This window comes from Barbus barbus (assembly GCF_936440315.1).
Source record: "Barbus barbus genome assembly, chromosome: 50".
NCBI lineage: Eukaryota > Metazoa > Chordata > Actinopteri > Cypriniformes > Cyprinidae > Barbus > Barbus barbus.
Window position 1 is genome coordinate 67,720 of NC_136728.1, and position 254,781 is coordinate 322,500.

The following is a 254,781-nucleotide window of genomic DNA, read 5'->3' on the forward strand; positions in this document are numbered from 1 at the left end:
TTTTACAGCAGAATATATTGAGTATTTCCTTAGTCCCATTTCGCAACGTCATGGTAGTTACCTAAAAGACACCTATGATTTTATCTCTAAAACAAAAAATCTTATTCTCCCATCTAATTCATTTCTCTTCACCATGGACATCGACAGTTTGTACACCAATATAGAGACCGGAGTCGGTATGGCTGCCGTGAGAGATTGCATGAACAAATATCCTGACGTGAAAAGACCAGATGATTTTATTTTAAAACTACTAGAAATTAATTTGACTAAAAACGATTTTGAATTTGGCTCTAAATTTTATTTACAAACTAAGGGGACGGCCATGGGCAAGAAGTTCGCCCCTTCTTACGCCAATATCTATATGGCCCATTGGGAACAAACTGCGGTGTCCTCTTTTCATCTCCAGCCCTTCTCGTATTTTAGATTTTTGGATGACATCTGGGGCATCTGGACATACGGTAAGGAGGAGTTTATTGAATTTGCTGATCATCTGAACCGTCATCAAAAATCCATCAGGATAAAATACGAAATTGATGAAAATTCAGTTAACTTTCTTGATGTCATCACCTACAAAGGACCCAAATTTGAAATGACCAATCAGTTGGACTACAAAGTGTATTTTAAGCCCACAGACACTCACTCATTATTACACAGAGCCAGTTACCACCCTAAGCATACTTTTAAAGGAATTCTTAAATCACAGCTTCTTCGCTTTCATAGAATATGCTCACAAACATCTGAGTTTAAGATTGCTGTAGGAATCCTCTTTAAAGCTTTGAAGAAGCGAGGGTACTCGAGAAGCTATTTGAGGAGTGTGCTTAGGGCCTTCACTAACTTTGTGACTAATCCAACCAAGGAAACACAGATTAGAAACAAAATCATACCATTAGTTTCCTTCTATTCACAACAAAGTACTCAATTAAATAGAGCAACCAAGGAAAATTTCACCAAATTCATGGAACCAACTAAATTTCTGACCAAACATAGACCGATAGCGGCTTACAAACGAAACAAGAACTTATTGGATACCTTGGTTTCTAGTAAAATCACAACATCCTGTAAAGTGAGTAAATCTGGGGTTTATAAGCACTTTGTGGGCAAAAGAATGGTCCAGAATAAAACCAACAAACAACTCTTCCAAGTGCAGAGAAACATGTCAGCACATGTCTCAAACTGTGTCTATCTCATATCTTGTTCCAAATGCCACAAACAATATGTGGGGCAGACAAAGAACCAATTGTTACTTAGAATCTATCAGCATTCGTATAACATTCGTAATAAAATTGAAAAGAGACGATATGTAGTTAGACACTTTTTAATACATGGCCTAGATGCCCTCAGAGTTTCAGGATTGGAGTCGAACCCCTTTTGGACGCTCTCGGAGAGGCTCAGGGCGGAGAGGGTCTGGATTAAAAAATTGGACTCTCTCTACCCCAGAGGCCTCAACGAAGCGTAACCTTACTGTCCATCTTTCTATTTTAATCATTTTTATGGTTATTTTTCTTCTAAGTCTGGTTTTTCCTTTTTTTTCTTTTGGTCAGTGTGTTGGAGACCTTAGAGTCTGTGTCTCTTATCTTTAAAATCACACAATAATGATAAGAATTCTTATGGAGTTCAGGTGTGTCTGCTGGCATGACCCAGCAGGCCCCAAGTAACACCCTGATTATTAATCGTGTACCCATTCTCCTCCTAAATCTTAAGTCCCAAAATGTTATGCATGTAACCCATCACACCTGACACCTAAAGACACCCTATTTTATGGTGTACACCCCCATACACCTAACACCTAAAGCCACTGGAATTGACGAAACTTATCATCCCAAATCTTACACCTAGATTTAGTGGACCTAATGGATTCACCCACCCCAAACCTGACACCTAGAGTTGATAGACCTAATGAATTCACCCACCTCAAACCTTACACCTAGAGATGGTAGACCTAATGAATTCACCCACCTCAAACCTGACACCTAGAGTTGATAGACCTAATGAATTCACCCACCTCAAACCTTACACCTAGAGATGGTAGACCTAATGAATTCACCCACCTCAAACCTTACACCTAGAGATGGTAGACCTTGGGCGAATACCCCTGGCAGGAGAACACCTGATTGGGGTGCACCTGGTTGGCGTGCACCTTGATTTTGCAGCCCTTGGGTGGTGGGCCCTCGGCGCCCCAGCCCTGACACGGTGAACCCTTGGTGTTGTGGCCCTGTTTTGCTAATTACATTGATTTTGTACATTTAATTAACTCAAGAAAAAGTAATCTGTTTAGTAACAACAATTTCAGTCTTTAAAATATAATACAGGGGTCAAAAGGTCATGGGGTAGATAGAGATGCACAATATAACGTTTTACCACTTGATGGACATGTGGGGACTTGTGAGAGTTAATAGAATATATTACTTAATCATGATTGCTTAAATTGCACTAATAAATATATTACTGATTTTTTATCATGATGGTTTTAAATACATAAATATACATATACACAATATTAAAACAACATCAGACCAATAAATATACACCTGTTTGGAGGAGATACAGGACACAGACTCTATGAGACAACATTTAGAACAATGGGAACAAATAAAACATGTGGAGGTGCTGTTGGAGGGGGTTCTTTTTTGGAGTTGGGACTGAAGCGGGCCTTTGAAATGTGTGCCAGTGCCTAACCGAGATCAGACCTGTTCTGATTTCTGGATTCTTAGATACCTAACTCAAGCCAGAGCCACGTCTTGGCACTTCAGGACCACTTTGAGAAGGATTTCTTAACATCAGCAATCTTCTACAGTATTTAACTCCACATTCATACTGACTATTATAATTTAATACACAGAAGACATTGAATAACACCACATTGAAACATCAGTGAATTGAAATACTCTTAAATATGCCTTAAACTTAAATATTCATTCACTTTTTGTCTGTTTTAAGGCATATTTGTTATAAGATCATGATTTCACGATGGATTTTCAACTATTTATATTTATTTATAATGGACAGACAAGGATTGATTGATTTGCATATGCTGTGACGCAGCAAGAAATTCTAGGACACTTTTTAGTGTTTTCCAAAAGGGAAACTTTGTTGGTTCGACGCCAAATGCACTTCAAAAAATTCTTATATTTGTTATCTTACAATATTTGGAAGTCTGGAGTGTTTTGATGAAGGAGCTCGCGAGTTATTTACAAACAAACATTACTTTGGCGTCAAAAACACGATAAACAAAATCCTACAGGGTTAGGAAAGGATGGGGGGACAGATAAAAGTCTTTGAGAAACAATGGGAGGATTGTTTGACCCAAAGCTGATCATTTTCATGTTTTATTTGCGAGTTTTCTTCATTAAATTGACTGTATATGTGCTCTGAATGAGGATGACGTCAGAAGCCGCCGCCCTCTGTGACAGCGTAACAGAGAGGCGGACACAGACAGTCATTTGCTCACTTGCACTCGAGATAGCAGTTACTCTAGCTTACATCTGATACATTCTAGCCTGACGACGTTACAGCAATAGCCTGAAGAAGAAGTTGTATACTTCGAAACGTCGCGATTTGCAATTAACGTCGTTATTTCGAAGAATCCATTCACTTTGTAACAAAGAAACACTGTAATGGCGAGAGTAGGAGAGAGATACAGACAAACACCGAGGCTGCGCGTGAGATTCGCGTCTTTTCCATCTGACGAAGAACCGCGTTACACCTCAAGAAACCCAACAGCACGTCTACGTGCTACTAGCCCACGTCGGGAGGGATGGAGGGAGAGAGGGGAATCCTTTTTCCGCGACGAGAATAACCGTCCACGTCTCTCGTACGACGCTAATCATAAACAAACAGCCCGTGTACGGGCTCACCGACATGACCGCTGGAATAATGACGATTATCAAATTGATTATCGTTATTATGATCCAAATAATTACACCACTCAGACAAACAAATGGTCTTATGAAAATGACACAATTCCACGAGGCAGAGAAACTCGTAGGACAAACTCAAGGGGGGAAATAAGGGAAAACAGATATTTTCCAAACAAACAGATCGATTATTTTCCTGACAACCGAGAGTTTATAAATTCTAAATACAAAAGACAACAAACATACAGAGAGGCTTTAGACGATAGAAAAATCAGATCTTTGCCCAGACAAAATTCACACGCACCACTCTCTTATGACCATTTTGAAGATGATTTTCCAAAAAGAAAACCCAAGAGAAAAAACAAGAAGAGGGTGCGCAGTCGATTCATGATGGAAGAGAGAGGAGGAGAATTCTATGGGGAGGATGAAATCGAATGTGACTCGTATGTTCAAGAAGAAGAAGATGAGAGACGCAATTTACAATCTGCCCGTCCCCATACATATAGTCAAAGAGACACACATATCGAATCCTCCCACTCCTCTTCCAACAGGGGACATAACACAATCTCGGATGCTTACCAAGCTGGCAGAGACATCAGAACCGAACAACCACCCGAGAGAGTGGAAAGACAAAGGGATAGAGTTTACCGTCCGTTCCCCAAGAAAAGACAGAAAGATAGGGGGGGACCTCAGAGATATTTTCAAGAACAAACTAACATTAAATCAAATTACACTCCAGCTTCACCCAGGTTGAGGACGGCCATGAAACTTATGTATGATTTGATAAGGCTGGTCCATCACCTAGAGAAGGTCACAACCAAAGTAACTAACAACAGTCCAGTGACCTTCAAAAGACTGACTAAATTGTTGACCAATTCCATTAAACCAGCAATGCCTAACGACACGGTGAAAAAGTTGTTAGAGGACAATGCACAAAAATGGTCAACAAATGCTCAGGTCATTTTGGAGGAACACTACGAGAAACTGATTGATAGTACGCTGGTGGAACTAAAAGAGCGTACAGACCAAGCCCATTGGTTCCAAGCCTTTCAGACGGCCACCAATTGGGCCACAAAGAACTTTGGGAGGAGAATTAACTCTGAAGTTTTTGAGAGAGCCGAGGCTCTATTCACGGCAGAGACTTGTAACGAGTACGATAGAAAACAACAGGAGAAAGATCAGAGACAAGCTACCAAAATAGAACCTCCCAAAGCTCTCTTGGTCGAACCAGACATGCACACACACGCACCTTTGGTTGTCAGACCCAAAAAAGATACTTCTCACATACATGTAGAGGTACAGACATCACCTAGAAGGTGGGAGGATGTAAGAACTCCATCCAGTCCCCCACCTAATAGGTCTGACTGGTCGTTTGATCAGGAGTTTCCCCCTCTGGTGCCCAAACCGGGCATACAGCCCACCCCAGCCTTACCTCAAAGATCTCCACTGCAACGTGCAAGACGCAGAATTCTTGCAGAGGAGATTGATGTGGATCAGGAACCTCAAGATCTGGCCACAGACATGGCCACAGAGGTTACTGATACACAAGAGGTTACGAAAAGGACATTTACGGAGGATTTTAATGAGGAACAGCTGAAACGTTATAAGGAGATTACTGACATTTTGGTTCAGGAAGGAATTTTGAAAAGAGACGAAAAAATTGTCGTTTCAGAAGAACCAAAACGTACACATACTGAGGCTGGTCCGAGCACGTCTAACGTTGTTCCCAGCACATCTAAGGTTGAAGAGACTAAAAAGTCACTCCCTTCTTCTTCTTCTTCTTCTTCTAGAATTCAGAGCCTTCCTCTTTTTTCTTCTGATGATTCTCTGGACTATCAAATTTCTGAGTATTCTGTTAGCTCTTTAGCACGTATCACACCCACAAAGGTGGTGGAAAAGGAAGAGGGACAGAAGATTGTTATGCGACCCATAGAAGAGGAACGCACAACCCAATCACTGCAGATAGAACAAACACCTCAGAAGCAAATCACAATAATAGCTCCACCGACACCAAAATCGGTCGGCAGACCATACCGTCACATAAACACAGACCGTAAACAAATTGACTGGAGCCTGAACCTAAAGAAAAGGTATGTGATAATCGGGGATTCTAACGTTTCCAGGATCCCGGCCTTCAACATCTCTGATCTTCAAATAGACAGCTTCCCGGGCGCGAAGTTCCAACACGCGGGCAATCTCATAGAAAAAGCCACAATCGCGATGGAACCGGAAGTGTTGTTGTTGTCGTTTGGATTAAATAACCGATCTCAGAGATGTTTTACTTCAACGAACAAAGAGATACAGAGGGCTTACAGAGTAGCCAGAACCCGATTACCGCATACCGAGATCGTAGTTCCGATGATCAATTATTGTGACTTGCTTCCGATTGATGAACAAAGATACCTTGAGGACATAAACAAGTACATCAAGGACAGTCTCAACTTTCTCCAATTGTTGCCCGTTGCCCAGTTTCAGGTCGAAAGCGATAACTTGCACTGGACAGCTGCAACGGGCAGATACATGTTAGAACATTGGGTTCGGTCGCTAAACTTGCCGACGCCGTCAACCCAATAGGTAGTCAAGAAAAACTTATCGTAAATTTGTCCCCGCTCGTCTTGACAACTGGACAGCGGGCGATCTTGAAGAAAGGCCTTTCCTTTGTTATGGTCCCCGATAACGTCAAAACACAAAAATTAGAATTATTGCAGAGCCTACAGGCCTATCATAGGCGTATTAAATTAGACGCCTTTTTTGAAGGCAAAAAAAGTGAGAAAAAAAGAACTCCTTTTACTCATAATTCTGATTGGACACCTGCCTTGTCTAGTTTGCCACCCCAGGTGGTTTCTCTAATTAGAGCAGATCGGTATGCGTATCAACACCTGAATTGGGGCCTTCTAGAAAGACAGAATTTGAGTAAAAGTGAGAGAAAAGCAATTCATGAACTTAAAAACAATTGTGACATCGTTATCAAACCAGCTGACAAGGGTAATGCAGTCGTCATCATGAGTAAAACAGATTATCTTTGGGAAGGAAAAAGGCAACTTTCTGTGACAGAGCACTATTGCTCTCTCACAGAACCAATTTATCCAAAAACCATACTGGAAGTACGAGAAATTTTAAATGAGATGTATGAGAAAAAGATAATTAGTGGGAAACAGAGAGATTACTTGTCTGGTTCTGGTACACCGAGACCAAGAAGATTTTATTTGTTACCAAAAATACACAAAGAACCAGAAAAGTGGAGTACACCACATAAAATACCTCCTGGGAGGCCTATCGTGTCGGATTGCGACAGTGAGACTTATTTTACAGCAGAATATATTGAGTATTTCCTTAGTCCCATTTCGCAACGTCATGGTAGTTACCTAAAAGACACCTATGATTTTATCTCTAAAACAAAAAATCTTATTCTCCCATCTAATTCATTTCTCTTCACCATGGACATCGACAGTTTGTACACCAATATAGAGACCGGAGTCGGTATGGCTGCCGTGAGAGATTGCATGAACAAATATCCTGACGTGAAAAGACCAGATGATTTTATTTTAAAACTACTAGAAATTAATTTGACTAAAAACGATTTTGAATTTGGCTCTAAATTTTATTTACAAACTAAGGGGACGGCCATGGGCAAGAAGTTCGCCCCTTCTTACGCCAATATCTATATGGCCCATTGGGAACAAACTGCGGTGTCCTCTTTTCATCTCCAGCCCTTCTCGTATTTTAGATTTTTGGATGACATCTGGGGCATCTGGACATACGGTAAGGAGGAGTTTATTGAATTTGCTGATCATCTGAACCGTCATCAAAAATCCATCAGGATAAAATACGAAATTGATGAAAATTCAGTTAACTTTCTTGATGTCATCACCTACAAAGGACCCAAATTTGAAATGACCAATCAGTTGGACTACAAAGTGTATTTTAAGCCCACAGACACTCACTCATTATTACACAGAGCCAGTTACCACCCTAAGCATACTTTTAAAGGAATTCTTAAATCACAGCTTCTTCGCTTTCATAGAATATGCTCACAAACATCTGAGTTTAAGATTGCTGTAGGAATCCTCTTTAAAGCTTTGAAGAAGCGAGGGTACTCGAGAAGCTATTTGAGGAGTGTGCTTAGGGCCTTCACTAACTTTGTGACTAATCCAACCAAGGAAACACAGATTAGAAACAAAATCATACCATTAGTTTCCTTCTATTCACAACAAAGTACTCAATTAAATAGAGCAACCAAGGAAAATTTCACCAAATTCATGGAACCAACTAAATTTCTGACCAAACATAGACCGATAGCGGCTTACAAACGAAACAAGAACTTATTGGATACCTTGGTTTCTAGTAAAATCACAACATCCTGTAAAGTGAGTAAATCTGGGGTTTATAAGCACTTTGTGGGCAAAAGAATGGTCCAGAATAAAACCAACAAACAACTCTTCCAAGTGCAGAGAAACATGTCAGCACATGTCTCAAACTGTGTCTATCTCATATCTTGTTCCAAATGCCACAAACAATATGTGGGGCAGACAAAGAACCAATTGTTACTTAGAATCTATCAGCATTCGTATAACATTCGTAATAAAATTGAAAAGAGACGATATGTAGTTAGACACTTTTTAATACATGGCCTAGATGCCCTCAGAGTTTCAGGATTGGAGTCGAACCCCTTTTGGACGCTCTCGGAGAGGCTCAGGGCGGAGAGGGTCTGGATTAAAAAATTGGACTCTCTCTACCCCAGAGGCCTCAACGAAGCGTAACCTTACTGTCCATCTTTCTATTTTAATCATTTTTATGGTTATTTTTCTTCTAAGTCTGGTTTTTCCTTTTTTTTCTTTTGGTCAGTGTGTTGGAGACCTTAGAGTCTGTGTCTCTTATCTTTAAAATCACACAATAATGATAAGAATTCTTATGGAGTTCAGGTGTGTCTGCTGGCATGACCCAGCAGGCCCCAAGTAACACCCTGATTATTAATCGTGTACCCATTCTCCTCCTAAATCTTAAGTCCCAAAATGTTATGCATGTAACCCATCACACCTGACACCTAAAGACACCCTATTTTATGGTGTACACCCCCATACACCTAACACCTAAAGCCACTGGAATTGACGAAACTTATCATCCCAAATCTTACACCTAGATTTAGTGGACCTAATGGATTCACCCACCCCAAACCTGACACCTAGAGTTGATAGACCTAATGAATTCACCCACCTCAAACCTTACACCTAGAGATGGTAGACCTAATGAATTCACCCACCTCAAACCTTACACCTAGAGATGGTAGACCTTGGGCGAATACCCCTGGCAGGAGAACACCTGATTGGGGTGCACCTGGTTGGCGTGCACCTTGATTTTGCAGCCCTTGGGTGGTGGGCCCTCGGCGCCCCAGCCCTGACACGGTGAACCCTTGGTGTTGTGGCCCTGTTTTGCTAATTACATTGATTTTGTACATTTAATTAACTCAAGAAAAAGTAATCTGTTTAGTAACAACAATTTCAGTCTTTAAAATATAATACAGGGGTCAAAAGGTCATGGGGTAGATAGAGATGCACAATATAACGTTTTACCACTTGATGGACATGTGGGGACTTGTGAGAGTTAATAGAATATATTACTTAATCATGATTGCTTAAATTGCACTAATAAATATATTACTGATTTTTTATCATGATGGTTTTAAATACATAAATATACATATACACAATATTAAAACAACATCAGACCAATAAATATACACCTGTTTGGAGGAGATACAGGACACAGACTCTATGAGACAACATTTAGAACAATGGGAACAAATAAAACATGTGGAGGTGCTGTTGGAGGGGGTTCTTTTTTGGAGTTGGGACTGAAGCGGGCCTTTGAAATGTGTGCCAGTGCCTAACCGAGATCAGACCTGTTCTGATTTCTGGATTCTTAGATACCTAACTCAAGCCAGAGCCACGTCTTGGCACTTCAGGACCACTTTGAGAAGGATTTCTTAACATCAGCAATCTTCTACAGTATTTAACTCCACATTCATACTGACTATTATAATTTAATACACAGAAGACATTGAATAACACCACATTGAAACATCAGTGAATTGAAATACTCTTAAATATGCCTTAAACTTAAATATTCATTCACTTTTTGTCTGTTTTAAGGCATATTTGTTATAAGATCATGATTTCACGATGGATTTTCAACTATTTATATTTATTTATAATGGACAGACAAGGATTGATTGATTTGCATATGCTGTGACGCAGCAAGAAATTCTAGGACACTTTTTAGTGTTTTCCAAAAGGGAAACTTTGTTGGTTCGACGCCAAATGCACTTCAAAAAATTCTTATATTTGTTATCTTACAATATTTGGAAGTCTGGAGTGTTTTGATGAAGGAGCTCGCGAGTTATTTACAAACAAACATTACTTTGGCGTCAAAAACACGATAAACAAAATCCTACAGGGTTAGGAAAGGATGGGGGGACAGATAAAAGTCTTTGAGAAACAATGGGAGGATTGTTTGACCCAAAGCTGATCATTTTCATGTTTTATTTGCGAGTTTTCTTCATTAAATTGACTGTATATGTGCTCTGAATGAGGATGACGTCAGAAGCCGCCGCCCTCTGTGACAGCGTAACAGAGAGGCGGACACAGACAGTCATTTGCTCACTTGCACTCGAGATAGCAGTTACTCTAGCTTACATCTGATACATTCTAGCCTGACGACGTTACAGCAATAGCCTGAAGAAGAAGTTGTATACTTCGAAACGTCGCGATTTGCAATTAACGTCGTTATTTCGAAGAATCCATTCACTTTGTAACAAAGAAACACTGTAATGGCGAGAGTAGGAGAGAGATACAGACAAACACCGAGGCTGCGCGTGAGATTCGCGTCTTTTCCATCTGACGAAGAACCGCGTTACACCTCAAGAAACCCAACAGCACGTCTACGTGCTACTAGCCCACGTCGGGAGGGATGGAGGGAGAGAGGGGAATCCTTTTTCCGCGACGAGAATAACCGTCCACGTCTCTCGTACGACGCTAATCATAAACAAACAGCCCGTGTACGGGCTCACCGACATGACCGCTGGAATAATGACGATTATCAAATTGATTATCGTTATTATGATCCAAATAATTACACCACTCAGACAAACAAATGGTCTTATGAAAATGACACAATTCCACGAGGCAGAGAAACTCGTAGGACAAACTCAAGGGGGGAAATAAGGGAAAACAGATATTTTCCAAACAAACAGATCGATTATTTTCCTGACAACCGAGAGTTTGTAAATTCTAAATACAAAAGACAACAAACATACAGAGAGGCTTTAGACGATAGAAAAATCAGATCTTTGCCCAGACAAAATTCACACGCACCACTCTCTTATGACCATTTTGAAGATGATTTTCCAAAAAGAAAACCCAAGAGAAAAAACAAGAAGAGGGTGCGCAGTCGATTCATGATGGAAGAGAGAGGAGGAGAATTCTATGGGGAGGATGAAATCGAATGTGACTCGTATGTTCAAGAAGAAGAAGATGAGAGACGCAATTTACAATCTGCCCGTCCCCATACATATAGTCAAAGAGACACACATATCGAATCCTCCCACTCCTCTTCCAACAGGGGACATAACACAATCTCGGATGCTTACCAAGCTGGCAGAGACATCAGAACCGAACAACCACCCGAGAGAGTGGAAAGACAAAGGGATAGAGTTTACCGTCCGTTCCCCAAGAAAAGACAGAAAGATAGGGGGGGACCTCAGAGATATTTTCAAGAACAAACTAACATTAAATCAAATTACACTCCAGCTTCACCCAGGTTGAGGACGGCCATGAAACTTATGTATGATTTGATAAGGCTGGTCCATCACCTAGAGAAGGTCACAACCAAAGTAACTAACAACAGTCCAGTGACCTTCAAAAGACTGACTAAATTGTTGACCAATTCCATTAAACCAGCAATGCCTAACGACACGGTGAAAAAGTTGTTAGAGGACAATGCACAAAAATGGTCAACAAATGCTCAGGTCATTTTGGAGGAACACTACGAGAAACTGATTGATAGTACGCTGGTGGAACTAAAAGAGCGTACAGACCAAGCCCATTGGTTCCAAGCCTTTCAGACGGCCACCAATTGGGCCACAAAGAACTTTGGGAGGAGAATTAACTCTGAAGTTTTTGAGAGAGCCGAGGCTCTATTCACGGCAGAGACTTGTAACGAGTACGATAGAAAACAACAGGAGAAAGATCAGAGACAAGCTACCAAAATAGAACCTCCCAAAGCTCTCTTGGTCGAACCAGACATGCACACACACGCACCTTTGGTTGTCAGACCCAAAAAAGATACTTCTCACATACATGTAGAGGTACAGACATCACCTAGAAGGTGGGAGGATGTAAGAACTCCATCCAGTCCCCCACCTAATAGGTCTGACTGGTCGTTTGATCAGGAGTTTCCCCCTCTGGTGCCCAAACCGGGCATACAGCCCACCCCAGCCTTACCTCAAAGATCTCCACTGCAACGTGCAAGACGCAGAATTCTTGCAGAGGAGATTGATGTGGATCAGGAACCTCAAGATCTGGCCACAGACATGGCCACAGAGGTTACTGATACACAAGAGGTTACGAAAAGGACATTTACGGAGGATTTTAATGAGGAACAGCTGAAACGTTATAAGGAGATTACTGACATTTTGGTTCAGGAAGGAATTTTGAAAAGAGACGAAAAAATTGTCGTTTCAGAAGAACCAAAACGTACACATACTGAGGCTGGTCCGAGCACGTCTAACGTTGTTCCCAGCACATCTAAGGTTGAAGAGACTAAAAAGTCACTCCCTTCTTCTTCTTCTTCTTCTTCTAGAATTCAGAGCCTTCCTCTTTTTTCTTCTGATGATTCTCTGGACTATCAAATTTCTGAGTATTCTGTTAGCTCTTTAGCACGTATCACACCCACAAAGGTGGTGGAAAAGGAAGAGGGACAGAAGATTGTTATGCGACCCATAGAAGAGGAACGCACAACCCAATCACTGCAGATAGAACAAACACCTCAGAAGCAAATCACAATAATAGCTCCACCGACACCAAAATCGGTCGGCAGACCATACCGTCACATAAACACAGACCGTAAACAAATTGACTGGAGCCTGAACCTAAAGAAAAGGTATGTGATAATCGGGGATTCTAACGTTTCCAGGATCCCGGCCTTCAACATCTCTGATCTTCAAATAGACAGCTTCCCGGGCGCGAAGTTCCAACACGCGGGCAATCTCATAGAAAAAGCCACAATCGCGATGGAACCGGAAGTGTTGTTGTTGTCGTTTGGATTAAATAACCGATCTCAGAGATGTTTTACTTCAACGAACAAAGAGATACAGAGGGCTTACAGAGTAGCCAGAACCCGATTACCGCATACCGAGATCGTAGTTCCGATGATCAATTATTGTGACTTGCTTCCGATTGATGAACAAAGATACCTTGAGGACATAAACAAGTACATCAAGGACAGTCTCAACTTTCTCCAATTGTTGCCCGTTGCCCAGTTTCAGGTCGAAAGCGATAACTTGCACTGGACAGCTGCAACGGGCAGATACATGTTAGAACATTGGGTTCGGTCGCTAAACTTGCCGACGCCGTCAACCCAATAGGTAGTCAAGAAAAACTTATCGTAAATTTGTCCCCGCTCGTCTTGACAACTGGACAGCGGGCGATCTTGAAGAAAGGCCTTTCCTTTGTTATGGTCCCCGATAACGTCAAAACACAAAAATTAGAATTATTGCAGAGCCTACAGGCCTATCATAGGCGTATTAAATTAGACGCCTTTTTTGAAGGCAAAAAAAGTGAGAAAAAAAGAACTCCTTTTACTCATAATTCTGATTGGACACCTGCCTTGTCTAGTTTGCCACCCCAGGTGGTTTCTCTAATTAGAGCAGATCGGTATGCGTATCAACACCTGAATTGGGGCCTTCTAGAAAGACAGAATTTGAGTAAAAGTGAGAGAAAAGCAATTCATGAACTTAAAAACAATTGTGACATCGTTATCAAACCAGCTGACAAGGGTAATGCAGTCGTCATCATGAGTAAAACAGATTATCTTTGGGAAGGAAAAAGGCAACTTTCTGTGACAGAGCACTATTGCTCTCTCACAGAACCAATTTATCCAAAAACCATACTGGAAGTACGAGAAATTTTAAATGAGATGTATGAGAAAAAGATAATTAGTGGGAAACAGAGAGATTACTTGTCTGGTTCTGGTACACCGAGACCAAGAAGATTTTATTTGTTACCAAAAATACACAAAGAACCAGAAAAGTGGAGTACACCACATAAAATACCTCCTGGGAGGCCTATCGTGTCGGATTGCGACAGTGAGACTTATTTTACAGCAGAATATATTGAGTATTTCCTTAGTCCCATTTCGCAACGTCATGGTAGTTACCTAAAAGACACCTATGATTTTATCTCTAAAACAAAAAATCTTATTCTCCCATCTAATTCATTTCTCTTCACCATGGACATCGACAGTTTGTACACCAATATAGAGACCGGAGTCGGTATGGCTGCCGTGAGAGATTGCATGAACAAATATCCTGACGTGAAAAGACCAGATGATTTTATTTTAAAACTACTAGAAATTAATTTGACTAAAAACGATTTTGAATTTGGCTCTAAATTTTATTTACAAACTAAGGGGACGGCCATGGGCAAGAAGTTCGCCCCTTCTTACGCCAATATCTATATGGCCCATTGGGAACAAACTGCGGTGTCCTCTTTTCATCTCCAGCCCTTCTCGTATTTTAGATTTTTGGATGACATCTGGGGCATCTGGACATACGGTAAGGAGGAGTTTATTGAATTTGCTGATCATCTGAACCGTCATCAAAAATCCATCAGGATAAAATACGAAATTGATGAAAATTCAGTTAACTTTCTTGATGTCATCACCTACAAAGGACCCAAATTTGAAATGACCAATCAGTTGGACTACAAAGTGTATTTTAAGCCCACAGACACTCACTCATTATTACACAGAGCCAGTTACCACCCTAAGCATACTTTTAAAGGAATTCTTAAATCACAGCTTCTTCGCTTTCATAGAATATGCTCACAAACATCTGAGTTTAAGATTGCTGTAGGAATCCTCTTTAAAGCTTTGAAGAAGCGAGGGTACTCGAGAAGCTATTTGAGGAGTGTGCTTAGGGCCTTCACTAACTTTGTGACTAATCCAACCAAGGAAACACAGATTAGAAACAAAATCATACCATTAGTTTCCTTCTATTCACAACAAAGTACTCAATTAAATAGAGCAACCAAGGAAAATTTCACCAAATTCATGGAACCAACTAAATTTCTGACCAAACATAGACCGATAGCGGCTTACAAACGAAACAAGAACTTATTGGATACCTTGGTTTCTAGTAAAATCACAACATCCTGTAAAGTGAGTAAATCTGGGGTTTATAAGCACTTTGTGGGCAAAAGAATGGTCCAGAATAAAACCAACAAACAACTCTTCCAAGTGCAGAGAAACATGTCAGCACATGTCTCAAACTGTGTCTATCTCATATCTTGTTCCAAATGCCACAAACAATATGTGGGGCAGACAAAGAACCAATTGTTACTTAGAATCTATCAGCATTCGTATAACATTCGTAATAAAATTGAAAAGAGACGATATGTAGTTAGACACTTTTTAATACATGGCCTAGATGCCCTCAGAGTTTCAGGATTGGAGTCGAACCCCTTTTGGACGCTCTCGGAGAGGCTCAGGGCGGAGAGGGTCTGGATTAAAAAATTGGACTCTCTCTACCCCAGAGGCCTCAACGAAGCGTAACCTTACTGTCCATCTTTCTATTTTAATCATTTTTATGGTTATTTTTCTTCTAAGTCTGGTTTTTCCTTTTTTTTCTTTTGGTCAGTGTGTTGGAGACCTTAGAGTCTGTGTCTCTTATCTTTAAAATCACACAATAATGATAAGAATTCTTATGGAGTTCAGGTGTGTCTGCTGGCATGACCCAGCAGGCCCCAAGTAACACCCTGATTATTAATCGTGTACCCATTCTCCTCCTAAATCTTAAGTCCCAAAATGTTATGCATGTAACCCATCACACCTGACACCTAAAGACACCCTATTTTATGGTGTACACCCCCATACACCTAACACCTAAAGCCACTGGAATTGACGAAACTTATCATCCCAAATCTTACACCTAGATTTAGTGGACCTAATGGATTCACCCACCCCAAACCTGACACCTAGAGTTGATAGACCTAATGAATTCACCCACCTCAAACCTTACACCTAGAGATGGTAGACCTAATGAATTCACCCACCTCAAACCTTACACCTAGAGATGGTAGACCTTGGGCGAATACCCCTGGCAGGAGAACACCTGATTGGGGTGCACCTGGTTGGCGTGCACCTTGATTTTGCAGCCCTTGGGTGGTGGGCCCTCGGCGCCCCAGCCCTGACACGGTGAACCCTTGGTGTTGTGGCCCTGTTTTGCTAATTACATTGATTTTGTACATTTAATTAACTCAAGAAAAAGTAATCTGTTTAGTAACAACAATTTCAGTCTTTAAAATATAATACAGGGGTCAAAAGGTCATGGGGTAGATAGAGATGCACAATATAACGTTTTACCACTTGATGGACATGTGGGGACTTGTGAGAGTTAATAGAATATATTACTTAATCATGATTGCTTAAATTGCACTAATAAATATATTACTGATTTTTTATCATGATGGTTTTAAATACATAAATATACATATACACAATATTAAAACAACATCAGACCAATAAATATACACCTGTTTGGAGGAGATACAGGACACAGACTCTATGAGACAACATTTAGAACAATGGGAACAAATAAAACATGTGGAGGTGCTGTTGGAGGGGGTTCTTTTTTGGAGTTGGGACTGAAGCGGGCCTTTGAAATGTGTGCCAGTGCCTAACCGAGATCAGACCTGTTCTGATTTCTGGATTCTTAGATACCTAACCCTAACCCTAACCCTTGGATTTTACAGACCCATCCTGCACAAACCTAAACTTAACCAGACCTAAAGCTGAATAGCCCTGGCCTCAATAGCCCTGGCCTCAATAGCCCTATGAACAGCCTTTAACAGTTGGCCTGCTGTGACCTCTCTTGGTCTTTATGTGAATTGGGGGTGACCAGTGGAGGGATGGACCGTGCACAACCCAGAGTGGGACCCTCAGGGTCCTATCCTGGGAAAACTCTCTTCTATCCTAACCCTAACCCTAACTCATCCCAAATCTTACACCTAGATTTAGTGGACCTAATGGATTCACCCACCCCAAACCTGACACCTAGAGTTGGTAGACCTAATGAATTCACCCACCCCAAACCTGACACCTAGAGTTGGTAGACCTAATGAATTCACCCACCTCAAACCTGACACCTAGAGTTGGTAGACCTAATGAATTCACCCACCTCAAACCTTACACCTAGAGATGGTAGACCTAATGAATTCACCCACCTCAAACCTTACACCTAGAGATGGTAGACCTTGGGCGAATACCCCTGGCAGGAGAACACCTGATTGGGGTGCACCTAGTTGGCGTGCACCTTGATTTTGCAGCCCTTGGGTGGTGGGCCCTCGGCGTCCCAGCCCTGACACGGTGAACCCTTGGTGTTGTTGCCCTGTTTTGCTAATTACATTGATTTTGTACATTTAATTAACTCAAGAAAAAGTATTCTGTTTAGTAACAACAATTTCAGTCTTTAAAATATAATACAGGGGTCAAAAGGTCATGGGGTAGATAGAGATGCACAATATAACGTTTTACCACTTGATGGACATGTGGGGACTTGTGAGAGTTAATAGAATATATTACTTAATCATGATTGCTTAAATTGCACTAATAAATATATTACTGATTTTTTATCATGATGGTTTTAAATACATAAATATACATATACACAATATTAAAACAACATCAGACCAATAAATATACACCTGTTTGGAGGAGATACAGGACACAGACTCTATGAGACAACATTTAGAACAATGGGAACAAATAAAACATGTGGAGGTGCTGTTGGAGGGGGTTCTTTTTTGGAGTTGGGACTGAAGCGGGCCTTTGAAATGTGTGCCAGTGCCTAACCGAGATCAGACCTGTTCTGATTTCTGGATTCTTAGATACCTAACCTAACCCTAACCCTAACCCTAACCCTAATACCGATGAAGTGGTACTTTCACTGCTTTTTTCTTTGGGGAAACGTGCACAACAGCACACACACTGAACCTAACCGACACAAATCGCTGTGCAAACCTAGGTGGCATAACCACTAGTCCTCTGAGCCCTATTTGGGATTTTTTTGCATCAACAGAAATATGTTTTTGGATCACTGGAAGCCGAGGAGTGGCGGCCGGTGATGTACAGAGCCCGTGCACAACCATGATCGGACTCTGGTCTGATCATTGGATTTTTTACTCCCTAACCCTAACCCTAACCCTAACCCTAACCCTAACCCTAACCCTAACCGGCCTTCAACATCTCTGATCTTCAAATAGACAGCTTCCCGGGCGCGAAGTTCCAACACGCGGGCAATCTCATAGAAAAAGCCACAATCGCGATGGAACCGGAAGTGTTGTTGTTGTCGTTTGGATTAAATAACCGATCTCAGAGAGGTTTTACTTCAACGAACAAAGAGATACAGAGGGCTTACAGAGTAGCCAGAACCCGATTACCGCATACCGAGATCGTAGTTCCGATGATCAATTATTGTGACTTGCTTCCGATTGATGAACAAAGATACCTTGAGGACATAAACAAGTACATCAAGGACAGTCTCAACTTTCTCCAATTGTTGCCCGTTGCCCAGTTTCAGGTCGAAAGCGATAACTTGCACTGGACAGCTGCAACGGGCAGATACATGTTAGAACATTGGGTTCGGTCGCTAAACTTGCCGACGCCGTCAACCCAATAGGTAGTCAAGAAAAACTTATCGTTAATTTGTCCCCGCTCGTCTTGACAACTGGACAGCGGGCGATCTTGAAGAAAGGCCTTTCCTTTGTTATGGTCCCCGATAACGTCAAAACACAAAAATTAGAATTATTGCAGAGCCTACAGGCCTATCATAGGCGTATTAAATTAGACGCCTTTTTTGAAGGCAAAAAAAGTGAGAAAAAAAGAACTCCTTTTACTCATAATTCTGATTGGACACCTGCCTTGTCTAGTTTGCCACCCCAGGTGGTTTCTCTAATTAGAGCAGATCGGTATGCGTATCAACACCTGAATTGGGGCCTTCTAGAAAGACAGAATTTGAGTAAAAGTGAGAGAAAAGCAATTCATGAACTTAAAAACAATTGTGACATCGTTATCAAACCAGCTGACAAGGGTAATGCAGTCGTCATCATGAGTAAAACAGATTATCTTTGGGAAGGAAAAAGGCAACTTTCTGTGACAGAGCACTATTGCTCTCTCACAGAACCAATTTATCCAAAAACCATACTGGAAGTACGAGAAATTTTAAATGAGATGTATGAGAAAAAGATAATTAGTGGGAAACAGAGAGATTACTTGTCTGGTTCTGGTACACCGAGACCAAGAAGATTTTATTTGTTACCAAAAATACACAAAGAACCAGAAAAGTGGAGTACACCACATAAAATACCTCCTGGGAGGCCTATCGTGTCGGATTGCGACAGTGAGACTTATTTTACAGCAGAATATATTGAGTATTTCCTTAGTCCCATTTCGCAACGTCATGGTAGTTACCTAAAAGACACCTATGATTTTATCTCTAAAACAAAAAATCTTATTCTCCCATCTAATTCATTTCTCTTCACCATGGACATCGACAGTTTGTACACCAATATAGAGACCGGAGTCGGTATGGCTGCCGTGAGAGATTGCATGAACAAATATCCTGACGTGAAAAGACCCGATGATTTTATTTTAAAACTACTAGAAATTAATTTGACTAAAAACGATTTTGAATTTGGCTCTAAATTTTATTTACAAACTAAGGGGACGGCCATGGGCAAGAAGTTCGCCCCTTCTTACGCCAATATCTATATGGCCCATTGGGAACAAACTGCGGTGTCCTCTTTTCATCTCCAGCCCTTCTCGTATTTTAGATTTTTGGATGACATCTGGGGCATCTGGACATACGGTAAGGAGGAGTTTATTGAATTTGCTGATCATCTGAACCGTCATCAAAAATCCATCAGGATAAAATACGAAATTGATGAAAATTCAGTTAATTTTCTTGATGTCATCACCTACAAAGGACCCAAATTTGAAATGACCAATCAGTTGGACTACAAAGTGTATTTTAAGCCCACAGACACTCACTCATTATTACACAGAGCCAGTTACCACCCTAAGCATACTTTTAAAGGAATTCTTAAATCACAGCTTCTTCGCTTTCATAGAATATGCTCACAAACATCTGAGTTTAAGATTGCTGTAGGAATCCTCTTTAAAGCTTTGAAGAAGCGAGGGTACTCGAGAAGCTATTTGAGGAGTGTGCTTAGGGCCTTCACTAACTTTGTGACTAATCCAACCAAGGAAACACAGATTAGAAACAAAATCATACCATTAGTTTCCTTCTATTCACAACAAAGTACTCAATTAAATAGAGCAACCAAGGAAAATTTCACCAAATTCATGGAACCAACTAAATTTCTGACCAAACATAGACCGATAGCGGCTTACAAACGAAACAAGAACTTATTGGATACCTTGGTTTCTAGTAAAATCACAACATCCTGTAAAGTGAGTAAATCTGGGGTTTATAAGCACTTTGTGGGCAAAAGAATGGTCCAGAATAAAACCAACAAACAACTCTTCCAAGTGCAGAGAAACATGTCAGCACATGTCTCAAACTGTGTCTATCTCATATCTTGTTCCAAATGCCACAAACAATATGTGGGGCAGACAAAGAACCAATTGTTACTTAGAATCTATCAGCATTCGTATAACATTCGTAATAAAATTGAAAAGAGACGATATGTAGTTAGACACTTTTTAATACATGGCCTAGATGCCCTCAGAGTTTCAGGATTGGAGTCGAACCCCTTTTGGACGCTCTCGGAGAGGCTCAGGGCGGAGAGGGTCTGGATTAAAAAATTGGACTCTCTCTACCCCAGAGGCCTCAACGAAGCGTAACCTTACTGTCCATCTTTCTATTTTAATCATTTTTATGGTTATTTTTCTTCTAAGTCTGGTTTTTCCTTTTTTTTTTTTTTTTTTTTTTTTTTTTTTTTTTTCTTTTGGTCAGTGTGTTGGAGACCTTAGGGTCTGTGTCTCTTATCTTTAAAATCACACAATAATGATAAGAATTCTTATGGAGTTCAGGTGTGTCTGCTGGCATGACCCAGCAGGCCCCAAGTAACACCCTGATTATTAATCGTGTACCCATTCTCCTCCTAAACCTTAAGTCCCAAAATTTTATGCATGTAACCCATCACACCTGACACCTAAAGACACCCTATTTTATGGTGTACACCCCCATACACCTAACACCTAAAGCCACTGGAATTGACGAAACTTATCATCCCAAATCTTACACCTAGATTTAGTGGACCTAATGGATTCACCCACCCCAAACCTGACACCTAGAGTTGGTAGACCTAATGAATTCACCCACCTCAAACCTGACACCTAGAGATGGTAGACCTAATGAATTCACCCACCTCAAACCTGACACCTAGAGTTGGTAGACCTAATGAATTCACCCACCTCAAACCTTACACCTAGAGATGGTAGACCTTGGGCGAATACCCCTGGCAGGAGAACACCTGATTGGGGTGCACCTGGTTGGCGTGCACCTTGATTTTGCAGCCCTTGGGTGGTGGGCCCTCGGCGTCCCAGCCCTGACACGGTGAACCCTTGGTGTTGTGGCCCTGTTTTGCTAATTACATTGATTTTGTACATTTAATTAACTCAAGAAAAAGTATTCTGTTTAGTAACAACAATTTCAGTCTTTAAAATATAATACAGGGGTCAAAAGGTCATGGGGTAGATAGAGATGCACAATATAACGTTTTACCACTTGATGGACATGTGGGGACTTGTGAGAGTTAATAGAATATATTACTTAATCATGATTGCTTAAATTGCACTAATAAATATATTACTGATTTTTTATCATGATGGTTTTAAATACATAAATATACATATACACAATATTAAAACAACATCAGACCAATAAATATACACCTGTTTGGAGGAGATACAGGACACAGACTCTATGAGACAACATTTAGAACAATGGGAACAAATAAAACATGTGGAGGTGCTGTTGGAGGGGGTTCTTTTTTGGAGTTGGGACTGAAGCGGGCCTTTGAAATGTGTGCCAGTGCCTAACCGAGATCAGACCTGTTCTGATTTCTGGATTCTTAGATACCTAACCTTGACCCCAAACATGGCCCTAAACCTAAGGTCACTAACCCTGAGGAAAATTCCCCTTTTATACCTGACACCTAAAAAGCTTTTACCCCTAGACTAAAATACACCCTAATTAATTAATTTGTTAATCTAAAAACTCGACCTACACATGGGCCTAAACCTAAGGTCACTAACCCTGAGGAAAATTCCCCTCTGACGCCTAAAACTTAGCCCTGAGTGACCATGTGAATTCTAGACACCTGACGGTTTTTACCCTAATGGGTACAATTATCTAACCTTGACCCCAAACATGGCCCTAAACCTAAGGTCACTAACCCTGAGGAAAATTCCCCTCTTATACTTTACACCTAAAACGCTTTAACCCCTAGACTAAAATACCCCTAATTAATTAATCCGTTAATTTAAAAATAAAAGAGGAAACATCCAAAATACACAGACAAAAAATTAAAAATAAAAGAGGAAACATCCAAAAGACGCAGACAAAGGAGGATGAGGTTTGGTGGGCGCTGAGATGAGGGGCCGAATTCAAGCAGGCACTGAAGCGGGCAGCGGAAATGTAGGCCAGTGCACAACCAAGGTCAGACTAGTCTGACCTTTGGAGATTTTTAATTCCTAACTCAAGCCCGTGCCACGTCTCTGCACTTTGGTGCCTGGGAGAAGGAAGCCCTGTAATCAGTGTCCACCTCACTTATCCTCACATATAATAATACTATAAACATAGTAGTAAGTAATTCATTTATTTATAGTGGATATATTAAACAGAGTAATTGAGACTACATGTTTGCCCACATGGCACTTCGGCCATCAGGCCACAAGATGGAGCTATAGAAAAGCACACAGAATGGCTTTAAAACATATATTGGTTTACTGTCTATTTTACACTTTTTTTACACATAATTTCTGGGTTTTATCACAATTACAGAAACCTTTGGTACACAATGGATAGAAGGAGCATGATTATCACAACAAATCACAATGTTATACACTTATACATTAATTTTCCATAATAATCCTGTGTTTTACACTCGAGCATCAACCCCAAAGAAAACTAACAGTCAAAAATAGATTTTTATTTTTTATAACGTCAGTATGGAAGAACAGTGAAAGGTTTTTTGGGGTAGCACGTGGAAAATCTGACATAGTTTATAAGATTTTCAATTTTTACAAGTTTCAAAAAGAAAAATCTCAATGCCCCGTCTTGAAAATCATCACAAAAAATACTAGTTAACATCACCTACATATATGTAGAGGTTTGGAGTGGATTTGATGAGGAGTGTATAAATTAATTCGATTTTTAACTTTAAAACTCACTAAAAACACCTTTAAAAAGTTAAAAATGGCAACAAACAATATATTTCATCTTGGAACAGAACGATTACAGGATTACAAATATTAAAATACAGGAATACAGGTTACATTTTATAATATTGGATATAAAATAGCGATCTGAGAGAACTGGGAGGCTATGACGTCATGGCCACGCCCCCCTCGGGTTGCTGTTCGACGAGGGAGAGGCTACAGAGACTCATTTCTCTCCAAGCTCTCACAGCGATAGGTAGTTAAAGCTTTGATCGGTTACATTCTAGGAAGACGACGTTCTGTGGCCTGAGGAAGAAGTTATCTACTTCGAAACGTCGCGTGATACAGTAACGTCGTGTTTTCAGGAATTCCACCAGATTGATAGATAATAACAACTGTCATGACGAGACATTTTGAGAGATACAGACCGAGAACGATGCAAAGAAACAACGTCAGATTCACGTCCGTACCACCTGACGAAGAACGACGTTATTTCTTAAACAAACAAACAGCACATCCCCGTGCTGGTAAACAACCACGAAATCGGTGGATGGATATGGAGGATTTGTCTTTTGAAGACGATTTAGTAGATCCACGCCGATTTCGGGACACAGAAAATAAACAAAAGGCCCGTTTTTGGGCCACCAAACAAGGACAAAGTGTATATAGCGATGGTCAAGATGATCATCGTTATAACAAGAATAATATTCATACATATTTTCCTAATCACAGATCTAGATCTCTGCCAAACAGAAACACATACCGAGAGGGTATGGAGTTTAGTTTAGGAAGATTCAGGGAACAAGAATGGGAAAACAGATATTTTCCTGACTACAAAGAAAGAAAAAACAGATATCCTCAAAACAAAAATGAAAACTTTTTCCCACGAAGAAGGGAATTCACAAATACTCAATACAGACAAAGACAACAAACAGACAGACGTGCTCTCACCGATAGGGGTCGGTTTTCTGACCACAGGCTGGTCAGAACTTTCCCACAAGACACATATAACACTGATCAATCGTACAGTGACTTTGATCAGGTGAGACCACAAAAACGAATGACTAGAACAGCTCGTAGAAACCACAGAAAGGCTCTAGTTAGACGCAGGAGGAATGAGGGTGATGAAAATTGGCATTATTATGATGATGACAATGAACGTGAATATAATCCTCGAGATTATGATTCACGTGAATACCAAACTTTCGTGCAAGAAAGTGACACCCTTCATGAAACGGAACCATCCGAACCACGGGCCTGGAGCAAAAGAGATGTATACGTTGAATCCTCTCATGGCTCGGCCGGTGACGGAGCGGGTGGCTTCTCGTGCGTCAACGGAGTGAGTAGAGACAGCAGAATAGAACAACCACCGAACAGGTTTCAAAGAGATAGGGAGACACGCCGCTTTCCTCATAAAGAAGGGAGAGGAAAGGGCAGACCTAGGAGATATTTTGATCAAACTAATCAGAAATCAAATTACATTCCAGCTACAACAAAACTAAGAACCACAGTAAAGGTCATGTACAAACTGATTAGATTTGTACACCACTTAAACAAAACAACTACTAAAGTGACAAATAATACACCCGTGACTTTTAAACGATTAACAGACCTGTTAATTAATTCCATCAAACCGGCACTGCCCGATGATAGAGTCAAAAAACTTCTGGAGGGCAATGCAAAGAATTGGGCACACAATGCGCAATCGATATTGGAAGAACACTATGAAATGTCGGTGGAAAAAACATTAACAGAACTCAGACGACAAACAGACCCAGAGGATTGGTTCCGGGCCTTCGAAATTGCGAAGACCTGGACCAACAAGAACTTTGGGAGACGGGTAGACCCAGACATTTTCACACGTGTCGAAGCACTCTTCACGGCAGAATCATGTGATGAATATGATCGAAGGGAACGGGAAAAGGAGTCACGTGCTACTGCCGTGGATGAAGCTCCACGTGAAACACAAACAGTGAGGCCCAAACCAGGCACAACACATATTTACGTACAAACATCTCCAAGGGGACGAGAGACTCCGAACGGTACGACTAATACCCCTCCGATTCGAGGGGATTGGTCCTTTGATACGGAGTTCCCCCCTCTTGAACCCAGACCGGTTCTGGAACCAACACCAGTCAGATCAGTTCCACCTCTCCCACAAAGAAAACCTAGGAGGATTTTTACTGACTTGCTAGTTAACACAGAGGAACAAACAGACACGGTTGAAAAACAGACTACAAACATGGTCGAAACACAACAGAAAACACAAAACCCTCTTTCACCCTCTCGTGAATTACTACGGGTACAAGAAAGGGAAGACGTGACAACAACACGCATTGAACATAACATAAAGAAAGGTGCAACAACCTTAATGGGGATCGCAGGGGCACAACCTCCTCTCCCCTCCCTCATTAGACTACCTGGTTCTCCTGTGACCTTTTCTGAGGACTCGGGAGAGATTCAACCATACTCAGGAGATGCAGCCAGGCAGTTAGAACTCTTAGAAGAGATGATTCGAGAAAATGAAACAGAGGGACAGAAGGAAGTCACACAATCCGAAAGTGTGGAAAGTGTGACAGAATCACGTCAGAAAGAAGCTCAACAGGGGGAAACGGTTGCTCCGACCACTCCTACAACACCGAGGTCGGTAGGTCGGCCATATCGACACATCAATACGGACAGAAAACAAATGGATTGGAGTCTCAATCTAAAGAAAAAGTTTATCATTATTGGAGACTCCAACGTGTCCAGAATTCCAGCATTTAATATCCCAGATTTACAAATAGATAGCTTTCCGGGAGCTAAATTCCAACACGCTGGCAATTTAGTGGAAAGAGCTACTATTGCCTTGGAACCGGAGATCTTGGTGATGTCGTTTGGCCTGAACAACCGTTCCCAAAGATGTTTCTCAACGACCAGCAAGGAGATCCACAGGGCTTATAGATTGGCCAGAACCCGGTTACCACACACTGAAGTAGTGGTACCAGTGGTCAATTTTAGTGATCAACTTCCCAGAGAAGAACAGGATCTTCTACTGGATATTAATGAGTACATCAGAACAAACCTCAATTTCCTGGATTCACTGCCCTCTGGTCAATTCAGGGTTGAGAGTGACTTAATACATTGGACATCATCAACAGCTCGTCATATGTTGGAGCACTGGGCACGGTCTTTAAACTTTTGAGAACCGTGAACCCTATAAATAGTCAAGATAAATTAATAGTTAATCTATCGTCGTCCACTCTGTCAATTGAGCAGAGGGCAGTACTCCTCAGAGGACTCTCGTTCGTCCCTACACCACAAAACGTGAGGACACAAAAATTAGAATTATTACAAGGTTTACAAAAATATCACAGAAGGTTGAAATTAGAAAGTTTTTTTGAAAATAAAAAAAGTAATAAAAAGAAACTGCCATTCACTCACGGGTCAGAGTGGACACCGACTCTCTCTAGCTTACCCCCACATGTTAGATCCCTTATCAGAGCAGACATGTATGCATTTAACCACCTAAATTGGGGCCTGATAGAAAAACAGAATCTTACAACACGCGAAAAACAAGCAATCAAAGAATTACAGAAGAATAATAGATTGGTGATCAAACCGGCCGATAAGGGAAATGCTGTGGTTCTCATGGATAAGGAAGACTATCTGTGGGAGGGGAGGAGACAGCTAGAAGTTAAAGATCATTACAAGCCCCTCACGGCACCTATGTACCCTCAGACTTCATTGGAAATAAGAACCATCTTAGAAGAGATGTGTGACAAGGGAGTAATCAGTGGCGAACAAAAGAATTATCTACTTGGATCGGGAACGCCTAGGCCCAGGCGGTTTTATCTTTTACCAAAGATCCACAAGGATCCTGGGAGTTGGAGTAAGGCTTTTCAGATACCTCCAGGAAGGCCCATTGTTTCTGACTGTGACAGCGAGTCTTACTACACGGCAGAATTCATAGAATATTTTCTAGGCCCAATTTCGCAAAAGCACGAAAGTTATCTCAAAGATACTTATGATTTTATTCAAAAAACTAAAAATCTTTTGGTCCCCACTGATTCACTCTTGTTTACCATAGATATCGACAGTTTGTATACAAACATCGAGACAACAGAGGGCATGAAGGCCGTGAAGGATTGTATGCTAAGGTTCCCGGATCCCAAGAGGCCGGACAATTATTTATTAAAACTATTGGAAATAAATCTTACAAAAAATGACTTCGAATTTGACTCAAAATTTCATTTACAGATAAAAGGCACGGCGATGGGCAAAAAGTTCGCTCCGTCGTACGCCAATATATTCATGGCCTCTTGGGAACGGAGGGCCTTAGCATCTTTTCACGTAAAACCGTTTGCATATTTCAGATTTTTGGATGACATCTGGGGCATTTGGACCCATGGCATGGATGAGTTTAGAAAATTTACACATCATCTTAATCGTCAGCAGGAGTCGATAAAGATTAAATTTGAAACGAACTCATCAGAAGTAAATTTCTTAGATGTTGTGACGTACAAAGGACCAAACTTTTCTGAGACGGGATACCTCGACTACAAGGTTTTCTTCAAGCCTACGGATACGCACTGCTTACTGCATAGGGATAGTTTTCATCCAAGCCATACTTTTCGTGGCATACTGAAGTCACAACTTCTCAGATTCTATCGTATATGCTCACAAGAAACAGAATTCAGGAAAGCAGTAAAGATTCTTTTTAAGGCCTTGAAGAAAAGAAGAAAATACTCCAGAAGATACCTCAGAAAGGCCATCAGGTCATTCAATCAATCGGTCACGAATCCGGTTAAAATTACACAAGAAAGAAACAAAATCGTTCCCTTGGTATCATTTTTTTCACAACACAGTATTCAATTAAATAAAGCCACCAAGGGAAACTTTACAAAATTTATTGAACCCACGTATACATTACGAAAACATAGGCCGATCGCTGCGTATAAAAGAAACACTAATCTATTAGACACATTAGTTTGTAGTAAAATAAAATCAACACAACCCAAATCCAGAGGTAAAACACACAAACATTTAACACACAGAAGATGGGTTCAAAATAAGACTAACAAACAGATTTACTCCACTCAACAAAACATGCCTCCCCAAGTGTCTAACTGCATTTATCTGATTTTCTGTAGGAAATGTGATAAACAATATGTAGGACAGACAAAGAACCAGTTGCTACAAAGGATTTACCAGCACACATATAACATTAAAAATAAAATTGAGAAAAGACGGTATGTAGTGAGACACTTCATGATACATGGCTTGGAAGCCATGAGGGTCACTGCCCTTGAATCCAATCCTCTTTGGTCCCTCGGCGAGAGGCTCAGGACGGAAAGAACCTGGATCAGACGACTTGACAGTCTCTACCCAAGAGGACTGAATGAGGCGTGATGATATGATCTCTTCTATCCATTCGTTTCTTATTTGTTATTCATCTTTTTCTGTTGATAGAACCTTATATTTAATTTTATTTTTCTAATATCCACATGATCAATAAAATTAATCAAAAACTGTGACTCTTTATTTTTCAGAAGTAACATCTGACTGACGCCTAAAACTTAGCCCTGAGTGACCATGTGAATTCTAGACACCTGACGGTTTTTACCCTAATGGGTACAATTATCTAACCTTGACCCCAAACATGGCCCTAAACCTAAGGTCACTAACCCTGAGGAAAATTCCCCTCTTATACTTTACACCTAAAACGCTTTAACCCCTAGACTAAAATACCCCTAATTAATTAATCCGTTAATTTAAAAATAAAAGAGGAAACATCCAAAATACACAGACAAAAAATTAAAAATAAAAGAGGAAACATCCAAAAGACGCAGACAAAGGAGGATGAGGTTTGGTGGGCGCTGAGATGAGGGGCCGAATTCAAGCAGGCACTGAAGCGGGCAGCGGAAATGTAGGCCAGTGCACAACCAAGGTCAGACTAGTCTGACCTTTGGAGATTTTTAATTCCTAACTCAAGCCCGTGCCACGTCTCTGCACTTTGGTGCCTGGGAGAAGGAAGCCCTGTAATCAGTGTCCACCTCACTTATCCTCACATATAATAATACTATAAACATAGTAGTAAGTAATTCATTTATTTATAGTGGATATATTAAACAGAGTAATTGAGACTACATGTTTGCCCACATGGCACTTCGGCCATCAGGCCACAAGATGGAGCTATAGAAAAGCACACAGAATGGCTTTAAAACATATATTGGTTTACTGTCTATTTTACACTTTTTTTACACATAATTTCTGGGTTTTATCACAATTACAGAAACCTTTGGTACACAATGGATAGAAGGAGCATGATTATCACAACAAATCACAATGTTATACACTTATACATTAATTTTCCATAATAATCCTGTGTTTTACACTCGAGCATCAACCCCAAAGAAAACTAACAGTCAAAAATAGATTTTTATTTTTTATAACGTCAGTATGGAAGAACAGTGAAAGGTTTTTTGGGGTAGCACGTGGAAAATCTGACATAGTTTATAAGATTTTCAATTTTTACAAGTTTCAAAAAGAAAAATCTCAATGCCCCGTCTTGAAAATCATCACAAAAAATACTAGTTAACATCACCTACATATATGTAGAGGTTTGGAGTGGATTTGATGAGGAGTGTATAAATTAATTCGATTTTTAACTTTAAAACTCACTAAAAACACCTTTAAAAAGTTAAAAATGGCAACAAACAATATATTTCATCTTGGAACAGAACGATTACAGGATTACAAATATTAAAATACAGGAATACAGGTTACATTTTATAATATTGGATATAAAATAGCGATCTGAGAGAACTGGGAGGCTATGACGTCATGGCCACGCCCCCCTCGGGTTGCTGTTCGACGAGGGAGAGGCTACAGAGACTCATTTCTCTCCAAGCTCTCACAGCGATAGGTAGTTAAAGCTTTGATCGGTTACATTCTAGGAAGACGACGTTCTGTGGCCTGAGGAAGAAGTTATCTACTTCGAAACGTCGCGTGATACAGTAACGTCGTGTTTTCAGGAATTCCACCAGATTGATAGATAATAACAACTGTCATGACGAGACATTTTGAGAGATACAGACCGAGAACGATGCAAAGAAACAACGTCAGATTCACGTCCGTACCACCTGACGAAGAACGACGTTATTTCTTAAACAAACAAACAGCACATCCCCGTGCTGGTAAACAACCACGAAATCGGTGGATGGATATGGAGGATTTGTCTTTTGAAGACGATTTAGTAGATCCACGCCGATTTCGGGACACAGAAAATAAACAAAAGGCCCGTTTTTGGGCCACCAAACAAGGACAAAGTGTATATAGCGATGGTCAAGATGATCATCGTTATAACAAGAATAATATTCATACATATTTTCCTAATCACAGATCTAGATCTCTGCCAAACAGAAACACATACCGAGAGGGTATGGAGTTTAGTTTAGGAAGATTCAGGGAACAAGAATGGGAAAACAGATATTTTCCTGACTACAAAGAAAGAAAAAACAGATATCCTCAAAACAAAAATGAAAACTTTTTCCCACGAAGAAGGGAATTCACAAATACTCAATACAGACAAAGACAACAAACAGACAGACGTGCTCTCACCGATAGGGGTCGGTTTTCTGACCACAGGCTGGTCAGAACTTTCCCACAAGACACATATAACACTGATCAATCGTACAGTGACTTTGATCAGGTGAGACCACAAAAACGAATGACTAGAACAGCTCGTAGAAACCACAGAAAGGCTCTAGTTAGACGCAGGAGGAATGAGGGTGATGAAAATTGGCATTATTATGATGATGACAATGAACGTGAATATAATCCTCGAGATTATGATTCACGTGAATACCAAACTTTCGTGCAAGAAAGTGACACCCTTCATGAAACGGAACCATCCGAACCACGGGCCTGGAGCAAAAGAGATGTATACGTTGAATCCTCTCATGGCTCGGCCGGTGACGGAGCGGGTGGCTTCTCGTGCGTCAACGGAGTGAGTAGAGACAGCAGAATAGAACAACCACCGAACAGGTTTCAAAGAGATAGGGAGACACGCCGCTTTCCTCATAAAGAAGGGAGAGGAAAGGGCAGACCTAGGAGATATTTTGATCAAACTAATCAGAAATCAAATTACATTCCAGCTACAACAAAACTAAGAACCACAGTAAAGGTCATGTACAAACTGATTAGATTTGTACACCACTTAAACAAAACAACTACTAAAGTGACAAATAATACACCCGTGACTTTTAAACGATTAACAGACCTGTTAATTAATTCCATCAAACCGGCACTGCCCGATGATAGAGTCAAAAAACTTCTGGAGGGCAATGCAAAGAATTGGGCACACAATGCGCAATCGATATTGGAAGAACACTATGAAACGTCGGTGGAAAAAACATTAACAGAACTCAGACGACAAACAGACCCAGAGGATTGGTTCCGGGCCTTCGAAATTGCGAAGACCTGGACCAACAAGAACTTTGGGAGACGGGTAGACCCAGACATTTTCACACGTGTCGAAGCACTCTTCACGGCAGAATCATGTGATGAATATGATCGAAGGGAACGGGAAAAGGAGTCACGTGCTACTGCCGTGGATGAAGCTCCACGTGAAACACAAACAGTGAGGCCCAAACCAGGCACAACACATATTTACGTACAAACATCTCCAAGGGGACGAGAGACTCCGAACGGTACGACTAATACCCCTCCGATTCGAGGGGATTGGTCCTTTGATACGGAGTTCCCCCCTCTTGAACCCAGACCGGTTCTGGAACCAACACCAGTCAGATCAGTTCCACCTCTCCCACAAAGAAAACCTAGGAGGATTTTTACTGACTTGCTAGTTAACACAGAGGAACAAACAGACACGGTTGAAAAACAGACTACAAACATGGTCGAAACACAACAGAAAACACAAAACCCTCTTTCACCCTCTCGTGAATTACTACGGGTACAAGAAAGGGAAGACGTGACAACAACACGCATTGAACATAACATAAAGAAAGGTGCAACAACCTTAATGGGGATCGCAGGGGCACAACCTCCTCTCCCCTCCCTCATTAGACTACCTGGTTCTCCTGTGACCTTTTCTGAGGACTCGGGAGAGATTCAACCATACTCAGGAGATGCAGCCAGGCAGTTAGAACTCTTAGAAGAGATGATTCGAGAAAATGAAACAGAGGGACAGAAGGAAGTCACACAATCCGAAAGTGTGGAAAGTGTGACAGAATCACGTCAGAAAGAAGCTCAACAGGGGGAAACGGTTGCTCCGACCACTCCTACAACACCGAGGTCGGTAGGTCGGCCATATCGACACATCAATACGGACAGAAAACAAATGGATTGGAGTCTCAATCTAAAGAAAAAGTTTATCATTATTGGAGACTCCAACGTGTCCAGAATTCCAGCATTTAATATCCCAGATTTACAAATAGATAGCTTTCCGGGAGCTAAATTCCAACACGCTGGCAATTTAGTGGAAAGAGCTACTATTGCCTTGGAACCGGAGATCTTGGTGATGTCGTTTGGCCTGAACAACCGTTCCCAAAGATGTTTCTCAACGACCAGCAAGGAGATCCACAGGGCTTATAGATTGGCCAGAACCCGGTTACCACACACTGAAGTAGTGGTACCAGTGGTCAATTTTAGTGATCAACTTCCCAGAGAAGAACAGGATCTTCTACTGGATATTAATGAGTACATCAGAACAAACCTCAATTTCCTGGATTCACTGCCCTCTGGTCAATTCAGGGTTGAGAGTGACTTAATACATTGGACATCATCAACAGCTCGTCATATGTTGGAGCACTGGGCACGGTCTTTAAACTTTTGAGAACCGTGAACCCTATAAATAGTCAAGATAAATTAATAGTTAATCTATCGTCGTCCACTCTGTCAATTGAGCAGAGGGCAGTACTCCTCAGAGGACTCTCGTTCGTCCCTACACCACAAAACGTGAGGACACAAAAATTAGAATTATTACAAGGTTTACAAAAATATCACAGAAGGTTGAAATTAGAAAGTTTTTTTGAAAATAAAAAAAGTAATAAAAAGAAACTGCCATTCACTCACGGGTCAGAGTGGACACCGACTCTCTCTAGCTTACCCCCACATGTTAGATCCCTTATCAGAGCAGACATGTATGCATTTAACCACCTAAATTGGGGCCTGATAGAAAAACAGAATCTTACAACACGCGAAAAACAAGCAATCAAAGAATTACAGAAGAATAATAGATTGGTGATCAAACCGGCCGATAAGGGAAATGCTGTGGTTCTCATGGATAAGGAAGACTATCTGTGGGAGGGGAGGAGACAGCTAGAAGTTAAAGATCATTACAAGCCCCTCACGGCACCTATGTACCCTCAGACTTCATTGGAAATAAGAACCATCTTAGAAGAGATGTGTGACAAGGGAGTAATCAGTGGCGAACAAAAGAATTATCTACTTGGATCGGGAACGCCTAGGCCCAGGCGGTTTTATCTTTTACCAAAGATCCACAAGGATCCTGGGAGTTGGAGTAAGGCTTTTCAGATACCTCCAGGAAGGCCCATTGTTTCTGACTGTGACAGCGAGTCTTACTACACGGCAGAATTCATAGAATATTTTCTAGGCCCAATTTCGCAAAAGCACGAAAGTTATCTCAAAGATACTTATGATTTTATTCAAAAAACAAAAAATCTTTTGGTCCCCACTGATTCACTCTTGTTTACCATAGATATCGACAGTTTGTATACAAACATCGAGACAACAGAGGGCATGAAGGCCGTGAAGGATTGTATGCTAAGGTTCCCGGATCCCAAGAGGCCGGACAATTATTTATTAAAACTATTGGAAATAAATCTTACAAAAAATGACTTCGAATTTGACTCAAAATTTCATTTACAGATAAAAGGCACGGCGATGGGCAAAAAGTTCGCTCCGTCGTACGCCAATATATTCATGGCCTCTTGGGAACGGAGGGCCTTAGCATCTTTTCACGTAAAACCGTTTGCATATTTCAGATTTTTGGATGACATCTGGGGCATTTGGACCCATGGCATGGATGAGTTTAGAAAATTTACACATCATCTTAATCGTCAGCAGGAGTCGATAAAGATTAAATTTGAAACGAACTCATCAGAAGTAAATTTCTTAGATGTTGTGACGTACAAAGGACCAAACTTTTCTGAGACGGGATACCTCGACTACAAGGTTTTCTTCAAGCCTACGGATACGCACTGCTTACTGCATAGGGATAGTTTTCATCCAAGCCATACTTTTCGTGGCATACTGAAGTCACAACTTCTCAGATTCTATCGTATATGCTCACAAGAAACAGAATTCAGGAAAGCAGTAAAGATTCTTTTTAAGGCCTTGAAGAAAAGAAGAAAATACTCCAGAAGATACCTCAGAAAGGCCATCAGGTCATTCAATCAATCGGTCACGAATCCGGTTAAAATTACACAAGAAAGAAACAAAATCGTTCCCTTGGTATCATTTTTTTCACAACACAGTATTCAATTAAATAAAGCCACCAAGGGAAACTTTACAAAATTTATTGAACCCACGTATACATTACGAAAACATAGGCCGATCGCTGCGTATAAAAGAAACACTAATCTATTAGACACATTAGTTTGTAGTAAAATAAAATCAACACAACCCAAATCCAGAGGTAAAACACACAAACATTTAACACACAGAAGATGGGTTCAAAATAAGACTAACAAACAGATTTACTCCACTCAACAAAACATGCCTCCCCAAGTGTCTAACTGCATTTATCTGATTTTCTGTAGGAAATGTGATAAACAATATGTAGGACAGACAAAGAACCAGTTGCTACAAAGGATTTACCAGCACACATATAACATTAAAAATAAAATTGAGAAAAGACGGTATGTAGTGAGACACTTCATGATACATGGCTTGGAAGCCATGAGGGTCACTGCCCTTGAATCCAATCCTCTTTGGTCCCTCGGCGAGAGGCTCAGGACGGAAAGAACCTGGATCAGACGACTTGACAGTCTCTACCCAAGAGGACTGAATGAGGCGTGATGATATGATCTCTTCTATCCATTCGTTTCTTATTTGTTATTCATCTTTTTCTGTTGATAGAACCTTATATTTAATTTTATTTTTCTAATATCCACATGATCAATAAAATTAATCAAAAACTGTGACTCTTTATTTTTCAGAAGTAACATCTGACTGACGCCTAAAACTTAGCCCTGAGTGACCATGTGAATTCTAGACACCTGACGGTTTTTACCCTAATGGGTACAATTATCTAACCTTGACCCCAAACATGGCCCTAAACCTAAGGTCACTAACCCTGAGGAAAATTCCCCTTTTATACCTGACACCTAAAAAGCTTTTACCCCTAGACTAAAATACACCCTAATTAATTAATTTGTTAATCTAAAAACTCGACCTACACATGGGCCTAAACCTAAGGTCACTAACCCTGAGGAAAATTCCCCTCTGACGCCTAAAACTTAGCCCTGAGTGACCATGTGAATTCTAGACACCTGACGGTTTTTACCCTAATGGGTACAATTATCTAACCTTGACCCCAAACATGGCCCTAAACCTAAGGTCACTAACCCTGAGGAAAATTCCCCTCTTATACTTTACACCTAAAACGCTTTAACCCCTAGACTAAAATACCCCTAATTAATTAATCCGTTAATTTAAAAATAAAAGAGGAAACATCCAAAAGACGCAGACAAAGGAGGATGAGGTTTGGTGGGCGCTGAGATGAGGGGCCGAATTCAAGCAGGCACTGAAGCGGGCAGCGGAAATGTAGGCCAGTGCACAACCAAGGTCAGACTAGTCTGACCTTTGGAGATTTTTAATTCCTAACTCAAGCCCGTGCCACGTCTCTGCACTTTGGTGCCTGGGAGAAGGAAGCCCTGTAATCAGTGTCCACCTCACTTATCCTCACATATAATAATACTATAAACATAGTAGTAAGTAATTCATTTATTTATAGTGGATATATTAAACAGAGTAATTGAGACTACATGTTTGCCCACATGGCACTTCGGCCATCAGGCCACAAGATGGAGCTATAGAAAAGCACACAGAATGGCTTTAAAACATATATTGGTTTACTGTCTATTTTACACTTTTTTTACACATAATTTCTGGGTTTTATCACAATTACAGAAACCTTTGGTACACAATGGATAGAAGGAGCATGATTATCACAACAAATCACAATGTTATACACTTATACATTAATTTTCCATAATAATCCTGTGTTTTACACTCGAGCATCAACCCCAAAGAAAACTAACAGTCAAAAATAGATTTTTATTTTTTATAACGTCAGTATGGAAGAACAGTGAAAGGTTTTTTGGGGTAGCACGTGGAAAATCTGACATAGTTTATAAGATTTTCAATTTTTACAAGTTTCAAAAAGAAAAATCTCAATGCCCCGTCTTGAAAATCATCACAAAAAATACTAGTTAACATCACCTACATATATGTAGAGGTTTGGAGTGGATTTGATGAGGAGTGTATAAATTAATTCGATTTTTAACTTTAAAACTCACTAAAAACACCTTTAAAAAGTTAAAAATGGCAACAAACAATATATTTCATCTTGGAACAGAACGATTACAGGATTACAAATATTAAAATACAGGAATACAGGTTACATTTTATAATATTGGATATAAAATAGCGATCTGAGAGAACTGGGAGGCTATGACGTCATGGCCACGCCCCCCTCGGGTTGCTGTTCGACGAGGGAGAGGCTACAGAGACTCATTTCTCTCCAAGCTCTCACAGCGATAGGTAGTTAAAGCTTTGATCGGTTACATTCTAGGAAGACGACGTTCTGTGGCCTGAGGAAGAAGTTATCTACTTCGAAACGTCGCGTGATACAGTAACGTCGTGTTTTCAGGAATTCCACCAGATTGATAGATAATAACAACTGTCATGACGAGACATTTTGAGAGATACAGACCGAGAACGATGCAAAGAAACAACGTCAGATTCACGTCCGTACCACCTGACGAAGAACGACGTTATTTCTTAAACAAACAAACAGCACATCCCCGTGCTGGTAAACAACCACGAAATCGGTGGATGGATATGGAGGATTTGTCTTTTGAAGACGATTTAGTAGATCCACGCCGATTTCGGGACACAGAAAATAAACAAAAGGCCCGTTTTTGGGCCACCAAACAAGGACAAAGTGTATATAGCGATGGTCAAGATGATCATCGTTATAACAAGAATAATATTCATATATATTTTCCTAATCACAGATCTAGATCTCTGCCAAACAGAAACACATACCGAGAGGGTATGGAGTTTAGTTTAGGAAGATTCAGGGAACAAGAATGGGAAAACAGATATTTTCCTGACTACAAAGAAAGAAAAAACAGATATCCTCAAAACAAAAATGAAAACTTTTTCCCACGAAGAAGGGAATTCACAAATACTCAATACAGACAAAGACAACAAACAGACAGACGTGCTCTCACCGATAGGGGTCGGTTTTCTGACCACAGGCTGGTCAGAACTTTCCCACAAGACACATATAACACTGATCAATCGTACAGTGACTTTGATCAGGTGAGACCACAAAAACGAATGACTAGAACAGCTCGTAGAAACCACAGAAAGGCTCTAGTTAGACGCAGGAGGAATGAGGGTGATGAAAATTGGCATTATTATGATGATGACAATGAACGTGAATATAATCCTCGAGATTATGATTCACGTGAATACCAAACTTTCGTGCAAGAAAGTGACACCCTTCATGAAACGGAACCATCCGAACCACGGGCCTGGAGCAAAAGAGATGTATACGTTGAATCCTCTCATGGCTCGGCCGGTGACGGAGCGGGTGGCTTCTCGTGCGTCAACGGAGTGAGTAGAGACAGCAGAATAGAACAACCACCGAACAGGTTTCAAAGAGATAGGGAGACACGCCGCTTTCCTCATAAAGAAGGGAGAGGAAAGGGCAGACCTAGGAGATATTTTGATCAAACTAATCAGAAATCAAATTACATTCCAGCTACAACAAAACTAAGAACCACAGTAAAGGTCATGTACAAACTGATTAGATTTGTACACCACTTAAACAAAACAACTACTAAAGTGACAAATAATACACCCGTGACTTTTAAACGATTAACAGACCTGTTAATTAATTCCATCAAACCGGCACTGCCCGATGATAGAGTCAAAAAACTTCTGGAGGGCAATGCAAAGAATTGGGCACACAATGCGCAATCGATATTGGAAGAACACTATGAAACGTCGGTGGAAAAAACATTAACAGAACTCAGACGACAAACAGACCCAGAGGATTGGTTCCGGGCCTTCGAAATTGCGAAGACCTGGACCAACAAGAACTTTGGGAGACGGGTAGACCCAGACATTTTCACACGTGTCGAAGCACTCTTCACGGCAGAATCATGTGATGAATATGATCGAAGGGAACGGGAAAAGGAGTCACGTGCTACTGCCGTGGATGAAGCTCCACGTGAAACACAAACAGTGAGGCCCAAACCAGGCACAACACATATTTACGTACAAACATCTCCAAGGGGACGAGAGACTCCGAACGGTACGACTAATACCCCTCCGATTCGAGGGGATTGGTCCTTTGATACGGAGTTCCCCCCTCTTGAACCCAGACCGGTTCTGGAACCAACACCAGTCAGATCAGTTCCACCTCTCCCACAAAGAAAACCTAGGAGGATTTTTACTGACTTGCTAGTTAACACAGAGGAACAAACAGACACGGTTGAAAAACAGACTACAAACATGGTCGAAACACAACAGAAAACACAAAACCCTCTTTCACCCTCTCGTGAATTACTACGGGTACAAGAAAGGGAAGACGTGACAACAACACGCATTGAACATAACATAAAGAAAGGTGCAACAACCTTAATGGGGATCGCAGGGGCACAACCTCCTCTCCCCTCCCTCATTAGACTACCTGGTTCTCCTGTGACCTTTTCTGAGGACTCGGGAGAGATTCAACCATACTCAGGAGATGCAGCCAGGCAGTTAGAACTCTTAGAAGAGATGATTCGAGAAAATGAAACAGAGGGACAGAAGGAAGTCACACAATCCGAAAGTGTGGAAAGTGTGACAGAATCACGTCAGAAAGAAGCTCAACAGGGGGAAACGGTTGCTCCGACCACTCCTACAACACCGAGGTCGGTAGGTCGGCCATATCGACACATCAATACGGACAGAAAACAAATGGATTGGAGTCTCAATCTAAAGAAAAAGTTTATCATTATTGGAGACTCCAACGTGTCCAGAATTCCAGCATTTAATATCCCAGATTTACAAATAGATAGCTTTCCGGGAGCTAAATTCCAACACGCTGGCAATTTAGTGGAAAGAGCTACTATTGCCTTGGAACCGGAGATCTTGGTGATGTCGTTTGGCCTGAACAACCGTTCCCAAAGATGTTTCTCAACGACCAGCAAGGAGATCCACAGGGCTTATAGATTGGCCAGAACCCGGTTACCACACACTGAAGTAGTGGTACCAGTGGTCAATTTTAGTGATCAACTTCCCAGAGAAGAACAGGATCTTCTACTGGATATTAATGAGTACATCAGAACAAACCTCAATTTCCTGGATTCACTGCCCTCTGGTCAATTCAGGGTTGAGAGTGACTTAATACATTGGACATCATCAACAGCTCGTCATATGTTGGAGCACTGGGCACGGTCTTTAAACTTTTGAGAACCGTGAACCCTATAAATAGTCAAGATAAATTAATAGTTAATCTATCGTCGTCCACTCTGTCAATTGAGCAGAGGGCAGTACTCCTCAGAGGACTCTCGTTCGTCCCTACACCACAAAACGTGAGGACACAAAAATTAGAATTATTACAAGGTTTACAAAAATATCACAGAAGGTTGAAATTAGAAAGTTTTTTTGAAAATAAAAAAAGTAATAAAAAGAAACTGCCATTCACTCACGGGTCAGAGTGGACACCGACTCTCTCTAGCTTACCCCCACATGTTAGATCCCTTATCAGAGCAGACATGTATGCATTTAACCACCTAAATTGGGGCCTGATAGAAAAACAGAATCTTACAACACGCGAAAAACAAGCAATCAAAGAATTACAGAAGAATAATAGATTGGTGATCAAACCGGCCGATAAGGGAAATGCTGTGGTTCTCATGGATAAGGAAGACTATCTGTGGGAGGGGAGGAGACAGCTAGAAGTTAAAGATCATTACAAGCCCCTCACGGCACCTATGTACCCTCAGACTTCATTGGAAATAAGAACCATCTTAGAAGAGATGTGTGACAAGGGAGTAATCAGTGGCGAACAAAAGAATTATCTACTTGGATCGGGAACGCCTAGGCCCAGGCGGTTTTATCTTTTACCAAAGATCCACAAGGATCCTGGGAGTTGGAGTAAGGCTTTTCAGATACCTCCAGGAAGGCCCATTGTTTCTGACTGTGACAGCGAGTCTTACTACACGGCAGAATTCATAGAATATTTTCTAGGCCCAATTTCGCAAAAGCACGAAAGTTATCTCAAAGATACTTATGATTTTATTCAAAAAACAAAAAATCTTTTGGTCCCCACTGATTCACTCTTGTTTACCATAGATATCGACAGTTTGTATACAAACATCGAGACAACAGAGGGCATGAAGGCCGTGAAGGATTGTATGCTAAGGTTCCCGGATCCCAAGAGGCCGGACAATTATTTATTAAAACTATTGGAAATAAATCTTACAAAAAATGACTTCGAATTTGACTCAAAATTTCATTTACAGATAAAAGGCACGGCGATGGGCAAAAAGTTCGCTCCGTCGTACGCCAATATATTCATGGCCTCTTGGGAACGGAGGGCCTTAGCATCTTTTCACGTAAAACCGTTTGCATATTTCAGATTTTTGGATGACATCTGGGGCATTTGGACCCATGGCATGGATGAGTTTAGAAAATTTACACATCATCTTAATCGTCAGCAGGAGTCGATAAAGATTAAATTTGAAACGAACTCATCAGAAGTAAATTTCTTAGATGTTGTGACGTACAAAGGACCAAACTTTTCTGAGACGGGATACCTCGACTACAAGGTTTTCTTCAAGCCTACGGATACGCACTGCTTACTGCATAGGGATAGTTTTCATCCAAGCCATACTTTTCGTGGCATACTGAAGTCACAACTTCTCAGATTCTATCGTATATGCTCACAAGAAACAGAATTCAGGAAAGCAGTAAAGATTCTTTTTAAGGCCTTGAAGAAAAGAAGAAAATACTCCAGAAGATACCTCAGAAAGGCCATCAGGTCATTCAATCAATCGGTCACGAATCCGGTTAAAATTACACAAGAAAGAAACAAAATCGTTCCCTTGGTATCATTTTTTTCACAACACAGTATTCAATTAAATAAAGCCACCAAGGGAAACTTTACAAAATTTATTGAACCCACGTATACATTACGAAAACATAGGCCGATCGCTGCGTATAAAAGAAACACTAATCTATTAGACACATTAGTTTGTAGTAAAATAAAATCAACACAACCCAAATCCAGAGGTAAAACACACAAACATTTAACACACAGAAGATGGGTTCAAAATAAGACTAACAAACAGATTTACTCCACTCAACAAAACATGCCTCCCCAAGTGTCTAACTGCATTTATCTGATTTTCTGTAGGAAATGTGATAAACAATATGTAGGACAGACAAAGAACCAGTTGCTACAAAGGATTTACCAGCACACATATAACATTAAAAATAAAATTGAGAAAAGACGGTATGTAGTGAGACACTTCATGATACATGGCTTGGAAGCCATGAGGGTCACTGCCCTTGAATCCAATCCTCTTTGGTCCCTCGGCGAGAGGCTCAGGACGGAAAGAACCTGGATCAGACGACTTGACAGTCTCTACCCAAGAGGACTGAATGAGGCGTGATGATATGATCTCTTCTATCCATTCGTTTCTTATTTGTTATTCATCTTTTTCTGTTGATAGAACCTTATATTTAATTTTATTTTTCTAATATCCACATGATCAATAAAATTAATCAAAAACTGTGACTCTTTATTTTTCAGAAGTAACATCTGACTGACGCCTAAAACTTAGCCCTGAGTGACCATGTGAATTCTAGACACCTGACGGTTTTTACCCTAATGGGTACAATTATCTAACCTTGACCCCAAACATGGCCCTAAACCTAAGGTCACTAACCCTGAGGAAAATTCCCCTTTTATACCTGACACCTAAAAAGCTTTTACCCCTAGACTAAAATACACCCTAATTAATTAATTTGTTAATCTAAAAACTCGACCTACACATGGGCCTAAACCTAAGGTCACTAACCCTGAGGAAAATTCCCCTCTGACGCCTAAAACTTAGCCCTGAGTGACCATGTGAATTCTAGACACCTGACGGTTTTTACCCTAATGGGTACAATTATCTAACCTTGACCCCAAACATGGCCCTAAACCTAAGGTCACTAACCCTGAGGAAAATTCCCCTCTTATACTTTACACCTAAAACGCTTTAACCCCTAGACTAAAATACCCCTAATTAATTAATCCGTTAATTTAAAAATAAAAGAGGAAACATCCAAAATACACAGACAAAAAATTAAAAATAAAAGAGGAAACATCCAAAAGACGCAGACAAAGGAGGATGAGGTTTGGTGGGCGCTGAGATGAGGGGCCGAATTCAAGCAGGCACTGAAGCGGGCAGCGGAAATGTAGGCCAGTGCACAACCAAGGTCAGACTAGTCTGACCTTTGGAGATTTTTAATTCCTAACTCAAGCCCGTGCCACGTCTCTGCACTTTGGTGCCTGGGAGAAGGAAGCCCTGTAATCAGTGTCCACCTCACTTATCCTCACATATAATAATACTATAAACATAGTAGTAAGTAATTCATTTATTTATAGTGGATATATTAAACAGAGTAATTGAGACTACATGTTTGCCCACATGGCACTTCGGCCATCAGGCCACAAGATGGAGCTATAGAAAAGCACACAGAATGGCTTTAAAACATATATTGGTTTACTGTCTATTTTACACTTTTTTTACACATAATTTCTGGGTTTTATCACAATTACAGAAACCTTTGGTACACAATGGATAGAAGGAGCATGATTATCACAACAAATCACAATGTTATACACTTATACATTAATTTTCCATAATAATCCTGTGTTTTACACTCGAGCATCAACCCCAAAGAAAACTAACAGTCAAAAATAGATTTTTATTTTTTATAACGTCAGTATGGAAGAACAGTGAAAGGTTTTTTGGGGTAGCACGTGGAAAATCTGACATAGTTTATAAGATTTTCAATTTTTACAAGTTTCAAAAAGAAAAATCTCAATGCCCCGTCTTGAAAATCATCACAAAAAATACTAGTTAACATCACCTACATATATGTAGAGGTTTGGAGTGGATTTGATGAGGAGTGTATAAATTAATTCGATTTTTAACTTTAAAACTCACTAAAAACACCTTTAAAAAGTTAAAAATGGCAACAAACAATATATTTCATCTTGGAACAGAACGATTACAGGATTACAAATATTAAAATACAGGAATACAGGTTACATTTTATAATATTGGATATAAAATAGCGATCTGAGAGAACTGGGAGGCTATGACGTCATGGCCACGCCCCCCTCGGGTTGCTGTTCGACGAGGGAGAGGCTACAGAGACTCATTTCTCTCCAAGCTCTCACAGCGATAGGTAGTTAAAGCTTTGATCGGTTACATTCTAGGAAGACGACGTTCTGTGGCCTGAGGAAGAAGTTATCTACTTCGAAACGTCGCGTGATACAGTAACGTCGTGTTTTCAGGAATTCCACCAGATTGATAGATAATAACAACTGTCATGACGAGACATTTTGAGAGATACAGACCGAGAACGATGCAAAGAAACAACGTCAGATTCACGTCCGTACCACCTGACGAAGAACGACGTTATTTCTTAAACAAACAAACAGCACATCCCCGTGCTGGTAAACAACCACGAAATCGGTGGATGGATATGGAGGATTTGTCTTTTGAAGACGATTTAGTAGATCCACGCCGATTTCGGGACACAGAAAATAAACAAAAGGCCCGTTTTTGGGCCACCAAACAAGGACAAAGTGTATATAGCGATGGTCAAGATGATCATCGTTATAACAAGAATAATATTCATACATATTTTCCTAATCACAGATCTAGATCTCTGCCAAACAGAAACACATACCGAGAGGGTATGGAGTTTAGTTTAGGAAGATTCAGGGAACAAGAATGGGAAAACAGATATTTTCCTGACTACAAAGAAAGAAAAAACAGATATCCTCAAAACAAAAATGAAAACTTTTTCCCACGAAGAAGGGAATTCACAAATACTCAATACAGACAAAGACAACAAACAGACAGACGTGCTCTCACCGATAGGGGTCGGTTTTCTGACCACAGGCTGGTCAGAACTTTCCCACAAGACACATATAACACTGATCAATCGTACAGTGACTTTGATCAGGTGAGACCACAAAAACGAATGACTAGAACAGCTCGTAGAAACCACAGAAAGGCTCTAGTTAGACGCAGGAGGAATGAGGGTGATGAAAATTGGCATTATTATGATGATGACAATGAACGTGAATATAATCCTCGAGATTATGATTCACGTGAATACCAAACTTTCGTGCAAGAAAGTGACACCCTTCATGAAACGGAACCATCCGAACCACGGGCCTGGAGCAAAAGAGATGTATACGTTGAATCCTCTCATGGCTCGGCCGGTGACGGAGCGGGTGGCTTCTCGTGCGTCAACGGAGTGAGTAGAGACAGCAGAATAGAACAACCACCGAACAGGTTTCAAAGAGATAGGGAGACACGCCGCTTTCCTCATAAAGAAGGGAGAGGAAAGGGCAGACCTAGGAGATATTTTGATCAAACTAATCAGAAATCAAATTACATTCCAGCTACAACAAAACTAAGAACCACAGTAAAGGTCATGTACAAACTGATTAGATTTGTACACCACTTAAACAAAACAACTACTAAAGTGACAAATAATACACCCGTGACTTTTAAACGATTAACAGACCTGTTAATTAATTCCATCAAACCGGCACTGCCCGATGATAGAGTCAAAAAACTTCTGGAGGGCAATGCAAAGAATTGGGCACACAATGCGCAATCGATATTGGAAGAACACTATGAAACGTCGGTGGAAAAAACATTAACAGAACTCAGACGACAAACAGACCCAGAGGATTGGTTCCGGGCCTTCGAAATTGCGAAGACCTGGACCAACAAGAACTTTGGGAGACGGGTAGACCCAGACATTTTCACACGTGTCGAAGCACTCTTCACGGCAGAATCATGTGATGAATATGATCGAAGGGAACGGGAAAAGGAGTCACGTGCTACTGCCGTGGATGAAGCTCCACGTGAAACACAAACAGTGAGGCCCAAACCAGGCACAACACATATTTACGTACAAACATCTCCAAGGGGACGAGAGACTCCGAACGGTACGACTAATACCCCTCCGATTCGAGGGGATTGGTCCTTTGATACGGAGTTCCCCCCTCTTGAACCCAGACCGGTTCTGGAACCAACACCAGTCAGATCAGTTCCACCTCTCCCACAAAGAAAACCTAGGAGGATTTTTACTGACTTGCTAGTTAACACAGAGGAACAAACAGACACGGTTGAAAAACAGACTACAAACATGGTCGAAACACAACAGAAAACACAAAACCCTCTTTCACCCTCTCGTGAATTACTACGGGTACAAGAAAGGGAAGACGTGACAACAACACGCATTGAACATAACATAAAGAAAGGTGCAACAACCTTAATGGGGATCGCAGGGGCACAACCTCCTCTCCCCTCCCTCATTAGACTACCTGGTTCTCCTGTGACCTTTTCTGAGGACTCGGGAGAGATTCAACCATACTCAGGAGATGCAGCCAGGCAGTTAGAACTCTTAGAAGAGATGATTCGAGAAAATGAAACAGAGGGACAGAAGGAAGTCACACAATCCGAAAGTGTGGAAAGTGTGACAGAATCACGTCAGAAAGAAGCTCAACAGGGGGAAACGGTTGCTCCGACCACTCCTACAACACCGAGGTCGGTAGGTCGGCCATATCGACACATCAATACGGACAGAAAACAAATGGATTGGAGTCTCAATCTAAAGAAAAAGTTTATCATTATTGGAGACTCCAACGTGTCCAGAATTCCAGCATTTAATATCCCAGATTTACAAATAGATAGCTTTCCGGGAGCTAAATTCCAACACGCTGGCAATTTAGTGGAAAGAGCTACTATTGCCTTGGAACCGGAGATCTTGGTGATGTCGTTTGGCCTGAACAACCGTTCCCAAAGATGTTTCTCAACGACCAGCAAGGAGATCCACAGGGCTTATAGATTGGCCAGAACCCGGTTACCACACACTGAAGTAGTGGTACCAGTGGTCAATTTTAGTGATCAACTTCCCAGAGAAGAACAGGATCTTCTACTGGATATTAATGAGTACATCAGAACAAACCTCAATTTCCTGGATTCACTGCCCTCTGGTCAATTCAGGGTTGAGAGTGACTTAATACATTGGACATCATCAACAGCTCGTCATATGTTGGAGCACTGGGCACGGTCTTTAAACTTTTGAGAACCGTGAACCCTATAAATAGTCAAGATAAATTAATAGTTAATCTATCGTCGTCCACTCTGTCAATTGAGCAGAGGGCAGTACTCCTCAGAGGACTCTCGTTCGTCCCTACACCACAAAACGTGAGGACACAAAAATTAGAATTATTACAAGGTTTACAAAAATATCACAGAAGGTTGAAATTAGAAAGTTTTTTTGAAAATAAAAAAAGTAATAAAAAGAAACTGCCATTCACTCACGGGTCAGAGTGGACACCGACTCTCTCTAGCTTACCCCCACATGTTAGATCCCTTATCAGAGCAGACATGTATGCATTTAACCACCTAAATTGGGGCCTGATAGAAAAACAGAATCTTACAACACGCGAAAAACAAGCAATCAAAGAATTACAGAAGAATAATAGATTGGTGATCAAACCGGCCGATAAGGGAAATGCTGTGGTTCTCATGGATAAGGAAGACTATCTGTGGGAGGGGAGGAGACAGCTAGAAGTTAAAGATCATTACAAGCCCCTCACGGCACCTATGTACCCTCAGACTTCATTGGAAATAAGAACCATCTTAGAAGAGATGTGTGACAAGGGAGTAATCAGTGGCGAACAAAAGAATTATCTACTTGGATCGGGAACGCCTAGGCCCAGGCGGTTTTATCTTTTACCAAAGATCCACAAGGATCCTGGGAGTTGGAGTAAGGCTTTTCAGATACCTCCAGGAAGGCCCATTGTTTCTGACTGTGACAGCGAGTCTTACTACACGGCAGAATTCATAGAATATTTTCTAGGCCCAATTTCGCAAAAGCACGAAAGTTATCTCAAAGATACTTATGATTTTATTCAAAAAACTAAAAATCTTTTGGTCCCCACTGATTCACTCTTGTTTACCATAGATATCGACAGTTTGTATACAAACATCGAGACAACAGAGGGCATGAAGGCCGTGAAGGATTGTATGCTAAGGTTCCCGGATCCCAAGAGGCCGGACAATTATTTATTAAAACTATTGGAAATAAATCTTACAAAAAATGACTTCGAATTTGACTCAAAATTTCATTTACAGATAAAAGGCACGGCGATGGGCAAAAAGTTCGCTCCGTCGTACGCCAATATATTCATGGCCTCTTGGGAACGGAGGGCCTTAGCATCTTTTCACGTAAAACCGTTTGCATATTTCAGATTTTTGGATGACATCTGGGGCATTTGGACCCATGGCATGGATGAGTTTAGAAAATTTACACATCATCTTAATCGTCAGCAGGAGTCGATAAAGATTAAATTTGAAACGAACTCATCAGAAGTAAATTTCTTAGATGTTGTGACGTACAAAGGACCAAACTTTTCTGAGACGGGATACCTCGACTACAAGGTTTTCTTCAAGCCTACGGATACGCACTGCTTACTGCATAGGGATAGTTTTCATCCAAGCCATACTTTTCGTGGCATACTGAAGTCACAACTTCTCAGATTCTATCGTATATGCTCACAAGAAACAGAATTCAGGAAAGCAGTAAAGATTCTTTTTAAGGCCTTGAAGAAAAGAAGAAAATACTCCAGAAGATACCTCAGAAAGGCCATCAGGTCATTCAATCAATCGGTCACGAATCCGGTTAAAATTACACAAGAAAGAAACAAAATCGTTCCCTTGGTATCATTTTTTTCACAACACAGTATTCAATTAAATAAAGCCACCAAGGGAAACTTTACAAAATTTATTGAACCCACGTATACATTACGAAAACATAGGCCGATCGCTGCGTATAAAAGAAACACTAATCTATTAGACACATTAGTTTGTAGTAAAATAAAATCAACACAACCCAAATCCAGAGGTAAAACACACAAACATTTAACACACAGAAGATGGGTTCAAAATAAGACTAACAAACAGATTTACTCCACTCAACAAAACATGCCTCCCCAAGTGTCTAACTGCATTTATCTGATTTTCTGTAGGAAATGTGATAAACAATATGTAGGACAGACAAAGAACCAGTTGCTACAAAGGATTTACCAGCACACATATAACATTAAAAATAAAATTGAGAAAAGACGGTATGTAGTGAGACACTTCATGATACATGGCTTGGAAGCCATGAGGGTCACTGCCCTTGAATCCAATCCTCTTTGGTCCCTCGGCGAGAGGCTCAGGACGGAAAGAACCTGGATCAGACGACTTGACAGTCTCTACCCAAGAGGACTGAATGAGGCGTGATGATATGATCTCTTCTATCCATTCGTTTCTTATTTGTTATTCATCTTTTTCTGTTGATAGAACCTTATATTTAATTTTATTTTTCTAATATCCACATGATCAATAAAATTAATCAAAAACTGTGACTCTTTATTTTTCAGAAGTAACATCTGACTGACGCCTAAAACTTAGCCCTGAGTGACCATGTGAATTCTAGACACCTGACGGTTTTTACCCTAATGGGTACAATTATCTAACCTTGACCCCAAACATGGCCCTAAACCTAAGGTCACTAACCCTGAGGAAAATTCCCCTTTTATACCTGACACCTAAAAAGCTTTTACCCCTAGACTAAAATACACCCTAATTAATTAATTTGTTAATCTAAAAACTCGACCTACACATGGGCCTAAACCTAAGGTCACTAACCCTGAGGAAAATTCCCCTCTGACGCCTAAAACTTAGCCCTGAGTGACCATGTGAATTCTAGACACCTGACGGTTTTTACCCTAATGGGTACAATTATCTAACCTTGACCCCAAACATGGCCCTAAACCTAAGGTCACTAACCCTGAGGAAAATTCCCCTCTTATACTTTACACCTAAAACGCTTTAACCCCTAGACTAAAATACCCCTAATTAATTAATCCGTTAATTTAAAAATAAAAGAGGAAACATCCAAAATACACAGACAAAAAATTAAAAATAAAAGAGGAAACATCCAAAAGACGCAGACAAAGGAGGATGAGGTTTGGTGGGCGCTGAGATGAGGGGCCGAATTCAAGCAGGCACTGAAGCGGGCAGCGGAAATGTAGGCCAGTGCACAACCAAGGTCAGACTAGTCTGACCTTTGGAGATTTTTAATTCCTAACCCTGACGAAACTTATCATCCCAAATCTTACACCTAGATTTAGTGGACCTAATGGATTCACCCACCCCAAACCTGACACCTAGAGTTGGTAGACCTAATGAATTCACCCACCTCAAACCTTACACCTAGAGATGGTAGACCTTGGGCGAATACCCCTGGCCGGAGGACACCTGATTGGGGTGCACCTGGTTGGCGTGCACCTTGATTTTGCAGCCCTTGGGTCGTGGGCCCTCGGCGTCCCAGCCCTGACACGGTGAACCCTTGGTGTTGTGGCCCTGTTTTGCTAATTACATTGATTTTGTACATTTAATTAACTCAAGAAAAAGTATTCTGTTTAGTAACAACAATTTCAGTCTTTAAAATATAATACAGGGGTCAAAAGGTCATGGGGTAGATAGAGATGTACAATATAACGTTTTACCACTTGATGGACATGTGGGGACTTGTGAGAGTTAATAGAATATATTACTTAATCATGAGTGCTTAAATTGCACTAATAAATATATTACTGATTTTTTATCATGATGGTTTTAAATACATAAATATACATATACACAATATTAAAACAACATCAGACCAATAAATATACACCTGTTTGGAGGAGATACAGGACACAGACTCTATGAGACAACATTTAGAACAATGGGAACAAATAAAACATGTGGAGGTGCTGTTGGAGGGGGTTCTTTTTTGGAGTTGGGACTGAAGCGGGCCTTTGAAATGTGTGCCAGTGCCTAACCGAGATCAGACCTGTTCTGATTTCTGGATTCTTAGATACCTAACCCTAACCCTACCCTTTCCACCCCTCAGACACACTAAAACCTACCCATTTCACCCCTTATGGACACAACCCCACCATCCCTAAACCTACCCTTTCCACCCCTAATAAATTACATTGAGAAGTATCATCCATAAGTATTAATAAATACCTAAAAACTAACCCTCAGCGGAAATGTCGGATTAATAAATAACACCTATAAAAACCTTAATAAATAACACTGATAATTAAAAATAATACTCGTTCAAACATTTAAAAATCTCACTGTCTGTGGTTCAATAGAAAGACCAAATATATTGGTGGTGGGTGATGGGCCTAGGCCGTGGGGGCGGGCCTCGGCGAGGCGGGAGAGCGGCCAGAAGGAGTATTGAAGGACTGTGCATCACCAGAGCTGGACGCTGCTTCATCTCTTGGATTCTTTCTAATTCTAACCATTTAAAACAACTTATTTATTTTTGAAACACAACATTCGTGATATTGAGTGATTTGGTGTGTGTGTGTGTGGGGACACGCCCACTTAGAAACAGCACATGGCTGCTGTAGAGAATTCCAGCCATTTTGTGTCCAGAGCTCGCCTGAAGAAGGACTAGCAAGAGTCCGAAACGTCGCGCAAAGGCCTGGACGTCCACTTTTAGGCCTCCGTCATGAGAATGGGTGACGTAGAGAGCCAAACAAAAATTATTTCCTTCATCTATACCGATGAAGTGGTACTTTCACTGCTTTTTTCTTTGGGGAAACGTGCACAACAGCACACACACTGAACCTAACCGACACAAATCGCTGTGCAAACCTAGGTGGCATAACCACTAGTTCTCTGAGCCCTATTTGGGATTTTTTGCATCAACAGAAATATATTTTTGGATCACTGGAAGCTAGGGATTGGTGGCCTGATGCTGTCCATGGACCGTGCACAACCATGACTGGACTTTGCTCTGGTCATTGGATTTTTACTCCCTAACCCTAACCCATTTTACAGCTCATCACTCCATTAACCAATAACCTGATTGTTAGGAGCTTTGAATTTTGGATTGCTTTTATTGAAATAAATCCTTGCAAAAATTTGTTTATTACTTAATAATGAAGCGTCCCAGAAAGTTTTAGCATCAGAAATGTGGTAGCTTTAAGTTTATTTCACAGTTTTGCGAACAAGATGTTTCCATTAGAAGAAATATTCACCATATGTTTCTAACAATGATGAAATAGTGTTTACAACCTTTTAAAGGTCCCCATTGCTTTTTATATTCCAGAGCACATATATAAAATAAAATCCTTCAATTAATACCAGACATATTTTAACATTATTGCAAAAAAAAATTCTTACATTGTTGTCGAAAACATAAAGATTTTGTTATCTAAACCAGTGGTTCTCAACCAGGGCACTAGTACCCACTAGAGGGCAAAAATAATTATCCATGATTAATTATTTTAATCTGACCCGTCTAGTTTCGGGCAAGGAGGCCTTCAAATATTGTCTTTGACAATGGGGGGGGGCCTTGGAGTCAAAAAGGCTGAGAGCCACTGATCTAAACTATTAATATTCCAATCAACCTCGCCAAATATTCAAATATTCATTATTCAAATATTCATTTGGTGGGCATTCAATTTTCAAATTTAAGATTCGAATCTCCTTTTTTTTCTTCTTTTTTTTTCTCTCGAACACCTGGCAACCCCCGCGAAACTGTTCTCATCTTGTCCGCCTGGCTGAACATCTGCACCAGCAACAGACCTTTCGCCATTGAAAGACGTTCGTGCTGACCTATAGCATGCATATGAGCCCGCTTCTATTATGAGCGCACCTGGGTGTGTTTTGTATCACTAGTGCAGTGTCCGTTCTCGGAGCATATAAGCCCTGCCCATTTGAAGCACGCCACTTCCGGCTCACGCTGTTCTGTAGTTTATTAATAGTTTATTAATTATGAATGTGTTGCGCGTCCATATTGCACCAAAATGCAACACTGCACTCCCTTGGGTCCGCAGCAACACACCTGCCACGCGTGAAGTCATTGGATGAACAGTTCTCGACACAATAAAAATACAAACAGACAGACACACAGAGATTCCTGTCTTTATTAGAGAGAAGAATATGTTCAGCCCCTCCCTCCAAAGCTTTGAATATTCGGTGTTGATTGCTATCGAAGCATCGAAGCTCAAAAAATGGTATTCGGACCACCCCTACAAAATGGCCATTTTATCTGCTTATCAAAATTAGAACTCAACATGATAATGGAGGAGGATGAAGAGGAAAGTTAAGGGTGATGGTTATTGCCAGCTTCGTCAACCCAAATGCTTGCACCATACTTCTGCAATTTGATGGTATGATTGGCAGTCACGATGAAAGACCGGTCGCTGGGGATATGGAAATTGAGGCAGATGACTTCAGAGCAGTTTTTGTTGTCGTTTTCATCTTCCATAAGGACAGAAGCATAGATGGTGCCTTCCCCGGCAAAGTTACATGTCTCATTCTCTGGCAGGTGAAGGTAACGGATCCGGGAGTCTGGTTTAAAAACCATCTTCACGTCACCGGAAATCTTCCCTGATACTGATTGTTCAGTTTTTGATGCTGTACCTCCAATCTCTCCCCCCACATTTATCACTATTTCATCCAGCCTCATTTTATCCACTCCATAGAAAATCCGAAGATGCTTCCCGGTTGCATTGGCCACATGGGTATTTGAGCGTGAAGTCTCGTTCCCCATGTTTTTAAATGGGAGCTGGGAAGATCTGAATTTTTAAAGAAAGAAACAATGTAATATTTACAGGTATGCAGAACACCGAAAGGTTGTTTTCATTCAAATCTTTTCAATCTTGGTACTTTTTTTGTCATTCTGTGGCAGGACTAGCACTCTATACTTAATAGATATTTGTCTATATGAATTAGTGCTTGGGAATTCTGGCCTATGATTGGTTCAGAGGAGAGCATATCATTTGTTGTATTGTCTTCACATTAGATAATCTTCTGGCAATATACATTTTTAAATATGGGCACCATTATAACTGACAAACCCAACCAACTAAGCATCAAGTATAGAAGCAATTTTGTCATTTTAGTTAATCTGTGATGGTATCTTAAAGGTTTAAAGATGTAAAAGTAAAGAGAAAATATAAAGAAACAATCCATTATGCTGCTTTTACATACAGATGTATAAAATATATCTAGCTCTATAATCAAGAATATCAAATAAATACTTACTGGAGAGATAAGAGAAAATAACTGTTGTATATTCAGTTCAGGAGACAAATGTTTCCTATTAACAGTTGGTTCAACAGGTGACTGGTAGTCAGTGTGTGCAGTAATCCACAAAAAGCAACTTCAAATCTTTATGTAGCTAACAGAGAACTAAACGTATCTGCCTGTGAAACCTTACGCCCACAGCAGATGACGTATTTTTCAGTGTTCTGTTGTAACCTGTCAAATTGCACAATTTGCATTTTGTAAGAGTGAACGTGGCACTCCTCTAAAGTAAGAGAGTTCCAAGGAATAGCAACAGCAGCATGAAATCATTGCACATCATGTTACACAATCATGAAAAAAAGAGTTCTTGACAAAGAGATTATTTTATGCTCAAATAAGAAAAATAAATTGCTGGTGAAACTCCAAGCATGGTCGAGTCAATGACCGCTTTCAGGCCAGGCACGCACTGGTCATTCCATAGGCCGTTCATTCAGATAAAAAGGTTTTATCCTTTGCATAGTATCATGTCATTCATGAGTTCATGTACAACTTACAGGTCATTATTAAACTCTAATAAGCTACAACAACAACAATAAAGACATTTCAAACAACTGTTGAGCAATTAAGGACTCTTTTATATTAATGTGTTTATTTTCTGTTTGCAAAAAAAGCTTTGTACCAAAACTGATTACAGCTAACCAATGGAAATGTGAAGGAGTCCAATTTAACAAAATTACCTCAAAAACCAGGAATTGAAATGCCTTGTAGGCAGGACAACTGTTAATTAACGAACCCCTTTATCTCTCGTTGCCACCTAAACACTCTCAGTTCCTTATCATTCATGAAGACATGGGCCCATGGAAAGAGTTATGAACATGAAGCCAATTGTCTGTTCACAAACTTCTTCAGAGTTTATTATTACATTCATACATTGTTGTTTGTTTGTTTGTTTGTTTATATAGCACATTTAAACACAACTTAAAGTTGACCAAAGTGCTTTACATAGCAAAGTAAACTTTCATTGACGTGCTGCAAATCGATCAAGAAGATGAGATTTAAGCATAACTTTAAAAGTAGATAGAGAAGAAGTCGTTCCGATGGCATCATTAGTTTCATTGCTAGGGGTGGTGCAGTGGTATACCCAATGAGAATTAAACACCACATATGTGTGGTAAACAAGGCAAGAAATATACATTATATAAAATGGAAGTCTGACCAGGAAGTCCTGGACATATAAGGGATACACTTGGCCGAAGATACCTTTTCTCAACTGAACTCCACAGTTCGGTTAGTCTGAACTCAATAACCTGGAGAACTTCAGACCCTCTCTGTCAGGGTTCTCTCGTGTGTGTCATGTGTTCCTGCCCATTGTGTCCATATTTGGTTTGTTTCCTGTTCTTGTTAAGTGTCATCATTAGTTAATTCTTGTCTAGCCGTGTTCGTCTCGTTATCTATGATTTACCTGTGTATTTATAGTCCTGTCAGTTCAGTTAGATTTTGTCTGGTCTACTCGTTACTCCCCGGTGTTCCTGTCTGTGTTTTGCCCTGCCTTGATGTTATTCAGTAAAGATTATTATTTGAAGTTATATCCTGGTCTGCGTGTTCCTGGTTCCTCCCTCGTGTGTGCACCGTGACAGAAGACCAGACCACAACAGTAAGCGGCGCCCCTTCACTCCATTTTTTTTTTCGTTTTCAAAAGTCTTGTTTGTTCCTGTTCTGTTTGTCCCTCGCGGCATGGAAGTCGCCGCTCGTCATCCTGCCTTAGCCCGCGTCAAGTGGGCGTGGGAGTTCGGCAGGATTGCCGCGAGTGCCGCGAGTCCGCTGGCCGCGAGCCCTCCAGTCTGCCGATCGCGGGAGAAGTTCGCCGTTGTCCGCGGCTCATCCAACCCGCCGTTCGCGGGAGTTCACGCCGCCGTCCGCGGCACACCGAGCCCGCCGTTCGTGGGAGATCACGCCGCTACCTGCGGTTCACCCAAGTCCGCCGTCCGTCGGGAAAGCCAACCCACCGTCGGCGGCTTCCCCAAGTCACGCCGCCGACCCGCCTCTGACTCAATGCCCGCCGGCCAGCCTCTGACTCAATGCCCGCCGGATTGCCGCTGACTCAAGCCTGCCGGATTGCCGCTGACTCATGCCCGTCGGCTGCCATTACCATCTCCGTGGATCAAGTCCACACGTCACGGCCAGGAGAGCCGTGTTTGTGTTTGTTGTGCCCACAGGAACATTTTAACTTACCTTGTCATGTCATGTCTTGTCTTGTCCATGGAGACTCGTTTGGAGGCCATTCCAGCCGCCTGCCCCCCTGTCACGGAAGTGGAAGCGGTTGCTGAGGGAACCTTGTGAGGGCCCCTGACTCCTTGTCATGCCCATTAAGAAGCCTCTACTTTAGAGCTAGCCCAGGTGGGCTCCTGTTCCTGTGGGCGGTCCTGTCCGGTCCTGTCATGTCCTGTTCCTGTGTCTGTGAGTTTAGCCCTGGAGGGCTATCGGGTTCCTGTCCTGTCCCTGTTCCTGTCTGTCTGGCCCCAGAGGGCTCCTGATACTCCCTGGATTCCCCATGGAAATTTTTTTGGTGGGGGGTAGTAGAGCTCTGGGTGGGGTGGGCGGGCCGATGAAGGATGCCACGGCCACAAATACCACCCGCCATGGCCTCCTGAGCTCCCTGCTCCGCCATGGCTTCCTGAGCTCCGCCGGGGCCTCCGTCTGTTCTGCTCTGGAGGTCCCCGTCCTGTGTTCCTGTGGATGTCTGTCCTGAGGGGCCTCCAGAGCGCCCACCCCCCCTCCCTGATGGAACTGTTAAGGCTCGGGACGAGCCTTTCGGGAGGGGGGAGTACTGTCAGGGTTCTGTCGTGTGTGTCATGTGTTCCTGCCCATTGTGTCCATATTTGGTTTGTTTCCTGTCCTTGTTAAGTGTCATCATTAGTTAATTCTTGTCTAGCCGTGTTCGTCTCGTTATCTATGATTTACCTGTGTATTTATAGTCCTGTCAGTTCAGTTAGATTTCGTCTGGTCTACTCGTTACTCCCTGTCTGCGTTACTCCCTGTCTCGTTCCTGCCTGTGTTTTGCCCTGCCTTGTCTTGCCCTGCCTTGATGTTATTCAGTAAAGATTATTATTTGAAGTTATATCCTCGTCTGCGTGTTCCTGGTTCCTCCATCGTGTGTGCACCGTGACACTCTCCACTATTTCACAATTTGAACTCATATGGAGATATACCTATATGCGCATGCGCTCATAAAAGAGCAAAGATATCCATAGAAGAAAGAACACAGAAGGGAGGAGGGAGCAAGACAGAAGAAAAGGAGTGAGAAGGGAGGAGGGAATCCAGTGAGGCAAACTCACAGAAACATCTGGCAGAGAGCATGATATAATTTAATAGTTCCCCCATTTGTTTATATGATAAACATCATAAAGGCTCTCTGCCCAATTCCCCTTCTCTTAACAGTCAATCATCATTTTTCTCATTCCACTTAAAATCAGCACATTCCAGCACATTTAACAGTTCTATTCATCAAGGCACTTACGAGCATCTTTTACCAACTTGTAAATCAGGACAAAAATCATTCTGAGTATTTGCTACTTCCCTTGCCTATAATTCATAGACATATTCAGTAAACCTTCATCAATTTTTTCTGAGCAACATGTTATTCTTATTATACCACACTTTGCCCTTTAGACATAGTCTATTGGTTTTGCAGTGAAGGTAACTGTAAGCATTGTAGTTTTCCTTGGCCTCAGTCTTAACAATAGTGTTGGATGTTTACTACCACTTATTCATAGCAAATGTATGGTATATCTGCCAGGGTTCTGTCATGTGTGTCATGAGTTCCTGCCTCTTGTGTCCATATTTGGTTTGTTTCCTGTCCTTGTTTAATGTGATTATTAGTTCATTCTTGTCCACCTGTGTTTGTCTCATTATCTACGATTAACCTGTGTATTTATAGTCCTGTCTGTTCAGTTTGATTTGGTCTGGTCTACTCGTTACTCCCTGGTGTTCCTGTCTATGTCTGCCTTGCCTTGTCTTGCCCTGCCTTGATGTTGTCATTAAAGACTATTATATGAGTTTACTTATCATCTCACTTATCATGAGTTTACTCCATCTAATCATCTCCGTGTTCCTGTGTCCTCCCTGCTGTGTGCACCGTGACAATATCTTCATTATCTAGCCAGTTTTCACCACCTGTTTTATGTACAGGTGAGCAGGATTTCAGTACAGCCAATTACCAATTTTTCAGCCATGGTCTAATAATTTTAGTATTATTCTTACAAGTTCTAGGTTCCTTCCTTCACATAATTCTTTTTCAAAACGTAATCTATTAAATGGCAAAAAAATGCAATGCTTTGTATTACATTGTTCACATCTTTGGTTTCTAAAAGGTTATGAATGCTTCTTGATCCCCAACCCGATATCCATAATCTAACTGAGACCTTAACCAGAACAATCGAATGTGGGCCAACATAAGAACTAACCCCTAATGTCACCTGGGGCCTGTTCCATTAAAGACGCTAAGAAAAGCAGGGATTAAAGTCTAAACCCTGACTTGAAATAACCTAACAAATCAATTGGGACTAAAGCGGTTTCATAAAGGACAATTCAAGTTAACGCAATCTGACTAATTCGATCCAGGTTCAATGAGTCAGGATAATGTGACGAACACGCTTATTCTGAAGCAGCCCTTAATGTCAATCATGGATCAATTCGATCCACCTTAGCAAACAGTGAATATTTGTGCTGTTTAACGCATTTGAAACATTGTGTTTTCCTCAGTGCATAACTGACACGTCACAGGTATATTTTTCCTCTGTAAATGTCAGAAAGTCATGCAAATATATCCATTTATCTGTCAGGAGTGGGCAAGGCTTACGCGAGTGAACGATCGCTACACAGACGGTGCAGGATATAATAATAGTGCAAAATTTCTGAATAAAATATACATTTTGCTAAAAATATTTGTTGTTGGACATTAAATGTGACAAATAGAATTTTAATCCTACATTTAAGTGTATTTTTATGATAGCAGTAACTGTTAATCAAATGTAAGCTGGCTAATACAGCAATAGCTCAAATGAGTTAAATGTGTGTTCCTCTTATCTGTTAAAATGTACTCTGATATCTATTATTTGTTTAAATTTTTAATTCAGTGATTTTCACCTTTGATTGTGTTTTTATGCTTTAATGCTTTAAAGAGCCATTTTAGATTGTAATGTTTTAATAACCATAGGCACAGCTGTCATAAATTCAGAGAGAAAGGCTGCATGGCTAGAAACTTCTGATCAACTGCATGCACAAGTAGCCACAATGTTAAAATGTCATTAGCCTACATTTTGGGCACAATACATTAAATACAGTTGATTATAGCCTATTTTTTTTTTTATTTGATTATTTAAGGTGTATTTTCTGTATACTTATATTTTTGGACCGATAATGAATTCAACTGATTGTATGTGAGAGACAATATTGATGCGTTCCTATTGGTCAGTGTTAGAGGAGCTCATCTCAGCCTGACAGTTAGCCTGCTCTTGACCAGGTTAGTTTGTCAGCATAAGCTGCCACAGTGACTGAGCTTGAGCTATGGTAATTTTGCTTTCAGAAACCAAATCAAGTGAAAATAAGTCAGAATTACTGAAATAAGCCTGGCTTATGGGGTAAACTTGTTTTATGGAACAGGCCCCTGGACTTCTGCTTTGTTGAGGACTTACTATAGCTCTCATGCTTTTAATGTCAGGAGGCCTTCTAGATGTGGTCCAATTTTTCCACTCATATAATTTATGCTACCATTTTAATTTTAGTCTGTGATAGTAATGTATCCAGTGCAAGAGTCAAGTTAGTCTAACAAATTACCTTTTAAAGTCTATATCAATACTATAGACCTATGCAGTAACTCGAGTCAGCTAAAACAACAACATCATTAATAATGTAATAAAACTAAACAAAGCAAATATTGTGATGAATCTAAACCACATTCCTTGCTTTATCAAGATGAAATCAGACTCATGATGATTTAATCAGTCTCTTTTGCATTCTCCTTTTTCTGCTAAACACTGAGTTGCTCCTATATCTATCCTTGATTCCGGCAGGCTCTTTATTAGTTGAAGCAAACAGCGGGCTTTTAAGCCACCAGTTGAGTTTGCTCATTCTCCTCGTCGGTCTTCTGCCCCTGTCAGGGTTAGAGGCACGCCTGGTGTGAACTCAGGATGTTCCGCCTTTCAACAATGTTAAGGGAACACTGAAACCATGTATCTCGCTGTCACTCGGACAGTCCAGATTAACAGAGTAAACCATCCTTGGTATCAGTAGAACTACTTCTACCTGTGAAAGGAGATCTGAAAATGCTCTTGTTACAGACAACACATGTTTACTCCTCATCCAGTCGATCCTTATTACAGTGACCTGTGAAGACTAAATTCATGTGGACTGAGGGCTGTCCATTTTCCCAATAACACCAGTAGGTTGACAGGGCTGGAATCCATATCATTCCAATTTCAGTCAATATCATTTATAATCTTATCTGATTTCTTTCATATTCAGCCTGTATACCACGTCTAGGTGGTATACACTAAATTTCAATTCAACTCAATTATCACTTAGTTTGAAGGTGTCTCACTATCATCAAATTAATTCTTAAGCATGCCCTTTTTTAATCAGGCTTTTCACTCATGAACACTCATCCCACATGTAACATGTTAACAAGCACAGTGTATTTCATACATTTGAAACAGAATCAATTTGATGAAGTCCATCATGACATCCTAAAAGGGAAAAAAAGTTATGTGTGGGGTGGACGGGGCAAGTGTTCTTGCTCTGCCTTCCCATGTTTTACCCTGCGCAGGTGTGGCACTCTTTCTATCTGCCGCAAAAAATATCCCAGGCCAGGATAATTAGCCAAATTAATCCATAGCCATTATTTCTCAGGCATAATCTACCTTGTATGCCCACTCTGAAAATTTGAAAACAGCTGTTCATGGCAGTTTGTCTGCCTTGGTGCACCATCACTCACACACTTTCACACACTGTCACACCCCCACCTATGGCTAGAGCATCATCTCTTTTTGTCACTGCCTCCGAAGACAGTAAACTGAATGGGGAATGTATGTTGTTAGGGTGGAATACCACCAAGTCTACTCGAATAAAACAATTTCGATAATGACAGAAGATACTCAACGTAAGCACTGTGGCATTCCCCTTGCAAAAGTGTCTAAACATTGTGAAGGAGTGGATGGCAGATCTACAATGGCCTTCATAACAATATTAATTGTAATATTTCTTGAATAATTATTAATCAAAGTTACATTTATGCATGTCATTTATGCCATGAAATCAGTCGAAAGACTGGTTTTGGCTCATCTGAAGGACATCACTGGACTCTTATTGGACCCCCTGCAGTTTGCCTACAGAGAAAACAGGTCTGTGGATGATGCAGTCAACATGGGACTGCACTTCATCCTGCAGCATCTGGACAGACCAGGGACTTATGTGAGGATCCTGTTTGTGGACTTCAGCTTTTAACACCATTATCCCGGAAACCCTTCAAAATAAACTAACTCAGCTCTCCGTCCCCACCTCCGTCTGCCAGTGGATCCTGACAGACAGACAGCAGTTAGTAAAGCTTGGCAAATTCACATCCAGCACTCGAACCATCAGCACTGGAGCTCCTCAGGGCTGCGTTCTTTCCCCACTGCTCTTCTCCCTCTACACCAACGACTGCACATCTAAAGACCCCTCTGTCAAGCTCCTGAAGTTCGCAGACGACACCACACTGATCGGCCTCATCCAGGACGGTGACGAGTCTGCTTACAGACAGGAGGTTAAGGAGCTGGCTGTCTGGTGCAATCTCAACAACCTGGAGCTTAACACGCTCAAAACTGTGGAGATGATCGTGGACTTCAGGAGAAACCCCCCTGCTCTCCCCCCACTCACCATCATGAACAGCACTGTGACTGCAGGTGGAGTCATTCAGATTCCTGGGCAGCACCATCTCTCAGGACCTGAAGTGGGATATTCACATTGACTCCATTGTCAGGAAGGCCCAGCAGAGGTTGTACTTTCTTCGCCAGCTGAGGAAGTTCAACCTGCCACAGGACTTACTGAAACAGTTCTACTCTGTCATCATTGAATCCATCCTCTGCACCTCAATAACTGTCTGGTTCAGCTCAGCTACCAAATCTGACCTCAGAAGACTACGGAGGGTAGTCCGGACTGCTGAGCGAATCATTGGTACAACCCTCCCCACTCTCCAAGAACTGTACTTATCCAGAGTGAGCAAAAGGGCTGGCAAAATCACTCTGGACCCCTCACATCCAGCACACAACCTCTTTGAACTGTTACCGTCTGGTCGACGCTACAGAGCTCTGAGCACCAGAATGACCAGACACAGGAACAGTTTCTTCCCTCAGTCAATACATCTCATGAACACGCAATAAATAAACGTGGAACACACAACTAATTCATTATCCATTCACCACACTCACTTATTTTATTTTTATTTTTCTCATTTCTAATTTGCACATACTTGACCTGTACATACATAGTCGCCTATATTATATATTATATATTGTGTATTTTTTATTTTTTTATTTTTTTGCTGCTTTGTACATTGGTTATTGGCTATTTCTTGTTATTTTGTTTTATTACCTGTGTCCTGTCCTGTTACTGTCTTTCTGTTGCACTGTGGAGCTTCTGTCACTACAACAAATTCCTTGTATGTGTAAACATACTTGGCCAATAAAGCTCATTCTGATTCATTCTGGGGTTAGAGAATAAGTTGAATATGGCTTTAGTCTGCCCTTCTTACTCTCTAAGAAGCTGCTCTCATTGTGTGTGTGTGTGTAACCATGCCAGATACGGTGTAGGGCTGAGGCAACCTTGAAGTAAGGTAAGTGTTTCTCTGCGTATGTGTGTTAGTATCTGTCTGTATAGGGAGAAGCGCAGACAGTCCCAGGACAAATGTTCAACCGTGTAGTGCTTGGGTCCCAAACCGAACATACACACTGCATTCAACTTCAACATTCTTGAGCAAAAATCAAAGCTCTCCTGCCATAAATCCTCTGGTCCCAGGAGACCCCTAAAACCCAGAATATATTTGAAAAGACATCTGGATGCTCTTAAGAGAAGAGCAACTTTAAATGCTTGGCTGGTTGTATCATAGATAAAGTCGAACGGGACAAAGACTTCGGCGTCTGAACCAAAGTGGCGCCACATACTCCCAAACCACTCTCTCCATTAAGTTTGCAGTAATTCGAGAAAAGTAATCGCTGAAGAAGACTTTTACGATCAACGTCCAACTAAGAAAATCTCCAGATCTCCACGAAAGTGAGCTTCCTATGACCTTGCGTTATTAGCACATTCGAGGATTGCGCCGTTTTTGCTCCCTAATAGACACAGAGCAAAATTCTTTGCGCAAGGATTTTAAAGAGTATTATTATTGTTTCTGCTATTAAAGCAATATATTCCAGACAATATCTACAATATATTCACAATATATATTAAGGTTGTTCTCAGGTCATTTAAAAGACTTGTTGTGTTATTGAACTTATGATATTGTTGTAATCTTTGGAGGCATAATATTCCTGATCACTAGTTGTTCATTTTCACATGATTGATGTGGTTATTGAGAATTAAGGATTGTTTCATCTATGGCTTTAACCGCGTAATGAATACAAAGGATATATGTATTTTTGTGCATATCAAAAACGTAGGTGTTTGGTTTCAGATAAAAGCTGATGTGACGATGACCTCCCAAGCCGCCAATCCGCGCACGGTCCGTCTCGAACTGAAAAAAGAGCTGAATTAAAATGAAGACCAAGTAAGGCAAAATCTCCTAAATTTGCTGAAACTGGTTGTATTTATCTTTTAAGAGTAAAGATACAAGAGTTCCCTCTGCGTGTGATTTCCCTCAGGTTGAAAACGAGCATTAGAACCTAAGACTCTCTTCAGATCAGAACAATCCATTGAAACGAATGTGTGTGTTTACGTCTTTTGTTTTGTGTTGTTTAGCTTAGTATTGTGTTAGAGTAGTGAAATAAACTTTGATTCTATTAAGAAATCTCATGTCTGTTGCTATGTGATTTGTCAAATCTTAATTACTTGCCAAAAGATCGCGTTACCTGTGCTCATGAGCTTGATAACTAAAGTTAACTATTTGGTTTGTTTTATCGTTGGCCGCGAATAAGATAAACACAATGGTTAACCCTCTGGGGTCTGAGGTAATTTTGGGGCCCTTGAGATGTGTTGACATGCCCTGATTTTTGTGCTTATTTCAGCTACTTATTCAGATTCTAGAAAACACAGGATGAGATGGAGACTCCCTGTGCGAGCACATGCGAGTTACTGGTGGACTTGTCGGTTAATGGTGGATGGTAGATTCGTGAGAAGAATTGGATTTACGGGACGCATCATCAGTAGTTTTCCTCTGGGTCATGGGGTGTTTCGGCCTTTGACACTATACACCCTCTCCAGAGGCGGCCAGCTCTAGGTTGATCAGACCTCAGCTTGTGTCCTGAGTCCAATTAACCATGAGAGTCACCTTGTTGTCAAGTGGACATCTCAGGGGACTGTGCATGGCAGAGACGTCCTGTTCCCTGAGCCAAGCCAAAGCCGACTTATCTCCTAGCACACTACTTGGGGGCCCAGCTGGGGTCGTTCCTCTTCAGCCAGAGCCACTGGCTGCTTCTTTCTGCTGCCTCTGATGCAGCTTTAACGGCTGTGCGCTGGTTCTGGCCCTTAATTCCCAGGTCCCTCAGCAGTTTTCTTTGGGTGCGATGAATGAAGCTGAAATACTAGACGCTGTAGAATCTACATTTGATGTTGTATTTCTGATGTTATCCATTTTATCAGTAAAGAAATTCATAAAGTCATTACTATTAAACTGTGAGGGAATATTTAGATCGGGCGGTGTCTGTTTATTTGTTAATCTAGCCACTGTGCTAAATAAAAACCTTGGATTGTTTTGGTTATTATCTATGAGTTTGTGGATATGCTCTGCCCTGCAGCTTTTAGAGCCTGTTTAGCTGGACATACTGTTTTTCCACGCAATTCTAAAAACTTCCAAGATAGTTTTTCTCCATTTGCACTCAAGATTACGAGTTTCTTTCTTGAGAGAATGGGTATAACTTTTGTACCATGGCGCAGTACGTTTTTCTCTAACCTTTTACAATTTGAGGGGGGCAACAGCTTCTAATGCATTAGAATATCACTATATATTGTTGCCACACCGCCGCCACGACCAGTCTGACGGGGCTCATGTTTATAACAGTAGCTGGTGGAATAGACTCATTTAGCCCAAAATATTCATTTGGTTTAAGCCAGGTTTCAGTCAGGCAGAGTACATCAAAATTATTAGCTGTGATAATTTCATTTACAATAACTGCTTTGGGTGTGAGTGATAAAATATTTAGGAGCCCAAGCTTTAAAAATAGTTTTTGTTCATTTATTTTGTGTTTTCCTGGTTTAATCACGATCAGATTTTTTCTAGATCCTGCATTAAATTTATATTTTGGCCTCGCTATTTGGGGAACAGACACAGTCTGTATAGATTGGACAATGCAAGTACTTCTATCTTTTAAGTGGGTAGAACAAAATCATCATAGCAGTTATTTGAGAATTGGCTTACTAGTCAGATGGAGCGTAGTGTCCTGGAGATGTTGTCCGACAGGAGTTCCACTCCGACTCTGCTGGGGTGCAGGCCATCAGCACGGAAAAGCCTAGGACGCTCCCAGAAAAGATTCCAATTATTAACAAAGAGCAGTTTCTGTTCTTTACACCATGACAATAACCATTTGTTTAAAGCAAACAGTCTACTGAACCTTTCGTTTCCTCGTCGATACGTGGGAAGCGGTCTTGACACGATGATCGTCGTTGCAGGAGATGTGCTGCGTACCGTCTCGATCAGGCTCCTGAAGTCCCTCTTCAGTGTCTCCGTCTGCTGCAGCTTGGTGACGTTAACCCCCGTGTGCAGCACGACAGCACCGATGCTCTCGTCGCCTTTCATGATTGCCGGTATCTGCGCAGAAACATCGAGAACACGACCACCGGGGAAACAGTGAGTGTGCACTTTACCTTCAGCTAACGTAGCATGGACGTGACGGATGATGGAGTCTCCAACGATCACAGCATCGTGTTCCGTCTCACGGAGGGGATCGAAGCGGTTCCGGGTGGAGATCTCGAAGACCGGAGGCAGCGGAGGGGGAGAGGTCGTCGCCCGGGGCCTGGCTCGCGTCTTCCGCTGCTGGTGCACCCAGGGTCCGTGGCGTCCCGGCGCCAGAGTAAAGGACATCAAGATCGCATCCTGGGTGCGAATGTGTCCTTACCTGCACTCAAAGGTAGACACAATTACCCGAATTACACATGAGTGGTATCGTTGGATCTGGAAAGCTGTCATGTTTCAGGTGGTGAAAGACTCTAATGAAAGTATATAGATAAAAAGGAGTTTAATACTGATTAATTCCACTCTCATTAGCATTATCGATCTGATTGGCCAAAGCTTACTTGGGCGTATATCGTGAAGCATAGGCCCAAGGTGCATGTAAGTGGTATGGCTGAACACAGGAAGCTGTCAACTTTCACGTGGTGGTAGGTTCAGATGAATGCATAGATAGATAGATTAAAAAAATAAATTAAAAAAGATCAATAAACAGCTGGGCACACCTGAAGGATGGACTGTTTTTAATTTAACATACTAAAAGAGCAATCCATTTTTTCCCCAAATATTATTTACTTGTAATTTTACATTTTTAAAATGTGCCACTATCCTATATTTTCTGTGAGAATTTTTAGTCATATAAAAGGCATTAAAATTTAGTATGTTGACTTATCATTTTATATATTTTGATATGTACAGGTCAAAATCAGTATGTTGTTTCAAAGTGTGTTATGAATTCTGCAAAGATGTGATGATGATGATGATGATGATGATGATTATGATGATGGAAATATACTAGTTATATGGATGGGGGAAAGAGTGTTGCATTTAAATCCAGTGTGACCGTTATTATGTCCAGATAGATGGAGTCTGGTAAGTATTAGAAGTACAGGTCAAATGGTCACAGTCCACTTCAATCTAATGTTTAAAATTATTTTAATGATCTATAAGTATTTGTGAGATAATTTTATGAAATTATTTAACTTATTCTATGTACTTATTTTTCATAGATGGAGTGTGTTGTTAGATATCCAGGTCAAAGGTCATAGTCCAGTTCAATCTAATGTTTAAAATTATTTTAATGATCTATAAGCATTTGTGAGGTAATTATATGAAATTATTTAATTAACTTATTCTATGTACTTATGTTTCATAAATGGAGTGTGTTGTTAGATATCCAGGTCAAAGGTCATAGTCCAGTTCAATCTAATGTTTAAAATTATTTTAATGATCTATAAGCATTTGTGAGGTAATTATATGAAATTATTTAATTAACTTATTCTATGTACTTATGTTTCATAAATGGAGTGTGTTGTTAGATATCCAGGTCAAAGGTCATAGTCCAGTTCAATCTAATGTTTAAAATTATTTTAATGATCTATATTTAATATGTCCATTCACATATCATAGGACAATGTTCAGAGAGAAATACAAAATTACAAATCTGTCAAAAAATGTCAAGAAATTAATTAGAGAAAAGGGAAAAACACTTGAAACTCATTGATGAATTGCATTTGATACAGACGTAGGTTTGTATCGTAGTGCGGGCCTGGGAAACTTCAGTCCTTGAGGGCCACTGTCCTGCAGAGTTTAGCTCCAACCCTAATTAAACACACCTGCCTGTAGCTTTCTAATGATCCTAAAATACATTCATTAGCTGGTTCTAATGTGTTTGATTACGGTTGGAGCTAACTCTGCAGGACAGTGGCCCTCCAGGACCGAAGTTTCCCAGCCCTGATGTAGTGTGTTGTGTCATGTCATGTACTTCATTGAATGAGATTTTACTCTGTGTTAAACTTCAAGAAGCACTTCGTCTCTGCTGTGAAACAGAGGTGCATGTTACACTTTTTGCACATCACTTTGGGTGTTCCTGTGCACCAAGGAAACTTGCATCTTCCCTTTTTGTCACACATTATTTGCCCGTATGTATTGTCAATAGGAAATCCTGCTTAGGGGTGGGAGCTGTGGACCCCTGCTTCTTTACCCCTCACTGCATAACGTTGCCCTGAGGCAAGTTCTGAACATGCAAAATAAAATAAAAAATCATAAAACCTGACAAAAGTCTTCTCTACACCTTCATACACACACATATATTTTTCATGTACAGTTTATGTAATTTTAAATAAGATTACTAAAGATAATAATCTTGCCTTTTTCTCACACCATGTGCAAGTGGTGCTTGATAGTGACTCCAACACCTTATTGGACTGTTCTTTGATACTTTTCAAACATTTTAATTGGTTGCAATCACTTAAAAGGATCATGTACTGAACAAGGGGCATACAATTTTTTTTCATTACCTAAGGGCAACATTATGCAGTAGAGGGTTAACTTATTTCGTAAGAGTGAAAAATATGTGGCACACCCTCTAAAGTAAGAGAGTTCCACGGAATAGCAACAGCAGCATGACATCATTGCACAATCATGTTACACAATTATGAAAAAAAAGAGTTCGTAACAAAGAGATTATTTTATGCTCAAATAAGAAAAGAAAAATAAATGGCTGGTGAAACTACAAGCATGGTCGAGTCAATGACCACTTTCAGGCCAGGCACGCACTGGTCATTCCAAAGGCCGTTCGTTCAGATAAGAGGATAAAAAATGTTTATCCTTTGCGTAGTATCATGTCATTTATGAGTTCATGTATAACTTACAGATCATTATTAAACTCTAATAAGCTACAACAACAACAAAAAAAGACATTTCAAACAGCTGTTTAGCAATTAAGGACTCTTTTATATTAATGTGCTTATTTTCTGTATGCAAAAAAAGCTTTGTACCAAAAGTGATTACAGCTAACCAATGGAAATGTGAAAGAGTGCAATTGAACAAAATTACCTAAAAAAACAGGAATTTAAATGTCTTGTAGGCAGGACAACGATCCTGTGGGAGAGTGGAACTCCCAAAGTATATATACTGTATCTATGTATAAATATTTACACTGGAGGACAAAAGATTGGAATAATTTACAGCTTTTACTCTTATGGAAAGAAATTGGTAAATTTATTCACCAAGGTGGCACTCAACTGATCACAATGTATTGTCAGGAAATTAATAATGCGAAACATTACTATTACAATTTGACTTTTTTTTCAGAACTTAAACTACTTCAAAGAGTTCTCATCAAAAAATCCTCCACGTGCAGCAATGACAACTTTGCAGATCCTTGGCATTCTAGCTGTCAGTTTGTCTAGATAGTCAGGTGACATTTCACCCTACTTTTCCTGTAGCACTTGCCATAGATGTAGCTGTCTTGTCGGGCACTTCTCACGCACATTACAGTCTAGCTGATCGCACAAATGCTCAATGGGGTTAAGATCCATAGCACTCGTTTCCAATTATCTGTTGTCCAATGTATGTGTTTCTATGCCCACTCTAACCTTTTCTTTTTTTCTGTTTCAAAAGTGGCTTTTTCTTTGCAGTTCCTTCCATAAGGCATGCACCCCTGAGTCTTCTCTTTATTGTTGTACATGAAACTGGTATTGATTGGGTAGAATTCAATGAAGCTGTCAGCTGAGGACCAGGCCATACTCTTTGCTGGTGCTGAGTATGGATGCTATGCCGCGAGCTCTATATAGGTCAGATCAATTCCATGCGATATAATTAAATCTAGCGTATGATTAAAACGATGAGTGGGCCCGGTGACGTTTTGCTTGACTCCAAAAGAGTTTATTAGGTCAGTAAACGCAAGTCCTAACGCATCATTTGTATTATCAACGTGAATGATAAAATCTCCGACAATTAGCACTTTATAAACATTAACTAATAGATCTGAGAGGAAATCTGCAAATTCTTTTAGGAAATCTGTATATGGCCCTGGCGGTCTATACACAGTAGCCAGAGCAAGAGATAGGAAAGATTTATTTAACATATCTAACAGTGTAACATTAAGCAGAAGTATTTCGAATGAGTTAAACCTCCTGTATCCTGTTTTCTGAGTAACATTGAGAATATCACTATATATTGTTGCCACACCGCCGCCACGACCAGTCCGACGGGGCTCATGTTTATAACAGTAGCTTGGTGGAGTAGACTCATTTAGACCAAAATATTCATTTGGTTTAAGCCAGGTTTCAGTCAGGCAGAGTACATCAAAATTATTATCTGTGATAATTTCATTTACAATAACCTCTTTGGGTGCGAGTGGTCTAATATTTAGGAGCCCAAGCTTTAAAAATAGTTTTTGTTCATTTATTTAGCGTTTTTCTGGTTTAATCACGATCAGATTTTTTCTAGATCCTGCACTGAATTTATATTTTGACCTCACTATTTGGGGACTTATTAACTTATTCTATGTACTTATTTTTCATAGATGGAGTGTGTTAATAATAATAATAATAATAATTCATTACATTTATAGAGCGCTTTTCTGCTTTTCTAAGCACTCAAAGCGCTCTACATTGTGAGGGGTGGTGTCTCCTTGTCCACCACCAGTGTGCAGCATCCACCTGGATGATGCGACGGCAGCCATAGTGTGCCAGAATGCCCACCACACACCAGCTTACTGGTGGAGAGGAGAAACCAGTTGTTAGATATCCAGGTCATAGTCCAGTTCAATCTAATGTTTAAAATTATTTTAATGATCTATAAGCATTTGTGAGGTAATTATATGAAATTATTTAATTAACTTATTCTATGTACTTATTTTTCATAGATGGAGTGTGTTGTTAGATATCCAGGTCAAAGGTCAGCGTCCAGTTCAATCTAATATTTAAAATAATTTTAATGATCTATATTTAATTTTAGCTCCAACCCTAATTAAACACACCTGCCTGTAGCTTTCTAATGATCCTAAAATACATTCATTAGCTGGTTCTAATGTGTTTGATTACGGTTGGAGCTAACTCTGCAGGACAGTGGCCCTCCAGGACCGAAGTTTCCCAGCCCTGATGTAGTGTGTTGTGTCATGTCATGTACTTCATTGAATGAAATTTTACTCTGTGTTAAACTTCAAGAAGCACTTCTTCTCTGCTGTGAAACAGAGGTGCATGTTACACTTTTTGCACATCACTTTGGGTGTTCCTGTGCACCAAGGAAACTTGCATCTTCCCTTTTTGTCACACATTATTTGCCCGTATGTATTGTCAATGGGAAATCCTGCTTAGGGGTGGGAGCTGTGGACCCCTGCTTCTTTACCCCTCACTGCATAACGTTGCCCTGAGGCAAGTTCTGAACATGCAAAATAAAATAAAAAATCATAAAACCTGACAAAAGTCTTCTCTACACCTTCATACACACACATATATTTTTCATGTACAGTTTATGTAATTTTAAATAAGATTACTAAAGATAATAATCTTGCCTTCTTCTCACACCATGTGCAAGTGGTGCTTGATAGTGACTCCAACACCTTATTGGACTGTTCTTTGATACTTTTCAAACATTTTAATTGGTTGCAATCACTTAAAAAAATCATGTACTGAACATGGGGCATAAGAAAAATGTCCTGTTGCCTAAGGGCAACATTATGCAGTAGAGGGTTAACTTATTTCATAAGAGTGAAAAATATGTAGAACACCCTTTAAAGTAAGAGAGTTCCAAGCAATAGCAACAGCAGCATGAAATCATTGCACAAGCATGTTACACAATCATGAAAAAGAAGAGCTCTTGACAAAGAGATTATTTTATGCTCAAATAAGAAAAGTAAATTGCTGGTGAAACTCCAAGCATGGTCGCAGAGCACCCCTGAGTCTTCTCTTTACTGTTGTACATGAAACTGGTATTGATCGGGTAGAATTCAATGAAGCTGTCAGCTGAGGACCAGGCCATAGTCTTTATCCTTTGCATAGTATCATGTCATTCATGAGTTCATGTACAACTTACAGATCATTATTAAACTCTAATAAGCTACAACAACAACAACAGAAAAATACATTTCAAACAACTGCTTAGCAATTAAGGACTCTTTTATATTAATGTGTTTATTTTCTGTATGCAAAATACGAGCTTTGTACCAAAAGTGATTACAGCTAACCAATGGAAATGTGAAAGAGTGCAATTTAACACGATCACCTCAAAAACCAGGAATTGAATACCTTTGTAAGCGTAATACAAGTAATATTAATATGTAATTGAAAGAAATAGTTTAATTTAGCTCAAAGGGAATAATTTATGATTTTATAGGGATTTGAACAGAATCAGTGTTACGGCGATTCACTGAACGAGCCGTATAACAAACTCTGTACTGGATATTAAAATCCAAAATATAGTTAAAACACTATTAAACAGCACAGTAACTAGATCGGCAGATTAAGACATTAACTTGTGAGCAGAAAACACAAGATACTTCTCTTTCAATATAAATCAGATTTTATTTATATAAACCTAAGACATAAACTAACCTAACACATGAACACAAGCATTCACACATTCACACGTTGCAGGAAGAGAGAAAGTGAGGAAAGGATGAGTTTAAGAGAATGAAAATGTGAAATCCCAAGTTTACAGCAATATGTTCAATTGCATAGACCTGAACAACCATCAATCACTTATTTAACCCTCGCTTTGAGTTTCTCAATGAGGCTAATATTTATATTAACCCTCTGGGGTCTGAGGTAATTTTGGGGCCCTTGAGATGTGTTGACATGCCCCGATATTTGTGCTTATTTCAGCTACTTATAATATACTATTGACCAACATGTATTTTTTTTTTGTATTCAGCACAAACTATGCTACAATAATATGTGACCAAGGTGGATGTACATGTTTGCATTTGTTAGAAAAAAAATATTATGCGTGGTTAGTAAGTTTTGGGGAAAAAATGTAGCTGAAATAAGGCCATAAACCCCACACTAAATCGTCCTGAATAAGACTTTTGTGTAATCAGTCTTGTAGGCTAGAATATTTACTTCACAATTATGTAAAAATCATTCAGCTTACTCATTCACAGAAAACAATATATTGATTTAAATTTTTAAAGACATGTTTTGTAATCGAAAGCCAATATGCGAGGGAGTGGTAATAGCCTTGAATATTAAGTGATTTTTGGCCATCAGTGTGACTGTGACTGAGGCAGGTAAGAGAGTGTGAGGAGACTGAGAAAATGGAGTTTTTAAATTATTTGTATTTTATTTAGAACACAGTATAATCAAAACATACATAATAAAGGTCAAAGACACATTATTGTGCACACTGATCTAACCACAGAGATGTGAACAGACTTTGAGTCATTCCTGCAACAGATTCTGTTCAACAAGTGAAACAAGTACCTGACATTTACTTATTTCCATAGATTCAAGAAGACAAAAACATAATCAGTAGTCAAGGATCTTGTTTTACCATAGAATATCAGTGTAGTTGACCATCTGATGTTGGTACAGCGATCTCAGAGGAAAACATCTTGAAGAAAGTCATCAGCATTCATCTGTGGTTCAGGTACCAGATTCAATAAAATACAAACAACCAAAAAAAAAAAAAAAACATTTGTGAGCATAGACTCATGCATGCTTTTATTTATTTAACCTTTATTTAACCAGAAGAGACTCTCTGAGATTAAAAATCTCTTTCGCAGGAGTGTCCTGGCCAAAATGGGCAGCAATACATAAATTACATCACAGAATGTTACAACACAAACAAGCTAGAGACACTTAAAACAGTTACATATCGTTGAGTCGATTTCCATTTGCCGAATGACGGCTTTAAAATTATCCAAAGACAGCAAATTCTGTAATTTCAATTTCGACTGCAGAAGATTCCAGTCAGTTGGAGCTGCGTACATAAAAGTCTTTTTACCTAATTCAGATCGAACAAAAGGAACAGAAAGAGTATAACAATTTTGTGAGCGAAGAAAGTATTTCTCAACGATTTTCTGTTTTACAAGACAGCAGAGATATGAGGGCAACAACTCCAAAATGGCTTTATAAATAATTAAATACCAGTGCATTTTTCTTCTAATAAACAAAGAAGACCAACCTACTCTGTTATACAATATACAGTGATGAGTTGAAGGTTTACAGTCTGATATAAATCTTAAAGCACCATGATAAACGGCGTCTAAAGAGGAAAGAAGACATGATGGAGCGAACTGATACACTACATCACCATAATCAAGCACGGGTAAAAAGAGTAGTAGTAACCAATTTCTTTCGTACATTAAATGAAAAACAAAACTTGTTCCTAAAATAAAACCCAAGCTTAATTTTAATTTTTTTTTTCAGTTGAGTAATGTGAGAGCTAAAAGATAATACATCATCCACAATAATGCTGTTATAATGAGAGGACAGGAAGACAGAATCACAAGTGAAGGTAGGTTTAATGATCAACAGAGGTAATGGTAACTGGTGAGTGATGACAGAATCTGGAGCCGCTGAACGAACAGGTTGTTGATCTTGGGTTTCCTTCTTGCAGGAGAAGAGAGGGATAGGAGAATGTGACAGACACACACCGCAGACTTGGGGTTTATCCGGAAACGCTCTCGGAACGGATGTCACTGGAGCTGGGTCTGGAGATCGCCTAGGAGCGAGCAGAACAGGTAAGTAATCAACAGGTAAGTTTCTTAGGTAGGTACTGCACTATGACTGAGCGTAGTGAGTTAGTCCTCTTCGTAGAAACGAGACTGGACGACTGGTGTTGGGCGGTGTGTGTCTTTATACTGCGTGGGTAATGAGAAGGGAAATGAGTGACAGGTGTGCATGATCAGTATTCAGGTGAGGGTGAGCGTTGTGATTGGGTAGCAGAACCTGGCCGATCTGTAACAAATGCCAAGATATTTGTACTCTGTTACTAATTCGATCACGGTACCTTGTAGGGTCTGAAGAGAAGATAAATTATTGTCAGATTTTTTAGAACCTGAGAACAACATATACTTGGTTTTATCAACATTCAGGACAAGTTGTAGACTATCGTACACAAAAAAAAAGACATTTTATATGTGAGAAACTAACTATTATTGTTTAGTACGTTATTAAAATCTATTTTTGAACAGAGTAGGCTATTAATAATAAACATGTTCTAAACATACTTAAACTCGTAGCATTCATCATGTTACAATATACTCTCATATTACTTTTATTGTTTCATATAGAGCATGAAAACATCATTGTGCCGTAAGAAATTTAAATACAATGAATTGTCCATCATATTCAAACACTTTAGTCTGGATTTACAGTTTGGGAGATAAACAACTATGATTTTGCAGTCATATAGTCTAGTATGTATGATTTTATAGAAGCTGTTATGATTCTGCAGCCATAGACTCATGTATGCTGTGAACTACAAAAGGATGTACTTTGTACCATTAAAAAAATGATATTTTATAGCTGAGAAACTAATTGTTATTGTTTAGCACGATATTAAATCTATTTGTGAACATTAAACATTCTTAGATGCGTAGCATTCATCATGTTGTCGTTTGGGGAAAACCCAACTAAACGCGTTCAGGTTTGTCACAATAACACGCTAACTAATGCAAAAACCAAGCATTACTTACTCATCAGATCGTTCGATGTCTTCTGGATGAACTCTTGGCTCTTATGCTGAGGTAAATCCAGCCTTTACTCAGTGCGTCTTCTTCCAGAAACGAACAGTAGCAGAGATGAACAGAGTCTCGTGACTGTTTGTTTATGTTGTTGGGCGTCTCCAGGCGCACGCGGATCACATGGTTATTTACATGTGAACACGAGGGGGGGGATCATATTAGAAATAATGAGTTAGACTGGACAGACTGAACATCGTGTCGGTTTCATACGGATTACTTTATCACAGAACATGTTGTTTGATTTCCAGCTGCTATTATTAACATCCTTTTTAGCAGCTACTTTAAATGTTTGCTTATTTTGTGTTTTGCTTATTAGCTTTACTTGGATGCTGTAGGGAGGTGGATGCCATTTGGTTTAACCCTGTTTTCTCCTGTTTTTGGGCTAGCAAGGGAGTTAGGGTACAATTTTGTTATTTTCTTTTCTTTTCTTTGTTAGTTTAGTTAGAGGTAAACTATTCCAGTTAGATTGTCTTTTGTTTATTATTTTGGCCTTGTCCTCTCCTGAAACTATTGCTTCTTTTTTTTTTTTTTTTTTTTTTGTATTTGTTCCACGAGCTGCGAAATAAAATCTTTTTATGGACACTTGTTGTTTGTGGTGCTGTGGCAGGACTCCGATTAACGCTCTTTAAAATATTTTTACTGTTGTTACGTCCACATTTATCCCTAGACTTATGGGGGACGTAACAATTTGTTTTCGACAACACTTACTTCAGTAGAAAGCAGACACTTTAGGCTTTCTATAGAGATAACTCTCATGTTTCTGTGTTGAGTATTTGCTGAGTTACACTTCATTTTAGTGACGCGTTACTGTAAACAGATCGTGGAGACGGAGAAGACAGAGAGCGCACCCTGTTTGTTTTCTTTTTTCCACAAAGTTTTGTTGTAATCGTGAGTGTACTCCAAAAAAAGTAGACAGTAGACACTTAACAGTCTCGATTGATGTATAACACTTATTTGTGTGACCAAAATCAACAGAGTATTTTTTTGTCTTCTGCACTTATCTTAAAAAAACCGAGTTCGTATCGCAGGCGATACAGCCGACCCCAAAGTGTTAACTGCACCTGATTCAGTTAGAATCTGGAGGTGTACTTGCTTGCTTTGCCTGTGTAACGGGGTTGTGTCGTCGTTGCAGACAGGGGGTTCCCCGACGTGCCTGATGGGTTGAGAGTTCAGTAGTCTTTGAAGTGAGGTCTTGGGCGTTAGCTGAGGATGCGGAGTTGGTCTGGTCGAAGTTTGAAGCGAGTGCAGTCGGAGCTGGACTTTGTAGCAAACTTACATTAGAACACGAAACTCCACGGAAAGAAAATAAATTAAAGTAAAAGAATAAAAGGATGTAATGATGTAACGAGACTAGGTTGGTTTTCTTTCCATCGCGGTAGCAGCTGGCATGTGGGCCAGAGCACGCTCAAAGAGCAGCACGCGGTGGCAAAAGTGAAGAGAGAGAGTAACTACGAGAGCATTTTTACGAAGAAGAAGGAGAGAGAGCCAAGAGGGCGTAAAGAGAGCGTGAGAGAGAGGGAGGAGAAAGCAGGACAAGAGTTTTAAACTCGGCTTTCAGACCGTCCCATCTGGATGTCTTGACCAATTAGATAGGCTATTATCTTAGCTAGGGGTGTTCTTTACATCATAAATCAGCTTGTTATCAGTCAAATGGTCCGAATTTTACAGGCCCTTGCAAAGTATACTCTTGTCCATGATTTCTAATAACAAGACTATGATGCATTTGACAAAGAATTGATTGGAAGAAACATTTAAAGCATGAATTTTCAAACTCATACCTACTAAACATGCATTTGAATCCTTCAGCTATTCAATAATGATTAAAAGACATACATATTATTTGATTAAAACATGATATGTGGTTTACAAACATAATATGTGGTTCTGCATTTAAATGTCTTTTTAGGATGATTTTATGTGCATATGGAAAAGAAAGTATTTGTGTAGTTCTAAGGAGAACGAAGACGTTCTTTAGACAAAGGAATTTTGGTTTGGTCTGTCTTCTATGTGTGGAGACCCGCCCAAGAGAGAGTTATCTTCTATCACAGGCGATGTGACCATCAGTCTTGATTACTTGCAACAAATTTGACAGTCTCCTTCTTGAAATGGAATTATCAATAAATGTTCTTTTGTCTCAGTGTTGCAGGCAGTTTGGTGAAAGAGGCTTGCTAGTTAGGAGCCAGGAATCCGATTTATGGCGTTGTCCTGTTACAGCTTTGAGGCCTCTCTGCATTCCAGCTCCTCAGGTTTCAATGTTCTGATGCATCTTAAAATTGTCTGATTCAGTCTCTGATATCCTACACCTTGTAGGCAGGACAACGATCCTGTGGGAGAGTGGAACTCCCAAAGTATATATACTGTATCTATGTATAAATATATACACTGGCGGACAAAAGATTGGAATAATTTACAGCTTTTACTCTTATGGAAAGAAATTGGTACTTTTATACACCAAAGTGGCACTCAACTGATCACAATGTATTGTCTGGAAATTAATAATGTGAAACATTACTATTACAATTTGACTTTTTTTCAGAACTTCTTAAACTACTTCAAAGATTTCTCATCAAAAAATCCTCCACGTGCAGCAATGACAGCTTTGCAGATCCTTGGCATTCTAGCTGTTAGTTTGTCTAGATAGTCAGGTGACATTTCACCCTACTTTTCCTGTAGCACTTGCCATAGATGTAGCTGTCTTGTCGGGCACTTCTCATGCACCTTACAGTCTAGCTGATCGAACAAATGCTCAATGGGGTAAAGATCCATAATGCTCTTTTCCAATTATCTGTTGTCCAATGTATGTGTTTCTATGTCCACTCTAACCTTTTCTTTTTGTTTTTCTGTTTCAAAAGTGGCTTTTTCTTTGCAATTCTTTCCATAAGGCATGCACCCCTGAGTCTTCTCTTTACTGTTGTACATGAAACTGGTATTGATCGAGTAGAATTCAACGAAGCTGTCAGCTGAGGACCAGGCCATACTCTTTGCTGGTGCTGAGTATGGCTGCTACGCTGCGAGCTCCTACTCCAGACTTTAAATTCCTCATACCGACCCGCTGTTTTCAAACATGACAGTAGAGCCCTTTGTCTGGGCTGCTCAGCTTCGGAAGCGTAGCCGAAAAAGGGGAAGCAAGCTGCCATTCTCGTCAGACTTGTAAGACGTCACGCGAATCGACCCCCGTGACCCAGCATTCTACTGGCAAATGTTCAGTCTCTGGACAACTAGCTCTGCGAGCTGAAAGCACAGATCTCTTTCCAATGAGAGACGAGGGACTGCTGAATTATCTGCCTTACAGAAACGTGGATGTCTGCGGAGATTTCAGACTCCGCCATCGAACCCGTGGGTTTTGCAGTGCACAGAGCAGACAGAGTGATAGACCTCACAGGTAAAAGCAGAGGAGGTGGTGTATGTTTTGTGATCAACAAATCCTGGTGTGCGGGAGTCGTGTGACCCCATGCGAGGGTCGGACCTAAACATCATTAGTGGATAACCAAGGACGGCATTTCACACACACCCTTTGTTCTCATAGATGATTTCTCAGAAACTACTCTGGGTATTGAAAATTTAACATTTAAATTTCTGCTCAAATGAACGAAATCACTTGAATAAAGATTAGTTTGTTTTGCTGAAAGAGACTCAAAGATTCAAGTCAGGTTCTAGATTCAAATGATCTGTTCTTCCCGTCACTAGCTGTTTGCCAGTCAAGTCAAGTCAAGTCATCTTTATTTATATAGCGCTTTTAACAATGTAAATTGTGTCAAAGCAACTGCACAATATCCAAAAAAAAAAAAGGAAATAGTGTGTCAATAGTGTAAAATGAAAAAAGAGAAAAAAAAATTAAAATTGCAATCAGGTCGACGATATCGCTCGAAATGAATTGTCCCCAACTAAGCAAGCCAGAGGCGACAGCGGCAAGGAACCAAAACGCCATCAGAGACAGAATGGAGAAAAAAACCTTGGGAGAAACCAGGCTCAGTCGGGGGCCAGTTCTCCTCTGGCCAAACGAACCAGCAGTTCCATTCCAACTGCAGCAAAGTCAGATTGTAAGGTCTCAACTGGTTTCAGTGGTCATTTGGTAATTCTGTATGTTGTCTGAGCGTAGGCATCCTCCGAATGTTGTCTGAGCGTAACATCCTCCGGATGTTAATCCCGTGGCAGAAACAGAGACAAATAGAGACATAATTAGCGTAGCTGCTGTTCCATCTAAGCAAAACAATTATTTGTTCAACCCAAGCTAAAGAATAATAATAATGTACATTTGATCAGATATACTACAGTACAAGATTATAAGATGCATTATGTGAATGCTTGGCTAAAGAGATGTGTCTTTAATCTAGATTTAAACGTAGAGTGTGTGTCTGAACCCAGAATGTTATCAGGAAGGCTATTCCAAATTTTAGGAGCCAAATGTGAAAAAGCTCTACCTCCTTTAGTGGACTTTGCTATCCTCTGTATTACCAAAAGTCCAGAGTTTTGCGACCTTAGAGAGCGGGTTGGATTGTAGCGTGGTAGAAGACAGGAGCTAAACCATTTAGGGTCTTATAGGCAAGTAATAATATTTTGTAAATGATACGGAACTGAATAGGTAGCCAGTGCAGAGACTGTAAAATTGGGGTAATATGATCATATTTTCTTGACCTGGTAAGAACTCTAGCCGCTGCATTTTGGACTATCTGTAGCTTGTTTATAGAATATGCAGGACAACCAGCTAGCAGTGCATTACAATAGTCCAGTCTAGGGGTCATGAATGCATGAACTAGCTTTTCTGCATCAGAAAGAGGTAGCATGTTTCGAAGCTTGGCAATGTTTATAAGATGGAAGAATGCTGTTTTTGTAACATGGGAAATATGATTTTTAAAGGACAAGTTGCTGTCTAATATAACACCCAGATTTTTGACTTTAGAGGATGTGACGGCGCATCCGTCTAGTTGCAAATTTTAATCCAAGAGATTCTGTGTATTGTTTTTTGGTCCAATAAGTAGTATCTCTGTTTTATCTGAATTTAATAGGAGGAAATTATTGGTCATCCAATCTTTTACATTTTTTACACAATCTATTACCTTAGATAGTTTAGAAGTTTCATCTGGTTTTGTTGACATATATAGTTGAGTATCATCAGCATAACAATGAAAACTAATCCCGTATTTTCTAATAATATTACCAAGAGGCAGCATGTATATTGAAAATAGAAGAGGACCTAGGACTGATCCTTGTGGTACTCCATACTTGTGATATTTGTGATGCCTCTCCATTTAAATGAACAAAGTGGTAGCGATCGGACAGGTATGATTTAAACCACCTTAAAGCCTGCCCTTGAATACCAATATGGTTTTGTAGTCGATCTATGAGTATATCATGGTCTATAGTGTCGAACGCAGCACTAAGGTCAAGTAATACTAGCAATGAGATGCAGCCTTGGTCTGAAGCAAGAAGCAAGTCATTTGTAATTTTAACAAGTGCAGTTTCTGTACTATGGTGAGGCCTGAAACCTGACTGAAATTCTTCATAGAGATCTTTTTTTGCAAGAAGAAGCACAATTGAGCAGACAAAACTTTTTCTAAAATTGTTGACATAAACGGAAGATTTGAAATGGGTCTGTAATTTGCCAGTTCATTAGAATCTAGTTGTGGTTTCTTAATAAGAGCCTTAATAACCGCCAGCTTGAATGGTTTTGGGACGTGACCTAAAGTTAACGATGAGCTAATAATATTGAGAAGCGGTTCTTCTGCTACAGGTAACAATTCTTTCAGTAGTTTAGTGGGTATAGGATCTAATAAACACGTTGTTGGTTTAGATGCACTAATACGTTTATTTAGCTCTTCCTGTCCTATAGTTGTAAAGCACTGCAGTTTTTCTTTGGGTGCGATGAATGAAGCTGAAATACTAGACGCAGTAGAATTTACATTTGTTATTGTATTTCTGATGTTATCTATTTTATCAGTAAAGAAATTCATAAAGTCATTACTATTAAACTGTGAGGGAATATTTAGATCGGGCGGTGTCTGTTTATTTGTTAATCTAGCCACTGTGCTAAATAAGAACCTTGGATTGTTTTGGTTATTATCTATGAGTTTGCGGATATGCTCTACCCTGGCAGCTTTTAGAGCCTGTCTATAGCTGGACATACTGTTTTTCCACGCAATTCTAAAAACTTCCAATTTAGTTTTTCTCCATTTGTGCTCAAGATTACGAGTTTCTTTCTTGAGAGAATGGGTATAACTGTTGTACCATGGCGCAGTACGTTTTTCTCTAACCTTTTTAAATTTTAGGGGGGCAACAGCTTCTAATGTATTAGAGAAGATAGTGCCCATGTTGCTAGTTATTTCTTCTAGTTCATGTGTATTTATGGGTACACAGAGCAGTTGAGATAAATCAGGCAGGTTATTTGTGAATCTGTCTTTGGTGGCTGGAACAATAGTTCTGCCCGGACGATAACACAGAGCCATATAATTAATATCAGTAATACGCAGCATGCACGATACAAGGAAATGATCAGTAACATCATCACTTTGAGGTACGATATCTATATCGGTAAGATCAATTTCATGCGATATAATTAAATCTAGCATATGATTAAAACGATGAGTGGGCCCGGTGACGTTTTGCTTGACTCCAAAAGAGTTTATTAGGTCAGTAAACGCAAGTCCTAGCTGTCACGAATCTGGTCCATGCTCTCCCGGTTAACCACCACTAGAGGTCACCCGTTCACCACAGTGACTATTTTCACTCACAACACATTGGACTCCATTTCCCACAATCCATTGCACTGACGACATGCACAGCTGTTCACTATGTCGCCCACACCTGATCATCATTTCTCAATCACCACCACTCACTATTTAAGCCTGGGACTTGCTCTTGCTCACCGCTGAGTATTGTCTAGCCTAGCTACTCTACGAAGCGTTTTCTGGTTATAGTTTTCCTAGTTTGTTTCCCTGTGTTTTGATTCCTGCCCGTGTTCCTGGATTATTCTCTCTACCTTGCCCTGTCTGAATATTGTACGCCGATCGTCGACCCACGCTTGCCCTAGGATTATTCTTGTCTCTTGCCTTTGCCATACCTGCTTGCTGTTATTTGACCCTGCCTGTCTTGACCATGTCTTATAATAAAACTTTGCAAATGGATCTGCACGTCTCATGTCTCGTCACCCCCGTAACAGACTACTCGGCCAAAAGAGGATCTAGCAGCTTTTCTAGTAGATGTTGGCCAAGTATGGACTTGGCAGGTATGTTGCTAACCCTCAAGCAGGGAACGCGATCCCTTGAGGAGTATATTAAGGAATATTTGATTTTGGCAAATGGCTCTGACTTGCCGGACTGTCTGTTGATAGATTTTTTTTTTGTGAAGGCATTAACCAGCCGCTGAAGTCACAATTAACCCTTGAAGGTCCCCGATCGTCATTAGGCGATTTTTATGGACTATGCTCTGCTGACTGTAGGTTCAGCGTTCACCGTGGGTGTTGCGGAGTAACGCGACAACGGCCCCAATTGTGTCATCACAGCCGCACTAGACCACACTCACAAAATGGCAACCAAAAAACACTATCTCATAGCATCATTGCTGCTGGTGTAGAGCCAAGTCAAGTCCCAGCCTATGTCAAAGAGCCAAGTCAAGACCCAGCCTATGTCAAAGAGGCAAGTCAAGTCCCAGCCTATGTCAAAGAGCCAAGTCTAGCCACAGCCTGCGTTAAGGAACCAAGTCAAGCCACAGCCTGCGTTAAGGAGCCAAGTCAAACCACAGCCTACGTTAGAGAACCAAGCCAGGCCACAGCCAATGTTAAAAGGTCAAGTCAAGCTCCAGTTGATCGTCACAAGCCAGAGACACACCACGTCTCAGTGCTCCAGCCAGAGTCACACCATGTCTCAGTGCATCCACGTCCATCACCGACCCCCACTACTGCATCTCTCCCACAGCGGAGGCGCTACAAGCGGCGTGAGAGGAAGCAGAAGAGGGGTAAGCGCGGAGGTATCCGAGCTAGGCTAGCGGCCAACCCACACAAGCCAGCTATCCCCACCATCGTACTGGCGAACGTACGCTCTTTGGACAATAAACTGGACTACATCTGACTACTCCGCTCCACTCAGAGGACTGTAAGAAACTGTTGTGTTTTTGTGTTTACGGAACAACAGCGTACCGGACTGCGCCATACAGCTCGACCAGCTAACATGCTATCGAGCTGACAGAGCTCTCGTCGAGGGAGGTAAGATCCGCGGCGGCGGGCTTTGTATTTACATCAATGATGCATGTGTTGCGACGCTGTTGTGGTCTGCAAACACTGCTCACCCCTGGTGGAGTTTATGATTATTAAGAGCCGGCCGTTCTATCTACTGAGAGAATATTCAGCCATACTGCTAGTTGCTGTATACATCCCTCCCAGCTCCAACAACAACGTGAGGCACTAAATGAACTGTACCAGCACACCAGTGAGCAGCAGACAGCCCAGCCAGAGGCTTTTCTCATCTTGGCCGGGGATTTCAACCACGCAGACTTAAAGAGTGTGTTCCCAAAAATACATCAACACATAGACTTTCCAACAAGGGAAAAAAATACCCTGGACTTTGTCTACACCACCCAGAGAGGAGCTTACAAGGCCCTCCCCCTCCCCCACCTCGGAGCCTCAGACCACATCACTGTCATGCTAATGCCTGCATACAGACCGCTCGTCAAAGTCATCAAACCAATACACAAACAGATTCAAGTGTGGCCAGAAGGGTCGTCAGAGGCACTTCAGGACTGTTTTGACACCACTGATTGGAATATGTTTAAACAGGCTGCCACATACAACAACACTACAGACCTCCAAGAGTACTCGGAGACTGTCACTGCCTACATCTCCAAGTGCATTGATGATGTAACAGTCACAAAGTCCATCACTGTCCGGGCCAACCAGAAGCCGTGGATGACAGGGGAAGTCTACAGACTGCTGAAGGCTCGGAACACTGCCTTTAGAGCTGGAGATGAGGAGGGCCTGAAGACAGCTAGGGCCAACCTATCCCGCGGCATCAGAGAGGCCAAGAGACAGTACTCCAGGAGGATAGCCCATCGTTTCAGCGAAAGCAGAGACACGCGGAGCCTGTAGCAGGGGATACAGACCATTACGGATTACAAGCCCCCACCACAGACCTGTGACAGCACCATCCCCCTGCTGAACGAGCTGAATGCCTTCTTTGCTCGCTTTGAGGCACAAAACAGCACCACTGCACAGAAGACTCCACCTCCTCCGGGCGACCAGGTGATGACGCTGTCCCCGGACAGCGCGAGGAGGTCCCTCTGCAGGATCAATGCACGCAAAGCTCCGGGTCCTGACAACATTCCTGGGCGTGTACTGAGAGACTGTGCAGTGGAACTCACTGATGTCTTCACAGACATCTTCAACATCTCGCTAAAACAGGCCGTTGTCCCCACATGCTTCAAAGCTACCACCATCATTCCAGTCCCGAAGAAGTCATCTCCATCCTGTTTCAATGACTACCGTCCAATAGCACTCACTCCTATTCTCATGAAGTGCTTTGAACGGCTAGTCATGCACCACATCAAGTCTGCCCCCCCCCCCCCTCACTTGACCCCTTCCAGTTTGCATATAGGTCCAACCGCTTGACCGATGATGCCATCGCCACTGCCCTCCACCCAGCCCTCACACATCTGGACAAAAAAGACTCATATGTCAGGATGCTGTTCATAGACTTCAGTTCAGCATTCAACACAATCATCCCTCAACAGCTCACACACAAACTGGTCCAGCTGGGGCTCAACACCTCTCTGTGCAACTGGCTGTTGGACTTCCTGACCGGGAGACCTCAAGCAGTACGGGTTGGCAGTAACACATCCAGCACCATCACACTGAACACTGGGGCCCCCCAAGGATGTGTGCTGAGCCCCCTCCTCTTCACGCTTCACTCTGCTGACCCACGACTGCACACCGTCACACAACTCTAACCTGATCATTAAGTTTGCGGATGACACAACTGTGGTGGGTCTCATCAGTAACAGAGATGAGACAAACTACAGGAGCGAGGTGAGCCGCCTGGCCGGTGGTGCAGTGACAACAATCTCTCTCTGAATGTGGAGAAGACGAAGGAGATTGTTGTTGACTTCAGGAGAGTACACACTCAGCATGCCCCTCTGACCATCAACGGTGCGACTGTGGAGAGAGTGAGCAGCACCAAGTTCCTGGGTGTGCACATCACAGAGGACCTCTCCTGGACTAACAACACTATAGCACTGGCCAAGAAAGCACAACAGTGTCTCTACTTCCTCCGCAAACTCAGAAGAGCCAGAGCCCCGACCCCCATCATGTGCACCTTCTACAGAGGCACCATCGAGAGCATCCTAACCAGCTGCATCACTGTGTGGTATGGCGTTTGCAACGCATCCTGCCGCAAGTCACTTCAGCGAATAGCGAGAGCAGCTGAGAAGATCATTGGTGTCTCTCTCCCCTCCCTCCAGGACATCTACAGCACCCGTCTCACCCGCAAAGCCCTCCGCATTGCAGGTGATCCCACCCACCCGACACACAGCTTCTTCAGTCTGCTGCCATCAGGGAGGAGACTGCGGAGTCTCCAGGCAAGGACCAGCAGACTGAAGGACAGCTTCATACATCTGGATGTCAGGAAGCTGAAATCCCTCCCGTCCCTGCCCCCCCTCCCCTCTTTTTACCCCATACAACACTGAACTCTGACACTATGATACCCCCCCCCCCCCCCCCACGGCTCCCCACACCCCCAGGACCAGCCACCCCCACCTACTTACAAACTGTGACCAGTACCTCTCACTTGTGCAGCATTGGACTGATCACTACCTCATCCATCATTGACTGCAAACTACCTCCTCGGATAGTCTCATAAAAAGACTGTTCTCCTGTCAATTTAACAGACTGACAAGCTCTTTTTGCACTACACATATCTGCACAGTTTTTGTTTTATTTAACTCGTTTGCACTCTATCTATTCTGCCATGTGCCTTATGGCACTTTATCTATCTTTTTTATTTTTCTACAATGTCCTCAGACTGACAAGCTCTTTTTGCACTACACATATATCTGCACAGTTTTGGTTTATTTAACTGGTTTGCACTCTATCTATTCTGCCATGTGCCTTATGTCACTTTATCTATCTTTTTTATTTTTCTACAATGTTCTCAGATTGATAAGCTCTTTTTGCACTAGAAATATATCTGCACAGTTCTGTTTTTATTTAACACTTTAACCTTCAACCCCATTTAGGGCCTCGCAGGTGAAAATAACCTACCTGAATTAAAATGGTAACAGTTTGTGACAAAGTGTGCTTACACAAACAAATTAGGTATCTTTGGAAAGAAGAGACTCTGGGCTTTACTATCTATCATCCAGAGTTGATAATGCTCAAAAAGATAAAAAGTTATAGACACTGACGTGCCTTGAAAAATATTTTTCCACACTGAATGTTTTTTTATTTCATATACAAATACATGAAATAAGTCCTGGAGCAATCCAGAAAAGTAATGGATCGAAAGCCATGTGTCTCATCAGTTCATATTTCAAATTTGAAGAAGATACCATGAAAAATGAGATTCCTGCAATATTTTTTCTGAAACTATTTATAGTCCCCCCACCCCCCTGTTTGAGGAAAAATAACCACCAAATGGATTGCAGAATTATACAAGCTATTTTAGTCATTATACATGTTCCTGCATAGTTTTTCAATTATAAAATAATAGACAGATTTATTTGAGCACTAAAAAATACAAAAATAATTATTTGAGTAATAAAAAAGGAAAAAAAATAGAAAAAAATGCTTTGTATATAGTATGTATTGTGGCGGGGTGAGGAATCACACGACAACAAAGGATGGCAGGGAAGTCCCCGAAGGGTGGATTTATTAATAAAAGTGTGGTAACCACGTGCCGGGGTGCTCATCCGGGGTAGTGCTGGTAGTGCTGGTAGTGCTGGTGATCCTGGTGCTCCCAGAGCGGCGTGTCCGTGCGGGGCGGTGCTGATCGGTCACGGGCTTTCTGTGGGAAAAGATCAGAGCAGGCGTTAACATCCAGTCTTCTGGAGTGATCACTCCCTTGTGTTCGGCTTGATTGGCCAGCAGCCGTGACCGATCAGCCCGGGATGAGGACTTTCAGGTGTTCCTCGTGTGTTACCAGGGCGACGCTGATGAGGCTTCGGGACACGTGTCACACTCCCTCCCCCAAGCGTTGCTCTGGTCGTCCTGCACAACGGGGAGGTTGGGGTTGGGTGGGAAGTGTGCCCTGACAGACTTGCGAAAGCTGACCAGATCCTGGAGAGTCCGTCGGCGTTGGCGTTGGCCGTCCCTGCTCGATGTTGCACGCTGAAGTGGAAGTCCTGGAGCGCCAGGAACCATCGAGTCACCCAGGCGTTGGTGTCCTTCGCCCGGGCCATCCACTGCAGAGGGGCATGGTCAGTGACAAGAGTGAATTTTCGTCCCAGCAGATAATACCTGAGCTCCAGGACTGCCCACTTGACGGCCAGCGCCTCCCTCTCCACGGTGGCATAGCGTCGTTCTGCCGGGGTCAGCTTCCGGCTGATGTAGACCACTGGGTGTTCCTCACCGTCCTGGACCTGGGAGAGGACGGCTCCCAACCCAGTGTCTGAGGCGTCGGTCTGTAACAGAAAGGGGCTGTTAAAGTCCGGGGCTCGGAGGACTGGCTCTGACGTCAGCGCAGTCTTGATCTGCTGGAACGCTTCCTCTTCCACGGGCCCCCAAGGTGTCTTCTCCGGTTGCCCCTTCCTGGTCAAGTCTGTCAGGGGAGCGGCTAGGGAGGAGAAGTTAGGGATAAAACATCGGTAATACCCTGCCAACCCCAGAAAAGCCCGCACCTGCGTCTTAGATGCGGGTCGTGGTGCGGAGAGAATGGCTGTCACTTTGGCCTCCTGGGGCTTGATCAGGCCCCGTCCCACCTGGAACCCCAGATATTTGGCTTCCGCCCGGGCAAGGTGGCACTTTCGGGGGTTGGCAGTGAGTCCAGCCTTTCGCAGCTCTCCCAGCACCCTCCGCAGTCGCTCGAGGTGGTCCTCCCACCGCTCCGAGTGTATGACGACGTCGTCCAGGTAGGCGGCTGCGTAGGCTTGATGGGGCCGGAGTAGGATATCCATCATCCGTTGGAATGTCGCCGGTGCCCCGTGCAGGCCGAACGGGAGGGTCCGGTATTGCCAGTGGCCACTGGCGGTGGAGAAAGCAGTCTTGGGCTTGGCTTCCTCCGTTAGGGCGACCTGCCAATACCCCTTTGTTAGGTCGAGTGTCGAGATGTACCGGGCCCTCCCGAGCCGGTCCAGCAGCTCGTCTACCCTGGGCATTGGATAGCCGTCAAACTCGGAGATTTCATTGAGGCGGCGGAAGTCGTTGCAGAAGCGGAGGGTGCCGTCCGGCTTCGGGACCATAACGATGGGGCTGGACCACGGGCTCCGTGATGGCTCGATTACCCCTAACCTCAACATCTCCCTGATCTCCTCTTCGATGGCGTGTCTCCGAGCCTCCGGTACACGATAGGGCCGCTGCCTGACGATGACCCCTGGTGGTGTGCGGATGTCGTGTCGTACGACGTTGGTCCGCCCGGGGAGTGGGGAGAACACATCGGAGAACTGACCGACCAGGTGTTGCAGCTCCGACTTCTGGGTCGCCGACAACTGGGAGTCCATGTCAACAACCACGGGAGTGGTGGTGGTGAGGGCCGAGAGTTGGGCCCTGGACCCAACCCACCGTTTTAGCAAGTTAATATGAAACAGTTGGTCTTGGCGCCTTCGTCCAGGCCGGCGGACACGATAGGTGACCGGGCCCACCTTCTCGGTCACGGTATATGGCCCCTGCCAGGTGGCCAAGAATTTGCAGGCTGCATTCGGGACCAGAACCAGCACATGGTCTCCCGGCCGGAACTCCCGTGGCTGTGCTGCCCGGTTATAATGTCGCTGCTGGGCCTGCTGTGCCCGACTGAGGTGCTCCCGGACCAATGGCATCACCCTGTCGATTCTCTCTCGCATCAGACGGACGTGCTCGATCGAGGTTCGTTGGGCGGGTGGCTGCTGCTCCCACGCCTCTCTTACGACATCCAAGAGGCCCCGGGGCTGCCTCCCGAACAGGAGCTCAAAGGGGGTGAACCCCGTAGAAGCCTGGGGGACCACTCGGATGCCGAAGAGGACGTAGGGCAGCATCTGGTCCCAATCGCGTCTATCTTCTGCCGCCACCCGCCTCAGCATGCGCTTTAAGGTTTGGTTGAATCGCTCGACCAAGCCGTCCGTCTGAGGGTGGTAAACGGTCGTTCGAATCTGTTTGACTTTGAGGAGTCGACAGAGGTCTGCCATTAGCCGGGACATGAAGGGGGTCCCCTGGTCGGTCAGGATCTCGGCTGGGATGCCGACTCGGCTACACAGGAGGAATAGTTCATGGGCGATGTTCTTAGCAGTTGCCTTTCGTAGGGGAACGGCCTCGGGGTACCGGGTGGCATAGTCGACTATCACCAGTATGTGCTCGTGTCCCCGGGCGGATTTTGGCAGCGGCCCCACTAAATCCATCCCGATTCGCTCGAAGGGCACCCCGATAATGGGTAGAGGAATCAGCGGACTGGGGGGAGGAGTTTTTGGTGAGGTCCGTTGGCAGATCGGGCAGGCCTGGCAGAACCGCTTCACCTCAGCCTCCAGGCCGGGCCAGTGGAAGCGGTCGCGGATCCGCTGGATGGTGTTTTGAGGCCCCAGGTGGCCCGCCATAGGGTGAGAGTGGGCCAACTCCACCACTGTCTCGGTTTTCGTCCGCGGCACCACTAACAGAGTCTTTTCCTCCCCCCTTCGTTCCGCGACGCAGTAGAGCAGGCCTTTCTCCACAATGAAGTGGGGGACCGGATGAGGGCCGGGTTGGACTTCTTGGCCGTCGATCACCCTCACTTGAGTCCAACAGTGCTTCAACCGGTCGTCCTCGTGCTGGGCCTTGCTGAAGTCCCCCCCTTCCGACACCTGCTGGAAGACATCATAGAATAGGTTAGGATTACGGGAGGGGGACTCACCATCTCTTGGGCTATCGGAGGCCAGCAGCACGGGACGGCGCCGGTCCCCCTTCGCTCGTTGGGGTCTTCGGCGGCTCCCGCTGAAGCTGGCAGGCTGAGTGGCGGGGACGAGAAGGCGGTCGAACCCTGGCCAGTCTCTTCCAAGGAGCACCGGTACGGGCAGATCTTTCACAATCCCCACCTCGACTGGCCATGTCCCCGGCGAAGCCGCAATGGTGACTCGTCGTGCGGACACCTCCCGAGTGTCTCCATGGACGCACGTGATGGCCAGGCGGGCCCTAGAGTCCGGGCGAGGGGATAACACGGCCGGATTGACGAGGGTGACCGCACTTCCGGAGTCCAGGAGGGCCTCAAACGGGTGGCCGTTTACCTTCACTTCCGTCCGGGGAGCTCCTCCTGGCGGGGCGTGGTGAACGGCGCAGCCTGCCAGCCAAGTCCGCCCGGACGAGCGGGGTGGTTCGGTGGGCATGGGCTCGTCCTGAGGAGCGGGAGCCGCCGGCCTGCCTACTGGCCGCTGGGTGCCCTCCGGCGTGCGTCGCTCCTGGCCCACCCTTCGGGGAAAAGGCGGCGCTCGCTCCCCAGCCTCCCGTTGTTGGGTCGCATCCGCCAGTTCGATCGCCTCTATGAGCTCGCCGAGAGAGGTGGGGTTCCGCATGCCAGCGGCCTGACGGTGGGTGCGGGGAAGCGCACGCAGGAGCCGGTCAATAACCACACGCTCCGCCACCTGGCTGGCGGTGGGATCCCCGGCCAGCAGCCAGTGCTGCGCGAGACGGGAGAGTTCGGCTGCCTGAGCCCGGGGCGGAAATCGCGGACTGTAGCTCCAGTCCAGGAACATTTGGGCGGCTGCAATCGGGGATAATCCCAGCCGCGACAATATTTCCTGCTTCAGTTCGGCGTAGCTGTCACTAAGCTCAGAGGGTAGTGAGAAGTAAGCGCGCTGCGCTTCTCCTGTCAACAGGGGGGCCACCAGCCGGGCCCAGTCCCGGGGGCTCCAGCCCTCGCGGGTGGCGACGTTCTCGAACATTTGCAGGAACAATTCCACATCATCGCCGGGTGTCATTTTAGGCAGCAGCTGGGCAGCCTGGACACGGGGATCAGGCGGCGGAGCGCGTTGGGCGGCGCGGACAGCGGCGAGCTCGCGTTCTGCCTCTCCCTGCCGGCTGGCGATGTGCTCTACAATTTGCTGCTGGCGGATGCTGACCTCGGTGAGGTGCTTCAGCAGCTCTTCCATGCTGCAGGGAGGAGCGTCCGCCTGGTGAGAGGGGAAAAGAAGGAAAAAAAAACACAACAATTCAGTGTCTGTGCAAGGATGGGTGGTTACCGGCGATCCCTCACTCACATGCCCGCATTCTCCACCAGTGTGGCGGGGTGAGGAATCACACGACAACAAAGGATGGCAGGGAAGTCCCCGAAGGGTGGATTTATTAATAAAAGTGTGGTAACCACGTGCCGGGGTGCTCATCCGGGGTAGTGCTGGTAGTGCTGGTAGTGCTGGTGATCCTGGTGCTCCCAGAGCGGCGTGTCCGTGCGGGGCGGTGCTGATCGGTCACGGGCTTTCTGTGGGAAAAGATCAGAGCAGGCGTTAACATCCAGTCTTCTGGAGTGATCACTCCCTTGTGTTCGGCTTGATTGGCCAGCAGCCGTGACCGATCAGCCCGGGATGAGGACTTTCAGGTGTTCCTCGTGTGTTACCAGGGCGACGCTGATGAGGCTTCGGGACACGTGTCACAGTATACTGAAGTATTCTTCGTTATTCGTTATTACAATGATAAATATCACTGCCAGACGTGAAGTGATATTGCCAGACATGGTCATAGAGTCAGTAAACACACGCTGATGTGCTTCCATTCAGATTATAATCAAACAGATGGGCCATATAATCAATAATAGCTGATCAATGAATCACAATGATAGCCGTCATAGAGTCGCTAATAAACACGCTGATGTGCGTCCATACAGATTATAATCATGCAGACACGGCCACATTCCCCACACAATACACACACACACATATAAAAAATGTAGAAGAAAAAAAAAACAGTTTTTTATGGATAAAGCAGATCGCTAAGTTATGCCCCGCTCAGATGACAGCGTGCGTCACAGAAGCGTCACTGCCGGCAGGAGGGAGCGCCAAATTCAAATAATCTATATTCCGCTTTTCTGAGACTTTTTTTTCCGTAGACGGTCTCATTATGTTTGTAAGACCGTATTCTACAAAATCGTTTTGTTTTTTTACCACCAAGACGCTGTTTTTGAGCGTAATTTATTCCATAACGGACGCGAACAATAACTCTCTGAAGAAATGAAACGTAAACAGAGGAATATTCATCCTTATTACAACGTTATTGTTTCGCTGGACTAAAAGTGCTCGCTGGGATGTTTTTCTGTGGACCCTTACCTCTCTAACTAAACTGGGATTTCAGCAGTGGACGCGTTTGTGGCTCGTTATTACAATGATAAAGGTACGTACGGCTTTTTTACTCTGCGTGTTTGGATGTGTACTGCTTACACAAATGTAGCAAATTTGTGCCACTCATTCCTTATAAGCTTTCCATCGAAAAACAGCGATCTGTCGTCGATGCTTGAGGCTTAGACCCTCAGAATGATATAGAGTTTGACAAGATTAACTTTGTCCCGTTTCATTTATTCTATTAGAAAACAATGACACATGCAAACAAAGAGCGTTCAGTGCGAGGTCGCTCTGGTGCAGGCTAACAGGTTAACTGGTTTGCACTATCTGCCATGCGCCTTATGCCACTTTATCTATTTCTTTATTTATTGTTTTCTACAATGTTCTTACTTGTATAGCTATAGAGTTGTATGTACATATGTTTAAACCGTATTATCTGTATTTGAACGTGTTTAATGTTAACTGTTTACACCAAGGGTCTGAGGGTAACGCAATTTCAATTCTCTGTATGTATGTGCTGTACATGTGGAAGAATTGACAATAAAGCAGACTTGACTTGACTTGACAGTGCTCCAGCCAGAGTCACACCACGTCTCAGTGCTCCAGCCAGAGTCACACCACGTCTCAGTGCTCCAGCCAGAGTCACTTCACGCCTCCGCCGAACTGCCAGAGGCTGTTACCACAGATTCTAGGTCAGTCCTTCGAGTTCTGATATCCAGTGTGATGGACCCACCACTGACGTCGGTGCGAGAAGCTGGCATTCCCAAGGGCTCAACTCTGGCTGTTACCGAGACTGTTCCCCTGACCTCAGTGCTTCCCGTTATGGCGGTCGCCATTTTGAGTGTGTGGGCTGCACACTGTGCTCCTGAGGCCTCTCCTGTCCACGAGTCTGTTCCAGTGCCTCCTGAGGTGACGGCTTCCGCTGCAGAACCTCCCGAAGTGGTGGCACCTACACCCGTATCCCGAGAATCCAGTTCTCAAGTCACGGCCAGGAGTACCGATCCCGTATCCAAAGAATCCAGTTCTCAAGCAACGGCCAGGAGTGCCGATCCCGAGAATCCAGTTCTCCAGTCACGGCCAGGAGTGCCGTTCCTGGCCCTCAAGTGCCCGCTCCTCCAGAGCGCCCTCAAGTGCCCGCTCCTCCTGAGCGCTCCATAGAGCCCGCTTCTCCTGAGCGCACCAAAAAGGCCGTCTATGAACTCACGCCCTGTCCTGTCACGGCTAAAGAGGCCGTCCGTGAATCCTTGTCCTGCCATGTCATGGCTATGGAGGCCGTCCATGAATCTTCGTCCTGTCGTGTCACGGCTAAGGAGGCCGTCTGCATATTCTCCTCCTGCCCTGCCACAGCCATAGAGACCGTCCATGAACTCTCTACCTGCCCGGTCACGGACCCTGGGACCATGGGGACTCTCTCTGTGTTGTCAGTCTCTGTTCTCCCTGTGGTGTCTGTCTCTGTTTCCCCCAGATCCCTGATCCTGCCATGGCTTCCTGAGCAGTCTGCTCTACCGTGGAGATCCTCTGCCCTGTCTACTCCACACTGGTGGGCTCTGGCTCTGTCTGCTCCGCGGTGGTGGTCAGCTGTCTGGCTCTGGGGGTCTCCTGCTCCGCCTAGGTGCGCTCTGGTCCCGTCCTGCCCTACAACGAAGACTCTCCCAGTGTTTTCTGTCTCTGCTCTCTCTGTGTTTTCTGTCCTTGTTCTCCCCAGATCTCAGTCTCTGTCATGGGTTCCTGCCCTGTCTGCCTCCCTGTGGTGGTCCTCTGCCCTGCCGTGGTGGTCTTCTGCTCGGGTCTGGTGGTCTTCTGCCCCGCCGTGGTGGTCCTCTGCTCAGATTTGGTGGTCATCTGCTTCGCCGTGGTGGTCCACTGCTCCGGTCTGGTGGTCATCTGCTCCGCCCTGGTGGGTTCCTGCTCCGCCCTGGTGGGCTCTTGCTCTGTCCTGGTCTCCGGTTCCGGCTGGATGTCCTGCTCTGCCCCGATCTCCGGTCTTCCCACGTCCTCAAGGACCTGTCCCTCCGTCCCTCCCCCTGCTCCGCCTCCGCTCCACCGCCCTCCTGGATTGTTTAGGAGCGTCTGGAAGCCGCTCTGTTTGTAAAACTGTATGCTACAGCACCGTGTTGTTTTTTTACCACCAAGACGCTGTTTTTGAGCGTAATTTATTCCATAACGGAATAATAACTCTACCGAAGAAATTAAACGTAAACAGAGGACTATTCATCCTTATTACAACGTTATTGTTTCGCTGGACTAAAAGTGCTCGCTGGGATGTTGTTCTGTGGACCCTTACCTGTCTAACTAAACTGGGATTTCAGCAGTGGACGCGTTTGTGGCTCGTTATTACAATGATAATGGTACGTACTGCTTTTTTTATTCTGCCTGTTTTGATGTGTACTGCTTACACAAATGGGGAAGTCGTGGCCTAATGGTTAGAGAGTCGGACTCGTAATCCAAATGTTGCGGGTTCGAGTCTCGGGCCGGCAGGGATTGTAGGTGGGGGGAGTGAATGTCCAGCAGGGGGAGTGAATGTCCAGCACTCTCTTCACCCTCAATACCACGACTGAGGTGCCCAACTGCTCCCCGGGCACCACAGCATAAATGGCTGCCCACTGCTCCGGGTGTGTGTTCACTGCTGTGTGTGTGTGCACGTTGGATGGGTTAAATGCAGAGCACGAATTCCGAGTATGGGTCACCATACTTGGAAATATGTCACTTCACTTAAATTGGAGAATAGAGTGTCAGTAATGTATAATAATAAGATTAAACACTCAATTTTCAGTTAAAGGCATTTCATTATTGAATTCAGAGATGTCATTATCTAGCTCAGTTTAGTTTAAATAGTATCTGTGAAATCAAATTGACGATAATCGCTAGAAATTAAGTGTCCCCAACTGAGCAAGCCAGAGGCGACAGCGGCAAAGAACCAAAATTCTCTCTGTGACAGAATGGAGAATAAAACCTTGGGAGAAACCAGGCTCAGTCGGGGGGCCAGTTCTCCTCTGGCCAGGATATTATTGTTTAATTATTGATTTTACTAAAATTTTAAATGTACAAATGTATTATATGTCTATTTTAATATTGTTGCAATTTCTAACAATAATAGTATTATGTAGTTAGGTATTTTATTATATTTTTAGTCATTTTGTTTTATTTGTAGTTTTATTGTATTTTTAGTCGAGGTCTTCACTGGGGATATGTCCCCGGGGCTCATCCAGGTGTCCAGCCTCCGCCGACGATCAGGGCCGCAGACATCATCTTCCGGTGCCGATCCACTATCTGATCCGGATACGGATTGGGAAACAGAATAAGAAAGAAACAGACAAATATTAGCGTAGATGCCATTCTTCTTACGATGTAACGAGTACATCGTGTTATGAGGAGTATTCCCAGTTCCGGTTGATCTAATTAATGCAGCCTAACAATCCTTTAACAGATTTGAATAATAGAAGTGTAGTAGTATGTTATGTGTAAGCCAAGTTAAAGAGATGTTTCTTTAATCTAGATTTAAACTGACAGAGTGTGTCTGCCTCCCGAACTGTGTTAGGTGGATTGTTCCAGAATTTGGGTGCTAAATAGGAAAAGGATCTGCCGCCCGCAGTCGATTTTGATATTCTAGGTATTATCAAACAGACAGAGTTTTGAGAACGCAGCGGACGTGGAGGACTATAATGTGAAAAGAACTAGCTCAAGTACTGAGGAGCTAAGCCATTCAGGGCCTTATAAGTAATTAACAAGATTTTAAAATCTATATTATGTTTGATAGGGAGCCAATGCAGTGTTGAAGTGAAGTGACATACATACGGCCAAGTATGGTGACACATACTTGGAATTCGTGCTCTGCATTTATCCCATCCAAAGTGCACACACACAGCAGTGAACACACACACACCGTGAACACACACCCGGAGCAGTGGGCAGCCATTTTTATGATGCGGCACCCGGAGAGCAGTTGGGGGTTCGGTGCCTTGCTCAAGGGCACCTCAGTCGTGGTATTGAGGATGGAGAGAGCGCTGGACATTCACTCCCCCCACCTACAATTCCTGCCGGCCCGAGACTCAAACCCGCAATCTTTGGATTACGAGTCCGAATCTCTAACCATTAGGCCACGACTTCCCGGGTATGGTGACAGAACCCGGGGTAATATGGTCATACTTCCTGGTTCTAGTAAGGACTCTCCGCTGTTGCATTTTGGACCAACTGTAGTTTGTTGATAAAGCATGCAGAACAACCACCAGCGTTTTTGGAACCTGGGCCTAATCAAAGCAAGGCTGGAAGCGGTCAGTAGAAGTAGAAGGACAGCGCACAACCGGTCACATTATAAGGTGAAAAAAAAAGTAGGTGCATACAACGACAGCACTTATAATTATGTAAACATTGAAAAAACATACTGGTTATGACCTGTATCTATCAAAATATATAAAATAAGTCAACATACTAAATTTGAATGCCTTTTAAATAACTAAAAATTCTTACAGACAAATGGCCAATATTTGTGGCACATTTTAAAAATGTTAAATGACAAGTGAATAATATTTGGGGGGGAAAATGTATTACTCTTTTAGTATCTCTAAACAACAGCCCTCAAATCATTCACTAATACAAAACGTAGCCATCAAAATCTGTGCAGAAATATGATCAAAATGTATAACTCTGTCTGTCTATCTATCTGGACTCTGACGTTTGACCTGGACATCTAACCTTTACCGGACTCTACCTTTCTGTCTGTCTGTCTGTCTTGCCCTTCTTTGCCCTTCTTTGCCCTTCTTAGCCCTCTAACATAACTTCAACCCCAGACTTAGGCCCCCAGACAACCACGCCACTGGTTACCACAGAAGATAACCCTTGACTAACCCGAAACTTAAACTTCTAACCCTGGACAGTTATAAGATTGAATTCAATCTATCTATCTGTCTATCTATCTATCTATCTACCTATCTATCTATCTATCTATCTATCTATCTATCTATCTATCTATCTATCTATCTATCTATCTATCTATCTATCTATCTATCTATCTATCTATCTATCTATCTATCTATCTATCTATCTATCTGAAATAGCCCTCATTTTAACAGCCCTCACCATAACACACCTAAAGGAAGCTAGAAGGAGAAACTAAGAACATGGTTGGATGGTTTTAGAAACAATTAAACAACAAAAAAAAGAAATATGACATCAAACAAACACCTTATAAAGTAAAAAAAAAAGGAAATATATACAAATACAGCAGAACCTTTAAATAAAGAGGGCTTACGTCGCCCTCTCCTGGCAGAAACTGTGAATGGTGTGTGTTAAAGATTGACAAACTTTAGCAGAAAATAACAATATGGAAGATGCTGTCTGACTGATGATTTCACTCCCAGACAGTCCATTCCTTCTGGTGTGACCAGCTGTTTATTGAACACTTTTCATTTATTTATTATTCTATTATTTACATCAAAGAAACACATTATAAGGTGAAAAAAAGGAAATATATACAAATACAGCAGAACCTTTATATAAAGAGGACTTACGTCGCCCTCTCGTGGATGAAACTGTGAATAGCATGTCTTAGTGTGCAGGACATTATTTATTTCATTTATATATGTATTAAACCCAAAATCTATTATTTACTATCACTTATATTTATGTAAAAACTGAAACAACAATGATTTGGACGTGTACATATCAAAATTTATAAAATGATAAGTCAACATAGTCAATTTTAATGCTTTTTAAATGTCTAAAATATCTTACAGATGATATAGGAGAGTGGCACGTTTTAAAAATGTCAAAATACAAGTAAATAATACTTGGGGAAAAAATGGATTGCTCTTTTAGTATGTTAAATTGAAAACGGTCCATCCTTCAGCTGTTTATTGATATTTTTTCATTTATTTTTTTTTAATCTGTCTATCCATTCATCTGAACCTACCACCATCTCAAAGTTGACAGCTTCCTGTGTTCAGCCATACAAATTACATGAACTTTGGGGCCTATGCTTCACAAGATACGCCCAAGTAAGCTTTGGCCAATCAGATCGATAATGCTAAGGAGAGTGGAATTAATCTGGATTAAACTTCTTTTTATCTGTATACTTTCATTAAAGCCTTTCGCCACTTGAAAGATGAGAGCGTCCCGCAACGATACCAATAACGTGTAATTCAGCCGTGCGGTTCACCAGATACGCCCATTTAAGCTTTGGCCAATTAGATGCAATATTCTAATGAGGATGGTTCCTAATGAGGGTGAAAGTCGTTTTGTGCTCTATACCTAACCCTAGCCCTAACCCTAATCGTTAGAAGCGTCTGCGCCTCAGAACGAACCGCTTTGATGATGTTATCAATGCTATTGGTGATGGGTTGAAAACCAGTGGCCATCTGATCTGTCAACCATGTGGAGAATTGGGGTTGTTTGGTTATTTTATAGGTGTTGGCTGCTGAATTAATTGATCCGAACAAGCCAGCTATATTGCCGAGCAGGTCTCGTTTTGAGCGAGCAGGTGGAATATGGACGGCAAGTCTGTCTGTGTAATCAGAAATTAAATAATTGATTCGTGACTGTAGCCATACATATGACTCATCATTAACATTACAATGTTTTGTGTAGGCAGAGAGTATGTTGGAAATGTTGTAAGTCACATGTGTCATCACCAAATTTACATCATGTAATAAAGTTTTGTTGATGTTTCCTCTAATCAGTCCACCAGGAGGAATTGAGTGCAATTCCGGACATTTTTTGGGTTTAGTGTATCCACAGGTGGTCAAATTAAAACAATACATAACAGTCCATGAACAGTTGTGTGGATTGGTGAAATTGTCTATGCTATGTGAACATTTTCCGACACAATACGTTCCTTCCTTTCGGTTTTTGGTTTTTGCTCGTTAGGTGTGTATGATGTGAGGTCGTACATTAACTCTGTGAACCTCATGTGTGTGTCATTATGCGTCTCTGTATGTGTGCACCTATATGTTGCAGGTTCCAATTTTTAACATTATAGCACAATTTTGGGTCTATGCCATTGTTGTTGTTTTCGTGTAGAGTGTCCATGTTGCCTATTGTGTCGCCTGAATCTATTTTAAGTTGATACCAGGCAGTGAGGTTGTGCATGAATTTTGGTGCTCGAGTGTATCCTGAAATGTTTCCTGACGGTGGGTGCTACCTGAACTACAACAAATTTGTGGTGTGCAATTTGGATCCGGTACTATACCGGGAGGCCATGTAGCTGTTTGTTTTGGGTGTGACTGTGATTTTTGGTGCGGACAGCCCCTTGGAGTATTTCCACACCCACCTCCCACATTTCAGGTTTTGTGTGAGTGAAACCCTTTGGCCCAGTCTGATGCACGTGGGCCCTGACACTTTTCTTTCATCCGGCCTCCATGGGATCGCTGCAGTCGACCTGTAAGGCAGGAAGAAAAGGCAGTGACAGTTATTTATTTATTCTGTGTACTTTTAAATGATTTGCACTGAGACATGTGATACCATCGCAGTTTCCCTTTTATGGTTGTGGCCACACAGCTGTTGCATACCGCTTTAATTTCATATGGGCCATGCCATCTGGGTGTGAATGCACCTTGCTTCACAAAAACACGTATCATTACCATGTCTCCTTCTGAGAATTTCACCTCAGAGTTTGGGTTGAATTGTGCATCATTTGTTAGGTCTGATTGCTGTTGTTTCAGAGCAGCGTGTGCATGTAGCACTTCCAGCCTCTCTCGTAATTGCTTCAACACAGACTGTTGAGTTGCGATCACGAGAGGCCCCATGTCTGCTGGGGTAATTTCTGGGTCGATGGGCAGTTTCATGACTCTTTCAGTCATGAGTTCGAATGGACTGATACCTGTGGCTTTTGAAGGAGTTGCCCGCAGTATTGTGTGGGCAGAGCATCAATCCATTGGTTTTTGTGTTGTGTAACCTGTTTCGAGATGCTTTCTTTTATGGTTCAGTTAACACGTTCCACCATACCGGAGCTCTGCGGCCTGTATGAAATGTGGAATCTTTGTTTGATGTTCAGCATCTGGCATATGTTTTTCATCACCTGACCTGTGAAGTGTGTGCCCTGATCAGATTCAATTTGGATTGGTGCTCCCCAGAGTGGGAGAATTTGGTTCACTACCACACGTGCCACTGTTTTTGCATTGTTATTGCGAGTAGGAATCGCTTCAACCCATTTGGAAAATTTGTCAATTATCACAAGGCAATAACGATACCCTCCTTTGGCACTGGGTAGTGGACCTATAAAATCCAATTGGAGTGACTCCCAAGGTCTTTTGGGTGGCTCTGGTCTACACAGTTTTGTACGGCCAGGTTTACCTTGGTTAATGGTGGCACATACGATGCATGTGTCACACCATCTTTGAATGTCTGATGCCATTTGTGGCCACCAGAAGTTCTTTTGTATCAGCTGTTGTGTTTTGGGAGCTGATACATGTGCATAATCATGGTACAACTTTATCACTGGTTTCTGGAGGGCTTCTGGAACGATGTATTTATTGTCTCTCAAAATCATGCCTTCAGTGACCTTGACTAGTTGGTCCTGCTGCAGGTGCAGTGTCAGCTCTCCATCAGAACTCCACAGTTCTTGTTGGTACTGCTTCAAGTCAATAGGAACAGTCTGAACCGCACTCACAGCAGGAACAATCAGTCTGTCAGGCAACCATTCATCTCCATTTTTTGCTGCTAATTTGGCTAATTGATCTGCAATGTTGTTGTTTCTCTCATGTTCATCTGGATTCTTGTTAATGTGCGCGCGCACTTTGACGACGGAGAGTGAGGAATCGCGTGTTTTAATCTCCTGCCAAATCGAAGTTATGATGTTAAAATGTTTAATTGGCGTTCCGGCAGATGTGAGGAATTTTCTCAACTAACACTGTGCCATAAAATCATGGACTGCACCAAAAGCATATCGACTATCAGTATATACACACAGTGGTTCATGATGTGATCTGATTGCTTCGAGTAATGCAATAAGTTCAGCTTCAAGTTCAGCTTCTTGCGCAGATATGCTTGCGGATAGTTTGATTAGCAATTGGTTAGTGCCTGAATTGGGGGAGTGAGGAGTCCACACCACACATCCTGTGTGGAATTTACCATCATGCCAGTATCGGGAACCATCAATGTACACCCGTGTCTGATTTGGGAGTTCTTGGTCATGAACTGGGCTCTGAGCTTCCTGTTTGGTTTCGCATGTGTGTGGGTGGCCCTCTACATCTCCCAATAAATGAGGTAATATTCGGTCGTTCACTGTTGTGATGTCACGTGCCTGTATATCTGCTAACCATCTTGCTAACCTTTGCGACGACACACCTTTTATTCGGCCCTGCAACACCATTTGTACTGGCGTGTGCACTGTATGCACAACGATAGGTTGAAAACCTACAATCGGTTCAGTTGCTGTCAACATCCAGTGAACCACCAGCATGTGCTGAGTGCACGGGTCGAATCCTTTTTCGACCGTGGATTTTTTTCGGCTGTAATAGGCGATCGGACGCAATTTTCCCCCATGATCTTGTGTTAAAACGCCACTTAGAGTGTTTTCGTTCGTGTCCACTTGTAAGTGGAATGCTTTTTTAGGGTTGGGCAGACCGAGCACGGGAGCACTGCACAAATTTTCTTTTAGACTCGTAAAGGCTTTTTCGTGTTCCTCTGATCATTCAAGGACGTCAGAGGGCTTTGATTTTCCTTTTAAGAGGGAATACAATGGCGTGACTACGTTTGCAAAGTCTGGAATGAAGTCTCTTAAGTAGTTTGCTGTTCCCAGCACTTTCTGTAACGCGTTCAGCGAGTGCGGTCAGAGCAGTTCAGCAATGCATTTCCGCCTATCATCTGTTAATGCTCGGTGGCTTTGCGTTATCGTATAACCCAGGTACTGGACCTCGTTTTGTGCGATTTTAGCTTTTTCTTTGTTTAATTTGAAGCCAGCTTTACCGAGTGTTAACAGTACTTCGTCAATGAGTAGCAAATGATCATCAAATGATCCCTCGGTCGCGAGAAGTATATCATCAACGTAATGGATCACGTTTCCGGTCCCTGTCAGTGGATTAAGGGTGTCTTCTAATGCTCTGTGAAAAATCGCAGGACTGTTATGAAGGCCTTGAGGCATTCGTTCCCAGGTGTACTGGATTTGATTTACAGTGAAGGCCCATTTCCGCTGATCCGCGCTTTTGATTGGGATGGACCAGAAACCGTTCAAGATGCTTGTGTTGAAATCTGCGATAATAACGTTGATGGATTTGCCACTATAGGTGTAGCCTTGGGCAAAACTTTGTTGAAACGCTGATCATCAATACAGAGATGCCATTTTCTGTTTGATTTTGGTACTGGTAAACACGGAGAGTTTGTGGTCGAACTACATCGACGGACCATTCCTCTGATTTCAAGTTGTTGTACAATTTCATGAATGGCTGACTCGGCCTCTGGTTTGATGCGGTATTGTTTTTGTGGGGGATGGGGCTCCCCTTCAATGCACACAACAAAGTCAATAAGGCCGCAGTCATGTTCATGTGTAGCCCAAATGTGATCGTGTTTGTTTACCATCTGTTGAATGGGATCTGGGGTGGATAAGGACATAATACTCATTATGTTTTTTGGTAGGCATTTTTTTACAGTTTTGTCTGTTTTCAACTCAATTTGCTTTTCAAAGCAGTGAATTTCTTTGAAAACCCGCAACTTTTGGATTACGAGTCCGACTCTCTAACCATTAGGCCACGACTTCCCATTAAACCTCTTAGCAGAGGATGGTTTCGATCCATCGACCTCTGGGTTATGGGCCAAGCACGCTTCCGCTGCGCCACTCTGCTGTCAGCCAAGCGTTTTGTTTGGAGATCTTTTGCTAAATTTGTCTGGGCTGTTCCCTTCTGTTAACCATTGTGCGGACGCAATGCTGTGGAGTTTTGTTCTCCATCTGTTTTCTATTCTTGAGCCCCAGTCTACTATCGCTTGGAACGTGTTTTCGGCTAGGTCGACGCCATTTGATAAAGCCTTTTGAACGGGAATGCCGGCATTGTTCTTTACCAGTTGTAGTAATGCGTCATGGTTGCGGTCTGGATTTTCTATGCATGAGTGTTCTCTGTATGTTACCCATAACCGTTCAGCATACGTTTCAAATGACTCATTACTCGCTTGTTTGATTTCTAATATTTAGCTCCAATCGGCAGGCGTTGGTCCCCTCATGTCTAGTAATGCTTGTTTTAGAAGCTCGTAAACAATTTTGTTGGTTTCGTTATTGTCTCGGTTCATTATGTTGCCAGATTTCATCTCTGCGGTTAGTTTCGGTCTGAGCTCATCAGGGATAGTGAGGAGAGCAATTTGCCATACATCTCTGATTTCTAATTTGTACACACTGAATTAATTGATCCGAACAAGCCAGCTATATTGCCGAGCAGGTCTCGTTTTGAGCGAGCAGGTGGAATATGGACGGCAAGTCTGTCTGTGTAATCAGAAATTAAATAATTGATTCGTGACTGTAGCCATACATATGACTCATCATTAACATTACAATGTTTTGTGTAGGCAGAGAGTATGTTGGAAATGTTGTAAGTCACATGTGTCATCACCAAATTTACATCATGTAATAAAGTTTTGTTGATGTTTCCTCTAATCAGTCCACCAGGAGGAATTGAGTGCAATTCCGGACATTTTTTGGGTTTAGTGTATCCACAGGTGGTCAAATTAAAACAATACATAACAGTCCATGAACAGTTGTGTGGATTGGTGAAATTGTCTATGCTATGTGAACATTTTCCGACACAATACGTTCCTTCCTTTCGGTTTTTGGTTTTTGCTCGTTAGGTGTGTATGATGTGAGGTCGTACATTAACTCTGTGAACCTCATGTGTGTGTCATTATGCGTCTCTGTATGTGTGCACCTATATGTTGCAGGTTCCAATTTTTAACATTATAGCACAATTTTGGGTCTATGCCATTGTTGTTGTTTTCGTGTAGAGTGTCCATGTTGCCTATTGTGTCGCCTGAATCTATTTTAAGTTGATACCAGGCAGTGAGGTTGTGCATGAATTTTGGTGCTCGAGTGTATCCTGAAATGTTTCCTGACGGTGGGTGCTACCTGAACTACAACAAATTTGTGGTGTGCAATTTGGATCCGGTACTATACCGGGAGGCCATGTAGCTGTTTGTTTTGGGTGTGACTGTGATTTTTGGTGCGGACAGCCCCTTGGAGTATTTCCACACCCACCTCCCACATTTCAGGTTTTGTGTGAGTGAAACCCTTTGGCCCAGTCTGATGCACGTGGGCCCTGACACTTTTCTTTCATCCGGCCTCCATGGGATCGCTGCAGTCGACCTGTAAGGCAGGAAGAAAAGGCAGTGACAGTTATTTATTTATTCTGTGTACTTTTAAATGATTTGCACTGAGACATGTGATACCATCGCAGTTTCCCTTTTATGGTTGTGGCCACACAGCTGTTGCATACCGCTTTAATTTCATATGGGCCATGCCATCTGGGTGTGAATGCACCTTGCTTCACAAAAACACGTATCATTACCATGTCTCCTTCTGAGAATTTCACCTCAGAGTTTGGGTTGAATTGTGCATCATTTGTTAGGTCTGATTGCTGTTGTTTCAGAGCAGCGTGTGCATGTAGCACTTCCAGCCTCTCTCGTAATTGCTTCAACACAGACTGTTGAGTTGCGATCACGAGAGGCCCCATGTCTGCTGGGGTAATTTCTGGGTCGATGGGCAGTTTCATGACTCTTTCAGTCATGAGTTCGAATGGACTGATACCTGTGGCTTTTGAAGGAGTTGCCCGCAGTATTGTGTGGGCAGAGCATCAATCCATTGGTTTTTGTGTTGTGTAACCTGTTTCGAGATGCTTTCTTTTATGGTTCAGTTAACACGTTCCACCATACCGGAGCTCTGCGGCCTGTATGAAATGTGGAATCTTTGTTTGATGTTCAGCATCTGGCATATGTTTTTCATCACCTGACCTGTGAAGTGTGTGCCCTGATCAGATTCAATTTGGATTGGTGCTCCCCAGAGTGGGAGAATTTGGTTCACTACCACACGTGCCACTGTTTTTGCATTGTTATTGCGAGTAGGAATCGCTTCAACCCATTTGGAAAATTTGTCAATTATCACAAGGCAATAACGATACCCTCCTTTGGCACTGGGTAGTGGACCTATAAAATCCAATTGGAGTGACTCCCAAGGTCTTTTGGGTGGCTCTGGTCTACACAGTTTTGTACGGCCAGGTTTACCTTGGTTAATGGTGGCACATACGATGCATGTGTCACACCATCTTTGAATGTCTGATGCCATTTGTGGCCACCAGAAGTTCTTTTGTATCAGCTGTTGTGTTTTGGGAGCTGATACATGTGCATAATCATGGTACAACTTTATCACTGGTTTCTGGAGGGCTTCTGGAACGATGTATTTATTGTCTCTCAAAATCATGCCTTCAGTGACCTTGACTAGTTGGTCCTGCTGCAGGTGCAGTGTCAGCTCTCCATCAGAACTCCACAGTTCTTGTTGGTACTGCTTCAAGTCAATAGGAACAGTCTGAACCGCACTCACAGCAGGAACAATCAGTCTGTCAGGCAACCATTCATCTCCATTTTTTGCTGCTAATTTGGCTAATTGATCTGCAATGTTGTTGTTTCTCTCATGTTCATCTGGATTCTTGTTAATGTGCGCGCGCACTTTGACGACGGAGAGTGAGGAATCGCGTGTTTTAATCTCCTGCCAAATCGAAGTTATGATGTTAAAATGTTTAATTGGCGTTCCGGCAGATGTGAGGAATTTTCTCAACTAACACTGTGCCATAAAATCATGGACTGCACCAAAAGCATATCGACTATCAGTATATACACACAGTGGTTCATGATGTGATCTGATTGCTTCGAGTAATGCAATAAGTTCAGCTTCAAGTTCAGCTTCTTGCGCAGATATGCTTGCGGATAGTTTGATTAGCAATTGGTTAGTGCCTGAATTGGGGGAGTGAGGAGTCCACACCGCACATCCTGTGTGGAATTTACCATCATGCCAGTATCGGGAACCATCAATGTACACCCGTGTCTGATTTGGGAGTTCTTGGTCATGAACTGGGCTCTGAGCTTCCTGTTTGGTTTCGCATGTGTGTGGGTGGCCCTCTACATCTCCCAATAAATGAGGTAATATTCGGTCGTTCACTGTTGTGATGTCACGTGCCTGTATATCTGCTAACCATCTTGCTAACCTTTGCGACGACACACCTTTTATTCGGCCCTGCAACACCATTTGTACTGGCGTGTGCACTGTATGCACAACGATAGGTTGAAAACCTACAATCGGTTCAGTTGCTGTCAACATCCAGTGAACCACCAGCATGTGCTGAGTGCACGGGTCGAATCCTTTTTCGACCGTGGATTTTTTTCGGCTGTAATAGGCGATCGGACGCAATTTTCCCCCATGATCTTGTGTTAAAACGCCACTTAGAGTGTTTTCGTTCGTGTCCACTTGTAAGTGGAATGCTTTTTTAGGGTTGGGCAGACCGAGCACGGGAGCACTGCACAAATTTTCTTTTAGACTCGTAAAGGCTTTTTCGTGTTCCTCTGATCATTCAAGGACGTCAGAGGGCTTTGATTTTCCTTTTAAGAGGGAATACAATGGCGTGACTACGTTTGCAAAGTCTGGAATGAAGTCTCTTAAGTAGTTTGCTGTTCCCAGCACTTTCTGTAACGCGTTCAGCGAGTGCGGTCAGAGCAGTTCAGCAATGCATTTCCGCCTATCATCTGTTAATGCTCGGTGGCTTTGCGTTATCGTATAACCCAGGTACTGGACCTCGTTTTGTGCGATTTTAGCTTTTTCTTTGTTTAATTTGAAGCCAGCTTTACCGAGTGTTAACAGTACTTCGTCAATGAGTAGCAAATGATCATCAAATGATCCCTCGGTCGCGAGAAGTATATCATCAACGTAATGGATCACGTTTCCGGTCCCTGTCAGTGGATTAAGGGTGTCTTCTAATGCTCTGTGAAAAATCGCAGGACTGTTATGAAGGCCTTGAGGCATTCGTTCCCAGGTGTACTGGATTTGATTTACAGTGAAGGCCCATTTCCGCTGATCCGCGCTTTTGATTGGGATGGACCAGAAACCGTTCAAGATGCTTGTGTTGAAATCTGCGATAATAACGTTGATGGATTTGCCACTATAGGTGTAGCCTTGGGCAAAACTTTGTTGAAACGCTGATCATCAATACAGAGATGCCATTTTCTGTTTGATTTTGGTACTGGTAAACACGGAGAGTTTGTGGTCGAACTACATCGACGGACCATTCCTCTGATTTCAAGTTGTTGTACAATTTCATGAATGGCTGACTCGGCCTCTGGTTTGATGCGGTATTGTTTTTGTGGGGGATGGGGCTCCCCTTCAATGCACACAACAAAGTCAATAAGGCCGCAGTCATGTTCATGTGTAGCCCAAATGTGATCGTGTTTGTTTACCATCTGTTGAATGGGATCTGGGGTGGATAAGGACATAATACTCATTATGTTTTTTGGTAGGCATTTTTTTACAGTTTTGTCTGTTTTCAACTCAATTTGCTTTTCAAAGCAGTGAATTTCTTTGAAAACCCGCAACTTTTGGATTACGAGTCCGACTCTCTAACCATTAGGCCACGACTTCCCATTAAACCTCTTAGCAGAGGATGGTTTCGATCCATCGACCTCTGGGTTATGGGCCAAGCACGCTTCCGCTGCGCCACTCTGCTGTCAGCCAAGCGTTTTGTTTGGAGATCTTTTGCTAAATTTGTCTGGGCTGTTCCCTTCTGTTAACCATTGTGCGGACGCAATGCTGTGGAGTTTTGTTCTCCATCTGTTTTCTATTCTTGAGCCCCAGTCTACTATCGCTTGGAACGTGTTTTCGGCTAGGTCGACGCCATTTGATAAAGCCTTTTGAACGGGAATGCCGGCATTGTTCTTTACCAGTTGTAGTAATGCGTCATGGTTGCGGTCTGGATTTTCTATGCATGAGTGTTCTCTGTATGTTACCCATAACCGTTCAGCATACGTTTCAAATGACTCATTACTCGCTTGTTTGATTTCTAATATTTAGCTCCAATCGGCAGGCGTTGGTCCCCTCATGTCTAGTAATGCTTGTTTTAGAAGCTCGTAAACAATTTTGTTGGTTTCGTTATTGTCTCGGTTCATTATGTTGCCAGATTTCATCTCTGCGGTTAGTTTCGGTCTGAGCTCATCAGGGATAGTGAGGAGAGCAATTTGCCATACATCTCTGATTTCTAATTTGTACACATTGGTGTACAAATGAGAAATCTCTTTGATTTCTTTGATATTTGCTATTGTTCGTTCGTTCTCGGTTATGGTCTCGAGGTCGTTACGACGAAGCAAATACACAATTGCAGCGCGGATTTTCTTGTACTTTTTCTTGGATTTTAGTTTCGCACCCTCGGCAGAATACCAGGATATTATTTTGTTGTTACTCCAGCTTAAATTTAGTCCCTTGTCACTTAACCGAACAAGGAGTTTTTGCAATTGCACGCCTAGAATCTCCATTATCTCCTCATCTACACTGCCGTGCTCTCCCTGAAAAGACATATTTTCCATCTAATTCTTTAGTCCACCGGATTTTTCGGCTCTGGTCTAAACAGAGGGTATACCGACCCGTACTATAAATGTGTATATATGTGAGGTGTAAACAGTCTTTCCCTCAACACTTCTACAAGGCCAAAAATCAACTTACCACAGCAGCTGGAGATAGATGAGAGGGAGATCAAACCTCATGTTCCGGGCAGGGTTCAAGTTGATTGTCGCGCTGGAAAGACGTTGCTTGTCTGTTGCGAGATCACGGAGGCGTGGTCACCACTTTGTAAAGCTCGTCTATTGGTCCAATGGGGGTTCCCAATAATACGAGAAAGGTTTATCTGCGTATTGCTTGTCTTTCCTTTTGCAACACAACAAGATTATATGCAATATATTTTTCTCACATGTAATAACTCGTTGTTTCATCTGACTCCATAAATGAAAAAGGTTTTAATGATATCTGTGCATCATTAAAGTGAACGAATATTTGATTATTCTGTTAAACTCTGATTATACTTAACCGCTTAGATCAGGAAACTATATCGCTTCGAGTTCCTCACCAGGTCTCCGGCACAATTTCGTCAGTTCCAATCACCCAAAACAGAGGTATTTGGCTAAATATCTGAGATTTGCCGTATTCCCACGTGCACAATCAAAGATATGTAATATATAGCCCCCTTGGATGCCCCTCATGAACTTAATTCAATCATTTACTTTAGTACAGTCTTCTTTTTGACCACCATTTAAAGACGTTAGTCGATCAACTTTACCTTTCTTCAAAATGGCTTTGTTTTGGCCAAGCTTGTGGCTTGTTCCACGTAAATTTATCTAAAGTAACATTAAATTAGAACAGAGGTCATCGACGCATTCAGATCTAGGCTGATCAAACAGCATCTGCTAATTCTAGACAGAAACTTACTCGTCTACTCATCCAAGCACACTTGAATTTAGATATCGGGTATTAGTCGTCATTAATCTCTGATGCAAACTTGTGGAAATATACGAATCCGATAATCTACTTGGGAAAACAAATCTCAGAGTCGGTCAGAATACAATCAAACGTTTAAAATTTATTGACCAGGTAATGAAGCAATAATTCAAAATCCAATTCATAAGAATAAAATCATCAGTTGAACATGCCATAACAACAATTCAGAAATAGAGTAATTTGTAGAAATTATTACCTGTCAACAAAACTACACACAGCGTTTGTGTGGGAAGTCAACTTACAGACTCCCCAAACTTTTCTGCACCTTTTCCTTATATACCCAGCTAACTCAATATTCTTACCAAATGGTGGCGTCTGTTATTATAATTACAATTTGGTTACCTGTTGAGGGATTCACACTGTGAGATCAGAATTTGTACTTGAATGGGTTCTTGTTTTACATACAGGAGGTATAGTCTAATGGGGGATCTGGGGGAGGGAAACACCTTTTAAGAGACACATCACTTTTCTCATATTTTATAACTTCTTTTAGCTTTTCATTATGGTTGGGAGAATGAGACCATTTTACCAGGCGCACGGAGACACGTTAAATGATATCAAACATGTATAGTTACTTTTTGTACATGCATAACATTGCATAGGTTTTCAGTGTATTTTAGGTGAGGAGGAGGAGGGGGGTGAAGGGGAGATAGTGTGTCTGAAGCGTGAGCTGCACTGTGTGCTGCGTCTCCGAAGTTCCTTTTACATATGCAGGAGATAGTTCAAGTGTTAATTTTCAGGAGGGCCTTTTGTTTCATCGAGGGGTTGATCAGACATATTGGCACCAGCCTTACACCCCTAAGACCCTCTTGAATGAACTGAAGTGCCCTGATGTGAAAACTTTGTTGCACTGCAGAAACACGTACTTAGAAGCGAACTAGAGTGCCGGAAACACCGTCCAGCAGTTTCGTGTGCCTCGGAGCATGTGAAATGGCTTAATTTTCATAAAAATGCACCGTTGAAATTTCGAGTTGGATTTTGGTGAATTTCACCACTATTGGTGCATGCACAGGCTTCCACAGGCTTTCCGTGGACAATGCATTAATAGGTCATATTTTATTAATAAGATTATTTTATTGCATAATACCTACAGTACAGTGCTCAGGAAACACCGTCCAACAGATTCATGTACATTGGAGCAATTAAAATGGCTTAATTTGCATAAAAATGCTTTGTCCACGGAAAGCGTGTGTAGGCCACGTCAATTAAGTTGCACGTGGGGGCTTCCTGTGATTTTGCCGAGTCATACAGGAAGTGCCCACTTGCAACTTATTTGACAGGTTCCTTCATAATGGGATAAGTTGCACGTGTCAGCGGCTCCCATTCGGCCCCTGGGGGCCCGAGGGGCCTCAAATTTCTCAGGAAGTTGCGTCACTTGGCCCTCGATGACATACTGAGAGGGCTAGGTCGGGAGATGCCAAAAAATATATTGCTTTGCTCTTCATATAACGCTCTGTCTAATATAGATCTCTGTGGGGGATGGGTCTTTGGAGCAATTTCTCAGGGCCTAATTGGCTCAAGAAGCATCTAGAGCCACGGAACTCCGGAGCCCGATTCGGGGGCCCCTGACGGTCCACTGGGATGAATCTCGGGGTCCTTTGACCTTCGTGACCCTGCTTTTCCGACGTCCCACTTGCAACTTATTCACTGGAAACTTCACAGGTGGTTCGTGGTCAAGGGGGTCTTTTTTTGGCCGATCGAGGCAGGTACGGACACGGAACTCCGGGCACTGTCGCGGGGGACTGTGAAGTGACGTACATGTCCATTTCGGGGCGATCTGACCTTCCTGTCTCACTGTCCGCAAAACACCTAGGAAAATGAATGGAATAAGTTGCACCCGTCAACGGCTCCCGTTCGACCCCTGGGGTTCCTAGGGGCCCCAAACTTCACGTGCTGGTAGCCTAGGGGCCCCCGATTACCATATTGAGCGGTCGAGCGTCAACCTGAACGCCAAGTTGTTTGTACACATTTTAGAAAAAATCTCTCACACAGGCCTGTTCCTCATATACGGCCTAAAACTCTTTTGATTTAACTGAAGCATCCTGATGTGAAAATATTTATGAACTGCAGAAACAAATGCTTTGAAGTGATCTATAATTCCGAAACTCTAGCCCCCGAGTCGAGGGCCCCTAGGTTACCACTGTACCGAATTTCAAGGTCCTGTGACCTTTTGACCCCTGTATACCCAACATCCCATTTGCAACTTATTTCAATGGAATCTTCACAGGTGGTTTGCGGTCAAGGGGGTCTTTTTCGGCCGATCGAGGCAGATACGGACACGGAACTCAGGACGCTGTCCCGGGGGACCGTGACGTGACATATAAATCAATTTCGGGCCGACCGGACACTGTCACATTTTTTGGAACAACGTAGAAACTCGAAACTTTGGATCTCACTTCGGGGCCCCCTCGGCTACCGTTGTATAGAATCTCGAGGTACCTTTTGAAGCCAAGATATAGATACATCCATTTTTGACAAAAAAAGGTTGTTACGGGTCAAAAAAGGCGTTCCGTGGCACTATGGTGAAGTTTAGGTGGACAGTGGTCAAAATAGGCACTTTGCTGTCATTTAGGAGGTTAGTTGTCAAAAAAGGCATTTCGTGGCAGTATGGCGAAGTTCAGGTGGACAGTGGTCAAAATAGGCACTTTGCGGTCATTTAGGTGGTTAGTGTTCAAAGAAGGCGTTCCGTGGCACTACGGCGAAGTTTAGGTGGACAGTGGTCAAAACAGGCACTTTGCAGTCATTTAGGTGGTTAGTGGTCAAAATAGGCGTTCCATGGCACTGAGGAAGACTGTAGTGAATTTTATGTGGACAGTGGTCAAAATAGGCACTTCGCGGTCATTTAGGTGGTTAGTGGTCAAAATAGGCGTTCCGTGGCACTGAGGAAGACTATGGTGAAGTTTAGGTGGACAGTGGTCAAAATAGGCACTTTGCGGTCATTTAGGTGGTTAGTGGTCAAAATAGGCGTTTCGTGGCACTGAGGAAGACTATGGTGAAGATTAGGTGGTTAGTGGTCAAAAATAGGCGTTCCGTGGCACTGAGGAAGACTATGGTGAAGATTAGGTGGTGAGTGGTCAAAATAGGCATTCCGTGTCACTGAGGAAGACTACGATGAAGAATAAGGTGTCCCCGGAGGCATCCATACGGAGCCTTTTGCAGCTTTTTCGTAAAACATCCACGTCACCATTAGAATAAGCAGCGAGTGTCATCCAAATAGTGAGCGCGAGCCCATGCCCAGTCTATGTGTCCTTTGGCAACTTTTTTGAATTGATAAATTCCCACAAACAGCCTGAATGGCTGCAGGCAGGTCCACTGTTAGAGGGAAGCAGATTGCTTTCCTCAGATTGTCCCATATGTTCTGGGCCACTCTGTGGATGATGCGGTGAACTGTAGCCTTTGGGACATTAAAGACACGGAACACCACCCGATAAGAGAATGCCAGCCAATAGGTGTTTCACGAGTTCGCACTAACATATAATATGATTGAGCAATTAGTAAGCATATTTGGCGTGCTGTCAGGAGGGAGGGCTCCGAGCTCGGGATGGAGCCCAAACCCAGAGAACCCCCATCCCAAGAATGGGATGAAATTTAGATTGGAGTGCGGAGTTGGGGTGGAGGCGGGATGCTGGAAAACTGCAATAGAACAGAGGTGAGTTGGCTAAGTATATATACACCTGATGTGCTTGTTAATGTGATTAGCTGACAAGCTGCACCTGACCAGACTGATTATCTGATCGTGCTCCTCCCGAACCTTGTTAATAAAACATCATATATGAGTACTTCGAGCTCATTACCCCAGCCATGGTCCATGGTCCTGCTCCCTTTGCAAAAGCCTCTGTAAACTGTGCATCGCTGTTCTTCGTAATATTGCACGTCTTCGATCTTCTCTGACTCCAGCTGATGCTGAAATCTTAGTTCAGAAACCTGTTAACGTTCACCAGAGCGACAGCGCACTGAAGCGTTTTTTTCCCCACTAGTTTAATGTTTATGAATGAATTTAACGTGAAAGAATATCGTTAATCTTGACAAACTATATATCATTCTGAAGGTCTAAGCCTCAAGCATCGACGACAGATCGCTGTTTTCCGATGGAAAGCTTATAAGGAATGTATTTGCTACATTTGTGTAAGCAGTACACATCAAAACAGGCAGAATAAAAAAAGCAGTATGTACCATTATCATTGTAATAACGAGTCACAAACGCGTCCACTGCTGAAATCCCAGTTTAGTTAGAGAGGTAAGGCTCCACAGAACAACATCCCAGCGAGCACTTTTAGTCCAGCGAAACAATAACGTTGTAATAAGGATGAATATTCCTTTGTTTTACGTTTCATTTCTTCGGGAGAGTTATTGTTCGCGTCCGTTATGGAATAAATTACGCTCAAAAACAGCGTCTTGGTAGTAAAAAAACAACACGGTGCTGTAGCATACAGTTTTACAAACAGAATGAGACCGTCCACTGAAAAAAAAGTCTCAGAAAAGCGGAAAATAGATTATTTGAATTTGGCGCTCCCTCCTGAAAGCGTGACGCACGCTGTGACGCTGTCATCTGAGCGGGGCGTAACTTAGCGATCTGCTTTTTACATAAAAAAGTGTGTATTGTGTGGGGAATGTGGCCATATCTGCATGATTATAATCTGTATGGACGCACATCAGCGTGTTTATTACCGACTCTATGACGGCTATCATTGTGATTCATTGATCAGCTATTATTGATTATATGGCCCATCTGTATGATTATCATCTGAATGGAAGCACATCAGCGTCTGATTACTGACTGTATGACCATGTCTGCCAATATCACTTCATGTCTGGCAATCAGAATACTTCAGTATACATACTATATACAAAGCATTTTTTTTTTCTTTTTTATTACTCAAATAATTATTTTTGTATTTTTTAGTGCTCAAATAAATCTGTCTTATTTTATAATTGAAAAACTATGCAGGAATATGTATAATGACTAAAATAGTTTGTATAATTCTGCAATCCATTTGGTGGTTATTTTTCCTCAAACAGGGGGGTGGGAGGACTATAAATAGTTTCAGAAAAAATATTGCAGGAATCTCATTTTTCATGGTATCTTCTTCAAATTTGAAATATGAACTCATGAGACATGTGGCTTTCAATCCATTACTTTTCTGGATTGCTCCAGGTCTTATTTCATGTATTTGTATATGAAATAAAAAAACATTCAGTGTAGAAAAATATTTTTCAAGGCACGCCAGTGTCTATAACTTTTTATTTTTTTGAACATTATCAACTCTGGATGATAGATAGTAAAGCCCAGAGTGTCGTCTTTCCAAAGATACCTAATTTGTTTGTGTAGCACACTTTGTCACGAACTGTTACCATTTTAATTTAGGTAGGTTATTTTCACCTGTGAGGCCCACAATGGGGGCGAAGGTTAACAGGTTAATCACATCACGTCTGGATTATTGTAATGCTCTATTTCTTGGTCTGCCTAAAAAACTTATTGCAAGGTTACAGGATGTTCAAAACTCAGCAGCACGACTTCTTACCTCCACCAGGCGTTCTGCTCATATTACTCCTCTACTGCATGATCTTCACTGGCTACCTGTGGCATCTCGTATACATTTTAAGATATTACTTCTCACATTTAAGGCATTAAACGGTCTTGCACCTCCATATCTGTCTGACCTACTGTACTCCTACTCTCCACTCCGGCCCCTCAGATCATCTGAGCTTGGTTTTTTGTCTATTCCTCGTTATCGGCTGTCCACTGTAGGTGGTAGGTCATTCAGTGTCAACGCTCCGAAATTATGGAATTCACTACCCCTCACACTTCGGAACTTATCATCTTTATCTACCTTCAAGTCTCAGCTAAAAACGTATCTGTTTAATTTGCATTTTGGATAATGTGGCTTTATTTTGCTTATGTTTGTATTGTCTTTTGGGTATGTAAATGTTTTGTATAGCTCTATGTGAAGCGACCTTGAGCAATGGAAAGGCGCTATATAAATAAAACTTCTTCTTCTTCTTGTTCTGCTGAGACGAAAATTCTGCCTCAGCTCAGTCTCAACATCGAACCACATGCGCAGTATTGGCATGTTGGAATTTATGGCACAGTATCTTGTTGGAGCACCAGTCAGGAAAAGAAAACCATTTCACGCCATTAATAGGCTTAGTTGGAAAAAATGTTGCCCCTTCAAACTACTTTAAACTGTTTACGTCTCCCCTTCCCCACAACAAAACACATAGCAGGGCTGGACTGGGACAAAAAAAACAAAAAAAAAAACATATGGCTAACAGTCATTACAAAATATTACTTATACACATAGATCTTTACAGGGTTCGTATTACAATATAATACAAGTCCATGTAATTTGCGCGTGTCCAGCTCAGCTACTGTGTTGGTTAGTTCGGTTAACGTTAAATACAAAAACATAACGTTGTTTGCAACCAATCCATACATACCATAAGCTGATCCACCAGCATTCGTAGGCGTCGTAGACCTCTTCTTCTCCCTTGATTTCTGCGATTTCTTGCAGACAATCGCAAAAATATCACTAAAACCCACGCAATCGACATAAACACACTTGCAGACGGCATCTTGGTATTTTGTGATCAACACTTGTCACCTCTGGTGACGTAGCAGCCAGCTAGCGACGATGTATGATGACATAACCGTAACCAAGTGGTGTCTCATTTCATAGGGGTATGTTTTCACCCCTAGCGCTTACCACTCGGTTTCGAGGGACAAGGGCTAGGGGTAAGACGAAGGGGTAGGGGAAGGGGTAAGAAAGAGAATTGGGATTCACCCTAACTTTGTCCCTTTTCATTTAATCTATTCGTAAACAATGACGCGTGCAAACAAAGAGAGTTTGGTGCACTGGCATCCTGGTTAACAGGTTAAAGTCCTTCTGTTGTGAAAATCAAGTTTGTTATGCTGTTTATTTGTCTATGTGGTGTTTTTAACTTGCTTTTAGACAGAGGTGGAAAGTCTAAGGGCCAAAGAGTAAAAGTCCTGCCATATGTTTATTCCACCCATGAACTCAGCAATCAAATTCGATACTTCGATTCTTTTTTACTCTTACTCAAGTAACTATTCAGACTATTACTTTTACTTTTACTTGAGTACAGATTTTGAGTACTCTACCCACCTCTGCTGAAAAGTACTGGAATTCAAATTTTTATATGCGTTACATAGATTTAAAATTAATTCACTATAGCTATTAGAGAAACGCTTTGCTTGCATGCTGTAGTGTCACAGGGTTGATTATGCAAAACCTAAATATACAAAACTAGAAAACATAAGGATATAATCAAACCAGCTCATGGTGACTATCTAATCACTGTAGAGCACTGATCTTTCTGCTTTATAACACCACAATCATCATTTAATTAGTCACTTAATCATCTCATTATCTGTAACCCTTTTAGGACTTGGGATTTGACTTGAGACTTGCTTGTGACTTGAAAGGAATGACTTGGTTCCTCCTCTGGTGAAATCAGCTGCTGAGTTCATGGGTGAAATAAACATATGGCAGGACTTTTATTCTTTGGCCCCTGGACTTTCCACCTCTGCTATTGGGACTGCTTTATCTTTTGTTGGATTCTGTGCTATCTTCCCAGCTCCTCTCCAGCCCTCAGTCAATCCTGCCACCGGTCATCACATCCTCTCATCAGTCTCTCGGGGGTACGTCAACACCTCAGGCCTGCTGGGAGCCACCTTTTTGCCGGGGCTTGATGAGCCTGTCTTTGTTTGCTCCGCTCCATCTCGACCCGTCACCCTGGCTCCTGCACACATTTCCTCCTTTGATGTCAGCAGTGACCATCAGGTATTCAGCCTCACTTAGCTCAAGTGATACATCGGTTCCATCTGGGTCGGATATTGCAACGCCTTGGCCATGGACTTGCGGGCCATTCGCTGCACTTCGGCCCTTCCAACCCTCTGGCTGCAGCTAGCTCCACCCACCCTCAGGTACCATAATTCTTATGGGAGGTCCTAACATTATTAGTTCCATTTTCAGTTGTATGTGAGAGAGATTTCTGTTTGGATGCTTTGATAAGATGAAGTCTGAAGCATCATTTGTGCGGGGGAATTGAAGAAGAAAAAAATGATAACACCAGAGAAGTCAGAATTATACTATATATAGATTGAAAAGTCCACATAGCTCTCTTACCTGCAGGATTTTGCAAGCAGGAGTGGGACAAATAGTACAAGTTGCAGGTGGGAGTGGAAAGAATATGTGAAAGTATGTGAAAGGATACGTGAAAGTACCATTGACATGGAAGCATATATTGGGATTGTACAGAGACATATACTGCCATCAAGATGACATCTTGACATCTGAAGTCCATGATTATTAGATCAAGACAATGTCTGTTCTCATTCTGCATGTGTTACAACAGTGTGCTTTCGTAGACACAGAGTTGCAGAGTTGTTTCGTAGACTGACTTGCCTACAGTCTCTGGACTCTTACTGAAAATTTAAGACCCATCATGAAAAGGAGAATCAGACAACGACGATCACAGACACTGAGCATCTGAAGTCTTGCATCAAGCAAGATTGGACAAAGATTTAGCTTGCAAAACTTTAACAATTAGTATCCTCAATTCCCAAACAACTGAACATTATAAGCTGGCCAGTGAAAACATTGGAATTTTTCTTTGTACTTTAGTCATTTAAATAAATATTAAAGAGAATGAATAAATAACACATTCTTGATTTTATGGCATTTCACAAAATGTCCCAACTTTTCTGGAATTGGGATTGTATTGTACAGAAGGGCAGACACTGACATACACCATTGACATCCCTTGACACACCTTTGTTCAGTGTTCTCCAGACCTTTGCTCTCAGGACTAACAAAACAGAATACTGTACAGTTTAACAGAATAGTGTACTGGTGTTTACAGCTCTTTATAGTGACCTGTCAATATTTCTAACTGATGTTAAAAATAAATCCATTTTCAATAGAATTTTGCTTTATTCAAGACATGCCTTATTGTTGTAGAAGAGTTTTATTAGTCAAATGATGAATTAATCAAATATAATTAAGGTTAAGTCAGCCATTTATATATTAACTTATTCTTCCATTATAATCAAAATGACTGTGTGTGTGTGTCGAAGGCCTGCATGACTGTAACGTGCAGATCCTCAAAATAGGTAACAGCTGCAACAGGTCAAGGCCATATAGGAGCCCTTGTTATCTATATATAAGGAAGGCACTGCCTAAAAAGGTGAAACTATAAATTAAATGTATTGAACACGCCTTACAGGAAAACTATTTAAGAGAATGCAGAACGTGTTCCACAGAAACTTTCTTGCAAGAGGCTTCTCGGCTTTATTTTCTTGTTTTAATAAAGTCTGTTTTCTGGCATCAAAACTCCAAGATTTGAGAAAGATTATTCATAGAAAAGGCGGAAGCCACCACATTGTCTGATTATTTAAATAGTTTTCAGCATTATAGGCTGAACCAACATGTATTATCAAACATCCATTTACATTCATGTGAATAGGAAATGTACACAGTGTTACATTTAAAATGTTTGGATCTTCAAGCATAATTGCAGCTAATTAATTTCTCTAAATCCCTGACTGATGTAAATAATACTCAGGCTTTTTTTTTTTACAATTTCAGTCATGCATGATTCATGTTATATTTCTAAAAGATGGCTGGAGGTTGTGTACAAGAACAAACAGATCAGCCAATGTGGTTTGTTTTGGTAACAAATAAATACATTGATCTAATTGTACAACCCCCCCCCCCCCCACCCACCACAACCACCCCTCCCTCCCCTTTTAATTCAGAGATTCAGAGAGCCTCTCAGACGAAGCTTTCCTCCATGTTAGAGCACAAGAGGAAAGAGTCCACCAGTCTGGGCTTAATCAGCTGTTGATGGTCAGTTGGCCCAATGCTGTCCGGACATTCAGCCGCAAGCCTCCTCAAAGCAGCCTGTCAATGGTACAAATTACATAATAATGAATGTAAAACACGTTAATGCTTTATTATATACACTGATAAATAATTTTCAAACTATAGGTAATTCATAGTTTATAAACTGTAGTTAATACATTAACAGACTCCATACAAATAGTGAGTTCTTCATTCATTATCACTGTAATCAATCAAATTATTGATGTTTAATTAACATTAGAGTAAATATCATGTAAATAGTCAGATAATGCTTTAACATAAATAGCTCTTACTTTAGAATAGGTCATGGAAAGTGGTAAAACTTCATCAATTAAGTGCTTTAAAGGGGTGGTTGATTTGCGATTTCTCTTTTTTAATGTTATTTAGTGTGTAATGTTGCTGTTTGAGCATAAACAATATCTGCTGAGTTGCAGCACTGAAAGTTCAATGCAAACATATCATCTTTTAAAATTCTGTCAGTTTAATGCCTACAAAAACGGCTACAACTTCCCTGGTCCGTTACGTCAAAAACCAAGATAAACACCACCCCTGGGAACATGTAACGAAGGCGAGGCCATGATGCGCTGCTTTAGAGAAGAGGAAGAGAAAACTAGGGGTGCACGTAAAAATCTCTTTATATATGAATTGTGATTCTGTCTTCTAACGATTCTAATGGATTCACAAGTTTCAAAATCACATGTTCTAAATCAGCGGTTTTTAATCATGTTCCTCGCATCGCCCTGCTCTGCACACGCTCTGCATTCTTTCTCTCTCTCTCTCTCTCTCTCTCTCTCTCTCATTCAGATCATCAGCTCAGTGAATACACTCATTTTCACATAGCAATAAGCGTTATACATGCGGTTGCCATGCTGTATTAAAGATTCAATCATGATAAAACCGTATATTAAAAGCTAACAGAAGCAGTAGCATTTACAATTAACAGCATATCTAAAAGGATGAGACAACAACAAATAAACATACCATTAAAAGCCGTGCTTGCACAGGTTCTGCGCGATCCTCTTCACTAATCTCTCAGTATTTCTCAGAGGGCAGGCTTTAAGTATAACTCGTTTGAAGTTATGGTGCTGCATATAACATTATCTTAGAGAAACACGTGTTAGTGATAAATCCCCTGTGATGTTTGTACTGGCTACTGTATACAGGCCACCAGGGCACCACACAGACTTTATTAAAGAATTTGCTGATTTTCTATCTGAGTTAGTACTGGCTGCAGATAAAGTCCTAATTGTTGGCGATTTTAATATCAATGTCGATAATGAAAAAGATGCATTAGGATCAGCATTCATAGACATTCTGAACTCTATTGGGGTTAGACAACACGTGTCAGGACCTACTCATTGTCGAAATCATACTCTAGATTTAATACTGTCACATGGAATTGATGTTAGTGGTGTTGAAATTCTGCAGTAAAGCGATGATATCTCAGATCATTATCTAGTCTTGCGTAAAGTCCATATAGCTAAAACTGTAAATTCTACACCTTGTTACAAGTATGGTAGAACCATCACTTCAATCACAAAAGACTGCTTTGTAAGTAATCTTCCTGATTTATCTAATTTCCTCAGCATATCCAACAGCGCAGAAAAACTTGATGATGTAACAGAAACTATGGACTCTCTCTTTTCTAGCAATTTAGATACAGTTGCTCCTTTACGCTTCAGGAAGTTCAAAGAAAACAGTCTGACTCCGTGGTATAAAGAGCACACTCGCACCTTAAAGAGAGCAGCCTGGAAAATGGAGCGCAGCTGGAGGAAAACAAAACTAGAGGTATTTCGTATAGCTTGGCGGGAAAGTACCCATCTGCATTTTTCCATCTCAAAAACATATCTAAATTGCGACCTATGCTCTCAATGTCAAATGCAGAAATATTAATTAATGCGTTTATGACCTCAAGGTTAGACTATTGTAATGCTTTATTGGGTGCTTGATAAATAAACTACAGTTGGTCCAAAATGCAGCAGCTCGAGTCCTTACTACAACCAGGAAGTTTTTCTTTTTTTGTTTTTTTTTTAAATTCTTTTAAAAATTCTTTTTTTAAACGAAGCATTTAAACATGTTAAACTGCTTCCCATGAACACAAACAAGCCTAGAAAAATATCAGTCAACCACCCCTTTATACCAAACTTTTACTTTTACATAAAGTATATCTACTGGCGTAATGATTTTTATACTGTACAAATAACTGCAAATAATTAACTTTTTTTTTAGTCCAGCTCTCTAACTATTAGGCCATGACTGCTAATTTTATGGTGTGTGGTTATGTTAATATTTTGGGACAAAATGAGAAAGTCCACTGATATTTTACAGAAGTTTAGGTACAATGCCTCAGTTCTGAATAAGAATGGTATATTTTAAAAATAGCTAATTGTACCTAATTGTCTCCTTAACTTAATGGCCTGCTAGGTTTTGAATACAGCTAACTAACAACACTGTAAATGCAGGTATATTCCAATATATTTGTATATTTAAATAGCAAAAGAGAAGAGATATTTCTGCTCATTATTAAATTTAGCATATATAACACAGTTTTATGCAAATGCATTATTTTTGACTTACCAGACAGGCCACAAGTACTGAATCACTGTTGTTCCTTTCCACTGGTGACCGACACAACTCAATGAGGCGAGGAACAGCTGAGGAAAAAATAAAAGGGTCACTTTTTTACATCTACAGTATTGCTGCTCACAATCTAAAGTGATTTATCTTGTCTAGTATGTACAGTATTTTATTTAAACCTGTGGTTCCTCTGCTAAGATGTCAGTGTGAGTTTCACACATCCAGTCTAGCTAAGAACCCAGACAGCAACATAGTGTTAGCCCAGGTCCGGCCCACATCTGGCCCGTGTGAAATCCATGCGGACGAGATGCGGGCCAGATCTGGTACGACACTGCTTGCTGTCTGGGAAAACTGTACAAATATTAAGAAAGGTTTCCTGAGATAAGCTTGTGCAGCATTTGAGTGCAGGTGACACTTGCTTATTTATATTTTAGATCTAATGCCATGACACATTTCAAGGTGACCAAATCCCTTTGTGGACTAAATATAAGACAGTCAGATATAGTTGTTTTGAGCTGCATTGTAGAGGCTGTTATGTTGTCTTGTACCCTTGAGCTGTATGGCTGTCTGAGCAACCAGCGGGTCTCTGCTGAGACGAGCCAGTGTTACGGCAGCTTTCTGTTGAACCCGCTCGCATGCTGCGCCCTCGGACGGACTGGAGGATGATGGCTTCTCATTAAGCAACACCAGCAGCTGCTCGATACCTAAGTAAACATTCACAGCACTCAGACATTATATGTCACTCTGCAATGTTGCATTTACACTGTAATGAACAGGAATGGTAAGAAGGCACCAAAATATTTGGCTTTGAATAGTTGATTTGGGGATGTTATGCTTGCATACCCTTTTCCTCTAGAATATCTGCAGTGCACTGCTCCAGAACAGAAAGATTTGCAAGGATTGTCACAACCTACAGGGAATGAAGCATTGTGTCATTACTGTGATTCTGGGGAAACAAATATGGTATGCAGATAAGAAGACTGCAATACTACAATTAAAAAAAAATAAATTAAAAAAAAAGTTAAAGGGGTTGTAAGAAAAAAATAAGGAAATAAGAAAAAAAAGTGCATCCTTAAAATGCCAAACAAAATCATCCAAAACAACACTGGACCCCAGTGACCCAAACAGAAACACTGAGACATTTTAAAATATCAACAGGGTGTGTAAATAATGAGAATTTTTGGGTAAACTGCCCCAAATGATCAGTGAAACTTTTTTGTAGGTTTTTGTCATTGTGTCCTGCATTTCCCATCATCCATTGCACTGATCAGACAGCTGTCACCAATCACAAGCTCACCTGAGAGCTATTTCACACACTGCATAACACCCACTCAGATCCTGTTCAGATCACAGAGTATTTTCATGTGTTTATCGCTCTCCTAGTGTTAGCTGCCTTATGGAGCCATTTCCGTCTTACTTCCTAGTTCTAGTCTTAGTCTAGTCTCGCTGTGTTTCCTGATTTCCTAGTTCCTGATTCTTGCCAGCGTATCTTGGATTAACCCTTTGCTTGCTGTTTCGGACTGTGTTAATTTCTCACCTGGACTTTTGCTCACGTTTACGGATTACCCCTCTTGTCTAGCCCTCTGGATTATGTTTGCTGTCATCTGACTCAAACCTGTTTAGGATTGCTTTTTTTTTCTTGCCTGTGCCATACCTGTTTGCTGTTTTTCGACCCTGCCTGTGTTTTTGATCATGCTTCATAATAAAAGCTTGCACATGGATCTGCACGCCTCCCTTCTCATCAGCTCCGTTACAACTATAACCGGTCTGCAGAGTTTTTTTTTTTTTTGCTGTTTGCAGGCACAAATGTATCTGGAGAAATCGAATGAAACATCAGTTTTCTCTGTAAATGTAATCCAAGTCCAAGTCCAAATTCAACATAAAATTTTAAATATGTGAATAACATTTTTAACAAAACTAACGAAATTTCAGAGAGCTTTAAGATCTGCGAAATCTAGGTATTTTCCAGAAATTCTAATATTCCCAAAATACTTTTTAATATTATTAACTGTAGTAAATCCTTCTGCTGTTAAATTTAGTTTCATCCCCAACTTTATGTGAGAATTTATATCTAAGATTGAGGCAATTGCTGCAGATTTTTCTCTAATGACTTATAAATCCTCAAGTCCTGCTCAGCATACTGTAGTTTTTTGAAGTGGTCAGTAAATTGATGCCCACTGGCTCGGTCAGAGGTATGGTTCCTCCATGGCTTTTGAGACTTTTGAGGTGATGAGGCCCAGTATTCTACAAATCATAAATAAAAGTTTAGATGTTTAGAAGTTTACATTTAGTTCAGATATTTCTGGACATGTTGAAACAAGCATTTGTGCAGCCTTTGTTGAAGAAACAAAATTTGGACCTAAAATGTTCTGGCTAATTTATGTCATATTTCATTTTTAATCTGAAATAAAAAAAAAAATTAAAAAGTTGTGCTCTATCAATTGAATCATTTTCTAGATGAAAATAAGATCTGCGTAATCTACCAGTCCAGTTTTAGAAAAGAAAAAAAAAACACACAACTGAGACAGCCCTTGTGAAAGTTTTTAATGATTTGCTGCTGACTGTGGAGACTGTAAATTATGTTGTGTTAGTTTTATTAGACTTTGCTGCTGCTTGTAATACTATTGATCATTCAGTGGTGCTCTCATGGCTGGAGGAGTATGTGAGGGTTAAGTGCATGGTCCTGAAGTGGTTTAACGTCTATCATGTATGGTGTGCCTCAAGGCTCCATATTTGCTTAATCTGATTCCTTTGGGAAATATTTCAAGAAATGTAATATTGCTTTTCACTGCTGCACTGATGATGTACAAGTGGATTTGCCACTGTCATGTGAAAATGGTTTAGAACCTCTTCCGGCCTGTGTTTTAGATCTTAAAACATGGAAATTATGATCCATGGCTTGATCTCATCAAGACTTGTCTATTGCAATGCGTTATAAAAGGGAACTATTCAGTCAGTCATCTATTTCTCATTTTCAAAACTCTTAATGGGTATTAAAAAATGTGAACATACTACTCCTACTCTGGTCTTCCTGCATTCGCTTCAAGTTCATTACAGGGTTTTAAACTTCTGTTATTGGTGTACAATTCCTTGCATGCACTCACACCATCTTAATTGAATATCAGACTGGATGAACTTTGAGATCAGTGAATTGGAAGTTACTCAAAATTCCAAAGACACATCTGAGTCTAAAAGAAGATCACGCTTTTGCTATTGCAGTGCCTAAATTTTGGAAAAGTCTGCCTAAACATATTAGAGACACAGCTACTGTACGGGATTTTAAAGTACAACTGAAAACACACCTGTTTTCACACCTGAATTAATCAGTGATATTTTGTTATATGTGTGTCATGCGTGTTTTTCTGTGTGACATTGTAAAGCACATTGGTCAACTTGTGTTGTTTCAATTGTGCTATACAAATTATATATAAAGTTGCCACTGCCATTGACATCAACGTGCCCTAGCTCTTAAAGTATCTATGATACCAAGTTCCGGTATCATGGGTTTCACCACTGAACAATGGCGGCAGAGAATAGGCCGATATTCCCATCCAGCGTTTAAAGAAAAGTTTAAACCTGCCACAATTATCCTCCATAGTGGTGTGCTTGCTGGTGGATTGCGGCTAGCGGTAGCTGTTAGCTGTTGGCGATGTGGAAAAGAACCCTGGCCCCACGAGAGGCAAGCGTGGCATTTCAGACACAATTTTTAGGCCGGCGAGAACAACACGGCACACAACACTGTTTGGAGCAACAGGTGGCACAGAACCAAGAGAATTACACAAATTGAATGCCTTCAAAAAGAAGTTATGGACTTAAAGGGGACCTATTATGCCCCTTTTGATATCCCCAGAGTGTATATGTGAAGTTTTAGCTCAAAATACCTCACAGATAAATTTTTTTAGCTTGTTAAAATTGCCACTTTTAGGGTATGAGCCATAACATACTGATTTTGAGTATGTTGCTTTAATGCAAATGAGCTGTTGCTCCCAGAGAAGAGGGCGGAGCTTCAAGAGCTCAAGCTCTTGAATACCACTATTAGTACAAGCCTGTTATCTTTACAGAAAACGTACTCTGTTTCAAAGTCAGTCATCTGATTATACTGTGAATAATAAATTTACATTTATGATTTACACAGACTTGGAGCATGGCAGGATAAAAATAACAACATAGCTGGTCTCATGCTATCACAAACTTTTTAAGTCCCACTTCTGTTTATGAGCTCGACAACTTCAAGTGCTATTAGAATGATCATGAATCGGAATGTGGTAGTTAAAAGTTGCATCTGAAATCAATGTGAGTCGATCGTGTAAGAACTGGTCTTACTTATGATACGCACACACACACACCTATTGGATTCCTTTAGAGAAGGGTTAAGCGCCTGGCTGGTTTCATCATAAATAAAGTCGGACGAAGAAAACTCCCTTTTGTCACTTTCGAAAAAAACCAGAACTCATACTCCCGGATTTTACTTTACATCGGCGCCATAATTCAAAGGCCTGGTTACAGCCGACTCAGAACTAAGACAACTCCCAACTTTCCAAAAAAAAAAGTGACCTCCTCACGAACCCGTGCTTCTCCCAGAGGAGGAGGGAAGCGCGCCTTTTCTGTTACGTTCTCTAAAACAGACAAAGAGAGCCACACCTTTGCTTAAGGATATTTGGTTTTAAAAGGGAACGAGTTATACTAAGTTTCTGCGACTGAAAGTATACTCGAAAACAAAACACTATAGACAATATAGTTACCACCTATATGAAGAATGTTTTTCTATGTTTATAAGCTTGGGGTATTATTGAAACTTATGGTATTGTTGTAATCTTTCAATGCATAAAGTTTACCTGATGACTAGATGTCAGTTCAAATGCTCAATGTGATTATTTAGAATTCAGGATCGTTTAATCAATGCATTTAACCGCGTAATGAATACAAAGGATATATGTATTTTTGTGCATATCAAAAAACTTAAGTGTTTGGTGCCAGACGAAAGATAATGTCATGAATAATATTATGGTGTGAATGAAAATGATATGTTTTCATCAATGCATGATTACAATACGGATAGAAATCTGCTGTTGAATAGTTCTTAATGTGACAAAACAACTGAACAGATAATGTATGCACAAAACGCAGCTGTGTGGGGCGGAGCTGCTCCCCACAGAAACACTGGATAAAACGCCCCACAGGAAGAATCCGATTGGGTCAAGCGCCCGTGGGCAGATCCCAAATCGGCCCGTTAAAAACAGATGCACAACTGTGAAAGTTCAGTTGGAGTTGAAAACTGAAAAGGAAGAGCTCACGCTCACCTCGCTCGTCTCTCGTTCTGTTCACGTGCTGCAAAGCGCTTCTTGCCACTAACATCACGGCCGAGCATTGCAACTGAGACCAAGACTCAGTTAAACTTTGAGAGAAACTAACATCTGAAGCTAAGAACTAAAACGACTTCCTGAGAGCGTCATCAAGTCAGCACGAAGCCAACCAACCACTGAAGAGTACCCTCGTGACACGACCTACCAAGCAGCCAATCAGCGCACAACCTTTTCTTGAGACCGAAAGAACTGACCTCGACTGAGAACAAAGTTGAAGTAGAGCATCTTTTGAACCCGAAGAAAAGACTGAACTCAAGAGAAAGTAAGACTAAATCTCCTTAAATCGGCTGAAACTGGTTGTATTTATCTTTTAAGAGTAAAGCTATAGTTCCCGCGTGTGTGATTCCCTCAGGTTGAAACGAGCATTAGAACCTAAGACTCTCTTCAGATAAAAACAACTCATTACCTGTATGTATGTATGTTTAAGTCGTCTGTTTTGTGTTGTCTAAGTTTAGTATTGTGTTAGAATAGGAAATAAACTTTGATTATATTAAGAAATCTCTTGTCTGTGCTATGTGATTTTGCAAATCGTAATTATTTGCCAAAAAGATCGCGTTACCTACACTCATGAGCTTGATAACTAAAGTTAACTATTTGGGTTGTTTTATCGTTGGCCAGCGAATAAGATAAACAAATGGTTAAGAAATAACGTGCTGATTTTAATACTTGCTGGACAAGTCGTTAATAAGGTATCGTTAACCAGGTATAAGTTGGACATTCGGATTAATAGCAATTAATCATATAAATCATATAATCATCTTAAGAGTGATTCCCTAAAAGCTAAAATAAAGATAATATGTGGTTAGAATCCTACAATCGCTTGAAGGCAGCATCAGTGAAAACAGGCAGAGACAATAATAGCTTTAGCAATTAGCCTTAATGAGTGCCAAGAAGCTCTTTCAGAAAGGCAATTTGGAAAACAAACACATGATACTTACTTTGTCTGGAGCTGACGTTCGCGCATGAAGCGTTGGTATTGATTCCTAAACATTTAGGGGACTTTACCGATGTTTTCCAGAATATTTACTTTGAAAATGAAATTTAACCACAGTGTCCTTGGCTCAGATGAGGGGAGATTATGGCGACTCCTATGTTCATTATTGCATCCCAAAACACAAAACAAAGCTTCTTTGGCACTGACATAGATATCTCCAGTAATGGTAATGGCTTCTCACTCAGGGCTGTGTTTATGCTAATGGAGCACAGAGCATCACAAATGGGTGGGACTTTTTCCCCTCGGTGACGTGAACAGAGGGAGAATCTGAAACAGCTCGTTTGGAGAGACTGTTCATGATATATTGAGTTTACAAAAAAAATGAGTGGGTGGATTTTTAACATTATAAGCTGGTTGTTTTCACCCACTGCAGCCAAACAACTATGTTCAAACACCTTATAAAAGTGATTTTTGCATAATAGGTCCCCTATAAGAGAACTTGTTGAAAAGTGTGTGTAGACAGTCAAGAGACTTGATCATGAAAATGCTGAACTTTGGGAAAGGCATGAGCACATGGAAAATCAGAATAGACGGGATAATCTAGTCTTTTATGGCATCCCGGAGTTGGATCGAGACACATGAGAAGAAAGTGAGAAAAAGGTGCGGGACCATGTTACTGAACATCTTTATCTGGGCAGAGTCAAATTCGATGTCAGATTCCAGATTGAACGCACTCACCACGCAAGGAAGAGATTCTACAGAAAGTACGACAGAAAGCATGGGAATTGCGTGAAAGAAGTAACACTGAAGATGATGGAATAAATGGCCAAATTTGGGTGTCAGAGGATACTATAGTGATCGGGTATGTGAGATACAGAGAAAGCTGGTTAACTACATGCAAACTCTACGTCAAAATCAACCAAATATACGGATGTCACTTCGTTTTGATAAGTAAAAACTCTACCGTCCAAAAGTAATTTATGACACTGAGTCTGAGTTGAAAATTGGTTGAAATTGGATTGAACAATGAAGGAACAACTGTCACTCGTGTAAGGTAGGACGATGGCCTCAGCCCGAATGAACTCACTATAATTGCATGGAATGTTCAAGGGTTAAAGACTAAAGTCAACAATAGTGAGTTACTGGACACATTGCAGGGAAATTCTATTATTTGTTTGAGTGAAGTTTGGTCACAAGATGAGACTGAGCTTTGTCATTTATTGGCTGATTATACATGTTTTTGTCTTACTTTTACTTTAATTTTAGTAATTTTGCAGGTGCTTTTATCCAAAGCGACTTACAAATAAGAAAAAGTATCTACAACTAAAAGTTAAAATTGTATAAATACTATATATAAACACATTTAAGAAAATAAAGAAATTAAATAAAAATGACAAATGCATACAACAACATTTCAACACTAAACATTTAAATGAAAACAAAAAAATAAAGCTAAAAACAATTCAAAATATTAAAACAACAAATGGTATGATTATCAAAATCAGCTTTATTCGCCAAGTGTGCGCAAACACACAAGGAATTTGTTGTGGTTTTTAAAAAGCTCTTGGTGCATGCATGCATATATACATACATACATATCTGACACGAGAACAGAAACATTAAAATAAGACTTAACAATAATAATAATAATAATGTGTAAGAATCTGGAACAGAAGATTTGTGTACAGATCTGTGCCTCATTTACTGTATATATACAGCTGTTTAGAAAACTATACAGATATATTTACAAAGTACTAGGGAGAGAGTCAATAATTAGAGATGGGGAAGGAATTACAGGCATGAATTACAGAACACAGGTAATAATCCCTGTGTTAGTTGTTTAGGCTGGAGATGGCATGGGGAAAAAACAGTTTTTATGCCTAGATGTTCTAGTGCACAGAGATCTGTAGCGTCTGCCTGAGGGGAGAAGCGCAAACAGGTCGTGTCCAGGGTGAGAGGGGTCTGTGATGATGTTACCTGCCTGTTTCTTCACTCTGGAGTAGTACAAGTCCTGAAGGCTGGGCAGGTGGAGACCAATGATCCTTTCTGCTGACCTAACAGTCCGCTGCAGTCTTCTTATATCTGATTTGTTAGCTGACCCAAACCAGACAGTTATAGAAGAACACAGGACCGACTCAATAACAACAGAGTTAAACTGTGTCATGTGCGCCTGTGGCAGGTTGAACTTTTTCAGTTGATGAAGAAAGTACAATCTCTGCTGAGCCTTTTTCATGATGGAGTCGATGTGAGTATCCCACTTCAGGTCCTGGGAGATGGTGGTGCCCAGGAACCTGAATGACTCCACTGCAGTCACAGTGCTGTTCATGATGGTGAGTGGGGGGAGAGCAGGGTTTTTTTTTCCTGAAGTCCACGATCAGCTCCACAGTTTTGAGTATGTTGAGCTCCAGGTTGTTGTGAATTCACCAGACAGCTAGCTGATCAACCTCCTGTCTGTAAGCAGACTCATCACCATCATGGATGAGGCCGACGACTGTAGTGTCATCTGCAAACTTCAGGGCCCGTATTCCTAAAGATTCTAAGAATAATTTTAGAGAGCTCCTAATTTATCTTAAAACTTTCTAACTAGGAGTCTTAGCTTAAAAGTGATTCAGGACCAATCTGAGAGCAACTCTGAGCGAGGAAAAGACAAAAACTTTTATCTTAGTGAGGAGGCGGGGCTGACCCTGTTGCTAGCTATGACACATTCTTTTGAAGACTGTGATTGGTTGGTTTTCAAGAAGGAAATAAAAGAGCACTTTTAAGAGTAGGATATATTATAAGCTTTCACTTTGAAATTACAGGCGTAATTCTTCCTGTTTTACCGTACTCTCTCTCTCTCTCTCTCTCTCACACACACACACACACACACATATTATATATATGTATATATATTCTTTATTTTTTAAAGAATTGGGAAGTTGTGGCCTAATGGTTAGAGAGTTGGACTCGTAATCCAAAGGTTGCGGGTTCGAGTCTCGGGCCGGCAGGGATTGTAGGTGGGGGGAGTGAATGTCCAGCGCTCTCTGCACCCTCAATACCATAACTGAAGCATGTCTCTAATAAGATCGGTCACAAACATGATCCCTGCACGATCTAATGTGTAGTGTCTTATTAACTCATTGTCATGCATTGTGTGCAATGCATTTCTTCTCCCTCTTCATGTTTCGTCCATTTTCTCCACTGCTAAAGAAACTCTTAGCCCCTTAAAAGTCCTCGTCCGTAATCCTAACAATTTTGGCCCTTAAGACCTCTTTTAAGGGTTAAGATGCTTTCTGAATTACTTTTTTCTTTACTAGGATCTTTTCTTTAATTTTAAGAGGAAACACCCACATTTCTGTTTGAAGTCCACAAACAGGATACTTGAGAATCAAGATCAAAAGAACCAAGATGGCACCGCTGATGGCAGCTATTGTTGCTCTTCAGTGTTTGTACTGTTTTTGTTTGTTTTTCCTGTTTTTTGTTTTTCAAATACGATCAGTTTTACAAGGGATGACCTGCTGAACATTCGGCAGAACACACCACAAAATCTTTTACCGGATTTTGAATTTTCGGATGTTTTGCTGGACATTGCAGTTGGCGGAGCAATAGCTCTGGTCAAACGTTACAGGAGGTGTAGGCGGGGGAAGCTAGCCGGTGCGCTCGTGAAGCTCAGAGCGCGGATTTCGAATGCCGTTGCCTAACATCCATCTGGCGAATCTTCGCTTTCTACCCAACAAAACAGATAAACTCCTTCTGCTCTCCCGGAAAAACAAGGATTTTTCTAACTCTGCTGCCCTGTGTTTCACGGAAACCTGGCTAAATGTTGACATACTGGACAGCGCGATCTGATTACCAGCTGATCAGAGGTAGACCGGGACGCGGAATCAATGGGGAAATTGCGCTGCGGCAGGACGTGCTTTTACAGTACATCAATGAGAGGTGGTTTACAGATGTATCTGCATTAAAGAAGATGTGCTGTTTAGATCTAGAAACGCTCTTCATTAACTGCAAGCCATTCTATTTGCCGCGGGAGTTCTGCTCGTTCATTCTCGTGAGTGTTTACATTCCACCGCAAGTGCACGTGAGCACAGCTCTACAGAAACTCACTGATCTGATCACAGACACAGAACAACAACACCCAGACTCTGTTTTAATAATTCTCGGGGACTTTAATAAAGCAAATCTCTCCCGTGAACTGCCAAAATACAGACAGCACATCACATGCTCCACCAGAGACAGTAATATATTGGATCACTGTTACACAACAATAAAGGACGCATATCACTCGGTTCCACGAGCAGCTTTAGGAATCTCTGATCACTGTTTGGTTCATCTTATTCCGACCTACAGGCAGAAACTTAAATCTGCAAAGCTTGTATTGAGATATGCTAAAAGATGGACTAATGAAACAGAGCGGGATCTACAAGCCTGTTTCTCTCTCACTGATTGGACTGTTTTTGAATCCGCTGCCATCGATCTGGACGAGCTCACAGAGACTGTAACGTCTTATATCACTTTCTGTGAGGATATGTGCATTCCTAACAGGACTCATCTAATCTACAACAATGACAAACCATGGTTCACTGCAAAACTCAGACAGCTCTGTCAGGCCAAAGAAGATGCTTACAGAAAAGGGGATAAAGTCTTCTACAAACAGGCCAAATACACACTGGAAAAGGAGATCAGAGTGGCAAAGAGGAATTATTCTCTTCCAGGGATCCTGGTTTAGTGTGGAAAGGAATGAAGGATATCACCAGTTACAAGTCACCATCCCCCAGCACTGTGGAGAATCAACAACTGGCAGACGACTTGAATGAGTTTTACTGTCGCTTTTTAAAATCACCCCACACCCGCCCTGAACACCTCTCCACACAACCATTAACACCTCCAGCAACCCTCCTCTCCCCCACACCTACAATTCAAATCAGCGAAGAATATGTGTGCCAGGTCTTCAGGAAGAACAAAAGAAGGAAAGCACCAGGCCCAGACGGTGTGTCACCAGCCTGCCTAAAAACATGTGCTGACCAGCTGGCCCCCATCTTCACACAGATCTTCAACAGATCACTGGAGCTGTGTGAAGTCCCCTCATGTTTTCAAACGCTCCACCATCATCCCCGTCCCAAAGAAACCCAAAATTACTGGACTTAATGACTACAGACCTGTGGCCCTAACGTTTGTAGCCATGAAATCATTTGAAAGACTGGTTTTGGCTTATCTGAAGGACATCACTGGTCCCTTACTGGACCCCCTGCAGTTTGCCTACAGAGCAAACAGGTCTGTGGATGATGCAGTCAACAAGGGACTGCACTTCATCCTGAAGCATCTGGACAGACCAGGGACTTATGTGAGGATCCTGTTTGTGGACTTCAGCTCCGCTTTCAACACCATCATCATGGACACCTTTGAGAATAAGCTAACCCAGCTCTCCGTCCCAACCTCTGTCCGTCAGTGCATCAACAGCTTCCTGACAGACAGGCAGCAGTTAGTAAAGCTTGGTAAATTCACATCCAGCACCCGTACCATCAGCACTGGATCTCCTCAGGGCTGCGTTCTCTCCCCACTGCTCTTCTCCCTCTACACCAACGACTGCACATCTAAAGACCCCTCTGTCAAGCTCCTGAAGTTCGCAGACGACACCACACTGATCGGCCTCATCCAGGACGGTAACGAGTCTGCTTACAGACTGGAGGTTAAGGAACTGGCTGTCTGGTGCGGTCTTAACAACCTGGAGCTTAACACGCTCAAAACTGTGGAGATGATCGTGGACTTCAGGAGAAACCCCCACTCACCATCATGAACAGCACTGTGACTGCAGTGGAGTCATTCAGATTCCTGAGCACCACCATCTCTCAGGACCTGAAGTGGGACAATCACATTGACTCTATTGTGAAAAAGGCCCAGCAGAGGTTGTACTTCCTTCGCCAGCTGAGGAAGTTCAACCTGCCACAGGAGCTGCTGAAACAGTTCTACTCTGCCATCATTGAATCCGCCCTCTGCACTGCAATAACTGTCTGGTTCAGCTCAGCTACCAAATCTGACCTCAGAAGCCTACGGAGGGTAGTCTGGACTGCTGAGCGAATCATTGGTATAATCCTCCCCACTCTCCAAGAACTGTACTTATCCAGAGTGAGCAAAAGGGCTGGTAAAATCACTCTGGACCCCTCAGATCCAGCACACTCCCTCTTTGAACTGTTACTGTCTGGTCGACGCTACAGAGCTCTGAGAACCAGAACGACACAGAAACAATTTCTTTCCTCAGGCAATCCATCTCATGAACACTTGACAATAAAACACGGAACACACAACTATTATTTATTCACCACACTTGCTTACTTTTTTTTTTCCATTTCAAATTTGTACATATCAGACCTGTACACAAATAATTGTCTAGTATATATTGTGTTTTTGCTGTTTTGTAAATTGCCTATTTGGATATTTGTATTATTCTTTATTATCTGTGTTCTGTCCTGTTGCTGTCTCTCTGTTGCACTGTGGAGCTTCTGTCACTAAAACAAATTCCTCGTATGTGTAAACATACTTGGCCAATAAAGCTCATTCTGATTCTGATTCTGATTGTGTCTATGTATAACATGCAACTGGTACAATCATTGTTCCTTTGTAGATGTTCAAGTCATCATCTTGCTATAGAACACACCAAAGGAAGAGAGAATCTGTAGTTATTGTACGTTAAAATCAAATGTTTTCTGTGATACAAAAAATGCTTCTCATTTTCTATGATTGCTCCTTTGTATGAGGATTTGCGTAAGAAATACTTTGATGATCTTGTTCTCGTTGGTGATGTTTGTATTGATGTGTCAAGTGTTTGTGATCCGGGGTATGCATGGAGATTGGCATTGTATGTATGTATGCATGTATATATATATATATATATATATATATATATATATATATATATATATATATATATCATGGAATGAAGAAAAGATTATCTGCCACATGTCATTATGATTTTGTGGAACTATGGGCCGAGAGGCCATGTATTCCCCTGGATTAAATTTGAAACTGAAGTCAACAAAAAAATACTTTAATTTTCGCATAATATACAGTACATAATTTCTCAAAGATTCTAAATGATTTGTTCAAAGATTCAGTCTCTCTAAACCCCTCATGCAAGCCCTACTCTGCTCTGTTGTGATTGGACTACCGCTTACAGCACGTCAGAAACTACATACCCCTTGACATATCCGAATGTCAGTTCCAGAGGTCAGTTCACTTATTACAGAAATGGTTTTAATATGAAAATGACGACCAAGTCAATCACAGAATTAAGGAAAGAGGAATGGATTTATAAACACCGACTACAAACATGCAAAATTAAAGTAGCACACTCTGTAATTTCAAAAATGGGGTCTATTTATGTGTCTGAAATCTCAGTACCTGGTCTTTTGAGTATGGCGTGTCGACACGTTGGCGATCTCTGCAAGCCTGTAGCAGGATGTGAACAGCATTGAGCTGCAGCAGGATTTCACATGCCATGCTATCAAAGAATGTTATGTTTGCCAGTGCTGCTGAGGCCAGCAGAAACACTTCACCACAGGAAGCACTCTCACACAGATCTGCAGACACACATGCAAGAAGAAAAGGTGAAAAACTGGCCACTGTTTGGTAAGCCTCTTTAAAAACTGTAGCTTGTCAAATTACAAGCAAGCTACTAATTTTAAAGTAACTCATTTGAATTAGAACTAGCTCACTGAAAAAAATTAGAATGCTAACCCTGCTGCTTCTGAAATCCAAATCAAAGAGTAAAAATGGATCTGAAACCGGTGAAACTCAAAAATGAATGAGAGCTGCATCTGTATGCAGCGAGTTTTTTTAAAAGGAGAAATATAATAACAAATACAAAACAGATACCAGGGAAGAAGGGAACAGACTGAGCACGCTAAACATTACATCCAGTTAGATTCCTACACTCTTTACACTCTTAGGATGGCATTTCTCGCGTGAGATTCTCATCGCACTTAGAACATGCTTAACATGATGTAACGGCTCTTATGCATGCGCTGGTGACAGTTGGTCGGTTTAGAGTTTCGCTTCATTAGACATTAATTAATCCATTGGGTTTGTATGGATCACTGTCATTATTGCTGTATGGCTGTATGTGCTGTTTGCTCCTTCAACTTTTAGGAACCCATGAACTTGCATACTAGTATTTAGTTTCTAAAATCTTTGCTTGTGTTCATGTGGGGGGAAATAGAAAGGAAAGAAACTCGTAGCCTATGCATCTCCTATAATATTTGCTGTTAAAGGGTTAGTTTACCCATGATTTACTCACCCTCAAGGCATCCTAGGTGTATATGACTTTCTTCTTTCAGACGAATCGGAGTTATATTAAAATTTTTCCTGGCTCTTCCAAGCATTGTTGCAGTTGGTGGGTGTTTCTCTTTAACAGTCCAAAACACTTGCGTGTGCCTCTGATATATGCTAATCTCACAAGTTTGTTTACAGTCTCCTCTAGGCTTATATCGAAATCCTCTGACATTTTTCTTTACAAATCCTCGGGTTGTTCTTCTAATTCATGACCAGTGTTTTGTTTGTTCTCTCTCCACGTTCGTTACTAATCACGCAACACCGATGTCCTACATTGTCAGCTGGAACTGCTTCCACGAATGGCAGATGGCGGAAGTAATAGAAAAGTGATTATGTTTGAATTATGGATATTTTTCTTACATAAACACATGAATTTGCTACAGGGGGCCTTTATTCACCCCCCGGAGCCGTGTGATGCATGTTGTTTTATGGATGAGCGCACTTTATTTAATGTGTTTTGGACTGTTGAACAGAAACATCCACCTACTGCAATGATAGAGCTTAGAAGAGCGAGGACAACTTTTAATATATCTCCGATTGGATTCGTCTGAAAGAAGGGTGACACTTTAGAATAATGATCCTTTGTTAATGAATAATTACACAGGAACAAGTGACTAATGCACTATTAACACTGTAGTAATTACTATTACCTGACAAGAAACTCTCATTATTGATTTAGTAAGTAAAAGCGCTCAGTTGAAACTGGTAGTTCACTATTAGCTAATAAATAACTACTATATATATATATATATATATATATATATATATATATATATATATATATATACATATATATATATATATATACATACACACACACACACATATATATATATATATATGTATATACGCATCAACACATTTCAGGCTTGATGCAGACAGGATTGGTGGATCGTTCACCACTCGTATTGAGGGCCAGTTAATTGTGCTGCTGGTAGGTTCTCATACGGTATGTTGAGTTGTTTGTTATTTAAAGATGTCATTTTAAATTTTAGTCTACGTGTGTCTAATGACCATTGGGTAATTATTTCATAGAAATTTGTCCGTTGCTGTTTTGCTGCTGTGTGGCGGCTTGACTGTGCCGCTGTGCTGCGGAGAAGTAGTTTGTCTTCCTTCAAGGGCACTTGACTGTGTGTGTGTTCAAGTCGCATTATAGCGAATTAATTGTGCGTTTGTGTGAGTGCATGTTTGTATGTTGGTGTGAGTGCGTGGTTGTTGCTGTGTGTGTGTGTGTGTGTTAAGATTAACCGGTGGTGTGTTTTTTTTTATTTTTTTATGTTGATTGATTTTAAGTGTATTTTCTCTAATTTTGTGTTTTGTTTTATTGTAAGAATTGTGAGTGGCTATTGTTGTCTCTGATTGTCAATTCCCTTATAAACAACAAGTGCTATCATCTCTGGGGAGGGTTCACTGTTTTCTTTTGTTTTGTTTTGTTTGTTTGTTGTGTGGTTTGGGTTATTTATTTTGAGTGAGGGTAATTTAATTTTGCTTTATTGGTTTAATAATAATAATTAGTTACATTTATATAGCGCTTTTCTGGGTACTCAAAGCGCTTTACATAGAAGGGGGGGAATCTCCTCAACCACCACCAATGTGCAGCATCCACCTGGATGATGCGACGGCAGCCATATTGCGCCAGAACGCCCACCACACACCAACTTACTGGTGGAGAGGAGACAGAGTGATAAAGCCAATTAGTGTAGGGGGATGATTAGGAGGCCATGATGGTCAGAGGCCAGGGATTTGGCCAGGATGCCGGGGTTACACCCCTACTCTTTTTCGAAGGACATCCTGGGATTTTTAATGACCACAGAGAGTCAGGACCTCGGTTTAACGTCTCATCCAAAGAACGGTGCTTTTTACAGTATAGTGTCCCCCTCACTACACTGGACCGTTAGGACCCACACAGACTGCAGGGTGAGCACCCCCTGCTGGCCTCACTCACACCTCTTCCAACAGCAACCTAGTTTTCCCAGTAGGTCTCCCATCCAGGTACTGACCAGGCTCAGCCCTGCTTAGCTTCAGTGGGTGACCAGTCTTGGGCTGCAGGGTGATATGGCTGTCTTGTGTGGAAGTGTGAAATTTTGAGGGTTCTGTTTGTATTGAATTTACTGGGGTTTTCTGTTTTTGTTTTCTTCCTTTTCCTTCCCAAATGTTGACTTATCCCAAGGGATACTGATGTTGTCAAGTCAAGATACATCACTACAGATGGCCACTGAATACTATTTTTATGTAAAAACAGTATTAGTTTTGTGATTTGTGTTTTTCTACCGAAATGTGTGTTTTGTATGATTATATTTTTAACCCCTTAACTGTCACCCCCCCTTTTTGAAAACAGACTTGAAAGAGCACTATTTAAAGTTAAATTGGTATAATTCATGAATGCTTTTGAATACAGACCTAAGGTTGGTCTCTTTTTAAAGAAGACAATCAGCAGATTATTGCAGAAGTGAAATAATCTCAAAAAATGAAAGTAAAAAAAGTTATAAAAGTTTAAATTTACTGTACATAACATGTACGGTACTATTATTATATATTATATAAAATAAATATTTAGCAAAATATGTTTTAATCCAAATGTGGCATAAAATGAAAGCCATATGTCTAAATAAGTTGTGTTCCAAATTTGAAGTTGATATAAAAAAAATTGAGGTTACTATGCAATTTTGTTTAGGCGTTATACCACAAACAGCCACCGGGTGCCATTCAAACCCCATTGAATTTTTTTATGCACTTTTCTGTCACAAATGTATCACAAAATTTCTCTCTCATTTTTACTCCTATCACAGAATAACCACCATGTGGAATCTTGAGACTCAGACCTTTCCAATGATATGTATTTTGTCAAGATTATAAAATGTTTTCATTCTATTAGACCTTAATATATTTGGAATATGACACCTCCCACTAAGGGGGAGGAGCCTGCTAAAAGATTTTAAAGTACCATTTCTATGGTAGCGCAATATCCATTTCAAAACGGTTTTCACAGGATGAATTTTGAGATTTTAAGCTTTATATATTAATGATATATAATATATGATGATTACTAAAACTTGTAATAGGAAAAAAAGGAAACTAATAGAATTTTTGTGTCAAAAGTCAGAGCTCCAGTTATGGTGTATATATTTTGAGGTGCGCTCTTGTCATAACTTAATCTATTACTGCTCCTATATAGATATTTTACCACTGTTTGTTGTTAAAAATTATTAAGGAGTCTTGGACCTTTCCAACAATATATAGTTTGTCATGATTAGATTAGGATTTAATGATAATATATTGAAGTAAAATTAGGCGTCCAGTTTACGGGACGGTGACAGTTAAGGGGTTAAGTATATTTAAGTGTCAAATAAAGAAGATTGTTTGTGCACCTCTCTGCTTGTCCCTTCCATTTGTTTGGAAAAACCTGTAGTTGTGGAAAAACATCCACATTATATATGTTACATCTTAGGTGGCATTAGCCCCCATTCACATTTGGCGTAGTCGGCAGAGGTGTATGAACCTCTGGACACTTTGTGTGTCTGTTGAAATTAGTTTTTTTTTTTGGTTTTATTTTAATGTTTTTGTGTGAGTGTGCTTATTTTATAAGGCAGCAGCAGGCAGTGATTAAGGGAAGCTTTCTCGAGACTCGCAGTTTTCAAGTTACCAGTGAGTACTGTTTTTTTTGTTTGTCGTTTTCTTACTGATGGAGAGTGAGTTGGTAGAGCTGCGAAGGCAGGTTCAGTCTCTGCAGTCAGAGAATGAGCAGTTACAGCGTCAAGCAAATTCTGCAGCCAGGCTCTCTGTTGGTGCTAGCTCTGTGGCTGATGCAAATGTTCATCCCTCTGGTGTGTTGGTTGTCCCCAGGCCCATGGCAGAGCGTATTATTCTTGTTATTCTTGCGACGATGTTCCATGTTTAGTGGAAGGAGAGATGAGGATGTGTTTGAGTGGGTGGAGGAGATGAAAAGTAACTTAGAGGCTCAAAATTTATCAGCAAGGGATGAAACTCTTTTTATTCTTGACCATCTAGGGGGGTTTGCTAGAAGTGAAATTAAGTTTAGACCAAGGGAGGAGAGAGAGAATGCAGAAAAGGTGTTTTCTGTGTTAAAGGAGTTATATGGGTGTGCACGCTCGTATATTTCCCTCCAGGAGTAGTTTTTCTCCCGTAAACAGGAAGAAGGTGAGTCCAAAGGTTGTACAATGCGCTCCAGGTGGCATTCCTAACTCCACTACCTTACTTAGGGATCAGTATGTACACGTGCTTGACCATAGTCTACGCCGTGAGCTTAAACGCTATGTCCAGCTCCATCCACAGTCCACTGTTTTGGATGTAAGGAAAGAGGCAATTAGGTGGGTTAACGAGAGATTTTGTCCTCATACATGGGAAATAAGTTATTCTGTTCCCTCTCTTGCTACTCAGTATAGAGTCCAAGGAAAATGGTTTATCCTTCTAGTAGTTGAGAGAATCCAGCGGAGTTGGCTGAATTGAAGGAGATGATAAGGCCCAAACAAGAGAAACTTAACCAGCTCACTCAAGGCCTGCAGCAACTGCAGTCCCAGCATGCATTTACTAATTTCTAGACGAGTTAACCCTATTATTCACAGACGTTGTAACCAACCAGGTCATATTGCCCAGAATTGTGTATAGGATTTTCGTAGATCTACTGAGCAGCCGGGGTCTGTGTCACAGCGGGGGATCGCTGTGAATCCTAGTATGCCGATGGAAAACTTCAACCCCCTGAATTGATGAGCCACACTTCAGGAGGGGTAGCAGCTGGCTCACAGCCCTCTGAATTGAAACAGGCCTTTTGTAAGTTAGTAGGTAATTGTCCTTCTGTCACTATTACTATGGGTGGGGTAGAGGTTCCTTGTTTATTGGACACTGGGTCCATGGTGACCACTATTTCAGAGGGGCTCTTTCTTCAACATTTTGAGCCTTGGGGTAAAGAGAAGTTGCATTGTGGGTGGCCACAGTTACGTGCTGCAAATGGCTTAGGTATACCTTATCTGGGTTATTTGAAGTTAGATTTTGTCGTTCTTGGGAAGGGGATACTTGTGCAGAAAGACCTGTCCCATTCTTCTTTACCAGGTGGGTTCCCTGGGCTGCTGGGCATTAACATCATCCAGGAGTGTTTTAGGGATTTGTTTAGTCAACATGGTCCCAGTCTTTTTTACCTCCCCACGGTGACTCCTGCATAGTATTCTGCCTTGCAGTATTGTAAGGAGACTGAAACTGATGTTTATGAGGCTAGAGAACGATTGGCTAGGATTGGGGAAACAGTTGAGAAACAGTGTGAATCTCTGCAGATTCATTGTGTTTTGTGCCTGTTACATTCTCTTTACCAGCAGGCCCTTCATCTGCGTTGCTGTTTGAGCCTCTGGGGGAAGGAGAATTTGCCTCTGGCTGGCCTTTTGGCCTCTAGGTACATAGGCCACCCCTCGAACAATTGGTACCATAGTTAATGTGGGGGAACAGGATTCCCTGCTGCAGCCACATGTTGTAGTGGGTACATTGTGTAGGGCCCAGACTGTTCCACGTCCGGATGTTGTTGTGGCACTGTCAGGGGAACAGGCTTGTCTTCAAGCCACTATGGCATTGCAGGCTGGGAGAGGGGATAGAGTGTAGGCAATCCATTCTATGGATTTGCCTCAGCTTCCTTTTGATAAACAGGCTCAGGTTAAGTCACTGTTGCATACATATAGATCTGTTTTTTCAGCTCATGAGGGTGACTTGGGCTGCACCGAGCTTATTACTCATGAGATTTCCCTGCTCGTGAGTGAGCCAATATGGCAGAGGTATCGACGTTATATTCGACAGCATATTCACCAACTGTTGCAGAGTTGGGTGATTAGCGCAAGCTCTAGTCCATATGCCTCTCCAATCGTAGTTGTGAGAAAAAATGATGGGCAGATTCGTCTTTGCGTTGATTACAGGCAATTGAATGGTAAAACATGGGAGGACGCTTTTCCCCTGCCCCGAATTGAGGAGTCACTGGATTCCCTTTGTGGAGCCCAGTGGTTTTCCACATTGGACCTTGCCGCGGGACCCGACCAGATTTCTTGCAACGCGGGATTCAATTCCCAAATAAAACGTGGTAGCGGTCGGCAACTCTGTTAGACCACCACGCTCCCAAATTGCACCAATCTCCCGTTTCCAACGTCCTTTCAGAACAGCATAACTGCGCTTTATTCAAGCACAGGTACAGCCTGCACTTGGACTGTTATGCACGCGCTGCACGCATGAACCATTGCTTCGTTTTATTTTGCAGGGTCTGTGCGCAGCATGTGCATAACGATCCTCAGAGCAGGCTGTACCGGTGATGAATATACGGCCCTCAGACAGAACAGGTAGGTTGTGATGAGTGAAAGACCAGAATAAAGATGGAGCAAAGTGTGGATGAGCTGTCCTTGAAGAACGTTCAACTCGGTTTGTTTATATTTTGCTTAGCCTATCATTTGAAATGATAGATGTCAAATTTATTTATTTATTCTCTGCAACACTTTTCCTAGGCTACTGTGTTTGCAGCAAGATGTTAAACGAATTTACTATTTTGACAAGACGAATAAAATTATAGCCTAATAGGCTATTTTTATACAACCTAATTTTTTTCTCTCTGCGACACTTTTTCCTATTGTGTTGTAAATGTTAAAAAAATTGTTTCCTGACAAGACGAATAAAAATAAGGAATACAATTTTTGTACAACATTTTTATTTTCTCTGTGATACATTTTTTCCTACTGTGTTGGCAACAGTAGGGAAAAAAAGTGTCACAGAGAAAATAAAAATGTTGTACAAAAATTGCATTCCTTATTTTTAATTGCTGCCAGCAAAATGTTAAACAAATTCTGTGCCTTAAATTCTTTTAACATTTTGCTGTCAATAAAAGTCTCTTGACAAGACAAATAAAATAACAAATACAATTTTGTGCAGACTACACTTTTATTTGTTAGTCTCTCTCTCTTTCTTTCAGTATAGGAAATTTAAATGTGTGATTCTGGAAACGAGGAAAATTCTGGAAAATTATTCAAAGTGGCCAGCGGGTGGACAAAGAGTGAATATATTGCGGGAGCGGGATAAAACAGCTTAAAAAACAGTCCCGAGTAGGGTGACCAGATGAGATTGGTTGAAATTCGGGAGGGGGGGGGGGGGCGGGGGGGGGGGGGGGTAATGAATAATGAATAATAAAGATAATGAATTTCAAACGAAAGTGACTGAACCAATCATGTTTTTTATTAATATAAGTAGCCTACATATACATATAATTTTATATAATATAGAAGTAACGTTAGGCTATTTTTATACTTCAAACTGAAGTTAATGAACCAAAAAAAAAAAAAACTATATGCTGCAGCCAATGAGCAGCCGGCGGGGGCTGGTTGCCAGGCTGCAGGATGACTCAACCTCGCTCCACGGACAGTTTTTTATGTTTTATCAGACAATAACTATTTAAGATTTTGCTTCAGTATAATTTTCGGGACAATTAGAGCGGGAGTTGGGATTCGGGACAGCAGCTTAGATTTCGGGACTGTCCCGAATTTTTCGGGACGTCTGGTCACCCTAGTCCCGAGCAGAGCTCTAAACTAACCCTTTAATCTGTTTTGAAATACGAGAAGGAAGGAGCCAATGAATAAATAGTATTGCAAATGTATTTTGAAATAAGTTGCTTTTGAAATAAAGGTTTCGGAGTCAAGGATATCAGATTGTGTGTATATTTATTGTGCACAGTAAAACCCCCAGTGTTAAATCAACACTCCCAGTGTATATATAATCCACACTCAGAGTGTTAAAAAAGTAACACTGAGTCAGTGTTAAAGTTAATGAGATAACTAATTTAGTAATTGAGTGATAATTGAGCATTAGTTATGAACACCTGCTGTTAATAAACTGAACCATTGAAAGAAAGAGAAAGAAGAACAGAAAAAAAGAGACTAGATGAGCAGAAATACAAGTACAACTGACTTCAGCCACAGCCTTAGATGACATCAACACAAGATAAAAGAACACAGTAAATCATTCAAGATCTTGGCGGAGGATGATTAAACAACTCCACAATCAGCATCACCAGCTTCACACGTTACTAACCAGATTGACTTTAGATGTTGATGTTTTAGTTTCGTTTGAATTACCATTATCGAGGTCAGTGTTTGCTTTAGTTGGGCTCTTGACCCTTAAAACATTATAATTACTTTGACTGCATAACTGTATTTAAATATTAGTTATGGTTATCGGGTGTTGATGGTTGCATTTTAATAAAGAAATCATCAGAATTTTGTGACTTTCAAAACTGATTTCATTCAGAGCATCATCACTGATTGGTTAAAATCTTTGATTTTGATCACATGACATATAACAGTTTTAAGAGTAATCTGAAATACTTTCAAAGTTAATTGGAACTAAAAGCTACATTATCATACAGACATCAAGAATCAGCGTATGAATCTCAACAATGGTGACAATTAACATATTCAGATAAACAGATACTAAAAGTCACAACAAAATAGCAAAACAAAAGGAAATAGTAAGAATAAAAGAAAATACTAAGACAGCTGCATAATTTATTAATGTCGCATTGCATGCTGGGATCCATGCATGAGATTTTGATTGGTGCTCCCAGAATGCACTGCAACATTGAGCTTCATGTTGATTGTCACCATTGTTGAGATTCATATGCTGATTCTTGAAGTCTGTTTGATAACAAATACTAAAACATTTAGTGCAGAAAAGTTAAAAAAGTCTTTCAGATTAGTGTTTAGAATGGCAATGCTTAAGCTGTGTATCATGATATCAATAACAACGTCAGCTGATAAATCTATCACTGATTATACTCCAAATTACATCAGATACTCAAGTCATTATATGCTGTTTAATTCTTTATAGAAGCTGTAGTTTTTGTATTTCTGTTTCTGTTGTTTCTGTTCTTTTTCTTTCAATGGTTCAGTTTGTTAACAGCAGGTGTTCGTAACTAATGCTCAATCATCACTCAATCACTAAATTATTTATCTCATTAACTTTAACACTGACTCAGTGTTAGTTTTTTAACACTGGGGGGTTTTATTGTGTACCTACCCTGTAAGTTTGTGGAACAAGAGGGTAACATTCACCACTGTCATTCACAACCCCCAGATGTCACACTTACCCTATATCTACATGAAACAAGAGTACATTTTCCCAATAATTTTAAAAAGCTTATGTTTAGACACAAAACAAAGGGCACAACTAATGCAAACACTGACCACTTTAATGGTGACATACAAATTTAGATTTTCTTCTTTGGTGATTCTGCTTGTTAACATCAAGTGTCTTCAATAATGGTCAATCATCACTCATTTAATCACCTAATTATCTCATTAACTTTAACACTGCTTCAGTGTTTATATGAGTCCACACTCAGAGTGTTAAATTAACATTGGGGATATTGCGATGTACGATTCATGCCTGGCATAGTAATAGGTACCTGCTCCGGGTGTGTGTTCACGGTGTGTGTGTGTGTGTGTTTGTTCACTACTCACTGCTGTGTGTGTGCACTTGGATGGGTTAAATGCAGAGCACAAATTCCGAGCATGGGTCACCATACTTGGCCACACGTTACATCATGTCATGTCATGTCTGTTAAGTTTTAAAATTATTTAATTATAAATAATGTGTATATCTGGTTGCTATCCCCTTATTACCCAAACATAATGCATTGTTCCCCTATACATACAAGAAGGTACACTATAATTACCGAAACATGCACCTTAACTTCACTTTACTTATGCAGTTTGTAAGGGGGTAACAACCATTTATGCAACCTATAAAGAACTTAACACATTAGCTGCTTTTCCACCGAAATGACCTAGAACAGTTTGTCCCAGGAACTTTTTTTTTTACCCCAGATCTGTTGAAGTCTGCGTTTCCATCGCGGTCTAAAGTACTGAGAAGAATAGGCAAATAGTCTGGTGATGTAGGTCTGCGTGCGTTTCTCAATATCAAGTACGCAAATTTCAGACTTGCATCCTCTGTAGTTCTGACTTCGCGAATTTGACTCAGGAGTGTGAACCCCTGGGGACGGGACAACGCAAGTCCGGTAATTCTGCAAAGAGCAGCGTACTTGATAACATCAGTCAGCTCACCTCGGCTACTGCAATTTTCCTCATTGTATTTACAATAAGATGAAATACGATATCAAACACCACTGCCTCTTTTTGTTTCCATTTAAACATATAATATAGCCACAGAAATGTTGTTCAGGGAATGTACATTACAATGAAACAAAATATTATATCAAAGAGCATTGCCTATTTTTATTTTCATTTTAAAATATTAATAGATTAATAGAATAATAGAAAAAAGACCAAAGCGAATTATATCACTATACCAGTGAATTATACCACTACAGAGACATCAAAGCCACCGGCAAATATCAGAAGGACTAGCTGAGGTTATGCTCCTCTCAGTGGGATACGTGAGCATTGAACGCCTGGTGATCGCCTGGAGCTCACGTCTCCGAAATGGGCAAAGCTCATTTTTAAATAGGTGCTGTCTTTATAAATAAACTGATTTGAGTTTTAAACAACTAAATTCTCGCCTGATATACTTTTAAAACTACATTTCATGACACAATAACAGTAATATTTTTAAAAAATATATGCGAATATGATGATTGAAATACAGTGCTGCATGAACTCAACCAATCAGCATGCTCAGCGCCTAAGTCCCGCCCCTGAAAGTTCCGGACCTTTGAAAAAGTACTACCTCACGAGCAGGGACTTTCTGAGGGGCAAATTTGTACCCGTAACTTTATTTAGATCCTGGTTCCTGTGGTGGAAACACACCGAGTACCAGTCTTTACCAAGTTCCTGGGTAAAGTTTCAGTGGTGGAAAAGGGGCTATTGTTCCTTTATTACCTACACGTACGTTCTTTATAGGTGCACTATAATAACAGAAACACACCGTAAATTCAGTATACTTACGTAGATCTTTGCGGGTTGTAATCTAAATTATTACCAAAATAGCGGGGGGTATTCCAGAAGAGGAGAGACCCCCCCATGATTGTAAAGCGCTTTGGGTGTACAGCAATACACAATAAAGCGCTATATAAATGCATCATTCATTCATTCATTCATTCATTCATTCATTCAAACCGGCCCTTTGGGTTTTTCAAAACTTTGAACTCTGTTTGGGATGTATTTGATCCAAAAAACAGGATTATCCTGATCCCATCAGAAGGGTGGATGCAGTTGTGATTTTTCGAACCAGGTTTTTTTTTATTTTTATGAATGATCACAAAATCCATGTTTACTGATGGAAAGAGCTGGTATCTGTCCTGTAAATTATTTTTGACTATTGGATAATATTGTTTTTGTTTTGTTATTTAACATTAACAACTTAACATTATAACAAAATAAGGAATGTAAAATGTTTCTGTTTATTACAATTAAAACAAATGTGTGCAAACATCAAACACTGCTTGAACTCACTGATGAGGGCCGTGACGATGTCTTGCATGCTCTCCAGGAAGCTGGCGAGGTGTTGTGTGGAAGTGTGATGGGGAGAAGTGATCTGAGCCATCACCGCCGCAGCCTCTGCTCGGGTCGCCTCTGCACACGTGCCGTCCGTTAAGACGTCTGCCAGACACAGGATCCCATCCACCTGAGTCAAACACCAGATGAACACATCTAACTGTACGTTTGGATTCAACTGCCGGAACTGCTTTGATTTATACATGTGCACAGTAAAACCCCCAGTGTTAAATCAACAGTCCCAGTGTATATATAATCCACACTCAGAGTGTTAAAAACGTAACACTGAGTCAGTGTTAAAGTTAATGAGATAATTAGTTTAGCAATTGAGTGATGATTGAGCAATAGTTATGAACACCTGCTGTTAACAAACTGAACCATTGAAAGAAAAAGAACAGAAAAAAAGAGACTAGATGAGCAGAAATACAAGAAGTACAACTGACTTCAGCCACAGCCTTGATGAAATCAACACAAGATAAAAGAACACAATAAATCTCTCAAGATCTTGGCGGAGGATGATTAAACAACTCCACAATCAGCATCAACAGCTTCACATGTTACTAACCAGATCGACTTTAGATGTTGATGTTTTAGTTTCGTTTGAATTACCATTATCGAGGTCAGTGTTTGCTTTAGTTGGGCCCTTGGCCCTTGACTTAAAACGTTACAATTACTTTAACTGCCATAGCTGTGGCAGTCAAACAATCACTTGCCATAACTAACATAGCAATCGGGTGTTGATGGTTGTGTTTCAATAAAGTTATTAGCATTTTGTGACTTTCATAACTTTGGATTTTCATTCAAAGCATCAATTGAATGAATAAATTTTGCAGCCCAACTAAAGCAAACACTGATCTCCATAATGGTGGCATAATTTTAACCAATAAAACATCAACATCTGATCCGCCGTAATTCTCAGTAACAGCAGGTGTGCATCACTAATGCTCAATCATCATTTAATTAGTCACTTAATTATCTCATTAACTTTAACTCTTTGAGGACTTGGGATTTGACTTGAGACTTGCTTGTGACTTGAAAGGAATGACTTGGTTCCTCCTCTGGTGAAATCAGCTGCTGAGTTCATGGGTGGAATAAACATATGGCGGGGCTTTTACTTTCTGACCCCTGGATTATCCAACTCTGTCTGTAATATATCTGCTTGTTTTACACTCCTTGGTATTGTGAGCAAATGAAGCCTCCTGAAATGAATGCTTTTGTGAACCACTTGGCTGAAAAGCTTAAAGCTTCACGAGGTTTCATCTGCCCATCACTAGGAAATAGTAAGAATAAAAGAAAATACTAAGACAGCTGCATAATTTATTCATGTTGCATTGCATGCTGGGAGCCATGGAAGAGTTTTGATTGGTGCTTCCAGAATGCAATGCGACATGAATAAATTATGCAGCTGTCTTAGTATTTTCAGGCGTGCCGTAAAGCAGAGAGGAGATGGAAGCATGATCGGCTGACTGTGTCTCTTGAGATTTTTAAAGAGTGTCTGGTTAAGTTTCAGAGCGCTGCTAAGTCACCTAGATCAAAATATTTTTCAGATCTGATTTCTGCACACTGTCATAGACAAGATTTTATTCTCCACAACAAATTCAGTTATTTATCCGAATTCCCAGTATTCTAGGGAGCTGTCAGCAGGGCTCTGTGAGAAATGTTTGGCATTTTTTGTTGATAAAGTGAGTGATATTCGCTTATCTTTTACCTCACAGCTCTCAGACCTGTCTTTAAATTTGCCTGCTAGTCCATTTTTATTTTGTCATTTTCAACATGTCTCTTTAATCAAACTCTCTGATCTCGTTAACAAAATGAAGACTACTAAGTCCTCACTAGATGTTTTTCCCCCTGAGATCATAAAAGCAGCCTTTCCAGTAATTGGACACAGTATCCAAGTGTTGGTTAACTCATCTTTGAATACTGGTGTGGTTCCTAATTGCTTTAAGCATGCGGTTGTTCAGCCTTTGCTTAAGAAGCAAGGTTTGGATGAAGGTTGTTTTAACAATTTTCATCCTGTCTCAAAATTATCCTTTTTGTCAAAGCTTTTAGAAAAAGTTGTCCAATTACAGTTGATCACATTCTTAAATACAGCTAATTTATTAGAACCTTTTCAGTCTGGTTTCACTGCTTATCACAGTACGGAGTCTGCTTTGCTTAAAGTGTTCAATGATATTTTGGTTGCAGTAGATGCCGGTAAAAATGCGTTACTGATTCTACTTGATCTTACAGCTGCCTTTGATACCGTGGATCATAATGTTCTTATTGGGTGGTTAGAACATCTGATCGGTATCAGGGGTACACAGCTTTACAATGGTTCAACTCTTATCTCAAAGACAGGTCTTTTTCTGTAGAGCTAGGCAAGTTTTCCTCATCACCTGCCTCAATTATTAGTGGAGTACCTCAGGGCTCTATGTTGGGACTTATATCTTTTTAACTTATATATGCGCCCTCAGGGGGATATTATCAGGAAGCACAATGTTTCTTTTCATCTATATGCTGATGATACACAGTTGTACCTCCCACTAAAACTTGGTGAGTCCATTCAACCATTGCTGGAATGTATCTCAGATATTGAAAAATGGTTATTGAATAACTTTCTCCAACTAAATGAGAACAAAACAGAAATTATTGTTTTTGGTCCGCAAAAAATTTGAATGAATATCATTGAGGATCTGGGCAACCATTTCCCCTCCATTTCCTGACAGGTTAGAAACCTGGGTGTTATAGACTCAGAATTATGTTTATCCAAACAAGTTGATTCGGTCGTTAGGAACAGTTTTTATCAATTACGGGTCATTTCCAAACTTATATCGTTTTTGATTTTTTAAGATTTGGAGAAAGTTCTGTAACAGTCTTGGAGACTGTCAACATGTTTTCCCTGTAATACCTCTGGGGGCGCTGGTGAGTTATAGGTATCTAGGAATATAACTCTGTATAGACAAAGAGGAAGATAGTTAGCTGGGGAGAGGTAGGTCTGGCCTACCTGATCTTGTCTCACATTTTGTTTCGTGGGGAACTTTTGTTTATTGCCCAGTACAAGTGAGTAATGCTTTGTTTCTTATTTCTGGGATTTGATTTTTTTGTGTATGTGTTTAGAATGTTTGCTAATACTTTGTATTGTTTGTTGTAAAGGGGCCTCAGGTCATGTGCCTACTGTTTAATGGGTTAGCATGAAGCGCTAATTCGGCATGATAAGGCCTGCTTAAAGGGTAACATGGAGCATTTAGTGTTGCTACCCGTGTTGGATGAAGCCCATGGCCTATAGGAGCTACCAAAACATCTACCTGTGTGAAGTTCTGTTGGTGGACGGTGTCTCACAAGGATTATATATTTACATTGGTCTTTTTGGAAGAAACAGCATGAACTTTGGATGGTTTGTTATGTTTTTGCAAGCCTTTTTTGTGGTGGATTATTGGATGTCGTTTACAACTTGCAAGCTTTTGGATTAGGAGTATATGGACTATGGACACTTCTCTTTCACATCAAAATCCCTCAGATAAGAAGTATTGTTTCTTTTACCTGTGCGACTGTGTTTTGTGATGTCTATCTTTGAACTGCAATATATTCAATCTGCTGTTACTTGCATAGACAAATAATATATGTCTTCAAGCTTGTTGATTTTCTTTGTTGGGTGTTTTTCTGTCCCACCTGGGTCACTACTAATTTATAAAATTTGGTTGAACATTCCTTGAATCCTCCCTAAAATTAGATTTATAGCCTAAACTTTTGCATGTCAGAGCGGTGGTTATAGTTCTTCATGCTTTTATTACCTCACGTTTAAATTGGTGTAATTCTCTGTACTCAGGTCTTCCTCAGTCATCGCGCTCACGTCTCCAGTTGGTTCAAAATGCAGCTGCAAGACTGCTGACTGGGGCAAAGAAATATGACCACGTCACTTCAATTTTAGCCTCACTACACTGGCTCCCGGTCCATTTTAGAGTTCAGAGAGTTTAGAGAGATTCTGCTGTTTGTCTTCAAAGCTCTTAACAATCAAGCTCCGTTTTATCTTAAAGTTCTTCTTATCCCTTTGTCAACTACCAGACATTTAAGATCCACTGACAGGGCTCTTTTATCTGTCCCTCGTTCCCATTTGAAAACCAAGGGTGACAGAGCCTTTTCAGTCAATGCCCCTCGTCTATGGAACCAATTGCCTCTAGAATGCCGTCTTGCACCTTCCATTACCAGTTTTAAATCAAGATTGAAAACATATATTTTTTCCTTAGCATTTTAATGTCAATTTATTGATGTTTTATTGGATGTCTTGTTTGCTTCTTTTCTTTTCTGTTTTCTTTTCTTTTCTCATTTAAATTTATTTTACATTGTTAAGCACTTTGGATAGCTTTGCTACACTGTAAAAAAAAAAAAAAAATCTGTTAAATTTACGGTAAAATACCGGCAGCTGTGGTTGCCAGAATTTTACCGTGAAAAATACGGTAGCAACATTTTAGGATTTACAGAACTGCTAACATTTACAGTGAAAAAACGTATTTCATTAACTGATACCATGTTAATATACAAACTTTTCAGTTAACTCATTTTATTTGCAGAAACCGACTGCACTTAAATTGTCCAACTGCCATTTATTTATAAACTAATATTTGTAATGTTTAAGTAAAGTGAGCATAAGGGTATTGAGAACTATTTTGCTTAAGCACATGAAGAAAACCCTACTGATTTATGCAAAGTCATTAAAAGCATCAGTTCAATTAAAATCTCTTGCAGATAACAGCAATACACGTGTGATTAAAATTAGCAAAGAGATTCTCACTGCATCAGTAACTATACAGTTACTGCCTTTAAATAAAGCAACATGCAGCATAGCATCAGTGTTTCTGTGTCCGCCCTTGATTTAAACACAGGCTCCACACTCCAGCACAATGGTGACCTGGAAAACACAACAGAAAGTTCAAAAGCTCTTTTAAATGTTGTGCTTTCATCTGAAGTCACCATATTGCCAACCAGTGGTTATTTTAGATGGACTCTTGAATCTTGACTTGTCAAAGTTAGTTATAATTTGTAACAAACGTACTGCCCTACAGCAGTTTTTAAACACACACAGACATCAACAATCAGCGTATGAATCTCCAAACTGGTGACAATCAAAAATGATTAAAAAAAAAAAAATATATATATATAACAAATAAAAAAATCGGTTCAACTCTGAACATCACAAAACAGTCTACTGAAAAGTCTCAACCAAAACAACACCAAAATAAATTAAGAAAATAGTAAGACCTTTATTATTAATAGTCACCATTATTGAGGTTCGTGTGATGATTCTTGATGTCTGTGGTTGTCGAAATTGGGCTGTAGCTTTTGTCTAAAGGCTTTGTGCATGAAATGTTTTTAAATTCTTTCATAGTAGTGTGTCAACTTATCTTGTAGTATAATATTGTTATTATAAGTAATATGAAGTTAATTACAAATCACCCGTATTGGTTGATTCAAACTGAGATCAGTGAATTGGGTCATTAATTGATGATGACCATCAGCAGTTAATAAAAGCTACTTAATTTGTCTTGGCTTTTCTCGTCATAACAAATATGCTTCACACACACAGTTATAACAGCCAAATAAAAACTAGCATTGAAACTCCCGTACTTGTATGGCCCCAACCTCATTATAAGAATAATCACGTCAACATATTCCAAGGTTGTCCGGTTGCCCGATCTTGTGTGAAACGCATCCTTCTCACACAATCGACACATACCAATTTCAACCCATTTGTCCCCTCAACTTGGCAACCTACAACCAAGTAATGCTGTTGATATCTGCGCAGTAGTGATGCGTGCATGGCTGTTATATCTGCAGGCGCTGTGGATAATCCATGGGTCAGGTAATTAAAAAAATGCATTCTGGTTATTTGCGGGTGGGTCGAGGGTGGATAAGATAAATCATTAATGATGTAAATATTAACTACATTTTCTAAAATATGAACGTGTTTTAAATACATTTTTTCATCAGGCATACGATTCCGGAAATGGCTATGTTCCTGACAAATAAAGACTCCGCCCCTCCCCCATAGACATGCTCCATGACCCTCTGCAACTGCCCAAGTTTCTCATGTGGCCCCTTGGGAAAATTAATTGCCCACCCCTGCCCTACACCCTTATTCACTATTCCCTACATGAGTATCCTAATACAGTCCACCTGACAGGGAGAATTAAAACTAATGAGTGAATTCAGAACAGTCATATTCTGTCAAATGTAACAATCAGATTTACTAAATGAAACAAATTAATTTGACTGAAATATTAATGTACAATACAGTTATGTAAATTCGTGAACTGATAATGAGAGTAAATATTTAACTGAACTGTATAAATGTTTTTGGTTTTGTGGGTCACCATTGTGCTGGAGATAGAGCCTGTGCTTCAGTCAATGATGAGCCACAAACACTGATGATTTGCTGCTTTATTTAAAGGCAGTAACTGTGCTGTTGCTGATGCAGCGATGCTGTCTTTGTTGTGTTATCACAGACGTGTGCATAGCTAACGGTGAACTGCACAGATTTGAATTAAAGTCTTTTTTTTAAAAAAAGGAACCACAGTTGCCTGTATTTTACTGTTATTTTACACACACAATTTATGATAGCACATTGTCATTTTATTTTCTCAGCCCTTCAGAGATCAAACTGAATCAAACCCATGGTGTTTCTGAACTAATCTGTGCAGTTTTCGAATGCTGTTCACCACACAGTGGTGCTGTTACACAAACTATGAAATGCACTACTCACCAGAACAGAACACTACATAGCCTATGACAATCACAGTATGACTAATATATTGAACAGGCAAGCAGGAATAACTCAGCATGTCCATATCAGTTATGTGTCAGTACAATTCACAAAATATTTTTTTTATTATTTTATTTTTTTAGACACCATCACAGAATTTTAGTTTAGTAAAAATGCCTTTCAATGCAATTCACTTTGAACTGTTAAACATTCTAGTTATATATGTTTTGTATTGTTTTGGGGTCTTTGATAGCAAAGAAAATCTTGTGTTTCTCATGTTCTAATGAAAGGCCAGAGGAAATGTGTGTCTAGAACTAGGAATGCAACACACAATTAAATATTTTTAAACGGTTTAGTTAAGTTGTTGCCTTTTTTAATTAGTTTTGATATTATAGTTTTAATATTACTATACAGTAACCTCATGGAATCAATGGTGCATTTAATGAACTTTTAATTGAAAAGAATAGAGAATAAAACTCAAACGAACAAAAAACACAACTGTTTGACACCGAATAGCACCTGCTAGCCCCATCCTAGCTCCCATGTTTGTGTTTAATTTTTTAATTTTATATACAATTATAAAATAAAACGCAAATTATAATCGGGCCTGTTTTAGGCTTTTTCTTATTTTTATAGCCTTAGACGGTGATGAAAAAAATTACTCGCCATCTCCTCATTGGACGTGCCTTTAGAGAGAAATGCATCTTTACGGTTACATGAAAGCATTTTTGTTTTCGATTTGAATGATTTCGTTTTAAAATAGTAATTTAAAGCAGGGACGTGCACAGGGGGGTTGCTCAGGTTGCCCTGGCAACTGCCCATATGCCCATTTCGACTCACCTTGCCCTTCCGAGGAAAAAAACAACAACATCGTACAATGGATGCAGATTTTCACGTAGGCCTAGATTAATAATAATAATTAAAAAAAAAATCGAAAAGCCTCATTCACTTCTCTTCGGGCACCGAAAGTGAAAGTCAGTAGGGGAAGGGCAAACTCTGTTTACGTGGCTGCTGCAGCGCTGCACGTGACGGGCACCTGAGCTGAGCCTGCATGAGCGGGCGCGAGATTGTCGCGGTTGTCGGGTGAGGCGTCTCATATGGAGCGATTTTTGTGCCGATATTTATCAAACAAATCCAGTGTTTTGCAAATAAACACAATCTGCTTTGCAAAGAAAAACTCAACTTTCAAACAAACGCAAAGTGATTTTCAAATACAAAACTCTATTTGAGAGAAAATGCAGAGGTGTGGACAAATATATGTATTGTGTGTTACAACTGTGAGACTCATTTGCCTTTTTATGAGGAAACTTGGCTTGATTTTCTCACAAATGCGACAGGCTGATTTTCTCACACGAGTGCGGGCAGATTTTCTCACACGAGTGCAATTGAGCAAATTTCTTTTCCAAAACAGCAGATGGCGCTGTCGGTCAATTTATGCTAGTCTCCCGAGACCTGAAACACCTCTTTACCTTTTCAGACCAATATGAGTGGGGAACAGGTGAGTTTCTGTCTTACTAGATCTATAATTAACCATTTAGATATAGATTTTCACAAAGTGACCCTACTACAGTGTCAGTGAAATTCACAACAAGTCTGTAAAGTTGTTAACATGATTGATTAGCTCAAAAATCAGAGGTGAGGAGGCACATAGGGCAGGTAGGCCTAAGTGATGATCACCAAATATGAGATGAGAGGACCATGCTAGAAAGTATAGGGTTAAAGAGCTGCATGCTAAATAATTGTAATCTAAAAAAACAATGGCTATTTTAGAGGTCATTTCAAAGATCTTGCCTGAGCAGAACATAATGACTTGATAGGATATTGATAGGGATATTGATGTAGGGATTTTCATGACTCAAGTCATGTTTTTCTGTGTTATTATTAGTAGTAGTTAAGGTGATTGAGTGCTGTATTTCAGTATTTTACTTCTTTGTGTATATATATTTTAATAAAGACCCTGTTATTCTCAGTCCTTCATATAGCCCGTGAGTTGTTTTTTTTTGGGGGGGGGGGGGTGCCCTTTTTTCAGGTCAGAGCAACTGCCCCTCAAAATTCCTGTGCACGTCCCTGATTTAAAGCTTTCTGTATATATGTTTATCATATCTGTGAGTCAATTCAATCAATTGTGAAGCGCTCTTGTTGAAGACAGAAAGTGCATAGGCCTAGGCCTACTCTGTTTTCCTATTCATTTTATAAAAGCACAATTTTTTTGATATTGTGAATGTAAGCATATTTAACAAAAATGGTAGACCCTTTAAAGTTCAGAATTATATATTACTCCTTACCTTTATGAGCAAAAATTAAGCCGTATTTTAAGTTGTTTCTACTGTAAGAAAAAAATGCAAGTGACCACGCGCCTCCATGTCATATAAAAGCATGCTTTAGCTCCTCTCCGCACAAACTGTCTAACAGCGCACGTATATGGGTTAAACATTTAAACTAACTTTGTGATATGTTTGAACTGTTTTATATCTATAGATTTTATTTTAGGCAAGTCGTCTTGATTTGAGAAGGCTAAATTGATCAAACGTATATGTGATCAACTGGCCCCTTGGTCGTTACAAAAAAACAAAAACAAAATAGGCCAACATTTAACGAACAAAAAATGCTCCAAACGATTTTCTAAATTAACTTTATTAAAAAACGAAACGAAATATAATAGGCTAAATAATAATAATAATAAATAACTTTTCCATTACATGCAAAACTTAACTATTTTAATAGCTGAAATAGCAGCTATAAATTGTGTGAAATTTTAATTGAGTGAGTTTTGAGTTTTGGAGTAACCTGGATGACTGTGAGACTCCCGGCCTGACTGACATTTTGTCCCAGCATTAAATAATTTGTGAATATTACTATATTAGTAAATACTTGTGGCTTGGACAGCTGGAAAATTAAAAGTGTACTGCAGTTCTGCGCTGGAGAAACTTCGATGACTGTAATCAGTGTGTGAAATAACCCAATTTGTGGGCGGTGGGCCCATGCTCCTCCAATTACTTATACACACACCTAATGCCATTTAATATAAATAAAGGACAAGAGTGAGAAATGTTACAGATACATTATTATACTATTCAGCCCAATATTGATTTTTATTTGCACTTCACTTTTATCCAAATGAACAGAAATTTTCGCACATAATTTATCAATGGGACATGCGATTATTATACAATGCTATATAACCAAGAAATAATGTATTAGCATACTATAGCCTATATAGGCTAGCTCACATTATTATATCATTATATCAAATCATTTGAGTAAACCGATTGCCTTAAAACCCCGGCAAGTTAGGTTAACTCAAACTGTTTGAGTAAACAATTCCCCTTGGTTTAAACCATGTAAATTTAAAAACTTGCAGTTAAGTAATTAAGTGATTAATTAAGTGCTGATTGAGCATTAGTGATGAACACCTGCTGTTAACAAACAGAATCACTGAAGAAAAGAGAAACACCATCACCTTAGATGAAATCAACTGAAATAAAATGCATTAAATCTCAACATCTGATTAAACAACCCCACAAACTATTTTACAGCCTCTGCACTGGCTACCTATTAAGTTCCGTATCATTTACAAAATATTATTACTTGCCTATAAGGCCCTAAATGGTTTAGCTCCTGCGTACCTAACTTGTCTTCTACCACGCTACAATCCAACCCGCTCTCTAAGGTCACAAAACTCTGGACTTTTGGTACTACCTAGGATAGCAAAGTCCACTAAAGGAGGTAGAGCTTTTTCACATTTGGCTCCCAAACTTTGGAATAGCCTTCCTGATAACGTTCGGGGTTCAGACACACTCTCTCTGTTTAAATCTAGATTAAAGACACATCTCTTTAGCCAAGCATTCACATAATGCATCTTATAATCTTGTACTGCAGTTATATCTGATCAAATGTACATTATTATTATTCTTTAGCTTGGGTTGAACAAATCATTTTTGCTTAGATGGACCAGCAGCTACGCTAATTATGTCTCTATTTGTTTCTCTGTTGATTAACATTCCGTGGTAACTAGGAATGACAGAAGCTTCAGTCTGGATCCAACCCTTAAATGATCTGAGATGACCGAACACCTGAGAAAAGATGATGCCAACCCCTCAGAGGAACTCAGAGGATGCCAACGCTCAGACCACATACAGAATTACCACATTTTGCCATAAGTTAAATATATTAAGGTTCTGCAATATATAAATATATTGTGGAAACTTAATTTCCTGTAGAGCTGCTTTGCAATGATTTATATGGTAAAAAGCACTATACAAATAAACTTGAACTTGAACAAGTTCCCAGCATGCATTGCAGCTTGAAAACATTTGATGTTAATTAATATGAAAATATTATCATTGTTTTACATTTTTCTGGCTTAATGTATGTTGCTGTTGTTACTGTCAGTTAGCTGTTAGATGTGGAACAGAGTTCATATTTTTACTGATTTAAAATTTGTTGATCCTCACCATGTTTGAGAATCATGTGCTGAGGTACTGTATATTTGCATCTCACTGCAATACGTTTACTGTATTTGTTCATTAACATGAATGTTTACCTTTGGATTTAAGAGACAAATGCTGCCCGTCATATGTCAAAAGGTGAATATAAAAGAAAGTGGATTGTTAAAAAAAAGAGTAGTGCAAAAACATTTTTGGTTGCTCTGACAGGTCTTTTAACACTCAGTAGACTGATTTTTGTTCATTAGATGAACTGAAGCTTAAAGTTGTCGTGCTAGTTGAGTTAACTTAAGAAGTTGATTGTGATAGGTTGCCTTATTTTTTTGAGTTAGGTCAACTTTTTTCTTTTTTTTTACAGTGTGGAAAATAAATTTAGGTATTTTTAATGGGTCAAAGCCTCCTATCAATTTAAATTTAATTGAATTGTAATTTAACATAATCTTGTCGGTTAACGGTTAATATGGCTTAATGACCGTGGGTTAGGAGAAATAAAATAACCGAAATGAACCTATAAACGTTATTTCTTATAAACGTTAATCAGAAATAATACAACTGCACCTGTTTATGATCATTGCTTTATTATCAACAGTGGCCTATCTATCTAGTCTATAACAAAGTACAAAAAAAAAAACTCATGACACTTAAAAATCATTTTTTTTACATAGGCCTATACTATTTAATATAGGCTGTTTTGTTTCAAATGGATGAAGAACAGGCTACTAGCCTAGCTTATACTATATGCAATAGGTGAAATTATTTATGGAAACAGCTCAAGGGCTATTTTTTTGCAATACGCCAAAACTTATGCGACAATTTGGTTTTTTTAGGGATGATGTCATGACGCACACCATTTTATCAGTAAAAGGCCAGTTAGATGGAAACATATTCTCTTTGTCGATAACAAAACATGATTTGGAAAACATGAATGGAAACTTGATTTGTGACATGTAACTTTCAGTGGTGCACAAACCTCATCTGTCAGAATCTTTGGACATTGAAAACCAGCATCACTTCAGTACTTACACTAACTGTCACAACTGGTAGATCTTAGAGAAACAACCTCTTCTGTGTACTGCAGCAGTTTATTATCTTCCTTTTCTGTGTTTAGACTCATAAGCAGAATATATATGTCATACTTCTGCAACCTAATATTCTTGGCCAGAAACCATGTAATGTGAAATGCTTAGTCCAATTAGCATTTGTGAAAATGAATCTGAAACACTTGAAAACACTCACATCAGTGAAAAAAAAATAAGATAATGTATTTAATAAACAAGAGATACTGCATTCTTAGCTCACTCAGATTCTGCTGCACACATCTGGGTGCTTTTATGTGCATGCTGAGAAACCGATACCTTTTCCAGCTGGCTGATGCCCTCTTCAACACAGCAGATAGAGGCCACGGTCCTCAGCGCGTGTGCATACAGAGTACTGAAGCAGTCCTGTCGGCAGATCTTCAGAAGGGCCACCACAGCTCCCTCCTGTGGAACACATAAACTGTCCGCATTGATAAATGCATTCAAATATCAATGAATAATCTGCTGAGAAAAACCAACCTCCAGCAACATCTGAGTGAATTTGTATTATTTTTATTAAATAAATATATTGTAGTCAACATTAGTCAATATAACTATATCAGTATATTTAGTATATCCTTGTGCTATGTGAATATGTGAAGGGGTAAATCGTGTGTGTGTGTGTGTGTGTGTGTGTGTGTATGTGTGTGTGTGTGTGTGTGTGTGTGTGTGTGTGTTGTGTGTGTGTGTGTGTGAAATTTTTAACCCAGAACTGTGGATGATAGAAATTGGTCGCCACTACAGAGAAAATGACTGCGAGACGAGCTAACCACTGTCATTATGTGAATAAGCTTAATTATGTGGGCAACACGGCATGTCATCCTGAGGCCACGCTAGAGAGCCCCAATCTGCCTGATATTCACACATCAGCTCCAGCTTTCTCATGTCCATCAGTCTGTGCTGTCTCTGGGTTTAGTGACGTACAGTAAATGTGGTTAGCTCTCAAAAACTCTTCTTAGAGAAGAGCTCTATCTATACACCACTGGTTAAAAATGTGAAATTGCACCATTTTTCATCTTGCAAACAATACAATAGTTGATAAAAATTAAATAATGTATGTGTGCTACAGTAGTAAGACCATTCATGTTAGTCATTTAGAGAGTTTTAAAAAACATTTTTATTTTTAGCTATTACATGCTAATATTCGTATTATTATTAGCTTGTTTTTCTTTAACAATGATCATTACATCAAATGGTTTGATGTTCTTATGCAATAATGTTCATTCATTCCTTGAAGAGATTTATAATTATTATTAGCTTGGCTAATTTTAGGTAAGACTATTTGTAGTAATTATGATCATTTATATACACTACAGTTAAAAAGTTTGGGGTAATTGTTTTTTTTTTTTTTTTTTTTTTCAGCAAGGACATTAAATTGATCAAAAGTAACACTAATGGCATAAAAAATACAAAATACAAAAATACTATTTCAAATAAATGCTGAAAAAAATAAATAGAATAATATTAAAAAAAACGCTATCATGGATTCATAATTACAACACAAACATTTTTATCTGTGATAATAATAATAAATATTTTGGAGCAGCAAATCAGCATATTAGAATTATTTCTGAAAGATCATGTGACACTGAAGATTGGAGTAATGATGCTGAATTTTTTGCTTTAAATTTTTTAAATAAAACATTTTTAAAAGGTTTTGTTAATTAATGTCTTATATATTAAGGTTATGAAGCAGTCCATTGCCGGTTCCTTAAAGATGAAGCTTGACTAAATTAGTTAGTTGGGAAAGGATGTACATTTTATAGAGAACAAAGAGTATTTATTTATTGTCTCAGATGATAATATTGTGGACTATAAACACTATGCTGGTGAATTAAGTTTTTCTCTGTTTTTGAACTGTGATGTTCAATATTTGAATCGTGAACCCAAAATCATGAACTAAAACTAGAAGAATGAGTGGAGATTAAACAGAAAGCGTGAAGCAAATGCGCTGACAGATGGAAGTGAAAGATGAATTCAGATACCGGTGGTAAACAACCGGTAGTCATTTCTCTAACAAAAGGGTAATGTAGCCAAGGCAGAGAGCCAGAAAACAAGACTGCCACTGTGATCAATGCAGCACACTAACGGCAAGGGACAGTATTGATCTGATTAGAAACACACACCAGTACAACCTTATCAGACAACTAATGGACATGAGGCTGCACCATCACTATCATCAGAGTTAAATAAAAACTGCTCCAGAGCACACTAGTGTCAGAACTGCACTGCCAGATGGGAGACTAGTATACTAATGGAGTACTAACATGAACTCCGGGGAGTAGTTGGGGGTTCGGTGCCTTGCTCAACACTGTAAAAAAAATCTGTTAAATTTACGGTAAAGTACCGGCAGGTGTGGTTGCCAGAACTTTACCATGAAAAATACGGTAGCAACATTTTAGGATTTACAGAACTGTTTAAATTTACAGTGAAAAACCGTATTTCATTAACTGATACAATGTTAATTGTAACGCCATGCCAGCAGAGGGAGCCCTCGCCCAAGTACTGACTGGTACCACTCCCTCTGCTGCTTCTGTGATCACTTCCTGTCATTCAAGCAAGGTCAGGCCAAACAGACCTTGCGAAGTATTGCCAGTTTCACTGCCTTACCGAGCGTTTCCATTGTCTTATTTTGTTTGCTACGTGTATGATTTATCGCCTGTTTCTCTGGATTTTTGCCTTGTGGATTACCCTCTTGTTTGTTTGCCGATTGGACTGAATACTGTGATTTCGACTTCTTTTCCTGTGACCACGACTCTGATTTTTGCCTCACGATTTGGATTGTTGAATTGTTCCTCATTAAACTTCTGCAAATGGATTCTAACACAGCCTCAGCTTCACCCTCATTACAGAATACTTTGCCTTCTATGAATCCAGCGGAAGTTTCCCAGCTTCAAGCGGCTTTTGCTTATCAAAGTGAAGTGCTCAAGGGTTACCAAGAACAGCTCAACAAGCTTCAGTCTGCAAATTAGCATCTGACCCATTACATTCGATCGCTTCCTCCTCCCACACCACAGACGGTAAGACTGGCTATGCCAGAGAAATTTGATGGCTCAGCTGAGCAATGCCGGGGCTTTATTTGTCAAGTGGAGATTTTTTTTTGATAACCAGGAAGAAAAGTTTTACTCAGATGAAAAGAAATGCTTTCCTAATGTCACTGCTTTCTGGTAAAACGATCGATTGGGCTTCAGCGATCTGGGAGACAGATCGTTTGTTTCGTCCCTCTTATGAGTATTTTGTTGAACAGTTACATGATGTGTTTGAATATCCCGCTGGGGGCAAGGATATATCTACACAATTGCTTCATATGTCTCAAGGTAACCGCACCTCTGCAGATTACGCTATCGACTTTAGAACGCTCGCTGCTCAAAGTGGATGGAATGACATCTCGTTAAAGGCTGTATTTTGACAAAGTTTGAACCTCGACCTACAAACTGAACTGGCTTGCAAGGGTGAAAACTGTTCATTTACTGAATATATAACTCTTGCTATTAAGATCGATAACCTTATGAGGAATGCTCCCAAGAGAGAAATTGTCCAGCAATCACAGGTCAGCGCTCCAGTCACACACCAACTCTGCCATGTTCCTCAAATGCCTAGCCAGGAGCCCATGCAACTGGGGTTCTCGAGACTCACTGAAGAGGAGAGAACTCGATGATGCCAACTCAATCTGTGCTACTACTGTGGTGAAATAGGCCATCACAGCATAGCATGTCCACACAAAGCCCGGAGAAACACCAAGATTACTACCCGGGTGAGTGTTGAACAATTTTCTTTCCTCCCTACCAAATCATTGACTTTTCCTGTTCGGATATCTACTGAAAGTACTTTCATTGATTTAACAGCACTGATTTATTCTGGAGCTGCCCTGAACCTCAGCCACAAGGACATCGTTAGCAAATTCAACATTCCCACTCAACCCTGTGTTCCATCCATCAAGATCACTGCTGTTAACAACACCCTCATAAGAGATGGCATCAACCACCAAACCCAACCACTTCAACTATTTGTTGGACTATTCCATCAAGAGACCATCTCCTTCTACGTTATTGACTCCCCCAGACATGAAATTATCCTTGGCTACCCCTGGTTGTCTATTCATGACCCAGTTCTGTCCTGGCATCATAGTGAACTAACCCATTTATCAGAGGTGGAAAGTCCAGGGGCCAAAGAGTAAAATTCCTGTTGGTTAAAATGATGCCAACATCATGGAGATCAGTGTTAGCTTTAGTTGGGCTATTTACCCTTGACTTCCTATTTTAGAACTCTCTCTGTAGCATTGCATGTGGTGTTGTAAAGCAGAGAAGTCAGTGCTCTACAGTGATCAGGTAATCACCAGAAGCTGGTTTGATTTTTATCCAAAATAACATTCGTTTCTTAATTTTGTTTATATGTTTAGGTTTTGCATAATCAACCCTGTGGCACCACAGCATGCAAGCAAAGCGTTTCTCTAACAGTTATGGTGAATTCATTTTAAACCTATGTAACGCATATAAAAAAATTCCTAAACTTTACAGACACACACAGACATCAATAACCAGCATATGAATCTCAACAATGTGGCAATCAACAAAATGCTTTATGCAGCAATGCAGTATGATTAATTATTGTCACCACTGTTGAGGATCATATGATAAACGTTCGTCTAAATGCCTAATTCTAAACAGGATTTTTTTTCCTCAATATTGAAGCATTGTGGCATTTGCTTAACAGTTTTTTTCTTTCTTCAACAAGCAGATGTATTTACTAAACCAAAGAAATAAAACCTAAAACCAGAGAGAATGTTCATTCATCAACAGCATAGAATAATCTGCTGCTTCAAGGTTTAATATAGCATTGCACAAATGTTCGCTGTGAAAAAAACATTGCAACTGCTTAGAAGTAATTTTTTTAAATTGCTAAAGGCTCAAGAGCCCAACTAAAGTAAACACTGACCACAATTATGGTGGCAATGTTTTGTTTTGTGTTGTTTTTTTTTTTTTGCTTTTTTCTTCCAGTTGATTTCATCCAAGGCTGTGGCTGAAGTCAGTTGTAGTTCTTGTGTTTCTCTTTTCTTCAGTGATGTTGATTGTTAACATCAGGTGTTCATTACTAATGCTCAATCATCATTTAATTAGTCACTTAATTATATCATTAACTTTAACTCTTTGAGGACTTGGGATTTGACGAGACTTGCTTGTGACTTGAAATGAATGACTTGGTTCCTCCTCTGGTGAAATCAGCTGCTCATGGGTGGAACAAAAATATGGCAGGACTTTTACTCTTTGGCTCCTGGACTTTCCACCTCTGCCATTGATCTAGATTCTGCCAAACCCATTGCATGCAAACAGCCATCATCAACCCCTGTTTGATGACAAGCATCGAAAGCCCTAACACTACTCAAACCACTAAGATACCTTCCTGCTATGATGAATTTAGTGAAGTTTTTAGTAAAACCAAGGCCACACAGTTACCACCTCATCGACCATGGGACTGCGCTATTGACTTGTTACCCAATGCCATGCCTCCTAAAAGCAAAGTCTACCCTCTGTCACGCAACGAGACCCAAGCCATGGAAGACTACATAGAAGAAGCCATGAACTCTGGATTTATCCGTTCCTCCACTTCACCAGCTGCCGCAGGATTTTTCTTTGTGGAAAAGAAAGATGGAGGTTTACGGCCGTGCATAGATTACAGAGGTTTAAATAACGTGACTGTCAAGTTCCGCTACCCCCTTCCATTGGTTCCTTCAGCACTGGAACAACTACGTGAGGCCAGGATCTATACTAAGCTTGACCTCAGAAGTGCATACAACCTGATCAGAATTCGTGAGGGTGATGAATGGAAGACTGCCTTTCTCACCACTAGGGGGCACTATGAGTACCTGGTCATGCCGTATGGACTTGCTAACGCCCCAGCCGTCTTCCAGTCTTTCATCAATGAAATCTTCCGAGATCTACTGAACCAGTGTGTTGTGGCGTACATTGACGACATCTTAATTTACTCCAAGTCTGAACCTGAACATATCCAACATGTCAAGACAGTACTTTCCTGCCTGCTGAATAACCAGCTATATATCAAGGCTGAGAAATGCGAGTTTCATGTCAAGCAAACATCCTTCCTTGGGTACAACATCAGTCATCAAGGTGTCGAAATGGATGACTCTAAGGTCAAAGCAGTCACAGACTGGCCTCAACCCACTACAGTAAAAGAACTTCAGAGATTTCTCAGCTTTGCAAACTTCTACAGACGCTTCATTCGTAACTACAGTCTGATAGCAATCCCCCTAACATCACTGTTAAAAGGCAAACCATCAAAACTCAGATGGACTGAATAAGCTACCCAAGCCTTCACAAAACTCAAGAACAGTTTTACCACAGCCCCAATTCTCAAGCATCCTGATCCCAACCTTCCCTTCGTCTTAGAAGTAGATGCGTCTGATTGCGGGATTGGAGCCGTTCTTTCACAGTGTCATGGTCAACCAGGTAAACTCTACCCTTGCGCATTCTTCTCCAGAAAATTGACTTCTGCTGAGCGCAACTATGATGTAGGCAATAAAGAACTTTTATCTATGAAGGCAGCGATAGAAGAATGGAGGCATTGGCTTGAGGGAGCAGTCCATCCGTTCCAAGTTATCACCGGCCATAAAAATCTAGAATACATCAAGAGTGCCAAACGCTTGAATCCACGTCAAGCCCGTTGGTCGTTATTCTTCACCTGTTTCCAGTTTACCGTCACCTACAGACCTGGCAGCAAGAACAGTAAGGCTGATGATCTGTCCAGATGTCACGATCGCACAACAGACAATGTCCCACCTGAATCTATTCTTCAACCATCTGTTATCATTGCTCCAGTAACCTGGGACATTATGGAAGAGATCCAACGAGCCCATCAGCAAGAACCACCACCAGACAACTGTCCCCCAAATAAACACTTTGTGCCTCAAGGCTTACATCTCCAAGTCATGCAATGGGTTCACACATCTCTGAGCTCAGGACATCCTAGAATTTCACGCACTCTCCGTCTATTACAGAACTCCTTCTGGTGGCCATCGATGACCAAGGACGTGGTAACCTATGTCAAGTCCTGCCAAACTTGCGCTCAATCCAATACCCCCAAGGAACTACCTTCTGGTCTCCTCCAACCGTTACCAATTCCTCAACATCCTTGGTCTCACTTGTCCATAGACTTTGTCACAGACCTGCCACTCTCCAATGGTTTCACCAGCATACTAGTAATTATTGATCGCTTCTCTAAAGCCTGTCGCTTGATCCCTCTCAAAAGTCTCCCCACAGCCATGGAAACGGCTCAAGCCCTATTCCACCATGTTTTCAGAGTCTATGGTTTACCTGAGGATATTGTGTCTGACAGAGGAACCCAATTTACCTCTCAGGTTTGGAGAGCCTTCTGCAAGCAATTAGACATCAATGTACGCCTCACATCAGGATACCATCCACAGTCAAATGGCCAAGTGGAAAGGTTGAACCAGGAGATCGGCAGGTATCTCAGAACTTATTGCAGTTGTGAACGGAACCGGTGGGCCGAATTCCTTCCATGGACTGAGTATGCCCAAAATTCCCTAACTCATTCCTCCACTGGCATGACCTCTTTCCAGTGCATCTTGGGTTATCAACCCCACTTGTTCCCGTGGTCAGGTGAACCCTCAAAAGTTCCCACAGTCAATGACTGGATCAGGCGCAGTGAGAGGGTGTGGGACAGTGCCCATGTCCGTCTACAGAGAGCCGTCAGAACACAAGAGTTCCAGGCCAACAGACGTCGTCGCCCACACCCTCCCTACCAACCAGAACAAAGGGTCTGGCTTTCTACGAGGGACCTCAAACTGCGGTTACCGAGCAGGAAGCTCAGCCCCAGGTATGTTGGCCCATTTAAAATAATTAAACAAATTAATGAGGTTACGTACTAGCTTGAGCTTCCTACTAAGTATCGGGTCGCTCCCTCCTTTCACGTCTCACTCCTCAAACCGGTCCACCCGAATGCTGACCCTAATGCTGAGAACCAAGAACCACATATAGACGGATCATCAGCATACAAGGTGAATGAGTTGCTGGACTCAAGACGTCGAGGGGGTCAGCTCCAATATCTGGTGGACTGGGAGGGCTATGGATCTGAGGAGAGATCATAGGTAGCTGCCCACAACATCCTGGATCCTTCACTCATCAAAGACTTTCATTGAGCCAGACCCGATCGTCCAGCACCACGACCACGGGGACGCCTTCGTCGAGCGCCAGGTGGCACTCTTAGGGGGGGGGGATTCTGTAACGCCACGCCAGCAGAGGGAGCCCTTGCCCGAATACGCCTGGATTTTTGCCTTGTGGATTACCCTCTTGTTTGTTTGCTGATTGGACTGAATACTGTGATTTCGACTTCTTTGCCTGTGACCACGACTCTGATTTTTGCCTCACGATTTGGATTGTTGAATTGTTGCTCATTTGGGAAGTCGTGACCTAATGGTTAGAGAGTCGGACTCGTAATCCAAAGGTTGCGGGTTCGAGTCTCGGGCCGGCAGGGATTGTAGGTGGGGGGAGTGAATGTCCAGCGCTCTCTCCACCCTCAATACCACGACTGAGGTGCCCTTGAGCAAGGCACCGAACCCCCAACTGCTTCCCGGGCGCCGCAGCATAAATGGCTGCCCACTGCTCCGGGTGTGTGTGTTCACAGTGTGTGTGTTCACTGCTGTGTATGTGCACGATGGATGGGTTAAATGCAGAGCACAAATTCCGAGTATGGGTCACCATACTTGGCAGTATGTCACTTCACTTCACTTAAACTTCTGCAAATGGATTCTTACACAGCCTCAGCTTCACCCTCATTACATTAATATACACACTTTTCAGTTAACTCATTTTACTTGCAGAAACCGACTGCACTTAAATTGTCCAACTGCCATTTGCTCATAAACTAATATTTATAATGTTCAAGTAAAGTGAGCAAAAGAATATTGAGAACTGTTTTGTTTAAGTACATGAAGAAAAACCTACTGATTTACGCAAAATCATTAAAACATAAATTCAACTCAAACTCCTTGCAGATAACAACAACACACATACACGTATGATTGAAATTAAGGATGAGATCCTCAATGTAACAGTAACTACACAGTTACTGCCTTTAAATAAAGCAACATGCATCATAACATCAACGTTTCTCTGTCCGTCATTGACTTAAACACAGGCTCTACTCTCCATCACAATGGTAACCCACATTGTGACCCACAATGTATTTTGCTGGGGGTTTTTTCTTGATTTTACGGTGAAATACCAGCAGCTGTGGTTACCAGTAATCTACTGTTTTTTTAATTTACGGTGTATTTCTGTTAAAATTACGTTTGTGTATATTTTTTTTCCATCTCACACATTTAACCCCTTTAATCCCACAGCAAAATCCTCGGTTTTAAAGAGCACTTATATGTCCACACTACAGAGTGCTGAAGTAACACTGAAGTTAACGAGAGAATGAAGTGACTAATTAAATGAGGATTGAGCTTTAGTGATGAACACCTGGGGGCTGTTCCATAAAAGACGCTAAGAAAAGCGGGGATTAAAGTCCAAAACCTGACTTGAAATAACCTAACAAATCAATCGGGACTAAAGCGGTTCCATAAACGACAATTCAAGTTCACGCAATCTGACTAATGCTATCCAGGGGGCTGTTCCATAAACCAAGATTAGAGTATAAGCCAGGCTTATTTCGGTTAGTCAGGCTTATTTTTGGTAGATTCGGTTTCATAAATCAAACTTAAAAAAGTTCAAACTCAGTTACCCCGGCAACTTATGCTGGAAAACTAACCTGGTCCGGAGCAGGCTAACTGTCAGGCTAAGCTGAGCTCCTCTAACACTGACCAATAGGAACGCATCCATATTACCACTGACTCTCTCACATACAGTCAGTTTAATTTATTATCGGTCCAAAAATAAAAGTATACAGAAAATACACCTTAAATAATCAAATAAATAAAAAATAGGCTACAACCAACTGTATTTAATGTATTGTGCCTAAAATGTAGGCGAATGACATTTTAACATAGTTAAATCAGAAGTTGATCAGAAGTTTCTAGCCATGCAGCCTTTCTCTCTGAATTTATGACAGCTGTACCTTTTATGGTTATTAGAACATTAAAACATTACAATCTAAAATGTCTCTTTAAAGCATTAAAGCATAAAAACACAATCAAAAGTTAAAATTACTGAATTAAAAAATTAAATTTATAATAGAAATCAGAGTACATTTTAACTGATAAGAGGAACACACATTTAACTCATTTGAGCTAGTGATTAACAGTTGCTGCTATCATAAAAATACACTTATATGTAGTAAAATTCTATGTGTCACATTTAATGTCCAACAACAAATATTTTAGCAGAATGTATATTTTATTCAGAATCCTTGCGCTAGTATTCTATTCTGCTCCGTCTGTGTAGCGCGCATGTGCGCCGCAGCGCTCGTTCTCTCGCATAAGCCTCGCCCACTCCTGACAGCTAAATGGATATATTTGCATGGCTTTCTGACATTTACAGATGTAAAAAATATACCTGTGACGTATCAGTTATGCACTGAGGAAAACACAATGCGTTAAACAGCACAAATATTCGCTGTTTGTTATGGTGGATCGATTTGATCCATGATCGACATTAAGGGCTGCTTCAGAATAAGCGTGTACGTCACATTATCCTGACTCACTGAACCTGGATAGCATTAGTCAGATTGCGTGACCTTGAATTGTCGTTTATGGAACCGCTTTAGTCCCGATTGATTTGTTAGGTTATTTCAAGTCAGGTTTTGGACTTTAATCCCCGCTTTTCTTAGCGTCTTTTATGGAACAGCCCCCAGGTTAGTTTGCCAGCATAAGTTGCCGGGGTAACTGAGTTTGAACTTTTTTAAGTTTGATTTATGAAACCGAATCTACCAAAAATAAGCCTGACTAACCGAAATAAACCTGGCTTATACTCTAATCTTGGTTTATGGAACAGCCCCCTGCTGTTAACAAGTAGAATCACAGAAGGAAAGAGAAACAAGAGCAGAGAAACAAAACTTACTGGAAGTTTGGCCAAAGCCAAAGATTAAATCAACTGAAATAAAACACATTAAATCTCTCAAGATCTCAGAAGAGAGTTATTAAACAACTCCACAAACAGCATCACCAGCTTCTTATTACAAATTCCTTTGACTTTATTTCTGTCATATGTGTACAAAAGCTCTTTTAGGTGTTATGAAGTCACCATATTGGCGATCAGTGGTAGCTTTAGTTGGGCTCTTGAACCTTGACTTGCTAACATTTTATTTGGCAGTTTTAAGTTACTGTGTTTATTAAGTACAGTTTTTAAAACCAAAAATAATCTATGATCAGATGAGACTGATATATGTGATGTCCAAACCATCATGATTGAAACCATCTGGGGGCTGTTCCATAAAAGACGCTAAGAAAAGCGGGGATTAAAGTCCAAAACCTGACTTGAAATAACCTAACAAATCAATCGGGACTAAAGCGGTTCCATAAACGGCAATTCAAGTTCACGCAATCTGACTAATGCTATCCAGGTTCAGTGAGTCAGGATAATGTGACGTACACGCTTATTCTGAAGCAGCCCTTAATGTCGATCATGGATCAAATCGATCCACCATAGCAAACAGCGAATATTTGTGCTGTTTGTGTTTTCCTCAGTGCATAACTGATACGTCACAGGTATATTTTTTACATCTGTAAATGTCAGAAAGCCATGCAAATATATCCATTTAGCTGTCAGGAGAGAGCGAGGCTTATGCGAGAGAACGAGCGCTGCGGCGCACATGCGCGCTACACAGACAGAGCAGAATAGAATTCTAGCGCAAGGATTCTGAATAAAATATACATTCTGCTAAAATATTTGTTGTTGGACATTAAATGTGACACATAGAATTTTACTACATATAAGTGTATTTTATGATAGCAGCAACTGTTAATCACTAGCTCAAATGAGTTAAATGTGTGTTCCTCTTATCAGTTAAAATGTACTCTGATTTCTATTATAAATTTACATTTTTAATTCAGTGATTTTAACTTTTGATTGTGTTTTTATGCTTTAATGCTTTAAAGAGACATTTTAGATTGTAATGTTTTAATGTTCTAATAACCATAAAAGGTACAGCTGTCATAAATTCAGAGAGAAAGGCTGCATGGCTAGAAACTTCTGATCAACTTCTGATTTAACTATGTTAAAATGTCATTCGCCTACATTTTGGGCACAATACATTAAATACAGTTGGTTGTAGCCTATTTTTTATTTATTTGATTATTTAAGGTGTATTTTCTGTATACTTTTATTTTTGGACCGATAATAAATTAAACTGACTGTATGTGAGAGAGTCAGTGGTAATATGGATGCGTTCCTATTGGTCAGAGTTAGAGGAGCTCAGCTTAGCCTGACAGTTAGCCTGCTCCGGACCAGGTTAGTTTGCCAGCATAAGTTGCCGGGGTAACTGAGTTTGAACTTTTTTAAGTTTGATTTATGAAACCGAATCTACCAAAAATAAGCCTGACTAACCGAAATAAGCCTGGCTTATACTCTAATCTTGGTTTATGGAACAGCCCCCAGGTCTAATTCGCTGATCTTACCCATGTTTAATCTGTTATTAAACATGTGATTATTTTAATGCACTTAAATTGCACCACTGATATTACAGCAATCAAATGTAATGAAATGGTTTTAAGAACAATATGCACAAATAAGTGTAAAAAGCTATGGCAGATAGTGATGGGTCGTTCTTGAACGATTCGTTCATTTTGAACGAATCTTTAATGTGACTCGAGAAGAACGAGTCGTCTCCGGGAGTGATTCGTTCAGTCGCGCATGCGCATTGCACAGCATTCTCGGGTTTGAGTCGTTCGTTCATCACGTGACAGCCCCATACGCTTAACCAATGCAGCCTGAGCCGGAAAGATAATTGATTAGTTCTTCTATCGAGTCTCAGGTTTGAGTCGTTCGTTCATCACGTGACAGCCCCATACGCTTAACCAATGCAGCCTGAGCCGGAAAGAGAATTGATTAGGTCTTCTATATCGAGTCTCAGGTTTGAGTCGTTCGTTCATCACGTGACAGCCCCATACGCTTAACCAATGCAGCCTGAGCCGGAAAGAGAATTGATTAGTTCTTCTATATCGAGTCTCAGGTTTGAGTCGTTCGTTCATCACGTGACAGCCCCATACGCTTAACCAATGCAGCCTGAGCCGGAAAGAGAATTGATTAGTTCTTCTATATCGAGTCTCGGGTTTGAGTCGTTCGTTCATCACGTGACAGCCCCATACGCTTAACCAATGCAGCCTGAGCCGGAAAGAGAATTGATTAGGTCTTCTATATCGAGTCTCGGGTTTGAGTCGTTCGTTCATCACGTGACAGCCCCATACGCTTAACCAATGCAGCCTGAGCCGGAAAGAGAATTGATTAGGTCTTCTATATCGAGTCTCGGGTTTGAGTCGTTCGTTCTTTTGTCACGTGACGTGACAGTTTTGGACAGAGAAATTAGTTAATTTACAACCTTCCTTACAAACGGGTGCATAGTCATTATTATTATTATTAGAATTATTAGTATTATTATTTACTCTTACAGTTATGTGATGCTTTTCTGGTCTCAAATTATTGCTTTTAATTTCTGTCACATGGTTCTTTTCCATAACACCATGTGGTAAAAAAAGATAATAACGAGTTGGTTAACCTCTTCTTGCACTACACATATATCTGCACAGTTTTGTTTTATTTAACTGGTTTGCACTCTATCTATTCTGCCATGTGCCTTATGCCACTTTATCTCTTTTTTTATTTTTCTACAAACGTCCTCATTTGTATATCTGTATAGTTGTATGTACATATGTTTAAACTGTATTTATCTGTATTTGAACGTCTACTGTCAGTGTCTTAAATGTTAACTGTATGCACCAAGGGTCTGAGAGTAACACAATTTCAGTTCTCTGTATGTATGTACTGTACATGTGGAAGAATTGACAATAAAGCTGACTTGATTTGTTATGCTTTGTTTTTATTTTTATTTTTTTAGTCTAATCTTCATAAAATACAATACCTTGTTGTATTTATGTCTTTTGAGTTAACCCTTTAGATTGGACTATAGTGTTACTTACTATACTTTTGTAACATATGACACTTTAGACATTAACACTCTGTACACACTCCTGAATTGTTTTTTATTGTTTATTTTTGTGCCAGAAAAAGCTATAGCAAAGAAGATAACTATTCCAAAATGAATTTAAACTATTTAAATAAAAAATACAAGAAAATTAAAATATACTAAAGCCACAGAGCCTTAAAAAACTCAAACAAAATACTGCACAACAAGCTAGGCTTTTTTTTAATAATAAATAAAATAAATAAACTTTAAAATAAATAACACTTTTGTGCCAAAAAAAGCTTTCTAGCTAAGAGAATAACTAATCCCAAATGAATTTAAACAATGAAAAAAAAAAGGAAAAAAAAAAAGATTTATATATATATATATATATATATATTAGCACAACAAGCTATGCCTTTTTTAAATAAATAAAAAATAAATAAGCTTTAAAATAACACTGTGGCTATATTTTAGAACATGCTTTAAGGCATGTTTGCATTCCAAAAAATTAACAGACCATTTTTATTTCTAGGAAAATGCTTATTACACATATTTTGATAATTTTATGATAATTCTTAAATATGATCCAACATACAAAAAATACAGTTTTACTTTATGGTAGCCTATTTGATATGTACTGATCCGGCAAGTGGTCACGTGACAAAAGAACGAACGACTCAAACCCGAGACTCGACCAAGACCTAATCAATTCTCTTTCCGGCTCAGGCTGCATTGGTTAAGCGTATGGGGCTGTCACGTGATGAACGAACGACTCAAACCCGAGACTCGATATAGAAGAACTAATCAATTCTCTTTCCGGCTCAGGCTGCATTGGTTAAGCGTATGGGGCTGTCACGTGATGAACGAACGACTCAAACCCGAGACTCGATATAGAAGAACTAATCAATTCTCTTTCCGGCTCAGGCTGCATTGGTTAAGCGTATGGGGCTGTCACGTGATGAACGAACGACTCAAACCCGAGACTCGATATAGAAGACCTAATCAATTCTCTTTCCGGCTCACGCTGCATTGGTTAAGCGTATGGGGCTGTCACGTGATGAACGAACGACTCAAACCCGAACACTTGTCAGATAAGAGGTGGTGCACTAATCATAGACTAAAGACCCAGGTAAACAATTAAGTAATATTTTCTGTTTCTTATAGCATAGTTTTGTATTGCTTGTAGTGTGATAAACGTTTGCATAAGTAGCAGATGTGTTTGGATAGTAACAGCTATCATTTGAATTATATTTAAATAAAATGAACGAAACAACTCGAAAAAAGAGTCATTCATTTAGCTGAACAAGACTCAAAGGTCCAAGTCGGTAAAATGATCCAAACTTCCCATCACTAATGGCAGACCTGAAACACACACAGACATCAACAATCAGCGTATGAATCTCCAAACTGGTGACAATCAAAAATGTATAACAAATAAAAAAATCAGTTCACCTCTGAACATCACAAAACAGTCTAGTGAAAAGTCACAACCAAAACAACACCAAAATAAAAGCAAATAAAGAAAATAGTAAGAACTTTCAGCTGTATAATTTATTCATGCCGCAATGCATGCTGGGCGTTTTGTACTGGCACCCAGCATGCTTTGCGGCATGAATAGTTTTTTTATTATTATTAATAGTCACCATTGTTGAGGTTCATGTGCTGATTCTAGATGTCTGTGTTTGTCTAATGCTTTAAGCACAACATGTTTTAAATTCTTTCATAATAGTTAGACATCGTTTTGTAGGGTAATTTTACTTCCATAAATATGAAATCAATTATAAACCACCGTGTTGGTTGACACTAGCTGAGATCAGAGAATCAGGTTATTAATTGATGATGACCAGCGGTTACTCAAAACTGCTTAATAATTTCTCTTGGCTGTTCTTGTCTAACAAACATGCTTCACAAACACAGTTATAACAGCTGGTGATGCTATTTGTGGAGTTGTTGTCTGCTGTTTTATTTCAGTTGATTTCATTTAAGGCTGTGGCTGTATTTCAGTTGTAGTCTTGTTTCTGGTTCTTTCCTTCAGTGATTGTGAACTAATGTATATATAGTTAACTATATCGTGAACTAATGTAGGAACTAGTGAATGAGGGTGTAGGGTGTGGTTTCAGACACAGTCTATGAGTGTCAATTCTAAGGCTACTTTCTCAAAAACAAAGGTTAGATCTATTACAGTTATTCAACTTACTGTTAATCATTTAACAGGTTTTTTACAGTCCTTTACCGTTAAAATCACAATAATTTTTTACAGTGAAGGGTCTCACCTCAGTTGTGGTATTGAGGGTGGAACAGAGCACTGCTTATTCACTCCCTCCACGACAATTCCTGCTGGACCTGAGACTCGAACCCTCAACCTTCAGGGTACAAGTCCTCTCTAACCATTAGGCCATGACTGCCCCTAGTTGTCAGTCCTATCCAGTGGACCCTGGATGAAAGGGTCATCACTGAGCCAGCTCTGCCGGATTGCCCACCACTGCTGCCAGACTAAACCTACCCATTTCACAATAGATTTCTCTCAATCCACTCCTCTGTTGGCAAAGATTCAGGAAACCAGGCGCTTTCTTCACACCTTTTGCCAAAGCCACCAAAACTCTTGGCCCCAGTTCTCATAAATTTGAGTCGAAATCTGGAGACTAGGTTAGTACTATTCCAGTGCATGCTAAGTTACCAGCCACCTCTGTTCCCCTGGGATGGGGAAACATCAAACGTCCCAGTGGGGAATCATTGGTTTCCGGGAAAGCGAGAAGGTCTGGGATGCTACTCATCACTTGCAGCAAGCTTTGTAAGAGACACACCAATGTACGGAAATCTAAGATTTGAACTTGTGTGATTGCAAAATATGTGCCCTTTACCACTAAGAAAACTTTGCCACTAAGAACAGACTTTGGTTCAATAAACCCTGTCAAAAAATCCCTAAAGAAATGACTTGGAAAACTGAGTTAGTAGCCTGAAATGACCCGGACACGAATCCATCTGAAACAAATGTGAACCACATATGATCTCCATCTAATCTGGCAGAGCTGGAACAAATTTGCATTTTATTGCAAATTTGATGAAACAGAAACAAAATGTGAACCAATGCAATGGAGTGAAAGCATTACATAAGATGACAGATTCCAGAAGGAGCTGATCACATGACCACAGCAGGACAGTGTTTGTACTTGTTTTAACCTACTGTACATTGTGAGGACCAAATGCCACCACAAAGACAGGGGGGGCATTTTATTATGCCCCAAAAAAGCTTATAAATCATACAATTAAAAAAAAAACAACAACACAAGATTAGGGTAAGGGGTGGAAAATATAATCAGTATAAAATCATTATGCCTATTGAAAGTCATCCTAATGACATAAAAATGTGTGTGTGTGTGTGTGTGTGTATTCTCGTACTTTAGCGATGATGCTGCAGAGCTGCGGCCCATCCTGAGTTAAAGACAGCAGGTTACTAATGGCAGTACTGATGGCAAAAACATTATCAGAATCCTCAATCTGACGAATCAAAATCTGTAAAAAAATAAAATAAAATTAAATGTCACTAATGGATCAACCAAGTCACATTTCTGTAGACCGGAGTAGTTTTCACTTAATGTTTCAATTTAATTGTAATGAAAACCTATACGTTATGTTCTAACCGCTGTCAGTAAAATGTAGTTTCAGACACCTTTATCTATTTACATTACAAAATGGACCTCACAATAGATTTCAAAACAATAAAATGGCTTATCTACTACTACTAATACTAATGACATCAAAGTTTTTATATTGCAAGATGTTAGTGTGAATTAAAATACAAAATACATCATTGGGTTTGCTAAAATGGATATAGCAACATATAGTTATGAACCGTATTTACTCAGTGTCATATTAAAATATTTGTATCAAATGCTTTTGAGTCTAGTTTACAAAGAGAAGGCTATTTTGCCTTTATTATACTTCATAAAATAATACTGTACAGACAATTGTTTTGCTGTTGTTGTACATTTTTTTGTTGTAAGCCGGCCAGTTTATTAAAGCAAGAAATTTTACATTGTGGCAGTGAGTAAAATCAGACCACCTGTTAAACTTCATAGCATTAGAACTGCAGTTTTAGGATGAATGTGGAAATCATTTCGTATTATATTGTATTATTTAAAGATGATTCATGAATACTTAAGCTGTAGCCGAAATAACTGAAACAAAAATGTCAGTAAATCTAATGATCCGTGAAGACAAATCCATTTAAGCTACCTGTATCTCATTGGCCAGTGCCATGTCAATCATATGGCTAAAGGAGTCACTGACATCAGTAAGGATCTCGTGAATGGCCTCCTTCATAGATTTGAGGAAGTATTCATCCTCAGTATGAAGACACCTGTGGAGTAAACACTGTCAGTTATACGTGATCTGATCTTCAGTATGTGAACTTTAAGGTGATGAAAATAGGTGTAAAGTTCTTCACCTCTCAGTAATGACGTTCAGCTCCATGCACTTCTCCAGCAGTGATTTCTCATACTGCCACGAGAGATGACACACAGAATATCAAACATTCAATACTTTACAATATAAAACTTTGCAGGGTCTGAACATAACCCACATGATCTCAGACCACAAAGGTCTTTTGAGAATAATCTTTAACTATAGATTACATCTAGAATATAGTACTTATCTTTTGCCAAATATGGCTCTTTCAGAGTGCATCTATGGGATTTTTTTCTCCTGTGTTTTTGTTTTGGTCAGCAGGTTGAAATGGTGCATCTGATCGCTTAGTAATATACCAGCACACTACAACACACATGATTTTTAGGAATCATTTGTGTCTGGTGCACAAACACTGCAGGGATTTGTTTAAATCACTAACTCTTGAGCATGAGTAACAGTAATAGTGACATAACTAACAATGGTCAAGCAGAAACCCAGTTAGGAATCATAAATTCTTCTATACCCCTTCAATATCTTTGACACTTAGCCCACTTGAAAGTTCACTTTAGGCATTCTACTATCTCTTAGTAACTTTGCAAGTACTATACATGTCAACTAGCAGTCATTAGAGTGCTAGTAGACTCTCTGCTTAAAGGGTTCACTCAAAAATGGAAATTCTGTCACCAATTACTCACCCTCATGTTGTTCCAAACCTGTGAGACTTTTGTTTATCTTCGGAACACAAATTAAGATATTTTGATGAAATTAGCAAGCTTTCTGACCCTCCATAGACAGCAAGGGTCGTACCACGGTTAAGGCACAGAAACGAAGCAAGGACATCGTTACAATAGGTAATGTGACATCAGTGGTTCAACCGTAACTTTATGAAGCTACGAGAATACTTTTTGTGTGCAAAGAAAACAAAAATAACAACTTCATTCAACAATTTCTTTTCTTCCATGTCAGTCATCACAATGCATTCACAACCCATGCGTGTGATGCTGCTGACACAGGAGCCGCGTTCTGATGTAGAACCTCCATCTCTCTTGGTTCATTGTGAATACTAGAAAGTATTCTAGTAGCTTCATAACATTAAGGTCACATGGACTATTTTACTGATATCCTTACTACATTTATGTGCCTTGATGGAGGAAAACAAAACTAGAGGTATTTCATATAGCCTGGAGGGAAAATACCCTATCCTACAGAAAAGCATTAAAAACTGCTACATCTGATTACGTTTCGTCTCTTCTAGAAGAAAACAAACATAACCCCCGGTATTTATTCAATACAGTCACTAAATTAACGAAAAATAAAGCATCAACAGGTGTTGGCATTTCCCAAGAGCACAGCAGTAATGACTTTATGAATGACTTTACTTCCAAGATCGATTCTATCAGAGATAAAATTGTAACCATGCAGCTGTTAGCTACAGTCAGATAGTGCACTATAGATCCCCGGAGGACCAATTCCACTCATTCTCTACTATAGGAGAGGAAGAATTGTATACATTTGTTAAATCATCTAAACCAACGTTAGACCCTATTCCATCTAATCTACTCAAAGAGCTGCTTCCAGAAGTCATAGATCCTGTTTTGGCTATTATTAATTCATCACTGTCATTAGGATATGTCCCCAAAACCTTCAAATTGGCTGTTATTAAGCCTCTCATTAAAAAAACACAACTTGACCCCAAAGATCTAGTTAATTACAAACTGATCTAAAATCTCCCTTTTCTGTCAAAGATACTAGAAAAGGTAGTATCCTCGCAATTATATTCCTTCTTAGAGAAAAATAGTATTTGTGAGGAATTCCAATTAGGATTTAGACCGTATCATAGTACTGAGACTGCTTTCATTAGAGTTACAAATGACCTGCTTCTATCATCTGATCGTGGTTGTATCTCTTTATTAGTTCTACTGGATCTTAGCGCTGCGTTCGACACTATCGACCACAACATTCTTTTAAATAGACTAGAACACTTTGTTGGCATTAGTGGAAGTGCATTAGCATGGTTCAAATCGTACTTATCTGAATGGCATCAGTTCGTAGCAGTGAATGAAGAGGTATCATATCGATCACAAGTGCAGTACGGAGTACCTCAAGGCTCAGTACTAGGGCCGTTACTTTTTACGCTTTGCATGTTGCCCTTGGGAGATATTATCAGGAGACATGGTGTTAGCTTTCACTGTTATGCTGATGATACTCAGCTCTATATTTCTTCGCAGCCCAGTGAAACACACCAAATTGAGAAACTAACGGAATGCACAGTCGATATAAAAAAATTGGATGACGAGTAACTTCTTACTGCTAAATTATGAAAAAACAGAGGTGTTAATTATCAGACCTAAAACCCCCATATGTAATAACCTAGAACACTATCTAACACTTGATGGCTGCTCTGCCAATTCTTCTTCATCAGTTAGGAACCTAGGTGTGCTGTTTGATAGCAATCTTTCATTTGAAAGCCATGTTTCTAGCATCTGTAAAAGTGCGTTTTTCCATCTCAAAAACATATCTAAATTGTGACCTATGCTCTCAAAGTCAAATGCAGAAATACTAATTCATGCGTTTATGACCTCAAGGTTAGACTATTGTGATGCTTTATTGGGTGGTTGTTCTGCACGCTTGATCAACAAATTACAGTTGGTCCAAAATGCAGCAGCTAGAGTCCTTACTAGAACCAGGAAGTACAACCATATTAGCCCGGTTCTGTCAACACTGCATTGGCTCCCTATCAAACATCGTATAGATTTTAAAATCTTGTTAACTATTTATAAAGCCCTGAATGTCTTAGCTCCTCAGTACTTGAGCAAGGTCTTATCACATTATAGTCCTCTACGTCCGCTGCATTCTCAAAACTCTGGCCGTTTGATAATACCTAGAATCCAACATGGCGCTGGTGATGGCAGCTATTGTGCGTTGCTCTTCAGTGTTCGTGTTGTTTTTGTTTGTTTTTCCTGTTTTTTGTTTTTCAAATAAGATCAGTTTTACCAGGGATGATCTGCTGAACATTCGGCAGAACACACCACAAAATCTTCTACCGGTTTTTGATTTTTCGGACGTTTTGCTGGACATTGTAGTTGGGGGAGCCGTAGCTCTGGTCAAGCGCTTGAGGAGGACGCGCAGGCGGGGGAAGAGAGCCGGAGCGCTCGTGAAACTTCGTCAGCGCGGATTTCGAACAGCGTTGCCTAGCATCCATCTGGCGAATCTCCGCTCTCTACCCAACAAAACGGACGAACTCCTTCTGCTCTCCCGGACAAACAAGGATTTTTCTAACTGCTGCTTTGTGTTTCACGGAAACCTGGCTGAATGGCGTCATACCGGACAGCGCGATTCATCTGCCTAATTATCAGCTGATCAGAGCAGATCGGGACACGGAATCAACGGGGAAATCGTGCACCGGCGGGACGTACTTTTACATCAATGAGAGGTGGTGTACAGATGTAACTGTGTTAAAGAAGATGTGCTGTTCAGATCTAGAAATGCTCTTCATTAACTGCAAGCCGTTCTATTCGCCGTGGGAGTTCTGCTCGTTCATTCTCGTGAGTGTCTACATTCCACTGCAAGCGCACGTGAGCACAGCTTTACAGAAACTCGCTGATCTGATCACAGAGAGTGAGCAACCACACCCGGACTTTGTTTTAATCATTCTCGGGGACTTTAATAAAGCAAATCTCTCCCGTGAACTGCCAAAATACAGACAGCACATCATGTCCCACCAGAGACAGTAATATATTGGATCTCTGTTACACAACAATAAAGAACGCATATCACTCGGTTCCACGAGCAGCTTTAGGACACTCTGATCACGGTTTGGTTCATCTTATTCCGTCCTACATGCAGAAACTTAAGTCTGCAATGCCTGTATTAAGATCTGTTAAAAGATGGACTAACGAAACAGAGCGGGATCTACAAGCCTGTTTCGACCTCACTGATTGGACCTTTTTGAAGCTGCTGCAAATGATCTGGATGAGCTCATAGAGACTGTAACATCTTATATCAGTTTCTGTGAGGACATGTGCATTCCTAACAGGACTCATCTAATCTACAACAATGACAAACCATGGTTCACAGCCAAACTCAGACAGCTCCGTCAGGCCAAAGAAGATGCTCACAGAAAGGGGGATAAAGTCTTGTACAAACAGGCCAAATACACACTGGAAAATGAAATCAGAGTGGCAAAGAGGAATTATTCTGACAAGCTCAGGAACAAATTCTCTTCCAGTGATCCTGCTTCAGTGTGGATAGGAATGAAGGATATCACCAGCTACAAGACACCATCCCCCAGCACTCTGGAGAATCAACACCTGGCAGACGACTTAAACGAGTTCTTTTGTCATTTTGAACGATCACCCCACACCCCAGAACACCTCTTCACACAACCATTAACACCTCCAGCAACCCCTCTCTCCCCCACATCTACGATTCAAATCAGCGAAGATGATGTGTGCCAGGTCTTCAGGAAGAACAAAAGAAGGAAAGCACCTGGTCCAGACGGTGTGTCACCAGCCTGCCTAAAAACATGTGCTGACCAGCTGGCCCCTATCTTCACACAGACCTTCAACAGATCACTGGAGCTGTGTGAAGTCCCCTCATGCTTCAAACGCTCCACCATTACCCGTCCCAAAGAAACCCAAAATTACTGGACTTAATGACTACAGACCTGTGGCTCTAACATCTGTAGCCATGAAATCATTTGAAAGACTGGTTTTGGCTTATCTGAAGGACATCACTGGACCCTTACTGGACCCCCTGCAGTTTGCCTACAGAGCAAACAGGTCTGTGGATGATGCAGTCAACATGGGACTGCACTTAATCCTGCAGCATCTGGACAGACCAGGGACTTATGTGAGGATCCTGTTTGTGGACTTCAGCTCCGCTTTTAACACCATTATCATGGAAACCCTTCAAAATAAACTAACTCAGCTCTCCGTCCCCACCTCCGTCTGCCAGTGGATCAACAGCTTCCTGACAGACAGACAGCAGTTAGTAAAGCTTGGTAAATTCACATCCAGCACTCGTACCATCAGCACTGGAGCTCCTCAGGGCTGCGTTCTCTCCCCACTGCTCTTCTCCCTCTACACCAACGACTGCACATCTAAAGACCCCTCTGTCAAGCTCCTGAAGTTTGCAGACGACACCACACTGATCGGCCTCATCCAGGACGGTAACGGGTCTGCTTACAGACCGGAGGTTAAGGAGCTGGCTGTCTGGTGCAGTCTCAACAACCCGGAGCTTAACATGCTCAAAACTGTGGAGATGATAAAATTGTGGACTTCAGGAGAAACCCCCCCCTGCACTCCCCCCACTCCCCATCATGAACAGCACTGTGATTGCAGTGGAGTCATTCAGATTCCTGGGCACCACCATCTCTCAGGACCTGAAGTGGGATATTCACATTGACTCCATTATCAGGAAGGCCCAGCAGAGGTTGTACTTTCTTCGCCAGCTGAGGAAGTTCAACCTGCCACAGGACTTACTGAAACAGTTCTACTCTGCCATCATCGAATCCATCCTCTGCACCTCAATAACTGTCTGGTTCAGCTCAGCTACCAAATCTGACCTCAGAAGACTACGGAGGGTAGTCCGGACTGCTGAGCGAATCATTGGTACAACCCTCCCCACTCTCCAAGAACTGTACTCATCCAGAGTGAGCAAAAGGGCTGGCAAAATCACTCTGGACCCCTCACATCCAGCACACAACCTCTTTGAACTGTTACCGTCTGGTCGACGCTACAGAGCTCTGTGCACCAGAACGACCAGACACAGGAACAGTTTCTTCCCTCAGTCAATACATCTCATGAACACTCAATAATAAACGTGGAACACACAACTAATACATTATCCATTCACCACACTCACTTATTTTATTTTTATTTGTCTCATTTCTAATTTGCACATACTTGACCTGTACATACATAGTTGTCTATATTATATATATATACATATATATATATATATATATATATATTTGCTGCTTTGTACATTGGTTATTGGCTATTTCTTGTTATTTTGTTTTTATTACCTGTGTCCTGTCCTGTTACTGTCTTTCTGTTGCACTGTGGAGCTTCTGTCACTACAACAAATTCCTGTATGTGTAAACATACTTGGCCAATAAAGCTCATTCTGATTCTGATTCTGATTCTGAATATCAAAATCAACTGCGGGCGGCAGATCCTTTTCCTATTTAACACCCAAACTCTGGAACAATCTATCTAACACTGTTCGGGAGGCAGACACACTGTCAGTTTAAATCTAGATTAAAGACACATTTCTTTAACCTGGCTTAAACATAACACACTACTACACTTCTATTATTCAAACCCATTAAAGGATTGTTAGGCTGCATTAATTAGATCAACCGGAACCGGGGACGCACCCCATAACACATTATGTACTCGTTACATCATAAGAAGAATGGCATCTACGCTAATATTTGTCTGTTTCTTTCTTATTCTGTTTCTCAGTCCGTATCCGGATCCGATGGTGGATCGGCGCCGGGAGATGATGTATGTGGCCCTAATCGTCGGCGGAGGCCGGACACCTGGATGAGCCCCGGGGACATATCCCCAGTGAAGACCTAAACTTAAAATACAATAAAACTTAAAATAAAACAAATAACTAAAAATATAATAAAATACCGATCTACATAATACTATTATTGTTAGACAATAACATCTCTGAATTCAATAACGAAATGGCTTTAACTGAAAATTTAGTGTTTAATCTTGTTTTTATACATTACTGACACTCTATCCTCCAATTTGATACTGTTAAGTGCTTTGACACAATCTGTATTGTTAAAAGCGCTATATAAATAAAGGTGATTTGACTTGACTTGACTTGAGCATAGTAGTACCTTTGCTGTCAATGGAGGGTCAGAGAGCTCTCGGATTTCATCAAAAATATCTTAATTTGTGTTCTGAAGATGAACAAAGGGTTTTACAGGTTTGGAATGACTTCAGGGTGAGTATAGTTAATGACAGAATTTTCATTTTTGGGTGAACTATCCCTTTAATATCTGCTAACACTTCATTTTGAAGGACATCAACAGACAGTCTACTGATTACTTTGCAAGTAACTTTACAGGCACATGTCAACTTATTCTACTAAACCTAAGCCTATCCTAACAGTCAACTAATATTCTAATGAGACTTAGTTGATGTAGTTGCTTTTATAGTTAGTAGCATGTCTACTATCAAAATAAAGTGTAACCAATTATATCATCAAAGATTAATGCAGTTATGTCTTTAAATGTTATTGCTGAAGACACATCTGTTGTTTATTTCTGAATGTGTCCTTTCGTACCTTCTGCATTTCTGGTGGGGCGTTTCTGGCCGTGCTGTACTCTTGGATGAGCGAGCGCACATGACAGTTGACCCTGACAGCCGTGCTGTGGACCCGCTGCCAGCGGCCCTTCTCCAGACGCTGGAACATCTTCCCCAGCTCCGTGCTGACCACCAGAGCCCTCTTCAGCAGCGTCTGCAGGTTATCACGAGTGACGTGCTCACCGACAGCACCTGTCCCCGATACGATGAGCTCACCTGGAGCATCTTCATCCACGCCGATGGGTTTAGACTGCAGAACGCACATGCACTCCACCTCCGTCATGTGCCGTAAGTCTTCCATCCAGCGCTGGACCGAGTCCACCTGTATGGCATGCATCCTGCTGCATGGACATACACAACAATGTCAGGTCATCAACAAACATTTCTATACATACATGAGCCTTTAATGCCTGTAGGGCTCGTAATTAATGATTGAAGCCTCATGACTGATGTCTCGAACTGTGCTCAGATTTGTCGAGATGCCATAGTCTTCAATCAAAAGTAACGGTAACACTTTATTTTGATTGTCCACTTTAGACATTCTACTAACAGTAAGTAACTTTGCAACTACATGTCAACTAGCAGTCATTAGGATCTTAGTAGACTGTCTGCTTAATATCTTCTTACACTTTATTTTGATGGGTCCACAACATACTGACTATGAAAAACTTTAACCTACCCTGACAGGCTAATCAGAAAATTAGCTGACATGTAATTGCAACGTTACTTGTAGTTATTAGAATGCCTAAAGTGGACTATCAAAATAAAGTGTAACCAAAGTTACAGGAGGGACCCTAGCAAGCCTTTGGGGATAAAAGTAAAATATAAGTAAAAATGTGCCTGTGGCAACATTTCTGCAAAATTACCACACTTTCAAAGTGAAATGGCCGGTGAATGCTGCCAAAAGCACATTGAGTTTCACCAGGTGAGCCTGTTTACTATGTCAGAAAAGCCTAACTTATGGAGGCTTATGTGATGCAAGTGTGAAAAATGTGAAATATATTATTATATTGTATAGTGAAATTAATAAAAATTGTTGGTGTTTACTGCCACTAGTGTTTATTTAGTTATATAGTGTTTATAACTGTATGTATGGGTGTGGAGTTTGACAAATATATAGGTAGAGGCACATTTTTCCAGTGAGCTACAGTATAATGTTGAATTTAGAAACATATGAGGAGCTCCACTAAACACACTCATCTCTGCTAAATAACTTGTTGAATAGAGGCATCTAGCTAAGTTATTGTGAAAAACAAGGATATCCCACAGCCTAGAGTCAATTTACATTTATATTCTTATAATTGTACTCACATGTGGATGAACTGTTAACAAACCACTGATTCTTGAGACATGGGACAAAACATGTTGTAACGGCTATTAGGTTTATGAAAATGAAAATATTTTCAATTGTAAATGTTATGGGGGATTAATAACAGAATGTATTTTACACAATTTTCCCCTTCAATTTAATTTTATCATTACTATATCAAATCTATGACATTTATTGTGGTCTCACTAAATCTAAAACAGTGTGTCCACAGAGAAGGGTTCAATCATATGCTATAAAATGGATAAAAAATATGTTAATGATGAAAAAGAGCTTGTTTTATCAAAAGCAACATTTAATAATATCTCATATCAAACTTAAGTCAAGTCACCTTTATTTATATAGTGCTTTTAACAATACAGATTTTCAAAGCACTTAGCAGTATCAAATTGGAGGATAGAGTGTCAGTAATGTATAATAATAAGATTAAACACAAAATTTTCAGTTAAAGACATTTCGTTATTGAATTCAGTGATGTTATTGTCTAGCTCAGTTTAGTTTAAATAGTATTTGTGCAATCAAATTGACGATAATCGCTAGAAATCAAGTGTCCCCAACTAAAAAAGCAAGGTTGTTTTTCAGTGACACATGCATGTTTCATAAGGTTTCAAATTTGTGTCCATACTTTTTGTAAACACCGTTAGACACTTATTAAAATGTAAAAAAAAAACTGATAATGGGAATATCAGGGGCAGTTGTCACTCTAAAGGACCCCCTCACCACAGTCCTCCTCTGCAGAGTATATCACTGTCAGACGGACTCTGGTCAGTTTTATGGTCTTAGAATATTTTAAATCCTAATGTTAATATTTCCTGGTCACAACCATGATATGTCAACACCATCTTCCAATTTCTGAGGAAATTATTTGAAATGTTTAGATAATGTTATTGACACCAATGATGGAGTTGCAATTCAATGTGGATTCATCATATTTTTGTGGTTTTCAAGTAATTTTTAATTATATTAAATATAATATATATAATATTTATAATATATGTAATACAGTTCGTTTGTATTCTGATCCTATGTGTTCTAATAATATTTGGATCATTTGTTTAGATATATCAAAATACTTAAATGTGAGTCTTGAATTAAAGCTTTATAAACACTAACATACTCACTGTTTGTTGTGTTTGTTTTAATACAGTAATTGATTGATTCAATGCATTTGATAGTTAAAATGACTACAAATTCAGGTTTTCGTCACCACCAGAACTTCGAGCTGCGTCCGAAAACGCTATGGGAACGCCTTCAGCGTGACCACTCTCTGAATATCACCTGTAATCAGTCAAAAAGAAGGTGAGGCGTCACAGGCGGCGTGACGTCACGACCAGGAAGTATATAAGCACGTGCGGCGGAGCCGGCGTCAGCTTTCTGTCATTCAGCAAGCGCTCTGTATGTTGTCAGTACGTTTTGTGTCTTGTGAGTCTTATTTAGTGTTGTCTGTCTAAAAAGATGCCTAAATCCAAGGCCAAGACGTTGGGCGATCCCAGATCGCGTTTCAGGTTGTGTGTTAGTCCCTGCCCTCGCTACATTACGAGTGGGGACACACACAATCTGTGCGTGGTCCGCCTGGGTGCGGAGCATGCATCTCGAGAGAGCTGATTGCCCGCACTGTGAGCAGCTCTCGCTGCTCACACTCCACACCCGGAGGGCTCTCTTTGAGGAGGGAGCCTTTGTGAGCACTCCACGCGGTGCTGGTCCCGCTTTTGCCGAGGCAGAGCGGCGGCTGCACTCGTGGGGCTCGCAGGCTAATCTGGCTGGCGAGAGTGAGACGGGCATGTCCCTATCTCCTCCCGTATCTGCCAGATCTGGTGTCCCGTCTCTCGGGGAAGCGGTTCCTTCCCCCCGAGATGAGGACTCAACGCTTCGTCTCTCTTCCTCTGAGGAGGTTGACGTGATGAGCGTTGATGAGGTTTCGCCGCCTCTCTCGCCCCAGTATGAGGAGTTGCTAGAGGTGGTTACTCGGGGTGTGGCCAAGCTCGACATCAGTTTGCCCCCCGAGCAAACGTCTGTGCCGCATTATAGTCTCCTTGATGAGCGTTTTCTACGCTCGCGGCCGCCACCTCTACGCAGGAGACTTCCGTTTTTCCCCGGTTAAACCCTATTCGTCCCGCCCATTCGTTCCCGCCTCTGATTGCTACGGTAATGTGCGGGAATTGGATGTGCGCGGGTACAAGGCGATGCCCCAGATCGAGCAGACGCTCGCAAGCTATCTGTCTCCTTCCACGGCATCGTCTCTGAAGACTCCTACTCTGCCCACTAAGCCTCTGCTCACCACATCATCCTTAGTGGGCAGGGGGTATGCGGCAGCAGGTCAGGCCGGTGCGTGTCTGCACACTATGTCAGTGTTGCAGGCGTACCAGGCCGAACTGCTGAGAGAGTTAGATGAGGGCGGGGATATCAGAGCTGATGATATCTCCGAGCTCAGGAGAACCGCTGATCTTGCCCTCCGTGCTACCAAGGAGCTATGGTGGCAACGGAGAGGCATTTATGGCTGACCCTGTCCGATATTAAGGAATAGGACAGGGTCTGCCTTCTGGACGCCTCGCTTCAGCCTTCTGGCCTGTTCGGCGACGCTGTGAGCTCTGTCGTCGACAGGTTTCAGGAGGCTCGCAAGCAAGCGGAGGCGTTCCAGCGGTTCCTCCCCCGTCGCTCTCTAACTCTGGAGGCTGCTCGGCGGGAGTAGCCTCCTCCGCATGCCAGCTCCTCACACAGGGCAGCGCAGAAACAGAGCGTCGCCTCTCGTGCTCCCCCGCGGTGGAGCCGAGAGCGGCGGCGCTCTGCACCGGGGACCTCGCGGGCAAAGGCAGATCTGAGGGATGTCTTGTCGGCCAAGAGGTCCTCGGCAAAGTCCCAGGACTACGGAGGGCGACCCCTACTGGGGCGGAGCGGCTTACACCGCGGTACTCGGTGACCGTCTCCCCTCGGTGCCCTCCGGGGACCTGTCTACCAACCCTGCCGCTGTTCCAGGGCACAGCGGGTCCCAGCGAGTATCTTCCTCAGGTTTCTCCGTCTGTGATTACAGCGGGCCTGAGACACTCGCCTCAGCCGCCAGATCGCACGTCTCCTTTCGGTGCGCCGCATCGAGGCAGCGGTCTGGCCGCTTCTCTGACACCAGAGGTCAGTCTCGAGAGACTGATTCCCTTAGGCAAGGCAAGTTTATTTATATAGCATATTTCATACACAGTGGTAATTCAAAGTGCTTTACATAAAAGAAAGTGAAATAGACATTAAAAATCAATAAAAACATGGAAATAAAAATAATAAAAACAAGGAATTTTAAAATAATATAGAAATTGATTTAAAATGAATTTAAAGAAAATGATTATACATCAAATTCATTGCAGTCAGTTCGGACAAATAGCACAGTGCTCATTCAAATGCACAGTTAAACAGATGAGTTTTGAGTCTTGATTTAAATGTGGCTAATGTTTTAGCACATCTGATCTCTTCTGGAAGCTGGTTCCAACTGCAGGCCGCATAATAGCTAAAAGCAGACTCCCTTTGTTTTGTGTGAACCCTTGGTATTTCTAACTGACTCCATCCTAATGATCTGAGTGGTCTGTTCGGTTTATATTCAGTGAGCATATCAGCAATATATTTAGGTCCTGGGCCATTGAGTGATTTATAAACAAGTAAAAGTACTTTAAAATCAATCCTAAATGTAACTGGAAGCCAGTGTAAGGACCTGAGGACTGGTATAATATGCTCAGATTTTCTGGTTCTAGTCAGAATCCTGGCAGCAGCATTCTGGATGAGCTGCAGTTGTCTAATGGTCTTCTTGGGAAGGCCGGTGAGGAGACCATTACAATAACCCACCCTGCTGGTGATAAAGGCATGAACAAGTTTCTCCAAGTCTTGACTGGAAACAAAACATCTAATTCTTGCAATGTTTTTGAGATGATAGTATGCTGATTTAGTTACTGCTTTGACATGACTACTGAAACTAAGGTCTGTCTCCAGAATCACCCCAAGATTTCTGACTTGATTTTTAGTTGTTTGACCCCTAGAGTCAAGGTATGCATTCACCTTGAGAACTTCATCTTTGTTTCCAAATGCAATGACTTCAGTTTTCTCCTTGTTTAACTGAAGAAGGTTCTGGCACATCCAACTGTTAATTTCATCAATGCATTGGCAGAGGGTGTCAATGGGGCTGTAGTCATTTGGAGATAAGGCTAGGTAAATCTGGGTATCTGGCAATTTGGTTCTTCATCATTATCTGACTTAGTGGGAGCATATACAGGCTAAACAAGAGCAGTGCAAGAATTGAGCCTTGTGGGACTCCACATGTCATGGCCGTCCACTTAGACTTATGCTCTCCTATACTCACATAATAACCTCTCCCTTCTAAGTATGATCTGAACCATTTGAGTGCCATCCCAGAAAACCTGACCCAGTTTTCCAGTCTCTCTAAGAATATGTTATGATCGACAGTGTCAAACGCAGCACTAAGATCTAGTAGTACCAGCACTGATATTTTGCCAGAATCAGAATTGAGGCGAATATCATTTATTATCTTAATGAGTGCTGTCTCTGTGCTGTGATGTGCTCGGAAACCAGATTGAAAATTGTCCAGATATCCATTTGACTTTAAGTAGTTGTTCAGCTGATTAAAAACGACCTTTTCAATAATCTTACCTATGAAAGGAAGATTTGATATGGGTCTATAATTGCTCAACATGGTGTTATCAAGATTGCGCTTTTTCAGAAAGGGCTTAACAACTGCAGTTTTGAGGGAGTTTGGAAAAGTCCCAGAAAGACGTGAGGCGTTCACCACTTCTAAGAGATCAGCTTCTAAACAGTTAAGCACATTTTTGAAAAAGGGGAAGTGTGTCAAGATAGCAGGTTGAAGATTTAAGGTGCTGTACTATTTCTTCCAAAATTTTGTTATCAATTTTTTTTAAAACACACATAGTCACTTCTTTTTGAAATTGCGGTCGAATCTGTGTGACCTCTGCATAACTTGAGGATGTGCCAATCTCCTTTCTGATATGCAAACTCTGCTGTCGGAGAGCATTTCACTGGGAATCTGACTTGGGGGGTTTGTCAGTTTCTCAACAGTCGCAAAAAGAGTGCGAGTGTTGTTTAAGTTACTGTTTATAAGGTTAGAAAAGAAAGTCTGTCTAGCTGTGGCTAGTTCCACATTGAAAGCATGAAGGCTGTCTTTATAGATGCTATAGTGAATTTCGAGTTTCGTCTTCCGCCACATCCGCTCAGCTTTTCTGCATTGTCTTTTCATGCTCTGAACTGCTGTAGATCATCCTTAGTAGATCATTTGGCAGCCTGGCAGCGACTGCCGAAGGTGTCTCCTTGGGTCCTGCACACGGTAGAGAATGGCTATTGCATCCAGTTTGATGGGCCACCTCCGCCGTTCAACGGGGTTGTTGTGACTGCGGTCCGCCCCGAGCAGGCTCTGGTTTTGGCGTCTCGTAGCCACACTTCCGGCATCCCTGCCAGCGCTTGCTTCATGACTTGAAGCTGACGCCGGCTCCGCCGCACGTGCTTATATACTTCCTGGTCGTGACGTCACCCGCCCATGACGCCTCGCCTTCTTTTTGACTGATTACAGGTGATATTCAGAGCGTGGTCACGCTGAAGGCATTCCCATAGCGCTTTCGGACGCAGCTCCCGTTCCCTTCAGGGAACCTGGGTTACATACATAACCTAGTACGTTAATCATAGCTAATTAGACAAACACAACTGGACAAGAATTAACTAATAATCACACCAAACAAGGACAGGAAACAAACCAAATTTGGAAACATGAGGTCTGACATAACGCTCTGGGGTGGGCACTCTGGAGGCCTCTCAGGACACACACAGACAGGAACACAGGACGGGGACCTCCAGAGTGGAACAGATAGAACGGAGGCCATGGCGGAGCAAGGGGCTCAGGAGGCCATGGGGGTGCAGGGAGCACAGGAGGCCATGGCAGGTGGTCTTCATGGCCGTAGCCTCGTCCCTCTGCCCGGCCACCCCAGCCAGCTAGGGGGTAGAGGGTAGACAGGACAGGACAGGACAGGACAAGAGAGCCCACACAGGGCTAAACACACAGGAACAGGACAGCCCATAGGAACAGGAAGCCTTCCTGCGCTAGCTAGGAAGCTGAGGCTTCTTCTGGGCGTGACAAGGAGTCAGGGACCCTCACAGGGTCCCTCAGCAAAAGCTTCCACTTCAACAACAAGGCCCAGACGAGTCTCCGTGGACAAGACCGACAGACATGACAAATTAAAACTGTTCCTGAGGGCAAGACAAGACTTAAAACGGCACTCCTGGCCGGAACTAGGGAACTGGAGTCAGTGGCGGGCCGGCGGGCTTGCCACATTAACTGCAGGCGGGCTTGCCACATTCGCTCCAGGCGGGTTGGCTTTCCCCGCGGACGGTGGACTTAAGTGAGCAGCCCAAGTAGATATCGCTGCAGCCCAGAGACCAGCAAGCGGGTGGAGCTTACGCCAAGAAGTGCCGCAAGTAGGCTGGATTTCATCGTAATTTAAAATGATATAAAAATACAGCATTTTCATAGTAGTTGAAACTGAAATTCTTAGTCATCAAACTGTCATTATTCTGTGTGTCCAATACCATTCATTGTCAACATTGAAATCACGTCTTTACTCCTTTTGGCATGCTTGATGATGGTATCATTTTAAACCCTTTAACTGTAGTAGCGAATTTAAGCATACTGGATATTACATTTTACTTCTACAATTCTTCTACAGTAGCCTACCAAGAAACATTAAAGTGAGGTGCAGTTGCACTTAGGAGGTAAGTGAAGTGAAGTGACATTCAGCCAAGTATGGTGACCCATACTCGGAATTCGTGCTCTGCATTTAACCCATCCAACGTGCACACACACACACAGCAGTGAACACACACACACACCGTGAACATACACCCGGAGCAGTGGGCAGCCATTTTATGCTGCAGCGCCCGGGGAGCAGTTGGGGGTTCGGTGCCTTGCTCAAGGGCACCTCAGTCGTGGTATTGAGGGTGGAGAGAGCGCTGGACATTCACTCCCCCCACCTACAATCCCTGCCGGCCCGAGTCTCGAACCCACAACCTTTGGATTACGAGTCCGACTCTCTAACCATTAGGCCACGACCTCACGACACAGACACAGACAGAGACAGAGACACAGACACAGACACAGACACAGACACCGACACCGGGGAGTAACGAGTACACCAGATGAAATCAAACTGAATGGACAGGACTATAAATACACAGGATAATCATAGATAATTAGACAAACACAGCTGGACAAGAATTAACTAATAATCACATTAAACAAGGACAGGAAACAACCCAAATATGGAAACAAGAGGCGTGAACACATGACACAGGCGACAGAGGTCTGACAGCTATTGATTCTGCTTCATTATAAACACTGTATCTGACCTGAGGTCAGTGCAGAGGTCAGGACTGATGTGATTGCAGGCAAGAGTTTAATACATTTCCAGTCATTGAAAATAATATTAAAGGGAAATTTTTTTTTGTAAATTTGAGCATTTCAGGAAAAACTCTACTAAAACTTAAATGATTTACAAATAAGAAAATAGTATTTAAACAATATAGTGATTAATGTTAAAACCAAAAAAATATATATATATTGCAGATAATGGCACTACAGATACTACCATTTCAAACAAGCAAATAATATAATTTTTTTCTTTCTTGCAGCTGGGTTCTAATTATCGATAGTGTTTGGTTGTGTTGCGCATTCAATGATAATGTCTCTCAGTATAAACTAACACAGGACAGGTCATATTATTCTCCACCTACACCATGGCAATGTGATCTCTCGAGTGCCATGGAGGGAACGAGTGGAACAGGAAACAAACGTCAATGTAGTCTCAGCCTCAGATGTCACACCCACGGAACGTTGGCTAAACATCTGATGCATATGGCACACTTTTATGGAAACACTTCAGGAATGTCGAAGTCGTAATCTGACTGGTTGAATTAAACCGGATTTCCAGGAGACGCGAGTGTCGCGTTTATTTTCGGTCCGCCGGGAAACAAAGATTCTGTGGCGCCAAACCCCCTCACGAAAGAAGAAAGCCGTCGTGTTTATAAATGTGATGACAAACGCTTATCAGGGTCAACTAAACGCTGGATTTTCAAAAGTATGTGAAATACTTAAATTTTGCGGCATAGAATCTTTAAAATACATCCGAGAGTTTGTTATTGTGGCGACATTTTCACGCCCCGAAACGTGACGCTAAACGAAATGAACTATGATTGGTTGTTTGATATGTCGGTCAAACGGCCTCATTTAAAAATGAGTGTTACATTATTACAGTGTGTTACAGCTGGCCATTTTGAACAAAGTATCAACCAGCACAAACAATTTCAGTGAGAAAGGCCTCTTGTGAATGGATCATCATGATAATGGGTTTATTTGAATGAATGTGGAGCAAAAGCTGCTCTCCAGCACAAATATTTACATTTCCGTCCATTGATGGGTCAGAAAGTGCTGTGCTTTTATTCCCATGTACAGTGAGGTCAGAATCATTCACTGCTCTCCACTAGGAGTCATTTACAGAGTAAGCACACATCTACAGGCTAATCTGGCTGGCGAGAGTGAGACGGGCATGTCCCTATCTCCTCCCGTATCTGCCAGATCTGGTGTCCCGTCTCTCGGGGAAGCGGTTCCTTCCCCCCGAGATGAGGACTCAACGCTTCGTCTCTCTTCCTCTGAGGAGGTTGACGTGATGAGCGTTGATGAGGTTTCGCCGCCTCTCTCGCCCCAGTATGAGGAGTTGCTAGAGGTGGTTACTCGGGGTGTGGCCAAGCTCGACATCAGTTTGCCCCCCGAGCAAACATCTGTGCCGCATTATAGTCTCCTTGATGAGCGTTTTCTACGCTCGCGGCCGCCACCTCTACACAGGAGCCTTCCGTTTTTCCCCGGTTAAACCCTATTCGTCCCGCCCATTCGTTCCCGCCTCTGATTGCTACGGTAATGTGCGGGAATTGGATGTGCGCGGGTACAAGGCGATGCCCCAGATCGAGCAGACGCTCGCAAGCTATCTGTCTCCTTCCACGGCATCGTCTCTGAAGACTCCTACTCTGCCCACTAAGCCTCTGCTCACCACATCATCCTTAGTGGGCAGGGGGTATGCGGCAGCAGGTCAGGCCGGTGCGTGTCTGCACACTATGTCAGTGTTGCAGGCGTACCAGGCCGAACTGCTGAGAGAGTTAGATGAGGGCGGGGATATCAGAGCTGATGATATCTCCGAGCTCAGGAGAACCGCTGATCTTGCCCTCCGTGCCACCAAGGAGCTATGGTGGCAACGGAGAGGCATTTATGGCTGACCCTGTCCGATATTAAGGAATAGGACAGGGTCTGCCTTCTGGATGCCTCGCTTCAGCCTTCTGGCCTGTTCGGCGACGCTGTTCGTCGACAGGTTTCAGGAGGCTCGCAAGCAAGCGGAGGCGTTCCAGCGGTTCCTCCCCCGTCGCTCTCTAACTCTGGAGGCTGCTGGGCGGGAGTAGCCTCCTCCGCATGCCAGCTCCTCACACAGGGCAGCGCAGAAACAGAGCGTCGCCTCTCGTGCTCCCCCGCGGTGGAGCCGAGAGCGGCGGCGCTCTGCACCGGGGACCTCGCGGGCAAAGGCAGATCTGAGGGATGTCTTGTCGGCCAAGAGGTCCTCGGCAAAGTCCCAGGACTACGGAGGGCGACCCCTACTGGGGCGGAGCGGCTTACACCGCGGTACTCGGTGACCGTCTCCCCTCGGTGCCCTCCGGGGACCTGTCTACCAACCCTGCCGCTGTTCCAGGGCACAGCGGGTCCCAGCGAGTATCTTCCTCAGGTTTCTCCGTCTGTGATTACAGCGGGCCTGAGACACTCGCCTCAGCCGCCAGATCGCACGTCTCCTTTCGGTGCGCCGCATCGAGGCAGCGGTCTGGCCGCTTCTCTGACACCAGAGGTCAGTCTCGAGAGACTGATTCCCTTAGGCAAGGCAAGTTTATTTATATAGCATATTTCATACACAGTGGTAATTCAAAGTGCTTTACATAAAAGAAAGTGAAATAGACATTAAAAATCAATAAAAACATGGAAATAAAAATAATAAAAACAAGGAATTTTAAAATAATATAGAAATTGATTTAAAATGAATTTAAAGAAAATGATTATACATCAAATTCATTGCAGTCAGTTCGGACAAATAGCACAGTGCTCATTCAAATGCACAGTTAAACAGATGAGTTTTGAGTCTTGATTTAAATGTGGCTAATGTTTTAGCACATCTGATCTCTTCTGGAAGCTGGTTCCAACTGCAGGCCGCATAATAGCTAAAAGCAGACTCCCTTTGTTTTGTGTGAACCCTTGGTATTTCTAACTGACTCCATCCTAATGATCTGAGTGGTCTGTTCGGTTTATATTCAGTGAGCATATCAGCAATATATTTAGGTCCTGGGCCATTGAGTGATTTATAAACAAGTAAAAGTACTTTAAAATCAATCCTAAATGTAACTGGAAGCCAGTGTAAGGTCCTGAGGACTGGTATGATATGCTCAGATTTTCTGGTTCTAGTCAGAATCCTGGCAGCAGCATTCTGGATGAGCTGCAGTTGTCTAATGGTCTTCTTGGGAAGGCCGGTGAGGAGACCATTACAGTAACCCACCCTGCTGGTGATAAAGGCATGAACAAGTTTCTCCAAGTCTTGACTGGAAACAAAACATCTAATTCTTGCAATGTTTTTGAGATGATAGTATGCTGATTTAGTTACTGCTTTGACATGACTACTGAAACTAAGGTCTGTCTCCAGAATCACCCCAAGATTTCTGACTTGATTTTTAGTTGTTTGACCCCTAGAGTCAAGGTATGCATTCACCTTGAGAACTTCATCTTTGTTTCCAAATGCAATGACTTCAGTTTTCTCCTTGTTTAACTGAAGAAGGTTCTGGCACATCCAACTGTTAATTTCATCAATGCATTGGCAGAGGGTGTCAATGGGGCTGTAGTCATTTGGAGATAAGGCTAGGTAAATCTGGGTATCTGGCAATTTGGTTCTTCATCATTATCTGACTTAGTGGGAGCATATACAGGCTAAACAAGAGCGGTGCAAGAATTGAGCCTTGTGGGACTCCACATGTCATGGCCGTCCACTTAGACTTATGCTCTCCTATACTCACATAATAACCTCTCCCTTCTAAGTATGATCTGAACCATTTGAGTGCCATCTAGTAGTACCAGCACTGATATTTTGCCAGAATCAGAATTGAGGCGAATATCATTTATTATCTTAATGAGTGCTGTCTCTGTGCTGTGATGTGCTCGGAAACCAGATTGAAAATTGTCCAGATATCCATTTGACTTTAAGTAGTTGTTCAGCTGATTAAAAACGACCTTTTCAATAATCTTACCTATGAAAGGAAGATTTGATATGGGTCTATAGTTGCTCAACATGGTGTTATCAAGATTGCGCTTTTTCAGAAAGGGCTTAACAACTGCAGTTTTGAGGGAGTTTGGAAAAGTCCCAGAAAGACGTGAGGCGTTCACCACTTCTAAGAGATCAGCTTCTAAACAGTTAAGCACATTTTTGAAAAAGGGGAAGTGTGTCAAGATAGCAGGTTGAAGATTTAAGGTGCTGTACTATTTCTTCCAAAATTTTGTTATCAATTTTTTTTAAAACACACAGTCACTTCTTTTTGAAATTGCGGTCGAATCTGTGTGACCTCTGCATAACTTGAGGATGTGCCAATCTCCTTTCTGATATGCAAACTCTGCTGTCGGAGAGCATTTCACTGGGAATCTGACTTGGGGGGTTTGTCAGTCTCTCAACAGTCGCAAAAAGAGTGCGAGTGTTGTTTAAGTTACTGTTTATAAGGTTAGAAAAGAAAGTCTGTCTAGCTGTGACTAGTTCCACATTGAAAGCATGAAGGCTGTCTTTATAGATGCTATAGTGAATTTCGAGTTTCGTCTTCCGCCACATCCGCTCAGCTTTTCTGCATTGTCTTTTCATGCTCTGAACTGCTGTAGATCATCCTTAGTAGATCATTTGGCAGCCTGGCAGCGACTGCCGAAGGTGTCTCCTTGGGTCCTGCACACGGTAGAGAATGGCTATTGTATCCAGTTTGATGGGCCAACTCTGCCGTTCAACGGGGTTGTTGTGACTGCGGTCCGCCCCGAGCAGGCTCTGGTTTTGGCGTCTCGTAGCCACACTTCCGGCATCCCTGCCAGCGCTTGCTTCATGACTTGAATCTGACGCCGGCTCCGCCGCACGTGCTTATATACTTCCTGGTCGTGACGTCACCCGCCCATGACGCCTCGCCTTCTTTTTGACTGATTACAGGTGATATTTAGAGCGTGGTCACGCTGAAGGCATTCCCATAGCGCTTTCGGACGCAGCTCCCGTTCCCTTCAGGGAACCTGGGTTACATACATAACCTAGTACGTTAATCATAGCTAATTAGACAAACACAACTGGACAAGAATTAACTAATAATCACACCAAACAAGGACAGGAAACAAACCAAATTTGGAAACATGAGGTCTGACATAACGCTCTGGGGTGGGCACTCTGGAGGCCTCTCAGGACACACACAGACAGGAACACAGGACGGGGACCTCCAGAGTGGAACAGATAGAACGGAGGCCATGGCGGAGCAAGGGGCTCAGGAGGCCATGGGGGTGCAGGGAGCACAGGAGGCCATGGCAGGTGGTCTTCATGGCCGTAGCCTCGTCCCTCTGCCCGGCCACCCCAGCCAGCTAGGGGGTAGAGGGTAGACAGGACAGGACAGGACAGGACAGGACAAGAGAGCCCACACAGGGCTAAACACACAGGAACAGGACAGCCCATAGGAACAGGAAGCCTTCCTGCGCTAGCTAGGAAGCTGAGGCTTCTTCTGGGCGTGACAAGGAGTCAGGGACCCTCACAGGGTCCCTCAGCAAAAGCTTCCACTTCAACAACAAGGCCCAGACGAGTCTCCGTGGACAAGACCGACAGACATGACAAATTAAAACTGTTCCTGAGGGCAAGACAAGACTTAAAACGGCACTCCTGGCCGGAACTAGGGAACTGGAGTCAGTGGCGGGCCGGCGGGCTTGCCACATTAACTGCAGGCGGGCTTGCCACATTCGCTCCAGGCGGGTTGGCTTTCCCCGCGGACGGTGGACTTAAGTGAGCAGCCCAAGTAGATATCGCTGCAGCCCAGAGACCAGCAAGCGGGTGGAGCTTACGCCAAGAAGTGCCGCAAGTAGGCTGGATTTCATCGTAATTTAAAATGATATAAAAATACAGCATTTTCATAGTAGTTGAAACTGAAATTCTTAGTCATCAAACTGTCATTATTCTGTGTGTCCAATACCATTCATTGTCAACATTGAAATCACGTCTTTACTCCTTTTGGCATGCTTGATGATGGTATCATTTTAAACCCTTTAACTGTAGTAGCGAATTTAAGCATACTGGATATAACATTTTACTTCTACAATTCTTCTACAGTAGCCTACCAAGAAACATTAAAGTGAGATGCAGTTAGGAGGTAAGTGAAGTGAAGTGACATTCAGCCAAGTATGGTGACCCATACTCGGAATTCGTGCTCTGCATTTAACCCATCCAACGTGCACACACACACACAGCAGTGAACACACACACACCGTGAACATACACCCGGAGCAGTGGGCAGCCATTTTATGCTGCAGCGCCCGGGGAGCAGTTGGGGGTTCGGTGCCTTGCTCAAGGGCACCTCAGTCGTGGTATTGAGGGTGGAGAGAGCGCTGGACATTCACTCCCCCCACCTACAATGCCTGCCGGCCCGAGTCTCGAACCCACAACCTTTGGATTACGAGTCCGACTCTCTAACCATTAGGCCACGACCTCACGACACAGACACAGACACAGACACAGACACAGACACAGACACAGACACCGACACCGGGGAGTAACGAGTACACCAGATGAAATCAAACTGAATGGACAGGACTATAAATACACAGGATAATCATAGATAATTAGACAAACACAGCTGGACAAGAATTAACCAATAATCACATTAAACAAGGACAGGAAACAACCCAAATATGGAAACAAGAGGCGTGAACACATGACACAGGCGACAGAGGTCTGACAGCTATTGATTCTGCTTCATTATAAACACTGTATCTGACCTGAGGTCAGTGCAGAGGTCAGGACTGATGTGATTGCAGGCAAGAGTTTAATACATTTCCAGTCATTGAAAATAATATTAAAGGGAAATTTTTTTTTGTAAATTTGAGCATTTCAAGAAAAACTCTACTAAAACTTAAATGATTTACAAATAAGAAAATAGTATTTAAACAATATAGTGATTAATGTTAAAACCAAAAAAAATATATATATTGCAGATAATAGCACTACAGATACTACCATTTCAAACAAGCAAATAATATAATTTTTTTCTTTCTTGCAGCTGGGTTCTAATTATCGATAGTGTTTGGTTGTGTTGCGCATTCAATGATAATGTCTCTTAGTATAAACTAACACAGGACAGGTCATATTATTCTCCACCTACACCATGGCAATGTGATCTCTCGAGTGCCATGGAGGGAACGAGTGGAACAGGAAACAAACGTCAATGTAGTCTCAGCCTCAGATGCCACACCCACGGAACGTTGGCTAAACATCTGATGCATATGGCACACTTTTATGGAAACACTTCAGGAATGTCGAAGTCGTAATCTGACTGGTTGAATTAAACCGGATTTCCAGGAGACGCGAGTGTCGCGTTTATTTTTGGTCCGCCGGGAAACAAAGATTCTGTGGCGCCAAACCCCCTCACGAAAGAAGAAAGCCGTCGTGTTTATAAATGTGATGACAAACGCTTATCAGGGTCAACTAAACGCTGGATTTTCAAAAGTATGTGAAATACTTAAATTTTGCGGCATAGAATCTTTAAAATACATCCGAGAGTTTGTTATTGTGGCGACATTTTCACGCCCCAAAACGTGACGCTAAACGAAATGAACTATGATTGGTTGTTTGATATGTCGGTCAAACGGCCTCATTTAAAAATGAGTGTTACATTATTACAGTGTGTTACAGCTGGCCATTTTGAACAAAGTATCAACCAGCACAAACAATTTCAGTGAGAAAGGCCTCTTGTGAATGGATCATCATGATAATGGGTTTATTTGAATGAATGTGGAGCAAAAGCTGCTCTCCAGCACAAATATTTACATTTCCGTCCATTGATGGGTCAGAAAGTGCTGTGCTTTTATTCCCATGTACAGTGAGGTCAGAATCATTCACTGCTCTCCACTAGGAGTCATTTACAGAGTAAGCACACATCTACAGTCATGATGCCTCTGGATAATCAGACCAGCAACCACCCAAAATCAGTCTTGCTGCTAATATTATCGCTGACGTTCAGAGGACACTTCACACTTTCTCTCAAGCATATACTAATCATGAAACATTTTATAATCGCCAAAGAAATGATGGTAGATAAATGTGAATCTGGAAGCTGTCTACGATGATTTATAATTTAAAGTAGGGGATTTTTAAAGCGCTGCTTCTTCAGTGACCCCCCCCCCCCCCCATCTCTATGAGGATGTGCATTTTGGAAACAAACACACTACAAATATATTGAACTGAATAAATTTCCGTATATTTTCTGTCTTTGGCATTATGTCACAATACACCTACAACCTCCACATCCTGGCCGATTAAGGCATGCGTTTCTTCCCAACAGACATCAATTATTCATCTGCTCTTGTCAGACATTGTGTCTATATTTGCCATTTGAAATGGATCATCTTTCAGAATAAAAATTGAATTTTCTTCTCAGAGATGATGCATATGGAGAAAAGTCTGAATCTTCATGTCAGTTTCTTCACTTGTTGGTCAAACAGAAGATACTTTTGGATAAGCTGTCAGCTGAAGGTGCTGTATTATTCATGTGCATCCTGAAGTTATTCTGACTCGCAGCATTCCCTGTTTGTCATTAACATATTGACACGATCGTATCCTGAGTTTTTTGGCCTGTTTTTGAGTGACATCAAAGATTAAATGAGCTGAAACGCTGTGATTACATCATATCTGACGCTCTGTGCAGGCGTGCTGTTATATCACAGGTAAATCTGTGTGTGTGTGTGTGTGTAAGCAGATGGAAAGTCCAGTGGAGCACAGAAAAGCACCTGTCCAAACTGCTGGCGTGTGCAATGCTAATTGTTCATCAGGGGTGGAAGGCAAGCTCATCTCGCAGTGATTCAGAGTCACCGTGAACATGAATGAGCAGCAGAACACACCACGCTCAGTTCCTGCTAAACCTCCTCTTGCTGACTGATGGAGCGACGAGCCATGAATCACACGGGCTTCCGTTCAGGCTGCTGTCTTCATTCACATAAGCACATCAATATATATTTAGATTCTCAACAAAGGTAGGGCCTAATGCTTTTGCTTGGTTTCTTCTTATTGATCTTACAATATACACCCAGTAAAAAAAATCTGTTAACTCAAAAACATATATTGTCGATCTTAGTTTTTTTCTTTTCTTTTTGTTTTTCTTTTTTTATCGACAAATTCATTTATATATATATTTATATAAAAACGTGTTGGTGAGGAGGCAGACCATGTTAGAAACAAAATGACAAAACAAAAGATAGCAGGTCACATATGTTTATGTTCTGGGCATGTATTTATGAGTAACTTGGTGTGATTACTGTCAGAGACAAACACACACAGGTAATCACTGACTCTGACCTGCAATCTGAGCCTGTCTCACTCTCAACAACACACATCAGCATCTATTACTGCACATTACAATGGGAATACTGTTTGCTTCTGCTTCCTCTTCATATCCACCTTATTTTTGTAAGTAAGCTATTTTCTGTGATTCATTACCCGCCAAAGGCAAATAACTAGAAGAATAACAGTGCTGTAAACAGTGGGTAGGTTACAAACACATTCAAGTTATTCTACACCTGCTTATGTTAATAAAGCTGGATAAAATGGACTCTTTGATATACTTCTTTTGCTTAATTTTAATGACTTAATTTTAAAGCGGTAACAAGGCATGAATGTTCACTTACATCTTTCCAGAGATTGAGGAATAGCTGCTCTGTCTGGAGCTCTGCGGTGTGGCCATTCTGACTCCTTACTTCAACATCGCACCTATGAAACACAAGATTCACAGACTGAATGCATGCCATCATCAAGAGCTCACAGAACAGCAGATCTCACCAAGCAGTTACACTGACCACTACTATTATGTACTACTGCTATTATATACAGTAGTATTTATAAAAGCCTGTCTGCCTGAAGAGAAATGAATTACTGTGCCTCTAAAATTGGCCAGAGGGCTGGAAACAGCATTTGAATGGCATGAAATGTAATTTGTGGATTTGATCAAGCTTGGGTCAGAAAGTACCAAAATTATTTCTGAGTGACTGATTATCTACAAATTGCCAAGAGATGCTATATAGCAACCCAAAAAAACTCTGTTGTGGAGATCAGCGTCCAGAGCAGGCGTTTTTCTGCTGCTGATGACTGCATGGATGGAGCAAAGGAACCAGCGTGGACCTCGTCAAAAACACCAGACAGGATCTAGACACGTACTGCATAACATCCACAGGTAAAACTTTAGATAAACTTCTAATTACTGCTTATTGATAGTAAATAAGTTAGTTGTAGTAGAAGTTATGTTTAGGTATAGGGTTAAGAGGTCTAAAATATGGTCATGCAAAATAAGACATTACTATGTGCTTTATAAGCATATAAACAGCCAATATGCTGCAATATAAGCAAGGTGCATGCTAATAAGCAACTAGTTAACAGTGAATAGTGCTCCCTAATCTAAAGTATTACCAAAATACAAGTTAAAAATGCACTATATCAGGTAAAATGCATTTAATGCTAGTCTAATGAAGGAAAATAAATGATTCACTAGAAAATTTGTTTTGATATAAAATGTGATGTTTACCTACTAGTTTGTTATTCAGTTCATTACATTTAGTAGACAATAGGTCCCATAGAGTAAATTACATTGTATCACTTGAACCTGGGCAAAGTAATTGTCAGTCACAGAGCTAGTCACAATTGCTAAAGCTTATTGGCAATTTAAAACGTTATTGTCCAACATGATCACAAATTAGCTTTCCAACTAAGGAAAATCAATATATATATATATATATATATATATATATATATATATATGGCTTTACAGTAGTGATTTTATCTCTCACAACAGAGTAATAACCAGGTGGTCACCATAAATACACTTTGCTAATTATTAGGTTATAGATAGTGTGGTGAACAGCACATTCCAGGGTCCCGTTCACGGCCGGACACCTCTCTGACCTCAGCAGTGGACAAAGGTTTGCTGTGTTTTGACTGAACCTCATGCAAGAAGAAGTTATCTGGTACCAAAGCCGGGAAGGGCAGGACTTCTCATTGACCCACATGCAGTTTCTGCCCTTCAGCCATCTAGAGACTAGGCCAGGTTTTGGCCTGTGACCACCGTATGAATTCCTTAGGACCTCCGGATAAAGCAGCAGTGGGTGAAGCAAGGATCCATCCAAATCCATTCATAACTGTGTTTTCAAAACTTAAAACTGATGCAACTACAACATATCCGGCTTCAGAAGTGGACATTCGACCGAAACTGTCTTGCTTTCTGTTGTTGAAGCCCTAAGACTTGCAAAAGCGGCTTCCAAATCTTCATTACTTATCTTGCTGGATCTGTCTGCTGCTTTTGATACGGTCAACCATCAGATCCTCTTGTCAACCCTATTGAGAAAGGGCATCTCAGGAACCGCACTCCAGTGGTTTGAGTCTTACCTCTCTGATAGGTCCTTCAAAGTATCTTGAAGAGGTGAGGTATCCAAGCCGCAACATCTAACTACTGGGGTGCCTCAGGGCTCAGTTCTTGGACCAATTCTCTTTTCTGTCTACATGGCATCACTAGCTTCTGTCATTCAGAAACATGGCTTTTCATATCACTGCTATGCTGATGACACTCAACTCTACCTCTCATTCCATCCCGATGATCCGACGATAGCTGCTCGCATCTCAGCGTGTCTAACAGACATTTCTTGCTGGATGATGGACCATTACCTTCAACTCAACCTAGCTAAGACAGAACTGCTTGTGGTTTCAGCTAACCCATCGCTTCATCACAATCTCACCTTCCAGTTAGGCTCATCTACCATAACTCCTTCAAAAACAGCCAGAAACCTTGGAGTTGTGATTGATGATAAGCTGAATTTCTCAGACCACATTGCTAAAACTGCACGGTCCTGCAGATTTGCATTATACAATATTAAGAAGATCAGGCCGTTTCTCTCGGGAACATGCAACACAACTCCTTGTTCAGGCTCTTGTTCTGTCCAGACTTGACTATTGCAATGCTCTCTTGGCAGGTCTTCCAGCCAATTCTATTAAACCTCTACAATTAATCAAAAATGCCGCTGCAAGATTAATCTTTAATGAGCCGAAAAGAACACACGTCACGCCTCTGTTCATCAATTTGCACTGGCTACCAATAGCTGCTCGCATTAAATTCAAGGCATTAATGTTTGCCTACAGAACCACCACTGGCTCTGCACCCCTTTACTTAAATTCATTAATTCAGACTTATATGCCCTCTAGAAGCTTGCGTTCTTCAAGTGAACGACGCATTATTGTACCATCCCAAAGACACACAAAAACACTTTCACGGACTTTTTCATTAACTGTTCCCATCTGGTGGAATGACCTTCCCAATTCAATCCATGTAGCCGAATCCTTACCCATCTTCAAGAAACGGCTAAAAACTCATCTCTTCCATCTTTACTTGACCCTCTAACTCTAGCACTCTCTATTCTAATTTTATTTTATCTATGTCTTTTTATTAAAAAATAAAAAAATAAATAAAAATGAATAATAATAATATTTATCTGTACTGCGTTAGGCTAACTGAGACTTGTAATAGCACTTGCACGTTGTTACTCTTTTGTTGGTTTTGATTGCTTCTTATGTCCTCATTTGTAAGTCGCTTTGGATAAAAGCGTCTGCTAAATGGCTAAATAAAATAAATAAATAAATAAAAACTACAACATATCCATTTCATACTTATTCAGAGAAATAAGTATTCTCAGTGAAAGGTATGTGTAGTGCAACATCTTACACAAATTTAGCTGTTAACGGACAAATGAATGCATGAATGATGGTTTGATCAAGTTTGGACTTTATGCATTCAAAACATTGCCACAGGTATTCTGGTAGTGGTTTGATAAGTGATTAATGCATCAGTGAGTGACACTGTGTATTTGGACTATACAAATAAATTCCACAGGAGGAATGAAGGGTGGGCCACACCATGACAGAAACCAGATATGCACAAAGCCCTGAGAGTCCTAACATTGTATGACCTGTGCTGGCAAAATGAGTCGCAATGATCACATTTTCAAAAATCTCCATTAACAGACCTTTAAAATGATGTATAATTTGTTGGAATCAGACAAATAAAGGACTGAGCAACACCTGTTTGAAGTCGATAGAGTCAGCAAAGTCAGTTTTGAGAAAAAGACAAAGTTTTCTGAAGGTTACAAAGCAAAATCAGCTAGCAATGTTGCATCTTTTCCTCCAGTTCCAATTAATTATCACAATGTAGCTGTTTTTTTTTTTATTTTATCTTTGTTATTATAAATAAGAACATGTAAAAACAACAGTAGAATAAATATAAGAAACAAATAATACATTACCTTTTTCATTTTACATTTAAACAAAAGCATTCAAGAAAAACATAATCAAATGTAAAAAAATCCTTTAGTGAATTCATTACAAATAATTTCATTATTAAAACTACAAAAGCAGTTAAATCAAGAGCAGCTCTTCTTGTGTCGTTTGATTTGCATTAATGCGACAGACAGACTATACTGTATATTAAGACCTACTGTAATGCATGGATGTCATATAACAGTTCCCCAGACATCCACTTAACAGATTATGTTTGTGTGAACTCTTAAATACTGTACTTCTGTGTATATGTGTATATTTATCTGGAATGTCAGAAAATTTACAAATAAAGATAATTTTAGATGTTTGATTACTATTTGGAGCATTGGGATTGTTAGATGAGGGCTTAATGAACTCATTTTTTTGAAAACCTCAAATTCAAATAAAAATAATAATTTTTCTCTATTTTTTGCCTGTAGCTCAAAATTAGTCTATATGCCCATTCACACTCATTTTGCCTGCAAGGGTCACATATATTTGTTTCTGTTTTTCTGTGAATTTTTGTGAAATTTATTTGTGGATCATTATTGCAAATATGAAATATTTCTAACCCCATACAAGCCCTGCAGCGCCCATTTCCCCAATCAGTTGAGCCCCACAGATAATGACGGAGGCCAGGACACTTTAGTGCTGGGACTGATGGCAGCCAGGTGGCCTCTGAGAGGCAACAGAGCATCTGTTCTCATCAGCCAAGGGAGCAGCATCAGTCCATGCAGCTGGACATCAGACTGTGCCAGTATATATGGCCGCTTCTAGTCTTGCGTTACTCCATGTGTGGGTAAGTTATGTAATTGTAACGCTCTTCCCAAGTCTGGTTAATGTTGTGTTATTAACACTGTTTTGTTTACATCTGCTATGTCTTGTTGGTAAAAATACAGATTTTGCAATGAGTGGTATATTTCCCACAGCGTCACGGTTTCAGTGATATTAGTGTGGTTGAGAGACTCTGTCCAGATTCATCTCCCAACATTGATCTAAATTGAAGAGGTTCTATTCTCGTCCTGTCCTCTCCTCCATAGTAATTTTATTACACTGCCAAAAGAATATGTCTTATCTTCTGATTTACTGGCAGAATGCCATCCAGTGAGTCAGTAAGCTTTAGTGCTTATTCCATGTTATTTATTGATGTATCCCATTTACATAATTCAATTTACACAAGTTGCTAACCGTGGAAGCCTGTGCTCTCTTCTGATTTATTTAATGACATCCTGCATCAGGACAGTTTATAGTTTACGCATCTATGCTGGAAGATGGTATCTATGATTTTGGAGTATGAATAATGCTGTCTCATGAAAAGTCCGTAAAATACACGGATGACGACAAACAACATGGAGCGTGAGTGTCTGGATCCTGATATACTGAAATCAGATCCACAGAAGTGTCCAGACACCATGCCAGAAACATGAAGACACGGCGCAGACACAGACACAGACCATCATAACAGTGGTGTCACAATCCTATACCCAGTGACTAAAAATGAACTGTCAAAAGGCAATTGTGGCCTAATGGTTAAAGAGTTGGACTCATAACCTGGCATGAAATGTTGGTGGGGTAAGTGAATGACCAGCACTTTCTTTTATCCACATCTGAGGTGCCCCTGAACAAAGCAAACCGATGGATAGATGTATGCACCCACAGCTCCTGGAAACCACATCTAATTCCTTGCTAAATCCACTTGGTGAATAAAACTCGATCTAAATGCAGGGCCAGAACAAAGACGTTCTACTTCGGCCTACATTGTCAGTTTTAATGTTTCCATTGAAAGGCTCCCTGTCTTTTTCTTTCTCAAGAGCTGTCATTAAAACCACCTACAACATGAACATACAAATTGAAGTAGACAAGTCAAGCATGTCAATGACCATTAGCATTCACTTAAGTGACATGTCAAGTGCCATTGAAAATGATCTCATCATTTCACTATAAGAGCCAATTTCCCTGGAATCAAGTGATTTGATATTGTGGTGACTAATGTAATAGTGGGATTTAGGCATCATTTTTAATGAAGGTGTACATGTTACAGAATAAAAAAGAGAAAGTAGTAACTTAGTTCTTGCAGAAACAGATTTTTCACTCTTTAGTCCAAAATACAATTTCAGTTTCTCAAATATTTTATCATCCAACAGGGTATTTGTGATGAAAGCTGTGCCTTTCTATAAATACTACAGCAGACTGGTTAAGTGCTCTGGAATCATTTTAGACTATTTTATAGCAGCCATACAAAATCAGTGATGATATCAGCTTATTATCATCTTGGAAATACAGCAAGAGTTAGATGTTTTAAACAAAGAGGACCAAAATCATGTATTCATTACAAGTAGGGTAACTTCTTACAGTAACTGGCCTCCCAGAAAAGTCCATTAAACAGTAAATAAAAAAAAAGAATGAAATGCTGCACAGATGTCAGGTGGCTATCAAGCGAAATTAAGTGTTCCCTTCCAGGAACTCGAGCTGCGTCGAAAGCGCTAGGGGAACACCTCCAGCGTGACCGCGCTCTGAACCAGAGTGTAATCTGTCCAATGGATGGGCGAGACGTCATAGGCGGGTGACATCACCGACCGGGAAGCATAAAAGCACGTGCGGTGGAGCCGGCGTTTGGTTTTTGTCGATTTGTGTTGTGAGTCATATTTAGTGTTGTTTGTCCTAGCACAATCACTTGAATTTGGCTCCAGCAATATGTGCAAGCACTTGGGCGATAGCAGATCGCATTACGGGCTGTGTGTTCCTCCCTACACACGTTATATCACTGCTGGGGATACACGCAGTCTGTGGTCTGCTTGAGAGCAGAGCACGCAGATTCAGCTCTCGAGGGAGCTGACTGCCCGTTTTGTGCTTGCTCTCTGAAATTAGCTATCACTAGTATGGAATGAAGACGGGCGAGCCCCTATCTTCTTCCCTTCCCTAAGACCTGTCTTCCTCCGAGGAGGTGGACGTGTCTATGAAACAGTGTTTGCACAAGCATATTATGAATGAGAACGGCGCGCAGTCAGCTCTAAAAAAAAAAAAAGGGTCTGATTGTGCTTCTCCCCACTGTACAGCTTGCATTCCCGTCGCTGCTGAGGCACGGCGGCGAGTGAGATTGCGGGGATTGCAACATGGATCTGGCGAACGGGTTGGAGACAGGTTCGCCCTATCTCCTCCTGCATTCCCCAGATCTAGCGCTCTCCCCCTTTGAGTGAGAGCTCGCTGTTGCAGCGCATGTTGCCGAGGCGACGCGTGCATTTCTCATTCATATCAGAAGCGATGCCTGAGTGGAACAGATGCTCGCAAGCTATCTGTTCCCTTGCGTGGCATTGTCTCTGAAGGCTCGCAGCTGCAGGTCAGGCTGGTGCGTGTCTGCACACCATGGCAGTGTTACAGGCGCACCAAGCTGACGTACCTGCTTAGAGAGCTGGATGAGGGATAGGGGCTCAATTTGATTGAAATATAAGCTGATCTCTGAGCTCCCTAGAAACGCTGTCTATGGTTGACCCTATCTGATATGAGGAGAAGATAGGGTCTTTCTCATGGGCGCCCCGTTTGCGCCTTCTGGCCTGTTTGGCGACGCCGTCAATTACGTCGTCAACAGGTACCAGGACGCTCGTAGACAAGCGGTGGCGTTTCAGCGGTGTCCGTCTCCCCCCAGTGCCCTCGGGAGATCAGTCTGCCAACCCTGCCAGTGTTCCAGGGCGCAGCTGGCTCCAGCGAGCGATGTTCTCTGTTTCTTCCGCCCCGAAGTCTAGCGGAGCTGAGAAGCTCGCCACCCCTGCGGGGGTCTCTAGAGCTCCTGGTTTGGCCGTCTCCTGCCGGTCCTCCGCTTCAGGGCACCGAGCCAGCAGCTCTGGGTACATCAGAGGCCTGTCTCGAGAGACTGGTTGCCTTAGTAGACCATTTAGGCAGCATGGAAACTACTGCCAAATGGATCTCATTGGGTCCTGCGTACTGTAGAGAAAGGCCTTTGTATTCAGTTCGGCACTCCGCCACCGCCTTTCAACGGGGTGATTCCCACGGGCTCTGATCATGGAACAGGAAGTAGACACTCTCTTGAGGGAGGAGGCCATCGAGGTGGTCCCACCTCACGGAAGAGAGTCCAGGTTCCAAAGAAGGATGGTAGATCTGCGTCAGTTGAACCGCTCAGTCATGTGACTGAAGTTCAGGGTGCTTACACTCATCAGTCGTGTCTCAGGCCAAGTCTGAGGACTGGTATGTCACGATGGATCTAAGGACGCATATTTCACGTCTCCATCCTTCCCTCTCACGGGAAGTCCCTGAGGTTTTGGGGGGCAAAGCTTACCAATATCGGGTTCTTCCCGTTGGCCTTGCACTCTCACCTCGCACTTTTACATCAATGATTGGTTGATTCTAGCTCGATCAGAGCAGGTGGCGATTCGGCATCGAGATGTCATTCTCGCACACATGAAGGGGTTGAGACTGAACGCCAAGAAAGTGTGCTTTCTCCAGTATAGAAAACCACTTATCTAGGCATGGTGTGGGATTCAACCACGATGCAGGCACGTATGTCTCCTGCTCGGATCGAGTCGATCCTCACCTCAGTCAAGAGAGTGAAATAGGGCCAGTCACTCACTGTCAAGCAGTTTCAGAACTGCTGGGGCTCATGGCAGCTGCGTCCAACGTGATAACTTTTGGCCTGCTGTACATGAGACCCCTACAGTGGTGGCTCAAGACCAAGGGGTTCTCCCCGAGGGGAAATCCGCTTCGCATGATCAAGGTCACGCGGCGATGCCTACGTGCCTTAGACATGTTGAGCCAAGCTTGGTTCTTGTCTCAGGGCCCGGTGCTGGGAGCTTCTTGACGCTGCATAATGCTAGCGACGGACGCATCCTTCACCGGTTGGGGAGCGGTCATGAGTGGCCACCCTGCCCGCGGTCTGTGGAGTGGTCGCCATCTCACATGGCATTATCAATTGTTTGGAGATGTTGGTCGTGCTGTACATGAGACCTGCTGTACATGAGACCCCTACAGTGGTGGCTCAAGACCAAGTGGTTCTCCCCGAGGGGAAATCCACTTCGCATGATCAAGGTCACGCGGCGATGCCTACGTGCCTTAGACATGTTGAGCCAAGCTTGGTTCTTGTCTCAGGGCCCGGTGCTGGGAGCTTCTTGACGCTGCATAATGCTAGCGACGGACGCATCCTTCACCGGTTGGGGAGCGGTCATGAGTGGCCACCCTGCCCGCGGTCTGTGGAGTGGTCGCCATCTCACATGGCATTATCAATTGTTTGGAGATGTTGGTCGTGTTTCGTGCAGTCAAGCACTTTCTCCCAGACCTAAGAGATCACCATGTGTTGGTGCGCACCGCTCTGCTCCCGGGAGTTCTGGCGAGAATGCGCCAGGACGAGATCAGCCTACTTTTGGTAGCACCGTTCTGGCCAGGCTGAGTATGGTTCTCGGACCTGATTTCTCTCCTCGACGGCTCTCCGTGGGAGATTCCCATCAGGAGAGATCTCCTCTCACAGGCAGGGGGCACTATCCTTCACCCCCGCCCGGAGTTGTGGAAGCTGTGGCTGTGGCCTCTGAGGGGGCGCAGCTCATAGCTTCCGGTCTCTCAACCGAGGTTGCTGAGACCATCTTCCAATCCAGAGCTCCCTCTACGAGGAAACTGTATGCCCTGAAGTGAAAATATTTCAATTCTTGGTGCGGAGACCGCCACTTTGACCCAGTTAACTGCCCGTTTGGTACAGTCCTGGAGGTCCGGCAGGCCCGTTTCTCCGCAGGGGTAACTCACTCCACCCTGAAGGTTTATGTGGCTGAGGCTGAGGCCTCCTGTACGACGTATCCCTACGGGGACCTGGCTGTGGTTTTAGAAGCTCTCTGTAACCTCCATTTGAGCCTATTGAAGAGATTTTTGATCACATTCTCACTTTGAGACTTCCTTTTGGCGATATCTGAAAATAACCTACCTAAATTAAAACGGTAACAGTTCCTGACAAAGTGTGCTACACAAACAAATTAGGTATCTTTGGAAAGAAGACACTCTAGGCTTTACTATCCATCATCCAGAGTTGATAATGCTCAAAAAGATAAAAAGTTATAGACACTGGCGTGCCTTGAAAAATGTTTTTCCACACTGAATGTTTTTTTATTTCATATACAAATACATGAAATAAGTTCTGGAGCAATCCCGAAAAGTAATGGATTGAAAGCCACATGTCTCATGAGTTTATATTTCAAATTTGAAGAAGATACCATGAAAAATGAGATTCCTGCAATATTTTTTCTGAAACTATTTATAGTCCTCCCAGCCCCCCTGTTTGAGGAAAAATAACCACCAAATGGATTGCAGAATTATACAAACTATTTTAGTCATTATACATATTCCTGCATAGTTTTTCAATTATAAAATAATAGACAGAATTTTAGACATCATATAAGTGATTTATTTGAGCACTAAAAAATACAAAAATAATTATTTGAGTAATAAAAAAGAAAAAAAAATAGAAAAAAATGCTTTGTATATAGTATGTATACTGAAGTATTCTGATTGCCAGACATGAAGTGATATTGGCAGACATGGTCATACAGACAGTAATCACACGCTGATGTGCGTCCATACAGATGATAATCCTACAGATGGGCCATATAATCAATAATAGCTGATCATTGAATCACAATGATAACCGTCATAGAGTCGGTAATAAACACGCTGATGTGCTTCCATACATATGATAATCATGCAGATACGGCCACATTCCCCACACACACATATAAAAAATGTAGAAGAAAAAAAAAAAAATTTTATGTAAAAAGCAGATCGCTAAATTACGCCCCGCTCAGATGACAGCTGTGTCACAGCGTGCGTCACGCGCTGGCAGGAGAGAGTGCCAAATTCAAATAAACAATATTCCGCTTTTCTGAGACTTTTTTTCCATGGATGATCTCATTCTGTTTGTAAAACTGTATGCTACAGCACCGTGTTGTTGATTTTACCACCAAGACGCTGTTTTTGAACGTAATTTATTCCATAACGGACGCGAACAATAACTCTCCCGAAGAAATGAAATGTAAACAAAGGAATATTCATCCTTATTACAATGTTATTGTTTCGCTGGACTAAAAGTGCTCACTGGGATGTTGTTCTGTGGACCCTTAACTCTCTAACTAAACTGGGATTTCAGCAGTGGACGCGTTTGTTACTCGTTATTACAATGATAATGGTACGTACTGCTTTCTTATTCTGCATGTTTTGATGTGTACTGCTTACACAAATGTAGCAAATACATTCCTTACAAGCTTTCCATCGGAAAACAGCAATCTGTTGTTGATGCTTGAGGCTTAGACCTTCAGAATGATATATAGTTTGTCAAGATTAATGATATTCTTTCACGTTAAATTCATTCATAAACATTAAACTAGTGGGGAAAAACCGCTTCAGTGCGCCGTCGCTCTGGTAAACGTTAACAGGTTAAGAGAGTGGGGATTTGCAGGCCCTTCATGGCCCCTTCTTATCTCGTCTTTGTCCCTGGTCTGGCCAAAGCGTTTTTTACCCTCGAGCAGGTTATTTCCTAGGTCTCCTCTTTTATACCACGGCCTGTCATGCTGCAGGCCTTCAGTCCTCCTCCCTTTGGGGAGCCCGACCAGAAGCTTAATTGTATGTGCCAAACAGGGTCTGCCTGCTTCTAAGCAGACCCCTAGTCGGTGGATTGTGGATACTATTTCTCTGCTTATGAATCCTCTGGTCTTCCCTCGCCTATGGGGGTTAAAACCCATTCCACCAGGAGTATGGCGGCCTCCAAGGCCTTTCTGGCAGGGGTTATGATGCAGGATATCTGCAATGCTGCGGGTTGGTCCACGCCCCTCACCTTTGTTCGGTTCTATGACCTTGATCTTAGGGCCACTCTGGGCTCTTCTGTTCTTTCGCCCTCGCTGTGCTCCTAGTGATACACACAGGGCAGGTACTTGGAAGTCTGGTGGCGTGGGCATCTTGTTCCCCTAGCTCTTTCGACGCAGCTCTAGTTCCTGGAAGGGAACGTCTCGGGTTACGTATGTAACCCTGGTTCCCTGAAGGGAACGAGACGCTGCGTCTCGAGGCCATACTTCCTATATCCCTGCGTGCGGTTGCTTCATTCCTAGAAGCAAACGCCGGACACGTACTTTTATGCTTCCCAGTCGGTGACGTCACCTGCCTATGACGTCTCGCCCATCCATTGGACAGATTACACTCTGGTTCAGAGCACGGTCACGCTGGAGGCGTTCCCCTAGCGCTTACGACGCAGCGTCTCGTTCCCTTCAGGGAACCAGGGTTACATACGTAACCCGAGACGTTTTTTTCTTCTACAGACTGAAAGAGCAACATATTACAGATATGCTTGTAGATTATAGACCTAAACGTCTTCTCTCATAGGGGACAGGTTTTTCTAAAAGTATCTTTTGGTTATTTTAACCCTCCTAAATGTTTTTAAAAAGAGAGTAGTAAGAATATAAATGAAATCAGTAAAAAATAACCGATTAGGGTTAAATTACAATTTTCAATTATATTATCTACATTTTGGCATGTTTGTTTGTAAAGCACTTTTAAGATGTGCATTACAAATAAACCCCTCTGATCTTATAGCTTTGAACAACATGATGCTTAGTTACTTAGTAAAGATATTTCAATGCTGTGTGTTTTAAATCTCACACACCCTTAAAATCATCCCCAGAGCTGCAAGAGTGTTTCCAAACACAGTCTATTGTCTACTCTCAGTCTATTCTGTAAAACTCAAATCTGACACTGCTACACAGAAAGAAGAAGCTGATGAAAGAGCAGGCCAAGTGCTCACGATCTAAACCAGGTACGCTTTTCCAGCTATGATCTTATTCTTCATTGTTCATTGTCATTGCTCCTGCATTCCAGCACTAGTAAGTGGGTTGACTGAAATTCCACAGTAGCATTCAAGTCACAAAAGATATATTATCACAAAAACACAACATCAAGCATTTGCAGAAAACACAGCTGTCTGTAAGAGTAGAGAATGAAGAGCTCGCATGGATGTAATCAGTGCCTTTTTTTCTCTTCCTTTAAATCGTGAGAGCAAAAAGATCTTAACGTGAGGAGCAGACTAAATGTAGCTCATTCCTGAGATATCTGACCACGTTATCACTGAATGACCTTCTCTGTTAGCAAAATACCTTTATGATTCAAGATTTATTTAAAAACTATCTTTAATCTGTTTAATCAGTTATCATCTGTGCCATGATGAATTGCCTTATTTCTGCCATCATTACATCAAAAGCCTGTGGATTCTGTCTGTAGGGATATCCCATGTAGGCACATATGGTCTTATTGAGCAATTGACTGGAGCTCCCCACAGATCTAAAGAGATGGAATCGGCTAAACAAAAGACAACAGGGCTTCTGTAAACAATCAAATATTCATAGGCTGAATTCTCTACTCTGATTGGATGGCAGATGTCATAAGAGTAAGAGTGATTAATTGTCTGTAACTCCAAGCTCTGAAGAAGTTTTAATCAAGATGTCTGAACAGTGGCAGAAGGAAGTAAATGTGAAAACTGTTTCAAAATGAACACATCCCTGTTGAATAAAATTCTGGTTAGGTATGTTCTGAAGCATGCCAGCTGGTTTGAGTTGGTTTATGCTAGTCCAGAGCTGGTTAAAAGATGGTCATGTCCTGGTCCTAAACTGGTCATTAACTGGTTTAAGCTGGTCCTGAGCTGGTTATAAACTGGTCATTAACTGGTTTAAGCTGGTCCTGAGCTGGTTATAAACTGGTTATAAGATAGTCATGAGCTGGTTTAAGCTGGTCCTGAGCTGGTTATAAGATGGTCATGAGCTGGTTTAAGCTGGTCATGTGCTGGTCCTAAACTGGTCCTCAGCAACTAGCTCCTGCTCAGGACCAGCTCAGGACCAGCTTAAACCAGCTCAAACCCAGACTCTTCTACTACGAAGCCATGCTGTTGTAATAGCTGCAGTATGTGTTTTTGCATTGTCCTGCTGAAATACACATCATCTGGAGGGGAGCATATGCTGCTCTAAAGCCTTTATATATCTTTCAGCATTCATAGAGCCTTCCAAAACAGGCAAGCTGTCCATACCTTATGCACTTATGCACCCCCATACCATCAGAGATGCTGGCTTTTGAACTGAATGCTGATAACACGCTGAAAGGTCTCTCTCCTCTTTAGAGGACACAGCATTTGTGATTTCCAACAAGAATGTCAAATTTGGACTCGTCTGACCATAGAACACTTTGAAACAGACCATTTTAAATGAGCCTTGGCCCACGGCGCTTCTGTACCATGTTCACATATGGCTTCCTTTTTGCATTATAGAGCTTTAGTTGGCATCTGCAGATGGCACGGCGGATTGTGTTTACCGACAGTGGTTTCTGGAAGTATACCTGGGCCCATTTAGTAATGTCAATGACAGAATCATGCCGATGAGTGATGCAGTGTCCTCAGAGGGCCCGAAGACCACAGGTATCCAACAAAGGTCTTAGGCCTTGTCCCTTCCACACAGAGATTTCTCCAGTTTCTCTGAATCTTTTGATGATGTTATGCACTGTAGATTTGCAAAGCCTTTACAATTTTATGTTGAATATTCCACAATCTTTTTACACACTCTTTCACAGATTGGAGAGCCTCTACCCATCTTTACTTCTGAGAGACTCTGCCTCTCTAACATGTTCCTTTTATAGCTAATCCTGTTACAGACCTGATTTCAGTTAACTTAATTAGTTGCTAGATGTTCTCCCAGCTGAATCTGTTCAAAATGTCTTGCTTTTTCAACCCTTTGTTGCCCCTGTGACAACTTTTTTGAGACCTGTAGAAGGCATCAAATTTGAAATGAGCTCATTTAGTGGATAAAAGTATAAAATTTATTCGTTTAAACATTTGTTAAGTTCTCTGTGTTCTATTGTGAATAAAATATTGGCTCACATGTTTTTAAAGTGTTTTAGTTTTCATTTTATTCAAATTTAAAAAATGTCCCAACATTTCCGGGAATTCAGGTTTTACCTAACCAGCATATGTTTGTTTTTTTCTAAAGGGATATAAACACGTGTCTGTGGCACCTGTGCTATAACAAATTACCCAGGACTTCTTGTATGCTAAATGAATTAATTCAATGGTCAAATGGAAATGAGTCATTCCTTTCAAGAACTGACAGTCACAGTAATATATTTTCAGGCAAATGCTGTACAGAGGGCAGGTGCTGCTCACTCTGTTACATAATCACTGCGTCCATCATGCAAAACACTGGTGACCCATCAACTAAACACTTCCACAGTATTATTTGTGCATGAGTGCATGTACTCAATTGTCAACGACAGGACAGAATAGCAAATAATGAAAACTCAACAAAGATGTCTGTCAAACAGATGGAAGGTGAAGCAGAATAAATGCAGAGCTGCATGTGGTGATGCTTCTGGAGAAGCTGTTATGACCTTGTACGGCTGAGAGGCTCTGAGGCCTGTGGAGAACAGGATGGTTAATCAGCTCTCAGTAAGAGGACGTGCTTCAGTAGACCTCGTCGATGCGACATATTCAACTGCTGAGACATGACTGACTGGACCAGCCTGCTTTCACTGGTTTATGTAGGTATTCCCACATAACATTTACAGGTAATATATATATACACTCACCTAAAGGATTATTAGGAACACCATACTAATACTGTGTTTGACCCCCTTTCGCCTTCAGAACTGCCTTAATTCTACGTGGCATTGATCCAACAAGGTGCTGAAAGCATTCTTTAGAAATGTTGGCCCATATTGATAGGATAGCATCTTGCAGTTGATGGAGATTTGTGGGATGCACATCCAGGGCACGAAGCTCCCGTTCCACCACATCCCAAAGATGCTCTATTGGGTTGAGATCTGGTGACTGTGGGGGCCATTTTAGTACAGTGAACTCATTGTCATGTTCAAGAAGCCAATTTGAAATGATTTGAGCTTTGTGACATGGTGCATTATCCTGCTGGAAGTAGCCATCAGAGGATGGGTACATGGTGGTCATAAAGGGATGGACATGGTCAGAAACAATGCTCAGGTAGGCCGTGGCATTTAAACGATGCCCAATTGGCACTAAGGAATGATGGCGCCGAGTATGGCTGCTGTGGTGTGGAACGCTCCCGTACTTTTGTTGTTTTTGTTTGTTTGTTCTGTGTTTAGTTATTCTCCTACTGTCAGTTTTACCAGAGACGAACTACTGGACATAAGGCAACACACACCGGACAATTTTTTTCCGGTTTTTGATTATTCAGACGCTTTGTTGGATGTATTGGTCGGAGGGGCAGCGGTCCTAGTCAAACGCGCGCTCAGACGGAAAAGAGGGAAGCGCGCCGGCGCGCTGGTTAAACTCCGCGAACGCGGCTTCCGAACTGCGCTCCCAAGCATTCATCTAGCGAATCTCCGATCCCTTCCTAACAAAATGGATGAACTACGTCTCCTCACCCACACAAATAAGGACTTTACAAACTCTGCTGCATTGTGCTTCACTGAAACCTGGCTGAGTGAAAACATCCCGGATAACATGCTTCATTTGCCGGGATATCAGCTGTTCAGATCAGACCGCATCACGGAGCTAACGGGGAAAACGAGAGGTGGTGGACTATGTTTCTACATAAATGAAGGTTGGTGTTCAGATGTAACAACTCTGAAGAAGATGTGTTCTCCTAATTTGGAGGCCTTCTTCATAAACTGTAAGCCGTTCTATTCACCCCGCGAGTTTTCCTCCTTCATTCTCGTGAATGTGTACGTGCCTCCGGACGCGTGCGTGAGCGCCGCGATGCAGCAGCTGGCTGAACAAATATCTGAAACAGAGCAAAGGTACCCGGACTCTTTTTTAATCATTCTTGGAGATTTTAATAAAGCAAATCTCTCCCGCGAACTGCCAAAATACAGACAGCACGTTACATGTCCCACCAGAGACAGTAATATATTGGATCATTGTTACACAATAATTAAAGATGCATATCACTCTGTCCCACGGGCAGCTCTGGGGCTCTCTGATCACTGTTTGGTTCATCTCATACCGACCTATAGGCAAAAACTCAAATCTTCGAAGCCTGTATTAAGAACTGTTAAGAGATGGACTAATGAAGCAGAGCAAGATTTAAAAGCTTGTTTTGACCTCACTGATTGGAGTGTTTTTGAAACCGCTGCCACCGATCTGGATGAACTCACAGAGACTGTAACATCATATATCAGTTTCTGTGAGGATATATGCATCCCCACCAGGACATTCTTATCATTCAATAATGATAAACCGTGGTTTACTGGGAAACTCAAACAACTTCGTCAGGCCAAAGAGGACGCTTACAGAAGTGGGGATAAAATCTTGTATAACCAGGCCAGGAACAGACTAACAAAGGAGATCAGAGTGGCTAAAAAGAACTACTCTGAGAAGTTGAAAAAAGAACTTTCAGCCAACGATCCGGCGTCGGTATGGACTGGTCTGAGGAACATCACCATGTACAAGACACCACCCCCACAGTCTGTGGAGAATCAACAACTGGCTGACGATCTCAATGTGTTCTACTGCAGATTTGAAAAGGCCAGACTGACACCCAACACCCGCTCTGATCTGCACTTCACACATTCACCTTCCCCCCCTGCAACCCCCCTTACTCCCTCCCCCACCATTCTACCTGCGTTTAAAGTCTGTGTAGAGGATGTGAACCGGGTCTTCAGAAAACAGAAATCTAGGAAAGCTTCAGGACCAGACGGTATTTCACCTGCCTGTCTAAAAGTCTGTGCTGACCAATTGGCCCCCATCTTTACACAAATCTTCAACAGATCTCTGGAGCTGTGTGAAGTTCCCCGCTGCTTCAAACGCTCCACCATCATTCCCGTCCCCAAAAAGCCCAAAATCACTGGACTTAATGACTACAGACCTGTCGCACTCACGTCTGTGGTCATGAAGTCACTTGAGAGACTGGTCCTGGCCTACCTGAAGGACATCACTAGACCCTTGCTGGATCCTCTTCAGTTTGCCTACAGAGCAAACAGGTCTGTGGATGACGCTGTCAATATGGGACTGCATTACATCCTGCAACACCTCGACAAACCTGGGAATTATGCAAGGATCTTATTTGTGGACTTCAGCTCGGCCTTCAATACCATCATACCTGACCTTCTCTCAGACAAACTGAGACAGCTCTCTGTGCCCTCCTCCATCTGTCAGTGGATCACCAGCTTCCTGACAGACAGGCAGCAGCTAGTGAGGCTGGGCAAACTCACATCCAGGACTCTCACCATCAGCACTGGCGCCCCTCAGGGTTGCGTTCTCTCCCCACTGCTCTTCTCGCTCTACACGAATGACTGCACATCAAAGGACCCCTCTGTCAAGCTCCTGAAGTTTGCGGACGACACTACAGTCATAGGCCTCATCAAGGACGGTGACGAGTCTGCTTACAGACAGGAGGTTGAGCAGCTGGCTGTCTGGTGCAGCCTTAACAACCTGGAGCTGAACACGCTCAAAACTGTGGAGATGATAGTGGACTTCAGGAGAAACCCCCCTGCTCTCCCCCCACTCACCATCATGAACAGCACTGTGACTTCAGTAGAGTCATTCAGATTCCTGGGCACCACCATCTCCCAGGACCTGAAGTGGGACAATCACATTGACTCTATTGCGAAAAAGGCCCAGCAGAGGCTGTATTTCCTCCGCCAGCTAAGGAAGTTCAACCTGCCTCAGGGGCTGCTGAAACAGTTCTACTCTGCAATCATCGAGTCTGTCCTATGTTCTTCTATAACTGTTTGGTTTGGTTCAGCTACCAAAACAGACATCAGAAGACTACAACGGACAGTTAGGACTGCTGAGAGGATTATCGGTGCCCCTCTGCCCAGCCTCCAAGAACTTTACACCTCCAGAGTGAGGAAAAGGGCTAAGAAAGTCACTCTGGACCCCTCACACCCAGCTCACTCTCTCTTTGTACTGTTGCCCTCTGGCCGGCGCTACAGATCACTGAGCACCAGAACAGCCAGACACAAGAACAGTTTTTTCCCCCTGGCCGTATCCCACCTGAACAACACATAACACACCCCGGTACTGTACATCTGTAAATAACCCATCAAACCGTCATCTGTACATAGGACACATGCACATTCACAGTTCTGTCTATGGTCATGTCTCTTTTCTGTATATTTTTATTTTTATTACTATTGTTATTCTTAATTATTGTATATTCTCTTCATTAGTGTTCTTTATCACCTTAATTATATGTTGTCTGCACTATGTTTGTACTTTCTGTACTGGAAGCTCATAACACCAAGACAAATTCCTTGTGTGTGCAAACACACTTGGCAATAAAGCTCTTTCTGATTCTGATTCTGATTCTGATTCTGCTGGTAAAGGGGCCAATGTATCTGGGACTGAGCTTTCTACAGGGCATGCGCGTCCGAATATCTCTTGTCGACAGCCAAACCTTTTGTCCCAGTTGATAGGAAGGAGCTGTGGATCGTCTCAGGTCGGCTGTCATCTTGCGCTGGCGTAAAGCTCTCTGTAGTTGGTGGTGAGCTGCGTCCCAGACCCTCTCGATCTTTCGGAACCAGTGATCGACAGATGGTACGTCAGATGGGTCGCCAGACCATGGGAAGAGTGGGGGCTGAAAGTGTGCCAAGAAAACATCCCCCACACCATTACACCACCACCACCAGCCTGCACAGTGGTAACAAGGCATGATGGATCCATGTTCTCATTCTGTTTACGCCAAATTCTGACTCTACCATCTGAATGTCTCAACAGAAATCGAGACTCATCAGACCAGGCAACATTTTTCCAGTCTTCAACCGTCCAATTTTGGTGAGCTCGTGCAAATTGTAGCCTCTTTTTCCTATTTGTAGTGGAGATGAGTGGTACCCGGTGGGGTCTTCTGCTGTTGTAGCCCATCCGCCTCAAGGTTGTGCGTGTTGTGGCTTCACAAATGCTTTGCTGCATACCTCGGTTGTAACGAGTTGTTATTTCAGTCAAAGTTGCTCTTCTATCAGCTTGAATCAGTCGGCTTATTCTCCTCTGACCTCTAGCATCAACAAGGCATTTTCGCCCACAGGACTGCCGCATACTGGATGTTTTTCCCTTTTCACACCATTCTTTGTAAACCCTAGAAATGGTTGTGCGTGAAAATCCCAGTAACTGAGCAGATTGTGAAATACTCAGACCGGCCCGTCTGGCACCAACAACCATGCCACGCTCAAAATTGCTTAAATCACCTTTCTTTCCCATTCTGACATTCAGTTTGGAGTTCAGGAGATTGTCTTGACCAGGACCACACCCCTAAATGCATTGAAGCAACTGCCATGTGATTGGTTGATTAGATAATTGCATTAATGAGAAATTGAACAGGTGTTCCTAATAATCCTTTAGGTGAGTGTATATATATATATATATATATATATGGCTAGATGCACAACATGGATATGATGACATGAGCAGTATTACAGATACAAAAATGTAAAACAAGTCCGTTATATCATAAATATATTGATACAGTTACATTTTTACAGTTTTATTTAAATATTTTAGATTCCTTAACCTCATCCCAAAACCTAACCACTGTACATAAAATTATGAAAAGTAAACAAGCTGGAAAAAATATTAGGTAAAAGATAGCAAGATATTTTTGAGCCATTAAACCCTGCTATCTCTCAACCTAACCCTAACCTTTTCCCTAAAATGATATAGTTTAAAGAAAAATGTAAAAGGCAGAAAAGTGCAATCACAACAACCTATTCCAAAAAATGCAGTACCAAAGCAGTCCAAATGATGACGTTTTGCATTTGAGGTGCTCTCTGGCAGCATATGATGCTTTGTGTGAAGTGTAATTGTCAATAGCTTAAATTGAATCCCCACTCTGTGAAGGTGCTCACATCTCATTCAAATGAACATCACTCATGGCATGTCCCAATCGTTGACAAATGAGCATTTGATTTAGCACTTCTCGAGGCTTGAATTTGTTGAATTTGTGCAGAATCTGGCGGTTCTTGAAAAGTGAAGAATCTCTACTGAGGCTGGGTACGAATAAAGACTTTGAAGAATAAAACCCTAACTTAATTGATGAATTGAACTGAACACTGAACTGACTTGAGCTGAATAATATGTCTTTGTAGAGCTGCTTTGTAATTGAATTGAGTTGGTTTTATGTACTTTGCAGAACTGTAGATGAAACTAATGTTGTTTCATAACTGATGAATTATGCAACATGTGTCATGTTTATAATTGTGAAGCTGGTTTAAAACTCTCTGTATTGTAAAAAGTGTGATATATATAAAAGTGACTTGAAATGTGTCAGCACAATCATGTAGTCTGAATATTCAGATTACAGCACATGAGTTATGATAAATTTATGCTGCACTTATGGTCTACTTTATGGCGGTTTTTAACTTAAGCAAAAACAAATATTACATGATTTGTGTTACGGAAGTATACCAGGACACAGAGATGACGGTTAGAAGGTTTATTTGCACACACAGCAGAATGAGCAGGAGGAATCAGGTGAGTAACCAGGACAATGATACTTTAGGTTTCTTGATGTGGTAAGTGATGATATGGCTTGTTTTACAGGAGATGAGCACACCAGTGCCAATATCCGGGATGAGGATGACTAGGAGACGGAGGACGAAGATGAGAACCCTCTGGAGCAAACACAGGAGGTAAGTACAGGTTCTCAGCCTGATCGTCGGGATCTGTGGAGACCGGAATGGAAGGATAGTGAGGCTTGAGGAGTGACACATGAAAGGTAGGATGAATTCTGTAGTGAGGTGGTAATTCGAGTTGTTAAGTGACAGGATTGATCTGCTTCGTGATGGTAAAGGGGCCAATGTATCTGGGACTGAGCTTTCTACAGGGCATGCGCGTCCGAATATCTCTTGTCGACAGCCAAACCTTTTGTCCCAGTTGATAGGAAGGAGCTGTGGATCGTCTCAGGTCGGCTGTCATCTTGCGCTGGCGTAAAGCTCTCTGTAGTTGGTGGTGAGCTGCGTCCCAGACCCTCTCGATCTTTCGGAACCAGTGATCGACAGATGGTACGTCAGATGGGTCGCCAGACCATGGGAAGAGTGGGGGCTGGTAACTAAGTACGCAGTGGAAAGGGGTAAGCCTGGTAGACGGCTGATGAAGGGAATTCGGAGCATACTCGGCCCAGCCCAGGAACCGGTTCCAAGAGTTCTGGTTGCCATGACAGAAGGTTTGTAAGAAGCAACCAATCTCCTGGATCTTTCTCTCCGTCTGCCTGTTCAACTGTGGGTGGTATCCTGAGGAGAGACTGACTGACACACCTAGGAGGGAGAAGAATGCTTTCCATACCCAAGAGATGAATTGAGGTCCACGGTCAGATACGATATCCTCTGGGATTCCATAATATCGGAACACGTGGTTAAACAGGAGCTCTGCTGTCTCCATAGCCGTGGGAAGTCCCTTGAGGGGAAGACGATGACGGGATTTTGCGAATCGGTCTACAGTCACCAGTATGCATGTATTACCGTCAGAGGGTGGAAGATCGGTGATGAAATCCACTCCTGGGTGTGACCAGGGGCGATTTGGAACGGGCAGTGGGTGGAGCTTGCCAGATGGTAGATGGCGAGGGCTTTTGGAGATGGCGCAGTCCGAACATCCTTGAACGAACCTTCGTACATCCCGGGCCATGTTGGGCCACCAGAAGTGATCTTTTAGCAACAAGAGGGTTGCATTGGCCCCTGGGTGGCCAGCGCTCAATGATGTGTGAGCTGAGTGAATGAGGGGAGTGCGTTGTGTTCTGGTGGCATACTGTCGTCCTGGTGGGCAGCCCGGTGGATCATTTTTGGAGACGTTGGCGGAGGGTACAGAATTAGGTGGCCAGTGGATGGGACTCACAATCATCTTCTGAGGCAGAATGGGCTCTGGTTGGTCGTTGTTATCTTCTGGAGCGTGGAGACGAGATAAAGCATCCGCTTTGATGTTCTTAGATCCTGGTCGGTATGAGATGGAGAAGTTAAAGCGGGTAAAAAACAGAGCCCCTCTGGCTAGGCGTGGATTGAGTCTCTTGGCCTCTCGAAGGTATTCTAAATTCTTATGGTCGGTAAGTACTGTAAAGGGGTGTTGGGCACCCTCCAACCAGTGTCTCCATTCTTCCAGAGCTAGTTTTATGGCGAGAAGCTCGATTACCAATGTCGTAGTTTTTCTCCGCTGGGCTGAGTTTATGGGAGAAGAAGGCACATGGATGAAGTCAGGCTGGAGTCCCCTGCTGCTGAGACAAGAGAGCTCCTACCCTGGTAGTAGAGGCATCAACTTCGATGAATGGTTTGTTGGGATCGGGATGAATGAGGAGCAGAGCACTGATAAAGGCGTCTTTGAGTTTGTGGAAGGTCTCAGTGGTGGATGGGTGTCCAGGACAGTGATTTGGGCTTGCTCTTCAGAAGATTTGTGAGAGAACTGGCAATGGTACTGGAACCATGGATGAATCTCCTGTAAAAGTTGGAAAGCCTAGGAAGCGTTGGAGTTCTTTAATTGTGGTAGGAATGGGCCAGTTCTTAATGGCTGCAACCTTCCCCTCGTCCATTTGGATGCCATTCTGGTCGATGTTATAACCAAGGAACTGCACTGAGGTTTGATGGAATGAGCACTTTTCGGCTTCGAGGAAGAGATGGTATTCCCTCAGGCGTTGCAGGACCTCCGCAACATGGTGGCGATGTTCGGCCATGCTCCAGGAGTAAACGAGGATGTCATCGATACAGACGAGCACAAACTTATAAATAACTACTGGAGTACATCGTGCATGAAGTCCTGGAATACGGAGGGGGCGTTGACCAGTCCATACGGCATCACGCAGTACTCATAGTGGCCAGTAGGTGTTACGAAGGCGGTCTTCCACTTGTCCCTCTCACCGGATGAGGTTATACACGCTGCGGAGGTCCAACTTGGTGAATACTCGAGCTCCGCGGAGATGTTCCAATGCCGCTGGGACGAGGGGAAGTGGATAACGGAACTTGACTGTTATTTTATTTAGTGCCAGGTAATCAATACAAGGCCGCAAACCACCATCCTTCTTGGCCACAAAGAAAAAGCTCGAAGCAGCAAGGGCGGATGTAACCTTGCTGGAGAGCCTCTTCGATATATACTTCTCCATGGCCTTCTGTTCAGGGATGGAAAGTGGCTATATCTTCCCACGGGTCACTGACTCACCCGGAAGCAGATCTATGGCGCAGTCCCATAGCCGGTGTGGAGGCAGATTGGAAGCCCTTTTCGGGCAGAACACGTCGCTGAAAGGGGTGTAACAGGAGGGTATAATCAACGGACTGTTTTTCAATGCGACTTTCTATGGAGGCTGTACACACCTGGAGACGTTTGGGAGTATGGTTTGGAGGATGAGGTCTTTGTGGAAAACGGTCTGGGAAACAACTCTCGCCCCACTTCAGGATTTCTCCAGATTTCCAGGAAAGGATGGGGTTATGCTGAACCAACCACAGGCACCCTAAATTGATATCCGCAGTAGAGTCCTCTAGAAACAAAAGATGGATGGTTTCCTCATGCAAATGGCCAACCCTAAGTTGAAGAGGTCCAACACTTAAATGAACGTTCTTACGGCTGAGGGGTCTTCTGGGATTACTTGGTATAAGGTCTTGGTAGTCGTGGTTGGGAGGTTGAGTTGACGACTGAGGGTACAGGAGATGAAGTTCCCTGACGAGCCGGAGTTGAGAAGGGCAATGATTAGAAGTCGAGGAGGACGAACAGTGCAGGTAGAAGATCACATGACCCAAAGCCCCACAGTAGAGGCCCAATCCTTGTTTAAGACGTCTCTGTCTTTCGTTTAGTGAGAGCCTGGTGGTTTGTTTTTGCATGGGTTCAGGGAATTGTTCTGGAAGACATATATTCTCTGGTCGGCGGAGGAGAGGATTGAAATTCTTTTGACCTAGTTGGTCTTCCACACATGAGTGTATACAACTGGCCACTTGGAAGTAAAGTTGAATGAATTACTCGAGCCCGATGCGGACATCATATGCTGCGAGATGCAGCTGCAAATTGGGCTCCAATCCTTTCCAGAAAGTCATCAGGAGTGAACGTTCGTTCCAACCACTGGCGGCGGCTAGAGTTCTAAATCTCAAGGTATAGTCATTAATGGACATAGAACCTTGCTGAAGACGATAGAGTTGCTCACCAATAGAGGAGTTTCCTGCGGGAGTTCCGAATACTTCCCAGAAATGGGCGATGAAGTTGTTAGGGGATTGAGTGACACTGCCAGCCTGAGCCCAGATGGTTTCAGCCCATTGGACAGCTCGCCCAATTAGGAGCGAAATGATGAAAGCAATTTTGGCTCTTTCCGTGGGATATAACTGCGGCTGCATCACCAACGCCAGCGAGCACTGTAACAGAAATCCATTGCATTCCTCCGCCAGACCAGAGTAGGGCGCCGGTTTGTTGATGTGGTAAGTGATGATATGGCTTGTCTTACAGGAGATGAGAGCACACCAGTGCCGAGATCCGGGACGAGGATGACTAGGAGACAAAGGAGGACGATGACGAGGAGAACACTCTGGAGCAAACACAGGAGGTAAGTACAGGAGTAAACACTTTCAGGAGATCGCTTGGAATAATCACTTGCGTCAGGTAGGAGTCCAATATGTATAAAAGAGACTGGACACTGGAGTGAGATGCTGAGAGTGCTTAAGTAGTGGACTAGGTTAATGAGTAAATGAGTAACAGGTGTGGGTGATCAGTATTCTGGTGATGAGGTGCACGGGGATTGGCTGGGATGTGAATCAAACTGTTCTGTGTTAATTTGATTCCATGAATGGTTAAAATGATTACAGAAATTGTATTCCTTTGAAAATTTTAAAGAGTGTCCTTGTTTAAAATGAAACAAACTGGCATCAGATGTCACAGAACAGAGTGAAATGTTAAAATGTAAAATTAGCCAACTACGTCATCTCACTCATCATAAACAAAATAGAGTATATGAATGAAATGTTCACAAAATTCCATTAATTAAATATTAAAGAAGGATTCGTAAACATATGTATCTCATATGTGAACATTTGTTCATACAGAAATTACTTACATTTTCTGTTCTCTCAGTATTGTACATTTGAGTGTCTGCGCAAATGTAACTAAATGTACATTTGGTAGAAAAAAAAACATGAATGCTCATGAGATTACACTGACTGCACAAACAGCAGCCTCATATCTGTCACGAATCTGGTCCGTGCAATTCCATTCACTGAGCAACAGTCCAGTGCTGCTTCTCTGTAGCCCAGGTCAGGCGCTTCTGCCGCTGTTTCTGGTTCAAAAGTGGCTTGACCTGGGGAATGCGGCACCTGTAGCCCATTTCCTGCACACGCCTGTACACGGTGGCTCTGGATGTTTCTACTCCAGACTCAGTCCACTGCTTCCGCAGGTCCCCCAAGGTCTGGAATCGGTCCTTCTCCACAATCTTCCTCAGGGTCCGGTCACCGCTTCTCGTTGTGCTGCGTTTTCTGCCACACTTTTTCCTTCCCACAGACTTCCCACTGAGGTGCCTTGATACAGCACTCTGGGAACAGCCTATTCGTTCAGAAATTTCTTTCTGTGTCTTACCCTCTTGCTTGAGGGTGTCAATGATGGCCTTCTGGACAGCAGTCAGGTCGGCAGTCTTACCCATGATTGCGGTTTTGAGTAATGAACCAGGCTGGGAGTTTTTAAAAGCCTCAGGAATCTTTTGCAGGTGTTTAGAGTTAATTAGTTGATTCAGATGATTAGGTTAATAGCTCGTTTAGAGAACCTTTTCATGATATGCTAATTTTTTGAGAATTTTGTGTTTTCATGAGCTGTATGCCAAAATCATCAATATTAAAACAATAAAAGGCTTGAACTACTTCAGTTGTGTTGTAATGAATCTAAAATATATGAAAGTCTAATGTTTATCAGTACATTACAGAAAATAATGAACTTTATCACAATATGCAAATTTTTTGAGAAGGACCTGTATATAAACCTGGGACTTCCATTCGGATAACACCGAGTATTGTTTAGCCCAGCTACCTTACAAAGTGTTCCTGTATTTCTTGTTTGATTTCCTGTGTTTTGATTCCTGCCCGTGTTTCTGGATTATTCTCTCTGCCTTGCCCTGTTTGGATACTGTTTGCCGATCGTCGACCCACGCTTGCTCTAGGATTGCTCTATGTCTTGCCCCTGCCATACCGGTTTGCTGTGTTCTGACCCTGCCTGAATATGACCTTGTTTTATAATAAAGCTTCGCAAATGGATCCGCATGTCTCACGTCTCGTCAACCCCGTAACAATATCAAGATAATTTCTGCTAAAAACTGGAAGATTTAATGTGACAGTTTTTATATGTGTACTTATAACAAGGCTCCATCAGTGCTCATGGCAGAGATGAAGACACACACAGGCCAGTCAGAGAAGAACAGTTTGGAAATAATGAGAAAAGAAAATGAAAGTACATATTAGTAAGTTTTGAAAGGGTATCGCCCTAGTGACAGTTTTACCTTTTTTCCTGAGAGTGTGCATTACAAAAATATTAGATTTTCTGTAATGAGCAAAACATTGTCCGAAGGCAGGACAGGGGTACACATAAATATTCATTATGACAGCAGACACTGAAGGAAAGTCTGCCCCGATATCACCTCTCACCAGTGACTGGCCACTACGCTCTATACCACAATAGTAGGTTTAGTCAAGGTAAAGAGTAACTTATTAAACAACAACTGCTGCCATAATGTCTGTGTACACTGAAGACTGTCATCATGAAGTCCCTGAGAAACCCGAGATGGGTTCAATTACTCAGTGAGGTCAGGTTACTGTTTAAAGAGACCCTCAGTATGAGTTTGAGAGTACAAAACTGAAATAATACTAATAATACTGGCATCTGTCTAATAAACCGCACTACAGTCCTTTGCCATTTCAAATGCGAAGTGTCAAACGAGTTCCTTATCTTCTCCTAAAAAGGACAGAGGGACACATAAAAGAAGACTTACAGTATAGACAGACAAAAAAAATGTGCCTTACCTTTTTATAAAGTAATTTAAAAGCTGTTTTCATCCAAAAGCCCAGATGATGGCAGATGATTTCCGCATAGAGCTGAATAGAGGGTCACAGATAATGTCTTCCCCAACTCAGGGAACATCTCAGCGGTTACAGAGACATTCATGTCCAATGAAACGGTGAGACTTACAACAGATGGGATGCACACGGCTAAACACCTTGAGCTGCTTAATAATGAATGAAATGCAACTAGACTCTCAAATGCACATGCTGTCCGTATGCTCTGTAATCATCCCTGCTAGCACTTTCTATTGAGATGTGTGTCTGGGGAAGGAAAAGCTCAATCTTCCATACCAAAATCACATGTATACAATACAAATGCCATGTATACAATCATTCAGTGTTCATTTCTAACTGTATATTAACCAGTCAGTGCTATGCCAGTGAATGCTCATCCTGAACGGAGATCTATAATGTGTTCAGTTTAGAGCTGTGGACCTCAGAGCACCATACAGGAGCCGGACTGGCAGGATTCAATTATAGTTTTTTTTAAATAATTTTTTTAACCAAAGAAAGGTATCTGAATGTCTACAGGAACCGAATCCTTACAGTTTGTTTTGCATCTGAGTGGGTTGAGGTCAAGTAAAAAATAAATAAATAAAAAGCTAGACAGTCCTACCAGAACAAACAGTGAATGCACAGGCACTGAAAGAGTTCGAATTGAAAATATTTTTTGGATCGTGAAATGTGTCATCTGTGTCCCTGCAGCACAGAAGCAGTCATCAGTAGCACAGGTATATTTGTAGCAATAGACAACATTACATTGTATGGGTCCAAATTATACATTTTTCTTTTATGCCAAAAATCATTACGATATTAAGATCATGTTCCATGAAGATATTTTGTACATTTCTTACCGTAAATATATCAAAACTTAATTTTTGATTAGTAATATGCATTGCTAAGAACTTCATTTGAACAACTTTAAAGGAGATTTTCTCAATATTCAGATTTTTTTGCTCCCTCAGATTCCAGATTTTCTAATAGTTGTATCTCAGCCAAATATTGTCCTATCATAACAAACCATACATCAATGGAAAGATTATTTATTCAGCAGATGATGATGTATAAATCTCAATTTCCAAAAATCTAAATGTTTGACTCTTATGACTGGTTTTGTGGTCCAGGGTCACATTTGTGGTGCTTTGGATTGCTCTCGATGTGTAACAATACTATTTCTTAATGTATCTATATTGTTGAGTATGTTTATGTATTTTTTCTGTATATCCTGCTTTTAATTTTATGAAGATTTTGAAATCTTTAGATCTCTTTGTTTGTCTTAAATGGCTTCAGGTGATATTTCATAACATGCCTACGCCTGACAAAAGACTCTTTGTTTGTTGTTGTTTGAGGATGTGTGTAGAGTCAAAGGTCACAACTGACCAATCGGTAAGCCCCTCCCCTTGAACGCAGACTAGCCAATGGCAGTCGAGTATTGCACGGGGAACGGATCTCAGACATCTGTAGGTTTCAGCGCCATAGAGAAACATTGGAAGATCCGAAGCTTGCATCGGTTTATGCTTCAAAAATGGAAAAACCTTGTAACACTGATTCCAGGTATCCTGAGAGGATGGGCAATATAATTTATTTTATTACATTTCCTGAATCCAAACAAAACAGAGTTAAATATCCCTAAGTATCCAATGAAGACGAAAATGTTAATTTTCTGGTTGTCATACACTCATTAAGTTACAATTTTCATCTGCTCAAGCAGAACGTTAATGTTATCTAATATGTTATCTAATGTTAGCACGGTATTTCTGGCTAAAACTAGCTAACGTTAAAGATAGTGAGTCCATGCTAATGTTCAACCCTAAATAGCAGACTGTTCTCGCGCCATGAACAGTGTAGGGCAAAAACACATAAACGAAGGTCTACATTTCAATGCCTCTCCATATTAAACTGTTTAAACATGAACAGTGTTGATCTGGGATGTTGTCATCCGCGATCATGATGACCATAGCATGAGGCTTCTCCCATTTGCATTGTGATCTGTAAACCCTCGCTTCCAAATTAATCGAGTTACCATATTTATTTAAAAATCTTTTATAAATCCCTCCATGGCGTATTTAATTCCCACTTGAATGGTGGCCCTTCTGTGTCCAGAATTGTTCAAGAACATCTTGTGACAGGTTTCCACACTGGTTTCCACACCGGGGCTTATGATAGGTCAATTACAGACTCGTTGAAAGCGCCTGATTAGTGCAGCAGCAGATCTGAAGACTCCCTTTGGGACATCCTTCATGCAGGGTCACATACACTCTAGCTCTGCTTCAACTAGAGACGAGAACTGCATCGCTCCATAGAAATATCAGCAGCAGCTGCACTGAATTATGCTTATTAATAATTTAAGTTTATTACAACACATTTTTTTACTGCCGTGTGTGATAAAGTGTGGGGGCTTACTGTATTAATCTATGCACTTGTTTGAATATTATGTGTGTTTTTCCAGTTTTTATATTTTATGGCACAGCATGAAAATATAATTTATATTACACCCAAGGCAATGCAAACACAACACTGCTCTTTCACAGGCCTCAGTTATGAGTATGAGAGCGATGAGAAGTGGGAAGACAGCTGAAACATTCCTGCAATGAGGATGAACGCAAGCGACCTGTGCCTTTGTTGTGTTGTCACAAGCTCCCTCAGACAAAGAGAATAGCAAACAAGCAGCACACAGACTATAGAAGAGAACAGCTGTACTTTCCTGTTTTAGACACACTACTGAGTGTTGATTCAAGTTTTCCACTCAATCCATAGAAAAAGAAAGAAGCTAAACTGGGAAAATGTCAAGGTTAGCTAAAGCAGAGTTTCTCAGCTGAACAGTGAATCCTGTCCCTGCTCCACATACAGGCTTACTAGGCCCTTGAGTACTGATATGAGTTCTTCTGTGGTAATAACAATAACTACCCCTTCTGAAATAGAATTAATAGACTTAAATAGAAAATAGACTTAATTGTATTGTATGTGCACTTGTAGTTTATTTCAAATGTTAAAACGTATATTTTAAAAACTGTATTTTAGGATACTAATATTAAGAGAATAAAGACCACTTATGTGTACTTAAAGAGCCCTTTCATAATAATATTTCATCCGCTTCTAAAAAGTGTGCTTTGTGTGTCAAATTAAAAGTTTGACTTTAATGTGCATTTTAAATCATGAGTTCTCATTCATGATCTGATTATTTTGTACACCTTCATATCCACAAACAAACTCTACTTCTGGGATGTAGGGTGAGTATCTTTTTAGCACATTTTCATTTTTGGGTGTACTATCTTTTATAATGCTTATAAAGAAGTGCACTTGTTTTGATGTGTTTACTAACATAATAAAGCACATGTGAAGTGCTTGATTTTAACTGTAGTGTAATTATGAATACATTTAAAAGCTTTGCATAAAAGTTTCAATAGAAATGGCATTAAAGTACATTTTAGTTCATATAAATACTTGTCAGTACAGTCGATAATGCACTTTACCAATATTTAAAAGTATATGTATAGTATGCATACTTATGTATCGTAGTTCAACTCATTGTGTTTTAATATAAATGTAAATTATAATACATTTCAATTTAATTGAAAATAAAATGCAATTCAATGTCCAAAAACATTATATTTAATTTGCACTTAAGTGCATTCTTTAAAGGTGCTAAATGTGATTTTTCAACCACTAGATGTCGCACAGGAGCACTGCATCTCAAACAAAAACAAGCGCGTCCCCAAAAACTCAACATGACGTCACTGTCTGCTCAGGATGACATTACTACGCTACATATTTACATATTTATTGATTCGACATATTCGTAAACGTCATATACCATTTAGTACCTTTCCATTATAAGCACTGTTTTTAAAAGTGAACTTCTTTTTCACAAGGGACACTTGATTCAGGTATTGTGTACTGTGCAGTTTAAATAAAGGTATTGTATCTGGGATTTTAAAGAAGGTTAAGCTGCTGTGGAGTTGGACACACCTAGCTTTACTCTGCGGTTCATTCAGCAGCTGCCACACAAATAAACACCAGACCCACACAAGCTGATCAGAACATCAGTAATGTAGCTAATATCATACATTAATGTAACAAACTGCTCGATTTTGTGTTTGTTTTGTTTTATAACAATCTGTATGTTTGATGTGAACTTTCTAGCATTCAAAGCTAGACCACTAAAAGCTATTGTATAAAGCACTTATATAAATAAGTGAATATAATAATATAATAATAAATATAATAATACCTCTGAAGCTGAGCGACATTTACCTGAAGTAAACTTACCCTGGTACACAACCTGCTGTTATTGTTACTAACCTACACTTAAAGCTAGGTTACCTGATTTAGTTGCTAAACCTTCTTACTGGATTCATATATTGCTTTGGTTCAGTAATTCTGACAGAAGCCAAGACTGAAGCTCAAGCAGCATTTGCTGTCCTGCACGAAACCCTTGGCTCTCTTCCTCCACCCACAATGAAGTAGTCAATTTACTTTAAATCTGCTTATGAAGACGTTTTGTGAGCTGCAAGAGAAGAATTCCCTGTAACCCTCCAGTTTGGGTTTGGAGAGAAGTGCATGGGTGAGTCTGACTCCAGGCCTGACTCTCATGAAACAAAGAGGCTTTCTATGTGGATGGAGGGGAGTAACAGTATCCCTGAGCCATCTAAATCCACGGAGGCATTTGTTGGAGTCAGTGGAGTCGCTCATCTCTAGATACTCATTAAACGGTTCTGCTCCTCCAGCTCTGTTATTAGTGGAGAGAGTCTCCACATGCGCCACGCTTCCCATAAACAGCTCGACAGCAGCAGTCCGAATCTGAGAGGTCAACACTTTTAAACACTTCTGTAGAGCATGATAGCGGTGTGACTAACTAATTCAAGACAAGTGGACATGTATTAATGAATCCGTGTTTAAAGCTCCTATCAGCAGACATGAGACTTGCACAGAAAACAGATCACTGGATGATTTTATTATCATGCTGCCCAATAAACTGTCCCACACACACTGAGTTCAGGGGCACATTCCAGAAGAAAAACCTCTATAAACCACGTGCATGTAAATAAAACACCACTCACCAGGGCAGTTTGTCAGTTCCTCAGAGTTTGTGCGTTCCGTTCAGTGAGTGCACTGGTCTTGAGGGTCTCCACGGCGTGATGTTCACTGTGGATCTGAGACTCGCCTGAACTGAGCGAAGCCCACATCTCTTCGTCAGTCACACAGCATAGTTTCAGCCGGGCAAAAGTCCAACCAGACACGAAACCAGTCTATTTCTGTCTGCCATATGAGCGGCAGGGTTGTGCTTTTCAAGACATTCTGTGGTCAAACATGTAATTGCAGAGTGACCGGCTATGGTAAAGTGTAATTGTAGACTTCATCGGATCCAGCCCAGCTGCCAACGGTACATGGTTAAGAACTTTAAACTCCCTTAAAAACAACTGGAGTCACATAAATAAATGTGGGCCTGGAATCCAGATGTGGGATATGGGAGGAACGAGAGAGGTAACAGACGCCGGGGAAAACAGTTAGGAGAGCCAGAGCTGCCGCTGCGATGGGAAACAAAACTCTTTTTTTATGTGACAAGACGACTGTTTTTTGGAAAATCTCAGAAGAGGGGAGATTTTGGGAGGAGCTGTCTGGGTTCAGTTATTCCTAGACTTTTACCATTAAACTTTCAGGGTATCTGATTTCGCTTCAGCTACTCTGTGGAAAAATCAGCCTTGGAAAAAAGCCTATGAAAACAAAAGACAGCACATGCTGAAGAACGCATAATACATTACACTGGGACTCATCGGTTCAGAAGCACATTCAGATGAAATATACAGTTAAAAACAGGGGAGGGAAAATGACCACTTTAATGGCTTGCTGAAAAAAAAGAGTAGTGACTCGTTGGTTGTTTTTAAAGAAGGAGATCCTTGCTCATGCTCTTACGATTTGTTTTCAACAGCAATGACTAAATGATAAACAGCTGTTCACTATTAACAGCGCTCTCTTCAAGGGAACATCGCTGAGAAACCAGCGAAAAAGAAAAAACACACATGATTTCAAGCCTGCCACGATCTTCCAACTAACTTTCCATGTGGAGACCGCAAGAGCCTGCACAACTGAGTTCATCCAAATGGACTGCACGGAAAGAGCGTAAAAACAACTAGTGAAATATGAATTTCTTTGAAATAATGGCTATAATTTCAGGTTATATAATGTGCTCAAGTACACTGACTTCCAGTAAATCGCCATTAACCACAAGAACAAAACTTACACCATCTTTCCTCTTTGTTTTCTTCAGCAATAGTATTTGTGCATGAAAACAAATCCTTTTTTTACATTTCTAGCTCCTTAATTTGGGAAGTCGTGGCCTAATGGTTAGAGAGTCGGACTTGTAATCCGAAGGTTGTGGGTTCGAGTCTCGGGCCGGCAGGGATTGTAGGTGGGGGGAGTCCAGCGCTCTCTCCACCCTCAATACCACGACTGAGGTGCCCTTGAGCAAGACACCGAACCCCCAACTGCTCCCCGGGCGCCGCAGCATAAATGCTGCCCACTGCTGCGGGTGTGTGTTCACGGTGTGTGTGTGTGTGTTCACTGCTGTGTGTGTGTTCACGGTGTGTGTGTGTTCACTGCTGTGTGTGTTCACTGCTGTGTGTGTGTGTGTTCACTGCTGTGTGTGTGTTCACGGTGTGTGTGTGTTCACTGCTGTGTGTGTTCACTGCTGTGTGTGTGTGTGTTCACTGCTGTGTGTGTGTTCACTGCTGTGTGTGTGTGTGTTCACTGCTGTGTGTGTGTTCACTGCTGTGTGTGTGCACGTTGGATGGGTTAAATGCAGAGCACGAATTCTGAGTATGGGTCACCATACTTGGCTGAATGTCACTTACTGTATAATTACAGATGCTGTATGATCTGCGGTTCAAGAATTACACAAGGTCAGGTCAAGTCAGCTTTATTTATATAGTGCTTTTAACAATACAGATTGTGTCAAAGCACTTAACAGTATCAAATTAGAGGATAGAGTCAGTAATGTATAATAATAATATTAAACACTCAATTTTCAGTTAAAGGCATTTCATTATTGAATTCAGTGATGTCATTGTCTAGATCAGTTTAGTTTAAATAGTATCTGCTAAATCAAATTGACGATAGTCACTAAAGTGTTTGAAGTCAAATTGAATATGTTGATGTTTATCTCAAACGAATATCATCAGAAGAGTTCAGGTTTATTTTTGTGATTCTGATTTAGTGTCACAGAGAGACTGAAAACATGGACAAATGACTAGAGAATTTGATCTGTGCTTCTCAAAAACAGTTGTTTCTAAAAAGGATCTGAATATGTTATAATATTACATTGTAGTCCTGTCTTTTCACCTGTTGAGCATAAAACAGGTGAGAAATCCAGCAGACGCACAATTTAAAGGGGAAACCGTTCTATATTGACACACCATTTCCCTGTTTAATACTGTAAAGCTGCTTTGACATAATCTGGATTGTTCAAATAAACAAAGGTGACTTGACTTGACAAACCGCTAAAGTTATGAACACCTTTAGAGAGTTCTTAGTTTAAAGGACTTGGCTGTATAATATCACCAACTTCATATCTTTTTTTAAATAACTATCAAAAGCATTCCTTTTGGAGTAAGATTTATTTTTAAAGTAGGCTTTTACATGAGACTCATTCTGCCACCTGTTGGACGATGATGGTGAAACACTTTCTCAGGTTTGAATGATGGAACTGTTCAGATCAGGACAGGTCTAAACCAGGGGTCCTCGAGGTCCAGTGTCCAGCAGAGTTTAGACTCAACTGAACGTAGCTTTCTAGTGGTCAGGAAGACCTTGAAGGGCTGGTTCAGGTGTGTTTGATTAGGGTCAGAGGTGAGAACTGAACTGAAATGACTCGATGAATGATCAAATGTATATATCTGATGGATTTGCGAATGCTTTTTTAAACCACAATGTCAGCAAAGCTCTATTATTGCAGGATTATATCACGTCCAAGCTATTTTGGAGTTCATATTGTTGTTGTCATTTTCTGATGTTAATGGTCCTTATCTTCACCTGCTACAGGTTTACAACAAGCCCTGCAGATGAGAAACCAGATTGAATTAGAGAGATGATGCTGAATGAAGTCATGTTTGTGAATCCTGTGGGATCCTGGGCTTTGTCTCCTTTATTCACGGGCAGTTCAGCAGGTCTCTCCTGTTTGCTCATAAAGCTGAACGAGAGCAGAGCAGATGCTTGCGAACTGCAAACACGCAATACATTTATTCTTCTCAGAAGTTCATAACAACACACATTTATTATCACAAACATGAAGGCTTGATCAGGCTGGATTTATTCTGTCCTCACAGAGATGGAGAATAAACACTCAATGTCTTTATGAATCTGATTTATTTAATATAAAAATCTATAGATTTCTCTGTATTTTAGACACTCTGTCAATACATAAGGAATAATATCACAAGTGCTTAAGTGCATTTTTAAACTCTGCCTTGGGTTGAGAGAGATCACTGCCGAGGGTTTCTGCAGCTGTGGTTGTTCTGAAAACGAGCCGGCCCGAGCTCTCAGCTGAAACAGGAGAAACAGAATATCAGGAAGACATGCATGGCCACAGCACAGACAGCAGAGGCTCTCAGAAGCGTCTTCATACCGCCGCTCACATCCCAGAGCTCCTCCTGCGCCGGCCGAACGCTTGGGAGCCCACGTTAGTGGGGATGAAGTTGGTGTTGCCCATCCCTCCGGAGCGGCTGAGGAAGTCTGCCAGACGGTGAGTGACACACGTGGCTGTATTACAGGCGCGCTTCTGCTTGCTTCAACACAGAGCGAGAGCACACTCACCGCAGGCTCTACATCACTCTCATGCATTAATCAGAGCGTATTTACTCTTATTATTACGTCTTACCTGCAGAAATCTTGATGCATTTGATGTTTATTTGTAGAGGCACTCAATGATAACATGCACATGAATGTAACTAATAATTTGACAAGGTAAGAGTTCCTGATATAAAAATAACTTTATTAACACTTTAAAGAAATCATACTGTTTTTTTTTTATTAGATTATTATCTTTACCTTTATAATACACGTATTCACTTATTCAAGAGGCATGTGTAAAATGCACCAAAAAAAACTATTCCTGAATTTGACTATGCACGGAAGAATTTCAGTTAGATTTTTAACATGCCTTTCTCTGCCATAAGAAAGAAAGAAAGAAAGAAAGAAGGAGAAAGACCAATGCAACCAGCCGTTTGTGTGCGGTCAGTCAAGCAGGCAGAATCCACATGCACACAGTTAGGGTTAGATGGCGTTAAAGGTTTCTTCGTAGCTCGTGAACTGATTGCCCTCGAGCAGGCTGCGTTTCTTGCCGGGCGTACCGGCGCCCACGTCCGTCTGCGGGAACATTTGTAATTTGTGCAGCTCCTGGGAGAGTTTGCCCAGCACGCAGGTGCTGAGATTGGAGCAGCGCTTGGACAGGAATCTGCCCTGGCTGTCGGGAGAAACACACATGCACACACATCACACACACATGCAGGGTCCACCCAGACCACCGTCAGTCTCCACTGCATGCATCAGGTTAAGAGAGAGAACATGCTGTGAGTCTAACAAACAAAACTCTGGGTTAACATGCAGCCATTCCAGCCAACGGGAAGGTTAACATGCTGCTGTTAGGAGAGCGGTATTATACTGAAACAAAGGAAGACTCGGGCAGAGAGACTCTCACACGAATCCCTCACTTTACTAATTCTGCTAGGACTTTGGATCTACTCTGATTGCCTCTCGCTGAAGACTCTCTCCATTAGAAGCTGTGAGAGAACGTACCTGCTGTCGTCGTTCGGCAGCTCCAGCTCCTCCGCTGTCATCTGCACTATGTTTTTGACTATAGCGCTCAGTAATCTTTGTGCTTCGTAGTCCATGAGTGCAAATCTGTCTGTCAGAGATTCTGAGCCAGGTCTGGAGACAAACACCAGAGAGTTTGCCACCTGACGAGACACAACTGAAGACTCAGCTCACAGAGAAAATAAGACTTTACCTCGCCGGGGCAGCGTTTGAGCTGGACATCTGGCACACGACTGCGGCGTAAGCGACGAGGAAGGTGGAGATCTTCAGCATAAACATGGTACCCTGAGACAAACATGCAAACGGAGGATTTTGGAAGTCATGGTCTGTCTGATTTTACTCTGCGAGGGTGGGCTGCACCACAAACTCAGAGAGAAGTGTGACTCCTCATTCACTCCTCAAACAGCTAGATTTCAATCTCACAAAAAGCTCTTACCTCACCTTGTCTTGCTGTTTGATAAAAAATATCGATCCTCTGAACTTGACGACCGGCTTGATACTACTGTGTGCGGCTCCTGTGGTCAAGCCCCTATATATTCACTAAGAGGAGTTGTGTCTTATCTGTGTAGGTGTTTAATTATCTCCCACTGGCCAATCATCAGACAGACCGGCAGCAGTCAGCCAATCGTGGCTCTGGCGCACAGATAATGTCTAAAGACTTACTGTGACGTCATTCTTGAGCCACTAAGTGCTCCATTCAGTAAACTCGTGCCCATTTGAAGCCTTCGATATCTGCGCTCGCATCTACATTCAGGTCATTAATTTAGCTTAAACTGAATAAATGCTGTGAATAAACATACTGCTAGATCAATGTTTTGCTGAGATCCACAGTTGTAGCATCATCAGAGTGATGTGTTGAAGCACTCGCTCATGCAGCCATCTGCTGGTCAACACCAGATCCATCATCAGCACACACTGCTCTACCTCAGTCTGACAGACATTAACTACCCAAGATTGTTCACTTACATGAACTGAAAGGAGATGTTTTATGTGACAAGGACAATGAAAAATACTTACAATACTACAGTGTTTATAAATCACCATTTAGTATTAATTAAGCATTTATAATTTTAGTTATGAATTCATTTATTGCAAAGTGTTACTTATATTTAATCTCACATATTAAATAAATCCATTAAATAGCATGAGTCGGTTCATCAGTCTTTATATGGGTCTCTGTGGACATCTGGAAAAAGCATGTGCAAATATTGAACGTTGTAAAAATCTTTTTTTTAAAGAACGTTGTTTTTTTAATAATAAGGTCTCATTTGATAACAACAGTTAACTTGTTACCATGAACAAACTAAAATGAACAAAGATTAATAAATACTAATAATAAATGCATAAAAACATATTTTATGTCATTTCTGTCCTGTGTCTATGTTTCTTTGGGACTCTTATGTTGAAGTTTATTTCTGTTTTCATTAGATTCTATAGTGATTACTTAGCTGTATGTATAACTCTTGTTCCTAAAAGGATATTTCATCCAAAAATAAAAATTTGCTAACATGTAGGAGACTTTTTTCTTCAGTAGAATAACAGAAGATATTCAGCTGAAACTGTGGTCATGATTCTTAAAGTACAAGATCATACCGTCACTTGAGAGTCAAAAGAAGAAGAAGACACAAAGAATGCCCCTGTCTTCTGATGATATGAAGTGATGTTCACACAGAAGCTCTGAAGCTTGCATCAAAAACACATTTCACACTGAAGCCCTGCATCGGAGCTTGATTCGGTTTGAGAAAAGCACGTGATCTATGATGTCAGAAGCTTCATTCGCCTGAAAACCACGTGACTGCTTCAGAAGAACCAGCGCTGTTTCCTTTACAGTATTTACATTTTTATGTGTTAGCACTGTTTTATTTTTTTTTTCGAAATGTATATATTGGGCTCAGAAATGAACTTTAGCCATGAAATAACAGTCTAAGGACTGAGGCAGAGTTAAGAGCTCATAACTTTAATTTATGAATGTATGTTTTATTTATTTTACTTAGTTCCAATACACCGACACAAATGAATGACTTTGTGTCACATGTCGGTTTTCCTTTCAGTTCTGTTTTGACCTTATTTGGTAGTTCCTGTTCTGATTTAGTTAATTAGTAATCATCATTTAGTCCTGTCACCTGTGTTTGATTAATTATCTAGTTTGCTCCTTTGTTTCCTGTTTCTTTATAAGCATTCAGTTTTGTCCCCATCTTTGTCGGATCTTAAGTTAATATTGGTTTAAAGTGTGTTGATGCTAATAAATATACCTTTTGTTATTTGTCGTTGTGGGCGCCCTTTACTACAACCACCAACCGTGACAGAAGATCCGACCGCCAACCGAAGACGAGATCACCGCTCGGAATGCTCGAGCTGGTTCCCGTTGTTTGCGGGGGTTCTCGCCGCCGTTCACGGCTCTCCCCTGCCCGTTCTGCGTGGGATGTTGGGCTGCCTGTCGCGGCTTACCCAGGCCACCCGTTTTGGGGAGAAGGGGTCGCCATTCGCCATTCGCCGCTCGCCCAAACCCACCCCCCAAGAGAGATTCGTTCCGCCTGTGGCGAGGAGGATTCCGCCGCAAGGAGCGATGAACGTTGCGCCGTCCGCGACGAAAAGGGTTCCGCCGCCAATAACGGTTCACCCCGAACTACCGAGGGAGGAAAAACAGGTGCCGGTGGGAATTTTAATTGAGTTCGAGGGCATGTCATTCCCTCCAGTGCCTGCTCCTCGCCAGTGCCATCCTGTGCCTGCTCCTCGTCTGTGCCCTCCTATCCCTGCACCTCGCAAGAGGGTCCCGTCCAGCCCGCCTGAATTCCCGCTGGTCCCGTCCAGCCCGCCTGAGTTCCCGCTGGTCCCGTCCAGCCCTCCTGCGTCTCCGCTGGTCCAGTCCAGCCCTCCTTCGTCTCCGCTGGTCCTATCCAGCTTCGCGCCTCCCGTGCGCCCTCAAGTGTCCGCGCTACAAGAGCGCCCTCCTGCGTCTACGCTGGTCCCGTCCAGCTCTCCTTCGTCTCCGCTGGTTCTGTCCAGCTCCAAGCCTCCCGTGCGCCCCCAAGAGTTCGCTCCTCCAGAGCGCCCTCCAGTGTCCGCTCCTCCAGAGCGCCCTCAAGCGCCCGCTCCTCCAGAGCGCCCCCAAGAACCCTCTCCTCCAATGTGGGCCCCAGAGGGGAACTTTCCCAAAGAAATTTTGGGGGGGGGCCATATAGTCTCAGCCTGTGTGGCCAGGCCAAGGGCCAAGGCCACGGAGGACCCCGATCCGCCATGGCAGTCCAAGGACCCCGATCCGCCAAGGCCACCCAAAGACCCCGATCCGCCAAGGCCGCCCAAGGACCCCGATCCGCCAAGGCCGCCCAAAGACCCCGATCCGCCAAGGCCGCCCAAAGACCCCGATCCGCCAAGGCCGCCCAAGGACCCCGATCCGCCATGGTAGTCCAAGGACCCCGATCCGCCAAGGCCGCCCAAAGACCCCGATCCGCCAAGGCCGCCCAAGGACCCCGATCCGCCATGGCAGTCCAAGGACCCCGATCCGCCATGGCCTTCCAAGGACCCCGATCCGCCAAGGCCGTCCAAGGACCCCGATCCGCCATGGCCTTCCGAGCTCCCAGCCCCGCCATGGCCTCCCGAATCTCCAGTTCCGCCATGGCCTCCCGAGTCTCCAGTCCTGCCATGGCCTCCCAAGGCCCCTGATCCGCCCCCCCTCCCCGAGTAATCATCATTTAGTCCTGTCACCTGTGTTTGATTAATTATCAAGTTTGCTCCTTTGTTTCCTGTTTCTTTATAAGCATTCAGTTTTGTCCCCATCTTTGTCGGATCTTAAGTTAATATTGGTTTAAAGTGTGTTGATGCTAATAAATATACCTTTTGTTATTTGTCGTTGTGGGCGCCCTTTACTACAACCACCAACCGTGACACTTTGACAATGACCATTATTTATATAGAATATATCAAATAAAGAACCAGTTGTAGAAGCAGACAGCGGCTGTAATGGAACAGAACACTTTGGAAGTTGTTATTTATTATTATGACCTCTAGATGACTGCAGATTGAACCGTTTTGAGAAGCTTTACAGTTTTTTACAATCGTTTTTGCACTAATAACAGAACCTTCGTGTCATTTTTCAAAACTCTAGACACAAAACTCAAAACAGTCATTATTTGTATCACAGGCCATCCAATGTTCAAAACTTTGCATATTGCGTTCATATGTTTGCAGAAGCATTGGTTCAAAATACTAATTTATTATGAAATATCATAGGACCATTACTTTAGATCACCCACACACAAGAAACCCATAGTTTCATTGTTTAGTTGTTAGTACAATCATTAAATATAGTTGTACAAAATATGTGCTTCAGGTTTCATTATTTTACTGTAGACTATAGAGAATAGTACAGACACAGTGCTATCATTGAATTACTTTAATGTGAAATTTACTGAGGAAATAAAATCACAACATAGGTTTTCCAAATGAAACATTTAGATTAAAAAAAGAAAAAAAAAACAGTACAGTATACTGTAAACTGAAGTGTTCCTCCCTGCAATATGCATCTATGTTCCCATCAACCCGGTCTTGTGGATTTGGCCAGAGGTTCTCATCTACATCACAATGGATGTTTCATTCACTAAACATCTTGGAAAGAATCTTCTGGCATGGCCAATCCAGGCCTGGCACTGGTCTGCTGTGATGTCATTGCAGGCATCATCCATGGCCTGGAGAAGAGGGACTTGTTCGTGAGGGTGCCTATCATAGACCTTCCACCTCCATGTGGAGAAAAACTCCTCAATCGGGTTAAGGAAAGGGGAGTATGGAGGTAAATACAGGGTGAGAAATTGTGGATGGGCCCGAAACCATGCTTGGACCATTTGAGCATGATGAAACTGAACATTATCCCAAACTACTACATAGGTCACGCCATCAGCTGTACAGACCTGATTCAGCTCATCAAGGAAGGCTATGAGAAGAACTGCATTATATGACCCAACACGAGGTCTGTGTCCAACCACTCCATCTTCTGATATAGCCGCACACATGGTGATATTGGCTCCACGTTGTCGAGGTACTTCGACGGTTGCCCGCTGGCCAATTCAATTCTGACCTCTCCTCCTTGTCTTGGCTAGGTTAGGCCTGCCTCATCCAAAAATATGCATCTGTGATGGTTTTCATTAGCATCCAGCTCCATCACCCTCTAAAAAGACAAACCCAATTATTTATTACAATGATATAGAATGTTTGGGGAATTTTTTCTCCCCCAAAAACAGGAAAATGTATCATACCTGAACATACTCTGTCCTCAGTTGCTTCACTCTATCTATATTTCTTTCAAAAGACACATGGTATATTTGTTTTAAAGACACCTGATGTCTTTTCAGCACCCGTGCAATAGTCGGGACTCGGCAACCTTATGGCTTCCACATTGCTGAATATGTCGTCATTGTCCAAGATGTGTTGCCGAATTTCTGTAAGGCGAATATCATTTCTGGCCCGAACCAAATTGACCACAGCCTGCTTTTGTTGGTCAGTCAGAATTTTGCTTCTGTCTCCCCCATTTAGCCTAGTCTCTATTCTGCAGGGAGAACGGCACTGTAAGACCAAATTTACAGAAGTCACATAACACTCTGTGGTACACACTGCCATGCTGTATACACTAATTTACTGTAACAGTTTTAAGTAGCTTGAAGTTTAGTTGATTCTGAAGACTTACCGGTTCTCAGTGTGGAAAGTTCTGATGATTGAGGCCACAGATGATCTACTGAGATTTGGTTGAAACAGTGTAGCTGCTGCAGTCATTATCATGCCATGATTTATGACATAGTCTACAACTATAGCTCAGATTTCATTTGACACCCTTTGCTGTTGCTGCCAGTGTCTAGGTCTGTGGTCTTGTCCTCTACCACGTTCACCCACACCTCTCAAACGAGGCCCACAGCCACCTCTCAAAAGAGCTTGTCCCCTTCTATTCCTTTGACCACCATGTAATCCTTGACTTTCACCTTCCACTTCTGGCTCCATGTCCTCACTGTGTTGAGTAGGCTACTAGGATACCACTCATCTTACTTATATATGCGTACAAATATGTGAAATCGATCAGCAGTAATGAGTAGCCATTAACTCATTAAAACCACAAAAGCAATCACGTAAAACTGACATCTTGCATACAGTAAAGTTGAATATGAAAATGTGTTCTGTAGAAGTGGTACATGGGACCATAGAAACCATATCTGATAAAGAATGCAATATGACATCCATAGATAATGCAGTCCATCAGGGTCATATTCTATGGGAATTGGTGTCAAATGATCTATCCTGAATCTTTACAGGGGTCAAATATAAACCCAAGAGAGCTCAAGGTTGACTGAGTGTGTGTGTGTGAGAGAGAGAGAGAGAGTGAGAGAGAGTGTGTGTGTGTGTGTGTGTGAGAGAGAGAGAGAGAGAGAGAGGCCATGATCTACATGATCTACATGAGCTCTTGAATTTTCTTTTTTGTTTGCTATTTTGAGATGAGAAATAGATGAAAAATCTACAAAATCTAGAAGAATACTACATACAGACACAAATTTTCATGAAAAGAACTCAGTATTTATGCTTTTAAAACCAAATAACCAACGCAGAGGATCAGAGCAGCACACTTCTAGCAGCAGGCCTGCTGGAAAATTGGAGGGAAGGTTAAAACAAGAAGAAGATCCACTTATTCACAGAGAGAGAAGCAGTGAGTACAAACAAAACTGCACTGGAAACCTTTTTTTGGCTCGTTTGCTTGTTTTTTCCAAATATAAGGGCATAAAATTGATATGTTTTGTATTTTTATAAGCTAAAATGCTATAAAGCTAAAGCTGTGGCTAGCCCACACTCTGGCATTCCTCAATGTATCAATTCAAATGAGCCAGAGAAAATCAGCCAATCAGAGCAGCAGCTCCCATCACCCCACTGCCATATTCAGATGAGCTCCCCACTCACCACCATACAGTATCCCTCTGAGATCAGAACTGACTCTGCAAGGAAAAACTACAAACAGAAACTTCTTTCTAACAATCCAGAGACTCTGTTTGCAGATCTATTCAAAACTGGAGAAATCTGCAACCTCATTTTCTTCTCTGATCACCCCAGTGCCTGGCATAAAGCCATCATCAAACATTACCCCTCTGTAAAAAAAGAAGGCATCTGTAATGGCTGGAAAGTCAAAATCAGAGAACCACAAGACCCCGATAGCACTATGATGACTGTGAACATCTACAAAAACGGAACAGTCATGGTACAGGGGAACCTGAAGTTATTCCAGGCTGACTACAGAGCAATAGCTGAAACTGTGAAACACGAGAAAGCTTTGCTATCTGAGAGTCTGTCATCAGAACAGAATCCACAGAACAGCAGCTCAGATCTCAGGCCCACTCCTGCAGAAACAGCTAAAACTGAGAACATCCCATCCTCCCTGCTCAAATCCATCCCTATACTTCAGGAGCACTTCATGAAGCTGGAGATGGAGATGGTGCAGCTCAGAGAAACGGTGCTCAAACAGCAGCAGTCACACACATGTGCAGCTCATACTGAACTCCAGCAGAACACAGAGCAGCAAACACAGAGACTGACAGCCCTCACCCAGCAGATGAGAACGCTTCAGACGGAGAAGGACAGCTATCAGTGTGAGCTGACCGCACTGAGACTCCAGCTACAGGACAGAGAAAAGTCCACACTAGAGATGAGGCAGCAGCTGAGAGAGATACAGGAGGAGAGAGAGCAGCAGAACAGCGAGATCCAGGCCCTGAAAGAGCAGCTGAGAGAGATACAGGAGGAGAGAGAGCAGAGAGAACAGCTGGACAGTGAGATCCAGGCCCTGAAAGAGCAGCTGAGAGAGATACAGGAGGAGAGAGAGCAGCAGAACAGCAAGATCCAGGCCCTGAAAGAGCAGCTGAGAGAGATACAGGAGGAGAGAGAGCAGAGAGAGCAGCAGAACAGCGAGATCCAGGCCCTGAAAGAGCAGCTGAGAGAGATACAGGAGGAGAGAGAGCAGAGAGAACAGCTGGACAGTGAGATCCAGGCCCTGAAAGAGCAGCTGAGAGAGATACAGGAGGAGAGAGAGCAGAGAGAACAGCTGAACAGTGAGATCCAGGCCCTGAAAGAGCAGCTGAGAGAGATACAGGAGGAGAGAGAGCAGAGAGAACAGCTGGACAGTGAGATCCAGGCCCTGAAAGAGCAGCTGAGAGAGATACAGGAGGAGAGAGAGCAGAGAGAACAGCTGAACAGTGAGATCCAGGCCCTGAAAGAGCAGCTGAGAGAACTCCTCCTGGCCAGAGAAGAACCAGCACAGACCCACAGAGCTCAAACATTGCCCTCCACCCCAAACTCACCAAACACAGGGAGTCAACACCCACCCCTCAGCGCAGACTCAGAGAGACCCGGCCCAGACAGCGCACAGCCATCACAGCGCCCCCTGTCAGGCTCCCCAGCACAACAGCATCAGGCCTCGTCTCACAGCAGCCCAGCACAAACCAGCACAGAGGAACCTGAAGTAGCTCTACTCATCGATTCAAACGGCAAATTCATTGATACAAAGAAACTTTTCCCCCGACACAGAGCTGTTAAATTCTGGTGTCCCACCACCGACAAAGCCCTGGAGCTCCTGACAGAATCCCAGCTAGGCCGGCCCCGCCACATCATAATCCACACGGGCACCAACGACCTGAGGAGCCAACAGGACCGAGTGTCTGACTCCCTCAGAGCCGTCGTGGAAAAAACTAGAGAAACCTTCCCCAACTCAAAAATCACCCTGTCCACTCTACTCCAGAGGAAAGATTTCCATCCCAAAACAATTAATAAAATAAACTCTAGCATCTCCAGACACTGTGCCCTCCTGCCCAACGTACACTTGGCCCACCATCCAGACCTGGACACCGACTGCCTATATGACCACGTCCACCTTTATAAGAACCTGGTACATATTTTTGCAAAGAAGCTCAAGGATGTCGCTCTAAACAGGACCAACCAGACAAGTAGAACCAGACACACCTCAGGAAACTACATCCCAGCCAACACCTCATCTAGAGCCCCGACTGGAGCACCGCCCAGACCTTCAGCGCCCAGACCTTCAGCTCTCAGGGGTCCACACAGAGCTTCAGCGCCCAGAGAGTATCCGTACGGACAGAGACTGTCATATAACAGCCCCAACGCTCCAGCGGCTGAAGCCCGACCACAGCAGAGCCCGGCCCAGCCAGACAGACCGAGCTACGCCCAAGCTGTCAGCGGAGGAGCGAGCCGAGCTAACGCTGAACTCCACGACATCCAACACATGCTGAGTATCATCTGCTCTCACTTACTCACACACAGTGGACAGTGGTAAAAAAAGAAAAAAAAAAGAAAATATATATATAGAAAAATATCTCTGTGTATATATATATATATATATATATGTATGTGTATGTGTGTGTGTATATATATATATAAATGGTTTGATTTGGACTGTAAGACTCTGAGAAAAAACCTCAGAAATCTATCAAATCAAAAACACAGACAACCAGATAATCCTCCGCCTTCATTACTGTGAGGCACTAAAACTATATAAAGCCACACTCCGGCGGAAAAAAGCACAGTTTTTGCAAAACCAGTTTGAAGAAATTGAAAAATCTATAAATTCACACAAATTTTGGGATAAATGGAAATTATTATACAAACCAAATCAAGAAATTCTGTCCATCCAAGATGGGGAGACGTGGAAAACTCATTTCCAAGAATTATATAGCCCAACCCAAATACAACATTCAAATCAAAATGAAATAATTAATAAACTAGACCATTTAGAAAGATCGATTAAAGCGAATCAAAACCCCTTAGATTTCCCCATAACAATGAAAGAATTGGAAGATAAATTAGGGGTCCTTGAGCCCAAGAAAGCCTGTGGTGTCGACAGCATCCTGAACGAGATGCTGAAACACACAGAGCAAAGCTTCAAACTGGCCATGCTAAAACTCTTCAATGATGTTCTGTGTGTCGGGTTCTTCCCTGAGATCTGGAACAAGGGCCTCATCAGCCCCATTCACAAGAACGCAGATAAACTAGACCCCAACAACTACCGAGGCATCTGTGTGAACAGTAACCTGGGGAAGGTGTTCTGTAGCATCTTAAACACCAGACTGTTACACTTCCTTACGAAGCACAATGCCTTGAGTAAATGCCAAACTGGCTTTCTTCCAAAATGTCGCACATCCGATCACATTTTTACATTACAAACACTAATTGACAAATATGTACATCAAAACAAAGGAAAGATTTTTGCTTGTTTCGTTGATTTCAAGAAAGCATTCGATTCAATCTGGCATGAAGCACTATACCTAAAACTTATCGACAGTGGAATAGGGGGAAAATTCTATGATTTGATCAAATCAATGTACACAGCCAGCCATTGTGCGGTTAAAACTGGGAACCAAAGAACCGAATTCTTCCCCCAGGGGCGTGGAGTGAGACAGGGATGCAGTTTAAGCCCCACCCTCTTCAACATCTACATCAACCAATTGGCCAACATATTAGAACACGCCCCCTTTCAAGGTCTCACTCTACACGACACAGAGATAAAGTGTCTTCTCTACGCAGATGACCTGGTCCTCCTGTCGCCCACTGCAGAGGGGCTTCAGGACAGCCTGAATCTGCTGGAGGATTACTGTCAGACCTGGGCCCTGACGGTCAACCTCCAAAAAACTAGAGTAATGATGTTCCAGAAACGCTCCAGATCTCAGGGACCAACACACACATTCACACTATCACACAGAACCATTGAAACCACAAAAACATACTCTTACCTCGGCCTGAAAATAACTCCAACCGGTAACTTTACTTTGGCTGTGAATGAACTCAAAGAGAAAGCTCAAAGGGCTTTCTATGCCATAAAAAGATCCATTAAAATCGACATCCCAATCCAAATCTGGCTCAAACTTTTCAGATCTATAATTGAACCAATTGTTTTATATGGCAGTGAAGTGTGGGGTCCTTCTATAAAATTTGACTTCTTAAATTGGGAAAAACACCCGATCGAAACTCTACATCTAGATTTCTGTAAAAGAATACTTAAAGTTCAAAGAAAAACTCCAAACAACGGATGCAGAGCAGAATTAGGCCAATACCCTCTGCTTCTAAACATTCAAAAAAGAGCCCTGAAATTCTGGAAACACCTAAAAACAAGCGACCCCAACACATACCATTACAAAGCCCTAAAACACCAAGAGCTGAGCGTAAGTAAGAGTCCCCTCCTTCAGCTGGTGCTGAGACTGACTGAGCTCACACACACAGAGATCAGCCAGCCTCAGGACACACACACACTCACACACACAGAGATCAGCCAGCCTCAGGACACACACACACTCACACACACAGAGATCAGCCAGCCTCAGGACACACACACACACTCACACACACAGAGATCAGCCAGCCTCAGGACACACACACACTCACACACACAGAGATCAGCCAGCCTCAGGACACACACACACAGAGATCAGCCAGCCTCAGGACACACACACACTCACACACACACACAGAGATCAGCCAGCCTCAGCACACACACACACAGAGATCAGCCAGCCTCAGGACACACACACACTCACACACACAGAGATCAGCCAGCCTCAGGACACACACACACTCACACACACAGAGATCAGCCAGCCTCAGGACACACACACACACACACACACACAGAGATCAGCCAGCCTCAGGACACACACACACTCACACACA

General features: G+C 41.7%; 3 protein-coding genes across 3 annotated transcripts; 1 reads left to right on the top strand and 2 right to left on the bottom strand.

The window, feature by feature from the left end:
- Positions 1–119,651: 119,651 nt before the first annotated feature.
- Positions 119,652–238,480, bottom strand: insc (INSC spindle orientation adaptor protein). The gene is made up of 13 exons (XM_079414492.1): positions 238,344–238,480; positions 205,653–205,734; positions 187,289–187,649; positions 180,018–180,070; positions 179,807–179,930; positions 178,970–179,083; positions 161,756–161,881; positions 149,178–149,349; positions 136,810–136,988; positions 123,979–124,045; positions 123,684–123,839; positions 123,136–123,212; positions 119,652–120,597 (listed from the first exon to the last, which is right to left on the bottom strand). Exons 2-13 carry the CDS (start codon positions 205,706–205,708, stop codon positions 120,469–120,471), a joined length of 1,614 nt encoding a protein of 537 aa, XP_079270618.1. The 5' UTR covers positions 205,709–205,734; positions 238,344–238,480; the 3' UTR covers positions 119,652–120,468.
- A 3,426-nt stretch (positions 238,481–241,906) lies between these two features.
- On the bottom strand, positions 241,907–243,366 carry LOC306867945 (calcitonin gene-related peptide 1-like; the record flags this gene model as incomplete). Its single annotated transcript, XM_079413901.1, has 3 exons — positions 241,907–242,060; positions 243,070–243,201; positions 243,281–243,366. 3 exons carry the CDS (start codon positions 243,364–243,366, stop codon positions 241,907–241,909), a joined length of 372 nt encoding a protein of 123 aa, XP_079270027.1.
- A 6,115-nt stretch (positions 243,367–249,481) lies between these two features.
- LOC306868040 (uncharacterized protein) lies at positions 249,482–252,392 on the top strand. The gene is made up of 2 exons (XM_079414027.1): positions 249,482–250,877; positions 251,086–252,392. Exons 1-2 carry the CDS (start codon positions 250,001–250,003, stop codon positions 251,100–251,102), a joined length of 894 nt encoding a protein of 297 aa, XP_079270153.1. The 5' UTR covers positions 249,482–250,000; the 3' UTR covers positions 251,103–252,392.
- The last annotated feature ends 2,389 nt before the right edge of the window (positions 252,393–254,781 follow it).

Excerpts from the sequence above, each read along its gene's own strand:
- LOC306868040 (XM_079414027.1), top strand. The coding sequence starts at position 250,001 with ATGAGCTCCCCACTCACCACCATACAGTATCCCTCTGAGATCAGAACT.
- insc (XM_079414492.1), bottom strand. The coding sequence starts at position 205,708 with ATGGCCACACCGCAGAGCTCCAGACAGAGCAGCTATTCCTCAATCTCT. Across the intron at positions 123,840-123,978 it reads AGATATTCTAGAGGAAAAGG|GTATCGAGCAGCTGCTGGTG; the intron begins GTATGCAAGCAT and ends ATGTTTACTTAG. Across the intron at positions 123,213-123,683 it reads GACAGCCATACAGCTCAAGG|CTGTTCCTCGCCTCATTGAG; the intron begins GTACAAGACAAC and ends TTTTTTCCTCAG.